The sequence below is a fragment of the Podarcis melisellensis genome (genome assembly GCF_964234715.1).
Source record: "Podarcis melisellensis genome assembly, chromosome: Z".
Taxonomy (NCBI): domain Eukaryota; kingdom Metazoa; phylum Chordata; class Lepidosauria; order Squamata; family Lacertidae; genus Podarcis; species Podarcis melisellensis.
This window is the reverse complement of record NC_138547.1, coordinates 48,916,585-49,175,054: the sequence shown is the minus strand read 5'-3', so window position 1 is coordinate 49,175,054 and position 258,470 is coordinate 48,916,585. Positions and strand designations below refer to the sequence as shown.

Sequence of the window (258,470 nt, the reverse complement as noted above, 5' to 3'; positions counted from 1 at the left end):
TCTAGTACTGACATTACAGGAGCCAGAATCTAATACTAAAAGAGTATTGGAATTGATTCAAGAATTTGGTCAGGTTGCAGACTTTAAGTTGAACAAGTTAAAAACTAAGGTGCTAGAGAAAAATCTAACACCGATTGAGAAAGAGAGGTTTCAGAAGGAGCCAGGTTTAACATTGGCTACGAAAGTAAAATACCTGGGGGTTAATATGACCGCTAGGAACTTAAATTTATTTAAAGACAACTATGAAAAATGTTGGTCAGAAGTGAAAAAGGATTTAGAAATATGGTCAAATTTGAAGCTTTCCTTGCTAGGCCGTATTGCTGCTATAAAAATGAATGTATTGCCAAGAATGTTGTTTTTGTTTCAATCATTGCAAATTTTGAACAAAATGGACTGTTTCAAGAAGTGGCAGAGAGATATTTCCAGATTTGTCTGGCAGGGCAAGAAGCCCAGAATAAAATTTAAAATACTAACCGATGCAAAGGAAAGAGGTGGATTTGCCCTGCCAGACCTTAAACTTTATTATGAATCAGCAGCATTTTGCTGGCTGAAAGAATGGCTACTTCTTGAGAACACAGACATTTTGGATTTAGAAGGTTTCAATAATGTATTTGGGTGGCATGCATATCTGTGGTATGACAAGGTCAAAGCACATAAAGCATTTAAAAACCATATTGTCAGGAAAGCATTGTTCAATGTCTGGATAAGATATAAAGATTTACTTGAAAACAAAACCCCAAGGTGGCTATCACCGATGGAAGCGAAGGCTCAGAAAAAGCTCAATATGGAGGCCAAATGGCCGAAATATTGGGAGATTTTCGAACAAGAAGGAGATAAATTGAAACTGCAGAGTTTTGAGAAACTAAAAGACAAAGTGCGAGATTGGCTTCATTATTATCAAATAAGGGAGGCCTACAATCTAGACAAGAAAATTGGCTTCCAGGTGGAAAAATCAAAATTGGAAACAGAACTGTTAGATCCCAAAACTAAGATACTATCAAGAATGTATAACTTGTTGGCTGACTGGGAACAGTTATGGACCACAGGTATGAAATTTACGGCATGCAATGCCTTAAGAGAGAATATTATGAAAATGATATACAGGTGGTACATGACTCCAGTCAAGCTTGCAAAAATTTACCATTTGCCCGATAACAAATGCTGGAAATGTAAAGAAAAGGAAGGTACATTCTTTCACCTTTGGTGGACGTGCCCAAAGATTAAGGCTTTCTGGGAGATGATCTATAATGAAATGAAAAAGGTATTTAAATATACCTTCCTGAAGAAACCAGAGGCCTTTCTCCTGGGCATGGTCGGCCAATTGGTGTTAAAGAAGGATAGAACTTTTTTTATGTATGCCACAACAGCAGCAAGAATACTCATTGCAAAGTATTGGAAGACACAAGATCTACCCACCCAGGAAGAATGGCAGATGAAGGTTATGGACTATATGGAACTGGCGGAAATGACTGGCAGAATCCGAGACCAGGGAGAAGAGTTGGTGGAAGAAGATTGGAAGAAATTTAAAGACTACTTAGATAAATACTGCAAAATTAAGGAATGTTAGAATGATGTCGGAATGAAGTTAAGTAGGTTTGGCAGCAATGTTATAAAGGAGTATGTAAAAATGGATTGTTATTAGGTGAGAATGTAAAGTTATAACACATTAAGGTAAAAGATTAAGATAAAAACAAGGAGGGAAAGGATTTGCTGAATTAACTAATTGAACTGGAATACAAAAAAGGGAGGTGTGAGGAGGTCAGGGAAACAAGCAAATGAAATATAGTATATGAAAAGATTGATTTGTTTTTAACTGCTTTTTATTTTTCTGTACAGTACTTTGTATTTCTTTGTAATTTTGTATTTTGTATTTTTTTCCTTTTTTCCCCTTTCCTATTTTGTAACTTTTTTTGTAACCTTTTTTGAAATTTTAATAAATATCTTTTTTTTAAAAAAGGAAGATGGATACTTGCCTGCATGTTCTGAAATGCTAACAAGAAGGTACTTGTAACCTCATGCTCCCCACTGCTTTCCCCACCAGAATGCTAACAGCAAACACTGCACAATGCAGACAGAAAATGAAAAGACTGATATTAGGCTAATATGGCATGCTAAAATTCCAGGCTCTTGTTTGAAAGGAAGTCTCCATGCAAAATGTAATAGCTTTGTAACCTAGATCAATGCTTCTCAAACTTTTTTCACTGGGCCAAACTTTCAGAATAAAAATTTGCTCACACCACACTAATTTTTTTACTGGTAAATAATACATTGGGAAACAAAAAGAAACAACTCCTAGCAGTACTTGCTTTTGAAAAGATATCTAACCATATTCTGCAAATAAAAAAATACTTTGATGAAATGTTTCTTTGATTGTCCTAGAATCTTCCTGCCACACTTGCCTTCCTCTCCGGCCACACCAGTGTGGTGCTTCACACCCTTTAAGAACCACTGGTCGAATTAATGCTGGAAGGGGTTATAACCATAGAGTAAGTTGTCCTGCCAGGCTTAGCTCACTTTGGGAGGGACTAAGTTATGAAGCCTTTGTTTCCCCAGTCTACCTGAGAAACTCAATGTATGAGAATGTCTGAGCTGGTTGCTCCAAGTTCAGACCACAGGCTCTCACAAGCCACTTTTGAGAATAATAATAATAATAATAATAATAATAATAATAATAATAATAATAATATATTTATACTCTGCCCATCTGGTTGGGTTGTTTTTCTCTTTGACATCTGATGGGAGGGCGTTCCACAGGGCAGGTGAGAAGGCCCTCTGCCTGGTTCCCTGCAACCTTGCTTCTCGCAGCAAGGGAACCGCCTGAAGGCCCTCGGCACCTTCAGGTATACTGTTTAGGGCTTTAAAGGTCAGCACCAACACTTTGTGCTCGGAAACGTACTGGGAGCCAGTGTAGGTCTTTCTTTTTTCTTCCTCTTCTTTTTTTAAATGATATTTATTAAGAGTTTCAAGATTACAAAAAAAGAAGAAAAAACAAAAAAAGGAAAAGAAAAAAGAAAAAAGAAAAAAGATACATAAAAACCAATACGATAACACAACAGCAACAAAAAAGAAAAATACAAATCCCATATTACATATCTTATCTTTCATTTGCTTGTTTCCTTGACCTCCTCGCACCTCTCTTTTTGTATTCTAGCTTAATTAATTTTTTCAGCAAATTCTTTCCCTCTTTTTCAATTATTATTGAATAATTTATCTTGACAGTCTAACCTATTAATTAACTCAACAAATCCTTTCCATCACTAATTCCCAAAATAAAAGTTTTTCGTTATAGGCTTCTTCCAATTTTCATCCAACGTCCCTTCTTCCTGGTCTCGAGTTATGTCAGTCCTTACTGTCCTTTCCATCTAGTCCATCAACCTGGTAATCTTATGTCTGAGGCTCTTAAATCTCTTCCATGCCCCTTCTGCAGATCTTCTTCTTCTTGTTTATACTTGCACTTTTCCTTGTCTTTTGTTGGTCTCTTTCTTGATTTCTTTCCTTTCTCTCTTTTTTTAAAAAGAATTTTATTGAGTTTTCCAATAATTATATAAAAACAAAATAAAACAATAATATAGCACAGACAAAAAAAAAGCAAAACAAAAAAGAACAAGTATAATTTCATTCCCTTTTTTTCTTATACCTTACTTTCCTGACTTCCCCATACCTCCCCTCTCTGTATTCCAATTTCTATTATGTTAGTTCAGCAAATCCTCCCCCTTAATTTCATTTAAACTTTTAATCCTTCTTTTCTTGTTACTTATCCAATTCAGCTGAAAACCACGCAATTTCTAAGCCAACGCCATTCTAACATTCATTAATTTTGCAATATTTCTTAAGATAGTCCTTAAATTTCTTCCAATCTTCTTCCGCTGTCTCTCTCCCCTGCCCGTCATTTCTGCCAGTCCCATATAGTCTATCACCTTCATCTGCCATTCTTCCAAGGTGGGTAGATCTTGTGTCTTCCAATACTTTGCGATGAGTATTCTTGCTGCTGTTGTAGCATACATAAAGAATGTTCTATCCTTCTTTGGCACTGTTTGGCCGACAATACCCAAGAGAAAGGCCTCTGGTTTCTTCAGAAAGGTATATTTAAATACCTTTTTCAATCCATTATATATCATTTCCCAGAACGCCTTAATCTTAGGGCACGTCCACCAAAGGTGAAAAAAGGTACCTTCATTTTCTTTACATTTCCAACATTTATTATCAGGCAAGTGGTAAATTTTTGCAAGCTTGACTGGGGTCATGTACCACCTGTAAATCATTTTCATAATGTTTTCTCTTAAGGCATTACATGCCATAAATTTCATACCGGTGGTCCACAACTTTTCCCAGTCAGCAAACATAATGTTATGACCAATGTCTTGTGCCCTCTTAATCATAGCTGATTTCACTGTTTCGTCCTGTGTATTCCATTTCAACAGCAAATAATACATTTTTGACAAATTTTTAGTATTGGATTCTAACAATTCTGTTTCCAATTTGGATTTTTCCACCTGGAAGCCAACTTTCCTGTCCATCTTGTAAACCTCCATTATTTGATAATAATGAAGCCAGTCTCGCACTTTATCTTTTAATTTCTCAAAACTCTGCAATTTCAATTTGTCCCCTTCTTGTTCCAAAATTTCCCAATATTTCGGCCATTTGGACTCCATATTAAGCTTTTTCACAGCTTTCGCCTCCATTGGCGACAACCACCTTGGGGTTTTACTTTCCAGCAGATCTTTATATCTAATCCAGACATTGTACAATGCTTTCCTGACAATATGATTTTTTAAAGCTTTGTTTTTTTTAATAATAATTTTTAATGATTTTCAAAACAGACAACAAACAAAACAAGAAAAAAACAAACACACTTCAAAAGACAAATACATACAAATAAAATTTGACTTCCCCATACCTCCCTTTCACTGCATCCTTATTTTACCATTTTTTAGCAACCCTTCAATCAATTCTAATTAACTCTCTTTAGATTTTTCTTAACATTATCATTTACAGCTGTAATTCTCTGTTTCTTACCCCTTAACATCTTATCAGTCCATAATTTTACAACAGTTTTTAAGATATACTTTAAATTTTCCCCAATCCTCCTCCACTGTCTCTTTCCTCTGGTCGCGGATTCTGCCGGTCATCTCTGCCAGTCCCATAAATTCAGTCACCTTCGTCTGCCATTCTTCCAGAGTAGGTAGTTCTTGCATCTTCCAATACTTTGCCAACAGAATTCTTGCTGCTGTAGTTGCATACATAAAGAATGTCCTATCCTTCTTTGGTACCAATTGGCCGACCATGCCCAAGAGAAAAGCCTCCGGTTTCTTGGCAAATGTCCACTTAAGGACTTTCTTAATTTCATTATAGATCATTTCCCAGTAGGCCTTAATCTTTGGGCAGGTCCACCAAAGGTGGTAGAAAGTTCCTTCAGATTCCTTACATTTCCAGCAATTATTATTGGGCAAATGATAGATCTTTGCAAGCTTGACTGGGGTCATGTACCACCTGTAGATCATTTTCATTATGTTCTCTTTCAAGGCACTACATGCCGTAAACTTAATACCGGTGGTCCATAACTGTTCCCAGTCAGCGAACATAATATCATGACTGATGTCCTGTGCCCATTTAATCATAGCTGATTTCACCGTTTCATCCTGTGTGTTCCATTTCAGCAGCAAATTATACATTCTGGACAGATTCTTAGTATTGGGTTCTAACAATTCTGTTTCTAACTTTGACCTCTCCTTCTGAAAACCTAGTTTCCTGTCTTGCTTAAATGTCTCATTTATCTGACGATAATGTAGCCGATTTTTAAAAGCTTTGTGTGCTTTAACCTTGTCATACCACAAATATGCATGCCACCCAAAAGTATTATTAAAACCTTCTAAGTCCAGAATGTCTGTGTTTTCAAGAAGTAGCCAATCCTTCAACCAGCAGAAAGCTGCCGATTCATAATATAGTTTAAAGTCTGGCAGGGCAAATCCCCCCCTTTCCTTTGCATCAGTTAAAATCTTAAATTTAATTCTGGGCTTCTTGCCCTGCCAGACGAATTTCGAAATGTCTTTCTGCCACTTCTTGAAACAGTCCATCTTGTCCACAATTTGCAATGTTTGAAACAAAAACAACATTCTAGGCAATACATTCATCTTTATAACCGCAATTCGACCAGTTAAGGAAAGCTTCAAATTTGACCAAATTTCTAAATCTTTCTTCACTTCTGTCCAAGTTTTCTCATAATTGTCTTTAAATAAATTCGCATTTTTAGCTGTCATATTAATCCCCAAATATTTCACATTCTTAACCACAGTTAATCCTGTCTCATTCTGAAACCTCTCTTTTTCAAAAGCTGTTAAATTTTTCTCCAATACCTTAGTTTTTAACTTATTCAATTTAAAACCTGCAACTTGACCAAACTCTTGAATTATTTCTAAGACCCTTTTTGTACTAGATTCAGGCTCTTGTAATGTAAGTACCAAGTCATCAGCAAATGCTCTCAATTTGTACTGTTTGGCTCCGACCTGTACCCCTTTAACCAGCTGATCCTTTCTAATCATGTTCAACAAGACCTCCAGGACTGATATAAAAAGTAATGGAGAGATTGGGCACCCCTGACATGTCCCTTTCTCTATCTTAAATTCTTCCGTAACCACATTGTTTACAATTAACTTTGCTTTTTGTTCAGAGTATATTGCACCTATACCATTTTCAAACTCTTGGCCTACCCCCATCCCCCAGAGATTCTTCCTCATAAAGCTCCAAGAAATATTGTCAAAGGCTTTCTCCGCGTCCACAAATATCAAAACTGCCTTAGTGTTTATATTCACTTCCAACTTTTCCAAGATGTCTACCATATTCCTTACGTTGTCTGACAAATGTCTTCTTGGGAGAAAGCCCGCTTGGTCTCTATGAATCTCCTCCATCAGAACTTTTTTCAATCTCTTAGCCAAAATGTCAGCAAAGATTTTGTAATCCACATTTAGTAAAGAAATAGGGCGGTAGTTCTTAAGTTGAGTTTTTTCAGTCTCTGTCTTCGGTATAAGTGTAATAAATGCTTCTTTCCACGATTCTGGTGCCCTTTTCCCTCCCAAAATTTCGTTGCAGACTTCCTTCAAAGGTTGTAATAACCACTCCTTCAAAGCTTTATAGTATCTGGAAGTCAGCCCATCTGGTCCCGGAGATTTACCCAATTGCATATTTTGAATGGCACCTTCTATTTCCTGTTCAGTTATTTTCTGGTTCAGTACTAATTTACTTTCATCAGAAATTTTTTGTAATCCATTTATTTCAAGGAATCGGTCTATGTCCGTTTCTTTCTGCGGCCCTTGTGAATACAGTTGTTTGAAATATCTCTGGAAGCATCTTCTGATTTCAGTTGGATTGTAAATATTCCTTCCTTCCACTTCTAGGTTTGTCACCGTATTTAATTTTTGTCTTTTCCTTATTTGCCAAGGCAAAAGTTTCCTTTCTCAATGAGGAGTAGGTCTCTGGGGGATTCCAGCCCATAATTGTCTCCATCTCCCCTCATCAGACCAGCCCATTTCCCACAGTCCCACTCCCCACAGTCATCAATATAATCCAAAAAATATTTAACAGCATATTTCAAAGTCCCTCCAAAGTTAAGAGCCTCCTCAGCTCCAGGCTCCCCCTGGCCCACTCCAAATTCAATCTTCCAAAACAGCGGCTTATGCTCCTGCAGGGCCTCGGATCTCTCCATTTGTATTGCTTGAGGTGCAACTGCAACCTCCTCCATTATCATCTGCCCTTGCACTTGCCCAGTCAAACCAGTTTCCTGAGTTGGTCCCTGTATGATTTCTGTGTCAGTATTCCCTGTTTGTCCACATTCACTGACTACAGCAGTCATCAAATCCAACTTCTCATTCATCAAATCCATCTTCTCATGCAACTGCTCCAGCAAAGCATTTCTCTTGCAAAAAGCAAGCACCAAAACTTCCTCCCAACACATTTTTATTCAAGGTCAAAAGACTGGTCCCACGATCTTAATCTCACAGCTGTAAAGTTGCCAAGTAAACTGTAGCAACAATTTGACAAGCTCCCTCTAGAGGAGACAATTTCTATTTGTATCCATCTTTTTAATGCATGTCCAACAAAAGAAAGTTACTTTCAATTTTCAAATATTTTGTTTCTTTAAAATGCAGAAGGCAACATTGGAATCAGTTTGTTTCTCTTTTTTTTTAGCTACCGTATTTTTTGCTCTGTAACACGCACCTGACCATAACACGCACATCGTTTTTAGAGGAGGAAAACAAGGGAAAAAACATTCTGAATGAAACAGTGGATGTATCATTTTTGTGCTTCATGCTGTGGCCACAGACATGTGATCTGATGGTGAATTTGGGGTGACCCAATGCAAATATCCTGAGAATTCCTGTGAATCCATGCTTTGTAACCACATTTTTGCACAATTGCAGCCCCAGGCAACAGTGGGTGCGTGATTTTTTTGGTGCAGGCTGTAGCCATGGACATGCTATGTGATCTGATGGTGAATTTGGGGTGACCCAATGCAAAGATCCTGAGGATCCATGTGGATCTATGCTTTGTAACCACATTTTAAGTGGGGAGCGAAGGAAAAACAAAGAAGGGACATGAGAGGGGTGTGCAGAGAAGCAGCTGGCTAAGAATGCAGGAGAGGAATTTAACGGGAGAGAGGAAAGAAAGGCAAAGGTTTCCCCCCACCCAAGCCAGCCATATCTCTCTCTCTCTCTCTCTCTCCCCCCCCCTTCCCCTCTGCTTTCCCCTCTGCTTGCCTGGAGGGGAGGGGCTTTCCCTGCTCTTTGTTCCGTTTGAGCAAACACAGCAACGAAATAGAGGAGGGTGGGCAGTAAGACCCTGAGGCAGAATGCAGGAAAGCAGCCGCTTCCTCTTTTCAGGTTTCCCTTCTCCGTGAAGCGCGATTTGATTTTTGTCTGATTTTTCGGCTCCAGGGACCACACATTCGCTCAATAACACGCACAGACATTTCCCCTTCCTTTTTAGGAGAAAAAATCTGCGTGTTATAGAGGGAAAAATACGGTATCTGTCAAAATGTTCCATTCACAGTCAATGGATGTCTCCAAGAATTTCTGTCTCTGACACCCCGTTCCCAGGTTTGAGACGGTGGAAACTTATTTTTCTTTACTCCCTCTCCTGCAGGCTTAAACAGTCAAATCCCCCCCTTTTCTCCTGCTTCCAAGGGGGTTTTAGTGGTTATAAATGAAGGAAATTTCGACCTTTACAAACAACTTTCCAGGCTATTAGCTTACAAGGTTTTTGCTTCAGTCTATTTACAAAAAGCGGAAGGCGGACTTCCTGTTTTGAACCTTCCCGCTTCAGTGCCAAATTAGGGTGTTTCTTGATCCAATTTTCCGTTTTTACTCACAGGTACTTGTTTAGAGTTCAATTGTCAACAGGAAAAAGTCAGCGCTCTCCGGCAATGGCTATGTGGCTTTCCTCCGTGAAAGTACCAATCAGTTCGCAGCACCGCGCTGCTCACCCCACTTCGCTCCAGAGCCCCAAAATGGGGTTCCCCGCGAGTGGGGAGGCGCTCCTGGTGCCCTGCCGAACCCCATATTCCCAGGCTTCATCCACCTGGGATTTCTAGCGGGTCCCCACCATTGCCGCGGCAGGAAGACCCAGTTTCCACAGAGCCCGTTCCTCCAGTCGGAGGAACTCTGCCATTTGCCGATGGCGCTAACCCGGAAGTCCCCAGTGTAGGTCTTTCAGGACCGGTGTTATGTGGTCTCAGCAGCCACTCCCAGTCACCAGTCTAGCTGCCACAATCTGGATTAGTTGTAGTTTCTGGGTCACCTTCAAAGGTAGTCCCACATAGAGCGCATTGCAGTAGTCCAAGTGAGAGATAACCAGAGCATGCACAACTCTGGCAAGACAGTCTGCAGGCAGGTAGAGTCTCAGCCTGCGTACCGGGTGGAGCTGATAAACAGCTGCTCTGGACACAGAATTGACCTGCGCCTCCATGGACAACTGTGAGTCCAAAATGACTCCCAGGCTGCACACCTGGTCCTTCAGGGGCACAGTTACCCCATTCAGGAACAGGGAGTCCTCCACACCAGCCCGCCCCCTGTCCCCCCAAAACAGTACTTCTGTCTTGTACTTCTTATAAATGATTTAGGAAATTTCACCACTGTGACTAAGTCAAATTTTACTTTTCCTTGCAACTTTTTCTGAATGCTGTATGGATAAAGCAAATGAACCTGACCTTTGGAGAATTGGTAAGTAAACCATTTTTAACCTACCTGATGTGTCGTCTTTTTCTATGCTTGGGGAACAGGGAAACTTTGGAAGGAAAGGTACATTGTAAGGCATACTGTAAAGGTCTAACAGCCTATAATTCCATGCTTTACCTTGCTGCACATCCTGTGATTTTAAATCTTTGCTAGAATTTTCTCACTGAAGGGTACTTCCCCAAAACCAGGATCTTATCATCCTATTTCATTACATGAAACCAACACTTAGACAGCCAAAATGGCACAATTTGTACACAAAGCGGGAATTGGAGGAAGTCCAAGTTTGGCCAAACAAATAAATTTCCTTACTCGGGGGCAGGTATGGGAGGGTGGGAGACAACAAAAACAGCTGTGACCATGGAATACTAACTGACTGTTGGAGGTGTGGATAGAAAGGAGTAGGAATGGTATTCTAGGCTGGCCTCAACTGCAACACTCCACATGGCAATGCTGTTGCATGTCACAGTTGTACCATCCCCATCTGAAAACCTGGAGAACCACAGTGATTTGCGGTGGAGAAGAGGAGCATGGGGGCAGGGCTTACCCCTCTCTCCACCCACCACTTCTCCTTTCAGAATCAGCTCCTCCCACAAATTCCCCTTAGAAGAAAGGAACTGTTGGGCCTTCGGCATGCCGCTTGCTGCACTTAATGTGTGGCTTGACCCTCCCACTGATATGCGGGAAGCTGCTGGCAGCAGTCAGAAAGATGTCAATGGGCAAAGCTGCCTTCCTCCCTGCTATTCCTCTGCACTCTGAAGTCCTTGGAGCACCAGGGCAGTTCTGAAAATATAGCAGGCTTTTTAACACCAAGCAGGATTACCCACAAATCTGTGGGAAAAGCCACCTCTATCAACACAGATGCTCCCCCACCCTTTGGACTGGAATGATTCCTTTTTGCAGCACACTGATAGGCGATTACAGGTTTTGGTGCCTTGCTGGGAAATGTAGACTCTGAAATAACAAGGAAGGAATTATGGAAGCATGACTTTCATTGCACCTTAAAAAAGAAAATATATTAACCAACCCAATAAGTTCTTGGAGGATATTTTGCCAGGCAAGCTGACAGCATGAATAGTTCTTGTAGGGAAGAAACAGAAACTGAATATTACTCAGAAGCAGATTCAAAAGCTCAGAGTCTCTTTGTGATAGTCAAGGCAGCCTCCTCACAGCCATACCCTCTTCTATGATTAGATTATCATATTTAATAATACAATAATAATAATTAAGGATGCATTGGAATGATTGACACAAATCTCCATGGGCTGCCTTTCAGCTGGATCTACTATTTTCTGTGCATTTCTCCATTATCTTTCTTTTGAGTGACTTCAGTTGTGTTTACATTAAAGTTCCACACTATGTAACTTGCATACCATTCTCTTGAGAATGAATCATACAACTATGGAGTTGGAAGGGTCCCTGAGGATCATCTAGTCCAACCAACCTCTGCAATGAAGGAATATGCAGCCGTCCCATATGGGGATTGAACCTGCAACCTTGGCATTATCAGAACCACACTCTAACCAACTGAGCTATCCAGGCTCACTGGGAGTTTCAGTGTTCCCTCTGGTGCCTCCTATGGATGCATGACCTGAATGCATGTCTCCAGGCACTGCAGTCATCTGTTTGGGATTCCCACACTGCAGAGTTGGTGTTGTCAGTCTTCATGTCACGTTTGCAGACATCTTGCAACATAGAGTTGGTCTGTTAACAGGCCTGGTGCCTGAAGCCAGCTCCCCAGCTCACGTCCTTGGGGATCCTGCCATCTTCCATCCTGGGGACATGACCAAACCAGCATAGAGGTTGCTGAGACAGGAGTGTGAATGTGGGCATAGCCAGGATTTATTGGGGAGAGAGGCTTTATGTTGGGGGGGCTGAACTGAGTTATCTGCGACACAGTTGGCCAGTTAATTTAATTAAGTTTTTATTTATTTACTTGATTTCATGCCTGCACAACTGATGGATTGATAGTTTAAATGGTTTAGATCCATTTCAGTCCGGTTTCCGTCCTGGTTTTGGGACCAAGGCGGCTCTGGTTGCCCTAACAGATGATCTCCGTAGACAACTGGATCAAGGCAGGTCAGGACTGCTGATCCTTTTAGATTTGTCAGCAGCCTTTGACATGGTCAATCATGATCTTCTGGACCACCGCCTCGCAGACGTGGGGATACAGGGCATAGCCCGTAACTGGTTGTGCTCTTTTATCTCTGGTTGGGGAAAGAGGGTGGCACTAGGGAGGGAAATGTCATTGCGCCACCCCTTGGTGTGTGGAGTGCCGCAGGGCACAATCTTCTCCCTGATGCTTTTTAACATCTTTATGTGCCCCCTTGCCCAGACTGTTCGGAGCTTTGGGCTGGGCTGTCACCAATATGCTGATGACACTCAGCTCTATCTGCTGATGGATGGCCACACCGACTCGGCCCCTTACACACTCACCAGATGCTTGGAAGCTGTGGCTGGATGGTTTCGTGGGAGCCGATTGAAACTAAATCCTTCAAAGACAGAGGTCCTATGGCTAGGTCGGGATGGCATGAGGATGAGGGACCAACTCCCTTCTCTTGCGGGGGCCCAATTAGTGCCATTGCCTTCCGTTAAGAGTTTGGGTGTAATCCTTGATTCCATTAAGAGTTTGGGTGTAATCCCTTTCCATGGAGGCGCAAGTTACAGCAACAGCCAAGGCGACATTTTTCCACCTTCGCCGCATCAAGCAGTTGGTCCCTTACCTTTCCCGCCCCGACCTGGCCACAGTGATCCATGCGACGGTCATCTCCAGGCTTGACTACTGTAATTCGCTCTATGCGGAGCTGCCCTTGAAGCTGTCCCATAAACTCCAGTGGGTGCAGAATGCTGCAGCGAGGCTCCTCACAGGGTCTCTGCCATGGGAGCATATTCACCCAGTGCTTTTCCAGCTGCACTGGCTCCCGGTGGAGTACAGGGTCAGATTTAAGGTGCTGGTTTTGACCTTTAAAGCCCTTCACGGCCTAGGACCCTCGTACCTACGGGACCGCCTCTCCTGGTCTGCCCCATGGAGAGCCTCAAGGTCCATAAATAGCAACACCCTAGAGGTCCCAGGTCCTAAGTAAGACAGATTGGCTTCAACCAGAGCCAGAGCCTTTTCAACTCTGGCTCCGGCTTGGTGGAACGCTCTGCCTCATGAGACCAGGGCCCTGCAGGATCTGATCTCTTTCCGCAGGGCCTGTAAGACAGAGTTGTTCCGCCTGGCCTTTGGCTTGGAGCCAATTTGATTCCCTCTTCTTTTTCATTTTTCCTTTCTCCTCCTGCGATGAGGCTACATTTTAATATTTTAATGTTTCAATATTTTAATGTTGTTTTTAAATTGTAATCATTCAACTTGTTTGTATTATTACTTGTTAGCTGCCCTGAGCCCGGTCTTGGCTGGGGAGGGAGGGGTATAAATAATAATAATAATAATAATAATAATAATAATAATAATAATAGTTGGAAGTCACTCTTTACCTTATTTCTACCTCTCTCTTTCTGTTTTGTTATCATTCTTATTTTTTCCTTTCTCAGTATTTTACTACTACCACCACCACCACTACTACTAATAATAATTTATACCCTGCCCATCTGGCTGGGTTTCTCCAGCCACTCTGGGCGGCTCCCAATCAAATATTAAAAACACAATACTGCATTAAACATTAAAAACTTCCCTAAACAGGGCTGCCTTCAGATGTCTTCTCTTTGACATCTGGTGGGAGGGCGTTCCATAGGGCGGGTGCCACTACTGAGAAGGCCCTCTGCCTGGTTCCCTGTAACTTGGCTTCTCAGAGCGAGGGAACCACCTGAAGGCCCTCAGCGCTGGACCTCAATGTCTGGGCAGAATGATGGCGGGTGGAGACGCTCCTTCAGGTATACTGGGCTGAGGCCATTTAGGGCTTTCAGGGTCAGCACCAACACTTTGAATTGTGCTTGGAAACGTACTGGGAGCCAATGTAGGTCTTTCAGGTGTTATATGGTCCCTCCAGCTGTTCCCAGTCACCAGTCTAGCTGCCGCATTCTGGATTAGTTGTAGTTTCTGGGTCACCTTCAAAGGTAGCCCCATGTAGAGTGCATTGCAATCGTCCAAATGGGAGATAACCAGAGCATGCACCACTCTGGCAAGACAGTCTGCGGGCAGATAGGGCTTCAGCCTGTGTGCCAGACAGAGCTGGTAGACAGTTGCCCTGGACATAGAATTGACCTGCGCCTCCATGGACAACTGTGTCCATAATATGTTATCTGTCTGAACTGCATGCAAATGAAGGTGATGTGCAGTCAGAAGGACCCTGTGTGAGAGATGGGGTGGGGAATCTCCAGGGTGAGAGGCTGAGAGAAAAGAAGGACGCTCCTAGATGTGAGGTGGGAGGACATACATTTTTCTGTACAGAACAAAAAAAAATTCCTTCCAGTAGCACCTTAAAGACCAACTAAGTTAGTTCTTGGTATGAGCTTTCGTGTGCATGCACACTTCTTCAGATACACTGAAACAGAAGTTACCAGACCCTTCTATATAGTGAGAAGGTGGGGAGGGGTATTACTCAGAAGGGTGGTGGGAATGGGTGATTGGCAGATAGCTGTGATGAGCCTGTTGACGACTGCAATAGGTCTTACAGGAAAAAGCAAGGGGTGAGAAGGTGAAAAATGGCTTTGTCATGTATAATGAGATAAGAATCCAAGGTCTTTGTTCAGACCAGGTCTCTCCATGGTTTTAAGTTTGGTAATAAGTTGCAATTCAGCAGCTTCTCTTTCCAGTAGCTTCTCTTTTCTGTACAGGACAAAAGTTAAGATATGTCTGTGAGAAATGATTCTCTTATCTATCTCTTCTATCTTTTATCTGTTATTTCATTCTTTTTAAAATTCTTTTTTGTGTTATTAGTTTGTCTTTTTTTTAATGTGAAAAATGTTAATAAAACTTTTTTTAAAAAATGGAATGTGGGCTTGGGAGAACACATCTTTGTTTAAAACTCTGTCCTGCCATATGATACCCAAAATTTTCCTGATGCAGTACATGTGGAAGGTGTTGAGGTGTCGCTCCTGATGGTTGTAAGTTGCCCACGACTCACCACCATGAAGCAGTGTGCTCAACCCACAAGCCTTGTAGGCCTTCATCTTGGTATTGGGTGTTAGCATCACATTCTCCCAGACCCTTTTGAAGAGGTCAGCCATTTCTGTGGCAGCCTTGCCAATAGGTTTGTCCAGCTCAGCATCCGTGGAGAGGCTGCTTGTTATGGTGGAGCCATGCAGAAAAAACCAAGCATGTGGTCACCAATGCTGATACATGGAGTGCTGCCGAAGATCTGGCCCAGGATGTTGGTCTTCATCAGGCTGATAGCAAGGCCAAACTCAGTGCAGGCTTGGACGAAACAGCTGATGAGCTTTCTGATGAGTTTCTGAGTGTGCTGTCAAGGCTGTGCCATCTGCACAAAAACATATCTTGCTGTTAGGGAACTGCCATCGGAGCTAGAGGCAGAGGGAAGGCTCCAGAGGGATGCCGGAGAGGGTCCCAGTAGGGAGAGAGGCAGCCCATCTGCTGGGGAAGGAAATCAGTGTAACACCAGTGGAGAAGGGGGGCAGATGGGGGAATAGGAGAGGAGGCTCTAGGACTCTTCACCGGAGACCAGCGGAGAGAGCACGGGTGCTCCGCTGCCCACACCCTCCCTGCGCAGAAGACTTCCGCGCAGGGAGAGTAGGAGGAGACTTGGCGTCAAAGAACTTCTTTGCTGGAAGAAGTTCAAGAAACGCCCACTGGCGGATTCTGCCAGCGACTGAGACAGCCACGAAGTGAAGGGCTCAACCAGACAGAAAGGGTTCAACCAGGTAACCTGGCCAGGAGTGGCGGCAACTTACGCATGAGCAACCCCTATTACCATTACACTTGCATAAGGACCTGTCACACTTTTGTCTCGGTGTGTGAGATATGCCAGATTGAACAGATGCCCGTTGCTCCTTGAATATACGGTACATTATCTTGAGTTGAGCTGAAGGCATAGGGGAGTAACAGGAGGAGGAATATGCAAAAGAGAATTGGGGTAAGTACCCTGTTTCACACCACTCTTTTTAGGGAAGACATCTGAGGATGAGGCTCATATTGGACAGTGCCACATATGTTCTCATGGAAGAACACAATCATAGTGTGGTGCATTTCATCTTGTTGAGCAGTGTGAAGAGTCCTTTTCTGCTAACAAAGTCAAAGGCCTATGTCAGGTCTATAAAGACAACATACAAGGGGCTCCTCTGATCTTGCCATTTCTCATGCAGCTGGTGCAGTGAGAAAATCACCTCCACTCCTGACCTTTGAGCTCTAAAGCTGCATTGTGACTCAGGGTAGACCCTGTCAGGAAATGATTGTAATATGTAGAGAACTACATGGACAAAGGGTTTCCCCACAGTGCTCAGCAGGGAGACCCACAGTAGTTCTTGTAGTAATGTCAGTCCCCTTTGTTCTAGACTATTGTGTCCAATTCTGGGCACCACAATTTAAGAAGGGGGTTGACAGGCTGGAACATGATCAAGGTTTTGGAAGCAAAGCCTTATGAGGAATGGTTGAAGGACCTGGGTATGGCTATCCCTGTCCAGGAATGACTGTAGTTGAAGAGCCAGGCACTCCTAGCCACAACGACACTAGTGACAATGAGATGTACAGGAATACCCCCAAGCTAGTTTCTCGAGCATAGGAAGTAGAGTCCCCTCGAACTCGCTGGGTTTTCTTTCGCGCTATAGACTTGGAAGATTCCGGTGCTACTGAGGATGGCTAGGCATAGGCGCCGACTCCATGGGGCCTGAGGGGGCCCGAGCCCCCTCAAAAATTCGTTTGGGGGGGCTCTGCCCCCCCAATAATTTAAGAAAATTATTACCGTAAATTTCGCTCTGTGCGTGTTATTGAGCGAATGTGTGGTCCCTGGAGCTGACTCGCCGGAGCGCAGGGGCTTTCCTGCATTCTGCCTCAGGGTCTTACTGCCCACCCGCTTCTGTTGCTGCGTTTGCTCAAACTCAACAAAGAGCAGGGAATCCCCTGCCCTCCTGGCAAGCAGAGGGTTAAGGAAAGGATCGAGTCCTTCCTTCTAATTCTTTCCTAGTCACACTGCGTGCAGGCTCCAGGTGGGAGAGAGAGAGAGAGAGAGGGCTGGCTTGGGGGGGGGGACTTTTGCCTTCCTTTCCTGCCCCCCACCCCGTTAAACTCCTCGCCTGCATTCTTAGCCAGCTGCTTCTCCGCACACCCCTCTTGTGCTTCTTGTCCCTTCTGTGTTTTTCCTTCCCTCCCAATTTAAAACGTGGTGACAAAGCACGGATCCACATGGATCCTCAGGATTTTTGCACTGGGTCACTCCAAATTCACCATCAGATAACATAGCATGTCCATGGCTACAGCCTGCACCAAAAAAATCACGCAACCACTGTTGCCTAGGGTCACAGTGGTGCAAAAACGTGGTTACAAAGCACGGATCCACATGGATCCTCAGGATTTTTGCATTGGGTCACCCCAAATTCACCATCAGATCACATAGCATGTTCATGGCTACATCTTGCACCAAAAAAATCACGCACCCACTGTTGCCTAGGGTCACAGTGGTGCAAAAACGTGGTTACAAAGCACGGATCCACATGGATCCTCAGGATTTTTGCATTGGGTCACCCCAAATTCACCATCAGATCACATAGCATGTCCATGGCTACATCTTGCACCAAAAAAATCACGCACCCACTGTTGCCTAGGGTCACAGTGGTGCAGAAACGTGGTTACAAAGCATGGATCCACATGGATCCTCAGGATTTTTGCATTGGGCTACTCCAAACTCACTGTCAGATATTAAAAATCTTTATAAAATAGAGAATTAAATACATACAGAATGTTAAATTTTCAGTTTCGAAATATTAGTACTAGTTTAATACTGTATTTCTATATTACAATAGTACTGTATTAGTTATTTTCAAATACTTAAATATTTTTAGGGTGTAAGACCCAATTAAAGCCCGTTATTTACATACAGTATTACAGTATTTACATACAGTATTAGGCATACTGTATTAACTTTATTAACTGTATTAAAGCATTAACTTTGAGATATTATTTTTATTTAATGAACCCTCAGCCTTATTCAAAGTAAGCTTAAATTAGCTATTTCACTTATTAATCAAAGTGCTATTACCGTGCGACAGCAATATTTTATGTTTTATTCCTTTAATGATAGTCTTTTCAGAGCTATATATTCACTGCTCTGTAATAGTCTATAAGCATAATTGTTACTGTAAATTAAATTAGCTTTTTACGAAAATACCGTGCGTGTTTATGTTTTGTTTCTTTTTTCAAAGCCAAAAAGTGTTTCAGGCTTGTCGAGTTTCCCGGAGTGTGGAGTTATAGAGAGTCGAGTTTTCGGGGTTCTAATGTTGATCATATGACTCTAAAATACTTTTTAAAAACTTTAAAACTCACTAATTTTCATCTAAAATTGGTCAGAAGCAGTGTACCAGCCCAGCGGGAGGGGCTGCTCCAGCCCATCAGAGCTCCAGCTGTTCCAAGTATTAGTCCCTCCTACCTCCTTTCCGCGCCCTCCCTCCCGCCCGGGCGCACCAATAAGAGACGGGAAAAGTTTGCGCGGAGCCAGTGAGGAGGGGGCGGCGTGCCGCTGGGACCAATCAGCGTGGACCTCGGCTTCTCGTGCTGGAGCGTCGGGGTCGGCTTGGCTGCTTCAGTCTGCCTGGCGCTTCTAGCTCGATCGCCCGCTGACTGACTGGCCGACTGGCTGTTGTCTCCTTTCCTCCTCTTCCTCCGGGCCTGGAATGCACGACCGAGGGCAGCGGTAGAGCGCGGCAGCCGCCCGGTGGCTAAAATGAAGGGCGGCGGGGCAGCTCCGCCAGTCGCGGCGCCCCCTCCTTGTCCACTGCGCCTCTGCGCGATCCTAGCCGCCGCTCTGCTCAGCGTCAGGGCGGAGCCCACCTGCCAGCGCGTCCGCGCGGCTTTCCAGGCGCTCCAGCCCGGCGCCAAGTGGCTTCCCGAGAGTCCCGGGGCAGGTGAGTTCCTGCTGGCGGGGGGCGGATGTGCGGGTGTACGCGGCGCAGGCGGCGGGTCCGGGGGGGTGGGATGGCAACTTTGCAGCGTTGAGCAGCTCCGGAAGCTTGCGCAACTTCAGAGCCCCCCAGTTGGCTTCTGGCTCTCGGCCCCAGGTGGTGGGGGCTTCTGGGGACGTCTGGTCGGCTCTGGACATCGGAAATCCTCAAGGAAGGTTGAACTGAAGTGCCCGTCTGTGGGGACGGACCCGGGGTCTGCCTGGGTGGGAAAGGCGACTTTTCTGGCCAGTAGGTGCTGGGGCTGAGCCCGGGCATAGCCTCGAGGAAGGCACCTGGGTGCCCCTCCACCAGCCCCCCCAAAGCTGCCTTTCCTTGGCCCAGCCAGGGCACCCCACGTTCCACCGCTGCTCGTCGTGTCCAGCGGGTGCCGGTTCTGCTCCCAGCGTCCCGTTCCCGGGCAGATTTCGCTGGAGTTGCGGGGGCAGGGAGTTTTAGGTAATCTTGCGCTTTTTCTTATTTGGGATTCGGAATTAAGTCCGCTCTCCTGGCTGGGTTTTCTCCAAGGTAAGAAAACAGAGCGGTCTACTACTGCCGTCTGCAGTTTTGCTCTTGCCCTTTACAAACGCATTTCTGCGCACTCCGAGGGGGGAACTTGTACATGGAGCAGGGGGAGCCCTGGATGCTTTGATGCCGAGAAGGGGGAGAAATGCTGTGCTGTACGGGCGTGGAGACCCCGTTTTGCATGCAGAGGCTCCAGTTCAATCGCGGGCGTCTCCGAGCGGGGAAGTGGGGGTGCGTCTCGTCTGGTCCTCGCCGTCGGGATAGCAGGGCTGCCCGAGAGGACGCCGAGGTCAGGTTTAGGACCAGACAGCTTTTTCTGGGGAGCCCAGTTGGTGTGGTGGCTGCGCACAGCGGCGCCTGGATGCGCAGCAGAAAGTTTTCCAAAGCGCAACATGATCGGGGAGATTCTCTAGCAACGGTGAGAAGGAAGAGTCTCTTTGAATCCCCAAGGGCCCGGCTGCCAGACTTGTCTCCTGGGCGCCCGCCCGCCTTCTCTCTCTCCTCTCTCTCTTTTTTGGGGTGGGGGTTCTTGCTCATTGTCCCTTCCTTGGCTCTTTGTGCGAATAAGCAAGGCAGGAGCAACGCATTAGCTTGGCTGCTTGAAAATGGGAGCCAGCCTGTCCCTTTTGAGTTGCTGTTAACGGTTGGGTAACCTTAAAAATGGTCGTATAAAAGAAACCTGAAGACGGATTTTTGTGACTATGGGACTGAGATGGTGGCGTGTGTGTCATGGGCGTAGCCAGGATTTATGTCGGGGTTGGGGGGACTCCCACCTGTCATTGTCCTCTGTCTGCCTCTGTCTGGCAGATTCAGAATGAAATGTCTCAACAGTTGTTTTAAATACTTAATTTTGACCACAGGTACTCAGAAAAAGCTGTCAAAATATTTCTACAATTTCTACTTTTAGTTAAGTGTTTTTATTTATTTACTTCATTTAGGGAGCAGCAGCTGCCCTACCTGCCCTCTGGCTATACCCATTGTGTGTGTGTGTCCACCCTTTCTGGCAAGATTGCAGCTTCTGAAGTATTTTTTCCTCAACAGGGAAGGGGCAGGTGTGTTGAGATGCTCCAGGGTAAACTTCAGCTAGCCATGGCTACTAGCTGCATTGTCAGTGTTCCCTTCCACTGTTGGAGTCAGTGTTGTTTCTGCATGTCAGTGGCTGGGGATTGGTATCAGGGAGGGGCTATTTCACTCAGGGCATCTAGCTTTGAGAACAGGATGCCGGCTGAGATGGTCCTCCCCCCTCCCTCATCGGAGGCGCTGCTTTGGCTGAAAGGCTTCTAGGTCGCTTCAGGTGTGAACTGCCCGCTCATGTCACAAGGGGGCGCTCAAGAGTCTCCTTCTCCCTCTCCACCTGCCTTGCCTTGCTTAGCCTGCAGCCTCGTTCTACACAGGGCCTGATCCTGCAGGGACTTTCCGTAGAGCAGCTGCTACGCATGTCCTGCATGTGTTTACTTGGGAGCATGTCCTCAGAGCTCAGGAGGATGTTCTGCCATGTCAAAGGTGCCCAGAATGGGAGCTGGCATGTGCTCCTGGGGCAGAGTGGGGCAGCTCCCAATATCTGGCTCCAGGGGGGCTCTGAAGTGTGGATGGGGGACCCCCAGCTGGAATCTCTCTGCAGAGCTGACTTATATGCTCTGAGTTTCCCTCTGGAGTTATACTTCTGCCTACCTTGCAGGGTTGTTGTGAAAATGTCTGGAGAAACCATGTGTGCTTGTCTTCATCAACCTTCAAATAGTATACATAAGAGTGCACTGTTATCAGCCATTCCACAGATAATAAAGCACACTAGAAACTTCACCACATTGGGCCTGGAACTTGCCCCGGAACAGAGAGCTCTAGAAGAAACCCAACTGTTGGGAGGCTTCTGGGCAAGCCCTGTAGTAGCCTGGAGGGGAGACCCTGGGGAGCCTGATGTCTGCACCAAGCGGGGCTCCAGGCTGCACTCTCTGCTAGCCAAAGAACACTTCATGGGAAGCCCAACTTGCTATTCTTGGTCAGCGGAGGAGTGAAGCATGCAGGATAGGGATATGCTGAGGCACTGACCCCCTCAGGGTCATTTGAGGACATCCTGTGGGAATCTGGTTGGTCTTTGATGCAAGCAGGATGCTGGAGGTGATGCGCCTTAGCTCTGAAAGAGAAGGGAACAAGCTATGTATCATAAAGACACCACAGTCACTCCTGCACTTCAGTCTGAAGGAAGCACAATCCCTGGTTGATTGCCTGGAACCACTGGCATCTTGCACCACACAGAGATTGGGGAGATGAGCAGCAGTGCAATCAGTTCAATACCAGCTTGGGCAGATGCTGGAGGAAAAAAAGGACACCAGAAATGAGCTCATGCCCCTTCCACACATTCAAAGTGTCTTTGCTTTCCTCAAGGAATACTGGGAACTGTAGTTTGTGAATGGTGCCAGGAACTGTAGCTCCGTGTGGGTAACCTAGAGTTCCCAGGATTTTTGCGGGGAGCCATGTGCAGTGGGGATGGGACCAGATTCTCTTTTTCTGTCACTTGAAATGGAACAAGCATTTGTTCAATTTGAATATCCTTAGATGCATCAAAAAGAGCTGAAAACCACACGATTGCCTTTGACTCCATAACATTTTTACATTTCAAATTCTGGCTTAAAAACGGATCTGTAATTAGTTCTAAAAAGAGCCTTAAAAAAGAAAAGGTGTTTTGTTAAGGATTGCAGAATGGGAATCTCGGTGACCTAGAGGGCAGAATGTCCAGGAAAGACTACCTTCCCCAGGGGGAGCCCAGGCCAGCTCTTCACATCACCCAGAACTCCAGTTCAGCACCCGTAAGAATAGGGGCTCAAGGAGTCAGAAGCTCAAAATGAATATGCCCTTAATCATGTGGAGCTCAGCATTAATATCTTCCATTTATCTGAATACCACTTTCCCACAAAATTGTGATCACAGCATATCAAGGGAATAACAATAACAGTTCAAAAATCAGTCTGTACAACATTTCAGGAAAGAATGCAAATAAGCTAACCTAATTTTAATGGCTTACAAGTAAACAGGAGAGAGAACCATGCCGAACCAGGAATAAAATGGTAATGTGCAGAACTGGAGGTGGGGATGGCGAGTCAGGGTTCCAAAAGGCAATCCTCAGTTGACTTCCATGAGCTGGATGGTGGCTACACTTGGCATTTGTGGCATCTCAGCTTTCACCTGGGTTTCCTCTCTGTCACTTCCCCAACGCTCACCTGGGGAGGTTAATGCTGCCATTCCTCCTTCAAGCCCCACATCTACCCACAGTTTCCTTTTTAAGAACCTAAGAACAGTCTGCTGCATCAGGCCAAATGCCCACCTAGTCTAGGTTGATGATCACCACTGCTGCTTGTGGGAGGGAGTGCCGCAGGTTAACTATATGCTTTGTTACACAAAGTCTGTTGTGCACAAACTCTACTCCTTGTGACACTCCTGTAATCTGTGTTGCCAGTATTTGTGTGGATTACTCCCCTCTTAAAGGTAAAGGGGCCCCTGACCGTTAGGTCCAGTCGTGGCCGACTCTGGGGTTGTGGCGCTCATCTCACTTTACTGGCCGAGGGAGCCAGCGTACAGCTTCTGGGTCATGTGGCCAGCGTGACTAAGCCGCTTCTGGCAAACCAGAGTAGCACATGGAAATGCCATTTACCTTCCCGCCGGAGCGGTACCTATTTATCTACTTGCACATGATGTGCTTTCAAACTGCTAGGTTGGCAGGAACTCCCCTCTTAAGGTGGCATAAATGGTTCTCCTCTTCCCCAATCCATCCTCACAACAATCTTGTGAGGTAGGTTAGTCTAAGAGATCATGACTGACTCCAAGGTCATCCAGGGAGCTTCATGGCTGAGTGGGGATTTGAACCCTGGTGTCCCAGGTCACAGTCCAACACTCTTGCAACCATTACACTGCACTGGCTCTCAATTCACAAGCCACCCACTCGCCCCCTTTTCCTTAGCACTGCTTTGTATCTGCACCAGGTTCTTTCAATTAGAAAATGCTCATTTTCTGCCAAGCCTTGCAAGCAAACTTGTTTGAAGTTCATAGCAGACGTACGTACATACAACTGGAGGAAGGAGGCGAAGAGGGGGCTTGGATCAGACCACCATATTTTTCTCAAATGAGAAATGAAAGAATACTGGGAGAGAAAGAGAGGGAGCAAAAAACTGGGAGCCAGAGCTCAATGACCATTCCAGAATGACTCTTCCCTGATTCCTGAGATTTATGTAGTCAGTTCTGGAAAGTAAACGATCACCTAAGTGTAATTACTCTGCAGAGATCTTCTAGAATGGGCCTATTCTGAGACAGATAAGAGGCAGCCATTGTGTTCATTATGGCAACATGTTATTATGGTCTTCAGCAAACGGAGGTCCCACCAGCATCCCCACAGCAAGAATGAAATGCAGAACACTCCTGTCTCTGGGCCAGTCTGGACCTTATTCACACAGCTGCCAGGCTCAGAGTGACCATGGGATTTCTCAAAGGGGCCACTAGGGGGCGCATCGGAAGATGGCTGACCATAACATCTCTCCGACCCACACGAGGTAATTTGGAGGCTAAGATGGGGGTAATTAGCCTCCTTAACCCCCCCCCGGATTGTGGGGGGGGGGACGGCCCTTGCCTGCTGTGCCCTATACCACCCCCGAATTTGTGGGGATGGGGGCACTAGGCACAAAGCCCTCCGGTGGGATTCCGGCACTCCTCGATGCTGTCTCTGATTCGCGCCACTAGCTGCAAGAATCTTCAAAAGAAACATTTTGGAGGAGATAAATTGCACATACTTCAAGGAAAGAGGGGGAGTAAAGACTGCTGACAGAAGAGATCTCTGATAAAACAAGACAAGAATAAAATATGAGAAGATATGTCAAGATACGGTACGGCAAATGACTGAGGGGGGAGGGGGGAAACCTTCCTTTCTTTCTCTATGGATTAAACAAGAATCCCCTCCCCTAATGAGTCAGAAATGTCGTTTTAAGGACTTAAGCTGTGGATTTAAGGCTGTGTGGAGATAAACTTTCGAACCAAAGCAATGTTTCAAGACGAAGCTGGAAAGTTAAGAGTTTTGGAATGACGCAGTTAAAAATGCCGTCGCCATTTTGGGAGGCACTGTCAGAGGTCTTGAGTCGGGGAGGAGAAAGAGAGAAACAAAGCTGTTTACATATCGTGGATTAACTCCTCAGTGGGACTTAAGAGAGACAACTGCCTAATTTATGATGGAAAGAGCGATGTTATCTACGAAGGAGATGATATATGGAAACCATCTGGACTTAGATTGGAAGAACGGGAAACTCACACGGGATTATTATATTTGTGTTTATCGGCTTAAGGAGACTAACAGAAGAGATCGTAAAGGAAAAAGAGAAATTATATGAACAAGATATGATGTGGAAACACCAAGATAAGACTGGATAGAACTATGAACTCTGTTTGGACTGATTGGGACTGATTTGGACATTAACGCAGTAATAAGAAGATGATTTGAATCCCCCTTTGGAGCTTGAAGTATGGGTCCCCCCAACAAAATTTAAAAATTTGGCTTTGTAATTCGGAATTTATGTGATGTGATTTAATTTGATGTTAATAAAAATTATTTAAAAAACAACAACAGAGTGACCATGGGATTTCTCAACCTGCGGCAGTTCTGTGATGACCGAATCTATGCATCTATTTTCCAGGGACGGTCCTGGAATTACAAAAGCCATTCGGGCTTCTGATTCAATACTGGGATGTACATGGGTGTAGCCGGGGGGCAGCTGCTCCCCCCTCAAATAAATAAAAATACATAGCAAACTGAGGTTCTCCCCCCACCACAAAAGGCCTGCCGCTCCTAAGAAAAATCCTTGCTATGCCCCTGCCCACCCTCCTGGCCACCGCCACTGAACTTAGGGAGGAGGAAGGGCTGGTGCTTGCCCTGCGTGGCGGCCATGGCAGTAGCAGTGGTGGCTGCACAGCAACATCCCATTGCCCCTCTATGGCCTCTGCATGGCTGCTGCTACCAGTCTCCTCCCTTGGGCAGCTTGGGGTGGCTCCTGCAGAGTAGCTGCTGCTGCAAAGCCTTGTATGATGTCCTGGCTCTGAGGTGCAGGCAGAGGGCAGGGCCACCCTGGCTGGGAAGAAAGGGGTGCAAGGAGTCTGATTTTTTTTAAAAAAATAAAAAAATTCTTTGTGCATCTGCACCTATTCTTGCCCCTTTCTAAAAAGTTATTTGTTTGTGTTTTTTCTCTTGTAAATCTACAAAGAATAACATAAAATTAAATTGGGATTAAGGGGTTTTCTCAGGACAGTGGAGGAGGGTACGGGTGCTCTGTTCCCTTGGTCTATGCTCTGCTGGGGTGCTGGTAACAAAAATGGGAGTGGAGTGGGGGAGTAAAGGAGGGTCAGTTGGTGTGTGTGTGAGAAACCTCCCTATTTTCATCTGAGAAGTGTTTGAGGGTACATTTGTGACTAGAGATGGGTGAATTTGTGGAAGCAAGAACATTTCCACAGAGGAGGGGGAGGTAAGCATGTATGTATGTATGTATTTATGTATGTATGTATGTATGTATGTATGTATGTAGCTCAACAGCTGGGTCCCAATTTCTCCACAGTGGCCTTAGCCCTGGTTAGAATCACCAGACATACAGTGAAGCCAAAGTTCAGCTTGCCCAGTTAAGCCCAAAAGGCACATAGAGGGAAGTGCCAGCCAGCCTGGCTTGCTGCTGTTTGGCAAGCATAGAGGCAGGGAAACAACCCTAACAATGACACACAAAAGCCATGGTTTGCAAGCCCACTTCAGCGCACAGTGTCACTTCCTAGTTCACAGGAAGCAACATTTATGTGTTCAGGTGTAACATGCTTACATTCACATTTGCAGAGAGCATAAGAGAGAGCGCACCATGCCTTCTGCACAGCATGCCCACTGTATCTTGGTATTACCACTAACTTATTGCTCCAAAAGGAGGCCACTTCAAAAGAGATCCTGGATTTGCAAACCCATCCTCATATGCCAACTAGATAATGGCTAGTGTGCAGTATATAGATAGATCAGCTTCATGACACACACACACACACACGCATACATGCAGAGAGAGAGAGAGAGAGAGAGAGAGAAAGAGAGAGACTCCAACAGGGGAGGAATTTCCACAAATAACTGCTTTTGGAGAAGGAGCATGCAAAGCCCCATCATTTAATGCAACATGGACAGCAAGTAAACAAGTGACTCTCATACAGACTGAGAAAAGCCAGGAGTGGAACAGAGGAAATTGCTTTAAATCAGGTCAGGCCATTTGGCCACCCAACCTGGGGTTGTTTCATTCAACTGCTAGTGACCGCTAAAGGCCTTGCACAAAAAATGTCTGCTTTTGGTGGCATTGCAGGGGGTTGGACTAGATGGCCCTTGGGGTCCCTTCCAGCTCTATGATTCTATCATTATGTGGAGAAGAACATTGTCAGGATTTTGTTAGTAATATAGAATTCTCTCTTGGACATTCAATAAGTACCAGAAAGATTAAACATGCCTTGAGTCTGGTCTTTGTGTTCATGATGTTGAAATGGGGGCCTGTTCATTCTCTTTGCTCCCTGCTGCCCTCCAGGGTGTAGCTATGGAGCCCAAAATCAAGGTGCAATGCTTTCCCCAGGGCAGGAGCTGCTTTAGCCCTGTTTGAGGTCTCAGTCTGCAGGGGATTAACCTACCCAAGCGTTTGCCCCACCTTTGGTACAAGCAAGCGATAACTGCAGTGCATTGTCTAGTTGTAGATAGATACGCCTTCGATTGTACACCTGTGTTGGGCTTTGTCTACCATTGCTTTATGCATACTGTGTTACACTTACACATTTGGGGGAGCACTGGGGCCCCTCTGTGTTTAAGAGAGGCATCTCCTGCTTCTCTACAGAAACCTGAAATTGAACAAGGTCAGTAGTTGCATAACAAACTAAGGACTTATCCTCACTTCCCTTTCCTCTGCACTTTCCAGGCATCGTGCACAATTTAAAGTGTCCTGTTGTTGTTGTTGTTCCAGAGCTTTAAAGCTCAATAAAGCAAATTGCAATCCTAGAAAATCTCAATTGATGTTTGCTCCAATTCAGCTTTAGAGAGCAGGTTTTTGCAGGGAAAGTTTGGGGCAAAAATTCTCTCCCTCCCTCCCTCCCTCCCCCTTCCCTCTATTTGAGTTGATTATTCTTGTTTAAGTCTCTAGAAGCACCAAACTAAAATAATAGAATCAAAGAATTGTAGAGTTGAGAGTAATCTAGTCCAACCCCCAGCAAGGCAGGACATCCCTGACAGAAGACCAGTCAACCTCTAAAACCTCTAAAACCTCTAAGGAAGTAGAGCCCACCACCTCTCATGGGAGACTGTCCCACTGCCAAACAGCCCTTACTGTCAGAAAATGGTTCTGAATGCAGTTGGAATCTCCTTTCTTGCAGCTGGAAGCCATGGGTTCAAGTTCTGCCTTCCAGAGCAGGAGAAAACAAATTGAAGGTGCTCAGTACTTCCCTGAGACCTTGGAGGCTGAATTGAACTGAAGGGGAGGAGAATTGCAGTTCATAGCTTGCTCCTAGCAGATGATGTTGGCTGCTTGGACTTTTCCCCTGGCTCACAGCATTTGTGCCTGCTTGCTGCTTCCCCAGCACATTTCTGCAAAAGTGGCAGATATGGATGCCCTCCTGGAAAAATAGGAAGGATTAACCTGTAACATTTCGGTACAGAGAAATGAGACTTTTGGAGAGGGGGTTAAGTGAAAAGCATCTGCAGAACCTGGAGTTGTCGTGGTGATTGGCTTCTCTTGGGCATGTATGCATTATAGATATATATGTGATTTCAAAGTGGGTGCTAATGATGCTTTTGGTCGCTTTCCTCCTTCCCCATTTAGTAGTGTGCGGCAGTTTTCAGGTCTTTTAGTTTGCCACGTAATTGAGTTTTCCACTCTTAATTATTTCAGGCCCGTAAGTTATTCTCTTGATAGCAGAGAAGCAAGGAGCAGGCTCCCCCCTTCCTTCCAAACTGCCTCAACCTGCTTGCAGCAATTGCTGTACACTGTGGCCATTTAGGTCCTGTTCCTCCTCTGCCAAGGGATTAATTTTAACAACTTCCTGAAGTGCTCTCTTCCCTTGTGTTCCTCTTCCCTTGATGGCTTCCTCTTCCCTTGATGTGTTATTTACAGTATTTACGGTATGTGCATAATTAAAATATATGGGAGCTATAGACCCCTACAGTTTGGAAATGCGCTCTTTTTATGGTTGGAAATGTTCAGAATCTGTCTTGGATGTTTACATGGCCCTCTTTGTGTTATTTGAGAATCTTATGATTTTATCAGCAAATGTTAACTTAATCCCACCCCCTCCCCATGAGGCAGAGAACTGTAGAAATTAAGATCTTTCACTGTTTTGTTCAGGGATAGAACATCTGCCTTGCATGTAGAAGCTCCCAGGTTCATTCTCTGGAAGAGCTGCTCTCTGAACCCCTGGTTTGCTGCCGTCAGTCAGTGCAGTTAAAACTGAGGTAGATGGACCCATGACTTGTGCTGGCTGGCTGTGATGGTAATGGTAATCCAAAACATCAGGTTGGCCAGGGATGTTCTTGAGTGTTCAAAGTACTCCACACACATTGTCTCAGAAACTGTTATGACAGTGCTGTAAGAGGCCCCCAGTTGTCTCCTGCTCCATGTTTTTATTCACTTGGATAACAAAGGCTTGTATCTTCAGGGCAAAGTGCATCATGTGTTTTTAGGTTCTTGTGATAAGCTAAGAGGAGGTGTTCCTGCAGAAGGTCATCTGGCAGGTTTCTAGGAGAAGCAGCATCTGGGTGCAGGGCTTCCCAAATCATGACTCTTGTGCTACACTAGCCCAGCTGTGGCATGTGTCAAGTCCCCAAAACTCCACGTGGCAGAACCACGTGCCGGGTACCTTTGGTGCTTCCATATTTATTGGTTTTGTTGCATTTATATCCTGTCTTTTTCTCCAATGAGCTTAAGGTAGAGTGCACAGTTCCCCACTTCCTCATTAATCCCCACAACAACCTTGTGAGGTAGGTTAGACCGAAGAGGCATGGACTGGCCCAAGACCACCCAGGGAGTTTCATGGCTGAGTGGGGATTTGAACCTGATCTCCTGGGTCCCTAGTCTGATGCTCTAAACATTATACCACACTGGGTCATATGGGTGAACATTGAGCCAGTCCCTGTTGGATGCAGCACCTACCCCATTTGTTTTGCCACATGTGTTGGGACTGAAGCCCACCACAGGTTCCAAACTAGTGACCAGAGGGATATCTGGGGAGAGTGGGCTCCTCGCCACCTGGAGAAACACCTGGAGGAAAGCTGCAGGCAGATGAAGTACAGAGTGATCCACCATGCTGGATTCCTCACTGGCCTGGCAAGGCAGCATGAGGACTGGCGGGGGGGGGGGCTTCAAATGTTGTCACGGGTCTCAAAATAGAAAAGAAAAAGGCCTTGAGGGCTGCAGTTGGACTGCCCTGTTCTAAATTATTCCATCTTTAGTTCTGGCTAGAAGTTATGGGCATGTGTGTCTGTGTGTGTGGTGATCCGGAGACTACCTGCCTGTGAAAGAGGTGCTCTGCCTGTTGAGTCACAGCCCTAACACTCTCTCCTCTCAACCACACAGGGGCCCTGCCTCGTGCTATGGTGGATTTGCTTAAGATCAAGAGACTTCCTTTGCTTGTGCTGGGGTACCCGTGGCATCATCTTTTTCCTGGCCATTGCAACCTCAACCCGGCACAGCTTGACTAAGACACACTACATTTGGGCCTGGAGGCGGGAGGGTGTCACACAGGATAAGGCATAACAGATGCCCTAAGCCAGATCCTCCTTGTGTTCTGGTTTTTATAACCTATTGAGCCTCGTTGGTATACAATTTATCTCTTTTTAATTAGGTTCTTAAAAACAGATAGCCCAGAGCTTGACCTGCATGTTGTCATTCCCCGCCAGCCATTACCTCCTCCTTGTTCTGCACCACTGTGGGCATGGAAAAACTTTCTGCAACAGACGCCCAATGTATTTATTGCATTGTGGATATATGAGCTTTCCAGTAAAATAAAATATGGCACAGGAAAATCTAATTGCCTAATAATTCTCTTGTGTATATATATATATATATATATGCAGGTTTTGGTGTCCTCGGGTGTCTTCCCGTGTAAAAGTTGGGGTGTCTAGGCGACGTTTCGACGAGGTCTCACTCGTCATCTTCAGGCTGGTGCTTTCGGCTTCTTGTTACTGGAACAGAGCAAGATCTCAGTGTTTGAGTTCCTATAAATACTGTTGAGGGGGTGTGGTGTATAGCCTCCAATGTTCTGGGCAGAGAGGAAGTTCCCAGGCTAGTGTGCCTTTTCTTCTTTTGTTCCTTAATTACTTGAGGGATATCTTGAGTGATTTCTTGAGTGATATCCTGAGTACCACTTAGGTGGGTCATTAGGTGTGGATTAGTTGCTAAAGTCTTTGTGTCTTGACCTCAAGACACAAAGGTCAAGACACAAAGACTTTAGCAACTAATCCACACCTAATGACCCACCTAAGTGGTACTCAGGATATCACTCAAGAAATCACTCAAGATATCCCTCAAGTAATTAAGGAACAAAAGAAGAAAAGGCACACTAGCCTGGGAACTTCCTCTCTGCCCAGAACATTGGAGGCTATACACCACACCCCCTCAACAGTATTTATAGGAACTCAAACACTGAGATCCTGCTCTGTTCCAGTAACAAGAAGCCGAAAGCACCAGCCTGAAGATGACGAGTGAGACCTCGTCGAAACGTCGCCTAGACACCCCAACTTTTACACGGGAAGACACCCGAGGACACCAAAACCTGCATTCCTGTACCCGTGAAAATCTACGAAAGCAAATATATATATATATATATATATATATATATATATATATATATATATATATATATAGTGTGATCCTCATGGTACACCTCTGCCTGCCACCAAACACATCCCTTCTAGGCTGCTGCTCTTTGGGGGGGAAACTGTTCTTGTTTGAGATTTGTAAAGAAATGGTTTGAAGCTGCCAAATTCCACACAATGCAATTCTCTCCCCCCCCCTTTGCCTTTCTTTCCCACTCCAATTTTCTGGGGGTGCTCTTGCCACAGACTCTTCTTGGATGCTTTTTTGAACTCTCGCTGAGATGCAAAGTTCAACTTCGTACCACACTTTTTTGGAACAGGTTGGGCTATGCAGTGGCTGAATCTAGACTTTGGAAGGTCCCTTGCTGGAGATGGGAGCCAGAAATTCTGGGCAAATGTGAATCAAGAGCCCAACAGGCAGGATGTGCTGCTCCATTGACCAGACAGAAGGGTTGTCTTAATGCTGTTTTGTCTGTCACAGGGCCTGCTCCTTTCTGTGGAGGAATTCCAGCCTGGGTATGGTGTCAGGTAGCTAGCCAGGATGAGCACCTTTTAACAGGACTTTTGCTCTAGGCAGCTGCTTGGCTCGTGAGTTGTGGTTGCATCTCTTGAGCTGTGGCAGGCAGTCACAAGCCATGGGGTTGTGCTCAGTGGTGCTTCTGCTCTGTCCAGCTTCGCTCATCTGTGTTATGCCTTTATTAATGTTACGGAAAAATCTTGGTGCGAGGCTGCTCAGTCACCAGCTCATTGGGCAGAGTCTGTGGGTCCCTGCAGAATAAAGGAAGGAGTCCAGCCACCAACCAGAGCAAATAGCTGTAGACCAAAGTTTATTGCGCAACAGGTTAAAAGAGGAATCAAGGACTTTCCCACCATATCCCAGAATACAGTTCGTACAGCATCATTGCTACATCACTGACATGTCACAAAAGGGGAAGGGTTAAACTTGGCAACCTCATCAGCTTCTTATAGCAAAATTCAAGCTTAAACTGAAGAAAGTACGAAAAACCACTGGGCCGGTAAGATACAATCTAAGTCAAATCCCTTATGAATACACAGTGGAAGTGAGGAACAGGTTTAAGGATTTAGATTTGGTGGACAGAGTACCTGAAGAACTATGGATGGAGGCTCGTAACATTATATAGGAGGCAGAAAAGAAAACTATCCCAATGAAAAGGAAATGCAAGAAAGCAAAGTGGCTGTCCAACGAGGCCTTACAAATAGCAGGGGAGAGAAGGCAAGCAAAATGCGAGGGAGATAGTGAAAGATACAGGAAATTGAATGCAGATTTCCAAAAAATAGCAAGGAGAGACAAGAAGGCCTTCTTAGACGAGTAATGCAAAGAAATAGAGGAAAACAATAGAATGGGAAAAACCAGAGATCTGTTCAAGAAAATTGGAGATATGAAAGGAACATTTCGTACAAAGATTACCATAATAAAAGACAAAAGTGGAAAGGATCTAACAAAGCAGAAGACATCAAGAAGAGGTGGCAAGAATACACAGAGGAACTATATCAGAAAGAAATGGATGTCTTGTATACCCCAGGTAGTGTGGTTGCTGACCTTGAGCCAGACATCCTGGAGAGTGAAGTCAAAATGGGCCTTAGAAAGCACTGCTAATAACAAGGCCAGTGGAAGTGATGATATTCCAGCTGAACTATTTAAAATTTTAAAAGATGATGCTGTTAAGGTGCTACACTCAATATGCCAGCAAATTTGGAAAACTCAGCAGTGGCCAGAGGATTGGAGAAGATCAGTCTACATCCCAATCCCAAAGAAGGACAATGCCAAAGAATGCTCCAACTACCACACAATTGCACTCATTTCACAAGCTAGCAAGGCTATGCTTAAAATTCTACAAGGCAGGCTTAAGCAGTATGTGGACTGAGAACTCCCAGAAGTGCAAGCTGGATTTTGAAGGGGCAGAGGAACCAGAGACCAAATTGCATACATGCGCTGGATTATGGAGAAAGCTAGAGAGTTCCAGAAAGACATCTACTTCTGCTTCATTGACTATGCAAAAGCCTTTGACTGTGTCAGCCACAGCAAACTATGGCAAGTTCTTAAAGAAATGGGAGGACCTGATCACCTCATCTGTCTCCTGAGAAATCTCTATGTGGGACAAGAAGCTACAGTTAGAACTGGATATGGAACAACTGATTGGTTCAAAATTGGGAAAGGAGTGCGGCAAGGCTGTATATTGTCTCCCTGCTTATTTAACTTATATGCAGAATTCATCATGCGAAAGGCTGGGCTGGATGAATCCCAAGCCGGAATTAAGATCGCTGGAAGAAATATCAATAACCTCAGATATGCAGATGACACAACCTTGATGGCAGAAAGTGAGGAGGAATTAAAGAACCTTTTAATGAGGGTGAGAGAGGAGAGCGCAAAATATGGTCTGAAGCTCAACATCAAAAAAACGAAGATCATGGCCACTGGGCCCATCACCTGCTGGCAAATAGAAGGGGAAGAAATGGAGGCAGTGAGAGATTTTACTTTCTTGGGCTCCATGATCACTGCAGATGGTGACAGCAGTCACGAAATTAAAAGACGCCTGCTCCTTGGGAGAAAGGCGATGGCAAACCTGGACAGCGTCTTAAAAAGCAGAGACTTCACCTTGCCAACAAAGGTCAGTATAGTTAAAGCCATGGGCTTCCCATTAGTGATGTATGGAAGTGATAGCTGGACCATAAAGAAGGCTGATTGCTCAAGAATTGATGCCTTTGAATTATGGTGCTGGAAATCAGCCCTGAGTGCTCACTGGAAGGACAGATCATGAAGCTGAGGCTCCAATACTTTGGCCACCTCATGAGAAGAGAAGACTCCCCGGAAAAGACCTTGATGTTGGGAAAGATGGAGGGCAGAAGGAGAAGGGGATGACAGAGGACGAGATGGTGGGATAGTGTTCTCGAAGCTACAAACATGAGTCTGACCAAACTGCGGGAGGCAGTGGAAGACAGGAGTGCCTGGCGTGCTCTGGTCCAGGGGACACGACTAAACAACAACAACCTTAGCAAACATGTCCAGACAAGTCCTTGGTACAAGATTAGCATAAGCAGACATGTCAGGGCAAGACCCAGGTATAAGATTAGCATAGGCAAACACCTCTGAAGTCCCACCACCCAAAGTACAATAAAACTTCCTTTGCATGTCTGGACCCCTTGGCAAGTCCAGTGATGGAGTTAGGCTTTCCTTGGCCAACAATCAGCTCAGCAATTGTCACCTCTGGGAACCTCCTGGGGCAGGAGGTGTGTATACATTTCCCCAGGCTTGGGGAGGTAGCAGGGAAAAGAGTCATTTTTCCAAGGGCAAAATAGTGTTGAAATAGAGGAAACTGGCAAAGGAGTTGATTTTATATGATTGTTAAAGCTAGGTAAGTTCCCTGAGCTGTCAAGTTGAAAGGATACACTTATGTATAATATTTGTAACATTTAACAAGTTTAAAGATGTGACCCCCCCCCGTAATTTCCATAACAATTAATAAGGGCAGGCTGGTTGGTGTTTGGTCTGTGGGCTGCAGTTGTGAAAACTGAGCAGCAGAAAGAGATCAAAATGGGCACACTTTCCCCCAAGTGTTGTATTACTAGAACCGAGGGTGGGTTTCCTTCTCAGAGGGGGTTGCCAATGGCATAGTTGCAAATAAGAGGCTGTTTTGGGAGACTGAGAAGAGCAATTGTGAGATACAGTGGCTTTGAGATGCCTTCATCTTCCCCTCCCCCACCAACCACCTGAAAACAGATTGGAAGATAAAGCAATCTTTAGGCTAAGGACCATTAAGCAAATAAATTATCTTAGCTGCCAGAGAGATATATTTTTCTCTCCAGAGAGCTCTCAGACTTGAATTAAAATGATTGGGAGGAGAGTGTTGCATGCTCCGGCAGACTTGATGCTCTGCGGGGCTTATTCATCTCTCCACCTGAGGCTAGTGCTTGGCAGCTATGCAGCAGAACAAGAGTTGCACCTGAACACCTCCCCAGGGGTGACCAGGTATGTCTAACTGCCCTCTTTGTCGGTGAGCAGATTTCTGCAGCAGCCTTGCATGGAAGTGAGCTTAGTGTGGCTCCCAAATGTGTTTACTGGTTGGCTTGCCCTCGTGGGTGGCCGTTCGACATTTGCAGCACATCAAGTGGTCTGGAAAACAGAGATGGGCGAGTGAGAGAATCTACCAGTTTTGCAAACTCTTCATTTGGGAGGCAATTTTTACTTGCATCAGGCAAGAAGCTGTTTAGAAAACAGGATATGTCAGTTTTCCTCTATCTGGGTAGCTGGAAGAGGAGTCCTGCTAGGCCAGCCCCAAGTCCCACCAAATCCTGCATCCCTCAACAGCACACCAGGTATCTTGGAGGGGATGCTGCAGCTTCCGAAAGCCTGCATTGTGGAGGGTGCTGGACAAGGGGATTCAGAGAATCCTTTCCAACTCTGTAGACATTGAGAAGGCCAGCACAAAAGAACAGGGCAGAAGGAGTGAGGGAGATGCCACACTTTGCAGTGAGATGCAGCCGTTTTGGTTTAGCCAAATGTCTCTGGATCCAGCCCAGCAGGCCTTTCTTCTTTCTTCAGGGTTCAATTCCCACTCAACCCAGAAGCTGCTTGGGTGACCTTGGGGACAAGTCTCTGCCTGTCTCAGCTTAGCCTACCTCACAGGGTTGTTGTGGGAGGGTTAAATGAGGAGGGAGAGAGACACATGCATGCCACCTTGAGCTCCTTGGAGGAAAAGGTGGGATACCAAGGCAATCAATCAATCAATCACAAATAGTTACTGATTCCCACAGTCCTGGCTCAGGAAGGAACAATGTCATTTTCACGTTCTGTTTCCCTGTAATGGCACAGTCCAGCTCACTCCCGTACTTCTTCACCTCCCTCCCTCTAGCTCTGAAACCTAATTTCCTGGCTTTGCAGCTGTTCTGGTCTGCTTCCCCTGCATTTAAGTTCCTTAAAACAATCTGGCTTTTTCAGTGCAATGGGGAATCATGCTAGAAGAGTCATATGGATGGTGAAGCGTTCCTGCGGGGCCAGCACCTGGCTGCTGACAGGGGCAAGCCAAATATATGAAGCCTGAGGGGCTGCGGACAGTCGGACACATACCTCCCAATTCCCTTGACTAAATGGAGCCCCCATAACCAGGCATAGTGTACCTCAATATCACTTGCCATCAAAGCCCATAAGTTTGCCTCTTTCTTGCTATGATTTGAGGGCATGTCTTCCATCCTCCTGTGTTACTATCTTTTAGCATGATGCACAGGGACCATGCTGTCAGAAAGACTTCCTGCCCTCACTGAGGCTTCCTGTGGTGATAGAACGGTGTCTGATTGCCTTCTGTAGCAGAGAAAGTGGGCTTGCCAGCCAACGGTGCCCTGTGCAACTGGAGCATCCCCTCCCACCCGGGGTGTTTAATATTTCCCTTTGTGTTTTTGTTTTTAATGTGCTTTTTATTGAGGAGAAGAACAGGCGGTGCTTGTCTGGCATTCCTTTGCAGTTAGCCAAGGAATCTAATGCCCTTATAAAAATGGATAAAACAAAAGAGGAAGATTTAATTTGTGCTCTAGAGATGACTTACTGGAGGGCAAGTGGCAAGGGTCTTGTGCTCCTTGTTCAAGGCAGGTCAAGAGCGCCAAAGGGGCTCTGTCCAGCCCAGCCTCCTGTTCTCACAGTGGCCACAAAGGCCCACAAGCAGGACCTGAGAGCAAGAGCAGGACTCTCCCCTCTTGCAGCTTCCGGCAACTGCTGCTCAATAAGCACTACTGCCACCAACCATGGAGGCAGAGCATGGTCATCAGCTTGATCCAAATATAATCCTTCCCTTTCTTTGCTAAAATGGATGGTTCCAGGGCCTGGTCTTGTGGGTACATGAGGTCATTCACTTTCCAAAGCTAAACAGGTCTCAATCTGGCCCAGATTTTCTCAGGAGATCACTGGGGAAGACACTTTGTAGGCAGACGGGAGTCCCATATTGGGAGAAAGGTGGGATATAAATAAATCACACCTGACCTTGCCTTTGCCAACATGGTACCCTCTAGCTCTTTTGGATGACAACTCCTGCCAGCCCCAACCAGCACAACCCATGCAGATGTGGTCCAAAATAGATGGAGGGGGAGGGGCTCCAGGTTTTTAGAAAAAAGAAAACCTCACAGTAGGGCTGCTATGAAGGGGTTCCTGTTCCACCCCCTTCCTCTCTGGGGTCCAGATGCAATGTGCAGCTTGATTGGTGGAAAGAGAGGAAACAGCACAAATATTCCAATCACAGACCAGAGCTCTCCAGTATTCCTTTACCAAAGCACCCAGAGTCTCTGAACATCCCGGTTCCTGCCTCTCTGTTTGAGGACCTGCTGCGTGCTAATGGGATGTTCCCTGATCTTCTGCCTGCAGGATCAGATTTGCAGGTATGCATCCCTAGAGGCCTGACATGCTGCTCCCGGAAAATGGAGGAGAAATACCAAGCTATGGCTCGTTCCAACATGGAGCAGCTCCTGCAGTCGGCCAGCATGGAGCTGAAGTTCCTCATCACCCAGAACGCGGCGACATTCCAAGGTAGGTGGCAGCGTTGCGTGGTGGGTCTTCCAGGTAAGTGGAGCTTCTGCTGGGAAGTCCTGAGGTGGGAAGGCCACTGGCTGGGGTTAGCCAGGCATGCCAGGCTGGGAATCTTCAGAGGGTCAGGGAGTAAGTCCCCCATCTTTCTTCCTGAGTTTATGAAACATGACTAAGCTGCAACTATGATTGCTGCAGGTGCCCAGTGAGTTGCTCAGAAGTTGAGCTTCAGGTTGGCACGGTTCATTCTGGGATCTCCCGGTGGAGATCCAATGTGTTGCTGTAGTACAAAAAACAAGCACTTCCCCTGCCTCACTCATGTTGCAATCAGCGGTCTGCTGGTCCGTACAGTATTCATAGTCCATTAATAGATCATCTCACTGCAGTAAGAATTTCTTAGGCAATACGTTGAGAAAACACTACTAAGCAGCGAACAACCATTTTTTAAAAAAGTATGTTTAGAACTTAGTAAAATGAATAATTCCTTTTCAGCCTGGCCTTTGGCTTGATCTTAACTAACTATGGCCTTTTAGAGTGGGTGGGATGTGGGGTTTTTTATTTTGTTTCCAAAAAATGTTACACACACACACACACACACACACACCGTATTTTTCGCTCTATAAGACGCACCAGACCACAAGACGCACCTAGTTTTTGGAGGAGGAAAGCAAGAATAAAAATATTCTGAATCTCAGAAGCCAGAACAGCAAGAGGTGTCGCTGTGCAGTGAAAGCGTCTGGGATAGCTGTGCAGCCTGCATTCGCTCCATAAGACGCACACACTTCCCCTTACTTTTTAAGAGGGAAAAAGTGAGTCTTATAGAGCAAAAAAAACAGTATATATATATAGAGAGAGAGAGAGAGAGAAAGAGAGAGAGATTTACATCAATAATATTTTATCTAAATCAAAATCAGCATGTGTGGCTGTTTGGGCTACTGCACTGGATGGATAATAATAATAATAATAATAATAATAATAATAATAATAAATAAAAATAAAAATAAAAATAAAAATAAATTTATTTGTATCCTGCCCTCCCCAGCCGAAGCCGGGCTCAGAGCGGCAGACAATCAATTAAAATACATCCTCAAATCAGATCAGGATCAGAATAAAATCCAATCAGATGGCAACCCGCAGATTAGGGTTTGGGACCTTAAATGCTCACCAGGCCCAACTGTTTGTGTTGAACTTACATGGGCCTGTGAGAAAAATTGGGAGGCCACTTTCATGCAAATTCTTATGAAAGGGGAAAGGGAGTTAGACTGAACCCCGACCAAAGGCCTGGCAGAACAGATCCGTCTTGCAGGCCCTGCGGAAAGATGTCAAGTCCTGCAGGGCCCTAGTCTTTTGTGACAGAGCGTTCCACCAGATTGGAGCCACAGCCGAAAAAGCCCTGGCTCTAGTTGAGGCCAGCTTAACCTCTCTGTGGCCTGGGACCTTCAGGATGTTTTTATTTACCAGGAGAGGCGGTCCCGTAGGTACGGGGGTCCTAGGCCGTATAGGGCTTTAAAGGTTAAAACCAGCACCTTAAACCTGATCCTGTACTCCACCGGGAGCCAGTGCAGCTGGTATAGCACCGGGTGAATGTGATCTCTAAGCGAAGACCCCGTAAGGAGTCTCGCCGCAGCATTCTGCACCCGCTGGAGTTTCTGGGTCAGTCTCAAGGGCAGCCCCACATAGAGCGAGTTACAATAATCCAGTCTGGAGGTGACCGTCACATGGATCACAGTGGCTAGGTCAGGGCGAGAGAGATAAGGGGCCAACTGCTTAGCTTGGTGGAGATGAACAAATGCCACCTTTGTTGTAGCTGCAATCTGCACCTCCATGGAAAGGGAGGTGTCGAGGATTACACCCAAACTCTTAAAGGACAGTGCTGGCACTAATTGCGCCCCTGCAAGAGATGGGAGTTGCCCCCCCCCCAATCCCACATCCTCCCTTCCCAGCCAAAGGACCTCTGTCTTCGAAGGATTTAACTTCAAGCAGCTCCCATGTAACCATCCAGCCACAGCTTCCAAACATCTGATCAGTGTGTCTGGGGCTGAGTCAGGATGGCCATCCATCAACAGATGGCAGCATACTGATGGCAGCCCAGCCCAAAACTCCAGACAAGCTGGGCGAGGGGGCGCATAAAAATGTTGAAAAGCATCGGGGAGAGGATTGCACCCTGAGGCACTCCACACACCAAGGAGTGGCGCAATGACAGTTCTCCCCCCCCCCAAGCGCCACCCTCTGTCCCCGACCAGAGAGAAACGAGAACAGCCATTGAAGAACTGTGCCCTGGATACCCACGTTGGCAAGGTGGTGGTCCAGGAGTTCGTGATCGACCATGTCGAAGGCTGCTGACAGCTCTAGAAGAATCAGCAGCCCTGACCCGCCTCAATCCAGCTGCCTGCGGAGATAATCTGTTAGGGCGACCAGAGCCGTCTCGGTCCCATGACCAGCACGGAAGCCGGACTGGAATAGATCCAGGGCCGATGTTTCATCCAGAAACCCACTAAGCTGTTCAGCAGCCGCTCTCTCAGTCACCTTACCCAGGAATGGAAGATTCAAAACCGGGTGGTAATTGGATAGATCTAAAGGATCTAATGATGTTTTCTTTAAGAGCGGGCGCACCACGGCCTCCTTCAGTTCCCCTGGGAATGTCCTGGTGCCAAGAGACAAATTGATGATATCACCCAGGGAGGCCCGCACCTCATCTGGACACGCTCTAATCAGCCAAGACGGGCACGGGTCAAGAGGATAGGTGGTGGGCTTTCCAGCTCGGAGAAGTCTGGATAGTTAATGATCATCAGCCCTGTGGACCAGGGGTAGGCAACCTAAGGTCCGTGGGCTGGATCTGGCTCAATCGCCTTCTCAATCCAGCCCATGGATGGTCCAGGAATCAGTGTGTTTTTGCATGAGTAGAATGTGTCCTTTTATTTAAAATGCATCTCTGGGTTATTTGTGGGGCATAGGAATTCGTTAATTATTTTTTTAAAAAATATAGTCCGGCCCCCCACAAGGTCTAGGGAATGATGGGCCCGCCCACAGCTGAAAAAGGTTGCTGACCCCTGGACTCTTACCTGCATAATCTCCTGTCACAGCTGTACAGATGTCTTTGAACTGTGCATCTACATCCACCCACAAACATTTCAATAAGAATTATTTATGTTTTAAACAGCAACAGATTGGTAGTTATAAACATCTATTTGAAAACTGAGGTGTGTGTCATGCAAGGCTGCTGCAGAAAGGTTGAAACGTAGACAAACCAAACCATGAACCCCCAGGCCATGACAAGAGTGGAGGACTTTCATGATAGGAGTCCTTCAGGTAAGCAGCCTTTGGAAGTTTTCCTGCCTGAAGTGTTAACAAGTTTTCAGTCGTGGAAACTTGGGCTAAAGCAGGTATTACAACATCATTCTCCCAGAGAAAAAGCCTGGGATTGTCAGAAGGGGGAAATAGCAAGTTGTGGCTCTTTCTCCATCTGCGTGTAGCAGGGTGAGATAGTGGTGACTCCCCTCTTCTGGGTCATTTATTTGGGGTCTTGGCAGTCTATCTATGTGGGGGTTTTATAACAGAATCTAAACAACATAAGGACAAATCTAGTAAGAAACCGCACAGCACTATGAAAAGTCTTTCCCTTAGAAACAGCTAGTTCTGTGAAGCCTTCCAGAATAAAAAAGTCTTTACCTGCTGACAGGAGGACAACAAAGAGGGAAGCCAGTCTTGATTCTCAGGGAAGAAAATTGCAAGCAGTCGTTGAGGAGGCCCTCCTCTCTCATGTCTCACAGTACTTTTTGTTACTGTGCTTAGAGAGTGATGAATAGTGTCACTGCCAGGTCCCCTGCACTGGTCAAGGGTTGCTAGTTTCTGATTCTCTGTCTATGCTAGACTTCAGTGGCAAATGCAAGTGGGGGAAGCATGCAGTTTCGCTAAGAAATATCCTGACCAGGACTGCTGGGAGGAAATAATCTGATAGCTCAGAGCTTCTTTTTTCAAACAAACAAACAAACAAACAAACAAACAAACAAACAAACAAACAAACAAATTGTTGAGTTGGAAGGGACCAGGAGGATCATCTAGTCCAACCCCCTGCAATGCAGGAATTTAACCTTTTATTTCCACACCCTTGATACCTGGGGCTGCTCGGAGTCGGATTGCAAGAGGTTCCAGGACCAAGATGAATAGGAAGGGAGACAGTGGGTATCCTTGTTTTGTGCCTCTTTGGATGCTATGGTATTGGAGTCCATATTGTTAATTTTGCTGAGGTTGGGAGTAAATTTCTTTGAGGGTTTTTAGGAAGTGGGGCCAAATCTCATGTTTCTTAATACTGCTACTAGATATTTCCATTCTAAGCAATCAAAAGCTTAAAAGAAGGTGTCTAGGAACATAATTGTCAGTGGGAGTTTGGTTGTTTTGCTGTGTTCTATCAGATTTAGTAGTTTCCTAAAAGGATCTGCTGTGTTGCAACCAGGGACAAAGTCTGCCTGATCTGGGGTGATTAGTTTGTATAGGAAGATTTTTAGGTGGTTAGCCAGGATTGATGTGAATATATTAATATATTACTATTGAAAATGGATGGAGGGGTATATGTATGTATGTATGTATGTATGTATGTATATGTGTGTATATATGTATATATATGATGTTTTTATTTGTTTGTTTATTCAGAAGGGGATAAAGAAAAGAAGAAAAGTGTAGTACTACTTTAAAAGGGGGGAGGGGGAATGAAAATGCCAGGACTTTAAAAAGTTTATTTTTTTAAAAACAACAACATGTTGAGGTATTGTAATAAAAATAAAATAAAAGGTAGAAATAAGATGTAATGATAGACATAGTGAGAAAGCAGGATTTTTAATATGAGAAAATAATAGTAAAAACTAAGTGAGTAATAGAAAATGCGTGAAAATGAATAAAAAATCAAAAGTAATGGTATTCATGGAAAAAGGAGGTTGTGTATATAATTAAAAATGTATTGGTGGTATTTTTGACTCACAGACACTTTTAATTTCACTGCGGGGCCCAAGGGCCTGGATGTCGGGCCCCTGCGTGAGGGCTAAGGCGGCAGTCCCAGTGGTTCAGGCCTTCTGCATGGATGCCATTACACTACTTCAAAGAAAAAACAAATGAAATAATAAATTAGAAAAAATAAAATAAAATAAAAATAAAAATTTCCAGCAGGGGAGGTCCCGTGTTGCTTCCCCCCCAGGTGGTCTCTGGTGCACGATTCCCACCTGGGCCCTGGCCTGCCCTTTCATGCTGGCCACCAGGGAGGTTGCCACGGGGTTGGGCCTGGGATAGGCTGTGTGATTCCTCCTGCCTTTCTCCCTTGGTGGTGGCAGCAGTGATGGTGGGGAAATGGTTCTCTGCTGTTCAGCTCCCCAGGCCTCAGAGATCCACTGGGCCGTCAGTTGGGGGCTCCCAGTCCCGGCAGGGTTGAGACCGCTGGGCGGGCTGGGGGCTAACCCAATCAAGAGCAAGCCACCTCCCACCCATCTGGTCTAGGAATCACCCACTAACAGTGCCTCCTCTTATCTGGATTGAGCTTCAGTCTGTTGGCTCCCATCCAGCCCATTCCCAAGGTAAGAGACTGCTCCAGCACTTCCACTGTCTCACCTGCAGAGGTAAAGGAGCTGTGTGTCATCAGCATATTGCTGACAATGTACCCTAAACCTCTGGATAACCCCACTCAGAAGCTTCATGTCAATGTTAAACAGCATAGGGCAGAGCTTTCCAAACTGTGTGTCATGACACATGAGTGTGTCGGCTGTGTAGGTGTGTTGTGTGAAAGCTTCCCATGCTCCTGCTGGGGCTGGAAAAGTTTAGTTTAACTTCCGGTTTGCTAGTAAAACCGAATTACTGTGCCAATAAATGATGCATGTCTAAAAAGGGTGACATGAAAAGTCTGAAACAAAATTTAAAAATTCCTTCCAGTAGCACCTTGTTTTTGTTTAGTTGTGCCTGACTCTTCGTGACCCCATGGACCAGAGCATGCTAGGCACTCCTAGCCTAACTCCATCACTGGACTTGCCAAGGGGTCCAGACATGCAAAGGAAGTTTTATTGTACTTTGGGTGGTGGGACTTCAGAGGTGTTTGACTATGCTAATCTTATACCTGGGTCTTGCCCTGACATGTCTGCTTATGCTAATCTTGTACCAAGGACTTGTCTGGACACGTTTGCCAAGGTTGTTGTTGTTTAGTCGTGTCCCCTGGACCAGAGCACGCCAGGCACTCCTGTCTTCCACTGCCTCCCGCAGTTTGGTCAGACTCATGTTTGTAGCTTCGAGAACACTGTCCAACCATCTCGTCCTCTGTCATCCCCTTCTCCTTCTGCCCTCCATCTTTCCCAACATCAAGGTCTTTTCCGGGGAGTCTTCTCTTCTCATGAGGTGGCCAAAGTCTTGGAGCCTCAGCTTCAGGATCTGTCCTTCCAGTGAGCACTCAGGGCTGATTTCCTTAAGAATGGATGCGTTTGATCTTCTTGCAGTCCATGGGACTCTCAAGAGTCTCCTCCAGCACCATAATTCAAAAGCATCAATTCTTGAGCAATCAGCCTTCTTTATGGTCCAACTATCACTTCCATACATCACTAATGGGAAAACCATAGCTTTAACTATACGGACCTTTGTTGGCAAGGTGATGTCTCTGCTTTTTAAGACGCTGTCCAGGTTTGCCATCGCCTTTCTCCCAAGGAGCAGGCGTCTTTTAATTTCGTAACTGCTGTCACCATCTGTAGTGATCATGGAGCCCAAGAAAGTAAAATCTCTCACTGCCTCCATTTCTTCCCCTTCTATTTGCCAGCAGGTGATGGGCCCAGTGGCCATGATCTTCGTTTTTTTGATGTTGAGCATCAGACCATATTTTGCGCTCTCCTCTCTCACCCTCATTAAAAGGTTCTTTAATTCCTTCTCACTTTCTGCCATCAAGGTTGTGTCATCTGCATATCTGAGGTTATTGATATTTCTTCCAGCGATCTTAATTCCGGCTTGGGATTCATCCAGCCCAGCCTTTCGCATGATGAATTTTGCATATAAGTTAAATAAGCAGGGAGACAATATACAGGCATGCCATACTCCTTTCCCAATTTTGAACCAATCAGCTGTTCCATATCCAGTTCTAACTGTAGCTTTTTGTCCCACATAGAGATTTCTCAGGAGACAGATGAGGTGATCAGGCCCTCCCATTTCTTTAAGAACTTGCCATAGTTTGCTTTGGTAGACACAGTCAAATACTTTTGCCTAGCCAATGAAGCAGAAGTAGATGTCTTTCTGGAACTCTCTAGCTTTCTCCATAATCCAGTGCATGTTTGCAATTTGGTCTCTGGTTCCTCTGCCCCTTCAAAATCCAGCTTGCACTTCTGGGAGTTCTCGGTCCACATACTGCTTAAGCCTGCCTTGTAGAATTTTAAGCATAACCTTGCTAGGTGTGAAATGAGCGCAATTGTGCTGTAGCTGGAGCATTCTTTGGTACTGCCCTTCTTTGGGATTGGGATGTAGACTGATCTTCTCCAATCCTTTGGCCACTGCTGAGTTTTCCAAACTTAGAATCATAGAATCATAGAGTTGGAAGAGACCACAAGGGCCATCGAGTCCAACCCCCTGCCAAGCAGGAAACACCATCAGAGCACTCCTGACACATGGTTGTCAAGCCTCTGCTTAAAGACCTCCAAAGAAGGAGACTCCACCACACTCCTTGGCAGCAAATTCCACTGTCAAACAGCTCTTACTGTCAGGAAGTTCTTCCTAATGTTTAGGTGGAATCTTCTTTCTTGTAGTTTGGATCCATTGCTCCGTGTCCGCTTCTCTGGAGCAGCAGAAAACAACCTTTCTCCCTCCTCTCTGTGACATCCTTTTATATATTTGAACATGGCTATCATATCACCCCTTAACCTCCTCTTCTCCAGGCTAAACATGCCCAGCTCCCTTAGCCGTTCCTCATAAGGCATCGTTTCCAGGCCTTTGACCATTTTGGTTGCCCTCCTCTGGACACGTTCCAGTTTGTCAGTGTCCTTCTTGAACTGTGGTGCCCAGAACTGGACACAGTACTCCAGGTGAGGTCTGACCAGAGCAGAATACAATGGCACTATTACTCCCCTTAATCTAGATGCTATACTCCTATTGATGCAGCCCAGAATTGCATTGGCTTTTTTAGCTGCCGCGTCACACTGTTGGATCATGTCAAGTTTGTGGTCAATCACCTGTTGGCATATTGAGTGTAGTACCTTAACAGCATCATTTTTTAAAATTTTAAATAGTTCAGCTGGAATACCATCTCTTCCACTGGCCTTGTTATTAGCAGTGCTTTCTAAGGCCCATTTGACTTCATTCTCCAGGATGTCTGGCTCAAGGTCATCAACTACACTACCTGGGGTGTACGAGACATCCATTTCTTTCTGGCATAATTCCTCTGTGTATTCTTGCCACCTCTTCTTGATGTTTTCTGCTTCTGTTCAGTCCTTACCACTTTTGTCCTTTATTATGGTAATCTTTGTACAAAAAGTTCCTTTCATATCTCCAATTTTCTTGAACAGATCTCTGGTTTTCCCCATTCTATTTCCCCCCTCTATTTCTTTGCATTGCTTGTTTGAAAAGGCCTTCTTGTCTCTCCTTGCTATTCTTTGGAAATCTGCATTCAATTTCCTGTATCTTTCACTATCTCCCTCACATTTTGCTTGCCTTCTCTCCCCCGCTATTTGTAAGGCCTCGTTGGACAGCCACTTTGCTTTCTTGCATTTCCTTTTCATTGGGGTGGTTTTTGTTGCCGCCTCTTGTATAATGTTACGAGCCGCCATCCATAGTTCTATAGGCACTCTGTCCACCAAATCTAAATCCTTAAACCTGTTCCTCACTCCCACTGTGTATTCATAAGGGATTTGATTTAGATTGTATCTTACTAGCCCAGTGGCTTTTCCTACTTTCTTCAGTTTCAGTTTCTTCAGCACCAGTAGTTGGTGCATAAACTTGGATTACTGTGTTGTTAAAAGTTCTGCCTTGGATTCGTATCGAGATCATTCTTTCATTTTTGAGATTGCATCCCAGTACAGCTTTCACCACTCTTTTGTTGACTATGAGGGCCACTCCATTTCTTTTACGGGATTCTTGCTCACAGTAGTAGATATGGTGGTCAGCTAAACTGAATTTACCCATTCCCGTCCATTTTAGTTCACTGATGCCCAGGATGTCAATATTTATTCTTGCCATCTCATTTTTGACCACATCCAGCTTACCAAGGTTCATGGTTCTTACATTCCAGGTTCCTATGCAATATTTTTCTTTACAGCATTGGACTTTCCTTTCGCTTCCAGGCATATCCACAACTGAGCGACCTTTCGGCTTTAGCCCAGCCGCTTCATCAGCTCTGAATCTACTTGTACTTGTCCTTTGCTCTTCCTCAGTAGCGTGTTGGACGCCTTCTGACCTGAGGGGCTCATCTTCCAGCATCATAATTTTTATATGCCTGTTGTCTTTATCCATGGAGTTTTCTTGGCAGGGATACTGGAGTGGCTTGCTGGTTCCTGCTCCAGGTGGATCACGTTTAGTCAAAACTCTCCACTATGATCTGTCCATCTTGGGTGTCCCTGCACGGCATAGCTCATAGCTTCTCTGAGTTATTCAAGCCCCTTCTGTATGACAAGGCACTGAAAGGGGGCTCCTTAGAGAGCACCTTAGAGACCAACTAAGTTTGTTATTGGTATGAGCTTTCATGTGCACACTTCTTCAGATATAAGAAGTTTGGATTTGATATCCCGCCTTTCACTCGCTTTAAGGAGTCTCAAAGTGGCTAACATTCTCCTTTCCCTTCCTCCCCCACAACAAACACTCTGTGAGGTGAGTGGGGCTGAGAGACTTCAAAGAAGTGTGACTGGCCCAAGGTTACCCAGCAGCTGCATGTGGAGGAAACGGAGACGCGAACCCAGTTCCCCAGATTACGAGACTACCGCTCTTAACCACTACACCACACTGGCTCTCTCTACACTGAAACATAAGTCACCAGACCCTTATATATAGTGAGAGGGTGGGGAGGGGTATTGCTCAGAAGGGTGGTGGGAATGGGTGATTGGTTGATAGGTGTGGTAAACCTGTTGACGACTGTTAATGACTGCAATTGGTCTTTCAGGAAAAAGCAAGGGGTGAGATGGCTAAAAATAGCTTTATCATGTATAATGAGATAAGAATCCAATGTCTCTATTCAGACCGGATCTCTCCATGGTTTTAAGTTTGGTAATAAGTTGCAATTCACAACTTCTCTTTCCAGTCTATTTCTGAAATTCTTTTGTAATAAGACAGCTACTTGAAAAGTTTGGAAATCTCTGGCATGGGGGATAAAATTGAACCATGAGGAACCCCACATTGAAGGCTCAACAATCACCCTCTGGAAACATCCATCCAAGTAGGACAGGAACCACCACAAAGCCGTGCCACCCACCCTTAATTCAGATAGCCAATCTAGAAGGATACCATGGTCAAAGGCATCCAAAGCCATTGAGAGGTCTAGGAGAATTAACAAGGACACATTCCCCTGTCTCTCTCCTGATAGAAGTAATCATACAGGGCAGCCAAAACAGTTTTTTGGCCTAAGCTGGACCTAAACCCTAACTGAAATGGATCTAGAAAATCAGTTTCCTCCAAGAGTGCCTGGATCTGTTGCACAACCACCTGCTTAAGAAAGGGAAACTGACAACAGGCTGGTAGTTACTTAAGAAAGCAGGGGTGCCAACTTGCTCACCACATTGAGGGGGCCCGGCGTCATGTAACCTTCCCACCCCTGCCCAGTGCATTAACACTTTCCTGGTGGCAATGGGGGCTGGGGAGTGTGGAGGCTGATCTTCACCTTCCATGCCTCCCGCCCCCAGCTGGTGGGCCAGCACTCACCTATTGACTGCAGGGAGTGAGGTGGGTGAAGCCCCTTCTGCACCCTATAGTTGGCGCCCATGTAAAAAAGGGGGTCTCATGCACAGGAGAGAGGTTGGTCCTGCTGCTTGCTGCCTTCTGGCAGCCATTCACAGCTATTTCCACCATTCCATCTTGACTGTTTAGGATGCCCTAGGTATTCTTGTTAATTATCTCTTGGTTCTCCTGAGAAAGGTTGTGTTCTCGCGTCCTTGTTGTGGGCATCCAGAGTCGCTTGGTCCTCTGTTGTTGGAAGGCTGGCTTTGGACACAATGGTCGCTCAGTCTTTTTCCAGTGGCTCTATTGGATGTTAGCGCTCTTAAAAATGCAAGAAGTTTGCTAAGATTGTGGTGGTGTGTATGTGTTTAAAGAGAAGGAGAGAGATTGTTACTACACTGCATCACACAGCTGGTCTCATCTCCTTGTTGGGTCTGGAATAATTTCTCTTTTTAGCCTGAGACAGTCTAATACGTTGGTGTGGGAATGGCACCTAGCCATTTATGAAGTACCCCCAACTCCTTCAGAGCTCATTTGAGTATTTTGTGTCGTGACATCTGAAGGGGCTCTCAAGGAACAGACCCAGCTCTGCTCTGCGATGGTTGTTGTTCTGTGTTAAATTAAATTTTCTGTCCACTGAAATCACATCAACCTCACTGCTGATAAAGATCATGGGGAATTGCCTGGCATTTACCAAAATCTCATCCAGGCATGTCTGTTACTGTGTTCACTTAGCAAAATTTATTAGATTATGAGGATTTGAGACCTTCAGGCCTTTGCATGTATTACAGGAGTAAAACAGACAAATAAGGGCTGGGGAAGAAATGGTGGCTTTACATGTGCTTCTCTGTCCGTTTGCCATAGAGGGGTTTTCACAATATTATGTTTTCAAGAGCCTGCATTGTTCTCCTTTTTATCACTTGTGGTCGTGGTAAGCTCAACTCAGTAGAGATTCACTAGGGTGGAGATACCACCAAGTTAAAATCTCATACCAAACACTAGTGTCAATTCTCTGGCATTTGCGAAACATGCATTTTTATTAATTTGTGAGAAATGAATATCCATGGTAACTTAAGGGAGTCTGGGGAACCTGGTGGGTTGTCACAGTGTAACACAGAAGTCTCGTTTCTAGGGGTGCTTCCAGATAATCTGCTTATTCAGCACCCTGGTTTGCCTATGAGGTGTAACACATCCTCCCATTAATCATTCAAAGTGCAAAAAGTCTGCTTGAGAAAGAAAGAAAGAAAGAAAGAAAGAAAGAGGAAAAATTGTTGGGCTAGAGCTCCTTAACCTACTTTAAATGCACAAATCTCGAATTGCATTATGTGCTTTCTCCCTGCCTGGCAGGCCTTTCCCCACCTCCCCTTTGATGGCAGGACCTCGACTGACTCCAGCTACAAAAGAAAGAACAAATCTAAGGGCAGAGAGACTCTGCCTGCTATCAGGGGGTGGTTGACTTCACCTCTGCTGACCCACCTCCAGCCCAAGGAGTTGCTGCCACAGGCATGATGTGCATTTTAATGAGCTGAATATCGTGAAAGATTATGAGTCATGGGCATTGGGAGAGTGTAGGTATGAACTTAACAGTGCTTAGTTTATCTTTTGGCTACTATTGTGCTAGTGTCACTAAAATTGTTTTACAGATTATAAATGCAGTATTGATTTGTTAATGATATAATATGACTTTTCCTTTTATAGTGGTACCTCGGGTTAAGAACTTAATTCGTTCTGGAGGTCCGTTCTTAACCTGAAACTGTTCTTAACCTGAAGCACCACGTTAGGTAATGGGGCCTCCTGCTGCTACTGCGCCACCGGAGCACGATTTCTGTTCTCATCCTGAAGCAAAGTTCTTTTTTTTTTTAATAAATATTTATTAGAGTTTTTAGAAAAAAGAATACAGTGATAATAAACATTATTGCTTTGTTTTAACAAAATTTCATGATATCCTTGAACTTCCTCACGTCTCCCGCTCCCACTTACATCATTAATAAGTTTTTGTCAAGCAAATTATCATCTTATTTCCAAATCTGTAACCACTTACTTAAATACAGTAAAATAATTCTCCTGCAAATTTGTTTCTCTTAATCTCTCTTATCATCAATTCCTGATCTATTTTAGTGATGGCCAATTATTTATAACCAAGCATCCTTCTTAACATTCCACTAAATCACAATATTTCTGTAAATAAGTCTTGAATTTCTTCCAATCTTCTTCAATCCTTTCTTCTCCCAGGTCTCGGATTCTGCCAGTCATCTCTGCCAGTTGCATATAGTCCATCAGTTGCATCTGCCATTCTTCCAGTGTGGGTAGATCTTGAGTTTTCCAGTTCTTAGCGAGTAGTATCCTTGCTGCTGTTGTTGCATACATGAAAAATGTTCTATCTTTCTTTAACACCTTCTGGTCGACAATGCCCAGAAGAAAGTTCTTAACCTGAGGTACAATTTCTGGGTTAGCGGAGTCTGTAACCTGAAGCGTCTGTAACCCGAGATACCACTGTATTGTGACGTTTATCTTATTTTTTAGTTGTTGCTTCATTAACTGTAATCACAGACTGATGTGGCAATGTGGAGAAGTGAACTTACAACTGGAAAAAATGAGAAACTGAAAGATTTGCCCATTCCTAGCTGTGGGCACTTCTGCTGGCATAAAAGTACTCTGAAATTTGGGTAGATCATGTGGTAATTGTCACCATGTCACCATATCACATGCTACACCGTGTTACAGTCATGTCTGTCCCCCCCCCCCCGCCCTCCCATGGTGCTCTGACCAAGCAGAAGATTTTTCTAGTGGTTTAAATGTGGCTGGGATAACACACAAGCTTGTTTTATTGGCCTTCATTTAGAGGTGCTGTTCCTCCTCATTTGCACTGTTGGGGCCCCACCAGCAAATGTGCTGTCATTCCTGATAGATTTTGGCACTCTCCAAAGTCAGTGGATTCTCTGCTACTGTAAGCTGTGCCTCCAGTTTTGGTTTTTTTAGCTCATTCTTTCCCATCTGTCAAGTGAAAATAGGCACACAGCAAACTTCTATCAGGTTATCTTAATCACTTTAGAGGCACCTACACCACAAATATATCAGATAGCCAATCCTAATCCTGGAGCCAGCTAAAAGCGGAGGCTGAATTATTTATTTTGTTACAATGAAAATGTCTGAATTTGATTGAGTTTTCTTGGAAGAACTTTATCGTACTTGAAGCTTGCAAGATAAAAGATTGGTGTTCCACCTCCTAGAATATTCTTTCTTTCATAAAAAAAGCAGAGTGTACCTGTCTCCTTTTAAGGTCCTTTCACTTTCAAACTCAAATCAGTTTTTGCCATGTTAACGTTGATATGAGACCAGTTGCTTTTAAAAAGGGAAAGGTCTCTAACAATGTTAAATAAATGACTTCACTAATTGTGCCTGCTCTCAAAGTGCACCCTGCAATGGAGTGTGCCTCTGGGGGTGAGCAGCACTGAAGTTACCTCCCCAGGGCACAAACCTGGGCAGTGCGTATGGAGGTCCTGGGCTGCCCAGGCAACAAGACCCCTCTCTTGGTCTCGCTGATGTGGCCGAAAGGAAAGCAGAGCAAGACGTTGGGCACCAGCTTGGCTGCAGGAGTTGCTGGAAGGGGGCGTACAAGGTGCCGTCCGACCCTCTTAGGGACTCCACTCCGGATTTGTGTAGGGTTCACTCCTTAGCCTTTCCTTCTCCCAAAGATGTCCCACAAGGCAGCGGAGGTTTAGCGTCAGAGTTTTCCTTCTCCTAGATGGGCTACTTCCCAGGCGGATGAGCCCCACCTGCCCCTCACTTCCCTGGGCAACATGTGCAGAAACAGCCTTCTTGACTGCTGGATCCACTAGTGGCCTCGTCTGCACCATCTGCCTGAGCCTTTTGTATGCAGGGGAAGTCCCTAAGGGCTTAGAGACCCATTGACAACCTCCACCTGGTTTAGCTGGGTTATATGGGGTGCTAGGGGAGGGGTGGTACCCATTGTGCTCCTTCTGGGATAGTTTGCCCAGCTTTGGTCTCCACCCTGCACTCAGCTATCACCTGTGGCTCCTAGGTGCTGTCAGCATGCAACAGTGGCCACACCTCTGGATGGTGTAAAACTCTATTGCAGTGGTCGGCAAACTAAGGCCCGGGGGCTGGATCAGGCCCAGTTGCCTTCAGGATCCGGCCCGCGGACTGTCCGTGGATCGGCGTGGGGATTCTGTTCGTTCGGGCTGCGCCATTCCCCCCCTGCACCATTCCACCCCTTCCACTGCAGTGGTGCCTCCTCCCTCCCTCCCTCCTCCTGGCTTCTCCTTGCCCTGCCTAGAGGAGGAAGGGGGCTGGGCTGAGCTGGCTGAGCACCATTTTAAGCAGCCCCTCTCTGGAGCCAGCCCTTTCGCGCCACTCATCTTCCCTCCGCCATTGCCGCCCTGGTGCTCCTGTGGGCCAGAGAGCGGAGCGGATGAGCTCGCTCTGTCCACCCACAAGGAGAAGCAGCAGCGGTGGTGGTGGTGGCAGCAGCCTTTGGGAAGGTAAGCACAGGGGTGGGGAGGAGGACTACTTGCCCCCTCGCCTCTTCTTCCAGCTCCTCCCCCCCAGTGCCGCTTCTCCAGCCCACCACAAGGTCTGAGGGACAGTGGACTGGCCCACGGCTAAAATTTTTTCCAACCCTTGGTCTATTGCCTGATAATAACTATCCCCTTCCAAAGGCAGGAGCAAATAAAAGGGTCTTTGAATTCCTTCTGAGCAGTGAGTGGGGAGTGGGGCTGCCAGATGTCCCCCCACCCCATGAAGAAGCTGCCACAGAGAAAACAGTGCATGAGAAGAACAAGGTGGATTATCTTTGGGTGGTATTTATTTTGGAGAATGAAACTGTTGGGTATTCTTTCTGAAGTAATTATGGGTTACAGTAGTATTTCTGATGCACTTCTCCTTTGAAACCAATGAGGTCTGACAATGGAGGGCAAGGCAGCTTTCCATGTCTGCTGAGAGGAAAATCCAGGGACAGGTTTTGCATTGCTCTTTTCTTGGCACCCTGTGCTGCCACTTAAAAAATATGTTTTGGAAGTCGGTGTTGCTCATGCAGAAAGAAAGCAAAGGACTGAGTTGCTAGTGCTCATTCTTTGTTCTGAAGCTTTGGGCTTTTTGTATGCCCTTGGCATCTTCCTTCTACATCAGCTGCCACTGATTGTGGTTTCTATGCATGGCAGAGCTTTGGCGTCTGCACTTCCATGCCACCCTTTCAGTTTGACTTTACACGTGTCATTGCAACCTTTATCTTTTGGTATCTTGGAGGGGTGGTGCTAAAGTGGACCACACCACCAGTCCATTTAAATAACTATTGCATATGAAATCCTCATAATTTCCCCACATTGCATAACCAAAATCCCATGTTCCAAAATCCAGAGCTGTGTTTTTAGTGCATCCCCCCTCCCCCCCCCCGTGGTGAATGAATGGGTGGAGTAAGATTGGGTATGTTAATGTCAGGATGCAAAGCCAGAATTCAAAGCAGCGATTCTGAATAACTGGAAAGCATGGTGTTGATGGTAAGGAAGAGTGGGCAGCAGAATACTAAGCAGGAGCAGAACTCTTGGAAGGGCTTCCTTAGCAGACTGTCAAGCCTCTCCTCAACAGACCAGAGAGTGCGAAGTGGCAGTTTTCCTGAAACAAATGCAGCTAGCTGTGACACAATGCACTGCATTCCAAGGGAAGTAGGATGTGAAAGTGTCTGTGTTCGCACATTCTCTTTGATCGTAGATTTCACAGCTTTTTAAAAAGTGGGCTGGCAAGCTGCTCCCTTTGGATCTCAGAAGCCAGTGGACCTTCCCTTCCCATGTTGCCCAAAGCCTGAAAGTTGGTTTATGAAACTTGTTTCCCCCCCCCCCCCCCAACTCAATAGTCAGAGTGGCTTATGTCAATAGAATAGACACACAGTAACACAAAATCCATAGAATGAATAGCAGCCATGACTACTCTTCTACATGCAGTGCTGGAGGTGAAATGCCTCTTGACACCTGTTGCTGCATATGGCAGGTGGGCAGAAGGATGTTGTGCTCAGGTCCCGCTTTGGGGCTTCTTGCAGGTTGGCCACTGTGAGAACAGGATACTGGACTAGGTGAACCAGCGTAGGAGTGGCCGTTCCCTGCTTTCCCCTCAGAAGCTGGTAGGAAGCTGTAGATCAGGAGAATGTCAAGTGCTTCTCTCTGGTGGATTGCATGCTTGAAGAGCAGATCTGAGGAGTGGTTCCTGGCTGTTTGGAGATCAGAAATAATACTTGCATAAAGTGTCAAGTTTGCATAGATTCTGTTCCTTTTGCAATTGGGGTGCTTTGGCTTTCGAATGAGCACATCAGTGACATACCCTCCAAGTGCCCTGATTTTCCAGGGACAGTCCTGGAATTACAAAAGCCACCCCAGCTTCTGATTTGATCCTGCAGTGTCCCTATTTTGCCTGCCACTGCTGCCACTGCTGAGCTCAGGAAGGAGGAGCCAGCACTTGTCCCAAGCAGCAGTAGCTGCAAGGGAGCAGCATCCTGCTGCCTCTTCCTTAGGCAGCTTTGAGTGGCTGCTGGAGAGCAGGAGGAGGAGGAGGAGGAGGAGAGGCTGCCCCATGTGACACGCCAGCTCTGAGGGGCAGGCAGAGGGCAGGGCTGCCCTGGGTGATAAGAAAGGGGGAGCAGAGTAGAGCGCAAGGAGACTTGTTTTTTTAAAAAATGATTTGTACCTCTGCATCTTCCTAAAAATAAATAAAGATTGGTGTGTTTTTCTTTTTGTAAATCTACCATAGAATAAAATGAATTAAAACCGGGATTTTTAATCCCAGCCATTTTCTCAGGATGGTGGGGGCATGTGTGCCGTGTCCCATTGGAGGAAATGCTTTGTGGGGGGTTGAGGAGGGTTAGTTGTGGGGCGTGAGAAATGTTGGAGGGGATGCAGTGAGAGCGGTGGCCTCTTGCACCAATCTCCATCCTCCATCGGGCCTTTTCTCTCTGAAGCATTCAAACGTGGTAACTCTTGTCTTCCATAATTACACTGAGGCAAGAGTTATCCTCACCAGTTCAAGTCTTGATATATTTCGTAAAGCTATAAAATAGCCAAATTATGTTTTCAGGATTTTCACTAGGCAGCCATAAATGTCAAGATACCTTCCAAAGCTGTATTTATGTTCCCCCGTGCCACTATTTTGGCTTCTCCCGCCCTCCTTCCCCTCTTCCTGCTCCCCACCCCACCCCCAAATCCTTAGTGCAAACTCTGTACTTGCCAAATGTGCTGGGTCTCTGAGTCTGAAGGATTAAGCCAGCAGATAAATTCTCCCCAACTGTGCTGGAGTATTTTAAATGCAGAGAAGTAGCAGTCTGTAAACATTGCAAAGCAGGGCAGGGCAGGGAAGGGAAGGGGGGCTGCTGGGAGGGGCAGCCCTGAAGTCAAGGACAGGCATCTGTTTTATGTAAAAGAAACATTTCGCTGGATAGTCATCTGCTTTGCTTTTAAAGCTACAGCAAGATGAAGCGATAAAAAGGCCAATGACACATTTCAAAGCGGAGATGTGAACTCTTGCTGAGCCAATTAAGCTGTCAATATGCCCTGATTTTGTATCTTCTCTGACAAACTGGGTCACCTCGGAGCCATTACTCATGTTGGCGACAGTTGCCAGGCGCTGCAAAATCAATCCAGCCATTTATAGTCTTATGATATGTTATGACGGTATATTAATCTGTGTTTAAAATAAAAGGAGAGAGGGAGCGCGCCCGCACGCAGGGGAAGCTGTCCTACATATAATGTGAGGCACATTCACTCTGCCCAGGCCTAACACTTCACCTTTGCAGCTTTTAAGCATTGCGTTGGTTCAGCTGATCCTCCAAACCTTGGCCTGGAGGGTTGGGAATGAACAGCAGCTTCCTTCCTGCCTTGGTTTGCTGTGACACCCGGATCAGGGAAGTAAACTTAACCCACGACCAATCACTGAATGCAAATAAATGAATGAAATAAAAGTTTTTAGATGAACATGGTGTATTTCTCTCTCATGCGTATGCAAGAATTAAAAAAACTGTCAAAATTAAATATATAACTGACAGACAATAAAACACACAATAACAGCTCAATGATCCTATATGGTTTTACAATATTTTAGTAGCAGCACAGTGCACCACCTCCCATAAATCTGTTCTGATCTCTAGCTATGCAGGCTAAATATTTTAATGTTTCAATATTTTAATGTTGTATTTTAATTTTGTTTTTAAGTTTTAATCATTCAACTTGCTTTTATTATTGCTTGTAAGCCACTCTGAGCCCGGCCTTGGCTGGGGAGGGCGGGGTATAAATAATTTTATTATTATTATTATTATTAATAAATATGTCTTAAAACTCCCAGCTATGCCATAGAAGCAGAATGCAAAGGCATCACAGCTCGAAATCCAAATGACGAAAAATGGCAAATCATATGGAACACAACCCTTGTAAGCAGATGTGGGTTGCCTTTGGAAAGTCTTTCTCACTGGCATCCTTGGGCATGGACTTGGATACCGTATATCCTCGAGTATAAGCTGACCTTTCAGCACATTTTTTATGCTGAAAAAGCCCCCCTTGGCTTATACCTGAGTGAGGTGGGCAGTGGCACCACCAGGTTTGCGGTGTGGTGAACCAGCTCATACTCGAGTCAAGAAGTTTCCCCAGTTTTTTGTGCTAAAATTAGGTGCCTCGGCTTATATACGGGTCAGCTTATACTCAAGTATATACGGTACTCAATTATTAAAAATATGCAGAAAATGCTTCTTAATAATGTAAAACATAAACCTCCACTCTTCCAATTATACTTTTAAGGGGAAAAAAATCAGTTATAATAACCTACACTGCATGTTTTCACAGGGAGTTGCATATCACCGTGCTGCTGAAGAATTTTAAATTATTTCTTTTTAAAGCTATGAACCTGCAGCAGTGGTATATGCTTCATGGTAAGCCCTGATTTTGATTGCAGCTGTTAATTTTTTCCTTGACATTTTTACTCATCATAGATTTCATTTAATGCTATAATGACTTAATACAGCAAATATAAAATATAAATTTAACCAGATTTCAGATTTGAGCAGAATCCATCTTTATTTACACATCTATTCTCAACTTTTTGTGACAGGAATATTCAAGTCTTCAAATAAGACTGTTTTCTAGGGACAGAAGAGACATCCAAAGTAAGAAGTCTGTGCTAAGCACCGTCATCTACAGCTTCAGGACAAGCACTGTTCTCCTCTTCCCCTGGAAATGTTGAGCAAGTGTGTTAATCATTTAATGTGTGACAGAAATAGAACTGTGAAACTAAACCATTTTAAAATGGAATCTCAAGCCATGTTAGGTTTCTTGGAACACAAGCAGAGGCCTTCACTATGGTGGCAATGACTTCCTTGGTGTTAGGTCAGCTTGGTTCACCCAAAGAGGCTTAAAGAGAGCTAGGGACCATGCTTCACTCTTCAGTCTACTCTTGATGAAGTCCAGACACTGGAAATGCAAGCTTGAACTAGGTTCCCAGTGATGATTTGTAGGTAAACTATGGATTGCTAAAACCAGTAAGAGAAGAAGTCCTAAACCTGTGAAAGGAATTCAGCATTGTATTATCATCGTTCCAGTAGTACAAGCATTTGTTTACCAGCTAGAACAATCTTCGCCCCCTCCATGTAGTATTCTGTTCCTCCAGAGGTGGGGGTGGGGGGAGATTGGAAAAAGGGGAAATCCTTACCAGAAGGAACACTTGTGCTAGATTTCGCTAATGCACCAGTCTAGTTGAACTGGCCCTTTGTTTTGAAGATAATATGAATTGGGCCATTATGTCTGAATTCCTAAATCATGGTAAACACAGGGCTAACAAGCAAGTTAGATGTGGGTTTGCAACATGCAGACCATGATAACCACCACACCCTTTTCTTGGCAAAGTAATGAACATGGATGGCATTTGCTTCTTTTGATGCATTCTCTCTGCCAGCAACAAAGCAGGCAGGTGTTTTTGGTGTGTGTTGGACGTCTTTGCCTGGTTTAAAAGGTGATGCACCATAGGTAGTGCTAACCCAAAATAATGCATTGGAATAGATATTTTGTGATTATCCTCCATAGTCGGTTCGTTGGTGGGAATCACAAGCAAGGATTGTCCTCTCTGCTCAGGTCCTTATTGTAGGCTTCCAGTTGGGGTGTCTTGTTGGCTGTGGTAGTTAAGTATCTCTGAAAAAAATTATGCATCACCTGGGAAGACAGGCGAACTAATGCCAGTGTACTGGAAGAAGCAAAAGTTCACGTGTTGAAGCAATGATTCTTCAACATCAACTTTGTTGGACTGGTCATGTTGTACGGATGCCTGATTGCTGTCTTCCAAAGCAGTTACTCTATTCTGAACTTTAAAATGGTAAGCATAATGCTGGTGGTCAACAAGAGAGGTTTAAAGACGCTCTCAAGGCAAATCTAAAAAATGTAGTATAAACATCGACATGTGCTTTGAAGACGCTTGAACTCAGGACGCAAGGGAGAAACGTGTTAGGAGGAAGGCATGCTTGGCAAATCCGCACTGGGATCAACTCCCACCCAGAAACCAACTTCCCCACTGTGGAAGGACGTGTGGATCCAGAATTGGCCTCCACAGCCACTTACGGACTCACTGTTAAGACCGTGTTCATGGAAGACAATCTTACTTAGCTACGAGGGGTTGCCAAAGAAGATACTTGGCTGTGGAGAGAACAGGACTGGATGGGCCACTGGCCTGATCCAGCAGGCTGCTTATATGTACCGTATTTTTCGCTCTATAAGACGCACCAGACCACAAGACGCACCTAGTTTTTGGAGGAGGAAAACAAGAATAAAAATATTCTGAATCTCAGAAGCCAGAACAGCAAGAGGGATCGCTGCACAATGAAAGCAGCAATCCCTCTTGCTGTTCTGGCTTCTGGGATAGCTGCTCAGTCTGTGTTCGCTCCATAAGACGCACACACATTTCCCCTTACTTTTTAGGAGGGAAAAAGTGGGTCTTATAGAGCAAAAAATACAGTATGTTCTTAGAATTGTGTATATTACAACAAGCATTTGGGGGGGATTGGAGGGCAAGGACTGGCTTTCTAATGCTTGGTGGCTTAAACACAAAGGGAGAACTGACTGCTCTGGCTAAACCTCTAGTGCATTGGGGGGAAAACAATTTCCACAGTTAGGCAAGAGGAACTCCTTTCTGTTTCCTCCTCTTTTGGGGGCCTGGAGTTAATGGCAAACCTTGACAGCCACTTTAGCTCAAGTGAAAGTGAGAGTGAAAGCACACATGCCCCAGGGGCACTGGAGTGTGTGTTTATCTTACATGGAGTCTCAAAGAGATGCTAGACTGATCAGGAGGCCTGCTGGGCAGGGCACATGCTTCCCTTATCTTGCACCTGCAGGTCTTGTAATTAGTGTTTGAAGGTCACACTGACCTGGCAACCGGCCAAATAGGTCACTGGCCTGGCAACTGGCCAAGGGTGTTTATCATTCTTGGGTATATTAAGACATTGCCTCTTTGCTTCGCTGCAAGGAAGCTCTGTCAGATTGGTACTGAATTCTGTGCTGTATTATTATTATTATTATTATTAATTAATTATAAAATTTTATTTACTGCCCTATACTCAGAGGTCTCAGGGCAGTCCACAGAACAAAATCAAAATATAAAACCACAAGATATATAATCAAAATAAAAACAACGCAATGTATGTATGCTGTGAGTTGTACTTGCTTTGCATTTGAAGCCTGCACCTTCTGTTAGGGATCTAGTGGAAGCCTGTATATAGTGAAATTGCCTTAATGCTTTGCACTGCCATGAACCTACACGCTTGGGGAGTTGCACACGTTGGGCACACAGCATGCGGCAACAGTTTCTAGCCTGGTCCAGGAATTCAAGTTGCCTTTCTGTCTAGGCTGCTCTCTAATCAGAGGTCTTTAGGGGATTCCTCACATACCAGAAGGACTCTGAGCTGCCCAGAAATGACTGGATGGTTTCCCTGGCTGACAAGAGTCTGGAATAACAAGGAACAAGGATTTTGTGTAGGGGAGAGCTATGCCAGGGGCCCCAGGAAGCTTAGGGGTGCCTGGGAAATGGACCCCTGGTCAGACAGAGCTGGAGGGGATGGTGCATTTCCCCTAGATGCATACTACACCCACTCCCCCACTATTTTTTTACTATGTCCAGAGGCTGCTGAATTGCTTCACTGCCTGGTCCCTTGAACTGGGCAAGGGTCTTGCTAGCGCCTGATTCTGTGTCTGTGCTGCACGTCTATTGCATTTGTCATAAACTGCCGCAAATGGTAGAAGTATGTGGTTTTGCCAAGAAATATCCTGACCAGGACTGCCGGGAAGAAAGAATCTGATCGGCAATCTGATGGTTAAATCTGAGAGTGGATACAAAGGTGGGTTTTGTTTTCTTCTCCCTCCCACATTTTGGAATGCAGAAATAAAGAAAATAATCAAACTATCAATTCTAGCATGCAGGGGGCCACCTTATCTAAATTATATAATTCGGTGTTTGAACGATTGGTATTAGTAATTGTATTATAAATTGGTATTATTATAATGAGGCTATTATTGGATTGTAATTGAAAACCAATAGAATTATTATCAGAGTTTGACTTTCAGGTAGTAGGAAGATAAATGTTGGAAGTCTGTGGCTGCAAAGCAGAGGTAGCCCCCGCGGGGGCAGTCAAGAGGCTGGAGCTCCCTCCTCACAGAGGAAGTGGGGTGTGTGTGCGACTTGAGAGTTTTTCTTCCTTTCCTGCTGGCAATGCAGACTCTTTGCCACACAAGGAGGAAGGTTGCCTAATGCCCAGACTCTCAACCCCGGCAGAGATTGAAAATCACAAAATATGCAGGGAAGTGAAGTGTGGAATTATAGCCTGCTAGACCTTTAAAATATGCCCTTCCAAGTTTCATCCAAAGTTCCCCACTTCCTCTAGCATAGAAAAAGACCACACATTTGGGTAGTTAAAGGGAGCCCTTTCCCCCTGTGCCCCAGAGTGTTACTCCTGTGTGATGAGTTTTTCTGACAGCACCACATGCCACATCCTGTCCACCCATCCATCCATGTCTGCTGGGTAAAGCGGGATGCACCCATCCAATGTAAGCTGACCTCAGCTCACACAGCTGCCAACAGATGTGCCCATAGGTACTGAAAGTAAGGTGTACATACTTATTTTATTTGAAGCATCTTTTACCCTGCCCCTTTGCCCCAAAGGCTCCCACAGTTGTTTGTGAAAATCAGTAATAGGTTGGTTCCTGCCTGCAGGCTTACCATCCAAGACATGTCACAAAATGAAAAGGGCTTGGAAGGGAGAAGGAAAAGCAAGTTCCAGCACTAGCTCTTGGCTGCAGAGCGGATGGGATGGAAAGGGGTTATCTAAATGAATAAGGAAAGAAATGTGATAATCCAGACACATTATGTGAATCGTTCTTCAATGGATCAACTGACATAAAACTGCAATCCAAAATATATACAGTAGTCAATCATGACTGGTTGATGGCCCATGCTAATCCTGCATCTCTAGCTTGGAAATTATGCCCGAGAGGCAAGCACACTAATTCAGTGTGCCAAAGACGATCTTGTACAACTCTCACTTGAAAGTGGCTTTTGTGTGTGTGTGTTTAGAAGCCTTTCCAAGTGCTTTAAGCAGTGAAGTGAGGCTCCATTTGGAAAGCAGGAATAGTTCTCCTGCAAAAGTTCTGCTTGCTCCCCCCCCCCCATACAGTCTTTCATTGTCGGAGGGCACCAAGATTGTGTTTTATAAAGAAGCAATTTAAAAACTGGGAGAGCTGTGAAACAGTTTCTGGGATTAGAGATCATACGCTACAAAGCACTGCTTTAAAGAAATGTTTGCTAAAGTATGGATTATGCTAAATATACATTTCTTCCTCTCCATGCCCCCTTCCTACCCTTACATCGCTATCCCTCAATTTATTGCAGCAATTCATTGACGATGTACAATAGCTTTTGCCCTTGTGGTAATGTGCAGAACTGGAGGTGGGGATGGCGAGTCAGGGTTCCAAAAGGCAATCCTCAGTTGACTTCCATGAGCTGGATGGTGGCTACACTTGGCATTTGTGGCATCTCAGCTTTCACCTGGGTTTCCTCTCTGTCACTTCCCCAACGCTCACCTGGGGAGGTTAATGCTGCCATTCCTCCTTCAAGCCCCACATCTACCCACAGTTTCCTTTTTAAGAACCTAAGAACAGTCTGCTGCATCAGGCCAAATGCCCACCTAGTCTAGGTTGATGATCACCACTGCTGCTTGTGGGAGGGAGTGCCGCAGGTTAACTATATGCTTTGTTACACAAAGTCTGTTGTGCACAAACTCTACTCCTTGTGACACTCCTGTAATCTGTGTGGCCAGTATCTGTGTGGATTACTCCCCTCTTAAAGGTAAAGGGGCCCCTGACCGTTAGGTCCAGTCGTGGCCGACTCTGGGGTTGTGGCGCTCATCTCACTTTACTGGCCGAGGGAGCCAGCGTACAGCTTCTGGGTCATGTGGCCAGCGTGACTAAGCCGCTTCTGGCAAACCAGAGTAGCACATGGAAATGCCATTTACCTTCCCGCTGGAGCGGTACCTATTTATCTACATGCACATGATGTGCTTTCAAACTGCTAGGTTGGCAGGAACTCCCCTCTTAAGGTGGCATAAATGGTTCTCCTCTTCCCCAATCCATCCTCACAACAATCTTGTGAGGTAGGTTAGTCTAAGAGATCATGACTGACTCCAAGGTCATCCAGGGAGCTTCATGGCTGAGTGGGGATTTGAACCCTGGTGTCCCAGGTCACAGTCCAACACTCTTGCAACCATTACACTGCACTGGCTCTCAATTCACAAGCCACCCACTCGCCCCCTTTTCCTTAGCACTGTAAGAGGAGGGAGAATCAAGACTTGTGTTCCATGGAAGGTCTCCTCTTGTGGTTTACCAGCAACACCTGCTGGTAAATTAAGTGCTGACTCTACTTCCAGGAGGAGTAGACTTTTCCTCCATGCTCCACTCCTCCACCGAAGGAGAATGGCTGGTCTGCTTGAGGACCTGCCTTTCTGCTCACTTTTGACTGCTTGTAGTTTATAGTAACAAGCCACCCTTCCCTTCCATCCAAAATCTGTTTCTTGTGAGCTAATTTTACCATACTCTTCAAGTAGGGTATACTGTTTTTTCCTCCAGAGTCTGCTGTTCCTGTTCTACAATATTCCAGAATAGGAGGTGTTGCGTTCTGTTAACTATGACTTGGAGTTGTTTTTTTTAAATAAATTTTTATTAAGGTTTTTCATTACAAGTGCATATTCAATGAACAACATTGATTATTTGACATCTTTTCATTACTACTTTGGACTCCCTCACATCTCCCGCTCCCACTTGCCTCATTATAGAATTGTTTCCAAGCAAATTATCATTTTGTTCATAATCTTAAATCCAGTCATTTAAATACAGTCTCTTCCTTTCTCCAAAAAGAAATATATACTTTCCTTATTTCCCTTGTCATTAAACTCAAACTTAATTTAATGGTAGACAATTATTTCTGTTCTGACATCCTTGTTAACATTCAACCAAATTACAGTACTTTTGTAGATAAATCTTGAATTTCTTCCAGTCTTCTTCAACCCTCTCCTCTCCCACGTCTCGGATTCTGCCAGTCATCTCAGCTAGTTGCATATAGTCCATCAGCTGCATCTGCCATTCTTCCAGTGTGGGTAGATCTTGGGTTTTCCAGTTCTTAGCGATGAGTATCCTTGCTGCCGTTGTTGCGTACATAAAAAATGTTCTGTCCTTCTTTAACACATTCTGGCCGACAATGCCCAGAAGGAAGGCCTCTGGTTTCTTGGTAAAGGTATACTTAAACACCTTTTTCAGCTCGTTATATATCATTTCCCAGAAGATCTTCACTCTAGGGCAAGTCCACCAGAGGTGAAAGAATGTTCCTTCATTTTCCTTACATTTCCAACATTTATTATCAGACGAATGGTATATTTTGGCCAATTTAACTGGGGTCATGTACCATCTGTATATCATTTTCATTACATTTTCCTTCAGAGCATTACATGCAGTGAAGTTCAGCCCAGTGGTCCACAACCTTTCCCAATCTTCAAACATAATATTATGCCCAATATCCTGTGCCCACTTTATCATAGCCGATTTAACCATTTCGTCTTGTGTGTTCCATTTCAGCAGCAAATTATACATTTTTGAAAGTACTTTAGTCTTAGATTCTAACAATTCTGTTTCCAACTTCGATTTCTCCACCTGGAATCCTAACTTTTTGTCAATTTTAAACACTTCTTTAATCTGAGCATAGTGTAACCAGTCTCGCACTTTATCTTTCATTTTCTCTAAACTCTGCAATTTCCAATTGTCTCCGTCTCTTTCTAATATTTCCCAATACTTTGGCCAGTTGGCCTCCATATTGGGTCTTTTTCGGGCCTTGGCCTCCAGGGGTGACAGCCACCTCGGAGTTTTATTTTCCAATAAGTCTTTGTATTTTATCCAGACATTAAATACTGCTTTCCTGACAATATGGTTCTTGAAGGCCTTGTTAATCTTAACCTTATCATACCATAAGTATGCATGCCATCCAAATGCATTGTTAAAACCTTCCAAGTCCAATACGTCCGTGTCTTCTAGAAGTAGCCAGTCTTTTAGCCAGCAGAAAGCTGCGGCTTCATAATATAACTTTAAGTCCGGCAGGGCAAAGCCCCCTCTTTCTTTCGCATCCGTTAATATATTAAACTTAATTCTGGGCTTTTTGCCCTGCCAAACAAATTTTGAGATGTCTTTCTGCCACTTCCGGAAGCACTCCGTTTTGTCTACAATTTGTAATGTTTGAAACAAAAACAAAATTTTTGGCAATACATTCATCTTAATGGCAGCTATTCGGCCTAACAATGAGAGTTTTAATTTTGACCAACTGTCCAAGTCTCTCTTAATTTCCAACCAACATTTTTCATAATTATCCTTGAATAAACTCAGATTTTTTGCTGTTATGTTTACCCCTAGGTATTTCACTTTCTTAACCACAGTTAATTCTGTCTCTCTCTGAAACCGTTCCGACTCTGTATCTGTCAAGTTTTCCCCCAATACCTTAGTTTTTTGTTTGTTTAGTTTAAATCCCGCCACCCGACCAAAAATCTTGAATCAGTTGTAATACTCTTTTCGTACTAGATTCTGGCTCCTGCAATGTCAGTACTAGGTCATCTGCAAAAGCTTTAAGTTTATATTGTTTCGCTCCGACCTGGATCCCTTCCACCAACCGGTCTCCTCTAATCATATTCAGGAGCACCTCCAGGACCGAAATGAATAACAACGGGGAAATCGGGCAGCCTTGTCGTGTTCCTTTTTTATGACTTGGAGTTTTGAGAAGTTTGTCCTTAGCTCAACCCAGTAGTTGAAGGAGGGGGGAGGGGGAGGAAAAAAGATGTGTGTGTGTGTGAAAATATTTATCTATTAAATTCCTGCCCCATTCTTCTCAAAGTAGCCCAGAGCAGAAAACATCAAAAGGATAAAATAATGCAACATAAAATAACAACTTAAAAAAACCACCCAACTTTGCTTTCCCCCTCTCACTGAGACTGGATTCCCAGGGTGGAGCGTCTTCCTGCCCTCCTGAAACCAGAGCTAAGAATTCCTTGCTTTAAATGGACCTATTTTGTTAAGAGTTTTGTGCAGTTGGAGGTGAACCCTCAAGGAGGTTCTTGCACCAAGGTGAGAGAGGAAACAAACCAAAATGGAGATTGGGGGTGGGGATGAGATTTCCACAACAGCAGGCGTGAAAGTAAGAGAAGTAGTAATATCCTCCCAGAGTTGCTTACTTCAAGGTTGCTCTGGCCAGTATCATTCAATAATCAAGTGCTTGGCTAAACAGGAATGTTTTTTAATTTCTTCTGAGCATCAGTGATGAGACAGAAGCACCTTGTTGGAGAGGACTGGATTTCACATATGGGGAGAGAGACACCACTGAGAAACGCTGCCATGCCTGAGAGTTCATCTCATGAGTGTGGCTGGGAGTTATCAAGAAAACCTTATGAGAATTGTTGGAGTCTCTGATATGGAAGAAGGGGCAGGTGGAAGAAGCTCCCTCCACAGCCACTTACATTTTTAATCTTCGCTGTGTGGTCTTCACAGCCCCTCCACAAAGACAATTCAGAGCTGGCAAGAAACCAGGAGGCCCCCTCCCTCCTTTTTAAAGTGGAGCATCTTAAAAGAACAAATAAATTCAATGGCATCTCCTGTCTCTCCCTCTCTCTTCTCCTCCACCCAACTGCCTTTTGAATTCAAAAAGATTGGCTGCCAAATGCACAGGATCAAAAGGGTTTCGTCAAGCTCCCTGTGCCACTTGAGATAGGAAAGGTGCCTAAAGATTTTTGCCCCTCCCCGTTTACTCACAATGTAGGTCAGGTCTTTTGCTGCAATTATGAAAGGGGGTGCCCCAAACAGCTTTCTCCCCCCCCCCGCCCCCCTGCTTTTCACCTTTTCCGATGTGGCATGACAGAACCTTGCAAGTGTGGTGTCTGTTGTGTTTCCAGCCCCCCCCATACTTCGTAGTGAGAACCTTGGATTTTGCAATGTGCTTCTCCTGCAGTAGAGTGGCTGGGATATGAAAGGCTTTCTAGGGAAGAATTGCTACCTGAGTAAACAGTTCTATTATCTGAAGGCTATGTTTATAATAGCTGTGTGTATTCAGAATCAAACACAGCACTTGACATTCAGGGATGTGTGTGGCGGGGGATGGGGAGGGGAGAGAAGTCTTTTAAATGTATCTGAAAGGACACAGTTAAAAAGTAGTAGCCAACCTGTTAGGTACTGAAGTTTTCCCCCTGGCCACCAGGAGTATTGTGTATATAGTTTTCACTCAGGTCCACGTCAGTTAATTTAGGCGGGAAACCCTGGGCTGTTGTTGTTACAATGTTGACAGCCGGCTGCCTATAAAAGCAGGCCGGCTGAGCTGTTCAGTTCAGTTCCAGCTTACTATAAAGAAATTCACGGCATGTAGTGCCTTGAAAGAAAACATTATGAAAATGATATATAGGTGGTACATGACCCCAGTCAAACTTGCAAAGATTTACCATTTGTCTGATAAAAGGTGTTGGAAGTGTAAGGAAGCTGAAGGAACGTTCTTTCACCTCTGGTGGACATGCCCGAAGGTGAAGGCATTCTGGGAAATGGTTTATAATGAGTTGAAAAAGGTATTTAAGTATACCTTTACTAAGAAACCAGAGGCCTTTCTCCTGGGCATTGTGGGCCAGAGAGTGACAAAGAAGGATAGAACTTTCTTTTTATATGCAACTACAGCAGCAAGAATTCTATTGGCTAAATATTGGAAGGTACAGGAGCTACCCACGCTGGAAGAGTGGCATACGCAGCTGATGGACTATATGGAACTGGCCGAAATGACTGGCAGAATCCGAGACCTGGGAGAAGAGGCAGTGGAAGAGGACTGGAAAAAATTTAAGGACTATTTACAAAAACATTATAAGTTATGTGAATGTTGAGAATTTGTTAAGTTTTTAGACAACAAGCTTCAGATTTCAAATTTTTGATATTGCTGAATTTAAGTTCTGATGATGAAATGACTAAAGTCTAGGGTAAAGTTTCTATATTGAGGACTGTTGGAATTGTGAACTAACAATATTTCCCCTAAACCTAATATACAATTGAGGAAAGTACAAAACACAGGAAACAAGGTATTAATTTGCTGTAACTTTATTTTATTGAAAAAGATGCAGGGGATGGAAGATGTGGGGAAGTCCAGTAGATCATGAAAAATTGTTTTGTAAAGTAAGATCTCTTTTTTGCTTATAACCTTTTTCCTTTTCTTTCTGTAAAACTGCCTTTGTTGAATAACTGACGATGTATCTGACCTTGGAAAAAAGCAAATAAAAACATTATTATAAAAAAAAAAAAAAAAGAATCACTTGGAGAAATCTCGGTGTCTTCTGCTTTGTCAACCCACTACTTAATACAACCAATAGGCACGCCGCCCATTACGATTATTTTCCTCTTTTTTGCGGCATACAATTATCTTTAACATACAAGAGTCAGCTTTTAGCATTAGTACTTTTAAGTAAAAGTGTGTGGCTTATGTCTTGATGGCAAGGGCTTCCTTGATCTAGGGACTGTAATTGTGCACTTGCTTCGTCTCGCTCCTTCTCCAAAGGGCATCTCTCCCAAGCGCCCTTTGCCACAACTCCTTTGACCCTCAAGCCCAGCAGAAACTAGGCCAAAGTGCCTAGAACTGGAATAAAGACGTCTTGCCATATTTTCTGAAAACTCATGGGCTGCAGATTCATGCAGCTGTAGGGAACCTGTGGACCTTGTAGTGATGTTGGCCTCTAAATCCCATCAGCCCCGGATAGCATGGGGTCAAGGGTCAGGAATGATGGGAGTTGAAGTCCGTCATCTCTGCAAGGGCACCGGTTCCGCATCCCCGACTGATACGTTTTTAAATTTCGTGGGGAAAAGATGCATTCTCTTTTTAATTATGCATTGTTATGAGAAAAAACTGCTCCTTTCCCCTTATGGGGTACCCAAGAGCCCATATAGAGTCCTTTTGTAGGTTCTCTATCAGTAGGAAAAAATAACAGAGACCAACCAGAGAATATTGAGAAGCAAAGCAGCTAGTAAGCCTGATCTTTATTAAACTGTTGCAACAGGGAGCTCCTCCCCCCCCCCCCGCAGGGAGGGACGCAGAACAAAGGTGTGCCTGCCATTATGTTGACTTTTTAAATTGCCCACCCTCAAACTTCAGGCCACCCCCAGAGACATCATACATACATCTCAGGAGCGGCGGACTACAACAGAAATCTGAGTGCATTGTTTTTTCCTCTTGTCTGCTAGGTTGCTTGATTGAATTACCTGAGCATCCTGGTTTATTATTGGTATGTGCATGCACATGGAAGCTCATACCAAGAACTAACTTAGTTGGTCTCTAAGGTGCTACTGGAAGGAATTTTTTATTTTGTTTCGACTATGGCAGACCAACACGGCTACCTACCTGTAACTGGGCATCCTGGCCACTCTTTTGTTATTCAATTCCTGAATCCAGGTCACAGCTCACACCCTATTCATATCTTAAATGTGCCATTAAGGCAAGATTTGTGAGCACAGAGACAATGGGGAGATTTCTCATTTCCTTTGACCTTGCTGAGAAATTATTTGAGGTCATTTTGGGAGAGAGAAAATGGTTTCAGGACTTTTCTGTGGGTTTCAGACATGTGGCTTACATATTTGTATGTGTTTGCTTGGTACATTTATGAACATATATTTTTTATATATAAGACCTTAAAATTCTTATAACAGCATGAAGGTGCCAGGTACACAGCGAACAATTATTATGGACTCTTTAAAAAAAAAGGGGGAGGGGAGAACATACTGTAATGTGCCATCTATAAAAACTTTAGATTGCATTTACACAAATAGCAGTTGCTTCTGTACCAGATCTAATGCAGCTATTGTAACCAGTGTTTCAAGTGATGTTTAATAATCAAGCAAGTGCAGTATAAAATGACAATATAAGCAGATGTTTATATAAAACGGGAGGGGATAAGGAATGCTTTCAGTAAATAAAAAATTCTTTAATTGTAGGGTTTAGGTTGTGTCACAGGCTGCACTATCTGATGGGATGAGGCTCCCACCTCATTCTGTCAGTTGAGGGGCAATTGTGATAACGATCTTTTTTACTGGTTACAGATAGGTAGCCGTGTTGGTCTGCCATAGTCTGCATGCACACGAAAGCTCATACCAAGAACTAACTTAGTTGGTCTTTAAGGTGCTACTGGAAGGAATTTTGTTTTGATCTTTTTTACTGTGTGAGGACTTCATTGCTGCCATTGTGAATATGGATAGACACCCCCCCAGCAGCTCCTGCTACAGTTATGAGAGGGTTTGGAGAAGAACTGTCAGTTGCTTCATAGAGCTGTTGACTTCCATTGGATACCACATAAATTCCACTTTATGTTCATAAGTATGGATTGGGTGGAAATTAAATTGGAAGTTGCTAGGCTAATGTGTTGGTTCCCATATGTACACAAGTTCCCTCCTTCCTTATTTTATGAAGGATTTGCACCTCTGAAAGCTTCCTCCACTGGATTTCATTAAAAAGTAATTTAGCACCTTTTGATGTGTTAAATAAATGCCATTCTGTCTGCTGATTATTACTATTTTTTGGTCTTTTGTTTCCCATCTCAGGCAACCCTTCTAAAATGGTGGCAGCTTCTGGTGCTTGGTCTCCCCTCTGTGTGACAGGTGCCCCCCCCAGAATGTCCAGTTTTCCTTTCACTAAGTGAGGCAGCCAAAGAGGTCATGCAGTATTAATGGGGTACAGATCTCCGATTCCCCCCCTGCTTATGCATTCTGACACTTCTGACATTTCCTGAAGTGTATGATGTTTCTGAGGAAAAACAACAACTTGGCTTTTGCTGAAAAATTAATTATCTTGCCACTTTCCATCCCCCTTCTCCCCTCCCTCCACTTACCAAATCACAATGGGCTTTTGTAAGAGGACAGATCCTTTTGAATGAAGAAAGAATGGGGGGGGGGGAGCAGCCCAGTTGATAAGAGGATGACAGGAGCATTAATGAGGTCTGCATCATGGTAAGAGGATCTAATTAGGCATTGATTATCTGCCTGGTGCTTCAGAGATGGTAAACTCCTCTCTGGAAAGTGTTGCATTTTTGCAATTATTCTACCCAGTGACTTTCCCCCCTTTCTCTCAGAGTTTCCTTTGCATCCTAAATTAATATTCCACGTAATCATACCGAGAGGTCTCTGGGTTCTTTTGTTCTTATGTGGGATTCCTGGGGGTGTCCTGTCCCATTGATTTCAGAGGGTGTAGCTGGGGTACAGAAATAGCAAAGGGTTCTATACTGCCTTGAAGGCAAAAAATGCTTATGGGGCAGAAGGTAAATGTTGGTTTTATACCCCTCTGAGATGATATTCCCCAATCAAAGCCTGAGGATTTGGCTCCTAGTCCCCTGAACAGGTGATGATCACATGACACCCCAGAAGTTGTTGAACTTTTTTTTAGACAGACCCCCAAGAGGTTTTTTATTTTTTTTAAAAAAATTACATATACACACATCAAATCAGATTATTAAAAAAGAAGGGGTGGAGCATATCAGCAATGAAAAAGAAAAAAGCCTCAAAAACAAGCATTTTCAAATACAATTCTTCATAGAGAGTGCAAGCTGTATTCGACCCCAAAGTTTTTGAACTACTGTCCAGGGGTTAGGCAGCCACGTGGTCGGGTGACCAGCAGCATCCCCAAACTGTGTCTTTGGCCCAACAGCAAATGCACACTCTGCACATCCCAAGGTCAAGGGGCTTCCTGGTCAATGAGATGCTGCAGTATTGAGAACCCAGACGGGCTGGTTGGGTGTGGTCAGGCCCACCCAGCTCACTCACCAAGTCTCCATAATGCAAGGGAAATCAGTGTGTTCATCCACAATCAAGTTGTGGGGGTCTTATTATGGACCAGAGGGCTCATTAGGGCTGCCACCTTTGGCAGGTGTTGCTACTAAAGGACAGGTCGGGGGGGGGGGGAGGTGGCGAGAGGCCAAAAAATTATGTTACCTAGTGCAGAAATGACTTCAAAGCAATCCATTACAAAGGCACACGGGGTTTTCAGTGCCCTCGTGTCTTAGTTGCCCCACTGTACTCCGGATGCTGTGCAGAGTCTGCTGACTGAATTCTTTTTCTCCTCATCATGCTCCTTGGCTTCCTGTGCACTGCAGACTCTTCTGCTTCCCACCAGAGCAGGCCTGTTTGCAAACCCACTCTCTTGTTTTCCGAGTCTGAACTACCTGCCTCCTCTGCAAGGGCAAAAAGAAATCTCTCCACCAGCACTGGATCAGGCCTGTGCACTGCAAACCTCTCTCGCTCTCTGGGACTCACCTTCTGCCTGTGCAAAAACTCTCTCTCTCTCAAAGTCCTCCCCCCCAATTTCAAGTTTGCCAGGACTTTCAGGTGTGAAGTGTCTGGGTGCAGAGGAAGGATTTTAAGTTCCTTCTGAAAGTTAACAAAGGAGGCAGACACACCTCACCAGTGAGAGTATTCCACAAATGGGGAACTGCCACTGAGAGAACCCTGGTGATGCCCACGGGTCAATGCCAACTGGGTATCACCTGGTGGTGGCACCAGCAGCAGGGCCTCCCCTGCCCAGTCACAGGGCCTAAGATGGGCTAAGAGCTTCTCGAAGTTACATGGGCTGTTGAAACGTTCCATTGTATGATGGAGTGGAATGGTTTTCTGTTTTTCCCTGCTGCCAGGATGCTGCTGCTGCTGCTGATTTTGTTTTGTATTTCCCCTTGGCTTTCTGTGTGTGCTTTAAATTTTCTCTTCAATCTTTGATGCTTTAAGAAGGGAAACTCACAATCCACTTTAAGCCGCTCACAGTTATTAGCCATGTTAAGCATCACTCTAATCCACAAGCGCCACATTTCTCTGACATCGGGAGTGGGGGGGAGAGTGTGACTGAATCAACTTCTAAAAATGCACGTCTAAGACATTATGGGCATTATAAATGGTTTCTGATTATTACTTAAGCCCACAGGTTAATGGATGGTTATGATAGGGGCTCTGTTGTAATGTAATCATAATATAATTGGAGTCAAGTGTTCAGCCTCCTACTTGGTTGCAGTGTTACAGCAGGCATAGGCAAACTTGGCCCTCCAGATGTTTTGGGACTACAACTCCCATCATCCCTAACTTACAGGACCAGTGGTCAGGGATGATGGGAGCTGTAGTCCCAAAACATCTGGAGGGCTGAGTTTGCCTATGCCTGTGTTACAGGCTCTCCTCTCCCCCACTCCTAAACACCTCAATTGGTTCAAGAAGCTGAAGCAGTCTAGCTAGCATCCCCTTTGCCTTCCATCAGGCTTTGAGAGCAAGCTGCGTAGTCAGGACCCTTAATAAATGAATTAATTCCAGACACTTTTAAAACATGGATGCACGTAATAGTATGGGTTCTCAGTATCGAAACACAGTCTTGGGAGTAGGGAAATACTGAAGGGAATCACAGAAGAGCAAAAGGAAATGATAATCAGGAGGGAAATGCAGGATGTTTCTCTCCCCCTTGGTGTTGAAACAAAAAAAATTTCTTCCAGTAGCACCTTAAAGACCAACTAAGTCAGTTCTTGGTATGAGCTTTCGTGTGCACGCACACTTCTTCAGATACACTGAAACAGAAGTTTCCAGACCTTTCTATATAGTGAGAAGGTGGGGAGGGGTATTACTCAGAAGGGTGGTGGGAATGGGTGATTGGCAGATAGCTGTGATGAGCCTGTTGACGAAGAGTTGTATCGCCAAGCGCAGGCCTGTTTTGTACGCCTCCTTTTCCTCTGGGGTTTAGAGGTGGATTTGGTTTCGCGCATCCACTGTGCCAAGAGTCAAAGTGTTTGTGTGACTTATTTATTATTTTTTATACACAGATTGAATTTGTATTTGTTTTTAAAAGTATGTGCATCCATAAACAGCATTGTTTTCGTAATTACATTTCTGACCACTTTAATATGAAGCAAGATTGCAAATCATAATGTAATCTGAGAATAAAAAAAAATTACAATACTACTGCCTTTTGCAGCTCACCATGGAATAACAGGAGCTGTTTTTTTACATTGGTACTACCATTTTTCAAGGGTGACTTGGTGGGCAGAATTGAGAAATCTAAAATGTTTAGTGGAAGGACAGCAATTTCAAGATTACTAGTGTAACTCTCCTGACTATGCCTCAAATATTTTGTATTTTGTAAATCCTCTACGTACATGGCATTAAGAGTAACAACCAGGGTTGTGCAGACACCATGTTTGGCTTTTTTGACAGCATCATGGGTTTGCTTCCTGTGTGCCACATTGCACCACTTCATCACCTGAGCCAAGAGCCTGGGTGTTCGTGTGGCTTAGAGCATCAGACTGGGACAAGATCTGAGGCTCTTTCTCCCAAAGAATGATCCAACATCAACTTTCCAAGCACACAGAATGGATGGCAGTAATTATATAACTCTTTTTTAGCGGGATATGGCTTCTTGTGAAAATGATATGCAAGAAACCATTTCTTAACTTCATTTGAGCTCTGTTTGAATGGCTTTGGATTTAATGCTAGATTATGAAGACCAGATGAATTAGACTCAAGAAATGAAGTTGCCCAATTTGGGGGAGGTAGGGAGAGTGGAAGTGTGTGGAGGGCAACCTTACTAGGCGAGGGAAACAGAATTTTGATGTGTGGCATTCCTTTGATCAAGGAAATGGGCCCAACCTTTTGTGGCTTTCCAGCTGCAGAGCAAAAGCTGTACCATGTTTACACAAGACCCAGTTCCAGTAAACTTGATTAAATATGTGGTGCCAGAGTTTTGGGATGGCTTGCTAATCTTATGGCTGCTGTGGGAGACAGATCTCTCAAAATGGGGTCACGAAAGCAAAGTTTGATAAGTGCTCTGCCACTGGGTCGGGGGGTGGGGGGCTTCCTCTTCGACATTCCTCAGTTCACTTCCCCTTCGGCAATTTCTTTTCTCTCCCGGTTGCCATTACAGTTAATGAGAGTGGCAGGCGCGCTTAGAATTTAGACTCTGAAATCTGTTTCACTGTAGGCAGCTCAGCAAGAAACCCCAGAAGCCAGTGAACTTCTAAGTTGCTTGTGATCCAGCTGTGCCTGCTTGATAGTGCATGGCAGCTAAATGGCACTTGTGGTGCATTTTTTTGAACTTCAGAAGTAAACCAAGCAAGACAAGTTGGAGGCAAAATGGAAGCTGGTGCTTTTTGTTTTTCTTTAGGGCTGTTGCCCCCCAAACTGAAGAAAGGCAAGTTGTGGCGAAGAAAGATCTTTGCAAGAGGGTGGGGGTTGTAAAAAAGAGAGAGAAAGAATTCAAAGAGGTTTACAAAAAGATAAAACAATAAGTCCACAATCTTGTGGCACAGTTTCCATTGCATCTTCTTCAAATAATGATTATTTTTTATTTTTAAAAAGGGGGGGTTGAGGGGTTCCATGTTTCAAAAACATTTTGTCACCCCCATACACATTGGATACAAGTAGATGTGGATTCTGTAACCATTCTTCTTCCCCTGGAGGAGAAGCCATGGGCTTTCCCTCCACCCCAGTTTCATCCACTCAGTCAGCCATCACACAATAGCCCACAGCAGCAGAAAACCTCTTGCCTGCCGGCAGATGCTGCATAGGTCAAGCAACTGTTGTTGTGCAAACACACCCACTTGCTGGCAGGGAGAGCAGGCCAGGCAAGGACCAGAATGATGCTCAGCTGGCCTCTGCCTGCCCCTCTGAAGGGCTGCTTAACATTGTAAAGGAATTACCAAGGAGCAATGTAGTTAATGGCACAAACTATTAACATAAAAATACAGTGAAACGATTAACAAAAAAAAATACAGTGCGATTTAAGCATTCTAAGTTCCACCTATTACATTAAAGAATGATTTTAAAAAACAAGGTGTTCCAAAAGTAGATGCTGAAAATTATGACCCTGAAGCAATTTAAAAAACAAACAAGCAAGAGAACATTTACAAAGAGATAGACTGCAGTTTAACTGAAGTGTTAAGGTGGTTGCTAATAGATTTGCATTATTAAAATCACATTCTGTCTTCACTTTATGATTTCAAAATATCAAATGTGTTACCCTTTAAATAGGACAATTTGATTTTTTACCAAGGAAAGACTGGAGGTTTAGTCCTAATATATCCTGTAAATTTGGAACCAGTTTAAATCAATACCCATGTGATTCAAGAAATTACAGGAATAGGTGGAATTTCTGTACTCTGCAGCCTAGTTTCATCACCTTTACTCCTTTTGGTGCAATGCACAGGAAATTCAATATGAATTCAAGTAGATACCTAAACAGCAGCTCCCCCCTCCTTGGGCAAGGCAGATGGAATAGCCTGCCTATAACGGTTCCCACAGTCTCCCCCCCAAGAGAATTTGGAGGCTTATATCATCTTGGGCACCCCTTCCCCTTCCTACTTCCAGAGCACACATGGTTCTTCCTTAACTTTTCCCTCTACCTGAGTAGACCTCAGGAGCATCGTTTGGAATTTGCTGGGCACCAGGTGCCTTTTACACCTGGCTACCGGCCACTTGCAACCAAGTGAAGATGACTGGGCACCAGAATGGCACCTGCCATCTCCACCATGCCCGGGGATCCTTGGATTTTCCCTGTTTTCACACACTAATACCCCATCCTGTAAAATTCTATCCATCTGCACAATCAGAATGAATTTCTGGAACTCAAAAGTCGTCTGGCCTCAAAATGGCAACTAGACATTTTGTTTTGGTGACTGTAACCCTGGTTTAAGGAGCCATTTGGTGCCCAGCTTATATAACTGAATTTCTAACACTGCTCAGGAGTGAAGACCTCATCTGTCAGGGAAGCATTTCTGAGCCAGCTCTATATTTCACAGGAAGGGGAAGTAGTTCCAGGTCTAACTCCTGGCATCTCTGGGTGAGGCTGAGAAAGACCACTGCCAATTCTAGTAGATAGCACTGATTTAGATAGGCCCAAAGGTCTGACCAAGGTATAAGCATCCACAGGCAATCCTGCCACTGCATTCTGCATCCCCAAGGATAGCTTCACATAAAGTGCATAGCAGTAAGCCAGGCCTGATATTATCAATGCACAGGCAACCGTGGTCTATCCTGATCCAGGAATGGCCGTTTCTGCTCTCTTCATTTCAGAAAAAAGTGCAGAAAAAAGGTAACTGATGTGATCAGGAGGCTGCTCCCCCATGAGAAGGCTGTTGTGGCTGTCTAGTTTGGAAAAAAGATTGTTGATGGTGGGGGCCTAGTAGAGGTTGATAAATCTGTGATTGTTGGGGTGAAGGTGGGATAAGAAGATTTTTCTTCCCGCCTATTAGAACCTGGAAGTTCAACAAAATTGATTAACAGTAAATTCAGGAGGTGTGGAGGAGGGGAAAGAAGCACACAGCACAAAACCTGTGGAATTTACTGGTGGAGGATGAAGTGATGGCCAATGGCTTTAAGAGGGAATTGACACCTTCCTGGAGGCTAAATTATCTTCTAGCAATTAGCTTGTGTGCTCCAAGGCAATATACCAGTACATCTAAGTAGCAGGTGCTGGGAGAAGAGTCAACAGCAGAAAAAGGCCCTTGCCTTCATGTCTTGCTTGTGAGCTTCCTGGAGATATCTGCTTGGCCATTGTGGGGTTCAAGATGCTCAACCAGGCCTAGTTATTTAAATATTTTCCACTCCTCTCTCCAGTCAAAGAAGACACCCAGGATGGCTTGCAGCTCAATAAAAGCAAGACAGTCCCCACGCTTGGGCTTTCAGTCCAGAAAGACACAGAGACAAAGATGGCAGAGGAAATGAGCAAATTTAGGCACTGTTTCTTAGTTGCCACTTCTAAGGAGCTGCTAGAATGGAAGCAGTTCAAGGAGAATCCTGCACATCTTCCTTTCTGCCCTCTGCTTTTGCCAGGGGACAGTTGGAGGGGAGGGAGGGAGACAGGGAGCGAGGGAACCAATGCTGATGGCACAGGTGGCCCTTTCATAAGCACATTTCTCCAGCTTGATGGGTGCAAGGACAGGCAAGTGAATCCCACTCCTTGCTCATAACCGTGCATTCAGTGTTGTTAACAAAAGTAGCTGCTCCAAGAGTTATTATGATCTGGTTCCCTAAGCTTCATTTGCTCTCATTTCCATTCCCTGCCCCATCACCTTTGGAAACTGATTTTAGAACTCAGGTATGGAAGCTTTTGCAGACTGAAACTATTAGGCTGCCATTTAACTGCAAAATGCAGTCAGATTTCCAAATGAAAGATGGTGTTGCATCCCAGGCAGCTAATGCTCTAGAAGCGTGTGTGTTTGAGAGAATTCCTTAGAGGACCAGCCTGATAACATATTTCTTGCCTGTTTGGATTTCCAGGTACATAAAACATTCAGTGGAATTAAAACATCCCTTCAAATCTTGAAAGCAGAGCTGAGATTCTTATCTGACTTGGGAGACTTGGTTACTGCTGGGGTTGCCTTTACTCCCAGAGCCCTGCTAAGCCTTTAATTGGTGCTTGGACTTGAGATAGTGAAGCACTTAGTGTTGAGAGGAAAGGTTTCCGACTTATATGCCTTAAGGGACTGTAGCGTTTGAGGGTTCATGGAACCTGGTACTGTTCCATTTCTCCTCTTCACTGCTGTTACAGATAGCATTCTTATAATGAAACAGGTATCCAAGAAGTGGAAATTATGTTGTGCTTGCAAAAATGGAACACAGCCCAGGAATTAGAGCCCGCAGTTCCAGTAAGCAACTGGAACTGTTGAGCATTAAATGTTTCTCTGTTTGCTTGCTCATTGTGGATTGCAATAGGCTCTTTTATCTGTATAGGCTTAGAACTTCAATAAATCTGGGCGATGGCCAATTAATGTTCCTAGTCAATAAGAGAGGAGCCCCCCTCTGCTTGCACAGGTCTGAGAGTACTGCATATTTCGAAATGATATACTGTAGAGTTGTTTCATGTTAGCAAAAGGCTGCCATTCCAAAACAGCCAATGTTTTTTTTTTTATTTATTTAAAGATGTATAAAGGCCTCTCTGTTTACTGTGCTGATTAATTTGTGTGTTTTAACCTGAGTTTTGTAGCTGGAAGCAATGTCAGGAACCAATCCAAACACAAGATGAAAGTAAATAGTATCGGACTTAACTATCTGGCTGGGTAGTTGAACCAGTGCTGGTGTCAACGCAATGTCAGTGGGTTGGACATTTGACTGATTTTTAAAAAAAGATTTGGTTGCATATAGTTGAGGAATTGCAAGGAAATTAAAACAAATATTTTTAGTCTTTCATCAACCACTTTGAGATCTACGGATGAAGGGCAGTATACAAGTTTAATAAATAAAAATAATAAGTATTTTCTGGACCTGCACCCAACACTTCACTGGATCTTTGCAGAACACACGCCTGCCTGCCAACTTTTCTGGAGAGAGTTAGAAAGGGATGCTTCCTCCTGCATGGTGGCATTCTGGGCCTGGAGGGATATTTGACTGGCCAGTTGACTAGGGTACCCACCCTTTGCTGTAGAAGAGGCAACCCAGGAAAAAAAGGGCTCTTGCTCTGCATGGAGATACCAGGAAGCTTAAAAGGGAAAAAAATAAAACAAAAAGGTTTTGTTTTGTGCAAGGCCCTTTGCTGGTTGCCAAATGCATGTCCTTGGACCACATTTTTCTGCCAGCTGTGTAGGAAAACTCACCTGCAGTCTAGGCAGTTTTCTGAATTGATCATTCTACATCCTAGGTTTTCTTTTTATGAAAAAACCTCTAGTACAAATCTAACATCAAAGCCTGGCATGTTTACTGGCTACATTTTACATTGCTCTGGTATACTTTTTTTAATGCTTTAAAAGTGATGCTTTGACAAATCTGCTCATACCTGAGGCCTCCAAATGAGTAAATTTTATCTCCAAAGTCATTGCTTCATTCTGAAGCAGGTTTTAAGTGGCTCCCTCAATTGTCGTCTTCCTCCTCCTCCTCCTCCTCTTCTTCTTCTTCTTCTTCTTCTTCTTCTTCTTCTTCTTCTTGCAATTGGAACATGATGGGAGGTCTGTTTACTGAATAATGTAAAACAAAAGAGCTTTGTTCCACTAAAAAAATCAATTAAATCACATATAAAACATAATGCACTGCAAATCTCTTGTTGAGTTTCCATATGGGCGGTTAGCTGGAATGACAGGTTTGACACTAACACTCCTTTTTTAAAAAGTGTTTCTTCTGTCTTTTGAAGAATTAAGTAACACTTTTTTTTATAAAAGTTTTTTATTGATTTTTCCAACACATAATAAAAGACAAACACATTACGAAACAAAAACATACACCACATTAAACATATACTGACTTCCCCGTACCTCCCTTTCGCTGCATCCTTATTCCAAAGTTCTTTAGCAACCCTTTAATCAGTTTATCTATTGGTTCCCTTTCATTAAATTTCTTTAAACTTAATATTTACAGCTGTATTTCTCTACTTCTTACCCCTTGACATCTCAACACTCCTCAATTTTACAATAATTTTTAAGATATAATTTAAACTTCTTCCAGTCCTCTTCCACTGTCTCTTTCCCCTGATCTCGGATTCTGCCGGTCATCTCTGCTAGTCCCATGAAGTCTATCACCTTCGTCTGCCATTCTTCCAGAGTAGGTAGTTCTTGCATCTTCCAATACTTTGCCAGAAGAATTCTTGCTGCTGTGGTAGCATACATAAAAAAGGTTCTGTCCTTCTTTAGCACCAATTGGCCAACCATGCCCAGGAGAAAAGCCTCTGGTTTCTTAGGAAAAGTCCATTTAAGGACCTTCTTAATTTCATTATAGATCATTTCCCAGAAGGCTTTAATCTTTGGGCAGGTCCACCAAAGGTGGTAAAAGGTACCTTCAGTCTCATTGCATTTCCAACATTTGTTATTGGGCAAATGGTATATTTTTGCTAGTTTGACTGGGGTCATGTACCACCTGTAAATCATTTTCATTATGTTCTCTAAGAATTAAGTAACACTTTATGGAGAAGTGCATGTTGTGTAGAGAGGCCTTCCTGAAAAATCTCTCTCATGTACAAAACAAAGAAGCTCCAAATATCCAGCATAATTCTTTATGGCAGGCCACAATTTGCTTCTCAGTTGCGCTGTGTCAACAAGGGTGGTGCTCGGGGGGGGGGGGGCTACCAAGTGTGACAGGTGTGGAGAGGAACTGGTGGGGAGGGCACCTCACTCACTTTGCTGGAACTTGTGGGTTGCCCAGTGATGGTGGCAGTAGATTTCAGGTAGGCAAAAGCAAAATACTCCTTTGCATAACAGGTTAACTGTAACCCCCCCACTTGCTAATCAGCAGCTAATAAGGATTAGGCAAACAGATGGCAAAATGGAACATTCAAGTTCAGCAGCCTTCCGTCTCAGAATATTAGCTACCTGGAGAGGGAGGGAGCATGTTGTCTTTTTTTAAGGTGCCTGGAAACATCAGCCTGGTGGCAGTTTGGACAAGTTCTGTTGGTCTGACGCAGCAGGACTCCTGTCATACTGTGGTTTCCTGTTACACATGTAATGTTGGTTTTGTTTGGTTAAAAGGAAAAACACATATGGTAAAATGAAAGGAGGCTTCCCTGGATGCCTAGATCCAGATTTGGGGCAAGTACTCATTGGTGGGGGAGCCCAACACAGATTTAAAATCACAAAACATTCAGCAAAGTAAAGCATGGAAATATAGGTTGTTAGACCCTTAAAATATCCCCTTCTATGTTTTTTCAAAAATTCTCCATGTCCTGCAGCATAGAAAGAGATCACATATTAGGTAGGTTTAAAATTGTTTTCTTACAAATCCTTTAAAGGTCGGATTCATGTGCTTTTCCAAACAACTTCAAGAAAAGACAGGCAGTATAATTTAGGTAAGTGTAAATTACTTGTATAGAAACACAAGGTGATTTCCTTAAGCCACACAGTCCAAGCTTGGAGGATCCAGTTTAGGTAAGGTAAAGGTTAAAGGAGCCCTGGAAGCAGGGCCCTCTTAAGCATATCTGGCGCTGTGGTGCAAAGATCCCTCCGGTGCCCCCCCTTTCCTGACACCACCAAGAAAACAGGAAACTTAAGCAAACCTCAGTCAGTAAAGCATGTGACTCTTACTCTTAGGTTTGTGGTTTCAAGCCCCATGTTGGGCAAAAGACTAGATGGGCTGGACTAGATGACCCTGGTGGTTCCCTTCCAACTCTGTGAATGGTTCTGTTGTTCTATCTGAAGGGCTGTTCACAGGGAAGATGGAGCAAACTGGTTTTGTGAGAGATGCTTGTGCTGTGATTCCTGCGCTGGAGGGGGTTGGTCTAGAGGACCCTCGGGGTCCCTTCCAACCGTCCAGTTCTGTGATCTTATGATTAAAATACTCCAAGAAATAAATAAACGGGTTTCTCTGTGGCAGTCACTGGAAAGGGCTCCACAGAAAGTTTGGCATGTGCCCTGTAGCCCAAGCCCCATTCACCAGGCGAGACCCGGTGAGCCGAAGGACCTGAAGGACCAGAGTGGCAAGGGCTGCCCAGGAGAGCTTGGCTGGGGATCTATCTATATCCATCTATAGGGCTGATCCATTTTATCTTAGGTAGGATTTAAAGATTTATAAACTGCCACTGATCAAATCAAATCCAGCTCCTTCTCATTTTAACCCACCACCCCTCCTGGGAAGAAGAAAAAGAAGAAAGGGGAGGCAGGTAGAGAAGGTCCTATGCAGATCTTCAGACACATTTTCTCTCCAGCAAAGACTTGATAGGTGGGGTGCCTTCTGTTACCTGTCCTTACAAAACTTGACCCCTCCCCCAAAGAAGTGCGTTCCCAATAACAAAGAATAACAAAGAATATTAAATAATACAAATGCATATCTTAGGTTTGCATCATGACGATCCAAGGTGCGGGAGGGAAGGGAGAGGGAGAGAGGAGCTGATCTACATATAAATGCTAGCTAGCAGAGAGATCTCGGAGGAGAGAAAGAAGCAGAAAGGGGAGGCCATCCCTAAATGCATTTCTGCAAACTGAGGTTTGAACGGGACATTTAAAGCAGAAGAACGCTCTTCTGCAGAGGTGAATTTGACCATGCCGTGGGTGAAAATGACCTGGAGGAGGGAGGCAAAGTGTGCCTCCCAACCCGCGATTTTGTTTGGTGGCTGACGCTCCGTCCTCTTCTTTTAGCCGAGCCTGGTGCGGGGCTGGGAGGCAGAAGCGCTCATGTTTGCTGCCTCTTGGACACACACACACACACAACACCAAAGAAAGAGAAGGACAAGAGGGGAAACAAACTGATGGGTTATTTTCCCTTTTGAAAAGCAAAACCAGGAGGTGCCTGCCCCAGTGGTGGGGGAAGGGGGAGCCGCTTTGTGGTTTGACAGTGAGCCAGGGAGGGAGGGAGAGGAGCAGCTTTGCCAGTGCTGTTGCTCACGAGCAGCTGGCTTGCCAGAGAGTCAGCCGGGGAGGGAGGGGGACAGAGGAGCTGCTTTGCTGGGAGGGAAGGAGCCCCACCGGGGCTGCCGATTGGCACAGCTGTGCCATCCGCCTGCCCGTCGGGGCTGCCAATTGGCATGCCCACTGGCCTGCCGGGGGGGGGTGCTGGTGCTTTCAGATGCTTTACCACTCCCCCCTTCCTCCCCCACTGTCGCCAGCCATATAGGTGGCAGGGTGCAGCTGGCGAGACTCGCCTGGGCGCCCCTGAGAGGCCTGTAGCCTGGCGCAATGCACCAGTAAGCCCAAAGAGAAAGACGGCTCTGCCTGGACTGTTAAGTCCAGTCAAAGGCGACTATGGGTTTGCGGCGCTCACCTCGCTTCAGGCCAAGGGATCCGCCGTTTGTCCACAGACAGCTTTCCAGGTCATGTGGTAGGATGAAACTGCTTCTGGCACAACAGAACACTGTGACAGAAACCAGAGCGCACGGAAACACCATTTACCTTCCCGCCGCAGCGGTACCTATTTATCCACTTGCACTGGCATGCTTTCGAACTTCCAGGTTGGCAGGAGCTGTAACAGAACAACCATTGCTCTTCGCATCACAGGGATTCAAACAGTTGACCTTCTGATCGGCAAGCCCAAGAGGCTCAGTGAGTTAGACCACAGCTCCACCCACGTTCCAGCTTAGACCTCCTTACTGGCAGCGGCGGAGCATATGCCTTTGCTGCCCAGGGCGGGCATGCTCCTGAGGGGCACGAGGTGCGGAGGGTGCCCTCCCACGTGCCACAGTTCAGGGTAGGAGAGGGGCAGGGAAGCTGCTGCTCACTCTTCTCCTGCTCTGTGCACTGGCTCAGAGATGACCCAGCAATGGAGCTGCTGCAGTTGGGTGTGCCTTGCCACGGCTGAGGAGGGCTGCTCTCTGCTGCTGGGTCAGAAGAGCTGCTGTCGCTGGGTGCGAGGTGTGCTGCCCACTCACCTGCCATTTTGTCACCCCCTCAGTCATGACACCTGGGGTGGGCTGCAGCCCCTGCACCCCCTTCCTACGCCTCTCCTTACTGGTAGGGTTCACATGGTGGAAAGGGAGAGAACAAAGAGTTTGGTAACCCAAACTCTTTGGGTGAGGTGAGGGGATGTGACCTAGCTAAGCCTAGCTGGACAACTTATTCTATGGACTTAACTCCTTCGTGCAATATGCATGTTGGTTATATGATACTGGATATCCCTTACATAACACAAAATGTAAGTCAAACTGGGATGCCTAATGGGAGATTTTGTCTTAGGTGCAGGAGTGACCGCTCCACTAATTCTGACTCTTCATAGGTGTTGCCATGTTGTATTTAAGAGTTCTCTTGTCCATAGTGCCCTGTCTCCATTAGCATTAAGCAACCTACTCCCTTTCTTTCTCTCAAGCTACAATGGTTCAGTGGTTAGTATGGCAGACTAGGACCAAGCAGATCCAGTTTTGAATACCCACTTGGCCCTGAAGCACTTTGAGTGATTTTGTTCCAGTCTCTCTCCATCTCTCTCTCTGGCTATGCACACACCTTACACTTAAAACACATCCCCTCCCTGCAAAGAATCCTAGGAGCTGACAAACTCCCTTCAGCCTAATCTTTCTTGCATGGTTTGTTGTGAAGATGAAAGGGGTGTAGGGAGAGAGATGATGGACAGAGGGAAATCATTGATTTCTTTGGAAGAAAGACTGGATATAAAAGTGTAAATACATTTCTCAGCATCTCCCCCCCTTGCAATATGTGGATAATGCTGACCTACCTTATAGGCTCATCCTCAAAGATTGCTGAAAACAATGTAATTTGAATGCGCAGTGTGAAGGCTTAGTGAAGCAATATTTAACAAGTAACTGTGGTTAAGCTTTAAAATATACCTTGGGTTATTTCCTGCAATTATATTCCAGTGTAGTGCATAAATTGTAAAGGATTAACGGAGCAATGAAAGATGAGCCCTGCAAGGGAGGACCACCTCCCTCCTCACCTTTGGTAATTAAATATTTGCTAAGAAGCCACACATTATAAGCGTCATTGCTGCCACTGTCAGCCAGTACACATGGCTGCGTTTCCCATAAATGCAAAGGTCTAAGAGAAGAGTCTATTAAACATGATCCCTCCATTAAAGCAGCAAGTTGATGCCAGATTGCTCTTGAGGAGTGGAGGGAGGACTTGGCTTTCAAAATTTGCATGCAGAGGTAGCAGTTTCCTCCTAATTTAATTAGTAGATACCTTGCCACAAAATCCCATAATTAATTGTTGTGTAACTGATAGGTAACAAAGTGTATTTCCACTTCTGTAACAGTTCATACCTTCCTATATGCATAAAATGTAAGGTGTCATCATGCTTACATAGCTTCTGATAGGCAGCCAAGCAGCTGCAGCACGTGGATCTGGCCGGACCCTTGGGAGTTGTTTCCCCTCCACTAAAATGTGCATGGGGTATAAGGGGTGGTTGGTCAGGTGTGTGTGTGTGTGTGTGTGGGGAGCAGAGGGCTAGGCAGTGGGGCAGCCTCTGGTCATAAACATAACAGCATTCCCATAACACAGGCAGCATCTCACCAACCAATTCAATAAGCATAGTAGCCATTTCAGCAAAGCTCAAAGCAGCAATGGGAGGCGGAGGATTAAGTACAAAAATAAAAATCCATTTAAAATGAATCAATTCCTACAGAGCAGCAGCAGTAAAATGAAATGAAAGCACAAATCCTTAAAAGAAAACCCAGCCCCACCAGCCCCCATTATATTAGCCCAAACTGATGCAGTTGTGTCCAAACAGAAAATGTTCTCAGCATCTTACCTTCAACCGTCCAAACATTTATAAAATTTATAAATGTCATTTCACCAAACCAACACAACCTTTTAAACATTCTGCAAGTAAAATCAAGCAGCAGTGGTGCAACACAAACACTCCTAACTTTCAGAGCAGAACAACCAAATCTTCTCAATGCTTAGGAGGACAGATGTGTGTTAAATAGGACCCATGAATGGGCAGGTTGGCTGGGAACTCCTCCTGGGACCCAACTCTTCTGGCCCAAGGAGAGCAGCACTTCTCATGGCAGGGATGGGAACGGATAATGGCCACATGGTAAGCCAAAGTCTTGAGGGTGCCTGTGGCGTTCGTACAGAGCCCCTGGTCGTTTCACGGATTATTGACCTGTACACCACTGCTTTATTCTTCCGCTGCCACCAACCAGGTTTCTTCTGGTGAAATACTGAGTCTCAGTCAGATTGTAAACAACGAAGATTAAAGTTTATTGAAGAACAAACAAGTTTTAAATATATTCAGAACGGTTTCTCAGATGCACTCCCTTAACTAGATGTGACACTATCTCACACTGTCACACTCTTCTCTCTCAGTTCTAGCCCTGTCTCTCACTCTAGTTGTCACAACTGCTATGTTCATCTTACTGGCTCTGTCTCCTCTATCTCCCAATGGTGAAACCCCTGGGCTGAGCCTCAAAACCAGGTAGGCTCCACCTCTGAGCTTTCTCATTGGTCAATCTATATTAACTATTTCCACCCCCCCTGTACAAACAAAATCACAAGGAATGGGCAAATGCCACAGTGCCCAAGGGGGGGAGAGAAAAAGAAGACAAAGCCAGCTGGAAGACTGGGCTATTGGGCACTTCCACTTCCTGCAAACCTCCAGTTTGTTTTTGCTTTGATGAAATTTGCATGACAAGGAACAATTATTTTAGACAACTTCTGTTGCTCCCCCAGTGCCCCCTGGACATTCAGTGTAGCATTTTCCTCCACTAGAGAGGAATAGTAAAACCAATGAGCCAGGCAGCAGCAAACCTCCCACTGGTGGCTGAGTGTGGTGCAGAAAAATCACATGATGAAACTGCTAATTGCTGGAGCTCAAGAATTCGCTTTTAAAGCTGGAATTGTAGCTAAGGCATTTTAAGATTCTGTCCCTATGGCTGCCATTCTTGACCGGGTTCTGCTTATTTACTTATTTACTGTTTCAAAGGTCTGATTATGAGCCTGAACACCTGCTCAGGCAGCTCCTGGGTAAAGTTTGTGCCACTTATGCCCTCTCCCAGACCATTTCATTGATCACCGCTCCACACTGCAAAACAGTAAAAAATCAGCAAAACAGACCCCACAGCACTGGAGAGAGCGCTCAGGAATTATCATGCCAGTGGCCCTGGGAGCTTCACCATTCCGTAGTGGAATTAGGGCCCCAAGCCATTTTTTTCCAGGAGGTGTTAATTATTTTCTTCTGATAACCAGATTACTTGTGCCGATTACTCCAAGAGACCAGCTTCAATTGTTTAAGACAAAATACTTTTACTTCCGAGGGACGCAGGTGGTGCTGTGGGTTAAACCAAAGAGCCCTGGGCTTGCTGATCAGAAGGTCAGCGGTTCGAATCCCCGCGAAGGGGTGAGCTCCCGTTGCTCGGTCCCTGCTCCTGCCAACCTAGCAGTTCGAAAGCAAGTGCAAGTAGATAAATAGGTACCGCTCCAGCGGGAAGGTAAACGGCACTTCCGTGCGCTGCGCTGGTTCGCCAGAAGCGGCTTAGTCATGCTGGCCACATGACCTGGAAGCTGTACGCCAGCTCCCTTGGCCAGTAAAGCGAGATGAGCGCCGCAACCCCAGAGTCGGTCACGACTGGACCTAATGGTCAGGGGTCCCTTTACCTTTATTGTTACTTCCAGCCTGTGACAAGATGTGAGGATTTCATTAAATAGCCCCAAATAGTTTGCATGTGATCACTATACTGCCAGTTTCTTCCTCCTCTGCTGCTGATCCCATCACTGCTACTGTCAAGACTTCTGTTCTTGCTTATTTTCTACAGCAACCCCAGGCTCAATACTTGTAATCATTATCTGTTACCTTTTACAGTGGTACCTTGGGTTACATGCGTTTCAGGTTACATACGCTTCAGGTTACAGACTCTGCTAACCCAGAAATAGTGCTTCAGGTTAAGAACTTTGCTTCAGGATAAGAACAGAAATCGGGCTCTGGCGGTGCAGCGGCAGCAGGAGGCCCCATTAGCTAAAGTGGTGCTTCAGGTTAAGAACAGTTTCAGGTTAAGAACAGATCTCCAGAACAAATTAAGTACTTAACCCGAGGTACCACTGTATATCATAATGAACTTGACATTGCTCCAGGTGGCATTTGGCTTTTTCACCTGGCTACCTGCTGTATATCAAAGACATGGGTAGGCAAACTAAGGCCTGGGAGACGGATGCGGCCCAATTGCCTTCTAAATCCAGCCCGTGAACTGTCTGTGAATCAGCGTGTTTTTACATGAGTAGACTGTGTCCTTTTATTTAAAACGCATCTCTGGATTATTTGAGGGGCATAGAAATTCATTCATTTTTTTTCTTCCAAAATATAGTCCAGTTCCCCCACAAGGTCTAAGGGACAGTGGACCGGCCCCTGCTGAAAAAGTTTGCTGACCCCTGATCAAAGACATCACTAGTGCTTCTCTGCTTCTATCTTTCTAAATAAGCAAGCGAAGGTTGGGTCTCTCCCCTTGCCCCAACACTCTCTTTCTCTTTCCAAGCAACCTGGTCCATAAAGACCTCCCACTCCCCCCCCAAAAAATATTTTTTATTGAACTTTATAACACACAACATAAATAATCATGACTGTTAAGTCAGCAAAGTGTCAACTGTGGTGGTTCTGTTCGATATGCTTATTTAAGAAAGGAGAGGAGGATGGTAAATGAGCTTTGTGAGCAGGGTGGGGGGAATGGGGAGGGCAGAATGGAATATCATAAATCTTTAAGCTATATCTGTGTTACAATTGGGGCCAGTCCAAGATGACATGTGTGCTGTTGGTGGGCAGATGTCCTTGTGCTTGTTGACAAAGTCCATGAAAGGTTGCAACCAACAAGTTCCCCCTTTTTCTAAAAGTGCCCTGAGCCAGTCTGGCAAGTTGAGTTGCCGTTTCAAAATTTATAAATCTGAGATGCTAGGCACTTGAAGTCTAGTGTTGACTGAGTTCACAGGTGTTGATATGACATTTGGGAGCATGGAGGCTGTCATTGTTTGTGGAGTTTATTAATGAAAGAGGCAGGAGTTGCATGATAACACCATGCTCTTCTTCCACGGCTCTAGGGTCATCCTCTTTATGTTCACATGTATTCTCTATCTCCTCATCTGGGTTTATTTCCTCTGGTTCTCTGGTTAGCTGATTGGACCCCTGAAATGATCTTGCTCCTCTCTGATTCATGATGGCTTGTTTTGTCAGCTGAAAATTCTGGTCTCCATTTCTGAAGTGATTTTGCAAGGAGATCTTTGGCTCCAGCCAACTGATAATTGTCCCACTAGGTAAAAGCCCCTTTTTTTGGGATGCATGCTGGAGCTGGAGAATTTGGAAGCAATCATTTAAGCAATTCATTGTTGCCATGGAGTATCAACTGGTCTTGGTCTAAGGAAGAAGGATGGCCAGAGGAAGCAGATTACCAAGTCTCTCTGTTATCCCTCAGCTTGCAGCGTCATTTAAGAAATCTGGCTATAGAATGTGAATTCTCCTCCCAGTTGGCAGCTTGTGATGCCCAACATTAAAAAAGGAAGCTGTGTTTTGGATGTGTCTTCTCTGCATACCAGGGAGCTACTTCCTTGAGAAGCCAGAGAGAAGTTGCAAGATTACAGATGATTGTTCTTTCCAATTTGTCTTTTACGCTCCTTTTAACGTATGTGTTACATATTTTTTTGTTGTTGTTGTACATCTCTTTGAATTACTTTCTGTATATATATAAAGGCAAGTGATAAGTTTAACAAATCATCACCACCTTTCTGCTGTTGTGGGGAGAGTACCTGGTCTAGATGGATCTTTCGTCTCCTCCAGCAAAGTACCGGTAGTTTTTGCTGCCTTAAACCTCTTCTCCAGGGAGCCTGAAGGAAAGCCAAGCCTGTCTAAAATGTATAGAATCATAGAATCATAGAGTTGGAAGAGACCACAAGGGCCATCGAGTCCACCCCCCTGCCAAGCAGGAAACACCATCAGAGCACTCCTGACACATGGTTGTCAAGCCTCTGCTTAAAGACCTCCAAAGAAGGAGACTCCACCACCTTTTTTTTCTTCCTGGTGTTCTTGCAAGCCTTTATAGGCTGCAGAGTTCCATTTGGAAGGCAAAGCACAGGACTTAAAAATAATAAATAAAGGTTGGGGAAAGAAATTCATTATTCCAACAGAGTGCACATTCCATTACAACTGTCCTGAACTGCTACAAATAATGGATTTGTTCTCAGAGGCTTTTATGCTTCTGGCTTCCAGTATTATTATAAAGTCCAGACTTTAGAAGTATTGTAAAGGACATTCCCTCTCCCTCCCCTCTCTCCACATTACAGAGGCATGTTCTCATTTTTTTTCTGACTATGGATGCCCTCTTGGGTTTTTTTCATTTAAAGCAGGAAAAAGGAGAAGGCGGGTTCCCCCAATGCCAAACTCAAGTGGCAGAGTGCCAACAAGACTGGTGCATTTTTGTTTACAACATGCCAAAGGATAGCTAAAGAGAAGCAAGAGGGTGGTATTGCCAGGCTTACGTGGATACTGAGGTTGTGGAAGTATGGAACATAAGATTAAGGAACCCAAAGGTGATAATCCCCTGCAATGAGAACTGAGCACATTCAGTGGCCTCCAAGAGCCACCAGAATGTTGGAAAATAAAATTGGGCAATGGAGCAGGTAGTGAATTGGTCTGCTTGAGCCCCTTACAGCAGGGGATATGGACCTTTGGACCTTCCAGATGTTGCTGAATTGGAACTGCTATCATCTCTGGCCATTGGCCATGCTGGCTGGGGCCGATGGGAGTTGTAGTTCAGCACCCTGCCTTATAGCTGATGGTGTCCTAGGTGGGGGTAGGGAATGTTTTGGATATTACGGGGATGGGGGGACATATTTAAATGTTACAAATATTATGCAAAAAACGTATCCTTTTGACTTGACAGCTCAGGGAAGTTACCTAGCTTTAAAAATAATATAAAATCAACTCCTTTGCCAGTTTCCTTCATTCCACCGCCCATTTGCTTCATTGACCAAGGACTTGGAAGCCACTTGGTCCCCACCATAATCCCTCAAGTGGGAGGTCATGTATTCACAGGAAGGTACTCATAGGTGTCAATCGCTGGGCAAAGGCACTCCTCTGGCCTTGCCCAGGTGGCAGACTATGCAAACCAAAGTTCTATTGTCCCTTTGTAGTAGGTGCTTAGAATGTACTTCCCAATACATATCCTGTATCTGCCTGTTGCCCCAACACATTCCTCCTGTGTTAATCACGTATAACCCTCCCCTTTTCTGATGTAGCAATGATGTAGTGATGATGCTCAACGAACTGAATGCTGGGATAAGATAGAAACCTAGAATCATAGAATCATAGAGTTGGAAGAGACCACAAGAGCCATCGAGTCCAACCCCCTGCCAAGCAGGAAACACCATCAGAGCACTCCTGACATATGGTTGTCAAGGATGGGGTGACAAGGACCTTTAAAAGTCCTTGACACCCCATCCTCGGGATTCAAAATTCCTCTTTGAACCTGTTGCACAATAAACTTTAGTCTACAGCTATTTGCTCCGGTTGGTGGCTGGACTCCTTTCTTTATTCCGCAGGGACCCACGGACACTGCCCGACCAGCTGGGGGACTGAGCAGCCTCACACCTAGATTTTTCCGTAACAGGAAGGACTCCTTTTTTAAGGAGTGAGCATGTTGTTGCTTGTTCCAGATTTCCTAGCCTAATTTCCAATGACTCAACTGAGCCAGTATATTTAATACGGACTGAGCAAAGACTTCCTGGAACAGATGGCCAAGCATGCAAAAGGAAGGGAGATAGTAGTAATGGGGGACTTCAATTACCCGGATATTTGTTGGATGTCAAACTCAGCCAAGAGCATACGGTCAAACAGATTCCTCACTGGCCTTGCAGACAACTTCATTGTCCAGAAAGTGGGAGAAGCAACAAGAGGAACAGCCATTTTAGATCTGGTCCTAACCAATGTTGATGACCTGGTTAGTGGGGTAGAAGAGGAAGAATCATTAGGCGCGAGTGATCGTGCTCTTCTGAAGTTTACTATTGAAGGAAAGCCTTCAATAGAAACAGAATCATCACAATCATTAGTCAATTCCACAGAGCGCCGATATCGAGAGTGGGATAAATGATGCTTCTTGGGTAAAATGATGGACAAACGGCTTAAGCAACAAGGTGTGCCATGGCTAATGTTTGCTGGAATATAATTGAATGTGTAACCTGGGCACGACCAGAACCAGCCTTTAGGCAGCTCTGTATATTTATATATATATGCAATGTTTACATAATTAGAGCAGTTAAAATTATTATCCTTGCCCATTTTCACACAGTTGGTTTTTGTGCAATTGACCATACGGGCACAAGTGGCATTAAAGGAGGCCACGTATGGGGTCAACAAATCAATTGCCAGAGATGGGCATCAGCGCAGTTGGTTACTCCAGTGATGGTAACCGGAATAACCAAGGGTGCGAAGAGATCATTTTGGGGTAGGGATGAATAAAACCAGGTATCATTTTGCATATCAAAAGGGTCATGGCAAACAGGGATAAGGCAAGAACCAAGGATTTCACCTATTGATACCTGTTGAGTTAGGCAAAAGGAAGAAACATTGAGGGTTTTTGCAAACGATTCCCACACATTTATTGGTGTGGAATCACCGCTATTAGGAGCGGAAGCAGAAAGGGGCAAAAACAAAACACTGAAAATGAGCAGTATCATGGAATTTATATTAAGGCAGGAAATGAGACACAGAAGCAAATCTCCATTTCCCACTTTTTTTTTTTAACGAAGATGGGGGTATTATCCGCCAGGGGCTCTGCATTGTTTAGCAAAATGACCTGGGCGCTTACAGTTAAAGTAGTTGCCTGTTGGTTTATTGCCAGTTTGGATGGCACCGGCAAGCAAAGAAATCGCATGGCTCTGGCTTCCTACATCTGCACAGGTTTGAATCATATCGGCCAGGTCATATTTGGGGCAATGTACAACTGACTGCAATGCCTTCTTGCAGTCGGTGTTAGCATTTTCAAAAGCCAATTTTTTCATCAATTCATTTTGAGCTGTAGGGTCATCAATCTGCCTGGTGATTGATTGATTCTTTCAATCTATCTATAAATTGATGGTAAGGCTCTGAATGTTGTTGCTTAATATTAACAAAGAAGCTCAGTGGTTGCTCTGAGACAGGGACTTTCCGAAAGGCCGTTGCACGCAGGTCGCGGTGCGACAAAAATGCAAAGGTGTCAATTGCGCCTGTGCTGGTATAGTATCATACAGACCAGCACCAAAGAGTTGAGCGGCTGCATGCTGTGGATCAGCCAGAGCTGCTGCGCTATGCTTAAATTCGCTTTCAAAAACTACATACTGAGCAGGAGATAAAAGCATTTGCATCAAATCCTTCCAATCTTGAGTTAGCATTGTGTAACCATTTGTGATCCCCTCCAGCATCCCCAGCACATAGGAAGATTTGAGGCCAGAATCAGTAATGGCTTTCCTTAATTCTCTTAGAATAGAATAAGGAAGCCCCTCGCACATTACGCGGCGCGTACAGCTCCAGTGGAAGAGCACGCAGGGGCTGGGGTAGGCAAAGGAGGGATGGGGGGTGGATGTGGGCTGAGGCGTAGGGAGGGGTTGGCAAGGTTGCGATGGGGGTGAAATCTTAGGGTAAGGTGGAGGATTGTCTGCAACGGCTGAAGGAGCAGGTGCCGTCAGGGATGCCTGAGATGCCTGAGGTCCTAATCTAGCGACGGCATCTGCACACTTCTGCCAAGTGAGCAGACAATGAATCGGTGCCCTCGGTTCTGCAACTTCAGGCAATACTAATGAGACGGAAACATGGAATGTGCCTAAAGAAGCCAGAGTGGCTATCTAAAGAACTTTTAACTGAGTTAAGATTTTAAAAGGATGTGTAAAAAAAATGGAAAAGGGGGGAAACCACCAAAGAGGAATTCAAACAAATAGCCAGCACGTGTAGACACAAAGTCAGAAAAGGTAAAGCACAGAATGAACTCAGGTTTGCTAGAGAGGTTAAAAGCAACAAAAAAGGCTTTTATGGGTATGTTCGTAGCAAAAGGAAGAACAAAGAAACAGTGGGGTCACTCAGAGGAGAAGATGGTGAAATGCAAACAGGGGACACAGAAAGGGCTGAACTCCTCAATGCCTTCTTTGCCTCAGTCTTCTCCGATAAAGAAAACAATGCCCGACCTGAAGAATTTGGAGCAAATGATTCAGCAGAGGAAACACAGCCCAGAATAACTAAGGAGATAGTACAAGAATACTTGGCTAGTCTAGATGTATTCAAGTCTCCAGGGCCAGATGAACTGCATCCAAGAGTATTAAAAGAACTGGCAGATGTGATCTCAGAACCACTGGCAGTCATCTTTGAGAATTCCTGGAGAACAGGCAAAGTCCCGGCAGACTGGAGGAGGGCAAATGTTGTCCCTATTTTCATAAAGGGGAAAAGAGAGGACCCAAATAATAACCGCCCAGTCAGTCTGACATCAATACCAGGGAAGATTCTAGAGCAGATCATTAAGCAAACAGTCTGTGAGCACCTAGAAAGGAATGCTGTGATCACCAATAGTCAGCATGGATTTCTGAAAAATAAGTCATGTCAGACGAACCTGATCTCGTTTTTTGACAGAATTACAAGCCTGGTAGATGAAGGGAACGCAGTGGATGTAGCCTACCTTGATTTCAGCAAGGCATTTGACAAGGTGTCCCATGATATTCTTGTAAAGAAGCTGGTAAAATGCGGTCTTGACTATGCTACCACTCAGTGGATTTGTAACTGGCTGACTGACCGAACCCAAAGGGTGCTCATCAATGGGGTGCCACAGGGTTCTGTCTTGGGCCCGGTCTTATTCAACATCTTTATCAACGACTTGGATGATGGACTCAAGGGCATCCTGATCAAATTTACAGATGACACCAAACTGGGAGGGATGGCTAACACCCCAGAGGACAGGATCACACTTCAAAACGACCTTGACAGATTAGAGAACTGGGCCAAAACAAACAAGATGAATTTTAACAGGGAGAAATGTAAAGTATTGCACTTGGGCAAAAAAATGAGAGGCACAAATACAAGATGGGTGACACCTGGCTTGAGAGCAGTACATGTGAAAAGGATCTAGGAGTCTTGGTTGACCACAAACTTGACATGAGTCAACAGTGTGACGTGGCAGCTAAAAAAGCCAATGCAATTCTGGGCCGCATCAATAGGAGTATAGCATCTAGATCAAGGGAAGTAATAGTGCCACTGTATTCTGCTCTGGTCAGACCTCACCTGGAGTACTGTGTCCAGTTCTGGGCACCACAGTTCAAGAAGGACACTGACAAACTGGAACGTGTCCAGAGGAGGGCAACCAAAATGGTCAAAGGCCTGGAAACGATGCCTTATGAGGAACGGCTAAGGGAGCTGGGCATGTTTAGCCTGGAGAAGAGGAGGCTAAGGGGTGATATGATAGCCATGTTCAAATATATAAAAGGATGTCACATAGAGGAGGGAGAAAGGTTGTTTTCTGCTGCTCCAGAGAAGCGGACACGGAGCAATGGATCCAAACTACAAGAAAGAAGATTCCACCTAAACATTAGGAAGAACTTCCTGACAGTAAGAGCTGTTTGACAGTGGAATTTGCTGCCAAGGAGTGTGGTGGAGTCTCCTTCTTTGGAGGTCTTTAAGCAGAGGCTTGACAACCATATGTCAGGAGTGCTCTGATGGTGTTTCCTGCTTGGCAGGGGTTTGGACTCGATGGCCCTTGTGGTCTCTTCCAACTCTATGATTCTATGATTCTTAAGATGAGGAAATCTTATTTACATGTGTAGGGGGAGGGGAAGCACATTGTTGCTTAGGGGAGGGGAAATGATAAACACAGCCAGAGAATATAGACACAAATTCATTTCCTCATAAATGAAATGGCATATAGGGCATTTCACAACAGCTGGCCATCTGCAGGGACCTGTCTTTAGTATCTCTTCTTTCTGCCATCAAAAGGGCAATTTATTTCCTGGAAAACTTCTCATAGTCTGCTGTCCTTAACACGTAAAAGGGCAGAGGTGAGTTTTTGAAGTCCATAGCTTCTCTTGGTCTAAGTTGCATTATTTGCCCAAAAGTTTGGAATGGCAGTATTTTGATAAATTTGGAAGCACAAAGCCAAGAACATACCGTAAATGTTTCCTTTTGCCTGCCTGAAAGAAAAGGTTTCCCCAAAGTGTCAGAGAACGTAGTGGTTTTTCCCAGTCTGGTGCCTTCCAGAGCTTTGAGATTATCACTTCCCTTCAGCCAACATCAGAATATTAAAAAGAAATTCAAAGGTGCTCTAGAATGAGAAGGTCAGCTGAGCCAAGACCATGAACTGTGTATCTGTCCCAGAATTGGCTTCTCAACTCGACTAAGAACCAAAGCATGAGAGCAGCGGAGTGCCGTCAGTTTCAGCCTTTAGCTGCTAAAATGTGGGTCTTGACAACACCACAGTAACACCTGTCTGATGGGATTCTCTTGTCTTTGTGGTGGATGTCCTTGTATCTTCATGAATTGAAAGTGTGCATTTTCCTAGTTGCTAAAATATATGTATGAGAGAGGAGTCTGTCTTTCTCTGTTTTCTTCCTTCTGAAAATTAATTACACCCCACTGTTTTCACTGATGCTCTGCATATCAGAAAATATCTGGGAACCCTCTAAGTGCCAGTTATACTTCCTTAAGCAATATTTCTAAATGTCAAGATAATGTAGTTAGGAAGCCATGAGCATTGCTGCAACCCAGGATGAGCAGCGGTTGCATCTGCCTGGGATGGCATGGAGCAGGTTCCATGCGGGTTTGGGAATCAGCCCTTTCCCTGTTTTACAAAACACACACACACACACTTTTTCTTAAAAAGAAAAATTACTTTCTCCCCTTGTGCCCACCCCCAACATGCTGCTGTTCTTTCCCACAAGGAGCTAGTATTTGAGAAAAGCAAATTAAAACACAAGAGGTGAAAATGTATTACTTACACCAACTGATACAGGCTTGAAAAATTCATTTCCAGCAGCATTTTTGCATATTTGACCATTGCAAAACAATGGTTGGAAAGATACAGTATGTGCATTTGTTGCGTGTTTCTTCTTAGCCTCTGACCATGTTGACTTTCATACAGGTGCTTGATCAGCCTTTAGCAAACCATACTGGTACCCACTGATGGTCCGTTCATGCTGGGAGTGAGAGGGATTAGGACAGTGGTTCTCAACCTTCCTAATGCCGCGACACTTTAATACAGTTCCTCATGTTGTGGTGACCCCCAAATATAAAACTATTTTCGCTGCTATTTCATAACTGCAATTTTGCTACTGTTATGAATCGTAATGTAAATATCTGATATGCAGGATGTATTTTATTGTTACAAATTGAACATAATTAAAGCATAGTGATTAATCACAAAACAATATGTAATTATATATTGTGAAATATTTATTTCTAATTACAAATAAATGAAATTTTGTCTTGAAGCATGGTGTAGCATGGGTAACAGTCTTAATATTACAACAGTAAACTACATTACTACATTTTGCCACAGTATGCGTAAAAAGCCAACATCAGTGCAAAGGTTGAGATTGCTTCTTTCTCACCAGATCAGAAATTCTCAGGGCAATCTTTGCAAGAGCACAACGAATATCATCTTCCACAAGAAGTCTACTTCTGTACTTAGACTTGATAACCAACAAGCAACTCTGTTTCACAAAGATATGTTGTTGGAAATGGAAGAAGAAGGTGCAACACAGTCTCAGACAGAACAGGATATTACTGCAAACACTTGATCCAGAATTTTGTAACTGGCATTGTAGAGAAATCAGTTCTCGCTGCATCGCTGTTAATAGGTTCAGTGAACTCCTCTTGTGCTGTCTCAGGAGCATCTTCAACTTTGACTGTGAATGGGCGTCTGGCAAGTGCAAATGGGGTGTCAGGTAGATTTGGAAAGTATGACGAAATTTCGTCTGCAAGCATGTGCAAGTGTTCTTTCACAGAAATTATCATTGTAATCCTTTTGTCTGGTTCAATGTCATGTTCCTCAAAGAAAGCAGATAAGGTAGGCAACAGGTAAATTTTATTTTCATCCAATTTTTTTTTTGCCAAAGCTGAAGTTTCATTTGGAATGATTGGATCTTTTCAGACAAATCGAGGCATGTTGCATTTGGTCCTTGCAGTGATAAATTTAACTCAATCAAGATGGCAAAGATGTCAGCCAAGTAAGCTATTTTCTGCAGTTCACTTTTATTGCTGAAAAGTGCTTCGAACTGCGGTCTTGCTTTCTGATTAAAAAACGTTGTGAGTTCATGACGAAGCTCAAAAACACGTTTTAAAACTTTTCCTCTCAACAACCATCTCACTTCAGTGTGAAATAGCAGAGCATTGTTCGGCGCATCCAACTCGTTGCACAGTTGTGAAAACAGTTGACTGTTTAAAGTGCTTGCCTTTACAAAATTGACAGAACTTATGATGCTTTTTTTACTTCTTGTAACTCTTGTGGCAGTGTCTTCATTGCTAATATTTGCCGATGAATCATACAGTAAGTTCTGATGACTTTTGGTGACTCAGTACCAAACGTTGAAATCCAGATCGACATCCTAGCATAGCTGGAGCACCATCTGTGCAAACACCACAAACCTTTTCCCAAGAGAACTTATGCTCTTTCAGAAATGAACCAACTGTGTCAAATACATCACGTGCAGTAGTTGTCATTTCAAGAGGTTTGCAAAAAAGAAACTCATCTTTAAAGTCACCATCATTAAGTTACCTCATGTTAACCAGTAACTGTGAACAGTTTGCAACGACTGGATACTAAATATTGGAAGTGGAGCAGATTTAATTTCCTGGATTACCTGATCAAGAATATCAGTAGACAGGCTTCCTGTTTCCGGTGTTGAGAAATGGCTGACTCCCACACGATCGGACCCCAGCCATGCCGGTAATTCAGGGTTGATATGGGGATAATTAGCCCAGGCAGACTCCCAGGGTGGGGGAGGACTGTCTCATAGACCCACAGACCGTCTGAGATTGTCATCTTGCATCAAGGTCTTCTAAAGCCTTAGCCTCAAAGCTTGCTCCTTAGTCCTCTCTTGTGTCAAGATGTGTCCTATTTCCCTCTCCCTTGATTGCTGGCTTGGATCCTAACCCCTGCCTCATTTTGGGCACAGGCCTGCTTCTGGATTTCTTGTACTGATTTCCAGCTCCTCTCACCCCACCCCCAAAATAATGCCTGATCCTAGAGCCTGATAGGTATAGAAGGGCATTTTTGTTTGTTTTTAGATATGCACAAAAATATAATTGCATTGCTTCTATTTTTAAAAAAAGAAAAAGTTAAATCTATTGATTTATCATAAAATGTAAGTGCTTCTTTAAAGGGTGAGACTGGTTGATCTTTTTCCTTGTAGGAAAGTATGAAATTTCTGTGTGCATTTCCCTCTCCTTTCGGGCTGGTTTTGTAAAAGCAAGTAAAAATTATGGTGTGTTTTCCAGAGTGGAAGTAACATCTTTGTCACTTAGCTTTTTGGAGCTCAGCCACGGATGAATAAAATGTTCCGCTAGTGCATTATATTTCTTCAGTATAATTGCACTAAAAGGGCACAGTGACATAGTGTACAGAGCATAATGAGCTATAAACAAAAAGAAAGAGGAGTGGGGACAAACAAAGGACTGCTATGGAGAGCTATCAAGGAAGCTGTTGGAGGTGGTGGCTCAGAGACCACAGACAGGAGTCAAGTGGCCCAAGAAACAACTCTGTCAGAGTGACAGGTTCTCAAAATGTGAGACCCAGGTCAGAGTCAGCAGTTTTAAGACTAGATGGGACACTCCTGGCTTGGGAATTGTAGTATTGCACATAGGCTGTCTGTGGTGGTGATGCCATTGTATGCTGGAGATGAGGATCTGCTTCTACTTGATACTGGGAGCCAACTTTGGACCATTCAGTCCAGATAGTGGAGTCTCCACTTAAGATGCTTAAGGGATTGTCTGAAGTGAGATTGAAGTTACATTGAAAAAATATAATAAAACAGCAGCTAAGTGGTTCACATTTGAAGGGTCCCCAGGAAAAGCCACCTCAGCTTTAATGTCCCTTTGATGTGCAACTTCCACCACATTTCCATACACCTTCTTTGGACCTCCTTTACCCTCCACAGGTATGTCTACTAAGGGTGATTATTGGGCTACTGGAGAACCCAAGGCCGGGGTTGTTGGCTGCCCCATGATCTTCAATGGAAACACATAATGTTTATTTTCGTCTGGTGAACCACTCTGAGATCTTTTGATGAAGGGCAGTATATAAATCAAACAAACAAACAAACAAACAAACAAACAAACATTGACCAACCATTGAGAAGATTTGTGCCACCTCAGTGCCACATCCATTTTTATGCATGTGAAAATATCCATGTCTTCTTTTATGCATGCAGATACATGAGATCCACAGAAAAAGGGCAGTATACATATTTAATCTTCTTTTTCTTTGGCGATCCCTCGTAGCCAAGTAAGATTGTCTTCCATAAACACGGTTTTAATAGTGAGTCCGTAAGTGACCGTGGAGCATAGCTGTCAATTTACAGATTTGAAAATAAGGCACCAGCGGCCTCAAAAATAAGGGATGAGCAGCCAAAATAAGGGATGTTAGTCAACCAGCAGCCAAACCAAGACTCAAGCGGTGGTTGTGACCAGCATGAAGTGGGACTGCCCAGCTCCCCTCATTCCCCGCAAGCCTTCCTTTCGCCGTGCCCTCTGCCTCTCGCTTCTTCCGCGCTCGCTCATCTCTCCCCACCACACTTCCTAGGGAGGGAGAGAGGAAGGGGACCGTCTCTCCAGCTCCGCCGCGAGCCGAGGGCAGCTGCAGCCCCACCGGGAGAGGCGAGGCGAGAGGGCAGGGAGGACATCGGGCTGCTGCTGCTAACCCCGCTCCCTCCCTGGCGGGGTGGAGACTGCTGCTCCTCCTGCCTCAGTTTTCTTTCGCCCACCCCGCAACCACGATGCGTGGCCTGTGGGGTTTTTCTTTGAAAGTGAAAGCACCCTAGGCGCGCAGAGGCAGCTGGAAAGGCTTGCGCGGCTGCGTTAGACAGGAGGGAGGAGAAGGGGGAGCAGGGGTGGAGATTGCAAACCCCCCTGCGCACTCAGGGCGGGCTTGGTTTGTTCCTGTCGCTGACAGGAGAGAGGAGGAGGGGGGATTCTCGCTGAGCCGCTGTCGTTCCCTGAAGCGAAGGGACTGAGGGATCCTGGAAACTGGCGGGGTGATGTATTTGGGCCGGGGTGGTGGTGGCGCTTTTGCTGCTGCCGCCACCTCTGTTGCTGCTGGAGAAAGGAGGCAATGAAGAGGAAGAGGAGAAAGACATGGGGGCTCGGGCCACAGGGGGCTGTTGCCCGGTGGGCCCGGGCTTGGATGGGAGACGGATGCTGCGGAGCAGTGCGCGGCTGCGGGGTGTAGTTGTTGCTGCCACCGGCGGCGGCATGGAGAAGGGTCAGAGAGGCTGAGCTGGACTCAGGGAGGGAGGGAGAGGAGCTGCTTCCTTTGAAACCCAGGAAATTTACGGGGCATCATCAATCCGGGACAGCAGTGGGAAACGGCACTGGGATAAGGGAGTTTCCCACCAAATAAGGGATGGTTGACAGCTATGCTGTGGAGGCCAATTCTGGATCCACACATCCTTCCACAGTGGGGACGTTTGGTTTCTGGGCGGGAGTTGATCAGAGTGTGGATTTGCCAAGCATGCCTTCCTCTTAGCACGTTTCTCCCTTGTGTCCTGAGTTTGAGTGTCTTCAAAGGCCATTACACCTTTGGTAAAGGCTGTTCTCCAACTGGAGCACTCGCAGGCCAGTGTTTCCCAGTTGTCAGTGTTTATACTACATTTTTTTTTTTAGATTTGCCTTGAGACAGTCTTCAAACCTCTTTTGTTGACCACCAGCATTAAGCTTTTCATTTTTAAGTTCAGAATCGAGTAGTTGCTTTGGAAGATGATCATCAGGCATCCGCACAACAGGACCAGTCCAACAAAGATGATGTTGAAGAACCATTGCTTCAACACTGGTGAGCTTTGCTTCTTTCAGTACACTGATATTAGTTCACCTGTCTTCCCAAGTGATGTGTAATTTTTTTCGGAGACACTGTTGATGGAATCTTTCGAGGAGTTGGAGATGGTGTTTATAAGTTGTCCATGTTTCACAAGCATATAGTAAGGTTGGTAGTACAACTGGTGTTTACCTCTATGGATGTTGGTGATCTGACACTAAGTAAAAGTGAAACAAAAGAAGTGCCATGGTCAGATCACTTCCTGGTGCAACTGGACTTCTCTGTGACCCATCCCCTCTGCAGGGAGGTGGGACCAATTCGGATGGTCCGCCCCCGCCACTTAATGGATCCAAATGTTTCCAGAGAGTGGTAGGGGATGCTTTATCCCATGTTGATGGCCTTTCAGCCGATTCCCTGGTGGCCCGCTGGAATGTGGAGTTAACCAGGGCTATTGACTGTTTGGCTCCGAAGTGCCCTCTCCGATTGCATGGAGCCCGAAGAGCCCCGTGGTTTTCCACGGATCTGAGGGCAATGAAACAATCATTGAGACGGCTAGAGCACTGGTGGCGGATAACTCATTCCGAATCTGACCGGACACAGGTTAGAGCTCAACGTCGAGCCTACCAAGTGGCGATAGCGACGGCGAAGAAGAATTTCTTCACCGCCTCTATTGCATCTGCAGAAAACAGCAGCAGGAGACTTTTTCAGGTGGTTCACAATTTAGCGGAACCACCTGTAACATCGGGGCCCAGTACGGGCCACATATTCTCCTGCAATGATTTTGCAAAGTTTTTTGCAGATAAAATTGCTCAGATTCGGGAAGAAGTAGACTCCACCGTGGGAGCAGGGCCAGGGCGGGAGAGTGCTAGAGTTCTGTCTAGTCAAGTTGAGTGGGATCAATTCCAATCTGTTACCTCCGAGGATGTGGACAGGCTGCTTGGACGAGTGAAACCAACCACCTGTCTCCTGGATCCTTGCCCATCCTGGCTTATAAAAGCTAGCCGGGAAGGACTGGGCGATCGGCTTCGTGGGGTGGTGAATGCTTCCCTCCGTGAGGGAGCCTTCCCAGACCCACTGAAAGAGGCGGTTATTAAACCGCTTCTTTAGATGCGGCCACAATGGCCAACTATCGCCCAGTCTCAAATCTTCCATTCTTGGGCAAGGTGAGAGAGCGAGCGGTTGCTGAACAACTCCAGGCACGCCTGGAAGAAGCGGACCATTTGGATCCCTTCCAGTCGGGATTCAGGCCTCATCATGGGACTGAAACTGCCTTGGTCGCACTGGTTGATGATCTCCGGCGGGCTAGGGACAAAGGTGAGAGCTGTTTCCTAGTTCTGCTGGATCTCTCAGCGGCGTTTGATACCATCGACCATAACATCCTTCTGGACCGTCTTGAGGGGCTGGGAGCTGGGGGCACTGTCCTACAGTGGTTCCGCTCCTTCCTCCTGGGCTGTGTTCAGAAAGTGGTGGTGGGGGATGAGTGTTCAGACCCCTGGGCTCTCACTTGTGGGGTGCCTCAGGGTTCTGTCCTCTCCCCCATGCTTTTCAACATCTACATGCAGCCACTGGGAGAGATCATCAGGAGGTTTGGGCTGGGTGTTCATCAGTATGCAGATGATACCCAGCTCTACCTCTCTTTTAAATCAGAACCAGTGAGGGCAGTGAAGGTCCTGTGTGAGTGTCTGGAGGCGGTTGGAGGATGGATGGCGGCTAACAGATTGAGGTTGAATCCTGACAAGACAGAAGTACTGTTTCTGGGGGACAGGAGGCGGGCAGGTGTGGAGGATTCCCTGGTCCTGAATGGGGTAACTGTGCCCCTGAAGGACCAGGTGCGCAGCCTGGGAGTCATTTTGGACTCACAGCTGTCCATGGAGGCACAGGTTAAATCTCCCGCTTGGACTACTGCAATGCACTCTACGTGGGGCTACCTTTGAAGGTGACTCGGAAACTACAACTAATCCAGAATGCGGCAGCTAGACTGGTGACTGGGAGCGGCCGCCGAGACCATATAACACCGGTCTTGAAAGACCTACATTGGCTCCCAGTATGTTTCCGAGCACAATTCAAAGTGTTGGTGCTGACCTTTAAAGCCCTAAACGGCCTCGGTCCAGTATACCTGAAGGAGCGTCTCCACCCCCATCATTCTGCCCGGACGCTGAGGTCCAGCGCCGAGGGCCTTCTGGTGGTTCCCTCATTGCGAGAAGCAAAGCTACAGGGAACCAGGCAGAGGGCCTTCTCGGTAGTGGCGCCCACCCTGTGGAACGCCCTTCCAGCAGATGTCAAAGCAATAAACAACTACCTGACATTCAGAAGACATCTTAAGGCAGCCCTGTTCAGGGAAGTTTTTAGCGTGTGATTTTACTGTATTTTTGGTTTTTATGGAAGCCGCCCAGAGTGGCTGGGGAGGCCCGGCCGGATGGGCGGGATATAAATAATAAATTATTATTATTATATTACAATAGCTTTGTAAACAAACATTAGGAAGAACTTCCTGACAGTAAGAGCTGTTTGACAGTGGAATTTGCTGCCAAGGAGTGTGGTGGAGTCTCCTTCTTTGGAGGTCTTTAAGCAGAGGCTTGACAACCATATGTCAGGAGTGCTCTGATGGTGTTTCCTGCTTGGCAGGGGGTTGGACTCGATGGCCCCTGTGGTCTCTTCCAACTCTATGATTCTATGATTCTATGATTTTGGTTTCCCTATGAATGTCCCGGTCCTCAAACACTCTGCACTTCAGTCGGGAGAAAGCTGCACTCGCAGAGCTCAGACTATTCTGGATTTCGGCATCAATGTTGGCCCTTGTGGAAAGATAACTGTGCAGCTGGGAGAAGTGATTGACATTTTCTAATGTTACACCATTGAGTTGGATTTGTGGCACTGCAGAAGGGTTATTTTGCACTTGGTGGTGCAGCATTTTGGTTCTTTGGATGTTGAGTGATGGGCCAAGCTTTTTGTAAGCTTCTGCAAAGATATTTAGGATGGTTTGGAGGTCATCCTCTGAGCGTGCGCACACTACGTTGTCATCGGCATACTGAAGCTCTATGACGGAAGTTACGGTAACCTTACTCTTTGCTCTCTTTTTTTAAAAGTAATATTTATTAAAGGTTTAAGGGTTACAGAAAGGAAAAAAGGAAAGAAACAAAGTTCAACAAAACAAAACAATACATTACAATAAAGAAAGAAAAAGAAAAAAACAAACAGAAAACACTACTTAAACAATTAAAAACACAACGAATATTCCCATAACTTCTCTTTCATTTACTTGTTTCATTGACCTCCTCACACCTCCCTTTTTTGTATTCTAGTTCAGTTAGCTATTTCAGCAAATCCTTTCCATCTTTCTCAGTTTTTGTCCTATAATTTGTCTTGACTCAATCTAACCTTACTTTTCCCCCTTTAGCCAGTTAACAATCTATTTTTACTTAATCCTTTATAACATTTCTGCTAAAGCCATGTAACTTCATTCCAACATCTTTCTAACATTCATTAATTTTACAATATTTCTGTAGATAATCTTTAAATTTCTTCCAATATTCTTCCACCGACTCTTCTCCCTGGTCTCAGATTCTGCCAGTCATTTCCGCCAGTTCCATGTAGTCCATCAACTTCATCTGCCATTCTTCCCGGGTGGGTAGATCTTGTGTCTTCCAATACTTTGCAGTGAGCATTCTTGCTGCTGTTGTTGCATACATAAAGAAAGTTCTGTCCTTCTTTGGCACCAATTGGCCGACCATGCCCAGGAGAAAGGCCTCTGGTTTCTTCAGAAAGGTATATTTAAATACCTTTTTCATTTCATTATAGATCATCTCCCAGAAAATCTTAATCCTTGGGCACGTCCACCAAAGGTGAAAGAATGTACCTTTAGTCTCATTACATTTCCAACATTTATTATTGGGCAAATGGTAATTTTTTGCAAGCTTGACTGGTGTCATGTACCACCTGTAGATCATTTTCATTATATTCTCTCTTAAGGCATTACATGCCGTAAACTTCATACCTGTGGTCCATAACTGTTCCCAGTCAGCCAACATAATGTTATGTCCAACATCTTGTGCCCATTTAATCATAACTGATTTCACCGTTTCATCCTGAGTGTTCCATTTCAACAGCAAGTTATACATTCTTGACAAGTTCTTAATTTTGGGATCTAACAATTCTGTTTCCAATTTTGATTATTCTACCTGGAAGCCAATTTTTTTGTCCAAATTATATGCCTCCATTATTTGGTAATAATGGAGCCAGTCTCGCACTCTATTTTTTAATTTTTCAAAACTCTGTTGTTTTAATCTGTCTCCCTCTTGTTCCAAAATTTCCCAATATTTCGGCCATTTGGCCTCCATATTGAGCTTTTTCTGAGCCTTCACTTCCATTGGTGACAACCACCTTGGGGTTTTATTTTCTAGCAAGTCCTTATATCTTATCCAAACATTAAACAGTACTTTTCTGACAATATGGTTTTTAAACGCTTTATGTGCTTTGACCTTATCATACCACAGATATGCATGCCAACCAAATACATTGTTGAAACCTTCTAAGTCCAACACATCAGTATTTTCAAGAAGCAGCCATTCTCTCAGCCAGCAAAAAGCGGCTGATTGCTTTCAGCCTGCCTTGAAGAGCTTTCCATCTGTTCGGTACATGATTTCTACTCCGGTGGGGAGTTTCCCTTCGACAAAGTGTAGGATCATGGCAATGAAAATAATGAATAGAGTTGGGGCGATAACACAACTCTGTTTAATACCTGATCCCACTGTGAATGGTTCACTTTGAGAGCCATTGCTATCTGTGATTGTTGCTGTCATATTATCATGGAGGATGATGCTTTCAAATTTATCTGGGCAGCCACTTTTCAGAAGGACAGCCACAGAGCATTACGATTTACAGTGTCAAAAGCCTTAGTCAGGTCAAGAAATACACTGGTTGGTTTTGCTCTCTGCATTATTCTTGAAGCTGTCGAGTGGTGAAAATCATGTCCGCTGTCCCCCTAGAAGGCCAAAAACTGTTTTGGGATTCAGAAAGTGTCACCTCAGATATTGTTACGAGACGGTTTGCTAAGATCCTTGCAAGAATTTTGCCAGCTGCAGCTAATAGAGAGATGCCCCAATAGTTTCCACAATCAGTTCTGTCACCTTTTTTAAAAGAGATTGATAATTTTGGAATCCTTAAAGTCTGCTAGGATTTCTTCTCTTTTCCAGATTTTTTGGATGAGCTTGTGAAGTTGTTGTGTAAGTTAAATTCTGCCCACTTTGAAGATTTTGGCGGGTATCCCATCAAGTCCACTGGCTTTGTTGTTTTTCATTTGGTTAATAGCTGTACACAACTCTCCCAAGTTTGGAGATACTGCAAGCTCATCTCTAACTTGTTTTTGCAGAATTTGTGAAAGGACCTCAGCAGCAACGGGGGAGTTGCGGTTAAGGAGATGTTGGTAATGTTCTTTCCAGCGCAGTGCAATAGCTTCTTCATCTTTTGGAAGTGTGGTACCGTCTGCTGAGCATAGGGGGCATATGCCATGATTTATTGGCCCATAGATGGTCTTTGTGGCTTTAAATAAACTCTGTGAATCATGAGTGTCAGCTAAGTGCTTGATCTCTTGAGCTTTTTTTATCCACCAGTTGTTTTTTAGTTCTCTGGTTTATCTTTGAACCTCAGCCTTAGCATAGCATAGCATTAGTTGGCATAGTGTCACAGTTTCTATCTCTTTCCTAGATCTGAAAGGCCTTCTTTTTCTTGTCAATCATGCATTCAAACAAACCAGTGGAACATATTAGTCAGTGATCTGTCCAGCAGTCGTCGGCGCTCGTCATAGCTCTGGTAAAGAGCACATCATGGCGATCTTTAGCATGGAGAATAACATAGTCTAAGAGGTGCCAGTGGTTTGACTGAGCATGCCTCCATGAAGTTTTAAATTTATTTTTCTGACAAAAGAGTGTGTTGGTAATAACAAGGTTGAGAGCTGCACATATTGTCAAAAGTAAGATTCTGTTCTGGTTGCTGTTGCCAACTCCTTCTTTCCCAATAGTGCCAGGCCACAGATCGAAATCTCGCCCAACTCTTGCATTAAAATCACCCAGGAGGATAATTTTATCTTCCTTAGGCATCTCTGATAGGATTGTATCCAGCTGAGAGTAAACATTTTCTTTAATGTCTTCATCGGCATCCAGTGTTGGTGCATAAGTGCTTATAATAGTAGCCTGCTGGTTTTTGGTGAGCTTTATTCGAAGGGTTGAGAGTCGCTCATTAATGCCAGTAGGGACTTCTGACAGGAGCTTCACAATATCGTTTTTGATAGCGAAGCCTACCCCATGTATTTGATGTTCTTGTTCAGATAGACCTTTCCAGAAGAATGTGTAGCCTCCTTTTTCTTCCTTCAGTTGTCCCTCACTTGCTCTTCGAGTCTCTTGAAGCGCTGCAATATCGATGTTAAAACTTTGCAGCTCTCTTGCAGTGATGGAAGTTCTGTGTTCAGGACGCCTGTTATCTGTGTTATCCGACGAAGTCCATATATTCCATGTTCCAAAGTTCAATTGTCTTTTACAACCGCTAGGTGGTGACCCCACTGGGCGTGGTAATCCAGTCAGGGAAAAAGGGAGGCAGACTATGTTTAGGGCACCGTTTCCAGCCCCTCCCCCTTTTTGGGGTGAGAAGACTGGATCCTTAAAAGGGCTGCTCAGTCATGGATACAGCTGCCGAGCTGCTCAACTGCCTCGTTCCTTGAGTCAGAACGACTGAATCTGAATCCACCGCCCATGTGCCTGTTCATGACTGAGGCCTTCTTGGATCATTCTTTGTTTAGCTCCTTCCTTTGACCTTACAACCTTGGGTGATCCTGCTGGGAATGCGATATTCCTGATGGCTTTGCTCACAAGGGTCATGGGAACATGTAAGCCCACTCACCATGACAAGGTGATGATCCAGCAAGTGGGACATATTTAATAAGTAAATAATGATGATGATTTTAAGGACTTCTTCACCCATAAGCTCTGCCAACCACCTCATCAATCCCTGTCTCTAGATCTGATTTCCAAGTATGCTTTATTAAGTTTGTTTAACCCAGTTGTATCTTAAATTAGTCTCAATGGTACTTGAGGTTATGTTCTTTCCCCCCATTTTGTTCTTTGCTAAATACCTTTATTAGCACTTATTTTGCACTGTAGCATTTATAGTAGTAACATTCCCCAATACTGCATACTGTTCTTATTTGTAAGTTTGAGGAGGTGTGATCCTTTTAAAGACCTGAGTCCTTGGCTAAGTGAATCAAGCCACTGGCTTTTCACTAGACATCTCATTTGCCTACATTTGCTATTCTCACTTACAGCTTTTGTCACTTTATACAAAAAGGTATTAAAGTGACTTAAGATAGACTAAAAGGTAAAGGTAAAGGGACCCCTGACCATTAGGTCCTGTCGTGACCGACTCTGGGATTGCGGTGCTCATCTCGCTTTACTGGCCAAGGGAGCCGGTGTACAGCTTCCGGGTCATGTGGCCAGCATGACTAAGCCGCTTCTGGCGAACCAGAGCAACGCATGAAAATGCCATTTACCTTTCCACTTGAGCAGTACCTATTTATCTACTTGCACTTTGAGGTGCTTTCGAACTGCTAGGTTGTCAGGAGCAGGGACCGAGCAACGATAGCTCACCCCGTCACGGGGATTTGAACCGCCGATCTTCTGATCGGCAAGTCCTAGGCTTTGTGGTTTAACCCACAACGCCACCCGCGTCTCATTAAGATAGACTACAAACAGATAAAATATATCTAATACCAGGAAATGTAAAAGCTACAGATAGAACAAAATTCCTAAAATGCTCATTAAACAACACCTCCCCACCTTGCTAAATAAAAAGCTCTACAGTAGAGGCTCACTTGACTGCTAAAGGTCTGTGGGCACCTAAAACTAACCACTGTGTCAGGTATGTATTCCTGATGAGAGCATTCCATAAATGTGGAACCACCACTGAGAAGACCCATTTTAAACAATTCTGCAGAAACATGACACAATGTTGGGTTGACCTTGAACTGCATATCATCTACACAAATTGAATGTAAAGGATGCTGGCAAGATGTGGAAAAGGCACCAGGTTATTTGGGTTTAAAAGCAGACAGCCTCACAGTGGCCATCCTAATGGCTGAATGAAGCCTCCCTGCTTTGCAGGGCATTTGCATCTGAATTCAGCAGGTGGGGGGAGGGGGAGGACTGGCTAAAGGCATATGCTCAGCCACTCCTGAAAACAGGATGCTGGAGAGATATTTTTGCCTCTGCTCCAACACGCTCCTCTATCAGCTATCGCTTAACACCACTTTGCAAGCTAAATTGCAAACTGGGAAACTTGAGCCTCCTCTATCTTCAAGGCCACTTTTTTAAAAACTCCCCATTTGTATCACTTCCAAAAACCCAGGGGATGTATGCAGCAGCCTTGTCTGCCCGCTGTAATTTTAAGCCCCTTTGATTACATTCCCCTTGGCTTTAATGTTACATATCCCACCGTATGTCCACCGTAATTGAAAGGGATATGGGGCAAATTTGATCTGTCTAGATTTGACTTATGCTGTCCTTATCTCAGCCTTCATGTCATTAAGAAAAAAACTGGCATCGATCTCGGCCTATCTCAACTAGATTGGGTTGCAATTTTTCTTCCTAGTGAGTGGAATATAAATCAATAAAAGGCATCTGCTTCTAGAATTGAGTCTGATATGGTCCTGTCATTTATATATTGTAAATCCAATGATGGCTGATCAAATCAGTGGTCCTACTGTTCCAAAAGGACATGATTGAATTGTCAATAAAAAAAGATTTTGCATTAAGTGCGGGAGAGCTGACACTATGCTACAAAATGAAACAGTGAGTGAGATTACTGAAGTTACTTGTGTGCCATTTCTTTTATTCAGGCACCAAAGGAAGAAAGTACCAGAAAATACTTGGCCTACTTTGCTTTACAAATTGCTGTTGGGTTAATTTGATTTTTAGTGGTTATACACCCTTGCTGAAAAGAACCTGTAAACACTTATGGCTTTTTCGAAGGGAGTTTTGAAGTAGTTGCTTTCCTGTTCACCCCTTGGCGAGTGGAGAGTTGCCCCTAGGTGACCAAGGTTGGAAGTTTTACAAAATCTGCTTAGATTTTCTCTAGTTGATTTATTTGATTTTTTTCCCTTCAAAAATAATAATGTTTAACATGCCTTTCAGGCAGAAAGGCTCCCCTAGCATCTTCTGTATGCAAATGATACAGAAGAAAGAGAGAGGAGAAAATGGGGGGGAGGGGAGGGGGGAGAAAGAGCTGAAATAGATCAAACTCAATTACCAAAGTCACAAAATTATTACATAGACTGCTTTTCACATCTGCACTGACCCAAAGCAATTTCCAACACAATAGAGTAAGGCAACCTTTAAAACATAATGGATCCAATACAACCAGAATATTGCAGTACGCAATGAGTCCTGTGATTCAGAGGAGGCTTAACTAAGTCCGCTATATACCTGCATGACCTGCAGGTGAGAAACACTGATGCTCTCTTCTTGTTTCTTCTTGACATGCAAACTTTCCCTTTCTTGTAGTTAAGCTTAAGATATTTCCAGTCTAGCTACTTTTCTTTTATTGCTGCACCTAATCAGAGATGCTGTCATGACTAAATTCGAACCCGAAATTGTTTTTCTGTCATTTGCAAATGCTGTCCCCCCCCCCTTTCTGCCCACTTGGCATTGCCTTAATGGTGCTTAGGCCAGCAGAAACTGTTTTGTGGCAAAAAGCAGTTGCAGATAATAATTCACGTGGGAATAGTGGGAATTAGCTTATCTACTTGATTCCTATTTTTTATATGTATACACTTACAGATTCTGATTGCAAATGCTGAAATGTGTTTGTTTCAGCAAACAGGGAGCAATGCCTCAAGCCACACAGTGTTTCATAACCACCAGCCCCTTCTCTGTTTATCCAGATCTGCATTCCAGTCTCTAATTCAATAAAATGGCTCTTTGGAAAAGTTTGTGTGGTGTCTGTATGTGTCGACTTTAGTAAAGGAAATGTAGAAAAGTGGTGGGACTGAGCTGTTAGAAGCTTCCCCAGGTGAGCCAGGAGCTCAGAGACAGAGCTGGGCAATTTCCCATATCATATTCCTGCATTGCAGGGGGTTGAACTAGATGACCCTTGGGGTCCCTTCCAACCCAACAATTCTGTGATCCTATGGCAAGGTTCATGATTTATTGTGAACATGTTAGACGGCTCCCACTTTGGGTCTCCTCTGCCACAAGTGACAAGTCCTCACCCCGGCTTAGTGTTATCTCTGAAACTGAGGTTGTGGTTTGTTTCTCTTCAAATGTAAACTAAGAACAAATCTTGGCTTCATACTGCATAACGATATAACACAGTACAAAGCAACAAACCAGGGTTCATATCCTATGCTAGTTCTACTCAGAGTAGACCAGGTCTATTTAATATCAAGTCTGCTTTGAGTAGAACTCCATACAATCCATACAATCCCACGAACTCTAATTCACTTGGAACACCGAGCGGAAGACCATGGTTTGTCGATCCTCTTTGCACTAGGAGAGGAGTAAAGCATGATCCAAGAGCACATTCATGATTAACTGTTCACCGTGGTTTACCATGCTGTGTGACTGTTGCCACAGAAACATGCCAGAGCTCAGGAAGACCTTGTTGCTGTGGTGCAGCTTAACTCTCAAGTGAAGCCCTGTCCAGGAGGATACAGAGGCTGGCTTGGGCAGGGGGTGCCAAGCTGTAGTCTGAATGTACTTCATTGCCTAGGCAAATGTTCCAACCTCCAGCTTTGTAGTTTGCTGTGAGCATCAGAGCAGGAGCACACATGGAGATGCCATGCAGAGAAGGGCCTTGGATGGTCTCATGTGGGTCCAAGCAGGTTTATATGGGGAAAGAAGGTCCTTTAGGTGTGGATATATTTTAGTGGACAAAGAGGAGTACAGCATGATGAACTTGCACAGTTTTATGCTGTTCACTTTTGCAACAAATTGTTCCTTAACCATTGACAGGTGTGTTTTTCCCTTGCAAATTACACAACATTCCACAAAAGAGGCTGTATTCTACTGCCACGTAGATATTTTCCAGTGTTGTTTATTTCAAAAAATTTTCATACTGCTTAAAACTTACAACACTCTCTTAGTGTTTTATTATTAGTATAGTGAAATGTATTATTTTTCTCCCCACTTACGTTCAAATTTTCATTGTTTAGGAAACTCTCCTCACCTCAAAATAAAAAGCAATGATGAGACAGTGTCAATATGTCAGAACCACATGGCAATACAGTGGTGCCTCAGTTTACGTACTTAATTGGTTCCGGAAGTCCGTTCTTAACCTGAAGCGGACTTTCCCATTGAAAGTAATGGAAAGTGGATTGATCCGTTCCAGACGATAAAAAACACCCCCTAAAACAGCAATGTAACACAAATTTTACTGTCTAATGAGACCATTGATCAATAAAATGGAGGTAATAATCAATGACACAACCTTGATGGCAGAAAGTGAGGAGGAATTAAAGAACCTTTTAATGAGGGTGAAAGAGGAGAGCGCAAAATATGGTCTGAAGCTCAACATCAAAAAAACGAAGATCATGGCCACTGGGCCCATCACCTGCTGGCAAATAGAAGGGGAAGAAATGGAGGCAGTGAGAGATTTTACTTTCTTGGGCTCCATGATCACTGCAGATGGTGACAGCAGTCACAAAATTAAAAGATGCCTGCTCCTTGGGAGAAAGGCGATGGCAAACCTGGTAAAGGTAAAGGTAAAGGTACGCCTGCCCGTAAGGGCCAGTCTTGACAGACTCTGGGGTTGTGCGCCCATCTCACTTAAGAGGCCAGGGGCCAGCGCTGTCCGGAGACACTTCCGGGTCACGTGGCCAGCGTGACATCGCTGCTCTGGCGAGCCAGAGCCGCACATGGAAACGCCGTTTACCTTCCCGCTGGTAAGCGGTCCCTATTTATCTACTTGCACCCGGAGGTGCTTTCGAACTTCTAGGTTGGCAGGCGCTGGGACCGAGCAGCGGGAGCGCACCCCGCCGCAGGGATTCGAACCGCCGACCTTTCGATCGGCAAGTCCTAGGCGCTGAGGCTTTAACCCACAGCGCCACCTGCGTCCCACAGCGCCACAGGCTTTAACCCACAGCGCCACCTGCTCCTTGGGAGAAAGGCGATGGCAAACCTGGACAGCGTCTTAAAAAGCAGAGACATCACCTTGCCAACAAAGGTCCGTATCGTTAAAGCCATGGTTTTCCCAGTAGTGATGTATGGAAGTGAGAGCTGGACCATAAAGAAGGCTGATCGCCGAAGAATTGATGCTTTTGAATTATGGTGCTGGAGGAGACTCTTGAGAGTCCCATGGACTGCAAGAAGATCAAACGTATCCATTCTGAAGGAAATCAGCCCTGAGTGCTCATTGGAAGGACAGATCGTGAAGCTGAGGCTCCTGTACTTCGGCCCCCTCATGAGAAGAGAAGACTCCCTGGAAAAGACCCTGATGTTGGGAAAGATGGAGGGCACAAGGAGAAGGGGACGACAGAGGACGAGATGGTGGGACAGTGTTCTCGAAGCTACAAACATGAGTCTGACCAAACTGCGGGAGACAGTGGAAGACAGAGGTGCCTGGCGTGCTCTGGTCCAGGGGGTCACGAAGAGTCGGACACGATTAAACGACTAAACAACAACAATAATAATCAATGTACTGTACTATAAAATAAATAAGACAATATTTTAGATGAAAAAAATTAACATTTATTTCTTTTCTTACGTGCACTGATGATAGTCAGTTTGGATGGGGGGCTTTTATCCATTTCTGCAGCCACACAATCAACCAGTAGCTGAACTGGGTTCCACGCAGTCACAAAAACAAGTCACAAAAATGAAGTCACAAGCCACAGTCACAAAAGCGAAGTCACAAGTCAGTCCCATAAAATGAAGAACAAGTCACAGTCAAAAAAACGAAAAAGCTACACAAACCAAAACGCAAAAAGGAACCAAACGATGAAAAGTGACCCCTAGAACAGCAATTTGACATGAATTTTACTATCTAACTGTTATGTACTGAAGTTCTCACCCTGGGCCAGCAGGGGGATATTGTAGATAGTTTTCACTCAGGTCCACATATGCAAATAAGGGATTGAAAGTGACGTTCAGTGATTGGATAGTTACAGAAAGTGGTTACTGTTGCTTTGTAGTTGAGCTCTATATAAGCAGGCTGGCTGAACTCTTCAGTTCAGTTCTGTTCTGGCCTGTGAATAAACAAGAGCTGTCTGAAGAATTGCTGTGTCGTCTGATATGTTCACCCACAGCTTAACACTAATGATGCTATTGATCCATAAAATGAAATAAATAAAACAGTACAAAATGAAAATGTGATTTTTTTTCTTACCTGTGCTGATGATAGTCATTGGTTGGATGGGGCCTCAGGGTCCTCTTCCATCATCACAGTCGGCCTGGCTCCCAGAGAGCTCCGCAGGCCCCACAGATGTCCGGGTTTGGCTCCAGGCAGCAGCGAGGCCTCCGAGAGCTCGGACAACTGACTTTCGGGTTACAATTGTTCGTAACCTGAAAAAAAAGTAAGTTGAAGCGTTCGTAACCCAAGGTACCACTGTACTAAAGGCTTTACCTGAGCTTCAGGAGAAAAATATTTTTTAAAGAAAAAAGGAGGGAAAAGAAGTCCTGAAGCCTCTCTGGCCTGTTGTGGGTGGAAGGCAGGAGTTGGCTGCCTTGTGATTTCAAAAACACATCTGTGTTCCTTCATTGAGTATAAATACTTCAATACAAGATAAAGCACCTCTCTAAAATGCTGCATACAAACACACACCAATATTAAGAAGAGATAAAAAGGAGAAATGAAGAAGAGGAAGGAGTGAAATAAGGCAGTGGAAACTTAATGCACTATTTTACAAAAACGCCAAAGGGGTTGTCCTCTTTACCCATACTTCTGTTGACAGTTTCTTTGAACCTAAGCTGTTTTTTCTCTGATGGCTCCATTCATCGACTTCTGATATTGGCCTACCTTTCCAGTTTCATATAATAACAGTTTGTTCTATTTCTTCCCCTCCTTTCCACCTGAAGGAACCCAGGACAGTGTAGCATAAAATACAAATGCAAAGAAAATAATTATTTTGTCTATTACATAAACTCTTATTTTCTGACATCTTTCTGCTGAAAGAACCCTTGGTAAAAAAGGGTGGACATATGAGATGATAAAACTGAGTTGATATGATTGCATGCTTAATCACAAAAATGGACAGTTTTACTCCCTATAAAGGGGGAGGGGGGACGTTCTTACAGATTCTGCAGATATCATAAAGCAAGGGAAATGTGTAAAATACAAAGCATTATGCATAGTACTAATGCATTCCTTTAAAATAAATAAAAAGAAATTAAAAATATTGTCCTTCATGAGAGCTGGATAACTTTCTTTGTTTCTTTTCTGGCTTCAAGCATACATTGCAGGCGACAGCTTAGTCAGCTGCATAACTAACAAAAAATACACCGTATCTCACATTGTCCAACCACATTGTTGGTTTGTATACTAACCAACTCATATATGACTGATGCAAATCATTGGACAATTTATTCCTGTTCCACTTCAGTTTGTTTGCATTTAGCTTTCACTTGCCAGAAGCCTCTTTTCTTTATGTAGGAAAGTGAGTGTTCCTCTGGATTCCCAACAGTTTTGGTTAGTGCACATTAATAGGAATTAAGTGCGAGAGGCATGTAACTTTTTAGTGGATTGTAGCTGAACCAGTTAATTCCCCCCCTAAGGGGATATTAGCAAAATCAGGTGGCAATTGAGATTGTTCCTCAAAATTCCCTAGTTCTTGTGCCTTCCCTTCTCTAAGAGATATGGTAAATAAACATTGCAGTCTAGTAGGCGAACTGTAGTTTGGCGATCGCTGAACTATGGTTTGATGCTGGCATTCCTCACCTCCCCCTTTGCTGGTTAGTGACACCTGTGGTTTCTTGTAGCATCTGAATTGACACAAGCCTTATTATTGCCAACTATTGTTTTGCTCTCAAACTGGAGTGTCAAACCGGGATCTCTAACTTCGGGCGTTTATTTTACTTAAAAGTGGATCATTTGTCAGAATAAGCTATTTTTATGAGCTAATTAAGCTTAAGCTGAAAGTGAAACCACTCATTGGAGTCTAGATTTTGGTCCAAAGTAAACAAGCTTTTTCCTGGAGAGTTCTGGATGGCTGTGCCTTAACTTATCTACTCCCCTGTATGTTTTAGATATCTCTTCTATATCTCTGGGGAAAGGGCTCATCAAAAGAGGCAGGTTCCATGCCTTCAACTTGGCTGGCCTGTTCCCAGTGCCTCCATTGGACTTTTTCACTTTCTCTGGTCGGCTCTTGTCTCCCCACCTGGGCTGCTTTCTTTCCATCAGGGAGATGAATTAAGAATGGTTGCATGGCAGCTGCTTCTTCCACAAGCTAGAGCTTCTCAGCAGCCATTGCTTAGTTTGGTTTCCCTCTTTTTGAGAGATGGCTTTTAGTGGTTGTGTAGTATCAGGAAGAAATTGGGAGTGCAGAAGACAGAGGGAAGGCAGAGGGACAAGTTTGCAATCAATTTCATAAAGCTTTGCAAGAGTTTAACTCCTAGGATTTTACATAGTCCAGAATTGTATGTTGAGTTCAAATTTCCAAACAGGTAGAACAATGCTGCTGCCCCCCTTCACCCCATTTTAATCTTTTTGCTGCCACAGCAGCAGAATTCATGAGTCTAAACATTTCAATAATGGAGATGTAGATTTAAGAGTCTTCAATAATATATTCTTTGTTGGTTTCTGCATGCAAACATTATGAAATATGTATTCACAGTGCGGGGATGATTACTCTACTTTTGATAGCATGTTTTCATCTTCCAACCCCTTTCCTTATTCCAAAGCACCTTGATATAATTTATTTATAAATCAGACATTCTCTTGATCTTTTAAACCTGGCCTCTGCAGACTTTCATGAGCTGTGTCTCCATCACTAGAGAATCTGCAATCCTGGTAAGTCCTCCCCCTTGAAGAAATTCAGTGTGGGTTTTTAATTGCCTGAAAACTCTTTCTAAACTATATTGTATGTTCAAAAGATATTTTCGGATTATCTCAATGCATTTTTAGCTCACCATCTTATTTTATTTAATTTTGTAGTGTAATATTATTAATAAAAATGAAGAAAGATTCCCAGGGATGTCATGGCAGAAACTGCTACTGGAACAGTTTATCCTTATATTCCCTGTGGATATAGTTTGTGCTTGCAGAGTAAAACAATCTCTGCTACACTGTCATTTGCTGTGGTAAGCTTAACCACTTGACAGAATTTTCATGCGCATCCACAACACCCAATAACTATGGCATAGAGGTCCATCCATTGGAAATTAAATGATTGTCTAGTCTTGCATAATCTTTTTACCTAGCCTACCTTTTTACCTCTTCCAGTATGCGGTCACAGCAGCCAGAATTGTGATAGCCCAGAGATGGAAGCAGGAAGATATGCCAACTGTTGCGGAGTGGAGAGCAAAATTGATAGAATATGCTGAATTGGACAAACTAACAGGGAAAATAAGATATTTAAAAGATCAAAAGTTTATTGAAGATTGGGGAAATTTCGTGGGTTATCTGGAGTGTAAATGTAATGTAAATACAACGCTAGTGGGTTTCAAAGAGGCACTGTAAAAATCAATAGGTATTGTCTAATAGAAATAAGATATAAATGGAGGAATGAATGGCAATATGAAAGGATGAAATGCGCTTAAAAGATCTAAACTCGAAGGAATGTCAACGGCGCGGAAGGAAGTCCAAGATGTATGAGAAGTGTTGAAATTCGGATTTCAATGTATTACAATGAATTCAATAAAATTTTTAAAATGCAAAAAAAAACAAAACAAAAAAAAATCTTTTTACCTAGCAGACATGTTTGAGCAGTCCCTAAGATCAAAGTTAGCTACTCTCTTGGCATCCATCTGTCTTGAGACACAATGGGGTGTGCCTTCGGGGGTGAAGTCAAACTGCTGCATTAGCAGCACCAAAGTGAGCTCTTCGGGGTGCAAGCTTGGGCTGTGTGTCTGGACGTCCTGGGCTGCCCAGACAACAACTCCCCCCCTCAGCCTCACTGATGTGGTCCAAAGGGAATCAGAGCAAGACGTTGGGCACCAGCTTGGCTGCAGGAGTTGCCGGAAGGAGGTGTGCAAGGCGCCTTCCAACCCTCTTAGGGACTCCACTTTGGATTTGTGTAGGGTTTACTCCTGAGCCTTTTCTTCTCCCGAAGATGTCCCACAAGTCAGCGAAGGTTTAGGGTCAGAGTTTTCCTTCTCCTAGATGGGCTACTTCCCAGGTGGATGAGCCCCATCTGCCCCTCACTCCCCCCTCCAGCATGTGCAGAAACTGCCATCTTTACTGTTGGACCCACTCAAGGTCTTGTCCACTCCAACTGCTTGAGCCTGTTTTTGCAGGGAGTGTGTGTGTGTGTGTGTGTGTGTAATAATATATATTCCACAAAATATTATAAAGAGGTGTCTTTATAATATTATAACAAAAGAATGACAAAAGAATAACAACCATGTCCCTTGGGGGTTCTTCTGCTTTAGGTTTCGGCCACGCTATAGATTCTTTCAATTGATTCAAACTCCAGAACGATATCACGAAGCATTTAATGCTGTAAAAGCGTCCCATAAATTTGATTCTTGAGAAGTGCTCCAGTGCTCCACAGATACAGACGTTAAATCAGCGGTCTCTATCCTGTGCATTCCTCAACAGTAATTTGATGTCTGCCTGCATTATTTTGATTAATTTGATTGCAGACCAGTTTTTCAGGCTGCGCTCCATAGCTTTGTTTGCTGCTATCATGACATCTGAAACTGTTTGGATACATTCGGATGTGAGGTTTTTGCACAATCTTGGGGCAACTCCTTCCAGAGTGGCTAACACTGTTGCATCAAGTGACTTTTCTTCTCATTCTGAATTATTTTTGCCAATCCTTTGAGGCTGTGCTGCCATAGTGGGACTGCCATATTCCTGTTCCAGTGGTTTTCCGCTGGTCTGAGAAAGAGTAAAAAAACAGTCCTCCAGTGTGTTGTTATTTTGCAGTTTTCGGCTTCTACAGTGCATAGCCCAGGGTGGTGGTGTGGCACTAACACAGTTTGAAGCAAATGATTTAATTAAAGCAGACTGTGCTTCTAATTGCCTTCAGGGTGAAGGGGAGTCATGGTTTAAGATGCCCTTTTCACTCTGTGATGTCACCACTCCCCTTTAATAGTTTCCAGTTTTGACTTCTTTTTCTCCTTGTGTGGTTCTGCAGATGCGCCTTCAGAAGGCCTTGGAGATGTATCTATACATTGCCTGAAACTGGTTTAAAGTTAAAGTTGCTCTATCTCCCCTTTACTATTTATTTCAGTCCTGGAGGTGCTCTTGAATATGATTAGAGGAGACCGGTTGGTGGAAGGAATTCAGGTCGGAGCTAAACAGTATAAACTTAAAGCATTTGCAGATGACCTGCAAATGATATATAATGAGTTGAAAAAGGTATTTAAGTATACCTTCCCTAAGAAACCAGAGGCCTTTCTTTTGGGCATCGTCGGCCAGAGGGTGTTAAAGAAGGACTGAACATTTTTTATGTATGCAACAACAGCAGCAAGGATACTTGTCGCCAAGCACTGGAAAACCCAAGATTTGCCCACGCTGGAAGAATGGCAGATGCAACTGATAGACTACATGGAGTTAGCAGAAATGACTGGCAGAATCCGAGACCTGGGAGAAGAGGCTGTGGAGGAGGACTGGAAGAAATTTAAGGACTATTTACAAAAATATTGTAAATTGTATGAATGTTAAGAGAGATGTAAGATTATTAACAATAGGGCACCAACAAGCTAGTTAAAAGGAAGATGAAGATAAATGTAAATATGAGAAAAGATAAATTTTGGATAAATATTATGTTAAAATTAAGTTTTTAAGGTTTGGGTTAAATTATCCAAAATTAGGGATACAATATTGGAAAATTATAAGATAAGAATTGAAATAAGGTGATAAATTGCTGGGTAAAGTTTGAAAATTTGGAACGCAGGAACGAGAGATGTGAGAAAGTCCAAAGAAGTGAAGAAAGTATGATTATTGTTAAAGTATATGTTATTTTGTTTGTTTTTTCTTTATTGTATTAAGAAAATCTTGAATAAATATTTATATATAAAAAAAATAAAGTTAAAGTTACAAGAGCGATTTTAGAATTTCCAATTAGGCAATGTATTCCCGCAAATTCCTGCCCCGTTCGCCACCAGCATTACACATGTCAATCAAGCCACCTGATGGATGCCTGGTGCTGCCTCGCCTTGCAGCCCAGCCACCAGCCTTGGGGGTGGGGTTTGCTTGTTAGTTTTGCCCAGTTCTCCAAATCGATTCTGTCTTCTGTGGCTTCAGCTATCCCCCTCAGTTTGGTGTCGCCTACAGATTTGGTGAGTGTGTATTCAAGTCATGTATAAAGATGTTGGACAACAACAGGTCCAGGACAGAACCCTGCGGCACCCCATTTGCCATTTCCCTCGAGGACGACAAATAACCACTCTTTGGGTTTTGGTCAGTCAACCAGCTACAAATCCACCTAACTGTGGCATTTCCTAGCCTCTCTGCAAGAGTATCATGGGGAACTTTGCCAAAAGTATTAAAGCAAGAAACTCTTGTTTTTTAGCCTGTAATTTATAGGCAGTTATTCCTTTCAGCTTCCTAAGTTACTTAATGCAAGGCTCTGGCTGCTGTTGCAAGCTCTGCTGCAAAGGCTCCCGTAACTCGCTCTCTCTTCAGCCATAATTTGAGCAAGGGGCCATGGGCAGGAGAGGGAGGAGACATAAAACCTTATGCTTTTGAAACTTTAATAGATATATAGGTATATATATATTTAATATTTCATGTGAATCATTTTCATGCCTGCTGCATCCATTTCCCCCTCCCCCTCATTCCCAGGGTGGCAGAATAGAAAGCTGTTACTCCAAACATGGTTAGTGACCTGTGAACCGCAAGGGCTGTTTGTGACTTTGCCGTCACTTTATTAAGGGCGCCCTCGAGAGCTGAGGAGCCCTGGAGCCGTGCGGCTATTTAGCACTAGAAAGAATATAAGCCTCCCCTCTTTCAACGTGTTCCTTTTATGTCCTGGTGGATAGAAAGAGTTTGTCATTTTGTGTATCCTGAGCAGGGAAGTTCTGCATGACTCTGGGTGCAGAATTATATAACTGGGCCAAAATCTATGAGAAATGTGCATATGCTTTTTCCATCCAGAGGTTTGTGGGGGGTTCCATAGGGAGGATGCAGAAGGCTTTACTTGCTTCAGTTTGACTCAATTTAATGTGCTTACTGCCTGCTGAATGTCACAAGAGACCTCAAAGCAGTTTACATATAAAAATAGAATAAATCATAAAATTACAAATCACAGAATGCAGTTAAGGTATCAAAAAAACTTCCAGCAACATCAATATCAACAGGTACAAAAACTGTTCTATAAAAGCAAATGGGCTCAAGGCTGGAAAACAGTCTTAACGATGGACACCATAAGCTGGAAAGAAGCAAGGAAATTCCCATAGAGGAATGAACTCCCAATAAGCATCCAGAAGGACGGTGTTCTAGAATTGGGGGGCTACTGCCATGCCAGAGCCATTGGGTTCTTCTTCTCCTTCATCTCTGTACATAGGCTGCCTGAATTAATAGACCCTTAATGTCCTCTCCATCTTATGCGCCAACTCTTCAGCCTCAGGTGAGAGCCCCAGGGTGAGACCCTTTGGGTTAGGCACCAGCTTTACACGGGAACTGGGAAGGTGGGGGGAGGAGAAGAAACAGTTCTTCTGAATCAACCCACTTGGCACACACATGACCCTTGCTTGGCAGGAGCTGCTGGTCCAATATGGCTCAACAGAAAGGGAAGAGGCCATGGCAGCAGTTGGATGTTGTGATCTGGCTCCATTAATGTAACTAGGGCAGCATTCATGTGACTCTTTCTCCAATTTGTGTGAAAATGCCAGGTAGACCCCAAAGGCGATATTGCCTAATATTGATCTGCTAAAATGATGTTAAATGCTCTTTTTTAAAATGCAAAATGCTAAATTTCCATAAAGGGACAGCTTTCTAAAATATTACTCTTTCATTAAATGTGTAATAAATGCATAAGCATATGTCTGTGGTTCCATGTTTAAAATTAAAATGATGCTTTAACCTAGGATAGAGTATAGCATTTCAATTTAGTAAAAACAAAATGCAGAATTTAAAAACTCTATGTTAACTAGAGAGGATTCAGCATATTTAACAGCAACATTATTAAAATGGCTCCAAGTTACAAGAAAGGAGATTTTGACTAAACATTTGTGTAATGGTTATATGGGGTTGCTCGTGCGTAAGTTGTCGCCACTCCTGGCTACGTTGCCTGGTTAAACCTTTCCTGGCTGGACAGCCCTTCACTTCGTGGCTGTTCAGTCGCTAGCAGAATTCGTCAGTGGGCGTTTCTTGAACTTCTTCCAGCAAAGAAGTTCTTTGACGCCAAGTCTACGCCTACTTTCCCTGCGTGGAAGTCTTCTGCGCAGGGTGGGTGTGGGTAGCGGAGGACCTGTGCTCTCCCCGCTGGTCTACGGCGAAGAGTCCTGGAGCCCCCTCACCGATTCCCTCATCCGCCCCCCTTTATCCATGGTGTTATGCTGATTTCCTTCCCCAGCCGACCAGTCCCCTCTCTCCCTGCTTGGCCCTTCTCCAGCATCGCTAGGGAGCCCTGCCTCCACTTCTGGCTCCGATGTCAGTTCCCTGACAATTTGGAAAAACTTTCTGACAGTAAGAGCTGTTCAACAGTGGAACGGTCTCCCTCCGAAGGTGATGGACTCTTCTATCTTGGAGGTTTTTAAGCAGAGGTCATGGATGCATTAGCTGAATTTCCTGCATTGCAGGGGGTGGACTAGATGACCCCTGGGATCCTTTCCAACTCTACAGTTCTCTGATTCTATTATTCTAAAAATGACCACAATACCCTATTGGCCAGCAAAAAAAGAAAGGAAAAAGCAAAGCCACATAGCTGTTAAACTATATGTGTTGGAGCACATTGGCATATATTAAATGTACACTGGAAAGGAAAGGTCTCCTGTCCTCCAAACATGCTTCAGTAATGCTCTGATTTATCTTCTGTCTAGGGAGAGTTGCTAGTTGGTTGGGTAGGCAGGGGGTGTGAAATTATTTCCAGTTGGGGAGAGTTACACATTTCTTCAAGGTTGCTTTTGATTTGCTGTCAACATGGATTCTATAGTTGAAGACCCTCCTCTTAGAAGAAGACCCACCTCTCCTGTTTCTGCTTTCTGGAAAAGGGTTCACTGATCCCTCCTCCTTTCTTTCTTTTTTTCCAGAAGCCTTTGAAACTGTAGTGCGGCATGCGAGAAACTACACCAACTCCATGTTCAGAAACTATTATCGCAATATAGCTGCCAGAGCTTTTAAATTTGTGGGGGAGTTTTTTACGGACATATCCTTGTACATCCTGGGCTCAGACATCAACGTCAATGACATGATAAACGAATTCTTTGACAGCTTGTTCCCATTGGTCTACCCGCGCCTGGTGAACCCGGGCTCACCGGATCCTTCGCTGGAAATGACCGAGTGTCTCCGACTTGCCCGGCGAGACCTGAAGGTGTTTGGGAACTTTCCCAAAATCATGATGACGCAGGTGTCCAAGTCTCTCCAGGTGACACGAGTCTTCCTCCAGGCACTCAACCTTGGCATTGAGGTGGTGAACACCACCGACCACTTGAAGTTCAGCAAGGACTGTGGGAGGGCCCTGCTGAAGATGTGGTACTGTGCCCATTGCCAAGACTTTATGATGGTGAAGCCATGTGCTGGGTTCTGTGGCTCTGTGCTGCAGGGGTGCCTGGCCAGCCTGGTGGAGATAGATAGCTATTGGCAGGAGTACCTCCGTTCTCTGGAAGGGCTGACAAGAGGCATGAGGGGCATCTACAACATGGAGCATGTGCTTCTCAGTCTCTTCTCCTTGATACAAGATGCCATCACATACATGCAGAAGAATGCTGGGAAGCTGTCAGCGACGGTGAGTTCTCCTTCCAGTTTTTACAGACCATTTGCTCTGCAGTCGGAAGCAGTTCTGCTCCTGAATACCAGTGGCTAGGAGCCGCAGGAGGGGAGCTCAGGGAGAGCAGGATGCTGGGCCAGGTATTCCACTGGCCTGATCCAGCGGACTCTTCTTATGTTTCTATTGTTTATTTATTTGAGAGAGCAGTGGAAGAGGGGTGAGGGGAAAGAAAGATATCGTACAGAAGCAACTACATGTGAACATGTGCAATAGAGCTCAGCAACAGCTTAGGAAAATCCTAGATCCCAAATCAGGCTGATCCAGGGTTTGCTTGGAATGGGTTGAGGCATTTCCTGGGTTGGATGCACCTAGAAAGATCTGGCACTGTCAAAGTGGGTGGCTGTTTCAAGCCCTAATTAAACATGCAGTTGTGGGAGGGGGGATAAGGAGATGCAGGCAGATACTCTTGCCTGTCCTTTCCCCCCTTCCTCGCTGCCGCCTGCATAGTACCCCCAAAGTCATGGAACTTCCTCCCTGCAGAGGTGTGTCCGGCACCATGAATGCTGCAGATGTGCCTCTTTACCCTATTTTCAGGGCCCACCTTGTTTCAAGTTGCTTTGGACTGTTTCTGATACTGTGTTTTAATTATTGTAACCTGCCCTAGTACCTTGGGGCGAAGGAAGGGGAAATGATAAACAAACAAACAAACAAACAAAAATATTAAATTAGGATTTAAAACATGAAGTACTTTGGTGTATTATAGAACTGTAATGATGTTGGCCACATTTACCCATAAAAACCAACTGCCTTCTGGGTGGTTTTTGTTATTACTATTATGTATTAAATAGTGAGGAGCAAAGGGTGGTTTACAGTATAAAAACACAAAATGTATAACATAGTAAACACAACAATACAACCCTCCCACAGTTTATAAGGCCTGGGAGAAGAGGAATGCTTTTGCCTGACAACTAAAGATATGTAATGAAGGCACCAGGTGAGCCTCCCTAGGGAGAGCATTGCACAAACAAGGAGCCACTGCAGAAAAGGCCCGTTCTCATGTTGCCACTCTCCGGACCTCTCATGGAGAGGCCACATGAAGAAGGGCCTCAGAAGATGATCTCAGGGTCCAGGAAGGTCAATATGGGGAGAGGCAGTCCTTGAGGAATTGTAGTCCTGAGCTGTTTAAGGCTCAGAACTTTGAACTGGGTCCAGAAACTATTTGGCAGTCAGTGCAGATGGGCCAGGATTCGCATTATATGCTCAGACTATCTTGCCCCAGGGAGCAACCTGAATGCAAAATTTTGCAGCATCTGAAGTTTCCAAACTATCTTCAGAGGCAGTCTCTTGTTGCAGTAATCTAATCTAGAGGTTACCAGAGCATAGACAATTGTAGCTCTGCTACAGAGGGCCTCAGTCTTACCTGAATTGAGCTTCAGTTTGTTGGTTCTCATCCAGTCCATTACCAAGGCAAGACAACAGTCCAACTGATTGAGTGCCACACCTGAAGAAAAGCAGAGCTGTGTGTCAACAGCATATTGCTGACAACGTACTCCAAAATTCCAGATGACCCCACTCAGCAGTTTCATTTGGAAATTGAACAGCTTGGGAGATAAACTGAACCCTGAGGAACCCTGAAAGCACTTCCCAAGTGACTCCCTCTGCAGTGTCCATCCAAGTAGGACTGGAACCATTGCAAAGCAGTGCCACCCACCCGCAACTCAGAGAGATGTTCTGGAAGGATACTGTGGTTTATGGTATTGAAAGCCTCTGAGAGGTCAAGGAGAATTAACAAGGACACATTTCCCCTGTCTCTCTCTCAACAGAGGTTATCATACAAGTTGACCAAAGCAGTTTCTATGCAAAAACCAGGCCTAAACCCCAACTGAAATGGATCTAGAAAATCACTTTCCTGTAAGAGTGCCTGGATATGGCCAAGGATTCTTGTGAGAATTTCACAAAAAAAATTTCTGGATAAGACTGCAGCATATGTGCAAAGAAGCAAAGTGCTACATCTAGATATATTTGTCCATAATTCCATATGTCTAAACCAACTGATTGTGGGGGATATTCCCTAACAGAACTAATTGTAAATGACGTTAACGTCAGATTGCAAAAAAGGTATTGCAAAAATACCTGCATTCTGATTCCTCCCCAGTATATCTTCAGAAAATGCCCCCCCCCCCACAAACCTCACGCTCTGGAGGAAGGAACAGACACAAGTGTACATGAGAAGAATGGAAGGGTCCCTCCTCACTCCTTCACTCAAGTTTTTTCAGGCGAACAGATGTCAGATTTGCTTGCAGACCAGCCGTGCCAGTGATGTTTAAGGTGCACCTCTGGCAAATGCTGCTGATGACCAGTGTAAAATGAGAGAGGCTTCCTTTTCCTCTCCTTGAAATTCACTTTGCATTGACCAGCCTGGGGATATGGGGTCTTGATGATGGCTAACTCTCATACAACAGCATGGGGCTGGATCCAGTGTTCTCTGTTCATTGGCATAAGGACTTTTGCACTAGAGGATGGGTGAGTTTGAATGTTGCACAACAGAGGAATCCAGTGCAACAGTTGTGCTAGTGGACACTCGTTGCCCAGGCAATTGAGGTGCAGTCTGTTATGCAACAGTGTTATGAGCGATCTGCTTGTTCGTTCGTTTCTGCAGCAATTTTCTGCTGGCACAAAACATTTCACCGTTGGAATGAATGTGCCGTTGATTTGCAACTTGTGTGATTGCAGCTTTACACAGCTTTTTGGTGGCCAGTCAGCTGAAATCACACAAATTAAATGCACACAAGGTGTGTTAAATGCACGTAAGCTCTCAGACTTGCTTACTGGGGTCTGAGAGGTTCACAGAGCCTGGCAAGCAAGGCACAGAACAAAGCTCACTTGGCATGTCAGCTTCAGAAAAGGTGGAGATGGTTATGTGAGGTTGTTCTGGCTATACCCACAACTTTGTGTGCAATCCCTGGAATGTAACCCTGTGCATGATGGATGTCAACTGTCCCACTAAATGACTTTAACTTACTGCTCCATTGGCTACAATCTATAGATTTATTTTCTTTTTAAAAAATTCCATCAATATAATAACAATAAAATGGAAAGAAACATTGGCAGCTCATGTCAACAATTAAAATAATACACCAATCCTGAATTATATATCTTAATGCAGTTTGTCCATATGTACAAATAGGCATCTAAATGAGATTGATGGTCGTCAGATCCATATTTAAAAATTTGTGCATCCTTACAACAATATTTGACTTAGCCTGAGTGCTTTAGAATGACCTCCCTTCCAGTTGAGCAATGTGTTGTCAGAATTAATTATCTGTGCTGATTGTTCTTCTTCCCCATTGCATTCCCAGGAAGTCCCATGAGTATTTGCAAGCAAGAAATACTCAGTTTGCAGTCTGCAGATGCAAAAAGGGCATGGAGAGCTTTATTTGGGGCTGGGAGAAAGAGGAACAGAACTCGCAGTTTCAAAAGAATGAAGTCATAAAGTGTGATGAAGGATTTCTGCCTTACAGAAGCTCTCTAATTGCAGGGAACTAGCTGACAAGGGGAGGGGAGGGGTGCTGGGGGGAGGAAGGGCAGGTGATTTTAAAAAATGGCTTTTTCTGTTCTGGGGTTAATAACTCGTGAACAATTTACTGGTACATTAAAGGTAAACAAAGATTCAAATGGATAACTGGAGGAGAACCTTGATTAAAGCACTTGTGAATAAAGCTGTTCAGCATTTCATTTGCTACTCACAGCACCAATTTAACTGAAGTATCTGGGAGAGAAAAGGCTGCAGGTGACTTCAACATCCATGATGAGGGTGCCTCAGTTCTCTCGCTCAGGAGTTCATGGCCTCTGCGGCAATAATGGGCCTGTCTCAGTTGGTCATTGGTCCAACATTGGTCTGGAAATAGAGGGTGGCCATCACCTCATTATCATGGTCAGAACACTTCATGGTGAGGTTTGGAATTGCAGCGATGATTCTCCCCTGCAAAGGCAAGGGACCAGTTATGATGGTCCACTCCCAGAGACTGATGGAAACTGATGGATCCCTGACTGTTCTGTGGGATTGAGCAGTAGCATAGCTAAGGGGCGGGCGGGGAGGGCGCTTACCTTGGGGATGGGTTTACTGCCCAAGAGCCTGGTGGACTGCTCCCAAAATCAGCATGGCCCGGGGCTTGGCTCCCAGGGCGCTGGGCTGCTGCGTCTGCCTCCAGCCACCAGAGGGCAGCTAGGAAAGATGCAACTACCCTGTGCTGGTCCCACGGGGCCTGCAGTGTGCCTGAGCCACACATCTCTCCTGGGAGTTACGCCGTGGCTCGGGCGCACTCTGCCTGAGAAGGCAGCATGGGACTGGCCTCCGCCCACAGCCTTCCCCTCAGCTGCCCTCCAGCAGGACTCAGGAGAGTTCCTGTGAGTGACTGGAGGGCGCCAGAGCCGCTGTGCTGCATCACTCGCAGGGGCCCTTCAGCTGTAGGGTGACCCACAGGAACACAGGGGCTCGGGCCCCAGCCCTGTGCTGCTTTTGCAGGCAGCGCTGGGCCAGCCAAGCACACTGCATCTCACTCAGTGTCCCTATGGGAGGGACACAGTTCTGGCAGCATGCCCTGACCTGGCTCACCCTGCCCTATGGGTGGCTCTCCCACACATGCCCTGGGCAAGCACCTTCCCTTGGTGCCTGAGCGGTTTGCCATGCTGCTGCTGTGGAGGCCCTAGTTTCCCCATGGAATGGTGAGTCTCATGGGGCCATTGACATGATCGCTTCTGAGTGCCCCCTCCAGTGCTGTGGGTCTGTTTTGTTCCTCCATGTGCTGAGGAGCTGTGGTTCTCAGACCACAGACCGGTTGGAGCGTAAGTGAGGAAATGAGATTCAGGCTCATAATCAGGTCTATCATGGTAGTGAAGGCAGCAAAGAGATTCCATGTTTCTGCCTCCATTGCATCTTTGAGGAACCGTCCAGCGGAGTTCTGTGCAGTCCAGAGGTTGGTTACTCTTGTAAGAACTCTGCTTAAGGTTCATTTCCCTGCCATTCTCATTCTTGCATCATTTCTCACCTCTCCTAGTGCAAGAACACTATGGGATGTGGAGGAGAGGCCCCCTGCTGTGCCTTTGTTCAGGAGCTGCTCTGTGGGTGTAATGGGATGCTAAATGGTTTCTGCAGCTTCCGCTGCATGATTAGGCTTGCAAGCCAACAGCTGACATTCAAGGTTACAAATGCAGGCTTTTAAAGTAATTTACATTTCCCACCATTTTTACCCTCTCTTATGAGTCTTCTCCATCACACACACACACACACACACACACACACACCCTGCCCACCCTCAAGTTCCTCCCTGGTAGTTGTTTTTTATCCTTTAAAGACAATTTCACTTGGCAGAGCTGGTTGAGGAAAGCAGCCTCTATAGTAGGAAAAGAGCAGAGATTTTAAAAATGCCTTCAGCATCAACCATGGCTTGAGAACTTGACAGGATTTGGTTTGCTGGCAGATGTTTTGGACTGCAGTTCCCATCAGCAGCCTGCCATGCTGCTTACAGATGATGAGAGTTGTAGTCCAAAACACCTGGACTTAGGAAAAGCTGGTTTCCTGTCTAACCAGATTCCCTCTGAAGTTGGTAACATCTTGTAGCTGCTCATCCATTCCATTTTTTGTGGTCCCCCCCCCCCCGCACCTGTCATTCCTCCATTGACTTAGATTGTAACCTCCCCAGAGCAGGGGCCTGTCTACTTGCTCATTTAAATGGTTATGATGTCCATCATATACATTCAAGGTGTTGAATAAAGCACAGGTTGTCAGGTGTGGGGCAGGTGAGTGTGGCAAAATGGTGTGGTGGGTCAAATTAGGCACTCTTGTGGGCCTGTGTTCACCCAGAGGGTCAGAGGTTCCCCATGGCTGCCTTAGAGCAATGTGGTTGACTGAGGTTTTCAACCTGAGACCTTCAATCTAGCAGTACAGATTTATATTACAATGAAAGGATACTAAATAGGTTCAAGGTGTTGTTGATGGTGCATGAAGCCTATGTAGCTTGTACCAGGCTACTCAAATCAACCCCTGTACTCTGCAGGTGAGGGCTTCCTGCAGATACTATATTATCAGGAGGTTCATACTGTAGAATATTGGTAGGAATCGGGCCTCTGATGCTGTGGCTCCTGCCTCTTTGGAGTTCCCTCCCCCTGAGTATTAGACAGGTCCTGTCTCCATTCTGTTTTCAGGGTCTGCTGAAGACCTTCCTTCTTCAACAAGTCTTTTAAGCTGAGATCTTCCCTGGGCTGCATCTGCACTGGAATTGCACTTAAGATATCTTCATCACAGGTTATGGCAATTGCAGAAGAAAGAGAATGCCAGCATCTACAGCATAGAATGGTCTTCAGCAGACAAACCAGCAAATTACTGCTGAGACTGTCTCACCGCAACTGTAACAGATGGGGCTATATTGAAGATATGAGGGGTGAGCCAGAGGCTGGCGTGTGGCTGCCTCATTACAGAGTTCCCTTCAAGTGGCCAAAGTGAGTGAAAGGAAATTCTCTCACACCCTCTTACTGTGCCTTCCATCTTGTTTTATCCCTAATGCTTTCAATCAATTTTTAAATTGACATTCATGGAGGCAAGGAGGATAACTAACTTTTTATGCCTGGTTATGTTTCTGTTAGAGCTATTTCACACTCCGATGTCAAAAAGGAGAAGAGAAAACATCAGGCTGTGGCAGAGGGAGAGAAGGGAAGCAGGGCTGTTCCATTGGCTCTGTTGAGACAGCAGTTGCACCTTTCAACTCCCCCCGTGGTGGATATCACCAATTGAGGTGCTGACAACGAAAAAAGTAAATATGGAAGGGAAAAGAGTAACATATGAGGACATTACCAGGAAAACAGATCAGGGGATAAAGCTCAAAGCATATGAACAAATTGGAAAGATGCTAACAGGGTGGCTACAATATCACCAGATTAGTGACTTATTAAATGAAGACAAAAAGAGAAATGGGTTTAAAGACAAAAAATCAAAATTCCAAATTGAGTTTGTTATGTAGTGAAGTTTCACCCTGGGCCAGCAGGGGGATACTGTAGATAGTTTTCACTCAGGTCTGTAGATAGTTTTCACTCAGGTCCACTATTTTAGGCGGGAAACTCTGGGTTGTTGTTGCTACAATGTTGATAGCCGGCTGCCTATAAAAGCAGGCCGGCTGAGCTGACAGCTGCTCTGGAGAAATCGCTGTGTTGTCTGCTATGTTCGCCCACAACTTAACAGAGTTAATAGAGTGTAAAGGTAAAACCTTATCTAGAATATATAGTTTGTTGCTTGAACGGTATACAAAAGACGAAGAAGTAAAGGAATCAATGATAAAATGGGTGATCATATTGGGCATAACATCGAATTGGAAGCGTGGAAAAGACTATGGAAGGAGGGTTTGAGATTTACAGGATGTATGGCTTTAAAGAAAAACGTTTTAAAAATGATGTATAGATGGCAGTTGACACCAGTAAAGTTAGCTAAAATGTATAGAAAAAGAAAAAGAAAATGTTGGAAATGTAAAAAAGTAGATGGGGATTTAGGTATACTTTCCCCAAAAGACCGGAAGCGTGTCTGTTAGGCTTAATAGGAACGGAAATCAAAATGGGAGACCAAAATCTGTTTATGTATGCTACGGCCGCTGCAAGAACCCTCCTGGCCCAAAGATGGAAAACACAAGACATACCAACCATCCAGGAGTGGCAGGTGAAGTTGATAGAATATGCAGAACTTGCCAAATTGTCAGGGAGGATCCGGGACCAGGAAGATCAAAGATACCAAAATAATAGGAGTAAATTTATTGAATATTTAAAGGAGAATTGTAAAGAGGTCAAGACACTAGCAGGATTGACATAATACCTTCAGTGTATAACAGTGTTATTGTGAGAATGATGTGCGCGATAGAAAGGGGTTAAATATACCAATTGTAGGGAGGGAGGGGAATCGCGACTCGGCAGAGTCAAAGGGAATGTTTGGTATTATTATGGTTTGCGTGTCAAAACCCCTCCCACCAGAAAGAAAGACACAGGACACGATGTTTAAGTTTAATGGGCATGAAATGGCCACAACTTTATTGATTAGAGAATTGAAGGTATTGGCCCTAGGCATTGGCTCCTATCCACTACCCGGCATGCTGTCCGGGAAGGGTTAACACAAACCGTGGGAGGCCCCTGTTGAAGTACGCCAACTAGGATCCCACGGGTGTCACCGCTTGGGGCGTGCCGGGGGCCCTTACCTAGCTAGGTTTCGGACAAGACAACGCCCCTCGGAGTCCTGTACCGGACTACCCAATTTCCTGGGGGAAGGTGATGGCATTCCTTACCCCCCATCCATTTGCATAACAATAGAACCCCAGCCAATGCCTAACCACCAATACAGGGAAAGTTGTGACGTTTGCTATGAGGTAGGCGAAAAAACCAACTGGCCGAAGATCGCCAACTTGGAAAAATTCCTACCAGGCCCCTTGCGGCGACCAACCGAAGTCCATAGCAAGGTCATGACGACCTACGGCTGCCTAAGCGTCTAAGGGTGGGTGGGATGGGAAAACCTCTCAGCTGTTCGGGAGTGAAGAGGGCGGACCCTGGGCGTGCCCGGCCTAAAATACCTTAAGCCACGCCTCCCCCCGGCCCGCCGATAGGCGGCCAGGGTTGCGAGCACGCCCAGGAATTCCCCCCAACTCTCGCGGGGGCTAAGGTCAGCCCCCGCGCTTGGGGTGGAGGGGCTAGACCGCAACCCCCTCTCCTCCTCATAGTCAGAAATGGCTTTGCTGTAAAAGAATATGTAAGGAAAACAATAAAAATTTTCTTGGGAAAAAGAAAGAAAGAAAAATGTTGCCAGTCCTTTGCAAACTCTAGATCTGTCTGCCAATTGCGTAAAAATCTCCTTCTTCAGGCTGCAACTTGTGCATTGTTTAGTGGGTCATTCCTAAGGCATCCTTGATGTGAGCTGCATTGATTCTGCTCCCAAGGGAACAACAAGGTTAAAACCTGGCTAATTACTTTGTTAGCAGGTCTGCCGAGAATGAAGCCAAAAGTAACCTTCCTTAGCACAAGGTCTCTTGTCTCTCTTTGCAGTGTTGTGTGTGTGTGTGTGTGTGTGTGTGTGTGTGTGTGTTTCTCTCTGTGTGTAGTCAAGACATAGTATTATATACTTTCTGGTCAAAAGATTCTAGAGAATGGGTATCATTCATTTATATATTCTTTTCTTTTCCCACATCCCCATGAATGAAATGGCTCCAAAGTTCCCTGCAAATAAATCGAAGTGAAATAAAAATGAGTTATAGCAATAAAAGCAGGATTTGCAGTAATCCACGGCAGCAGAATCACATGCAGGCTGCTGACCGGATTTCAGAATGTGTATTGATTGAAGCCAAATGAATTAACTTCCCGCTTCTTAAGGGCTCCATTATTCATCTCTTAATTTCTTTTCTACTACCCATTAATAAACTTGCTGGGCCCAAAGCCCTGCAACGGGAGTGTGCTGTCGGGAATGCTTCGCCCTGCCCTAGTCCAAGGAGTCCCTTGGTAACTTGAGCTCCATCTGCATTATGCATTTGAAGCTGTATCATGCCACTTTAGAACAACTACAGTTTTCTCAAAGAGTCCTGGGAAGTGTAGTTCATTAAGGGCACTGAGAGTTCTCTGGAGGCCCCATTCCCATCACTGAGCTACAATTCCCAGAGCAGTTTAACAACCCAGCCTCTCTTTCCAGGAAACTCTGTAAATTGATGCTCGGGGTGGGGTAGGGTGCAGGAATAGGGGCCTCCTGACAATTCTCAGCACCCACAACAAACCACAGTGCCCTGAATTCATTGGGGGAAGCCACAACTGTTTAAAGTGGTATGATACTGATATAAATGTATTTTGTGCAGATGGGGCCTTGTTATGACTGCTTTTGACTCTGTTAACATAGGAAGAATATTTGGGCAGATGCTTGTACTTGGAACTCTATGGCTGAATGATGCCACCAAGTGAGGTGGTTTACCTGCCTGCCCTGTTGGTTGCACCTGCCCTTGCCAGCCTTGTCTCCTCCATGTCTTCTTCAGCTACAGCTCCCAACAGCCCTGCTGAGTTGTAGTCCAACAACTTCTGGAAGCTGCCAGGTTGGTGACGGCTGGGTGGTTGACCGTTGCCTTCCAGAATCTTTCCTGATCCTTCTAACTGGATCCAGGGTCTTCTGCCTGCAGAACTGTGGGAACGTTTATATAATTTAGCAGAGTTTAAACGATCCCCTGTTTGAGTTTATGCAGCGACAAGCAGGTTGCTAACTCGTTTGAGTCCTATCAATAATTATACCTTCCTGGTTGATAATCCCTTTCTATCCCTCTTAAAGAAACTACTTTACTATCAGATTCATTCAGGTTTACAGAGTTGTTCCTGAAGGCAGGCTTAGGTTACATAACAGATAAACTATATACTAGACAGCAGTGAGTCATGAGAGGACTGCATCCGAGTAGTTACCGGTTACCACTCCTTGCAGCAGCCGACCAGCTGACAAAACTGCCTGCACACAGAGGCAGTCAGTCCTCTCAGAATGTTGGACTTGACTGACAGCTTTATATTCCACAAGAACATGGGGTATACCAGCTGAATCATGGGTCCTCCCCATAACAAGATGGCAGTTGCTTGGTTTGCAGCTTACTTAAAGGGGTCCCATGTGCCATGATGTTCAGCCGTCATTTATGCTGGCTGGTCTTTCTATCCTAAATCAATCTTCACCCCTAGTTCCCTGTCCCTCCCAACATCAGTTGTGGAAATGAGGCTTTTAGGCACTCACCTAGAGAGGAGTGCATCAGTGCTTGTGACATTAATTCGTGGAAGGATTCACTTTTACTGGGCTGTTTTGCCATCCTGTTTATTTACTCCTTGGCTGCATATTCCAGATATATTGACCCATGTTTGCCAGTAGATAAGTTTTAATCTTACTTTTGGTGGTAGTAATTAATCTTCTCTCTGCGCCCCCCATCTCCTGCTTGAATAGGAACGCACTTCTCGTGAACAACTTTGTCTGCTTCAAGAAGTGTTGCCTTTCTGCTAATTTTATTGGCGTGAGAATTGGAAAGAGATCCTTGCTGCACAAGATGGCCACCATCTTGGATGGCTTTAAAGGAGAATTGCACAAATTCATGGAGGAAGAGAAAGCTACCAGTGGCTACCAACCAGAGGCAGTGTTCTGCCTCCACTGCCAAGTGACGGCACTCCTCTGAATACCAGCTGAAGGGAGAGAGTGCTGGAAGTGTTGGGATGCAATTCATCTTGCACTTCATGGGAAAGTAGATAGGAGAGAGGAGCCTCCAGATTTCCCAGACTATCATTTCTTTCCTAACCTGTGCTGACCTTCACTCGGGTGCTAGATTGACTCTAGGGTTGCTGACCTCATTTCCTGCTTCTTGCTTTTTCATCCTGGCAGAGGAGACAAATATTATGCCTCTCCTGTTGAGGGGCAAGGCCAGGGGTAGGCAACCTAAGGCCCAGGGGCTGGATGTGGCCCAATCGCCTTCTCAGTCTGGCCTGCGGATGGTCCAGGAATCAGAGTGTTTTGACATGAGTAGAATGTGGCCTTTTATTTAAAATGCATCTCTGGGTCATTTGTGGGGCATAGGAATTCGTTCATTCCCCCCCCCCCCAAAAAAATAGTCTGGTCCACGACATGGTCTGAGGGATGGTGGACCGGCCCATGGCTGAAAAAGGTTGCAAGAGCAAGCATGGCTCAAGGCACCTCCACCTTAGTTAAGGAGAGCTAGTGATCTTTCCTATTAAGTACCGTATGTACTTCCTGCGATAAACATAGCTTTTTTATTTTATTTTCCTGAAGTCAGAGTTTCAGTGTGATTATATCCAGGGTAGCTCCTCCAACAGAGATTCGGTATTAAGTTCAACATCTCCTGAACATTTTTACTCCAGGTGCTAACAGAGTGCTGCTGCAGTCCTTCTTGACAGTTTTCCCCAGGCATCTGGTTGGTCACTGAGCACAGCATGCTGGACTGGATGGGCCCCCTTTGGCCTAATTCAGCAGCTTTGCTCTTTGTTCTTTTGAAAGTGTTTGTGGTGTGACGCCCTCCCAAATCCACTTAGGTTGTGGCTGTGTGGATCTTGCACATCCCTGCATGGTAGCACTTTCAGAAGCAGGGTACCTCTGGGTGCCGGAGGCTGGGAATCACATGCGCAAAGAGTGCTGCAGTTGAGCTCAGGTCTTGCTTGCAGGTTTCCCATGGGTACCTGCTTGGCTACTGTGGTACCTCGGGTTACAGATGCTTCAGGTTACAGACTCTGCTAACCTGGAAGTAGTACCTCGGGTTAAGAACTTTGCTTCAGGATGAGAACAGAAACCATGCAGTGGCAGCGGGAGGCCCCATTAGCTAAAGTGGTTAAGAACAGTTTCAGGTTAAGAATGGACCTCCAGAACGAATTAAGTTCGGAACCCAGGTACCACTGTATTATGAGAAGAGGATGCTGGACTCAGTGGGACATTGGCCTGATCCTGCCTCTTCCTATGTTCTTTCCCAACCTCTGGCTGCTTGTCCCCCAGGGGAGCAATGGTAAGAAGATTTTTGATAGACAAAGTTTTTTTATTTTATTTTCAACCATGTCTAATCTAATCCAATTAAATATTATTACAGAGATCATTTAACCTGAAATGTGGATTAGGAATAATAATAATAATAATGTCTTTATTGTCATTGCCCCCTCTCAGGGACAACGAAATTACTTGGCTGCTCCATCCACCCAGATAGGGCACTCCACTCAAAATCAGAACAACTATAAAAACACTAATTAAAACAATATAATATAATACAGCAAGGAAGATTAGATGACTTTCAAAGTCCAGGTTTCCCATTCAGGGCCGAGATCGCTCTGGAGAAGAAGCTGTTCTTGAGACGGCTCGTTCTTGTCATCATCGTCCTGTATCTCCGTCCCGACGGCAGGAGCTCAAAGAGACAGTGACCAGGATGCGATGGATCTTTTACTATGTCCAGTGCCTTCCTATGGCACCTTGTGGCATAAATCTGCTCTAAGGTGGAGAGTGGGCAGCCAACAATGCTCTCTGCTGCCTTAACAACTCTGCACAACGCCATCCTGTCCTGGGTAGTACAGCTTCCGTACCACACACATAAGCCATAAGTAAGCACGCTCTCAATGGCACAGTGATAGAAGGCAAGCAGCAGTTTCTGTGGAAGATGGTTTTTCCTTAGGATTCTTAAAAAGTACAGTCTCTGCTGAAGTACAAAGTACAAAGTACAAAAATGTGCTGAAGTACAAAGGATGCTCATCAGATTTTCTTTCTTCATGGAGGAATTAAGTTATTTTCAAATTCAAATCCTGCATCATTGAATTGTTCTTTTTATAAAGATGTGGATCAGATTTTTGTTTTGTTATGTTGCTAAACAAAAGATTCTTTGCTTGCTGTATATCTTGTTCTTTCTGAACGTGGCAGTGAGTGCATTTCAGCTTCTGAATGGATAGATTAGATCAGGCGCCCTTTGCTGGAGAATATCCTTTGTAAATATGCATGACATCGACCCAGGTGCCATTTTCTCATGAACATTCCAGCTAGTTCTCCTCTCCGAATTATCGTCCTTTGTCAGAACTGGCAGAGTTCTGGATCAGTGAATGTCTTGGCTCAAGCTTCACCAGACGCTTTGTGCCACACCTCCCAGCAGCCCCAGCGTCTTGGAAATGTAAGAAATTGCTGTGGACCCCACAGAATACTCATTTCACATAAGGAAAAATGGGGTGATTAGAACCACCTTGCCTAGCCAAAATACCCCCCCCCCAAAAAACCCCCACTGCTGCCCCAATTCAGGCAACACCTCCCTCCAAAACAGGCAAAACACTCCTCCAGTCCACAGTAACAAACCACCAAAGATTAAGCAAAATGCATATTCAACCCCAACCACTTACTCTACTTTTCCTTTCCTGTGAATATAGTCTTAGCCTCATGGGAAAGAATTCAAAAGACTGGCATTTTTTTATTTTAAAGAAAAATCAGGAGGGGCAGGGACCTTTGGATAACAACATATACGGGACCCAAGGACCACAGAGAGGGAAAGAACAATAATTATTGGGGGTTTTCATAGGTGCGTTTAGGTTTTTCTGTAGGCAGAAGATTCATCTCTTTACCTCTTTAGTTCTGAGCATTGCCAGTTCTTCTGTGAAATGGGTATTTTGTGGCTCCCAGAACAGTTTTTCTTGGGTATCGGGCTATGGCTGTTGGTTCCCAATGATCCCCTGAAATAATGCATCCATCCTGACTGTTTCTTTCCCCACTCCCAAGAAACGGGAGGTTCTTCTTACCAGTAAGTTTAAAAACCATGCAGGCACCTTCTTGATGTTCTGAGCACCTGAAGTTGGCTCCTGCAGTACATTTTAAATGCAGCCAAGACTGGAGGTCAATGTTTGTCCTGATCTTCTGACCGTTTGTCTTGTCTAATGTACTTACTTGTTCATAGCTAGGTGTGGCTAGCAAAAGAGTTCCTGGAATGCTTCCAGGAAGGGATTTTTATTGGATTGTAAATATAAACTAGTTGAGCGTCTTACAAGGTTGCTTCATGTGTTCCCAAATTGTGATTACCTTCTACCAGCTGATAATTAAACGGACAGTTTTCGTTGGTATGCCATGCTGGAACACTGTTATATAAATATGTACAATTGCTACTAAGTTGCTAATAGGGAGGAAAGGAAGGAGAGAGGTCTAATTAAGGGGATAGGATATCATCATCAGTTTCCTCCCTCTCCTCTCCTCTCTGCTTTTCAGAAGCAGTAATTTGAAAAAGGCCCTATTAAAGTCATTGATGGACAAGTTAATGCTCCGTTTCCTAGAATATTGCTCTTCACTCTGAGGATGATAGTGCACAGGCTAATTGCAGAAAACCCACAGTCAAAAACGCCTCTGCTTTCCAGAGTTTGATAGCTCTGGACTCCCTCCCCCCGCCCTTTTGTAAATCTTTTGCTTTCTCAGAGGGAAGCTGTTAAAATTATTGTGCTTCTTTTGTGCATTGTAGTGATTCACAACAGTTCCTCCCTGTCCCAAAGTTTGGAAGAAGATGTCTGTGGTTTGTCACTGCTGGTGCTTAAATGATATCCCCCCCGAAGTCTGTTTTAATTTATTTATTTCCAGCGCAGGCAATGTTGTGCCTTCCACATGGTGTACCAGCATTGTGATCACTTTGGGTGGCCTTTTCTGAACTTTCCGTGAATTCTACAATAGCCATTCTTTGCTTTTGAGATGTGAAGTGTGCTGTGATCTTTGTAACTCAGACAAAGACAAAGAGCGGTGGCTCTCTCACCCTCTTGGTTTTGTTGAACTCCTGAAGGCATGGAAAATGGTTAGGGATGATTTGTTTTTGATTTTACTTGCCACATTTATATCTTGCATTTCCTCCAGGGAGCTCAAGGTGGCATATGTTGTTCTCTTCCTCCTCATTTCATTCTTCACAACATCCCTGTTAGGCTGAGAGACACTGAGTGGACCAAGGTCACCCAGGGAGCTTGATGGCTGAGCATATATTCGAACCCTAGTCTACCAGGCCAGTACTCTGATTACTACATTGCACTGTAGTCCAACAACTGGACAACACAAGCCATAAACACTGGATGCATTCAGGTAAATCAAGGGTAGCTTAATTTAGCAATGAGCAGAAGGCAGCTCTCTGTGCAATTTAGAATCGTTCAGCTGGAGTTACACTCCTCTGGATGCACTCTGGTTGGTCAGTGTCCCTCTTAAAATGTGACACCCAGAATTCAGTGTTCCAGATGTGTTCCAGATGTGGTCTGACCAGCACAGCATAGAGTAGAAGCACAGCTCCTTGCAATCTTGACACTGTGCTTCTGTTAATACAGCCTAAGATGTAAGGGGCAATGCCAAGTTAAATTGCAGACCCAGGCATCCCAAGTGTGACTCATGGGATGCAATCAGCCTTCTTCCACCTGGTGTCCTCTAGGTCTTTTGAAGAACAATGCACACCAGCCCCAGGCAGCATGGCCAATGGTCAGAGATGATGTTGAGTGCGCTGGGGGCATGGGGGTGAAGGAGGCTGCCTCTTCCTACCCTGTAAGCCCCCATTTTGTGACTGGTGAGCGAGGTCCTTGCACAAAAGGTAGACTCTGCATGCTGGAAATCTGCTCATGTCTGGTTTAGGAACAGCTGTATGCGTTGCTTTTAGCCAAAGGCCTTTCCCAAATGTACGGTGCAATAAATAAATAAATAAATAAATAAATAAATAAATAAATAAATAAATAAATAAATACAAAGTGGTACAAAATATAAAATACAAGTTCTTAAAAATTAGGCTCTTGCCATTTGCTCTCACCAATTTCAGACAGGAAACAAAATGATATTTATTAGCTGAAGACATCCCTTGCACAGTTAACAGCTCCTTTTGCTAAATCAGTTTTTTCATTGAGGAATATCAGAAGCTGCCTCATAGTAGAACCCAAGCTCCTTTTCCATCTAGACTGACTTGCCCTGATTCTTCGGAGTTTCAGGTGTGACTTTTTCTCACGCATTCCTGGAGATTGATCCTGGGACCATCTGCATGCAAAGCAGATGATCTGTCTTGGAGCTACATCCCCTTATCATAGTTGTAATCCAGTAAAAGTCACAGCTCTCTTTGATGTGTGTCAGAATTGCATCTGGCTCCATTTCTGCTATGTATAGTTGTTGGCACATTTGACATCACTGGCTGACTTGAGTGTTCGTAATCCTGCCGCTTGTGCACAGACACCCACCCACCCCAGCCTTCTTCTCTCACCACCTCAATGCTGACACCTTTCTGTGATTTTTACTTTCTGCTGAAGACAGCTTCCTAATTTGTTGTTTCTGTTCTGCACTTAACCTTTCTAATTCTCTTGCTGCAGAGCCTCATGTCATGTTGCTGGGATGCAAATGCTTAGAGTCTGCTAATAAGCAATTGAATATGATTTGCATTAGGAGGGTGGGCACAGCACAGCAGGTCTGCTGAACCTCAGCCACCCCCACCCCCATTCAAGCGTTGCTAATTACTTGCTAGAATGTAAATTGCTCACAGGGAAAGCAAAGAGAATCCTGTTGCCTTTATACAGGCAGATTTGCAAGGCCTGAAGAATGAATGGACTCCTGTCTCCACAAGCAGCTCATATCTGAGATTGCCTCTGTGTGTGTGTGTGTGCGCGTGTGTGTGTGTGTGTGCGCACGCGCGCACACACACACATGTGTCTGCATGCACCATTGGTTTGAGGAAGGGTCCAGTAGGGTCCAATGTTACAGAGGTCTGGCTGGGCAGAAACATTGCAGAGTTTGAGCCAGGGGGAAAATGTAGGCTGTAGCTCAGTGGAAGAGCGGTTCCTTTTTAAGTGAAAGGTCCCAGGTGCCACGATTCCTATGGAACTGACTTGGAGGGGAGGGTCAGATCATGACAAGGGGTGAGAGGAGCCCAAAGAGATGGAGGCTGGCAGCCCAGGGATCCAAGTTGGCTGGGGAGGACATGGTGGGTGGCAAGTCAGATCCCAGGGAGAGACCTAGTGGGCGGTCACTGAGCCAGCCCATGCAAGCCTCTCCAGAAGACCCCGTTCTGCTGCCTGTGCCATTAGATCCTTCCTCCCTGCCCACTTCAGCTGAGACACCTCTGTCTAAAGAGGAGGTGTCAGGAGTAAAGTCTGGCTCCCTGGAAGGAAGTGCTGGCTTTCCTCCCATCACCTGGGGCACGGACAGTCTGGTGCAAACAGTGGTGCAGCCCCAGCCCACCAGAAGGAGTTCCCTTTTGCTTGCCCAGCCCAAAGAGGCACCTTGAGTGCAATGTATTATACCTGCTGCGCCTTTGACTCCTGGATTCCCCAAGTACCATACTGATTTGAGCATGCTTGGTGGGGGTGCAGGAGAGGGCTGCTCCCAGACTTTGGAGCTGCCTTCCTGGAGAAGCCAGGCTGGCTCCTGTCCTTCAGTCAGTTTTGACTGTGGTCTCTCTGGAGGCAGAGTCCGGGGTACCTTCCCCTGCTGCCATCACACTCTTCAACTGTGATTTGACTCTGCCTCTAGGAAGAGTTACAGTAACCCTTTCCTGGCTGGCGCACTCTCTGCTGACCAGAAGAACTTTATGGTAAGTCCAACTTGCTAATCAAGATCAGAAGCTGCAAACTCTGACAGTTCCATTGCCCCTCAGCTTGCAGGTCCTCTGCTGGGGTTCAAATTGGGCAGTGGCGTAGCATGGGTTGTCAGCACCCGGGGCAAGGCAAGTAATTTGCGCCCCCTAACCCGTGGATTTTAGTAGGGGCAGAGAGCTGCGAGTGCGAGCGCCCCCCCAGATGTTGCGCCTGGTGCGGGCGGCCCCCCTGCACCCCCCACGCTACGCCACTGAAAAGGGGAAAGAGTGTCACTGCTGCCTTCAGTTCTTGCGGGCTTGTCCACAATGAGAGCAGGATCCTGGGCTAGGTGGCATTTTGGCCTGATCCAGTGGGCTCCCCCCCCCTATATTTTAAAGTACAGTGGTACCTCCGGTTAAGTACTTACCGTATTTTTTGCTCTATAAGACTCACTTTTTCCCTCCTAAGAAGTAAGGGGAAATGTGTGTGCGTCTTATGGAGCGAATGCAAGCTGCGCAGCCAGAACAGAAGCCAGAACAGCAGGAGGGATTGCTGCTTTCACTGTGCAGAGATCCCTCTTGCTGTTCTGGCTTCTGAGATTCAGAATACTTTTTTTCTTGTTTTCCTCCTAGGTGCATCTTATGGCCTCGTGTGTCTTATAGAGCGAAAAATACGGTAATTTGTTCCGGAGGTCTGTTCTTAACCTGAAACTGTTCTTAACCTGAAGCACCACTTTAGCTAATGGGGCCTCCTGCTGCCGCCGTGCCGCCAGAGCCCGATTTCTGTTCTCATCCTGAAGCAAAGTTCTTAACCTGAGGTACTATTTCTGGGTTAGTGGAGTCTGTAACCTGAAGCATCTGTAACCTGAAGCGTATGTGACCCGAGGTACCACCGTCCTGGAATTGAACCACTTAATAAATATTCTGCTGCCACCCCCTGCCCGCTCTGTGTGTCTCATTCTGTATTACTGCCACCCCACTTAACCCGATGTTGACATCTGTCGTGGTTGTGGCCATGATGCATATGTCAGTAGCATGTTTTTCAGGAGAGAGTGTTAACTGGTGTGACAAAGACTGTGTTATTCTAAGCATTTATGTTTTGATGCTTTTACACATTTTGACAATGAATTATTGAAAACTCTTGCATTATTGAACTGTCTGCTGGGCACAGAGTGTGTTTCCTTCTCCTGTGGCATGTGAGGTCATGTCAGAAGGACTTAAATTTTAAAAGTTGCTTTTACATAACTTTGTCCGATTCACTGCCTTTGAAGTAGCAGCCGATTATTACAGAATCTTTTGGTTGTTTTATTTGTTTAATTTCTAATATGTATAAACTGTTCTTCCAAAGACAAGTAACAAGGCAATATGCAACATGAAAATGCAATACTGCAACAAAAACATTTTGGGGAAAAGAAACACTACAGTTCGTCAATCAAACGATCTGGTTTTCAGTGGCAGAGCCTACACTTTGGAACTCCCTGCCTATTGATATCAGACTAGTGCCTTCACTGTATGCTTTTCAGCACCTGCTAAAACTTTTTTGTTTAGGCAAGCTTGTTCAGACATGTAGAATGTTTATGTGTGTTTCAATCTGGTTTTTAGCTTACGGATGATTTTAATTATTCTTTGAATATTTTAAATAGCTGTTTTTACTGATAATTCATTGCTTCATTCTTTTGTAAACTGTTTTATGGTTTCTTTGGCTCTACTAATCAAGTGGTATATAAATTTTATGAAACAAACAAATAAATAGCTGGATTAAAAACATCAATGTTCAAAAGGCCTGTCTGAACAGAACATTTTTCAAGAGATGCCTTATCTTTCCCGCCCCGACCTGGCCACAGTGATCCATGCGCCGGTCACCTCCAGGCTTGACTACTGTAATTTGCTCTACGTGGGGCTGCCCCTGAAGCTGTCCCATAAACTCCAGCAGGTACAGAATGCTGCAGCGAGGCTCCTCACGGGGTCTCTGCCATGGGAGCATATTCACCCAGTGCTTTTCAAGCTGCACTGGCTCCCGGTGGAGTACAGGGTCAGATTTAAGGTGCTGCTTTTGACCTTTAAAGCCCTTCACGGCCTAGGACCCTCGTACCTACGGGACCGCCTCTCCTGGTCTGCCCCACGGAGAGCCTCAAGGTCCATAAATAACAACACCCTAGAGGTCCCAGGCCCTAAGTAAGACAGATTGGCTTCAACCAGAGCCAGGGCCTTTTCAACTCTGGCTCCAGCTTGGTGGAACGCTCTGCCTCATGAGACCAGGGCCCTGCAGGATCTGATTTCTTTCCGCAGGGCCTGTAAGACAGAACTATTCCACCTGGCTTTCAATTTGAACCTGGCCTGATCTTTTGTTCTACTTCTTTCCCTCCCCCTCCCCTTTTTGTGAAGATTCCCCGCTCTGGGATCCCACAGCTGGTTCTCCCCTGGTCTCCTCGCTGGCCCAAGTGGGACTAATTTAGCCAGCTAGCCCTGGTGATTATCTAATGTTTATTGGATGGATTTCCCCCTTCAAATCAAATTTATTTTTGATTTTATTGTTATTTACACTTTATACTGTATTTTATGCTTTTTTTGTAGCATCAATTAAGTGTTTTAAATTTGTTGTTAGCCACCCTGAGCCTGGTTTCCTGAATTTTATTATATTATTATTTTAAAAAAGCAGTCTGACTTTTGCTGGACTCCTGTTGGCAATGAGTTCCACAGGGCAGAACCTGACAAAGGTCAGTCGGACCTCAGGGGTGTCAGGAACCCCCAGTGGTGCCAAATTATGAGATCTCAGTGTTTGAGGCGCAGCATAGAAAATCGGGGTTGCAACTGATGCAGCCCAATCAGGACAGTCACTCTTAAAAAGGATATTGCAGAGCTCGAAATGGCTGAGAAATAATTGAGGGGAAACAGAGAAAAGGCAAGCAAGGGGGTACATGATGGGGTGCATAATATTATGCATGATTCTGAGGAAGTGGATGAAGGAAAGCTTTTCTCATGCATAATGCTAGAACTTGTGGACATACAATGAAGCTGACTGTTGGAAGATTCAGGAAAGAGAAAGAAAAAGGGCTCCTTCATGCAGCTTATAGATAAACAATGGAACTTGCTCCCACAGTTACAAGAAAGGAGATTCCAACTAAGGATACGGAAAACCTTTCTGATGTTCGAAAGTGGAACCATCTTCCTCGGGAGGTTGTGGGCTCTCCTTTCATGGAGGTTTTTAAGCAGAGGTTGGACTCCCATCTCTCATGGATGCTTTAGCTGAGCAATTCCTGCACTGCCGGGGGCTGCGCTAGATGACTCTACAGTTCTACGATCCTATGGCTTACAGAAGCTAACTAGACTGGCAGCTGGCTCTTACTCCAGTACCAGCCGCAGGACAGTGTCCTCCAGCACACCGGAAGGCAGCAAGCTCTGTCCTCCCTTGGGGGAGGATGCCCAGTTGGAACAGGCAGGAGGCTGCTGCCCCTGCCTCCAGCATCCGCCCCATGTCAGAGCCAGCTCTGGCATTCTGCTGTCAGACTTCCGCTCTGATTTGGGCCACTAGTCCACGCAAAGTCTTCCTTTTACTAGTGTTTTTAAAACAGCGATAGCATGAATGTTCTTACTTGTCCCCAACCCAAGGTAGGAAGAAGAGGGGGGAGAGCATGATTCCTCCTGCTCCCGCTCTTTATGACAAAATGTGTATAATGATTACAGGCGTGCAACAATAAGAGGGCGATTTGAGGTGGGGGCAGCGAGAAGTTTATTCACTTTGTTCTTAATCAGTATTCGCTCGGGAGATGTGCCTTTGCAGAAAGCGATGCAATCCATTGAGAATCCTGGCAGATTTAAATCTGCAATAAAAGCCCTGGGGAAATTAAGAAGACAAAACATTAACCACAGACTAAACATTAACATATATTAGCATTTTTATTACACCTGTAGAAATGTTAAATGGAGCTGGCTACTACTATTAAAAAACTTTATGCTCTAAACCCCATCATTCCAATGTATGTTTTAAACATTTCCCTTAAAAAAAGAGAGGGGAATTTAATTAAACTGACTTCTATAGCAGTAAGCGCTTAATGGAGTTGAGGGTCACCTTATGGTAACTTTAAATGGAAGAAATGCACTTATTTGCACTGCAGAGCATTCTGCTAACAGGTTGCTGCAGGAAGGGGCGGGGGGGGAGCTGCTTATTGCAGAGCTGCAAAGGGCGGAGAAGTTGGGGACGGCAAAGATGAAGCAGTTGAGGGAAAGGCTAAACTTTATGATAAATATTTTTAAAGATGCAAACACAATAGTAGGGATTAACATTAATTAAAACTAAGCGGGAATAAACTTACAATTAGGGACAGGTGAATCTTCTGGTTTCAGTTTCCCTGTTTTTCATTTTTCCATTCTTAAATCAAGTTCTTCACCATTCTGCAGCAATTTGCAATGCTTTAAAAAGAAAAAAAAGAAAATACCACACAAGGGCCAGAGACATAGCTAGGCAGCGGCGGGGAGTAGCTGTTTTTTTGCCCCGGATGAACCCAGGCAGGACACTGAAATAGTCCTTGAGATATTTCTCAGTTGATAAAAGGTAAAGGGACCCCTGACCATTAGGTGCAGTCGTGACTGACTTTGGGGTTGTGGCGCTCATCTCGCTTTATTGGCCGAGGGAGCCGGCGTACAGCTTCCGGGTCATGTGGCCAGCAGGACTAAGCCGCTTCTTGCAAACCAGAGCAGCGCACGGAAACGCCATTTACCTTCCCGACGGAGCGGATACAAACAAGCTAATGGGAGAGTCAGTGGTCAGGCTGCTCTTCTTTGTTTGAAGGTCTTGCAAGATGATAGTCTCATTTTAACTGTAATTTGTATCTTATGTTCTTATTTTAAAAGATAGTGTGTTCTACATGCTCATTCTTGTATGCTTCGTTTTTGCAAGTCTGTGACCACATAATAAATGATTGATTGTCTTGAAATATTTTCAGAGTTGTAATGTGAATTTCTCCCCATAAACACACTTTTGGCGTATTTTTAACTAATGCACATTTTGTTCCCCCTAATATAGTGTATTTTTGTATGTTGTTTTCACTAATATGATTCAATTGGTGGGGGAAATTGACCTTCTTTGCCAGAGCACAGTAGGGCTTACTTAGCAATTTCCTTGCCTGTGACTTAGCAGCAGGGTGGTGGTGGTGGTGGTGAGATGGCATGCTGAGGAGAAGAATTACAGAGAGAGTTGGATAAAAGAAAGAAGGAGGGGAAGAAATGATTGCAGGGAAACTGAAAAAGCAAAAGCTGCTGTGGAGTGGAAGCTGTTTCATAGAGGATGGCTTCAGGTGCCAAGGAGCTTGTTGCTAGCCAGCTGAGATCTAACTAGTAATTAAAATACAAATGTCTTGACAGCAGAACAGCTGCCTGTGTAAACGGTGCTGCAGATAATGCAGTGATGGCAGAGGAGTGTCCATGTGTGTGTTGCTGATTTAGTTACTGAACTGCAGTGAGGCTGCTAATGGGGAGGGATGGTTTTCTTTTAATCACAGAGCATGCAGCTGGCTAAGGGCAGAGGAAAGGCATATAGGTAATTTACTACATGGGGGGGCTGCTCAGGTACAGTTCTCCAGCAAACCAAGCTCAGACCATGCTTTAAGGTCTTGGCAAGTCATGTTCACATGCAGCAGCAAAAGATGCTTTGCTTCTACTTGCTGTTACAAACTTCTGATTACCGCACGTGGAGAGTTTGGGGAAGGTAGCACTTGAGCCTAATGCTTGAAAAAAAATTGTATGTGTAACACTAAACTATGGCCCAGTGTTAGATTTGCAAAGAGAAGGGCCTGGTTTGGATGTATGCTTCTCAATTTATTAAGTCAAGGTTATGTGAGCCTTTCACCCTTGCTGCCTGTTCTCTCATTGGCTTGCTGCAGTTCAACACTTTCTGGGTGCAGTTGGCCATGGTTTCTCATTGCATCCAAACCAGGAAACTAGGTTTGCTAGGCTCTTACACCATTGTTTGAAGTTTGCTTAAGCACCAGTTTCATCTGGAGGACATCTGAAAGCAGAGTGAGATGCTGACCCATCATTGCTTCCTGTGGTGGCCAACCAGATTCCTCCAGGGAGTCCACAAGCAAGACACTGAGCTCTCCTCCAGGTAGGATTTCTGTTTAGGTGGAATCTTCTAAACATTAGGAAGAACTTCCTGATAGTAAGAGCTGTTTGACAGTGGAATTTGCTGCCAAGGAGTGTGGTGGAGTCTCCTTCTTTGGAGGTCTTTAAGCAGAGGCTTGACAACCATATGTCAGGAGTGCTCTGATGGTGTTTCCTGCTTGGCAGGGGGTTGAACTCGATGGCCCTTGTGGTCTCTTCCAACTCTATGATTCTATGATTCTATCTAATTGAATTCATTCCTTAACCCAACAAAGGGCTCCGGCTTCAAAGTATATCTTCAAATCTGGCAGGGAGATAATGCTGAGGTTCTTGATTTGGAGCAGTTTGACAATGTATTTAGTTGGCATGCTTATCTATGGTACGACAAGATAAAGGCCCATAATGGTTTTTAAAATCATGTAATCAGAAAATCTTTATATAATGTTTGGATAAAATACATAGATCTCTTAGAAAGGAAAACACCCAGGTGGCTTTCGCCAATGGAGGCAAAGGCCCAGAAAAAGTTAAATATGGAGACCATAATGGAAATATGGTTGAGATATTCTGACCTATTGCTGGAAGATAATCAAGGATTTAAATTAAGTCCATTTGATCAAATTAAAGATAAAATGAATTGGTTACAATACTGTCAGATCAATGAATTGTTTAAGCTAGACAAGAAAAATGGTTTTGCAATGGAAAAAACAAATTGGAAATGGAGTTGTTAGATACTAATGTTAAAACCTATCTAAAATTTATAATTTACTAATGCAGTGGCACACAAAGGATGAACAAGTTAAATCTGTGATGATAGATTGGGCAAGAGATGTTGGACACAATATAATGTTTGAAGATTGGGAAAGGTTATGGAACAAAGGGGTTAAGTTTACTGGATGTACGGTGTTAAAGGAAAATGTTATGAAAATGATGTATAGATGGTACTTAACCCCTGTAAAATTAGCAAAGATCTACCACAAGAGTGATAATCTATGTTGAAAATGTAAAGAAAAAGAAGGTACATTTTACCATATGTGGTGGACGTGCCCCAAGGTGAAAGACTTCTGGGAAAATATTTATAATGAATTGAAAAAAATGTTGAAATATACATTTATTACAAAACCAGAAGCCTTTCTACTTGGAATAACAGGTTTGGAATTGCCCAAGAAAGATGTTAGAATTTTGCTGGCCAAAAACTGGAAATTACAAGAAGTACCAACCGTGGAAGAATGGCAGATGAAGATGATGGTCTTTTCGGAGCTAGCTGACCTGACCGGAAGAGTCCGCAACCAGAAGGAGGAGGAGTATCAAGAGGATTGGAAGAAGTTTAAAGATTACTTAGTTAAATATGCTAAGATAATTTACTTTAAATAGACTTACTTGTGAGTAACAGGTGGGCCTAGGATTTAAATATGTAATATTGTAGAGCATTATGGATAAAAGTCAAAATGAAAAGAAAGAAAGGTGTTAATTGACCTAGTAACTTTATGTGAAAATAGTTTTGGAAAACTGCTACAAACTCAACCAGGGGGATTCGAGGAAGTCATTTAACAATGATAACAAAAGTGGAATTATTTCAGTTAGGATAAATGTTTGTTTATTTGTTTGTTTGTTTGTTGATTGGGTTATGTTTTTCTTGTTTGTTGATATGTTTGTTATAAAATTGGAAAACTAATAATTTTTTAACTTTTTTTTTAAAGACACTGAGTTCTTGTCACTCCCAGGTGTATTCTGCCCCTGAACATGTGCAGGCTCCATTCAGCTGTCATGCTCATTAGCCATGGATAGATCTCTCTCCTCCTCAGTGGAACTCTAACGTGTCCAGCCCTGCTTTGAAGCCATCTATGCTAGATACTGTCGCCACAGCTTGTGGCAGTGCATTTAATAAATTACGCATGGTGCCTAGAGTATGTCAGCTCTGAATCTCCTGCCCACTGATTTTGCTGAGTTCCATTATTTAACACACACAAAGAGAAATCTTCTCCCATTCTCCCCTACATCACGCATAATTTTATAAACCACAGTCGATGGCCTAACCTTAATTGTTGCCCTTTTTTCCTTTGTAAACTAATAAGAAACAAAATAAGCTTCTCTTTGGAAAAAATGGGGGCTCCAGCCTCTGAAGGAAGGCCACAAATGAGGTTTTAGCAAGTGTTTCAGTGTGCTGCTTGTTTGTATGTCTGTTTTCCTTGAGCTCAGCAACCTAGAAAAAGGTTCAGATATATAGAGACTGTTGATTGATAGCATTGACATCTCCCTTTAACATCAGTTCACCACAGTGCTTATCAGGAACAGCTGAGCACAGCTGGCTGGCTGGGCCAAGAACATAAAAATTCAATAACGCCAGTTACTATCTGTAAAAAACAACAACCCTGCTCTTGTGGATGAATCAGAGTTTTGGCGCAGCCAGTGGAATGCTGTGATTTAAGACCCCAGAGCCTAACAGGTGGGTGCATACAACCCGCTGTGGACAGCATTAATATAGAAGAGGTTGTGCACCTCTCAAGAAAAGCTCTGTCAGTTGGGATTGTTATAGCAAATAGAGCCCTCCCTTCCCAGTGCCCCTGCTCTTTCTGACTGACTTGGGCTGTCAAATACTACCATGTCTTAAACTCATGTGCTGCATTATTCCACCCATAATGGTTGAAATCCAAGGACACATTTAATGTTGCAAAATATTGGACCTACGTGTCCATGTGTGGCCATGCCTGGGAGAGGGTGTCTGTGAAGCCAGGGGACGCAGGGGCACCACAGAGGAGGAGGAAACTGACACTGATGGTGAGGATCACCTGGAAGAGGCTTGCTGGGGAGGGGGAAGTGACAGGCAGGGCGAAGAGTGCTTGATGTTGAGCTGTCAGGATGGGGCAGACATGGGGAACCGGGAAGAGGGTAGCAGCAGGGACTGAGGAGGGAGCATGGGACTGGTGGGAGAATTACCAGAGGGATCTGTTCAAGCAAGCAGGGAGCCCCGACATATTCACCCGCCCTACTGCTGCTGTCACCGTGAGCCTGTAAGTAGTCAAAGAGGGAAAAACAACATTGTTTGCCAAGGAGAAGGAGTGGGCAGCTGCATGCATGTGGTCAACAGCTTGGAGAGAATACCCGCCAGACACAAGTGTGGAATGCCTGAGGAAATGCTGGCCTGCTCTGCCTGAGCAGGCTGAAAGCACAGAGCAGGTGATCCCTGCTCCTGTAGCTGACTCAGATTGGAACCCACCCTAACAGTAGTGCCCTATTTAAAGGAAGAAGAGGCAAGCCCAAATGTCAACACAACTCTCCAGGGTAGACATGAAGAGGAGTATTGTGAAGACCAAGGGGGGTGATGTAGGATGTTGGAGCACAGAGGAGGATGAAGTGACTCATGCTGGATGAAGGTGCTGCAGAGACGGGAAGAGCAAGATGTGATGAGGGACCATTGCACACTAAGAGGAAGCAAGGGCAAAGAGGAGCGAAGTACCATCCAGAGGTGCCAGATCCAGGATAGGTGCCATGGGGAGGGGGTTAGACTTGACACTGGACCACCTCCCATCTCAACCTTACACCAAACACCACACTAGGAAACCTTAAAATAGGACAGGTACTTAATATATCATGTGATGGAAATGTGAGGCGGGATTGGGAACTTTTTTACCGCCTGTGGATGTGTCCAGCAGCAAAGAACTATTGGACAAATATTGAATGTGGAGGCTGAATGCAGCTCTCTGGACTTGTGCAACATTTTTATTGAGTCTTGTAGGTGTGTGTGCAAATAGCAAATCCTGAGAAGTATTAAAGGTATGTGGTAAGATGCAAAGATCCTTTACACTAAATCCTGGAGAGTAGGAGGGATGCCAGCAGCAGAATAAGGAGAAAATAAAAGGCATAATGGTGCTATTAAGTTAATTGCCTTAGAATTAAGAAAACAGGCAAAGTGGCAATAAAGTTGCTGAGAGCTGGCTATCTTTTCATGCTCGGAATAATAAAGTGCTCACATCAACAAAGATTAGTCATGTATTTTTTATTTTTTAAAAGAAATTGTGGTTCTATGTATTCTGAAATGATGAGATTTTTGAACAAAATCATAATTTTTAAATATATAAACGTATGAGAATGTTTTAAGCTAAAAACATCCTTAATTAGTTTGTTCTGCAGCTTTGGTCACATGAGACAAATTCACATTCTGCTCCTTTGGTCATGTTAAAAGGAAACCATGAAAAAATGGCCTGCAGTTTCAAAGGGTGTTGGCTTAAGATGATCTGGCATGCGCAAAGAGGGGTGGGACTCAGTGGAGGACCACCTGCTCTGCATGCAGAAGGTTCCTGGTTCAATCCCCAATGGCAGCTGCAGACTCTTGCCCGAAACCCTGGAGAGCCTATGTAGACAATAACAAGCTAGGTGGACCAATAGACCATATAAGGCAGCGTCCAGTGTTGCTGTCAGGGACAGGCTGGAGGATGAGGAGAAGGCTAAGAACAGGAAGGCTCAGAGCCTGGGAGATGGTGGTGGGATGCGGAAGACAGGTCAGAGGATGAAGCGGGGGCAGAATGGTTGGATGCTGAACAAGCAACAGGCTTGAGTAAGAGGGAGGAAGATGAGGCAGAAAGCACTCTAGGACAGGCAGCTGAGGTGCAGGAGGGGACAGAGGCTGCAGCAGCTTCACAAGGAGCCTGTGGGTCCTAATGTATCCAGCCTGAAGTGTTAGAATTCTAGCCCGTCTTGAGGTATGTGCCTATCTGTTCAGGCACCGGCTGAATTCTTTAGACCTCCCTCCGGCGGCTCCCGGCAGGATAAAACATACGCGAGGTCCGTTCCGGCGGTTTTCCTCAGGCTGTGAGGAAAACACACCAACTGCTTCTCCTCCTCCCTGCTCCCTGCATATCCCCAGGGAGGGGAATCAGACACAGACAGTAAACGTATCTACATGTCTTTATTTGTGTCTTTTAGCAGTCATACAGTAAAGATGTCTGCTCTCTTCAACAAACAGAGAGAAACTCCAAACACTCCACCCATGTACATCCTGTACAGATCATGTGACAAACCCACTGAGCTAACATCCGGTGCTCAGTACAGAATGGACTGCCCCTTTGTTCCCATGGCAACAGTCACAAACTTCCCGTTTGGCTTTCCAGCCACAAGCAGCAGACTTGGCTGCTATAGCCTTTGCTTGCTGCCGCATTGCTGCTTTAGAATAACACCCTCCTCCCTTGTCTCCATGGGCAGGGAGGACCTTGCATCTAGGAGAACAAAGAGCACAGGGGACCTCTCCCTGATGGAGTTCAAGGAGGAAACATCTGGCCCAGGAGATGTAGAGGGAAGTGGGAGGCACAGATCGTCAGTTCTGGCAACTGCTTGACTGAGAGACAGTATTGCCTATGGCTTTCTCTGTATTCTGTTTCCTTGAACAAATAATCCACTTTATTGCTTGTCTCTGAGTCTCTATGCAGCTGAACCAACCCTGACAATTGCTAGCATTTCAGCAACTATATCAGGGAGGGGGAGAAGTTCATGGTTCTTTGGTTTTGTTATTTTTTTCAGATTGGCAAGTTATGCAGCCTTTCTCAGAAGAGGCATTCCCGGTCAGCTTGGTATCCTGAGGACCTTTTTGTTGAGCAGAAGACGACACGGGTTGCTCCTGTGGAACACGAAGAAACTCTGTCCACTAGAAGGAGGTGAGAAAGCCAATGCCAGCCATCTTCGTAAGATTCCCATTTATTTTCAATATGTATGTATTATATTTTTATCCCCCCTCCTTCCTGTAAGGAGCTCTGGCATAGTTCTTTCAGCAGGAAAAAACATGTTTCATCATGAGTACAACCAGGTAAACAAGAAAGCACTGGTCCAGTCACAAATCTTATTTTCTGTGCCTTTAAGGTCCAGCCCACACTGTAACAATCCCATGCAAAATCCTTAGATTTACTAACTTTTAACATATCCTGTCCACGTCCAAGCTTGGGTAGCAGGTGGAGGCAGAGTGTTCCCTCTTGCATTCATGTGTGAAAGAAAGAGAAGCCAGGCTCCAGCAAAACCATCTTATTCTGAGGAGCCTCTTACAAGTCTTCCTGTCACATAAGGCATTCTGAGCACTGAATAGTAACTTGGTCTCACCAAGTGGGCAGCAGACCGTAGGAAGCCGACCAGCTCCCTGTGCTGCAGATCTGAACTGATATTAATGTCCAATGACAAAAGTGTCAACACTGGATCCAACTTAATAGACTGCTCCATAACATTAGAAATGGCTTTGAAGATGTGAGATGTTCCCTCCCTCTTTATCCTTGCAGCATCTCTTGTGGGAAATCTTTGGATGAGCTCCTTCTCCTGAGTTCTGTTCCAGGGAAGCCACGGTGCAAACCCAGCCTGTTACAAGTTTTGTGCAACGTTCCTGTTGGTGTTGCGGACAAGTCACCCTGAAGTGATCTTAGATCTCGTCAGTTGCATAGTGGCAGATTACAAGGATCCACAAGGACCAAAAGCAAACCATTTCTTCTGCCTGTTTGAAAGGGGCTCTTAAGCAGAGAGCCACATTCCCCTCTGGGTCACTTTCAGTTTATAGTCTCCCAGTGACAGATGAAGATGAAGGCACAAGCATTATACTCAGATTAGAAAAGCAATAGCATTATACTCAGGAAAACTAATGAAAACTTGAATGCCACTCATTAACTGAATTTTGTTTACTGTGTAATACTGTGTTTGTGCATTATCCTCAATGAATGGGTTGCCTTACTCCTCATCAGTACAGAGGGGGAAAATAAACATAAAAATAATAGATCCATATTTCATTTTCTCTCTGTGGCTTTTTTTATTGCAAAGTCTGTGTGCAGTCTGCCAGAATCTGATTATAGGGGGGGACCTGGGTGGCTTATTTAAAGAGGGGGAAACAAACTGAGAGAGAGAGAGATGAGAACTCCCACTGGTAGCATTGCAAAGGTTTGTGTTTGTTAAGGCCGCCCCCAGCTGGGTGCTTCACAGCTTACAACTAATCTGCCTAAGAGTTTCCTTCAGCCTGAAGGGTATATACTGCCTCAAGCTGTCTCTTTAAACAAATAGCTGAAAATACCAGGAATCAAGCAGCAGCCATAGTTTATGCATGTCACCAGAAAGTCCATGAGTGAAGAGAGTCCTCCTCCTTTTCTTTTGCTTTTGGGAACTCTACAAAGCAGTTACAGATAGGTAGCCGTGTTGGTCTGCCATAGTCAAAACAAAAAAAGTTCCTTCCAGTAGCACCTTAAAGACCAACTTTTTTTGTTTCTACAAAGCAGGTAATTGTGGCAGGTGCATTTTTTAAACTCTACAATTCAGCCACGCTGGGTGAAGCTGCACTCTGTGGAAATCCTCCCGCCATCTTCCAAAATTGGGCAAGTTCAATGGGCAACTTGATTTCTGATCATTAAATAGCTGGGGGGCAGGAGCCCCTTCTGATGCAGTACAAAGCACCTAGAGATCTTTCAGTAGATCGTGACACTGGTGTGGTGGCCAGGGTGGAAGATCCATCACTTTTGTGCAGCAGAGTCCCTGAACTCCAGCATCCTGGAGCCACCTAGTCAGCAGGAAAGGGGAGCTTTTCAGCCCCGAGAAGAAGACAGTTCACCCTTTGTGCAGATTGCAACCCATCAAGGGGAAAGGAGGTGAGTCGGCCATGAAGGATGGGCTTTGAGGGTCACTCTGGAGAAGGCGCATGGAAAGAACACTTAGAAGCAGTTTCTTCCATATACTTCACAGCTAAAGATTTCAGGACACTGAAAAGAGAAGGGGCTTCAGTTTCCAGAGAAAGGTGTTCAAGTTCAGTTACGAACCCTGGAAGTTCAAGGAAAACCCAATTGAAGTTACTGCAAAAGAAGACATTGGAGCAAGCAAAATCATTTGCGTCTGCGTGCAGGCACACACACACACACACACACACACGAAGCAGTTGGTCCAGCTCAAAGGCAACACATAGAGATCTGTATTGGATCATCTCAATGCATCCCTAATCAGTATTATTGAATAGTTACAAAATTATAGGATCATCTTGGAAGGTTATATATCTTCTGCCCACCCCTGGGGCAGATGGCGCGTTCCCTGGCAGCATCTGCACTGAGATAGATCCGGGTGTTGGGGAAGGGAAGGAGCCTCATCCCAGAACCGGGAGGGCAGCCTCTGTCCAAAAGCAGATCGTTCTGGTCTGGATGCACAAATAGCACCATCTGGGATAAGGTAGCAGCTTTATGAGCAGGCTGTGTGCACCACCACAAATGTGTTGGTCTTTGGGGCGCTGTGGGGCACTGGGGGGTTCTGTTGCAACAGGGAAGCTTAGCTACTTTTTCTGTAGTTGATTTCATCATGCAAAAGGCTGGGCTGGATGAATCCCAAGCCGGAATTAAGATTGCCGGAAGAAATATCAACAACCTCCGATATGCAGATGACACAACTTTGATGGCAGAAAGTGAGGAGGAATTAAAGAACCTTTTAATGAGGGTGAAAGAGGAGAGCGCAAAATATGGTCTGAAGTTCAACATCAGAAAAACGAAGATCATGGCCACTGGTCCCATCCCCTCCTGGCAAAAAGAAGGGGAAGAAATGGAGGCAGTGAGAGATTTTACTTTCTTGGGCTCCATGATCACTGCAGATGGTGACAGCAGTCACGAAATTAAAAGACGCCTGCTCCTTGGGAGAAAGGCGATGGCAAACCTAGACAGCATCTTAAAAAGCAGAGACATCACCTTGCCAACAAAGGTCTGTATAGTAAAAGCTATGGTTTTCCCAGTAGTGATGTATGGAAGTGAGAGCTGGACCATTAAGAAGGCTGATCGCCGAAGAATTGATGCCTTTGAATTATGGTGCTGGAGGAGACTCTTGAGAGTCCCATGGACTGCAAGAAGATCAAACGCATCCATTCTTAAGGAAATCAGCACTGAGTGCTCACTGGAAGATCCTGAAGCTGAGGCTCCAATACTTTGGCCACCTCATGAGAAGAGAAGACTCCCTGGGAAAGACCCTGATGTTGGGAAAGATGGAGGGCAGAAGGAGAAGGGGACGACAGAGGACGAGATGGTGGGGCAGTGTTCTCAAAGAGACCAGCCTGAGTTTGACCAAATTGCGGGAGGCAGTGGAAGACAGGAGTGCCTGGCATGCTCTGGTCCATGGGTCACGAAGAGTTGGACACGACTAAACAACAACAACATGTGCTTAATGCTGCTTTTCTGCGTATTCTGCCTATTGCAGAAGCCAAAACTATTGCAATCCTCCAGCAGCACCTAGCGGCAGAGGAAAACATTACAATGTCATGTTTAAATATTGGTGAAAGTTGTTGCAGGAGGAATCCCCAAAGCATCTCTGTAGGATTTCAGCTCAGTAAGCCACACAGAGACTGGACACCACTTAAATCACCATGCTAACCCAAGGAACCAACCACTGGAGGACAAGCATATTAACTCATTCTATGTTTGTGTCTGCTAAATGCTTTCTGTTGTGATTCAAGACTGGTTTGCGAACTAGTTTAAAACAATAGCATTACTTGTTTAAGCCTATAGTTTCATTTTTGGCATCTCTACTTTGTTTCAGGGAACTTATCACAAAACTGAGAGCCCACAGTAGTTTCTACAGCAGTTTACCAGAATACATCTGCAGCCACAGCTCCACTGCACAGAATAATACCCATTGCTGGAATGGCCATGAAGTTGTAGAAAGGTAAAATGAATTCATTTCTTTTCTTTCCTTCCCCTTTAGTGATGCTGAGTTGTTGTTGTTGTTATGCTTGGCCCCAGCTTGAAATTCTTCGTACAGTGGTACCTCAGGTTAAGAACTTAATTCTTTCTGGAGGTCTGTTCTTAACCTGAAACTGTTCTTAACCTGAGGTACCACTTTAGTACCCGAGGTACTATTTCTGGGTTAGCGGAGTCTGTAACCTGAAGCGTCTGTAACCTGAGGTACCACTGTATTATGCTGTCCATCTGCCGCAGTTCTTCCGTGTGTCTTTGGACTCCAAATCCCATCCTGAGAAGAGCTTGGGTGCTGGATTAGGCCGAAGGCCCACTTTGTCCAGCATCCTGTTCTCCAAATGGCCAAGCAGGTGGGAAGCCTGCAAGCAGGACCCGAGAGCAGCAGAACTCTCCCCTCCTGCTTTTCCAGCAACTGGTGCTCAGAAGCATGGCTGCCTCTGACAGTGGAGGCACAAGATACGTAGCCATTGTGGCTCGTAGCCATTGATAAGTCTTCATCCTCCATGAATTTGTCTTTTAAAGCCATCCAAGTTTGCGGGGGGGGGGTCATATTTAATGTTGTGCTGTATGAAGAATTATTTATGTCTGTTCTGAACCCTCCAACGCTCAGGTTCATTGGATGACTCAGAATTGTGACCATGCTGCTGTTTTTGACCTCTAACTCCCATCAGCCCCCAGGCAGCATGATCAGTCCTCAGGAATGAAGGGGCACCAGGCTCAGCAAGAAAAGGGAGTGCTGTATTGCTGGGCCTTCCCCTTTCAACTGCTAGTCCAGCATAATGGAAAGATGTTTTCTGCAGCAGATACAACACTTCCAAAAGCTTAGAACCCGGAAACAATATAAACTTAAAGCTTTTGCAGATGACCTAGTTTTGACATTGCAGGAGCCAGAATCTAGTACGAAAAGAGTATTACAACTGATACATGATTTTGGACAGGTCGCAGGATTTAAGCTAAATAAACAAAAAACGAAGGTGTTAGGGAAAAATATGACAGATACAGAGTCAGAACGGTTTCAGAGAGAAACAGAATTATCATTGGTGAAAAAGGTAAAATACCTAGGGGTTAATATAACAGCTAAGAATCTGAGTCTATTTAAGGATAATTATGAAAAATGTTGGTCTGAAATTAAGAGAGACTTGGAAAGTTGGGCAAAATTGAAGCTTTCTTTGTTAGGCCGAATTGCTGCCATTAAGATGAATGTGCTGCCAAAGATGTTGTTCTTGTTTCAAACATTGCAAATTGTGGACAAAACGGAGTGTTTTCGGAGGTGGCAGAGAGATATTTCCAAATTTGTCTGGCAGGGCAAAAAGCCCCGAATCAAGTTTAAGATATTAACAGATGCAAAGGAAAGAGGGGGCTTTGCCCTGCCAGACTTAAGGCTGTACTATGAAGCTGCAGCTTTCTGCTGGCTAAAAGATTGGCTACTTCTCGAAGACACTGACGTGTTAGATCTGGAAGGTTATAACAATGCTTTTGGTTGGCATGCATATTTGTGGTATGACAAAGCTAAGATAAACAAGGCCTTTAAGAACCATATTGTCAGAAAAGCAGTGTTTAATGTCTGGACAAAATACAAAGACTTATTGGAAAATAAAACTCCAAGGTGGCTCTCACCCTTGGAAGCTAAGGCTTGGAAAAGACCCAATATGGAAGCCTATTGGCCAAAATATTGGGAACTGTTAGAAAAAGATGGGGATAATTGGAAACTGCAGAGTATGGAGAAAATGAAGGATAAAGTGCGAGACTGGTTACATTACGCTCAGATTAAGGAAATCTTTAAAAGTGACAAAAAGCTAGGATTCCAGGTGGAGAAATCGAAGTTGGAAACAGAACTGTTAGAACCTAAGACTAAGGTACTTTCAAGAATGTATAATTTGCTGCTGAAATGGAATACGCAAGACGAAATGGTTAAGTCGGCTATGATAAAATGGGCACAGGACATTGGGCATAACATTATGTTTGAGGACTGGGAAAGGTTGTGGACCACTGGGTTGAATTTCACTGCATGTAATGCTTTGAAAGAAAATGTAATGAAAATGATATACAGATGGTACATGACCCCAGTTAAACTTGCCAAAATATACCATTCGTCTGATAATAAATGTTGGAAATGTAAAGAAAATGAAGGAACATTCTTCCACCTCTGGTGGACTTGCCCTAAAGTGAAGGCCTTCTGGGAAATGATATATAATGAGTTGAAAAAGGTGTTTAAATATACCTTTACCAAGAAACCAGAGGCCTTTCTTCTGGGCATAGTCAACCAGAAGGTGTTAAAGAAAGATAGAACATTTTTCATGTATGCAACAACAGCAGCAAGGATACTACTCGCTAAGAACTGGAAAACTCAAGATCTACCCACACTGGAAGAATGGCAGATGCAACTGATGGACTATATGCAACTGGCGGAGATGACTGGCAGAGTCCGAGACCTGGGAGAAGAGAGGATTGAAGAAGATTGGAAGAAATTCAAGATTTACCTGCAGAAATATTGTGACTTAGTGGAATGTTAAGAAGGATGCTTGGTTATAAATAACTGGCCATCATTAAAATAGATTAAGAATTGATGACAAGAGAGATTAAGAGAAATAATTAGCAGGAGAATTATTTTATGGTATTTTAGCAAGTGGTTATAGATTTGGAAATAAGATGATAATTTGCTTGACAAAAATTTATTAAAGATGTAAATGGGAGCGGGAGACGTGAGGAAGTTCAAGGATATTATGAAATTTTGTTAAAACAAAGTAATAATATGTATTGTTATTGTATTCTTTTTCTAAAAACTCTAATAAATGTTTATAAAAAAAACACACAAAAAACCAAAAGCTTAGAACCCGCCCCCCCAAACCACTTAATCCATACTTAATCCACGGTGCAAGGTGCTGCTTGATGCACAGTGAGAAGCAAGCGACCAGCCAGTAACCCAAGCCCTGAAATGTCTTCAAGTGAAACAGATTGAAAGCAAAACGTAAGTGTTTCTCATTACCATTACTATTAAATCTTAAGTGGACTTTTTCTCAGCAAGGTGGATGGTTGCAATCACAACTACAAGCCGTGGGGAGAGAGCAGACTCTGCTCAGAAACAGGCTCCCCACTGCCCCCCCCCCAATTTTCCCCTGAAAAGCAGCAACTCTCAGAATTGCTCCAAACTCCATCAGTAATGGAGGAACTTCCTGACTGAAGGGGGCAGTTTAATGTTCTGTTCAATTTGTAGTTACTGTTTCAAGTTTCTACGCTTTTCAAACTCCTTTTTTTCTATCTTTCCACCTATTGCATGACACATTTTTCTGGCTAAATGAGTATTTCAAGCACAAGAGCTCCATCTAGTGGCTCAATTAAGGTACTGACATTGAATGTAAAAGAGCTTGGAAGCCTGGTTAAGTGTTCTGAAAATAATAATAACCGGAAACCATGTTTCTTCAGGAAACTGAGCAAAAGAAAAATTATGGGTATAGAATCTCAAGGGAAGACGGCTAGAATCACAAGTAGGTGGAACTGGCACATCAAAAACAAGAGGGGTAGCAGTTATTATTACCCAGAAAAGTCCCTTTGTAATGCAGTATACCATCACAGATCTTAATGGCAGATTCGCCTTTGTAAAATGGATGTTTTGTAAAGGGGACGCTTCACAGAGAACTATACACTCGGGGAGCTTTGTATGCACAAATCAATCAACATTCTTAAAATTCACACTGAACAATCTCAAGGATTTTGCAAAAGCCTCCATAATATTGGGGGGGGGGGGCATCTGCCTCAATAACTCTATGGACAAGAGCCACAGTGCAAACTCAAATAATAGCCCAGGCACTAAAGCAGTGTGAATAATAGAGGCTCATGATCTGGTGGGATTATGGTGACACCTGCACGAGGGACTTCAGCTTTTTCTCACACTGCTTTATTTATTCCCATTATGATTATATATTGATTTCTTCAGGACTCATGCAAAAAGTCAGAGCGGCAGGAAAATGGAATAGCAGCTGTCTCAGACCACGCACCAGTCAGTACAGACATTGCATGGACAAAAGCTTTCTGCATTACTCACCAATGAAACTTTCACCCAAGTGCTGGCTGCATCAAACCTGAAAGGAACAATAGAACAATATTAAGAAAGCAATAACACTTCAGGCAGGGAGCCTTGAACCCTCTGGGATGCTGTGAAGGTGGTACTGAGAAGCCATTGCATTGTGGAAACCAGCAAGATCTGGAAAACCAGGATATCCCTAACATGGCAACAGGAACAACAGATCAGACATCTTGAAAGAGAATATAAATGAACAAGCAGGGGGGTAAAGCATACCACCTTCTTCAGTCTAAAAAACATGAATGGCAATTGCTGGGGAAAAGCAACATTAATGCGGCAAAGACTAAATGTAAGGCAAATACTATGAATTTGGAGATAAGGGGCCTCAAGTTACCAGCCTTTGAACTCAATTGCCTCAACATGGACAGAAGCAGGTGAAATACACTATAGGACATTAATAAGGACTTCAGCACTTTCTCTTCTGACTTATACTTCCCAAGTAATTCTGACATGCAAATAATGGATAACTTTATAACATCATCTTTGATAGGCATGCTTACACCAAATCAAGGGTAATTTCTCAATAGTGCAATACAAGAATCGGAGGTATTCTCCATTAGCAAAACACTAAAAATGGGAAATCCCCAGCTCTTGGTGGATTCAGTGCCACCAGAGGTGTAGGAAGGGGTGTGTGGTGGGGACATGCCACCCCGGGTGTAATCACTGAGGGGGGTGACATTTGGTGTGCCACCTGCCTGTGACTCCCAAGTCTACCCCGAGCCATCGGGGGAAGGGGGGAGCTGTGCCGCTTTGCCAATGGCCTTCCCCCTTCAGCTCGGGGGAGGCTTGGGAGTCACGGGCGGGTGGCGTGCCATTGCCCCGCACTCCTGGGCTGCTGAAGAAGGCAGGCAGGCAGGCAGGCAGGCAGGGAGAGGATGGGAAGGAGGCAGGCAAGCAAACAAGCAGAGGAGGGAGGGAAGGAGAGAAGAGAAGAGAAGCAAAAGCTCCCTCAACTCAGGACCCAAACCCTGGAACACACAGGAGGAGAGGTGGGGTGTAAGAACAAAGTTGCAGGGGGAGTTTTAAGTACTTATGCTCACAATGTTAAGTAAATAAACCAGAAAATAACACTTGCAACTGTAAGTATCTTATTTTTCCTTCTTTTAATGGTGTGTGTGTGAGAGAGAGAATAAATTTTCTGCACCGGGTACCACCAGACCTTTCTATGCCTCTGGGTGCCACATTCTACAAAAAGTATTAAAAATGAACTTGCTCCATGGCTCACTAAACCTTTTAGCAATATGCTTGAAGGTGGAGCTATTCTTGCATCCTGGGGACTCTCCAAGATAGCGGTTGTATGCAAACCGGATAAAGACTCAGCTCTTTTAGGATCTTACTTCTCAAATGCAAAAATGCAAAAATATTGTCAGCAGTAATGGTAAAGAGGTAGAATGTGCTGACATCTCCCCATCAAACAGGACTTATTCCAAAGCAACACATATCCTGCTCTAGACACCAAGCCTTGAAAGCCATTTGTAAAATTTCCTCAAACAAAATTCAGGCAGCCTTCATTTCCTTGGATCCATTCAAGGCCTTAGGCAGAGTTGGGCGCAGCTTTATGAAATCTTTGTGAAACAAAATTAAATTTGGAGGGGAGAAATGCTCCACTTTGTAGACCACACATATACAAATCAGCACAAACCCTAAATGAACAGACTCAGATCACTGGCAATCCAACTACAATGAGGCATTTGACATGTTTACCTGCTGAATTCCCCCCCCCCCATTGTTTGCTCTAGCGATTGAAATCCTGGCAAACAAGATCAGAAACCACAACGTTCAAGGCGTACCATCAGGAAAAGACTCACATACTATCAATCTGTTTTCAGTTGAGGTAATAATAATGACAACAAGTCCTAGCTGAGCGATACCAGCACTCCAATCCATCTTAAAGCAGTTTCACACAGCAGCAGGAATCAAATAAAATAATTTCAAATCCACGATAATGACTTTCAGTATCCCTGTAGAAGCAAGAAACCTAATGCAAACCTTCTCTGCCTTCTAGCCATATTATTCAGCGTTCAGATGCCTGGGGGTGACACTAACTAAAGATTTAAAGCAACTGTACAAAAAGAAATGGCACCAGCCTTGCTTCCAAACTGCAATCTGACCTATTTGCAGGTGGAAACAAACAGGCCTTTCACGACTCAGTTGTATTACTGCCCTCAGAATGGCCACCTTACCTTGCTTTCCATTTCTATCCCAAGTTCTGCCAATAGACAAACCCACCAAGACTCTAAAGAAGGAGCAACACACCATAGAGTGCGACACCAACAAAAGTTAAGCACAACAGATTTGCCAAAAATACCCTCTATAGACCATTTTCAACTAAAATGAATAATAACAATGCTCCACCAGCAGTTTGGACATGCCCTGGGTAAGAATGGAGTCATCACCAAAACCACTGACGATATGAGGCCTTTCTTTCTTGCCTATGTCCTGGAATGCAGTCAATAAAATTAAAAATCTGTTCTTAAGACTCCCTTTCTCAATCTGGAAATGATAAGCTCCTCTTGCACCCTTTCCTCCTCTGGCTCTTCCTTTCCTCAACTTTAAACAAGAGGATAAGCACCTGCAGACTGGGAAGCGAAAGGGGTATTCAGATTTCACAATCTTCTTCCTAGAGGCAGACCCATCAGAAAAGAGGCACTAGCAGTCAGATTATAAGGCATCTCCTACCCATGGCTGCAGGATTTACAAACTCATTCATCTCCATTACCAAATGGAGCAAACAGCACGCAGACCTAGTGGTGGGAGGAAAAAATCCTTAAATAAGAGACACGGGGGAATGATTAATGGACTTCAATGTCTGTACACTAATGCGCAAAGCATGGGAAATAAACAAGATGAGCTTGAGCTCTTGGTACAGCAAACTAAATATGACATAATAGGCATCACTGAACCCTGGTGGGATAAGTCCCACGATTGGAATGTAATAATGGAGGGATACAATCTATTTCAGAGAAACAGACCAGACAAGAAAGGAGGAGGAGTGGCGTTATATGTCAGGGATGTGTATACCTGTGAAGAGATCCAAGATTTAGAACCTCAAAGCCAAAGTGAGAGCATTTGGATCAAAATTAAGGGAGAGAATAATAACAGTGACCTCATTGTGGGAGTTTACTATAGATCCCCAAGCCAAACGGAGGACATAGATGATGCCTTCCTGCAACAGATGGCCAAGCATGCAAAAGGAAGGGAGATAGTAGTAATGGGGGACTTCAATTACCCGGATATTTGTTGGATGTCAAACTCAGCCAAGAGCATAAGGTCAAACAGATTCCTCACTGGCCTTGCAGACAACTTCATTGTCCAGAAAGTGGGAGAAGCAACAAGAGGAACAGCCATTTTAGATCTGGTCCTAACCAATGTTGATGACCTGGTTAGTGGGGTAGAAGTGGAAGGATCATTAGGCGCGAGTGATCATGCTCTTCTGAAGTTTACTATACAGCGGAAAGGAGCAGCCAAGCATACTAGGACTCAATTTCTTGACTTTAAGAAAGCCGACTTCATAAAACTTAGGGAAGTGCTGGGTGAGATCCCATGGACAGTAATACTAAAAGGAAAGGGAGTTCATGATGGCTGGGAGTTTGTTAAGAGGGAGATAGTAAAAGCACAACTTCAGGCAATACCAATGAGACGGAAACATGGAATGTGCCTAAAGAAGCCAGGGTGGCTATCTAAAGAGCTTTTAACTGAGCTAAGATTAAAAAAGGATGTGTACAAAAAATGGAAAAGGGGGGAAACCACCAAAGAGGAATTCAAACAAATAGCCAGCACGTGTAGACACAAAGTCAGAAAAGCTAAAGCACAGAATGAACTCAGGCTTGCTAGAGAGGTTAAAAGCAACAAAAAAGGCTGTCAGGGGTTCAGGAGTGGAGGCACAGGGGAAGGAGGAAGCGGAGAGCGAAGGGGAACAATCCGAGGGCAGTGTAGGTGAGGAAGACAGTGGGGCAAGAGATTCCATGAGTCTGTCCAGTGAGTCGGAAGATTCACAGAAGGGGGCACCCATAGCCAGAGCAAGGGGGTTCCCGGGAGGGAGGCACCAGGAGCAAGGAACCAGCGGTGACTCCCAAAGCAGCAGCTGGAGATCGGGACCAGTTTCCCCACCAGAGCGTAGCGGGGGGGACGAGTCCCAGGTGTCAGGACCGGTTTCCACTCCAGGGGAAAGAGAAGATGAGGCAGGGCTGACCACGCCCCTGTCGCTGAGTGAAGAAACAGAGGGGAAGTCAGATCCAGCGAGCCCCCCCGAAGGGGGAAGCAGTGACAGAAGCAGTGTAACGGTCAGGAGGAAGGTTACAGGCTGGGCGCGCGCGCCAAGTTCAAATGTACAGGTGCGCGGGACAGCTGGGAGCGCAGACTGGGAGCCAGGTCCTAAAGCACGCCGGAGGCAGGGGGAAGAATCCGGGGACTCGTCAGCATCAGAAGAGTCCAGAAAGGGCAACACCCCAGCGGGCAGAAGGACCCAGAGGAGAAAAGAGCAGAGGAGGAGGTGGAGCAAGGCTAGGGTCTTGAACTGGTGTCTGGGGGAAGGAGATTCAGACGGAGCTTCAGCTGAGACGTAGAGCTGCGCGCCGCGGCTTTGGAATCGAAACTGAACCTTAATAAAGACTTTTGTATATAACAAGAACTGGCGTTGGTCCTCTGTGAGCTGGGACCTTGGGCAGCTCTGACAAAGGCTTTTATGGGTATGTTCGTAGCAAAAGGAAGAACAAAGAAACCGTGGGGTCACTCAGAGGAGAAGATGGTGAAATGCAAACAGGGGACACAGAAAGGGCTGAACTCCTCAATGCCTTCTTTGCCTCAGTCTTCTCTGATAAAGAAAACAAGGCCCAACCTGAAGAATTTGGAGCAAATGATTCAGCAGAGGAAACACAGCCCAGAATAACTAAGGAGATAGTACAAGAATACTTGGCTAGTCTAGATGTATTCAAGTCTCCAGGGCCAGATGAACTGCATCCAAGAGTATTAAAAGAACTGGCAGATGTGATCTCAGAACCACTGGCAGTCATCTTTGAGAACTCCTGGAGAACAGGCAAAGTCCCGGCAGACTGGAGGAGGGCAAATGTTGTCCCTATTTTCAAAAAGGGGAAAAGAGAGGACCCAAATAATTACCGCCCAGTCAGTCTGACATCAATACCAGGGAAGATTCTGGAGCAGATCATTAAGCAAACAGTCTGTGAGCACCTAGAAAGGAATGCTGTGATCATCAATAGTCAGCATGGATTTCTGAAAAATAAGTCATGTCAGACGAACCTGATCTCGTTTTTTGACAGAATTACAGGCCTGATAGATGAAGGGAACGCAGTGGATGTAGCCTACCTTGATTTCAGCAAGGCATTTGACAAGGTGCCCCATGATATTCTTGTAAAGAAGCTGGTAAAATGTGGTCTTGACTATGCTACCACTCAGTGGATTTGTAACTGGCTGACTGACCGAACCCAAAGGGTGCTCATCAATGGTTCCTCTTCATCCTGGTGAAGAGTGACTAGTGGGGTGCCACAGGGTTCTGTCTTGGGCCCGGTCTTATTCAACATCTTTATCAACGACTTGGATGATGGACTCAAGGGCATCCTGATCAAATTTGCAGATGACACCAAACTGGGAGGGGTGTCTAACACCCCAGAGGACAGGATCAGAGGACAGGCACAAATACAAGATGGGTGACACCTGGCTTGAGAGGAGTACATGTGAAAAGGATCTAGGAGTCTTGGTTGACCACAAACTTGACATGAGCCAACAGTGTGATGCGGCAGCTAAAAAAGCCAATGCAATTCTGGGCTGCATCAATAGAAGTATAGCATCTAGATCAAGGGAAGTAATAGTGCCACTGTATCCTGCTCTGGTCAGACCTCACCTGGAGTACTATGTCCAGTTCTGGGCACCACAGTTCAAGAAGGACACTGACAAACTGGAACGTGTCCAGAGGAGGGCAACCAAAATGGCCAAAGGCCTGGAAACGATGCCTTATGAGGAACGGCTAAGGGAGCTGGGCATGTTTAGCCTGGAGAAGAGGAGGTTAAGGGGTGATATGATAGCCATGTTCAAATATATAAAAGGATGTCACGTAGAGGAGGGAGAAAGGTTGTTTTCTGCTGCTCCAGAGAAGCGGACACGGAGCAATGGATCCAAACTACAAGAAAGAAGATTCCACCTAAACATTAGGAAGAACTTCCTGTCAGTAAGAGCTGTTCGACAGTGGAATTTGCTGCCAAGGAGTGTGGTGGAGTCTCCTTCTTTGGAGGTCTTTAAGCAGAGGCTTGACAACCATATGTCAGGAGTGCTCTGATGGTGTTTCCTGCTTGGCAGGGGGTTGGACTCGATGGCCCTTGGGGTCTCTTCCAACTCTATGATTCTATGATTCTATGATCTGCATGCAAACTCTACAACCAAGCACAACTTCTGCGATCTCAAGCCACATATGAAACCACTGCGCCTGATCCACCCTGGCCTACAAAGGGATGGCTTCCCAAATTTATAAACTCCTATTTGTCCTAAAGAAGGGGTTGTCCACAACTCCTTGATCGCAGTGGGAAACCAACCTCACCACTCAAATAGGGGAGTAGATGTGGGACAGGCTTTGGACAAAAACCCACTGTTGAAATCCATTTTGACAAACACTCAAGAAGCAATTTTATGAATCCTGTTTCACTTGCACTGGACACCTCCTTGCCTGCATAGCATCAATCTGACTCCCTCTTATGTTGGTAAGGCTGCTCAGAAACTGGCACTACTATCCACATGTGGTGGAGTGGTTAAGCACTCACCCACTTCTGGAACAAGTTACTTGATTGCTGGGATAGCTCAATTGGTAGAACATGAGTCTTGGTCTCAGGGTGGTGAGTTTGAGCCCCACGTTGGGAAAAAGATTCCGCATTGCAGGGGTGGGCTAGATCGCTCTTGTGGCCCCTTCTATGATTCTATTACTTGGTGCCTTATGTTCTATTTCTGGTTAAGATATCTTGCCATGTCCCACCACAGCACTATTGGCAATAATAAATATTGTCTACATTTCCATTCACACTAAAACATTGCTAGCTTTCCTTTTGGCAACAGCTAGATTGGAGTCACTGGAAGGATGTTGTGCATTTTCCACACCACAAATAGATTGATGAACTATGGCACAAAGCTTTATAGGAGAAACTGTCCCAGCATGCCCGGGTTATGCAAGGCACAACAAAAAAAATCTATCCTTTGCGAGTTGGCAACCTTTTAATGACTTTATAAATAAATAGTAAGATCTGGATCCTCCTACAACTCATGCGTAGTTTTCAAGGGGACTTATTCTCAGTAAGTCTTATTCTTTCCCCCTCCTCTTCCACTCTCCTTTCCCCTTACCCTTTCCCATGATCTTATACCTCATTTCTGGCTAGGAAGAATAACAGATGCTTTAAAATAACCTTTTATTGAATGATGCGTCTAAAAAGTTTTCATTTGTTCTGTGTACTTTGTCTTTATGCAAAAGTTTCAATAAAAATATGTTTGGGGGAGGGGAGTCCAACACCTTCCAAAGGAGTCCATTCCATTGTTGAACAGCTCTCACAATCATAAAGTTCTTCCTGATGTTTAGTCAGAATCTCCTTTCTTTGTCATTTGAATCAATTGGTTTGGGTCCTACCCTCTGGAACAAGACAAAACTTGCTCCATCTTCCATGGACAGCCCTTCAGGTATTTGAAGAGGGCTATGATATCAACTCCCAGTCTTCTCTTCTCCAGGCTAAACATCTCCAACTCCTTCAACTGTTCCTCATAAGGTTTTGTTTCCAGACCCTTGATCACCTTGGTCGCCATCCCCCTCTGCATATGTTCCAGCTTCTCAGTCTCCTCCTTAAACTGTAGTGGCCAGAACTTGATATAGGGCCCAAGCTTTGTAAGTATTGACAGTCACTTAAATTGGCTCAGTATCCAGTTGGCATCCAGTGCCATTCTCTCAGGACCGGTATAATATGACCTTAAGGAGCTGAAGTGGCCAACAGACTAGCAGCTACATATTGCACTAACTTTAGCTTCCAGACCATCATCAAAGATAGCCTCACATAGAGCACATAGCAGTTACCATACTTGATAGATGGCCATCCAACCTCTCCTTATAAACCTCCAAGTCCATCACCTCTCAAGGGAATCTGTTCTACAGCTCTTACTGTCAGAAAGTTATTTCAGACATTTAGCCTGAATCTCCTTTCTTGTAACTTGAATCCATTGGTACAAGTCCCACCCTCCGAAGCAAGTGAAAACAAGCTTTCTCCATCTTCCATGTGATGGCCATTGAGATATTGGAAGATGGCTCTCATATCTCCTCTCAGTCTCTTCTTATCCAGGCTAAACATACCCAACTCCCTCAACCATTCCTAATAAGGCTTGGTTTCCACAACCTTAATCATCTTAGTTGCCCTTTTCTGCACCCATCTTGTCAACATCTTTCTTAAATTGCTGTGCCCAGAGGACTGCAGGTGTGGTCAGACCAAGGCAGGGCTATTGCTTCCCTTGATCAGGACAGTATACTTCTATTAATGCAGCCTAGCATTAGCTTTGTGTTTTTTGCTTGCTAATGATGTATTGCATGGATTGATAATGTTGGGTCTGTGAACTAATACTATGCCCCCCCCCGTCCATCCAACTGGGTTGCCCCAGCCACTCCAACAGAAAATACAAAAACACAACAGAACCTCACACATATGGCACTCATAGAGTGCTATCTTCTCTGCACTTCAATCTTGCTGAAATTAGGCTCAAAATGACCAATAATGTTAATATTATTGATGTAGATAATTTGTTAATCACTTGTTATCACAGATTTCCAAGCAACTTGCAACAGAATAAAATAGCAGCAGTGATGGCAATCAATATCATTGCATCCCATGGCAAATCCTGATCAATGCCCAAATATTCAGTGGATCCCAGTGAGGTTTAATTTTTACTGATCAGCAACTCAGTGGAACAAGAGTAAAACTTGCACAATAAAACCCCCACAGAGCAATGTGCAGGCTACGTGGCTGCTTATCTGCAACTCAGATTGGAACGTCAAGGTCTCCTGGAACCTTATCGGAAGCAGAAAGTATGTGCGCAAATGTAAGATGTTGGAGCAACCCAATGACCCACCTTATCCAAGAACATTCCTCTTCTTACAGAGCCCACCCAGATGCTTCAAAGGAAATCTGGCAAGCGGGAACTGAGCACAAGAGCACTCTGCCTTACTGCAGTTTCCAGGAACTGATATCTGAAAACATTCCTGCCTCCAGCTGTGGAGGCGGCTCTTAGCCATCATGGCTGCTAGCCATCCATAGCCCTCTCCTCCTCCATGAATTTGTCTAATTCTCTTTTAAAGCCATCCAAGTTAGTGGTCATCATTGTATCCTGGGGGAGCGAGTTCATGGCTTAACTATGTGCCACGTGAAGAAGGACTTTCTTTGATCTTCCAGCAACTTCACTGGATGTCCACAAGTTCATTATGAGAGGGAAGAAAACTTTTCTTTATCTAACTGGCTTCTCCACACCATGCATTATTTTACAGTAGACAATTCCCTTGTTGCTTCTTACATGTTCTGGGAAATTAAATTGTCATTGAGGCAATTGAAGAGTTTGGTGGACCTTACATTCTTGGCAGAGTTTGAGTTGCAACTGATATCAGGATAGTTGCAGCCATGACTGCTATATCTTTATTGTTTGGTAATCTGCCCTGGGAAGGCATCATCCAAGTACACAGTCTGAACTGGAGGTCTATATCAGAAACCCATAGGTCCCTGTTCCTTCCCTCTCCTACAATTTTTACCCATATGCTCTCAATCTGCTTTCTGTGCTCCAGGTCATGGACCTCATCACAAGTGTACTAATCCTTTACATATAATGCTCCTCCTACTCCCCCCCTTCCTGTTTGATCTTTTTCTTTTGAATAGGCTATACCCCTCAGTTTCAAGATTCCTGTCATAAGTCTCACCTCACCAGGTTTCAGTAATTTCCTTGTCATTTGTACTATTTGCAATATTGTCTCCCTTCTCCCCAGGATTTGGTTTAAAGCTCCATTGCCTTGGTTTCACATCAGTGGTAGCCAGAGCTGATGAATGAACGGCTGTGCATACTATGTTTGTATGAAATGTTCCAAGGGAAACTAGCTTTTCTCTTCAAATCACCGCAGGGTGTAGAGGCTCTTGGCTGTGAAATTGCAGAATTGTTGGAGAAACTCATATGGAGGGGTGAAAAGTAACAAGACTGTGTTTACAAAAGATGTTGCCTGTTGATGGCAAAATGCTGGCAATATATACTTCTCCCAAGTGGCACATTCCCAATTTATAAATGTATATACAAAGGCTTGTTGAATTCTTTGCTAATTGAAGGATTTTACACACATGTCAGGGTTTCCTCAGTTCTCAAATCTAAAATCCTAATATGTGTTCAGATTGACAGAATTTCATAAGCTTCTTGGTGGTGGTGTATTCTTAAAATTCTCTCCTGAATAAGATGACACAGTTCCCTTTTCAAAACAACTTTTTTTCCAAGCGCATTGTGAGAATATGCTGCTGTTACCAAACAGTGAAGAAGAGAATTGGATCCTGCACAAACATAATTCATCTTAAACTTTCCCTTTTCTCAGTTTATTCCCTCATTACTTAAAAGACTTCAACCACTTCCCTAAACTCCTTCTGCTTTGCTCCTGGAGATGAATTAGTTTCCAATTTTGCTTTTATTGCCAACATATTGTGTAAAGGTTTTATATACAAATCGTAAGCAAACAAGGCAGAAGCGGAGGTGGGCCTCCTGGAGCTTGGCAGACTCTTTGTTTCCTTTCCATTTCCCCTCCCATCTTCAGGGACTCGAAGCCAAATTCATCTGCATATGGTAGTCCACCAGAGGCTTAGGCAAGCCATATTTGGGCCACCAGACTAGAATCATGAAAAGGGGAGGGCATACTATCCATAGGCCACACCCACACCTTACATTGTAAGTGCTGTTATACCACTTGGACAGTCATGAGCTCTCTCAAAGCATTGTGGGAACTGTAGTTTTCTAAGGTGCGGAGAGTTATTAGGAGACTCTCCATTCCCCTGACATGGCTGCAGTTCTCATAGTGGCTTAACAGTCATTCCCTCTTCCCAGGGAACTCTGGGGACTGTAGTTCTGTGTGGAGAAAAGGGGCCTCCTAACACCTCTCAGCTTCCATAACAAACTACTGTTCCCAGGATGCTTTGGGAGAAAGCCATGTGAGCTAAATTGTGCTTTAAAAGCATAGTGTGGATCCTGCCCCCTCCACCATGGAGACTGGGGTGCATGGAGTGCACATGTTCACACCCTGCATTCACCTGGCTGGGAGAGGGGTGGAATTGCAGGTTATGTGGAAGGGATTTCCCTGTGGGGGGTAATGAATGTTGTGCTCAAATTGGAGGTGGTAGAAGGAGGGTTAGTGGCACACAGGTAGAAATGGCTCTGTTGCTATTAGAATTTGTATGGTATCTTATTACACGCTGCTCTGGCTGTGCGATTTATAAATCTGTAAAATGAAATAAATAAGAAAGCACCTGGGACCCAAATCGGCCTATTTTCTCTCTTGCGTGTCAAGGTCCCCAAGCCACCCCCCAAATAAATCACAATTCACACAACTTTATTAAAATACATAAATGTGAGTGGTTGCTTAGGCATTGGTTACGGCTATCTGTCCCCGCCCAGGGGCAGAACTGACTTCCGGATTCCAGCGAAAGCCAGTAAGGGAAAACAATATTGGGGAGGAAAATGGAGCTGGGCACCATATCCTCACCTCTTCCCGCATGCTTCCAGGGGCTTGCGTGGCCCAAACCCCACACCAGGGATTCAGATGAAAGCATGCCAAGCCCCTGGGTTCCTTTAATGGAATACCTTTGCGCATTGGAGGGGACAGGTGCTCCACCCACCCTCCAGACCACTTTAAACCAATGCCTTAACATATTTTGAATCCAGAGAGAGCTGCCATCAACTCATCCAAGCCCTCTCGCATGCAGGAACACAAACTTATGCTGGGGGAAGATGGCAAATCGTTTTCGCCCAGCTGCACCACCAGCGCTGCGGGAGGACCTTCACAGGTCACACTCGACTGCACCAAAGGGAGGAACTGCTCCCAAAGCATTCCCCATCTGGACATCCAGTATACGCTCACAAGGGCAGGAAGGCCGAGGTGGCACCCCAGTCCAGACTCATCAGCGCGCTTGCCAGCCCAGTGCACAATGCTGTGGCAGACAATCCAAATGTACACAGCTGCTCCTATGAAAAAGGAAATAACAGACAGGCATCAGCACAGGCATCATTGGTGACGCTTCCTCACGTAACCCTTGTAAGTGTCAGACTTCCAACATCCGGTATTCTGAATCTTGTCCACTGATAGGCCCCAGAATGAATGAGGCGCACATTCAGTGGCAGACAAGCAGCCAAGTTTGGTATCCATAACCAGGCAAGGGCTCGCCTCACCATTGGCCAGAAGCCTGATGGTGGCACCCCCACCCACTTGGTCAGAGCTCCTGACTCTAACAACAAGCTCCAAAACAGATAAGGAAATGTTCTGCAGCAATAAGCCTCTAGACTCTCCACCCCGTGCTGGCTCCAACACAACTTCCCCAACACACAGCACACAAAATTGCAATTGAATACACAGCAGAAAGGAGTCTCACCTCGATCTTTGACCAGCAGACAAGTCTTAACTTGCTGCAGATAATGCATAGAAGGTCAAAGTGACCTGCTCCCTGCCCGCTGTGCCAGGAGGTTGGAGCCTACTCCAACTTTCCAAGACCCTGTGCATGGCATACTTTGCGCAAAGGTCTCTGGAAAAATAAGCTTAACCAAAGAAGGAAATTGCAGCGGACTGAATCTGATTATTTTAATAGCACGTCCGATGTGCAACAAGTGAGCCAAGTACTGCAGCACCTGCTCTGAGGATGAGGTAAGTTCCTTTGAATGGCCAAGGACTGCCAGCTAAAGGTAAGAAATCAGTCCAGGCCTTCTCATAAGACCTAAAAGCGGAAGGGGAAACGGAAGCTGCTACTCCCCGTAATAATTAATTGTTGCCAAGTGCCACAGGAGCTCCAGAAAAGTCTGGCTATAGGTGGGCGTCCAGAGCTTAGAATCTGAAGCTCTCCATCTGAAAAAACGGGATAGAGTGTCAGCGAAAACATTATATGATCCTGTAATAAAGCGAGCAGGAAACACAATATTAAACCTTAAGCAGTGCAGTTGGAAAGCACATAAAAGGGGCGGAGACTCTGCCGGAGCATGAGGACCGTTTTGCCAAGACACTCACCACTACCGGGTTATCAGATCAAGAAAGACCCGACAGTCCCTCAGTCCAGATGTGCGCCGGCACTTCAATGGGGAAAACTCAATAAAAGTTAGGTCACATGTGATTGCCTTGCCACGCCAGGCTCAAGGCCAGAGTACACGATGATGAAGGAACCCCGAGCCATGAGACAACCTGGCCAAGCAGGAACGGAAGGAGGCCTGGAGGAACCACCCTGCATGCAAAATTTAACTGACCTAGCGGGTATTGCCCCCTTGATATTGAGGGACGATTTCCAATCATCGTGGGAAAGGGAGGTCATTAATGAGGTTCAATCCTGCGGATTGTCTCACCTTTACTTTGAGTCTATGACGTACAATCAAGCTAGAGCTGTGATCTCCCGGAGACTGAGTGACATTGCCAGACAAGAGGACATAGCCCAGGTAAAACCAGGGATGTTCCTAGGGGACCAGATTTATCGGACCATACCAGCCCCCTACCTTGCAGAAATCCACTATGTGGAATACCGCAGACTTCTTACAGCGGCTAGATTAAATGTCCTTGACTCTGCGATATTGTGGGGAAGGTACAGGGGAGTACCATACGCCCAGAGAACCTGTCATTGTGCCATGGGTGTGGTTGAGTCCATCGAACACATTCTCTTGATTTGCCCTTCTTATGCAGAGCTTAGACAAAATTTTATAGATCCACTCCTATGTCAATTTAGCTTCCTACCCAGAGAAAACCAGGTTTTACACGTGCTGAATAATGTCACTAGAGCTATACCTTCCTTGGTGGCCAAATTTCTTTTTTTAGCTTTTAAGCGTCGCAAGACTATAATTGACTGTATTGATATGGGGCTATCTGTTTAGCCCATTTTAGTGTTGGCTAAGCTCCAAAATCTTCCTGGATGTTTAACTGTGTATTGACAAATGTACTTTTTTCTGACTGACGGTCAAATAAAAGGTTGATGATGAACTGACCTAGCAATGATAGGATCTGACAAAGCAACACTTCTTCAGAGGAAGCATTACAAGAATAACTTCCTTCAAGGCAAACAGCTTCTCCACAGGCAAGCAGATGTTTGAGCAATGGTATCCAGCTGGCCCCTAAATACCATAAAAGGGCGGTAGGACCCACTGACCTATCCACTGCCAACGGAACACTCAGCTCCTCAGTGAGGGAATAAGAGGCGTCCAGTAAGACTATGCAGTGGCTGGTGTCACATGAACCAGCCAGTAAAATAATCAAGATAATGGTACCCCCAGTTAAACGAGTCTTGACTCGCAATGTTCAATCCAGAAAGGTTCTAAAGGACTCAAATGCTGCACAAGCTATGGTGCAACCGATCGGCATCACCTTATCTATATATTAAGCTCCATCCAAATTAAAGCCCAACCACTTAAAATCTCAAGGGTGAACCGGCAACAGCCTAACAGCCAATTAAATATTGCAAGTTGCCAACAAGGCACCTCTTCCAAATTGTTGGTAAGCTCAACCGCCTGATCCAGAGACACGTATTTCACGGAACAATTCCAGAGGGATAGCATCATTCCCTGAGGTGCCTTTGGGATGCAATAAATATGGATCAGATGGAATTACATGGGGCTTTCTTAGGGATGATCCCCAAATGGGATAAATCCAAATCGGGAATAGAAGGAGAATCAAAGGGGATCCAACTATACGTCCCAATGCAAACTCTTTCCTAACCTTCTTTCTGGCTACGTCAGCTCTCTAACCGACTTGATTTGCTGTATTCCTTTTTTTAAAAAAATTATTTTTATTAACTGGCCAATCACATCAAATTAAATCACATCACATAAATTCCGAATTACAAAGCCAAATTTTTAAATTTTGTTGGGGGGACCCATACTTCAAGATCCAAAGGGGGATTCAAATCATCTTCTTGTTACTGCGTTAATGTCCAAATCAGTCCCAATCAGTCCAAAGAGAGTTCATAGTTCTATCCAGTCTTATCTTGGTGTTTCCACATCATATCTTGTTCATATAATTTCTCTTTTTCCTTTACGATCTCTTCTGTTAGTCTCCTTAAGCCGATAAACACAAATATAATAATCCCGTGTGAGTTTCCCGTTCTTCCAATCTAAGTCCAGATGGTTTCCATATATCATCTCCTTCGTAGATAACATCGCTCTTTCCATCATAAATTAGGCAGTTGTCTCTCTTAAGTCCCACTGAGGAGTTAATCCACGATATGTAAACAGCTTTGTTTCTCTCTTTCTCCTCCCCGACTCAAGACCTCTGACAGTGCCTCCCAAAATGGCGATGGCATTTTTAACTGCGTCATTCCAAAACTCTTAACTTTCCAGCTTCGTCTTGAAACATTGCTTTGGTTCGAAAGTTTATCTCCACACAGCCTTAAATCCACAGCTTAAGTCCTTAAAACGACATTTCTGACTCGTGAGGGGAGGGGATTCTTGTTTAATCCATAGAGAAAGAAAGGAAGGTTTCCCCCCTCCCCCCTCAGTCATTTGCCGTACTGTATCTTGACATATCTTCTCATATTTTATTCTTGTCTTGTTTTATCAGAGATCTCTTCCGTCAGCAGTCTTTACTCCCCCTCTTTCCTTGAAGTATGTGCAATTTATCTCCTCCAAATTGTTTCTTTTGAAGATTCTTGCAGCTAGTGGCGCGAATCAGAGACAGCATCGAGGAGCGCCGGAATCCCACCGGAGGGCTTTGTGCCTAGTGCCCCCATCCCCACAAATTCAGGGGTGGTATAGGGCACAGCAGGCAAGGGCCGTCCCCCCCATAATCCTGGAGGGGTTAAGGAGGCTAATTACCCCCATCATAGCCTCCAAATTACCTCGTGTGGGTCGGAGAGATGTTATGGTCAGCCATCTTCTGATACGCCCCCTAGTGGCCCCCTTGATTTGCTGTATTCCAAGCCACTGGCTGTAAAGCCAGAGGAATCCTAAACCTTGGGAAAACCCTTCCCACAAGCACAAAGCCGCTGACCTATCTGGATAACTTTTTAGCCAGGCTTTCAAGGGAGGTAATTTCATGGGAATATGGGTGAGAGGTATTGAGCTATTGCTTGCCAGCCCCCAGCCACCACTTGGGCAGGGGGCGTCTTATGCTGCCGCCATGAGCCCCCCCTTCCACCAGGAAAGGGCTGTCCGCCTTCACAGCAAGCAACAGCCAAATGGCACCCAAAGCATCTAACGCCAAGATGTGTGAATTTACGGGGCCAACGCTGGCAAGAATCCCTAAAGCAGTGTTTCCCAACCTTTTTTGGGCAAAGGCACACTAGTTTCATGAAAAAAATCTCGAGGCACACCACCATGCCAGATGGGGAAAGGTCACTTTTTACTTATGTAAAAAAAAATAAAAAAATAGTAACTTCCAACGAATTCTGTAGGTCTTGTTTCTGAATCATTAAAGCTGCATTTGGGAAGGATTCGTAAGGGCGCACAGCAACTCAGTCCCACCAACTCCACAGCAGGGTTCTCAGGTTCAGTGAAGGGCTCCCTCAGGGGGGCACATATATACACCTGGGCTCCCGAAAAGCTACCGCAAGAGCCCTTCAGGAGTTCACATAGCGCAGGCCTGAAGGCTGCAGCTTCCCACTTAGCATCCCGCCAGAGGAGGAAACCTCAAGTGGTCGACCTGTTTTTTTTTCCTCCCGCCTCCCTTTTGGAGTGCAGAGTTTTGAAGGCCGGCACCAACTCCGTTTTCCCGGATACTTCCCGCTCGAACCGAGGGCTGGGTGAAGCAAGGGCGGCGCTGCGCGTTTTACCTCCACGGCGCAGGGGCTCTGGCTCGCCTTCAGCCACCGCACGACAGCGCTGGCTGCCACTTCGTCCTGCAGCAACAGCTCCAAAACAGCCGCCATGCCCACCTCTCTCCTCCTCTAGCACTACCGCGCGTGCGAGCCTCCGGGGCGGGCGCACAAGGAGCGTGGGCGCCACCCCTCGACGCCGTCCCAAAAGCCGCCAAAAAGCCCTAAAAAAAGAGGAGCAGCAAAAAACACACACCACACACGGGGGGCGTGTTCTAATTCGCTTCTAACTCCGGGTTAGAGCGCAGCACGTGGAGGATGGGTGGGGAAAGAGAGAGGAGGCGCACTGATAGAACGCCAGGCACGGGGGCTGCCAGGGAGAGCCAGCGCGCGCCCCGCCCCGGACGCTCGCGGCCACCGCCGTCCCTCCCTCCCAGGGAAGGCGGGATTAGAGCAAGCGCCCGGGCAGCAAGAAGCGCGCGCGCGTGCCGGCCCTGCCCTGGATCCCTCAGAACTGCCAGTCTCTGGGAAAGTGGGCGTGGCTTCAGAACTCTCAGGCAGCAGCGCCCGCCGCCCGGCAAGGCTTCCCATTGGGAGGCGCGAATGCTTTAGTGGACGGGGATTGGTGCAAATATAGGCAGGGCGGGCTGAGAGGAGGAGCCGCCGCCGAGGAGCAGCGGCACCAGCAGCGTTTCCTCTCCCCCCTCCCCTCCCGTGTCAACAAGCGGGGCGCCTGCGCCGGGGGTTTGCGCGTCAGGCAGGCAGCCAGGCAGGCAGACGGCGAGAGCCCCGCGCTGGGCGGCCTCTCCTCGCTGCCGCCGCCCCGCCTCTCGCCGCCCGACTCGCCCGCCTCCCTCCCACGGCACACCAGGCAACGCCTGGCGGCACACTAGTGTGCCGCGGAACACCGGTTGGGAAACACTGCCCTAAAGACGTCCCAACAAATCTGCTGCTGAGCTGGCTTCCTACATACCAGCTTCAGGTTCTATTGCTCAGGGAATTTCCATTTGAAATGTGGAGCTGCGCAAGTGGTCCACACGTCCCTGCAATCCCAGCGAGCTGTGGGGATGAGGGCAGCCCAGCGTTTAACATTCTCACCATAGCGAATCACCACTTATAGAATCATAGAGTTGGAAGGGACCCCGAGGATCATCTAGTCCACTCCCCTACAATGCAGGAGTATGAGGCTATCCCATACAGGGATCAATCCTGCAACCTTGGCATTACCGGCACCACGCGTTGACCAGCTGAGCTATCCAGGATGATCCGTAAGGACCCGGGACAACCTCACCCTGACCCCTGTAGAGGTCCAAGGTGATATCTGAATCATCAGAGCTCAGGAATGATGTACCTGACAAGGAGGTGGAATCATGTTCCCTGCTCCTCTTTGCCCTCCTCCTGGATCGCTGCCTCTGAAGATGCTTCCTTCTGGAAAAAGGCACCTGGGGCATCAGCAAGTCATCCTTTGCAGGAGAAGCAAGCTCTGGAAACATCTGCGAAGGCCCTGCCATAGTCTGCAAAAAACTAAACAATGTAAGGAACCGATGAAACCAATGCTTCGTGCACCACTAGGGGATGCTACCTTCCTCCCTAAAGACCTAGCCCAGTTCTGGAAAAATTGTGAATCAGGAAAAGGGGGCCAGAAGGAGGAAAATTCTCTCCCTCCTTACTAGATGGGAGGCCCCTGAGCTTTGATCACAGTCAATGAAGAAGGCCCTGGGTGGAAGGTGGAAGCAGGCCGGAATGTTGCAGGAGGCCATCGAATTCTAGGGCAAAGCGGACCAAAGCGGACCAAAGCCCTAGGATCACCTGCTAGGCCAGACATAAATGTTTCCAGTGAAATAACAGACTCGAGGCAGCCCACCGCCTGTCCAGGTACCCCTGCTTGCCCTTTTAGAGGGAAGCACCCCTCACGAAACCCAAAGTTCTTTTTTGGGGGGGGGGAAATATCACAAATAGGCTGAACTACCCAGCAATAGAAAAGTCCCGGGGGGCGGTTCCAAGATGGCAATGGCTTAGCAAGCAGGCTTCAGAGCTCCGCAGATAACAGGACTGTAATTAGCGTTGATTGCTACCTAGGGAAGTAATTTTTCCTTTTTCTTACTTCTCTACCTTTAAACTTACCAACCTACTGAGATTCTATCAGCACCTTCTTGTCTATGCTATGAGAAACATCTTGGGTAAGTTCTGTGAAGCAACCTGGGCAGGCCACCAGCTGCTAGCTATTAACCGCCAGCTCCCTTCTATATTTTGTTCCTGGAACTCCTGGCAGTCACCACACAGAGAAGCTCTTAAATTGAACAAACCGAGCACTTTCTATTTTCTCTCTTCTGCGGTCAAGGAAACCTCTCCTTGTTTGCTTTCCACCATTATACTATGCCTGCTAGTAAACGCTACTGGGACCCAGAGGATGCAGCTCTCTCATCAGTTCCCAAACAATCTAAAATAGAGGACTTTTTAAACAAATCTGCTTTTATAGTTCCAACAAAAAACCAGTTTTCTCCTCTTGAATATGATTGTGAGTGCAGGGAGAGTATTCAAGGTTAGAGTGTGGAACTGGATCCAGCAATGGGGCAAGTTGATTCTGTGCTGCTCAGAGAGGAAGGAATAACAAGTAGGGAGAGCACCCAATTAACTCTAATTGCAAGAACGGTTGAGCATATCTTCCAACAAATTAAAGGTATTGCCTCTCAAATAACCCAATTATCCAAAGAGGTCCACAGTTTATCAGTTAATGACAAGCAGGCATCAACAGAACACCATAGTACCAAAGGGAATTGGTGACAACAAGAGCAGACCCCTAAGCTCAACATAGAACGTGCAGAGGCTCTTAAAACAAACTCTTCTTATTAAATCTTCCAACCAAAAAAGATCTGCATGGCAATTTGTGGAAGGCCAGATCAAACTCCGAGCTGGAAAGATGCTCAGCATTCCAAACAACATTTATCAGACTTACTTGGCATTGGACTTCTCTGGCATCGGACTTAGTTGGGATTGAACCCTTGAATACCACAAACCAAATCCAAAAAATTATGTTAACTCCCCCCCCCCCACTAGACTGCCCTCACTGATTCACAAGCTGAACTTCAGATTGTCAAGCAGAGGAGTTTTTCCAACCCGGGTATTTCGCAATTCTATTGTTGCATCCTTATGTAAGATGAGGACTGGTGCTTCAGAGGGGCCCACAAAACCAACGCCTGGATCCCCAATGGAAGTAATGACATCACAAAAAAACTTGACAGGTGGGGAGGAAACAGACATGCCTGAGTTGAATTCGCAGGGTCATGCCCAACATCAAAATAACCAGGTGAGCCAAAAGGAACAGCCGATTCCTCTAGACAATCATCTTCCGGAATCTGAGCACTCTGTAAATCCTTTGGAAGAGGATTTTCTCAGCTCCTTTAGGAATCTCCCTCAGGAAGAGCAACAAACAGTTATCAAGAGGCTTGATCTTATGTGCCAGACATTGAAAGAGATTAAAGAATCGGAGGCAGAGACTGACAACAGACCCAATGGCCACAACATAATGATAACTTTAGAACCACCAGGTAAAGGTAAAGGTAAAGGTACCCCTGCTCATACGGGCCAGTCTTGACAGACTCTGGGGTTGTGCGCCCATCTCACTTAAGAGGCCAGGGGCCAGCGCTGTCCGGAGACACTTCCGGGTCACGTGGCCAGCGTGACATCGCTGCTCTGGCGAGCCAGAGCCGCACACGGAAACGCCGTTTACCTTCCCGCTGGTAAGCGGTCCCTATTTATCTACTTGCACCCGGAGGTGCTTTCGAACTGCTAGGTTGGCAGGCGAGAACCACCAGAGTACTGGACAAAAATGAGATACTTAGATGAGGAGGAGTCAGGAAATACACCCAAGGAATCCCTGCTGGTGAGCAATTTGCAAAGAAAAGGCCCAGTGAACACAAATGTGAGTACTTTATGTACGACAACTGATATAATCAAACATCTGGATTATTCCACTAGCATTAGCTAGTTGCCTCAAAAACTGGTAAACTCCGAGAGTACATTGGCCAGCAATTGACAGTAAATCACTGTAAAACAATTAAACTTCTTTCATGGAGTGTAACAGGGTGGCCAAACAAGATCCAAGACAGTGATTTCTGTTCCTATCTACAAACACATGCTATCATCTTTCTTCAAGAAACTTGGGCAAAAGAAGGCACTATGGTTGAATTACAGTGGTACCTCTGATTACGTACTTAATTCGTTCTGGAGGTCCGTTCTTAAACTTCAACTGTTCTTAACCTGAAGCACCACTTTAGCTAATGGGGCCTCCCACTGCGCTGCTGCACGATTCCTGTTCTCATGCTGAAGCAAAGTTCTTAACCTGAGGTACTATTTCTTGGTTAGCGGAGTCTGTAACCTGAAGCATATGTAAACTGAAGTGTATGTAACCCGAGGTACCACTGTACAGGATTTTACAAGTTACACTCAACCAGCTCTTAAAACTGTAAAGTATGGAAGGCCTAATGGGGGGCTGGCGGTGCTGGTGTCAACCTCTCTTAATGTATCAATTCAAACAGTGTCCCTCGTTGACCACCCCTAATTTTTTAGTGTTGTCCCTTTCTGATAGTCTCCTGAGAAATACTTATTGCATCTGTGTGTACATACCTCCAGTAAAGTCTTGTGGGGGAACTGAGATCATATTGGGAAAAACTTGACCAACTACTTGAAAGTATAGACTCTCTGTCACTCAACCCTTGGCTTGTCTTGGGAGGCGACTTCAATGCCCGAATCGGCCTTGTTTCCCCACAAAATACAATATTATCTGGACTAAACTTGGAGGACAAACATGAAATCTGTCAGAGGGCAGCAATGGATACCATCTCTAACCGTTCTGGGAAATATCTTTGTGAACTTAAAATTAAGCATAACCTTTTGTTATGCAATGGCCACAGTCAAGGGGATCAAGTGGGTTATTTTACTTTTATCTCCCCCAGAGGATTTACTAGCACCATACATTATATCCTAACTTCTAATAATGTGCCGATTAACTGAGATACCTCCAGGATAATTCCCAGAGCTGAAAGTGACCACTTTCCACTTGAGTTATCTCTGACATCATTCGTTTCTCCTGCCTTTCCTAAATTATTGAATGAAACAGAATATCTGATACTTGGAAATGGAAGGTTAAAATGGAATGCACAGGTCCAAGAAAAAATTCTTTATTAAAGGGGACAATGTTGTTAGAAACAGGAAACATAATCGGACTTTATGAGAAAATAATTAACCGAATGTGCCCACTGATGACCACAACTAGTGTGATAAAAAACAAAAGGTTTAAAAGACAGACTTGGTTTGATAAGGAATGTCAGAATAGCAAAAAATGCCTATCTAGAGAACTTAGAAAACTGAAGTTAAAACAGGATATGCACAATTTTGCTCTACAAGCTGAGGTAGCCCAATTACGATACAATTATAAATTATTACGTAAAAGCAAGAAACAAATATATTATGAGCAAGAGTGGAAAGCACTGGGAGATGCAGCACTTCAAAAGGACTCACAGAAATTTTGGCATCTGGTTGCCCAAGGCACAAATGGGCTGGGCTACTCGTTAGAAACATCTGTCCAAGGAAAGGATTGGGTGACATATTTTACAAGAATATATGGCCCCTGTCCTGACCCACCCCCATAAGTTTACTACACTCAGTTATCAGAACTGCCAGAATGGCCAGACGTCACACCCAATCAGATTAAGAGGCTAATCGTAAGCCAACTAGCCAATAAAGCTCCAGGAGAAGACATGGTCCCAATGGAGATCTATAAGATAAGACCGGATTTCTGGTCACCCATTTTTGCAAAACTGTTTTCATTTTTTTTAAAAAAATATTTTATTAAATTTTCAAGCATAAAACACACCTTAAACACACAAATACATCAACATTATGCATAAAAGAAAAAATATAAAAGAAAAAAAAGAAAAGAAAGAAAAAAACCAAACCTTTCATAACTTTTTTTTTCTTTATAACTTATTGGACTTCCTCACATCTCCCTTACCCTGCATTCTCTGCAATAAAAATTATCAGCAAATTATTACCTTGTATCATACCTTATTTTGTACTTCTCACATGTTAAGTTTCTTAACCTATAATAATTATTATCCATTAATTATAACTTGGGTTTACCATGAATTTACTGGAACCATACTTTTCTAAATCGCGCAATTTCCTAAGATTCATACAACTTAAACTGTTTTTGTAAATAGTCTTTAAACTTTTTCCAGTCCTATAATGAGTTGAAAAAGGTATTTAAGTATACCTTTACCAAGAAACCAGAGGCCTTCCTCCTGGGCATTGTCGACCAGAAGGTGCTAAAGAAAGATAGAACATTTTTCATGTATGCGACAACAGCAGCAAGGATACTACTGGCTAAGAACTGGAAAACTCAAGATCTACCCACACTGGAAGAATGGCAGATGCAACTGATGGACTATATGCAACTGGCGGAGATGACTGGCAGAATCCGAGACCTGGGAGAAGAAAGGATGGAAGAAGATTGGAAGAAATTTAAGACTTACTTACAAAAATATTGTGATTTAATGGAATGTTAAGAAGGATGCTTGGTTATAAATAATTGGCCATCACTAAAATAGATCAGGAATTGAAGATAAGAGAGATCAAAAGAAACAAATTTGCAGGAGAACTATCTTATTGTAATCAAATAAGCGGTCACAAAATTTGGAAATAAGATGATAATTTGCTTGACAAAAATTTATTAATGATGTAAATGGGAGCGGGAGGCGTGAGGAAGTTCAAGGATGATATGAAATTTTGTTAAAACAAAGCAATACTGTTGATTATTATTGGATTTTTTATTCTGTAAAAACCTTAATAAATATTTATAAAAATAAATAAATAAACTTTTTCCAGTCCTCTTCCATTGTTTCTTCTCCCAAATCTCGGATTCTGCCAGTCATTTCCGCCAGTTCCATGTAGTCCATCACCTTCATCTGCCATTCTTCCAGAGTGGGTAGATCTTGTGTCTTCCAATACTTTGCAATAAGTATCCTTGCTGCTGTAGTCGCATACATAAAGAAGGTTCTATCTTTTTTCAGCACTTTCTGGCCGACGATGCCCAAGAGGAAGGCCTCCGGTTTCTTCGTGAAGGTATATTTAAATACCTTTTTTAACTCATTATAGATCATTTCCCAAAAGGCCTTCACTCTTGGACAGGTCCACCAGAGATGGAAAAATGTTCCTTCAGCCTCCTTACATTTCCAACATTTATTATCAGACAGGTGATATATTTTTGCTAGCTTGACTGGGGTCATGTACCACCTATATATCATTTTCATAATATTCTCCTTCAAGGCACTACATGCCGTGAATTTTATTCCGGTGGTCCATAACCTTTCCCAGTCCTCAAACATGATGTTATGCCCAATACAATATCCTGAGCCCATTTTATCATGGCTGATTTAACTATCTCATCCTGAGTATTCCATTTAAGCAGCAAGTTATACATTCTTGAAAGTACTTTAGTCTTTGGTTCTAACAGTTCTGTTTCTAATTTCGATTTTTCCACCTGGAATCCTATCTTTTTATCCGAATTAAAAACCTCTTTAATTTGAGCGTAATGTAACCAATCTCGCACCTTACTCTTTAATTTCTCCAAGCTCTGCAACCTCCAATTTTCTCCGATTTTTTCTATTATTTCCCAATATTTCGGCCAACTGGCCTCCATATTGGGTCTTTTCCGGGCCTTGGCCTCCATTGGTGATAACCATCTCGGAGTTTTATTTTCCAATAAGTCTTTGTATTTTGTCCAGACAATAAATATTGCTTTTCTGACAATATGGTTTTTAAACCCTTTATGAACCTTTACCTTGTCGTACCACAGATATGCATGCCACCCAAAAGCATTATTGAACCCTTCCAGATCTAGGACATCAGTGTTCTCAAGAAGTAACCAATCTTTCATCCAGCAGAAAGCCGCAGCTTCATAATATAACCTTAAGTCCGGCAGGGCAAACCCCCCTCTTTCTTTTGCATCAGTTAATATTTTAAATTTTATTCGGGGCTTTTTGCCCTGCCAGACAAATTTAGAAATATCTTTCTGCCACTTTCCAAAACATTCCACTCTGTCCACCATCTGAAGGGTTTGAAACAAAAACAACATCTTTGGCAATACATTCATCTTTATAGCAGCAATTCGACCTAACAAGGAAAGTTTCAATCTTGACCAAATTTCTAGATCCCTTTTGATCTCTGACCAACATTTTTCGTAATTGTCCTTATATAAGTTCAAGTTTTTAGCAGTCAAGTTAACCCCTAAGTGTTTCACTTTTTTAACCACATTTAACTCTGTCTCTTTCTGAAACCTTTCTGATTCCAAAGGTGTCAGATTTTTCCCCAAAACCTTCGTTTTTTGCTTGTTCAATTTAAATCCCGCCACCCGACCAAACTCATAAATCAATTCTAAGACTCTTTTTGTACTAGATTCTGGCTCCTGTAATGTTAAAACCAGATCATCTGCAAACGCTTTTAATTTATATTGTTTTGCTCCGACCTGTATTCCTTGCACCAACCGGTCCTCCCTAATCATGTTCAAAAGTACCTCCAAGACTGAAATAAATAGCAGAGGGGATATAGGGCAACCTTGTCGTGTTCCCTTTTCAATTTTGAACTCTTCTGTCACCACATTGTTAACTATCAGTTTAGCTTTTTGCTCAGAATAGATTGCCTCTATTCCATTTTCAAACCCCCATCCCACTCCCATCCCTTCAAGATTTTTCTTCATAAACTTCCAAGAGATATTGTCAAAGGCCTTCTCAGCGTCAATAAAAATCAACACTGCTCTTGTATTTATGTTTGTTTGTAAAAGTTCCAAAATATCAATAATATTTCTAGTGTTAGCAAACAAATGTCTGCCTGGGAGAAAACCTGCCTGGTCCTTATGAATTACTTCAATTAATACTTTTTTAAATCTACTTGCCAAAATATCAGCAAAAATTTTATAATCCACATTTAGGAGAGAGATGGGATGGTAGTTCTTAAGTTGTGTCTTTTCAGTTTCTGATTTTAGTATCAATGTGATGAAAGCTTCTTTCCACGATTCCGGTGCCTTCTTACCCTCCATAATCTGGTTGCAAACCTCCATTAGTGGTTGTATCAAAAAGTCTTTCAATGTCTTATAGTACTTGGAGGTAAGCCCATCAGGCCCTGGAGATTTACCTAATTGCATGCTCTGAATAGCACCCTCAATTTCTTGTTGTGTTACCTTATAGTTCAGGATTGTTCTCTTTTCCTGGGATAATTTTGGTAATCCATTGGTTTTAAAAAATTGATCTATCTCAGTCTCTTTCTGCGCCCCTTGCGTATAAAGTTGTTTAAAGTATCTTTGGAAACACTTTCTGATTTCCTCAGGTTTCTGAATATTTCTCCCTTCAATCTCTAAGTTTGTGACCGTATTCAGTTTTTGTCTCTTTTTCAACTGCCATGCTAGCAGTTTCCCGCACTTATTTGCTGATTCAAATGATCTTTGTTTCATTAATTTGATTTTCCACTCAACTTCTTGGTTTATCAATTTCGCATATTGTGCTTGGTGGAATTTAATTTCTCTCAGAACCTCCTGTGATTTGGGTTTTGATCTCAATTTTTTCTCACCATCTTTTATCTTCTCTAAGATCTTATCCTTCTTTTCATTCCAAAGTCTTTTCTTTATCGTATTCTGTTGTATCAGGAACCCTCTCATAACTGCTTTACTTGCGTCCCAAATTACTCTTTTTTCCACTGTGGTGTTCAAGTTTATTTCAAAATAGTCTTTTAAAGTCTTTTGGGCCTTTTTCACAATCTCCTGATCTCTTAACAGGGTGTCATTCATCTTCCATCTGAAGGAACCAATTGGAATTAATCTCATTTCCACTTTCATAGCGTTATGGTCGGAGCAGGTTTTTGGGCAGATTTCCACTTTTCTAGTTTTGGGTGCCAGACTCCTAGTTATCCATATTTGGTCGATCCTTGTCCATGACAGATGGGCTTCAGAAAAGAATGTTCCTTCTTTCCCTAGGGGGTTCTTTGTCCTCCAGATGTCAACCAAGTCCATATTGTCAGTTAATTCAAAAAAGGTTTTACATTAACAGCTCAGGTCGCATACCAGCAGGGTGGAAGCTGAGTATAATTGCCCCAATATATAAAAAGGGTGATAAGAAAAACCCTACCAATTATAGACCCATTAGTTTGTTAGATGTAGCCTCTAAACTATATGCCAGGCTCCTTCTTGGGAGACTGGAAGAATGGGCAGATACAAATAAGGGGATATCTGAAGTCCAGGCAGGTTTCCAAAGTGGAAATCTACATTGGACCAGTGCTTTGTGATGAACTTTCTGCTATGTAAATACATCCATAATTCGAATCAAAAATTATATGTCGCCTTTATCGATCTAAAGTCAGGTTTTGATATGGTCACAAGACATGCATTGTAGCAAAAATTGGAAAAGACAAATATAGACCTCCATCTATTATTTCTCAACAAAACATTATATACTGACACATTGATACAAGTAAAGGTGGATCTGGCTGGCCATCTCACCACCAGAATTAAAACCATTACAGTGGTGCCGCAGGTTACAGACGCTTCAGGTTACAGACGCTTCAGGTTACAGACTCCGCAAACCCAGAAATGGTACCTCGGGTTAAGAACTTTGCTTCAGGATGAGAACAGAAGTCGTGCAGCAGCGGTGCAGCAGCAGCAGCAGGAGGCCCCATTAGCTTAAGTGGTGCTTCTGGTTAAGAACAGTTTCAGGTTAAGAACGGACCTCCAGAATGAATTAAGTTCTTAACCCGAGGTACCACTGTACTGGAGTCAACAGGGATGCATTTTGGTGCCTTTCCTGTTTAATTTTTATATTAATGACATGGTTAAAGAACTGGAGGGCCTACAGTTTGCCCCTGTCACAATTTTTGGCCAAAAACTCTCAGTCTTAATGTATGCTGATGACCTAGTACTTGTATCTAGAACCCAGGTGGGCCTGAGACGGCTGCTTGCAAAATTAAGTTCATATTGCACAAGGAATGCTTTATCTATAAACTACAATAAGATGCAGGTCATTGTATTTGGGAAGCGTTCTAAAAAGCATGTTTGGCACCTGGATGAACACATCATAAACCAAGTAAATAAATATGTTTAAATATATGGGATTGGTTTATTCAGAATGGCATCCTGGAATATACAGCTCTCCAATATTAAATTGCAAGCCTTTAAATCAGCAAAAGCCATTTTGAAATTCGCTGCTTGTAAAGGTGGAAATCTGGTTAACCCAGCTCTATCTGTGTATAAAGCAAAAACAATGGCCCAGATTTTATATGGTGCAGAGGTTTGGGGTACCTCAAAGGTCTCCGGTCTGGAACCCCCACAGAATTATTTTTTAAGAGTTCTTTTAGGTTTACCCAAAGACGTGGAATCTGCCATGGTCAGGTTGGAAACCCGGATGTTGAGCATAGAGAACCAAACAGATAAAAGAATCCTCTGCTACTGGTTCAGAGTTCAACAGATGGACAACACTAGGCTACCAAAAAAATGCCCGATTGAGCTCTCGAATGGATTACCCCTTAAAAACTGGGTACATCACACTGCCCAACTGATGGGCAAATATGACCTCTCAGTGACCGAGATCAAAGAACTTCCCTTATATTCCCAGAAAAATATCTTTAAATGAACCATGAGGGCAGTGGCAACTAAAAACGATCTAAACTCTATGTACACATCTACATGCGCCCCATTGTATTTTAAACTTAGAGAGGCCCATGAACATACGTTTTGAACTGACTTTTGTGCAACTTCAGAAAGCTTTTACAGAGTTACGATTAAATACAATAAACTCTGCTTTTAGAGATGGGAGACACAGAGGCAGACCAACAAATGAACGTGTTTGCATTAGGGGATGTCCTGTATATCCAAAATGTATAATTTATTATTAGATTGGGAATTAAAGGATGAAGAAGTAAAAGACGTTATGATTAAATGGGCATGTGATATAGGATATGTAATTCGGCTGGACCAATGGGAGAAATTATGAAAATATGACATTAAATTCACGGCATGTTATACAATAAGAGAAAATTTTATGAAAATGGTGTACCAATGGTACTTAACTCCGGTAAAATTGGCTAAAATTTACAAATTAAAATCAAATACCTGTTGGAGATGTAAAAAAGAAATAGGAACAATGTTTCACATGTGGTGGGAATGCCGACCTATTAAACAATTCTGGAATGAAATCTATGAAGAACTCAAAAAGATGTTTAAAATATCTTTTAGTAAAAAACCGGAGGCATTCCTTTTAGGTTTAATTACAAATGATTGAAAATCAAAGGAAAGTATTCCTTTATGCAACAATAGCTGCCAGGATGCTTATAGCTAAAAACTGGAAAGGCAGAAAAATTCCATCAGTGAAAGATTGGCAAATTAAATTTTGTGAATACATAAATCTGGCAAGACTTACAGCTTACATAAGGGGACAATCGGACCAGAAATTATTAAAAGAATGGGGTTGTGCTAAAGAGTATATGAAAAAACATTGTTCTGGAGTTAGTATATTGGTATGTAATGAATGATGCTTTACAGTGTTAAAGAATAAGAAAAATGGTGTAAAAAAGCACAAAGATGGAAGTAATCTAATTAGACATAACAATATAGTAAGAGTAATTTTTTTGAGGTCTTAGAACAAAGGAAGGAAGTCAATTTGTGTTTATGTACGTAATGATATGGTTTTGTTCTGTATATGTGTGCTTTTTTGTTTTTGTTTTGTTTTGGCAGCCCTGTTCAGGAAAGTTTTTAACGTGTGATATTTTACTGTATTTTTGGTTTTTATGGAAGCCGCCCAGAGTGGCTGGGGAGTCCCAGCCAGATGGGCGGGGTATAAATAATAAATTATTATTATTATTATTATTATTATTATTATTATTATTATTATTATTATTAGTTTAGTTTAGTTTTGTTTCCTTTGGTTTTTTTTTTCCTTTTCCTTTTCTGTTTTTTTTTTCTATATGTTCCCGGGATTTTTGTCTGTATAGTATTATTCTGGATTCAATGTTTGTAATTTTTGTTATGATTCTGCATTGAAAATAAAAAAAATCAACAAAAAAAGGGATGTCCTGAAGTAGAGGACCTTATACATTATATCTTGCGCTGCCCCTTGCCTAATGAAGGAAGAGAAGGATCTATAGCACTATAATGACAAGGTCCCCCGGATATGATTTTATATCTCTAAGCAGACACAGATAAGTATGTAACCTGGAGTGTAGCACTCTTTGCAACTGCCGCTAGGAAAACTAGAGCAAATTATATAGCCACCAACTGTAAAGGAGATGAATTTATTTGACCCTCAAGCTATATTCTATCTTTATCATCAAACTCTGAATATAATCGCACATTGTATTAATTAACATTATTTTTTAATATATTAGTGGCCATATGATAATTTTAGCTTATAAATTTTATTGTTTAATGTCTTAACTTGTATATTAAGGTACTTTTATAGCTTTGTTTAGAGTAGGTAATGTCTTGATAATATAAATGTTTTAAGTTTTTTGAATAAATCCAGTATATTTTCTTTTAATTGTTGAATGATTCTGTGTACATTGCGACAGTCTTTGGCTATGTGAAATAAAACTGACTGACTGACTGACTGAATAGTCCCTGTAAGGAATATGAGGTAAAATAGATGTCTAAATGGCAACCATCACGATCAGGGCAAAACATACTTAAAGAAAAGAAACTTGTTCAGAAACAGCATAGTTAAAGAGCCTACACAGAGTGCTCATAGTCATTGGAGGCACAGAGAGACACTGGCTCCACTCTGTCTGCCTCAGATTTACAGGAGCAACAATTCACACACACTGAGCTACTAGGGAGGGTGAGTCCCGTGTCACAGAGACTCCACAATTCACCGCAAACAGTAGCAGGCCCTAGGCTGGAATGATTTGTGCAGGTCTCACTGCTTCTGCTCTTAAGAATCTCTGACTAAGGATGAGGCCCAGCCTTCGGGAATACTATAAACGAAGGTGATTCCAGCTAAGCTGGGAACAGCCCTGACTAGCCCCACAATTAACCAACAGGCGAAATGGGGGAAACCTTTTTGCGAAAGAAAGGGGGCTCTCTCCCTATTGGGAAAGGCAAGCCCAGGAGGATTACGCACAGGCAGTGCTCACAGATACAAGGAGAACCTTCCCACGGGGCAGGGCAAGGGGTGGGAAATCAAACAGGAAAAAAGGGGAATTAAATGAATTAAGGGGCTAGAGAGGATTAAAAAGAAGGGAGAAATAAAGAAATGTAGCCAGACAATGAGAAGATCGCTCCACTGTCCTCCAGACGGTCCGATCGCTCCAGGTGATCTGGTGCATGCAGCGAAAGCGAACACTCAATGCCGTGTGCTCAGTATATAAAACCCTTGGTCCATCCCACAAATTGGCAACATCAAAATTTCCTCAGCAGCTCAAACAGCTATGGCCAACTATACGATCCCACCAAGCAACAGAGGGGTGGCCTGTCAGACCCCACCCCTCTATGAAGGAGAACACGCTTTGTCAGCTTTGCCAACTGTTTATGACCAGATAAGAAGCCCACCTGGTGCCAGCTATTTGTGAATGTGGGCGCTGCCCCCAGTCTTACGCGATAAATGTAAGATCTGAAATACTATATATACATTTATGTGATGAAATAGCTTTAAAGTGATCCTTTGCAAACACTTACATAAGGACATAAGAGAAGCCTGCTGCATCATGCCAAGGGCCCCCCAGCCCACCACCCTGCTCTCATGGTGGACTCCCACAAGAGCACCCTCCTCGCCTCAGGCAACTGATGTTCAGCAGCATTTCTGCCTCTGGCCATGGAGGCCAAGCATAGCCATCCAGGCTAGTAGCCATCAATAGGGTTCTCCATGAATGTGTCTCGTCCTCTTTTCAAGCCATCCCAGATGGTGGCCATCACTGCCTTCTGAGGGAGCCCATGTTCCAGTTTAACTATGAGCTGTGTGAAGAAGACCTTCTTTTTAACTGCCTTGAATCTTCCAACATGCAGTCCTCTTCATTGGAGAGAGAGAAACATTTATATCTCCATTTCTCCATGCCATGCATAATGTTATGAAGCTCTTATTATGTCACCTCTTCCTTGCTTTTTCTCTAAACTGTGACATCCCAGGTGCTGCAACTTTTCCTTGCTCCATCCTCTTGGTCATTCTGCTTTGCTTGTTATTCTGCTCACTTTCCCCCACCCACTTTAGCTGTTATTGTTTTTAATTTAATGAGGATCTTTGCTAAAATAGATGTTTTTTCTGAGCTGATCTTGTCTTGCCTGCCTTTGCTGCTTCAAAAGCAACAGGAACAGAGCACTTACAGATTACTCAAAGCATAAGACACCTGCACCAGGTGTCATGCACTGTGGCTCTTGTTCCACAAGATGGAACCAAGGGAATTGTTATCAAGACTTGGAAACGGCAGAGGGAACTTCAGTAACTCAGAAAATGAAGGTTCTCCCAACACCCCAACTTCACTGCTCAATTTCTGCCTCTTCAAGAAATTTTTGGAACATCTGCCTTAGACTCTTGGAGGGGGGGGGGAATACCACACTTTGTGCCTCCTTCTGGGACCCTCAGATAGCATCTTCTTATTTCTTGCACACCATTTGTGTTACTCGTGCTTGTCCTGCCCTTGCAGGTACACCCGCCAGGCAGTGAGGAACGGAGGAAAGACCCAGCTCAGCAACCATGAAGTCAAGGTGAAAGGACCTGAACCCGTTGTTAGCCAGATCATTGATAAGCTGAAACACATTAATCAGGTAAGCTCACGTACTCTCTCTTAGATGCTTCTGGCTGAATCATTGATGAACACTGAGTATTGTTCAGAATGACCCAGTTTTCCAACTTAGTAAATCTGCATTCAAAAACCCATGGAGAGACATTGTTCCCTCTTTAGAAATTACCCCATACTGGAAGCCAGAGCTGTGCATGGCTGAGGCCAGGGTTGGCTGTGGCTGTACCTGAATCTAGACCTGAAGAGTGTATTTTTCCAGGTCAGTTGCTGAGGCTAAAAGCTGTTCCTTGAGGAACTGTTCAGTACTTAAGATATTTTGAGTCAGGGGAGACCCTGTTTATCTACAGTGGTACCTCGGGTCAAATACTTAATTTGTTCTGGAGGTCCCTTCTTAACCTGAAACTGTTCTTAACCTGAAGCACCACTTTAGCTAATGGGGCCTCCTGTTGCTGCCACATGATTTCTGTTCCCATCCTGAAGCAAAGTTCTTAACCTGAAGCACTATTTCTGGGTTAGCGGAGTCTGTAACCTGAAGCATATGTAACCTGAGGTACCACTGTATATCAATGTATGGAATAAGAGAGCTGGTTGTGTTGTTCCTATTAGGAATGTGTAATGCAACAGCGCCATCTGTTGCTGTGGAGGAAGGTAGCAATGTAAGCCGTAGGATTTTAAAGTCACGTTCCTTTTAAGGTGTCTTCCCAATAGATTTCTTTCTTATTTCTTCCACATGATGTTAACATTTTTGTAGAAAGGCCAGCACTGCCTTGAGGACTCCTTCCTCAAGTCATATATGCTGATAATTTCATAGTGGGAAGGTAAAAACAGGGATGGTGGGTGCAAAACAGAGGTTGGAAGAGAGAAGACAGAAAATTTTGGCATTCGGATCAGCCCTGGAACAAAGCGCTCTTTCGGTGTAACAGTTATGCTTAAGGTCTTCCAAACAGTTATGCTTAAGGTCTCTGCCAAAGAAATGTCCATACTAGACAATTATTAGACAATTAAGTTCCAGAGGCTACTTCCCTGCAAAAGGCAAAGCATTTGTTTCAAATGTGGACCCCATTCCCTAATTATCAGCCTTGAAAAAAGCAATTAAAACATCAGAGGGTAATCAAAGAGTGAGTGTGTATTTATTCAGTTCCTGAGCTTGAAGCTGGAGATGGTAAAGGGGGAGCAGAGAGGGAGGGAGGAAGTTATAGTCAAATGATTATTGCTGTGATCAAATGCACAGTTTCCGTAATTTGTAATTCATAAGTCAACTTAAGGCTGTGACTCTGGAAAAGAAATTGCATAGGGCAGGCCGGATCATTAGCAGGTTGAAAGGCTTTTAGAAGGGAAATGGTTTCTCTTCCAGAGGTTACGGTGCAGCCGATGGTTGGAAATATTTCAGGCCTACCATATCTTGACAGATCTTTGGGATGCACATGAACCAATTTATAACTTAGCTTGCAGAATCAGCCTTTCACTTAAGGAAGTGCGGGGGCGGGGGCGGGGTGGAGAGATGGCTTGCTCTTCGGCCAGAAAGCCTAACAGTCTCCAATGTTCTTGAGGGATAAAGGAAACAAACAGAATGGGAACCCAAAACCTGCCAAGATGTTTGTGCAAGTGCTGGGAAGCTGATAAGCTGCAAGTGTATCCTGGTCCAGTAGCACCTTCAAGACTAATTAATTTTATTAATGGAACATAAGCTGTCATGAGCTTATTGCCTACTTCTTCAGAAAACCGGAGGCAAAAGTTTGTTAACAGCATGGCTTGTGGGGGGGGCAGTTAAAGGATTCCTTCTTTGATTTTAAAGTACAGTGGTACCTCAGGTTACATACGCTTCAGGTTACAGACTCCACTAACCCAGAAATAGTACCTCAGGTTAAGAACTTTGCTTCAGGATGAGAACAGAAATCGTGCTCCGGTGGCGCAGCAGCAGCAGGAGGCCCCATTAGCTAAAGTGGTGCTTCAGGTTAAGAACAGTTTCAGGTTAAGAACAGACCTCCGGAACGAATTACATAATTAACATGAGGTACCATTGTATTGCACACTCTGATACACAGCCTTTCTCAACCTGGGGCATGAGCTGTGCTGACTGGGGCTGATGGGAATTGTAGTCTAAAGCATCTGGAAGGCACCAGGTGGGCTGTGTAGTAGAGCTTGTCGGCAATAAGTGCTAGAAGAAAGGTGCGTTTCTCAGAACCTAGAAAGGGGATCTACAGCAAATCCACCCAGATATATGTCAGTGAATTCCAGTCTAGTTTCTTCCTATCCTGTGCTTGTTGTTGTTGTTTAGTCGTTTAGTCGTGTCCGACTCTTCGTGACCCCATGGACCAGAGAACGCCAGGCGCCTCTGTCCTCTACTGCCTCCCGCAGTTTGGTCAAACTCATGCTGGTAGCCTCGAAAACACTATCCAACCATCTCGTTCTCTGTCGCCCCCTTCTCCTTGTGCCCTCCATCTTTCCCAACATCAGGGTCTTCTCCAGGGAGTCTTCTCTTCTCATGAGGTGGCCAAAGTACTGGAGCCTCAGCTTCACAATCTGTCCTTCCAGTGAGCACTCAGGGTTGATTTCCTTCAGTATGGAGAGGTTTGATCTTCTTGCAGTCCATGGGACTCTCAAGAGTCTCCTCCAGCACCATAATTCAAAAGCATCAATTCTTCGGCGATCAGCCTTCTTTATGGTCCAGCTCTCACTTCCATACATCACTACTGGGAAAACCATAGCTTTAACTATACGAACCTTTGTTGGCAAGGTGATGTCTCTACTTCTCAAGATGCTGTCTAGGCCTGTCATTGCCCTTCTCCCAAGAAGCAGGCGTCTTTTAATTTCGTGGCTGCTGTCACCATCTGCAGTGATCCTGTGCTAAGATTACTATAAAATGACATGAGGCAAATTTGTGGAGAGCTGGTCTGTCAGCAGCCATTAATGGTTAAAGACAAAACTCCATGCTGAGATGCAGATAACCTGTTGCTGAAGGTGGAAGAGCCGTTGCCTTTAAGCCCACCTGGTGGGCATCTCACTAGGGCATCTGACTGCCAGTTGTGGGGAAAATTGGATGCTGTAATGGTCCAGGTTCCAAGACCAATGACTATTTCTGTAGCAGGATCCCAAAAGTGTCCCTGCCATCAACAACCTAGAGCTACCCAGTCAGTAAGAAGGGGAAGAAGAGTTTGGATTTGATATCCGGCTTTATCACTACCCGAAGGAGTCTCAAAGCGGCTAACAATCTCCTTTCCCTTCCTCCCCCACAACAAACACTCTGTGAGGTGAGAGGGGCTGAGAGACTTCAAAGAAGTGTGACTGGCCCAAGGTCACCCAGCAGCTGCATGTGGAGGAGCGGGAGACGCGAACCCGGTTCCCCAGATTACGAGTCTACGACTCTTAACCACTACACCACACTGGCTCACACTGGGGAGTATTTAGAAAGAGACTCCTCACCCTTTGCTCTAATTGGAACCCATCTGAGTGGAAGGAGGTGAGTCAGCCACAGAGGATGGGCTCCTAGGGTCACTCTGGAGAAAACGTCATGCAGGAAGAGCTCTGCGGTGTTGTTCTGTATGCTCAAAACCTAAGCATTTGGGAACACTAAAAGCAGAACGTGCTTCAGTCTCAAGAAAATGGTGGGCAAGTTACATACAGTGGAGCTTTGATGTCAACACAGTGGGAGTCACTCCAAAAAAGGTACTGGAGAACTCAAACTCATTGGCCCAGGCAATCCCTGGGGTGGGATTTCTCTGAGTCAGAGGAAGGCAGTGCTTCTCCTGTGCCTATGTGTAATCCCCCTACTGACTCGGGAGTTATTGCTCTCACCCCTGAAAATGGGGAAACCTGGTTCCAGGGTCATGGCAGGAACCTTTGCGGGGCAACCATATAGGAGATGTTGATATGCATCCATTTTACTCAGGGTGCCGGATCCTGCTTGAATTCAGGAACTCATTTTCATGATGGCATTATGCCTCATCTGACAAGGGGGAGGGAGAAGTTTTCTGAAAGTGCACCAATAATTATTTGGGCCTGTTGTTTCTGGATGGAATTATTATATTTTGTGTGGCAAATGTGAAATCTGAAATCCAAGGGCTGCTAGGATCCACCCAGCTGTTGCCATTATTTGCTACTAAAGCAAGAAGACTGAATGATGAATGTACTGCAGGAATCTTTGGCCTCTGTATTTTCTTGGGGGGGGGTGTGGAATAAAAAATGCTGCAGAGTGTAATCTGTCAGTCCGCATGACTCACACCCTGTATTTAAAGACTAACAACATTTTTTTGTGACTCAGGAAAATTTTTAAGGCTTTCTCGGGAGCAGTTCACCATAACGCAGGGCTCCTCCCAGACTTCCACTCCATATGGAAGGAGCAACTGGGACAGTTAAATCAGAATAAGTGTGACAGACTCTGACTGCTACATATCATTAAAAGTCTGAACATACAGTGCCTTTTTTAATTGCTAAAAAATCTTCCCATTCCCCTTGACATTTTCAGTAAGAATGTACACTTCATATCCTCTCCTCCCAAAATGCCTATAAAACACCTGGATTCTATCTCCTCTCTTGGGAGGGTTCTGTTGAAACAGCACATACCAGGATTGTGGGAAATTTGGGAGAGATAAAAGAACGTACTTCTTCATATAGCATGAAATCAGACGATGGAATTCCCTCCTACCGAAGGCAGTGATAGCCACTAACTTTGATGGCTTTAGAAGAGCATTGGACCAAATCATGTAGGAGGAGAGAGCTATCTGAGGCTACTAGCCAGAATGACTTACGCTCTGTCCAATAAGGCTTCTGAATGCCAGTTTCTGGAAACCACAGGAAGGGAGAGTTGCTGCTCTTGTGCTCGGATCCCATGGGCATCTGGTTGGCCACTGTAAGAAAAGGATGTCAGACTAGATGTGACATACACAATATAAGAATGTAAGAAGTGCCCATTTCTGTGAGGGGAGAAGGGCATGGCAATGCACCTGGGACACAGCCAAAAGCAGGTTTCTGGCTCCGTATGGAACACAGAGATAGTCAGGGTGGGCAATGCATGCCGAAAAGTCAGAAGCCAGGTCAATGGCTGCTTGGTCAGATTTGTAGATGGTGGAACTACAGTGTCTCCATGTGCATCGTTGCCTGTGGAAATTGGGCAGAACGGTTAGGGATGTATCAAGACTTTCCTCGTTGATTTTGTTGCAGCAAACAAACACAGCTAGTTCTTTGGAAATGTTCTAATCAGTATTTTTCCTTCCTTCACTGCATTTATATTCTGCCCTTTCCCCCTGAAAGAGCCCACGGTACCGAACACAGACACAATTTAAATACAAAAACATAGCAAAAAACCATTACCTGTATAAAGCAGTTAGTTTTAAACATTGCATTTCAAAACATTTGAAAGCAGTTACAGTCAAAAACTTTCTAAAGGCAATTGCAGTTTGAAACATTTCCCCATCCTATGATCTTAGGGTTGCCAGGAGCAGTATTCTTCAGCCACCAAATTCCTGGGTAAAGAGGAATGTTTTCACATTCCTCCTGAAAGTTAAAGATAGTGGCAGGCACGTCTCATTTGGGAGGGCATTCCATAACCAAGGAACCATCACTGAAAAGTCTCTCTCACAGGTCAGCCACCCAGGCAGCCCCCAATGGTTGCACCCCCACCAACAAGGCCTACTAATCATGAGATTTGAAGTGGCTGATATTCGGGAAGGAACTATTTGAAGTACTTGGGTGCCAAGCTATTTAGGGCTTTGTATGCTAGTAGTAGCACCTTGATTTTTGACAAGTTGGGTCTGGAAACCAAGGCTTATGAGGAACGGTTGAGGGCATTAGGTAAGCTTACCCTGAATCCTGAGAAGAGATAAAAGAGCGTCTTCAAATATCTCAAGGGCTGACACATGGAAGATGGAGCCAGCTTGTTTTCTGCTGCTCTGGAGGGTTGGACTCAAGCCACTGTATTCAAGTGAAAATAGAGGAGATTCTGACTCAACACCGGGAAGAATTTCCTGATGGTAAGAGCTGTTTGACAGTGGAATGGTCTCCCTCGGGAGCTGGTAGAATCTCTTTCCCTTGATGTTTTAAAGCAGAAGTTGGATGGCCACCTGTCAGAGATACTTTAGCTGAGATTCCTGCATTGCAGGGGGTTGGACTAGATGACTCTTGGGGTCCCTTCCAAGCCTACAATCCTGACTCCCTGGCTGCATAACATTGTAATGCTGCAACGGAATGAAACTAGTTCAGTGTGAACAGTGAGGGAGGGCAGATTAGCAATCACTCAAGTCAGATGGAACCACAGAGATATTGTTTGCAGAAGACCCAATTAAATCAGGGGTAGCTAATGCCTGGACTGAGAGACTGACCTGGCTCTCTATAAACATTTCCCCCCAGACCTCAATGCCCAAACAATTTGGGACTGACAAAAAGCAGCGTGGGGGTGCTGCTGGAGTGACTGGAGGGATTACACTGGGGGATACAGATTCATCTGCTCCCTTGCCAGGGGATGGGTGATCCACCTCCTCAGTGGATCTGCACAGATCAGCTTAGGGAGGAGGTGTTTTGTCCTTGCATGGGGGGGGGGCATGCAAGAATGTGAGTTGGCCGCACCCACCATCAGGGTTGGCTAAGGCTGAATGTGGCCCTCAGGCTGAAATAGATTAGGCATCTCTGCCCTAAATAAATGCTCAGCACATCCAATTATTAACAGTAGTAGCAATATTCCTTCGATAGGAAGCTGTGGAGCTCCCTTGTAAACAAAGGCAACTGCTGTTGGTTGGCTCAGCAGCAGAAGGGCAAAATCTAAAGGGCGGGTAAGCCTGCAGATTACCCTCCTGGTGTAGCTCTTTAAAACCTTAGCTTCTGCCTTTCCTCGGCGTCAACATAGTCAGCTGATTGCAAGCATCCCTCGTGCATATTTGCAAGTATAATATATATAATAAATATAATAATAATAATAATTTATTATTTATACCCCGCCCATCTGGCTGAGTTTCCCCATCCACTCTGGGCGGCTCCCAATCAGTGTTAAAAACAGTACAGCATTACATATTAAAAACTTCCCTGAACAGGGCTGCCTTAAGATGTTTTCTGAATGTCAGGTAATTCTTTATCTCTTTGACATCTGATGGGAGGGCGTTCCACAGGGCGGGCGCCACTACCGAGAAGGCCCTGTTTATCGTCACTCCGCTTTCAGCCAAATTCAGTCTTTTAAAGGTCTTAAAATTTGTAAGGTCCAAATTACTCACGGGTTGTTGCTTTCCGAATTCAGAAGTTTCAAGAAGAAAGGTCAGTGCTCACCGGCAACAGCAACGCGCCTTCGCTCCGTTGATTGCGAAACGACCCACAGCGCCGCTACCCCCTCTGCGATCCGGAGCCCCTTACGGGGTCCCTTCAGCGTTTTGGGGGCTGCTTCTGGCGCCCGCCGGGTCTCAAGACCACAGGCTTCTGCCACCTGTGGTTTTCCTAAATGGGTCTCCGCTTCGCCGCAGCGGACGACCCGTTTCAGCGGAGCTTCCCTCTCCCTGTTAGGAGCGGGCAGCCATTACCGTTCGCGCCGCCTCCGGAAGTCACATCCTCGGAGGTAACAGATTGGAATTGATCCCATATAACAGGACCAGACAGAACTCTAGCACTCTCCCGCCCTGGCCCTGCTCCCACGGTGGAGTCTACCTCCTTCTGAATCTGAGCGATTTTATCTGCAAAAAACTTTGCAAAAGCATTGCAGGAGATCTTGGGGTCCCTACCAGGCCCCGGTGGTACAGGTGGTTCCGATAAACTGCGAACCACCTGAAAAAGTCTCCTGCTGCTGTTTTCTGCAGATGCAATGGAGGCAGCGAAGAAGGCCCTCTTCGCCGTCGCCATTGCCACTTGGTAGGCTCGACGTTGAGCTCTAACCCGTGTCCGGTCTGATTCAGAATGAGTTTTCCGCCACCGGCGCTCTAGCCGTCTCAACGATTGTTTCATCACCCTCAGCTCCGGGGAAAACCACGGGGCTGTCCGGGCTCCATGCAATCGGAGAGGGCGCTTCGGAGCCAGACAGTCAATAGCCCTGGTTAACTCCGCATTCCAGCGTGCCACCAGGGAATCAGCTGAAAGGCCATCAACTTGGGATAAAGCATCCCCTACCACTCTCTGGAAGCCAATTGGATCCATTAAGTGGCAGGGGCGGACCATCCGAATCGGTCCCACCTCCCTGCGGAGGGGAAGGGTTGCGGAGAAGTCTACTTGCACCAGGAAGTGATCTGACCATGGCACTTCTTTTGTTTCGCTTTTAGTTAATGTCAGATCACCAACATCCGTAGAGGTAAACACCAAGTCTAAGGCATGTCCGTGGCTATGAGTTGGGCCATACTTATTCAGGGACAGCCCCATGGAGGCCATGCTTTCCACGAAGTCCCGAGCGGCCCCTTGTAAGGTCGTGTCGGCATGGATGTTAAAATCCCCCAGGACAACCAAGCTAGGTGTCTCCAGGAGCATATCCGCCACGACCTGAAGCAGCTCGGGAAGGGAATCCTTGGTGCAGCGGGGAGGTTGGTACACCAGTAGGAATCCTGTACTGCCCCTATTGCCCAACTTCCAGAACATGCACTCAGAAAACTGGGTCTTCCCAATAGGACGCCTGGTGCAGACTAATGACTTCCTAAAAATCACTGCAACCCCCCCTCCCCGCCCACATGACCTGGGTTGCTGTGCGTAAGAGAAACCTGGTGGGCAAGCAGCGGCAAGGACAGGCCCATCTGCTTCATCCAACCAGGTCTCTGTCACACATGCCAGGTCAAATCCTCCATCCACAATCAGGTCGTGGATGGCAGTGGTTTTATTCATCATTGACCTGGCATTGCACAGCAACACTTTCAGGTCATGTGGGTTTCCCTTGCTGATTACTGTATCCTTCCGGTCAGGACCAGACCTGGAGGCAGGGATAGTCCTCAAACAACGACTAAACCTGCCTCCTCGGTAATGACATGGTCTGGTCTTAGCATAACTCCTCCTCCTGCCCGTAATCACTGAGATCGGGTGTCCCAATACATCTCCCCCTGTGGAACCTGCCCCACCCAATCTATTGGCTGAGGCCCACTCCCAGGCAGCCATGACCCTTCCCCTTAAAAGGCAAAATACAAACTGTAAGGGCTGTAAATCAAAAGGCCTCCACTTGGCACGCGTGGTGCCAAATTTGGAATGGGATTGACAGTTGTGGCTTCAGGTACAGTTTCCTCTGGCCTGCAAAGGTGTGGGGGGGGGGCTTTGAGGCCTGGGCAAAAATAATGAAAGGGGCTGGCAGATAATTAATGAAGGGGAAAGTACCCAGGCAACTGGTGGTAGAAGCTTTGAGAAAGGAAGCAAGGGCTGGGAGCCGTCCTTTGGGAGTTTGCAAGGAAAGCAGCCTGGCACAAAATCCATTGAATTCAGCAAGTGCCCTTTCTTTTTAGTTTTGGTGGTTTCACAAAAATCAAGCTCATGTCTAAAGTAGGAGTGAACAGGCATTGGTGATAATAGCATTTAGTGACTTTTCACATCACTTGATACTTTCTTCCTTCAGAATATCTCTAAATTCTGTGGAAGGTCAGTCCAAAGTTAATTATTCAGTTTGGGCTTGGTAGCTCCTCCTCCTCCTCTTCTTCTTCTTCTTCTTCTTCTTCTTCTTCTTCTTCTTCTTCTTCTTCTTCTTCTTCTTCTTCTTCCTCTCCTCCTCCTCCTGGTCCCTCTCTACAAAAAATAACTTCCCACACACGCACCCCATACATGCCTTTGTGTTTATTTTATCTTTTTTGCTTCATGAGCTTTAGCCAGCTATCAAGGAGAGTTTGACAGTGCTCAACATGCTGTTGTGTTGGCATGGAGGCTCTCCCCATCCAATGCATTGGTGGTGCTGATCTCTAATGGCACTAGCAAGATAAGCAACAGTTGGAGATAGTTTGTGCCCTCTTATTTGGAAGATTCCTTGTTGTTCTCTTTCTGGAATTGTGACACCACCTGCCGTTGGGGTAGCAGCCAGCCAGAGGAACCCTTGCAGAAACCCACTTCCCTTGGTCTCCTTGGGGTCTAGTTGATGAATGCAAAGCTTCTTTCTACTTCTAAATGTTGAGATAGGCCTTTAGAAGAGAAAGATCTTGATCAGAGCACAGAAACAAACCACAAATAACATTTGTGGAGCAATACGGAGAGAGAGCGGGGTAGGGTTAAGCCGCAATTCATTAACAGCTGGAATAATTAATCTTCAGGAAACTGTAGCATGCTTGTGCTTTTCTCACATGTGCCCTAAGTCGAAATAACTTTTTGTTTGTTCAGGAAAGTAAGGCTTAATCATCTGGATGAAAAAGCAAAGGAGATATGGTAATCTTTTTGAAGGAGATATGATAATCTTTTTGGCAAATGGGCCAGTAAAAAGAAGTTTTAATTGACTAGGAGACCTACCATGGAGCAGGGGCTGCATTCAAAGAGCCCTGCTGCTTCCTCCTCCCCTGCTAAAATATCAAGAGAGTTTGAGAACTGCCTGTGAGTCATATTGTTTATCAAACCCAAAGCGATCAGCTATGTGACCTAAGCAAATATTTCAGGACTCACAAGCCACAAGAGTGTGTGTGGTTCAGGAAATTGAAGGCTTATAAGAAGAGGCTGGTATGTGGCCCTGACCCTTCAGAGTCAACAGCCCTTGATTGGCTAGAACCTCACAATTCTGGGAGGCATTACAGATGGGTGGTTTCCAAACTGTGTTACGAGGGACCTCTGGAGATGCTTGGAAGCTCCCCAAGGATGCGTGGCGGATGTGCTTTGCTGAAAGAGACCCTTCCCCTCGCTGGCAGTCTTCTCCTTCAAAACACAGATGCCAAGAACACAGCCGGCAAGGTGATGGAGAGAAGCCAATAAAATTCTATAAGGGAGATGCCAGTGTGGTAGGGAAGCACACTGTATCACCAGAGTGGGGGCTAGATGTGGCCTTCCAGACCTCTCTGGCTGTCCTTTGGGACCTTTGCCACGCCACAGTCCCTCACTCTGCTGTTGTGTGTGTTTGAACATTTGGTCTCTGGGCAGCTGGAATGCACTCTCTTGGTCAAAGCTGAAAGTCTCATCTTTTGGACTGTTCACATTTAAACTTTGGCCCCGCCCATCACTGCCATGTGCCCCCCCCAAAGACTGACCATGAGGGAATTGCACCCCAGGCCATTGAGAGCTAGGGGGTCTTGGGCTGCCATGTCTAACGCTAGTCACTTAAGGTTGCCAAATTCAGTGGTTTAAAGCTGGATCTTGAAGATCAGCAAGGAGAAATGTTTGCTCTCTTGACCAGGATAAAGCTCCCAGCATTTTTGTCTGCATCTTGTCTGCAACCCTAAAAATGGTTTTCTTGTGTGTGTGTTTCTTTGTGGCTGATTAGCTGCTCTCCCTGTGCAAAGGTCAGAGGGGGCAGGGTTTCTGTTGAGGCAGGTGATTAGCTGTGGGGGGAGCTTCTCAGAGCTTGCAGGGCAGTTTGATCCATCTTTTAGATTTAGGGGAGCTAGTCTCAAACGTTTGTTGGGGGAGACCTAGGTTTTTTTGGGGGGGAGTTATTTGTCCTGTCTTCACGCTTTTTATGATGGAGGACCGCTGTAGCCACCCCCAACGACACGTTCTCAAGATGGAGGGTGAGGGAACAGCTGCAGTCGCCTGCGGTTCCTGCACAATGTTTGCCATCTTGCCAAAGGTTGCAGGCAGCTTTACCTGCAGCAATTGCATGTTGATTGCCCTCTTAAAAGACAAAGTCCAGCAACTGGAGGAATGTGTAGCTACGCTCCAAAGAATTAGAGAGCTGGAGCTCTTCTTGGAAGCAACAGAGCACACCATCTCCACCAAGGAGGACACAGGGGACTCCCCTGAGAAGGAGGCTAGTTCACCAACACAGGAGCCAGATATATGGAGAAACGTGACTCAAAGAAGTAGGAGGCCCAGGGTCTGCTCTGATTGTTTAGAAATACACAATCGCTTTGAGGTCCTCTCCCCTAGCATGGAAGACGAAGAGCAGACTCCATTTGAGGATCTCTCCCCCATTACAGTCGATCAGGTATATGAAGATGAGCAGCAAAGTGAGTCCTCAGGGAATGTGCAGGTGACCTTGGAACGGACAGCTCACGGAAGAACCCCGACCAAACCTAAGAGGAGGCGTGTAGTGGTGATAGGGGATTCCCTACTGAGGGGAACAGAAGCAGTGATCTGTGGGCCTGACAAGATGTCTTGGGAAGTGTGCTGTCTCCCCGGGGCTAAGATCCAAGATGTAACTGAACGACTGCAAGGAATCATAAAACCCACTGACAAATACCCCTTCCTCTTGGTTCATGTGGGAACCAATGACACTTTCAATTTCCTGCCCAGAGCCTCGTAATCTCTTTTGATCTTCTGGAGGCTATTGCTTGCTTGCCCTAAAGAGCTCATTAGCCAGACTGTGAGGTTTTGAGTCCCTGACACGAGTGTTGCCATGCACTCTGGAGAGGTGGCAGCTTTAGCTATAAAAGGAGGAACGAGACCCCACTGATTTTGGTGTGGAGATTATTCGGAAGGAATGTGTTTCACAAACATAGAAGATAACAAAACGTACAAAACAAAAACAACAAAACAATACAAACTAACACATGTTTGTGAAAATTAATAAAAATGTGTTTCCCCACACATTCCTGCTCGGGTCTTAAGATCTTCATTGGAGGCCTTCTTCAGATTCCCCCACCTGATGATGGCTTCTTGGGAAGGCCTTTTTGGTGGTGGCACCCAGTTTGGGGAAAGCTTCACCCATAGAGACTTGCTTAGTGGATGTCCAATGATCAGCAGAGATTAGGAAGTCATTAGTTTGCACCCGGCGTCCTATTGGGAAGACCCAGTTTTCTGAGTGCATGTTCTGGAAGTTGGGCAATAGGGGCAGTCCAGGATTCCTTTTGGTGTACCAATCTCCTCGCTGCACCAAGGATTCCCTGCCTGAGCTGCTTCAGGTTGTGGCAGATGTTCTCCTGGAGACACCTAGTTTGGTTGTCCTAGGGGATTTTAACATCCATGCCGACATGACCTTAAAAGGGGTCACTCGGGACTTCGTGGAAAGCATAGCCTCCATGGGGCTGTCCCTGAATAAGTCTGGCTCAACCCAGAGCCGTGGACATGCCTTGGATCTGGTGTTCACCTCTATGGAAGTTATTTATAAAATTTCTATACAACCATTCACCTGAGGATCACAGGGTGGTTTACAATAAGAAACACACACAAAAAATAAACTATAGTAGCAATAAACCTGACTTGTCTTCCTCAGAAGTGCAGTTTAAAGCAAGCTGGGCTCCTGCTGCTCGGTCCCAGCTCCTACCAACCTTGCAGTTCGAAAGCACACCCAAAAGTGCAAGTAGGTAAATAGGTGGGAAGATAAACGGTGTTTCTGTGCGCTGCTCTGTTTACCAGAAGTGGCTTAGTCATGCTGGCCACATGACCCAGAAAAACTCTGCGGACAAACGAGATGAGCGCCACAACCCCAGAGTCTTCTGTGACTGGACTTAACTGTCAGGGATCCTTTACCTTTTTTATGGTTTCCCCGGAAGCTCCCTGTCACCCCAGGGGATGACAAATTTGCATTTAATCAACACCTCAGCACCTCCCTTGGATTTCTTTCAAAGGGGATAATGGCCTATTTATCAGAGGGGCTACTAAACCTGAGAAAGCAGCCCACCTAGGAGAAGGAAAACCCTGTTCCTAAAACTTGGTTTTAACTATTTATTAATACTTTTATGGCTTTACTCACCCTCCACCCTTGGATACCAGTTTCTGGAAGCCACAGGCAGAGAAGGAGTTGCTGTTGGGCCCAGGTGCTGCTTGGGGCCTCTCACGGCAGCACCTGGTTGGCCAAAATGAGAACAGGTTGCTGGGCCAGGTGGGCCAGGGGCCTGATCCACCAGGCACATCTTTATTTTCTGGCATATCAGACCAAAGACCATCAAGTGCAGAGTCTGGTGCTGAGTGGCCGGACAGATGCATATGGAAAGCTCTGAAGCAGGACATAAATGTATCATGCCTTCCTTCCATAGGCAGCATTCAGTAACTGGAATTCTGAGATATTGCTGCCTCTGGAAATGGAGCGGCTTCTGTGTTTCACCTCACCAGTTTCACCTGTGCATGTACAGGTGGGATAACAGAAAGGTGAGAAAGCGATGGTCCAGGGTTCTTGCTCTCTCCCTCACTACACCACAGCCTCCCTCTTCTCTGTTCTCTCCTTCAGCTCTGCATGGTCCAATTTTCCTTGCCATTTAAACTATTGTTTTAGCTGCAGACCCATTATCAACCCTTTCCAATCTCCACGCTTGATGATTGTCCAAGGGCTTATAGAAAAATATGCCAAGAATTTCAGCACAGCCCTTGGAACATTTTTTTATTAAATTCTTTTCAGTCATGCAGACTAAATTAAAGGAGAAATATGCACTCCAGGAAGAGTATAAATATTAATTCAGACTCATTTTTTTGCCTTGGCAGACTCCTAAGGGAACCCTTTGCTTGAAATAAACCTTCTGCACTTATCTTAACGATTGAGGTCACAGTTTGCTGTTTTGTTTATGCTTAATTGGGAGGGGTGTTGAGAAGCTTTAAAAAATACCCTTAAAAGGGCAAGATAACTTTCATTATTCATTGACAGCTTCAGTTTGGAATAGTGGTAAGACTCTTGCTGTGTTTGCTGGTAATAAGGAGGGAGGCAGTCTGGGAAGTGCCTGCCCCCTGTTCTTGGGCTCCATGGTGAAAGAAAGGGGGGAGGGTAAAAATGGAAGAATATAAAAGATTTTGACACAGGAGGTGTAGGGGTGGGTGAATGGTAGCTTGAGGAGCTATACACGCCCCCCCCATCCTTTGCTGACTCCATTGATACTGCCTGTCTGTCCCACACTCCTGTTATATATATATTGGGGTTGGCAAATGCAGGCACCCTGGTGTGTGTGATTAAATGAGAGCTAGTATGGGGTAGTGTTTAGAGTGTTGGACTCTTACTGGGGAGACTAGGGTTCAAATCCCCCACTGGGCCATGAAGCTCACTGGGAGACCTTGGGACAGTCACTGCATCTCAGCCTAGCCTACCTCACAGGGTTGGTTGTGGTGATTAAATGAAGAAGGGGAGAACCATCTTGCATGCCACCTTGAGCTCCTTGGAGAAAAAGGTGGGGTGTAAATGCAGTGAAAAATAAATTTGGCTCAGAAACTGCAACTTGCTGATCTGTAAGTAGACCTTTGTTTTGACATAACAAGGGCTAGATAAAGCAATCAGTGGTTTATGATCAGGATATGTTAAGAATTCCCCTCTACCTGTATATGGAATTACCCCATGCCTTAAGGTGGTCATTGGGGACCCTGCACTACATCTCTATTTACACAGCCTTTTTGGTGGTGGCGCTAAGGCTGCCCAGTGGCCTCCATGCAGAAACCAGTCATGCCCTTTCCCTTGCCTCATTTTGACAGGTGCCAAAGACTTGCTGATTCAAGCAGGCTTTATGCTATTTCTTACTGCTTCTGGGGGAAGGGTTGTCACTCATTGGTGGAGCACATGCTCTTTCATGAAGAAGGTCCCGTGTTCAGTCCCTGGTGACCTCTCCTTGTAGTGCTGGGAATGTCCTCTGGCTGAAACCCTGAAGAGCCACTGTTGCCAGTTAGTGTAGACAGTACTGAACGAGGTTAGCCAATATTTTGACTCTGCATAAGGCAGCTTCTGATCTTCTTAGTTTTTGTGCTGCTTTCTCATGGACCGGCTGGGTGGAAGGCCCCAGCTGGGGAACCCCCAAAAGGAAGACGGCTCAGAGCCAAAAGAGTGGTGGTGGGATGACAATGAGCAGTCAGGGGGAGAAGAGGGAGAAGCCTGGAAGAGGTCACAGGGTATAGTGAGCAGGGAGAGTCTGTGGCAGAGAGCAGTCAGAATCAGAGACAGAAGCCAAAGCAGGAGAGGAGTTAGGCTGATGAAGAAGCATCGGTGTCTCCCCTTCCTGCTGTGAGAAGCTCCCCTGCCCTCCAGTCTACAAGGACCAGAAGAGGTATGAAGCGGCAGGAACAAAAACAGGCAAACTAACATAGTCTCAGATTACTTGAGAAGAACCCAGAGGAGGAGGAGACTGAGGCAGCTGTGGGAACCTTCAGTCTCTACAACTGGGGCAAGATCTACTGAGAAGAGTTGCTGTGCTCATTAGGTCAGACACACCTGAGCTGACCATGTTTCAGCAAATAAAGAATTAATTGCTCTTACTTTATGTGATTTACTGCTGGCTATGGCCTGCATTGCATGTGTCCCCCCCTTTGTTTTATTATAATTGAATCAATTAGCACAGTTTTTGCTGCTTTGGGAACTAATATTTTGGAGCATTGTGGGATCTTATTACTATTGTGTATTAAATGTGTATACTGCCCTTCATCTGAAGATCCCAGGGTGGTTCAGAACAGGAAAAAGCAAAATGAGAAAAATACAAAATGAGAAAAAGCAAAATGAGAAAAATACAAAATAACCCCCTCCCACAAAAACATTTTAAAAGTCATAGAATGTCAATCAGTCCCAAACTTGATTGAAGAGAAACATTTACTGAAAGGTGTTTAATGAAGGCACCAGAGGAGCCTCCCTTGGGAGAGCATTCCACAAATGAGGGGCCACCACAGGAAAAGCCCATTCTCCTGTTGCCACCCACCAGCCATCTTGTGGAGAGGCAGGTCCTGGCTTTTAATTGTAAGTTTTGAAACTGTTTTAAACTGTATTGTAAACTGCCCTAAGACCATAAGGTCTCCAGCACATGCCCAGGATTGATTTGTTGTCCTCCTTGCGGGTGTTGTGTTGGGCTTCTTTTTTCTGCCATCCTGGTTTGGCGGGGGGGGGGGGAGAGAAAGTTCTGGTTAAACTCTTGCAGCTGGATAAATTATCATTAAGTTAAAACCTGCTTATTGTTACATGTTGCTCTCAGTGATTATCGGGTTGCATATTTTCCTGCCTCTTGCCACAAGATGAGAATCAGCCGTAATGTCAGGGTAGCAACTCAGCAAGAGCAGTTATTTAAAGGCAGAGAAACCACCAAATGCAAATTTTTTTTGGCGAGAGGGAGGGAAACAGTTGTAATTGTTACTTAATAGGAAATTGTCATGGCTTGTGGGTCTGACTCTTTCAGAAGCTGAAAGACTGAAACATTCAAGCCACTGTGCAGAAATAGAACACTTTATTAGAAAAGCACGTTGAATAACAGCCTTAAGCTATGTGCAAACAATAGGATCCCCCCTGTTAAGTTGTGGGCAAACATATCAGACGACACAGCGATTCTTCCAAAGCAGCTCTTTATTTGTAAGCTGGAACAGAATTGGCTGAGGAGCTCAGTCAGCCTGCTTATATAGAGCTCCAGAACAATGTAACTGTTGCCATTTTCTAAAACTATCCAATCACTGAACGTCACTTTCGATCCTTCATTTGCATAACTATCTACAGTATTCCCCTGCTGGCCCAGGGTGAGAACTTCAGTACATAACACCCCTCCCCACCGAGATAAGACGTTAATTACAATCATAATGGTATATACAGCACTACACGTAATGGTTCAATTAGGCACAAAACCATATCAGTTACATTTCACATACTTAGACCAACAGTGATACATGTCCAACAACATAGTCCTTTAAATAAGTTGGGCACTTGGAAACTCTGCCAGACCGCTGGGGACTGGTAGCCAAGTCTGGGGGGGCCATCCAATTCTTGCCGAGGCTGTGGTGCGACCCTAGGTGGCGTTGAAACCCAAGTTCCCTGTGGGTGGAGCCTCCGTAAGTGGAGTGGTCTAAGCCTGTGGTAAGTCTGGCAGACCCTCTGAAGTGGCTTGGTTCGGCTCCACGCTGGCAGTTTGCGAGAGAGGTGGAGCCTCACCATCTGTAAGTGTCTCTTCCGGAGCCACGAGCGCAGTTGGGAGCACCACGGTAGTGTCCAAGTCCCAAACACTGCGCCTAAGCTGGTCTATGTGCTGGCGCCACAAGCGTCTGTTTTCGAGTGCCGCCTGGTACGAGCGAGGTCCAGTGACTCCCACTACTGTGGCTGGCTCCCAAGGAATATCCCCCACATAGTTCCGGGCAAAGACCTGGTTTCCTGGAACAAATGACCGTGGCGCGTTGGCACAGCCTGGGGGTTCAGCCATGGCAAAGTCCGGGTGCAGCTGGTCGAGCGGGGACCTGAGGCGGCGGCCCATAAGCGGTTCAGGAAGACTCCACCCTGTGGCCGCATGAGGGGTGATGTGTTGCACGAACAAGTATTCGGCGATCCGCTCGTGCCAATCTCCCCGGTCCAGGCGCGCCAGTGCCTCTTTTGCCGAGCGCACCATCCTCTCCGCTTGCCCGTTGCTGGATGGATGAAATGGTGCCGTTAGGGCATGGTGGATGCCCAGTCTGAAAAGGTACCGCTCAAAAGTGCCTGACGTGAACTGCGGTCCGTTGTCGGAGACAAGGGCATCAGGACACCCATGCGTTACAAAGATGCCTCGCAGCACCCGGATGACGGCCTCGGTAGTGGTGGAGAGCATCAGGGCCACCTCCAGCCATTTGGAATAGGCATCCACCACTACCATAAAGGTCCGGCCGTGAAAGGAGCCAGCCAGATCAATGTGTACCCTCGACCCGGGTGTCTTTGGCATCTCCCAGGTGTGTCCCTTAGCTGCTGGTGGCGCAGGCCTAGATTCTTGGCACGCTTGACAGGCGGACACCCAGGCAGTGATGGCATCGTCCATGTTAGGCCACCAGACGTAACACCGAACCAACGCCTTCATTTTGACGATTCCTGGGTGGCCAACGTGTAGAGCCTCCAGGACACGTTGACGGAGTCTTTGGGGAATCACGACGCGGTCTCCCCACAGCAGACAGCCGCAATGAGTCAAGAGTTTGTGTTGTCTGGTTGTGAAGGGCTGGAACTCCAATGCAAAAGGCCCTTGTGGCCACCTCCTCCACACCCAGTTGAGCATATGGCTGATGGTGTGATCCTGGGCAGATGCGGAGGCCACAGTGGCAGCCAATACAGGCGCTGCTGGAAGATCCTCAATCAGGAGGAGCGATGAAGCAGGAGCCGGGTTTTCCACAAACACTGGAAGAGGGCAACGGGTGAGGGCGTCGGCATGGCCCATCGATTTCCCCGGGCGATGGACAAGCCGCGAGTGGTAGGCAGCCAGGAAAACAGTCCATCGCAGCATGTGCGGCGAGAGGACCGGTGGAGTTGGACGATCACCAGCGAGGAGGCCCAGGAGTGGCTTGTGGTCGGTGATGAGGTCAAAAGTCCTGCCGTAGAGGTATTCATGGAACCTCTTCTCTCCAGCCACAAGTGCCAGTGCCTCCTTGTCGAAGTGGCTGTAATTCCGTTCAGTCAGAGATAGCGTCCTGGAAAAGTAGGCGAGCGGTGCTTCTCTTCCGTCTGGAAAACGGTGACTAAGGACAGCGCCGATGCCAAAAGGTGAGGCGTCGGAGGCAAGGACCAGCGGCCTGGCTTCACTGTACTGTACCAGCACACTGTCCGATGAAAGGAGAGCCTTGACCACGTTGAAGGCGGCCGTCTCCCGATGACCCCAGGACCAAGGCGTCTTTGTGCTGAGGAGTCGGTGAAGAGGCTCAGCCACCATGGCTTTGTGGGGCAGGAACATGTTATAAAAGTTCAGCAGCCCCAGGAACGCCTGCAACTCCGTCTTGTTCTTTGGGATGGGGGCCTGCTGCATAGTGCGGATCTTGGATGTGGTCGGGTGAAGGCCGGAGGCGTCGATAAGATAGCCCAGGAACTCCACCTGTGGAACGGGATCTGGCACTTCTCCATCTTTAACTGGAGTCCGGCCTCCTGGAACCTGGTCAGCACGAAACGGAGGCGCTCGAACAGCTGCTGGTGTGAGTCTGCGGACACCAAGACGTCATCAAAATATGGTACCACGCCCGGAAGCCCTTGCAGGAGACACTCCATAAGAGTTTGGAAGATGCCAGGAGCCACTCTCACCCCAAACTGCAAACAGCGGCAACGGAATGCCCCTCGGTGGGTGACGATCGTCTGGGCTTCAGCAGTGGCATCATCGACGGGCAGTTGTTGATAGGCTTGGCCAAGGTCCAGCTTAGCGAAGACCTTACCCTCACCCAGGGAATGCAGCAGGTGTTGGACAACGGGAACTGGATAAGCGTGCTGCTGAAGTGCCTTGTTGATTGTGCCCTTTTAGTCGGCACAGATTCTCACCGACACGTCCGGGTTGACACGCCCGCAGATGATTCGACCCATCAGGGCATCGTCTAAGTCTTGGAACTCGCAGTGCATTGCTGCCTGTCGCAGGGCAGTGGTGTAGTTGTTGATTGACTCCCCCTCTGCCTGGTTCCAATGGTAAAACGCATGGTGGGCAGCAATCTTGGATGGCTTTGGCGCATAGTGGTTGCAGAGCTTCTCTTGGATCGTGTCCCATGCTGTTGCTTGGACTGCTTCAGGCGCAACCAATGCTCGGGCCGTCTCAAACACCTCAGGCCCACAGAGGCTGAGGAATAGGCCCCGCTCCTGTGATACTTGTGTCAGCTCGTTGGCTTGGAGGTAGCAGTCGAACCGAGCGAGGTAGGAGTTCCGTGATTCAGAGGCTGGCGCAAACGGCGGTAGAGGCACAAGTGAAGCCATGATTCCGATGCCGGCGTGAAGGGGGATGGATGGAACGCAGTGCTCTAGCCAGAACAGTCAGCTCTAAATTGGTTCTGTTCAGTGATTTCGCTCAGTGATTTCGCTCAGTGATTTCGCTCAGTGATTCAGCTCAGTGATTCAGCTCAGTTCAGAGGATGGCCGCATCTGAATCATAGAATCATCGAGTCCAACCCCCTGCCAAGCAGGAAACACCATCAGAGCACTCCTGACACATGGTTGTCAAGCCTCTGCTTAAAGACCTCCAAAGAAGGAGACACCACCACACTCCTTGGCAGCAAATTCCACTGTCAAACAGCTCTTACTGTCAGGAAGTTCTTCCTAATGTTTAGGTGGAATCTTCTTTCTTGTAGTTTGGATCCATTGCTCCGTGTCCGCTTCTCTGGAGCAGCAGAAAACAACCTTTCTCCCTCCTCTATGTGACATCCTTTTATATATTTGAACATGGCTATCATATCACCCCTTAACCTCCTCTTCTCCAGGCTAAACATGCCCAGCTCCCTTAGCCGTTCCTCATAAGGCATTGTTTCCAGGCCTTTGACCATTTTGGTTGCCCTCCTCTGGACACGTTCCAGTTTGTCAGTGTCCTTCTTGAACTGTGGTGCCCAGAACTGGACACAGTACTCCAGGTGAGGTCTGACCAGAGCAGAATACAGTGGCACTATTACTTCCCTTGATCTAGATGCTATACTCCTATTGATGCAGCCCAGAATTGGATTGGCTTTTTTAGCTGCCGCGTCACACTGTTGGCTCATGTCAAGTTTGTGGTCAACCAAGACTCCTAGATCCTTTTCACATGTACTGCTCTCAAGCCAGGTGTCCCCCATCTTGTATTTGTGCCTCTCATTTTTTTGCCCAAGTTCAATACTTTACATTTCTCCCTGTTAAAATTCATCTTGTTTGTTTTGGCCCAGTTCTCTAATCTGTCAAGGTCATTTTGAAGTGTGATCCTGTCCTCTGGGGTGTTAGCCACCCCTCCCTCTGCAAATTTGATCAGGATGCCCTTGAGTCCATCATCCAAGTCGTTGATAAAGATGTTGAATAAAACCAGGCCCAAGACAGAACCCTGTGGCACCCCACTAGTCACTCTTCTGGCTGTGCTCTGATTTCCATCGATCCCATCCTCGTTGCCAGTGTTAGGTTATGGGCGAACATATCAGACGACACAGCAATTCTTCCAAAGCAGCTCTTTATTTCTAAGCTGGAACAGAACTAACTGAGGAGCTTAGTCAGCCTGCTTATATAGAGCTCCAGAACAATGTAACTGTTGCCATTTTCTAAAACTATCCCATCACTGAACGTCACTTTCGATCTTTCATTTGCATGCAAACTATCCAATCACTGAACGTCACTTTCGATCCTTCATTTGCATAAGGGTGAGAACTTCAGTACAACCCCCCCCCCCCCAGATTTGAAGGCAGTGTAATGGAGCCATCATTGCCTTGAGTCTACTTTATATTGTTGCTGCTGTGTTATCCTTGTATGGTCTCAGCAGTTTATGATTTTTTTTCCTGTTGCTGCAGAAGCCTCAAAGCCTGATTGGCTGGAGATGGTGGCAGGACAGTCACAAATATAGCAGCTACACTCTATGTACAGGTGTGCAGCTGTTGTTTTGCTAACATGCAAAGCATCCCTTGCCCGTTGCAGGGAGTGCTTGGGTAATTAGGTAATACTGAAGGATAGAGGTGGAATTGGGGCCCTCAAATTTCAGCTGTACCCTGTGCAACATGGGCGTAGCCAAGGCGGGGCAGAGGGGCAGTTGCCCCCCCCCGATCAAGCAAAACAATAGTAATAATAATAATAATAATAATAATAATAATAATAATAATAATAATAATAATAATTGTTTATTTATACCCTGCCCATCTGGCTGGGCTTCCCCAGCCACTCTGGGCGGCTTCCAACCAAATATTAAAATACAGTAATGCATCAAACATTAAAAGCTTCCCTAAACAGGGCTGCCTTCAGATGCCTTAATTAACTGACCAATCATGTCGGTCCTACCCCACCCAGAAGTGCTGCCCCCTGCAACAAAAAAACCTGGCTACTCCCATCCTGTGCAACACTAAAATTCACTTCCCCCGCCTCCTGTGCTCCATTATACAGCCTTATTCTGGTCCCCCCCCCTGCAGTGGGACACCCAGCGCAGCTGCACCTTACTCTAAAACTGTTGCAGATACTGATATTGTGTAGTCTGAAGCAACTGGAAGCATAATAACTGACTCCTTTTGGAATAAATCATTGTCCAGACCCATAAAAGTATTATTCAAACTTTTACTGGCAGAACTCTTTAAAATAATACAAGCCAGTTACAAGCCAGTCACATACCCTCCAACATTTCTCTGATGAAAATAGGGGTGTCAATAATAATAATAATAATAATAATAATAATAATAATAATAATACCCCACCACTCTGGGCAGAGTCCAACATATATAAAAACATAATAAAACATAAAATATTTAAAAACTTCCTGATATAGGAATGCCTTCAGATGTCTTCTAAAGGTCGTATAGTTACTTATCTGCTTGGCTCGGGGGGTCGCATAACTGAGGCACAGCCTCCAACATTTCTCTGATTAAAATAGGGATGTCCTAAGGAAAAGGGGCGCAGGTGGCACTGTGGGTTAAACCATAGAGCCTAGGACTTGCTGATCAGAAGGTCGGTGGTTTGAATCCCAGTGACGGGGTGAGATCCTGTTGCTCGGTCCCTGTGTGGTGTAGTGGTTAAGAGCGGTAGTCTTGTAATCTGGTGAACCGGGTTCGCTTCCCCGCTCCTCCACATGCAGCTGCTGGGTGACCTTGGGCCAGTCACACTTCTCTGAAGTCTCTCAGCCCCACTCACCTCACAGAGTCTTTGTTGTGGGGGAGGAAGGGAAAGGAGAATGTTAGTCGCTTTGAGACTCCTTAAGGGAAGTGAAAGGCGTGATATCAAATCCAAACTACTCCTCCTCCTCCTCCTTTTCTTCTTCTTCTTCTTCTCCTTCTTCTTCCTGTCAACCTAGCAGTTCAAAAGCACGTCAAAGTGCAAATAGATAAATAGGTATCCTACCTTCTGGCAGGAAGGTAAATGGCATTTCAGTGCACTGCTCTGCTTTGCCAGAAGCGGCTCAGTCATGCTGGCCACATGATCTGGAAGCTGTACGCCGGCTCCCTTGGCCAGTAAAGCGAGATGAGCGCTGCAACCCCAGAGTCGGCCGAGAAAAAAGGAAAAGTAGAAAATTCGGGTTCACATCTGAAACCAAGATGGCTTCTGTAAATCCTGAACTGTCCCTGGAAAATAGGGACACTTGGGGAGGTCGTGGGGCTGTTTCATTTCCTGATGCTTTGACATCAGATCTCTGACATGGGTGGTTCAGGATCCGCATAGGGCTGCTGTTTCCTGTGATTACGTAGCCATCAATTCCTTGTCAATCAGTGAGTGTATATGAAGAACCCCGTGTTTGCAAAGGCTTCCTAGGAGCCCAACGAAACTCTATGGATCCTGGAAAAGTTTCTGTGACTTTCTTGCCAGTCTGGGAACAAAGGGTGAGGCAGGAAACCTTGAATTATCTGGTGGTTTCAATGGGGAGAGGGTTTAAATATTTATTGTGTAGTGTGAATGAACCCATTACTTGCTGTGATTTTTTAAAAAGCAACTTTAAAAAAGATGTTCTCTTATAAATATTTAAGAAAGGAACTTATAGCAGTAGAGAGAATCCAAAATGAACCAAATGACTCTTAATGAAAGTTTGCTCCTCTAAGACAAACAAGAGGGAAAGTTTTTAGATTACTGCGGACATATGAAGTCAGATGCCACAAGTATAACTCCACAGCCGTGCAAACTGCAGACTCAACAAAATTTTTCAAAACCTGGCTCGACATATTCCAAGTATTTCAAAAACACTCAAAGAAGCAGCCTTTTGCTATGGCATGAAGCTGACTAAATCCTTGCATAGTCCACAATAACTCCCCATTTTAGATTATATTCTTAAAATATTGACTCTGGTATTTGAGCCACTCTTTATAGAAGAAAAAGAAGAGTAGTAAATTCCAGAGCCATGAGCATCACAGTGGAAGTAACAGATACTTCTCAGCCTGCATGAATCTTCATTTGAACAATTCAAGAATGTCACTGGTTATTTTTTATATATATAAATATTTTTTATTAGATTTTCCATTAAAAAAAACATTTTTACAAAATTATACATCCATTTTTAACTTAAACCCTTTTTTCCAGAACTTCCCTCAGCTTGTCTGTTAATTTTCCGTTTATTTTTTATCCTCTTCTCATATTTCCCAATATTATATTGCACTCAAATACTCTTAATCACATCATATTTTTTAAACAATGTTTCTAACAGTAATTTCACAGAGCTTCTTGAAAGCCAACGAACGTTATTTGCTCATCACATAAATTTTTGATATACTCTGTAAATTTCTTCCAGTCCTCGGAGAATCTCTGGTCACGTTGGTTCCTAATTCTCCCCATCAATCTGACCATTTCTGCGTATTCCATCAGTTTCATCCTCCATTCTTCTTTCATGGGCATCTCTTCCTGTTTCCATTTCTGTGCCAGCAAAATTCTGGCTGCTGTTACTGCATACAAAACTAATTTCACATCTTTTTTACTAATTTCATTATCCAGTATTCCCAACAAGGTTTTTTAACAAAAGTATATTTCAACATTTTCTTTAACTCGTTATAGATCATCTCCCAGAAGCTTTTTACCTTCTTACATTCCCACCACATATGGTAAAATGTTCCTTCTGTCTCCTTACACTTCCAACATTTATTACACACTTTATACATTTTACCCAGTTTTACTGGTGTTATATACCATCTACCGTATATAACATCTTCATAACATTTTCCTTAATCATTGTACAAGCTGTAAACTTTAACCCATCCTTCCATAATTTAGTACCTTTCTCAAATTCAATATTATATCCGAAATCTCTAGCCCAACTAATCATTACAGATTTAACCTCTTCGTCCACAGTATTCCATTCCAACAATATTTTATACATTTTAGATAAAATTTTCACTTCATTGTTTAAGATTTCTTGTTGAAATATAGATTCTTTTTCAGAATATCCCCTCTCTAAAAACTCTTTTTTAAACATTTCATTTAACTGAAAATAATGCAGCCCAGAATGTCACTGGTTAGGAGGCACTGGTTCAGTTATTTTGAAAACTGCTGCAATCTTTGGCAGTTGGCACCCCTCATTAAGGACTCGAGAGTCGCAGTTCAGAGCCAGGGAAAGCACCCACCCCTTGCCCAGTTGTTTCAGTGCTGGGGAAGGCCTTAGCTTAGTGGCAGAGGTCATGCTTCGCTTGCAGAAGATCCCAAATTCAACCTCTGGCATCTTCCTTGAAGTAAAATCTCGGTAGACTGAGACATCGCAGTAGTCCAGGGCTAGATGAACATAGAGTCTGACGGGATAGAAGGCAGGCTGCTCCACAGAGGGAGTGGGCAGGAATCTAGTTCAGTTCACATTTAAAGGCAAACCTACTTAATTTGTGCTTTTTTATTATTATTAAAGTTTTCTTGGTTTACAAAGGTATGCGCAATGTCTCTTTTTTCAAGTTACGTTTTCCATTTCCATTTTCCATGTCATTTGTTGAGACATTAGGAAGAAAGGGGGGGAGAGGTGGAGGGGGGAAAGGCGAGGGGGGTGGAGTCAGGAAGTGATGTTTCTATTTTGCTTAATGTATGTGTGGAGTTTTGTGTCAGTGTTGTTTGTGCAGGTTCTCTTTGCTATTCGCTTGTGTTCCTTTGGTGGTGAGAGAAATTGGGGTTGGCCTAAGGTGCGGTTGCTTGTTTGGGGTTGGCTGTGATGAACTTTGTTTTCATGTGTGAGTGGGGGGGGGGTTGGATCAGGTTAGCCACATTGATTTGTATATCGTTGGTGGATTCTTGCCATTGTCTTGTTGGGCTGTGTACGTGATAAAGGGGAGCCATACCGGGGTGAAGGTGTCTTCTTCTGTTTGTCCCCGTGTCAGTTTCAGTTTATTGGTTAATTTTTCTAGTAGGGCTGTTTCCCATACTATTTGGTACCATTGGCCCATGCTTACTCCTGACAGGTCTCTCCAGTGTATGGCTATGATGTTTCTGGTTGCTGAAAGTAGGTGGGCGATGAGTTCATTGTGATGTGAGTGGGCATTATTGTCTTGGAAGATGTTTAGTAGGGCCAGTTCTGGGGTGATTTCTAATACTTGCTTAGTTATTTTACATATTTCTTGTATGGCTGTTGTCCAAAATAATTTGTGCTTTTTGAAACAATGTGCACATTGCAATGTAGTCACCCTTTGAAATCCATTCACACTTTTCTGAGATTTCCCACAACAAAAATGCAGATGCTAGGATAAAGTGTGCATAAATATTAATGTGTTTGTGAAAATAGCGTACTTGACACTCCAACTTGCAAGGGAAGCATTTAAGAAATGGCACCCCCTCCAGCCCCCTAAATTGGTTCAGCCTGCTCTAACAACTAAGCTGCACATTTGGTGAAATTTCCTTGAGCTTTTGGTTATTAATCTAGAGATCTAATCAAGGCCAAATTCTGGTGAATGCAATAATGCCCACTTGATCCTTCAGTTAAGGTTTGGTGTTGCTCAGCAGCAGCAAAGGGGAACAGGGGGTGAAGTTTGACCAGTAAAACCACAGACTCAAGATTGTACCTGAAACAAACCACCCAGCTTAATAGTCTCCAAACTTTTATTAATGATGAGGATGATACTACATTTAATTTGTTGATTGCCTTCTAAACCACCATCTCAAAGCAATTTATACATAAAAAGAGGGGGGAAAGACAATCATCAAATACTTTTAAGACAAGACTAAAACCCTGACAAGTGGGCCCTTGTGTCAAAGACCCATTCATCCAGCAAGGGAAGTCTGTTGAACAAAAATGTCTCCAGCTGTTTTTGAAAAGTACATGTAGTAGGTACTTGTCATATCTAGACAAGGATGCTATTCCAGAGAACCGGAGAAGCCACAATAAAAGCCCTGCTCCGAGTAACAGCAGATCTTTGGAACTTGTAGGAGAAACTCTCCCAGAGACCACAGGGAATTCCTGGAGGTGTAAGGGATACATGGTGTTACGAGGGATACAGGACTTACAGAGAATACAACAATATAAAAGTTACATAAGAATCAAAGGCAACAGATGTGATGAATCTCCTGGCATTTGAAGCCCCTCTGATCCTTTCCCCCGTAAATATATTCTCTTCCAGCTCCTAAAAGGAATGTCCATCTCTCGCCGGAAAAATCTGGAGAAACCAGAAGATGAGGATGAAGCAGGAAGTGGGGGCTGTGATGATGAGGACGACTGTGGTGGTGCAACTTCCGGAAATGGGGAATTAAGAGTGAAGAGTCAGTTGAGATTCTTGGCAGGTAACTGGTGAGGTGGGTGGGCAAGGCTGAACTAGCCTTTCCTGGCAGGGGGCTTGTCTGCAACCAGGGCAGCCAATATATGGCTGTGCATCAGCTGTCCCCCACTTCCAGAACTAAAAACAGGAGTGGGCAAATTCATGGAGGAGTGGTGGGCACCCATCAGTGATGACTCACAATGCTTGACAGAGGAGGCTCTGCTGGTGGTGCCACTGCTGAGTTGCCACTGACCCTTGATCAGGACTTTTCAGTGGTGGTCCCCCTCCTGTGGAACATCCTCCCTGGTGAAGGAGTCTGTCTGAACAGTGGCTATTCCTGGGAAGCTTGAAATTATTAGCAGTGAGGGCATGTTGTTTTTACCTGTTTTCAGCACTGTGTGCTCCAGTGTCTTGCACACAAACTGATTGTGCTTCTCAAAAACTGAACACACATACATGTGAAGAAGGACTTAGATTAGAGTAGGAATTTGCAGTTTTGAGGCTAACTTCTGTTTTCCTCCCCCCCCCCATGCACAGACTTAATGGGGAAGGGTTGTTGCTGAATGGAAGAACATCTGCTTTGCACACAGAAGGTCCCAGGTTCAGGCCTGTGAATTCGCCCTGTCTGAAACCCTTGAGAGCCTCTTCCAGTCCATATAGACAATGCTATGCTAGATGGACCCAATCATCTGGGATGCATGGCAACATCATCTTGCAAACCCTCACTTATGTTCACATAGGCCTCAGAACTGGTGTTGCTGGCATAACAGTTTCTCTCCCCAACAGCACCACCACTCTGGTTTCCCCATCTATCATGGGAAAGAAACTGTTTTGGGAGGAGAGTGGTGTGCTGCCCTCCTCCCCACAGCAGATGCTGTATCCTGGAAACAGGCTCACTGATGCTGCACTTTATGGAACCACCCTTAGGAGATCCTTCCGAATTGGATGGGGGTCCAGAAATTGAAATGATTAGCTTGGGAAAAACCACCCAAGTGATAGCTCAGTGACCACAGTGTTTTGCAAGGATTATTCCCAAAAGTGGTGAATCTCATTATATGGCCTATGTGGATTCCAGGGCATCTTTTAGCCATAGACATCAAACTAGCACCAGTAGATGGGTGAGAACCACAGTTCCCTGGGGTGTCGCTAGGAGGCTGTGTCCTGCGACTCTACACTTCTGGGTGCCCTTAACCACTGTGCCTTGGGTATACAAGAATGCAAGAAGATCCTGCTACATCACGCCAGCAGCCTGTCTGCCCATCACCATGTGGATAGGGATTTATCCCAACATACAAGTGTTTGCACAGCGATTTCTCCCAATATAAGAATTACATCGCCACCATTATCATTATCGGTACTAGATCAGCCAGTCTTATTACCTCAAGGTTTCCAAGCGACTTATAATGCAGGTAAAACCACAAATAAATATATTTATACCATAAAGCAGAACAAAAGGCAACCACCTATGTAACAAACACAGGAAGCTTTGTCTCCATGCTAACAGTAGTTTGTCAAAAGCTTGGTAGGGGGGCGATATAAGTCTTTACCTGGTGTTAGAAAGATGAATGAAGGTGCCAGGTGGACCTCACTGGGGAGCACATTCCAAAGTGTTTGCTGCTTTCATGAATACTTTCATCTGTGTGCATAAGTTACCCTAGCATTTCTCTGCACGTTCCTTGGCTGGAGAACTGCATCACAAAATTTGGAGAAGTGCAGTTTTCGAAGGATGGGTGTGTTTCGCTTTGCAAACTGTTGCATAGTGAGTGTTATGTTGAGTTCTTCTTTATCTGTGACCTGAATGGAATCTCTCCCCCATTCCTCCCTCCCTCCTATGTGGACCACAGTGCAAATGTCACTCGCTCAGTCACTGCAAAGCAATCCTTTCCCAATCATTGCTGCTTGCTTCCCTCGCCCAAGACCAGACAGATGAACCTGGATAGGCTCAGCCCTCCAGCTTTCAAGTTTAAAGAGGAAAACGTGGTCTCTTAAAATGAGGCCAGATGCTTGTATAAATTCCCTCCCCTTGATCAGGGACAATTACCTGCTATTTAATAGAGTGGAAGCTGAGGTATTTAGCCGCTGCTTGTCAGGCACCATATATATATGGATAAATAAAACACTGAGATAGTAAAATACTGGGTAAGAGAGAGCAAAAGTGACCTTTGAGCTATCCTATCCAGCACTGGTGAATATTGGGCCAGGAGAGGCCTTCTGTGGTTCATATACAGAGGGAGGCATCTCCCTCAACTTATCTAGTGCTCAAGCCATCTTGACGGCCAAAATGGCAGGTCTGCAATTGGATCTGTTGGCGGCCTCATCTTTAATGAAATGCAGCCAGTTTTGGATCTGAGAAGCTATGCAGGGGGAGGGGGTGTTTGACCCTTGTTCTTGCACTGCTTCCCCAACCAAAACCCCCATCCATGGGCACTTCGCCCCTCTCCTGATTCTCCCGCAGGGGATGGTTGGGTAGGTAGAGATGGAGACCAGGGAAATGAGGTAAATGGAGAGAGGGTCAAGCATGTCTCTTGTAGCACCCCCACATGCCTGCAGTTCATTAGTCAAGAAAACAATTCCCCTTCATCATGTGTGTTTTGACCCTGACTGGGAGGGGAGTGGGGTGGGCAGAACCAGAGGATATGATCTGCTGTGGAAATGGGGCACAGGCTTCAGGTGCACAACTCTGTGCTATCACGCTCGCTCAGACTGCAAGGAACAGACCTGATTCCACCCTCGCCCATTGAAGGACTACAAGGGGAAAGTAGTGGCTTAACAGGGGTGAGCTGGAAAGCATCTAGATCAGATGTTGGCTCCACCCTGGTTACATTAGGTGGTCTTGGGCAAACAGGCATTCCCCGGCCTTGCCACCTGTAAACATTTGTCAGGGATGCTTGAGCTGAGATTCCTGCATGGTAGGGGGCGGACTAGATGGCTCTCAGGGTACCTTCCAGCTCTACAACTGTATGATTCTATTCTGTGAAAATGGGAATAACAAAACGGACTCTAGCCTAGTAGGGGTGTTTGTAAGGACTTCTGTTTGCAAGGAGTTAATGTATTGGGAGCACTTGATTTATTCTTATGGGGATTTGAGCCATGATGGCTTTTCTCTGCCTCAGGGCCAGCCCACCCATGAAGTGGGGTGAAGCAGCTGCCTCAGGCTGCAGAAGTCCCCTAGGCATCACACTCACAGCCTCCCTCACACAACCCACCCTGAAACCTCCACCACTGGCAGGGGTGCAACTTGAATAAAATATTGGGGTGGAGGGCAAGTAAGCCCACATTTTTTATTTTATTAGCCCCCTCAAATATTTCATTGGGGTGCTGAAGTGACCTCAGCCCCTAGGAGTTGGCTCCTATGACTTCTGGCAGAGAAGCAGTGGCGATGCAGGCAGCAGAGGTGATGTGGGGGAGGTGCCACGTGGCACTGGTGGCAGTGGCAGTGGCAGCAGCTTGAGGAAGGTGGCAGAGCCACTTCCCATTTTGCCTCAAGCAGCAAAATGGGACACAACTCCCCTGCTCTGCCTCCACGATCAGGGGCCGCAAGGCTTCTGAACGCCAGTTGCTGGGAGCCGCAGGATGGAAGAGTATGGCTCTTGTGCTCAGGGGTCCTGCTTGCAGGTTTCCCATTGGAGCATCTGGGTGGCCACTGTGAGAGCAGGATGTCGGACCAGATGGATCATTGGTCTAATCCTGCAGGCTCTCCTTATATTTTAAGGTTCAATTACAGTAATATATACATAAAATAAGAAACATGTTATTACTCATTTTAACACTGTACTTGTTTCCCTGTATCCATTTCTGCATATCACAATGTAGGAATATGCAGCTGCCCATATGGGGTTCAAACCTGCAACCTTTGCATTCTCAGCACCACACTCTAACCAACAGAGTTATATTTGTGTATACAAATAGCATGGATTTTTAAATTATTTTTTTTGCAAGGTCCTCCAAGCCTTTGGCAGTTTGTAAACTATGAGCTCCCCCCTCCCCGCCCTCCCCCCAGCCAGCAATACTAAACCCACATGTTTTTATACCAAAGCAAAAGTCACAAATCCTGCAAGGTTTTCCATTTGGGGGCGATTGAGGTTCTGGCAGCCGTCAGCATCCATGTCAAGCATTCCTGAGAGATGAAACCTTTCAACTGATTTTAAGTTAATTTTAATTGCTCTACTCTGAGTAAAATGAGACATATATATTTGGGACCCACCCTATTTTTGTGATGGCAGTATTTTTAAACCATTTTTAGTGTTGTATTTTAAATTGTGCTGGGGCCTTCAGGTGAAGGGCAGGGAATAAACTGAAATACTACTACTACTACTACTACTACTAATAATAATAATAATTGTCATAAAAAGGAGAAGAAGAGGAAGCATTGTTGGATACAACCCAATATTAGTTTGCTCCAGGCTTTACTGTTGTGACCCTGGCAGACATCAGATATATTTGCTATAAACTGCTAGACAGCCACTGGATTTGCAAGGATCCTGTTTTGTGGCAACAGGATTTAACTTACCCCTGCTTTCCCCCTTCTCAAGGTTGCCTGCCACAGTCTTCTTCCCACAGCTGTTATTCCACTTCATAAAAAGAACTCTAGAAGTAACTCATAACCAGGGGAAGGTACTTAAAGGTAAAGGGACCCCTGACCATTAGGTCCAGTCGTGGCCAACTCTGGGGTTGTGGCGCTCATCTTGCTTTACTGGCCGAGGGAGCCGGTGTACAGCTTCTGGGTCATGTGGCCAGCATGACTAAGCTGCTTCTGGCGAACCAGAGCAGCGCACGGAAACACCGTTTACCTTCCCACCAGAGCGGTACCTATTTATCTACTTGCACTTTGACGTGCTTTCAAACTGCTAGGTGGGCAGGAGCAGGGACCGAGCAACGGGAGCTCACCCTGTTGCGGGGATTCGAACCACCGACCTTCTGATTGGCAAGCCCACAGCGCCACCCGCGTCCCTGGGAAGGTACATAGCTGCTTCAATTGCGTATTGTTTTTATGTTGGAAAACAGCAGTGTGAAGGCTCCTGAATGTAGACAACTCTTAAGGTAGAATATGTGTACAGATTCATGTGCTCTGCTATGCATGTGGCAGGTCAGTTCATGCTCCTCAGGTTAGTTCTTGCACCTCTGCCCAGTTCTTGCTCCTCAGCTGACTCTGTTTGGGTAGCTTCTTTGCCTGGGAACCTGGCAGAAGTTCTTAACTCGCCATAGGTGAATAGGTCTGTTCTTCTCTGAATTTCCCACCCTAGAAACAGAGCCTCTTGTGGTATCAGAGGGTGGCTGCAGCCAGTTGTAGCTATCTTGTGAGCCAGCAAACTTTTCTTCCAAATTCCAAACTTAGGGTTATAGTGAAGTCTTACCTTATTTATTTTGGGCTCTTAATGACTTACTATTTGAATGAACCAATGTTGGAAAGAGCCTGCTGTTTTCCAAGGCATTAATTCCACCCTAGCATGGGAGAAAGGCAAGGGGGAGACACGTCCAAGCTCCAAGAGGATTATCTTTCCATGAGAGCCAGCATATTGCCAGCATATAAAACACTGCAGCAGAACTGTTATCTTGAAAGTGTGTGAGCACATTTGCTGAAATTTCTCTTCTTTTGTTTTGTTTTCAAAGAAGTCTTGATTGGAAATCAAGAATTCCTTGTCAAAATGCAGATTTATTAGAGGAAGAGGGAGGAGTCTTCTCATTCCATTTTAATTGCAACTGGAATTGCTAATTGGTCTATTGCTGTTGCTTGTTGTTGCTCACCATACTTTTTAATTTTAAAGTAATGGATACGAAGTCAGAGCAATGGTTTTCTGGTGCGTGCAGCAGAATTTGCTTATCAGTTCCCTCTCATCTTTTGGAGATGGGTTTGCAGTTCTGTCTGGATTTGATCTGTGTGTAATATGGCAGGAAAACAATGGTTAGTCTGAATACCCACTCTTGAAGAACCCAGTTTGTCTTCCAAGGCAGCAGCAGCAGTGCTGCCAAAGCACCTCCTCCCAGGCCTTTGCAAAGGACTCTGTGGCAGAAACTAGAACAGATTTCTGACTTACAGGATCTGCTTTGTGTGCCTCTAGAACCTAGAGCCCAGTGCAGAACCAGAGCCAGACACAAAGCGGCAGCTGAGAGGGCGCCCCAATATCCAAGCAGCAATAGACACCAGGGTTACAGCGCTTACCCGGGATTTGGTTTCCTTGGAATGAAGGCCGGTGGGGACTGTGGTGATACATGTTTTTATCCACACATATATACAACCTGAGCATAGAATGGAGGGGCTCACTACCCCAACAGATCTTGCCTCCCCATTAGGTTCCCAGAGAGACCCCTGAGCCCCAGCTTTGAGATTCAGCACAGAGCAAGGCAAGCTTCTATGTACCCAGCTTGCAGCATTAGACAAAACTCCCCCACACCCCCAGCCCATCTTAGTCTGTTGTTCTCCATCCTAGGATGACAGGTGAGTTAGGGAAAGGTCCACCCATTTGTTTATATGACAACAGAGCAACCTATTTAAGATGCTGATTATAGATACTTAGCTGAGCAGCTGTGGCCATTACCTTTACAAAATAGCTGGTTTGACTGACTTCCTTTTATAGATCCTAACCTCATAGATAAAGGATCACAGGCCTAGAAGGGGACCACAAAGACATCCAGACTGACTCCCTAAAAATCCTATAACAATACAAAAGAAAGAGTTTCAAAGCAACTTGAAAAAATAAAATACAATAAAAGCAATTTAAAATGTAAAACAACAAACAATGCTATATTTAATGTTCATCCAGTAATGTATTAAAAAGCACAAATCCTACACACTCGCCTGGAAAGATGAATTTTGGCAGGATTGGGTCCACTGCTCAAATCTGGCCAAAAGTGGGTTGGATCTGGCCTACTGGACAAAAGTGGTCCCCCCCGTTCTGTGGTCTATGGATAGTGGTCCGTCCATTTCTTCTGACTGGCAGAAACTTTCTAGGATCTCAAGCAGAAAAGTGTCCTTTCTGTCACCTGCAGCCTTAATCCTTAATCCTGGAAGGCTGACAAAGCTATGAGATGGAGCACAAGAGAATATTTTCTGTGTTATTAGATGGGAAACCCAGAGATCAGTGCTAGAAGAAAAGTGTTTTGGATCCTGGTGGAGGAGCCCTGGGCTGGAATTTGACACTTTGATTGTGATCTGGTTGAGAAAGTCTGAGTACCAACTCAGGAGGAACAGCAAGCAACAGCAGAAGAGGGCTATTTCCTTCGTCCCTATTTGCAACTTCCTTAAAGGCCTCTGATTGGCCTCTGTGAGGTAGGATGCTGCACCCAGTGTGCATTTGTTATATGTTTAACTTTTATGCACTCCTTAATCAAGCCCCAGGGAACATCTACCCGTACTTGCTTTTTTTGTTTGATAAGGTTTCTCTTGACCAAGAGAATTGAATTTCTTTTCAGTGAGAAATGCAAAGCTTGTAACCCATGGAAGTAGTTCAGTTTGCAGCAGCTGCTGCACAAATGAGTTAATTTAGTTAAATCAGATGCAAAACGTTCTTGCGGTAGCCATTTCAAGATTTAGGTAATTTTGGCTCTTTCTTTGTTTCCGGAATGACATCTGTTTCTGGATTAGCTGTATCTGGAGAAGCAGAGGGTGTGGGTGTGTGTGTGTGTGTGTGTGTGTGTGAGAGAGAGAGAGAGAGAGAGAGAGAGAGAGAGAGAGAGAGAGAGAGAGAGAGAGAGAGACAGAAAAGTGAATCTGGTCGTCTGGCCAGATTTGTTCATTTCACATAGGCCAACCTGGCCTGGCACCTAGAGATTTTGGTGCATGTTTAATAGTAGTGCATGACAATGACTCTTGATATAAATCAGACAAGATCTATGGTTGCCACTTGGGCGTTTGCAAAAAGCAAAAAGGACGTGGGCATTGCATAAAATTTTGCATATGCCCATAGAGAGCATATATGGATAGATGCAAATTTACAAATAATTGCTGTAAGTTAAATAGAGAGTTAATGCATCACACTGAAGAGCAGACGACTGGGACCAGCTGGCATGAGTGTGTACTTACTGTGCTGTCCAGCTGCTAGCTGGGATGGGGCAAAGTTCTTCCTCTTGGACAGGCAGGCCTCCAGACAGAGCACTCTCTGTAAAGTAGGACATTTAGAGCCATAGTTGTTAAGTTGCGGGTGAACATATCAGACGACACAGCGATTCTTCAAACAGCTCTTGTTTATTCAGAGGCCAGAACAGAACTGAACTGAAGGGTTCAGTCAGCCTGCTTATATAGAGCTCCAGTACATATAATTGTAACAACTTTCTAAAACTATCCAGTCACTGAACGTCACTTTCGATCCCTTATTTGCATAACGATCTACAGTATCCCCCTGCTGGCCCAGGGTGAGAACTTCAGTACATAACACCCCTCCCCACCGAGATAAGGCGTTAGTTACAATCGTAATGGTTTCCTTATATACAGCACTACACCATTGTTCAATTAGGCACAAAAGCATATCGGTTACATTTCACATACTTCCATTAGGCCAACATTCTTACATGTCCAACAACATGGTCCTTTAAATAAGTTGAGCGCTTGGAAACTCTGCCAGACTGCCGGGGAGCGGTACCCAGGTCCAGGGGGCTGCCCGATTCTTGCTGAGGCTGTGGCGTGACCCTAGGTGGCGTTGAAACCAAGTCCCCTGGATCCGCTGCTGTGGGTGGAACATCCGCAAGTGGAGTTGGCGGAATGTCAGGCACAGCAGTGGTCTGAGTCTGTCGGAAGTCCGGTAGACCCTCTGAAGCAGCTTGGTTAGGCTCCACGCCTGCAGTTTGTGAGAGAGGTGTAGGTGGAGCCTCGCCATCTGTAAGTGTCTGTTCTGGAGCCATGAGCGCAGTTGGGGGCACCATGGTAGTGTCCAAGTCCCCAACCCTGGGTATTTTTAGATTTTTCTTAATTGTTTCAAAATAGTTAAAATGCCTTTTTTTCTTTTTTGGGAAAAAGAAATATTGTTTTAACTTTTGTTGTTTGCCATCCTGGGCCCTTTTGGGAGGAATCATGGGGTAGAAGTCTAATAAATGAACAAACTACCTGGACAATTTAAAGGTGAGGTTGTTCATCTTCCCCTCACATGCACCCACTCAGTCACTTCAGTCTGTGGAACTGGTGCTGTCGCAGGGCAGCATAGTGCTTGCCCTCCATTTGTAAGAAGTCAGCCTCTGGAACTCCCTGCCCATTGACATCAGGCGGGTGACTTCACAGTACTATTTTCTGCGCCTGTTAAAAGCTTTTTTGCTTTCACAAGCCCACACAGATATGTGATATATGATTTAATTTGGTTTTCAGCTAATATTTGATTTTAATAATTTTTAAAGGTTTTAAATTGTTGTTTTTACAGTTTTACTTTATTCTTATATTACTTTTGTAAATTTGAGGGTTTGTTATAGTTTAGTGGTTGGGAAGTATATAAATCTTGAAAAGAAGCAAGGAACCAATTTCCTGGCAAGATAACTGAAAATGGGATGGAGAATGATGGCTTTATATTTTTTTGAATTTATAACCTGCACTTTCATAAGGCAGAGTACAACATGTAAGGATCAAATCAACACAACATCACAAAATACAATCAATAAAGCATTGGTGGTAGTATGACCAAAACAGAGGCTGACCTTGTGGGGAAGAGGCAGAGGTCAGTGGTAGAGCACCTGCTTGGAATGCAGAAGGTCTCAGGTTCAATCCCTGACATCTCCAGGAAGAGTTGGGAGGGACTCCCTGCCTGAAGCCCTGGAGAGCTTCTGCCAGTCATTGTAGACAATAAAAATGTAGTGTAAGCACTGATAACTGGGAAACACTGGCCTGCAAGCACTCCAGTTGGAGAACAGCCTTGACCAAAGGTGTCAGGGGCTTTGAAGACGCTTGAACTCAGGACAAAAGGGAGAAACGTGTTAAGAGGAAGGCGTGCTTGGCAAACCCTCACCGTGATACTGCCTGAAACTAATGTCCCCACTGTGGAAGGACATGTGGATCCAGAATTGGCCTCCACAGTCACTTATGGACTCACGGTTAAAACCGTTTTCATGGAAGACAATCTTACTTGGCTACGAGGGGTCGCCAAAGAAGAATACTGAGCTGGAGGGACCATTAGTCTGCTTCAGTATAAGGAGACTTCTTTTGCTCCTTGCCTTGAAGCAGTTTGGTGCAGCCTTTGACAACCTGGCAACCACTCATCCCACCCTGTGAGCACAGTCAGTGGCCAGGGGGGTGGGAGTTGCAGTGTAAAACATCTGAAAGGGTAGCAGGATGGCAAAGCCTGCATTCAGCAGTGAGTCTGGCACCTTGTTTCAGCCTCTTCTTACTTTGGCTTAAGTGCACCCTCCTCCTCCTCCTTACTTTGGGCATGGGAGGGGTGCAACTGCCACTATTTTGGGTCTCCGAAAGGTGCTTCCTGTTCTGGGAACTCACTCTTTCAAACAGCTGTTATCAAGGAGGGAGTTAGAATGGGGAGAGCTTTTTCCTGTTTCTATTTACCATACCGCTCAAGCTGCATGGTGGGACTTCTGCTTATTACCGGGATATCAGTAATATCTCTTCCCTCTGCCCCCACTCCCAATGTTGTGTTTCTCTCTCAGCTCCATCAATTCACTGCAGCTGTTTACTTTTTGCTCTCCACCTCCCCCCCCCAAGAAAACTCCTCTGTGTTAGGCAAAGCTCATAACATAGCTACGTACCCTGGGAGTTATTGCGTGCTCCCTAAATCACACTGGAGGGCAACTATTGTACAAAAGACAGTAAATTGATTTTCAACAACAAAAAAATACTACCTGTCTCACGTCGCCTTTTCAGGCACAAATTGCAGCTAGTGCTAAACACACACACAAACATACCAGTCATATTTTTTCTGCACAAAGTTAATTTCAAGTAGCTGGAGCTGATGGTTATTATATATGAAACAGGATTTTGCTTTGAATATTGTACGAGATTTTGTAAAACTCCTGGCAAAGCCAATCTTTGGAAGGGTGTTGGGGGGGCAGGACATGGGAGACTAGGGTTTGAATCCCCACTCAACTGTGAAGCTCAGTGGGCAAACTTGGGGGCCAGTCATTGCCTCTCTCAGGCTAACCCCCCTCGCAGGGTTATTGTGGGGATTAAATGAGGAGAGGGAGAAAACCATGTAGGCCACCTGGAGCACCTTGGGGGAGGGGGGAAACATAGGATATTGTTATGTACTGAGTTGAATAGGATCCAAACTGCAGCAGTCTGATTGGTCCCAGAACAATAGGCTCCAAAAGGCAGCAGTCTGATTGGTCCTAGAACAATAGGATTCAGAATGCAGCAGTCTGATTGGTCCCAGAACAATGCAGCAGTATGATTGGTTAGCAGGAACCACCCAATCATGCTCCAGATAGAAGTGAATCCACAACCTGATTGGCTTACAGTAGAATTCCGGAATTAGCCAATCATGTGCATCCCATTGTGTAAATAATGTATATAAAGCCGATACTTTGAGGGGACTTTGATTCATTCCTCCTCACCACTATGAGCTGAATAAAGAGCATGAAATCACTTTGCGACTCTGAGTATATTTCAGATATAAAGTCAATACATGAACAAGAAGAATTCCATATTGTTTGTTTGTTCCATTTCTATCCCACCTGTTTCTTCAAGGAGCTCAAGGTGGTGTGCATAATATTGTCTTCTCCCATCTTTCCTCACAACAGCCCTGTGAGGTAGGTTAGACTGAAAGACATTGACTGTGCTCAAGATCACACCCAGTGAAGATTTGAACCCTGGTTTCCCAGGTCCTACTCTGATTCTCTAACCACAAACCACACTGTGGCACTCAGGAAGCAAAACCACCCACTTCCCTTGATCTGTGTACTCTGATGGAGAGGTGGAGCTCCCCCCTCAGTTGATTTCAGTGTAGGGTTGTGCTATATAGGAAGCTGCCCTAGACTGGGCCAGAACATCAGTCCATCTACTTAAGTATTTTCCAGATTTTCAGACAGGGTTGTCTCCCAGCCCCATCTGCAGATGCTGACAGGAATTGAGCCTGGGACCTTCTGCATTGCACTTTGGAGACCATGCCGTCTGCTGCTGCTCCAAGCTAGAATGGAGTGGTGGCAATAGTATTTGAGTAGGACCTGGGTGACCTTTGACCAACCACAGTCTCCCAGCCTAAGCTGCCTCATAGGGGTTGTTGTGGGAATAAAATATGGAGGGGGGCAAGAGCTCTGTGCATTCCCTGAAGAAAGGTAGGATATTTTTGTAAACAAGAATAAAAGGCACACCTTTTTGTTTTCTGGAGCAGGGATTTTTAGGAGTTTGGAGAGGTCTGGGTTTGCCTGGCACCTGTGCCTTAGCGATTGGTTCCATCAGCCTCGGAGAGGAGATGGTGTCATCCAGAAAAGCAGATGGAAAGAAGTGTCTGAGCAGCCAGAGGTCCAGAAGCACACGTCCTTGCCAGATGCTGGAAATAGCCAGTAGCGGACGCCACATTGTGTGCGCGCATGCACTCTCCTGATGATGTGACTTTTGAATAGGGAGCTAATTCTGGTGACTGGCATTCCCACTCTTGCCCTGCTCTCTCTCCTCCCAACCCCACTTGAAATCCAGATTTATTATTCCACAAACATCCAGGCTGGGAAACAAAGGGAGCCTCTAAGGCAGCATGCTTTGATGCACAAGGTTTCAATGCTTGTGTGTTGCCCACGGCACACACAGATGGCCTCCATGCCACGTTTAGCATGCCATGGTTGGAAAAGAAAAATCAGGCACAGGGAAGGTCAGATCAAAACTTCCCCAAGTACCAAGATCTTCTTGCCACTGGAATATGCAATTGTCTGGGGAACTTGAAAGGGAAAGGACTGTCACTCAGCATCAGAGCATCAGCTTTGTTTGCAGAAACTCCAGGTGCAATTCCAGGTATAGCTGGCAATGGTTCTCCCCGCCCCCAGTGTCTGAAACCCTGAAGGGGCTCTTTTAAAGCCATCTTACATGGTGCCCATCACTGCTTCCTATGGAGCGAGTCCCATTGTTCCACTGTGCGGAGATGTGCTTTCCTTCCATATGCCTCACTGAATCTCCCAGCGTTCATCTTCATGGTACATCCACTTTCTCTATCAGCCTTCTCTGTCTGCTTCTCTATGCTATGCATACTTTTATAAACTTACATCACGACATCTTGCTCTCCTTTAAGCTAAAAAGTCCCAAGTGCTACAACTTCCCTGCACGGGGTGTGTGTGTGTCTCCCCATCCTCTTTATCAGTTTGGCTGCCCTTTTCTGAACCTTTTCCAAACCTGAAATATCCTGTGCACAATAGCTCACTTTGCTTCTGTGAAATTGCCATGCAGGGCTGCACAGAGGAATATCCCCCCAGCAGTGGTAGGCCCCATTGTGTTTATGCAGATTTCAGGTACAGGCTAGTCACTTGTGAGATCAGGCTTCTCCCCCACTCTTTTAATGTGTGACCTTGCCCATAGGTCAAGGTAAAGGTACCCCTTCCCGTTCGGGCCAGTCTTGCCAGACTCTAGGGTTGTGCGCTCATCTCACTCTAGAGGCCTGGGGCCAGCGCTGTCCGCAGACACTTCCGGGACACTTCATCTGGCGAGCCAGCGCAGCACACGGAATGCCGTTTACCTTCCTGCTGGTAAGCGGTCCCTATTTATCTACTTGCACCCAGAGGTGCTTTCGAACTGCTAGGTTGGCAGGCGCTGGGACCGAATGACGGGAGCGTACCCCACCGCGGGGATTCAAACCACCAACCTTGCGATCGGCAAATCCTAGGCGCTGAGGTTTTACCCACAGCGCCACCCGCGTCCCAACCTTGCCCATAGGAGGGTGCAAATGTATTGGGCTCCTTCATAAAACGGAACACACTTTTTGAAACTGTTGCATGAGTGCTTTGCTCCACCTCTTTTTTTATCGTGGCATTCTCTCTCCCCCCCTTTCCCCCTCTCCAGTTGATGTTGCACAATGCCTGGCACCTCATGCATTAACATACATAAATGAGCATTTTTACAAGTGTCAGTCTTTTAATGCTGCTGGAGGCGGAGGGGGAATTTTAAAAGGGAGGGGGAGAGGAATGTAAACAGAATGAAATTCTGAAGCAAGATCATTGATATGACAGGACTAAAGCGCAGGGGCTCTCTCTCTGAAAAGCCCCTCCTTTCATCCCTCTAATAAGTCCATTACTTGTCCTAGAGAATATTTGAAGGCCCTTTTCATGGGGAGCTGAGGAGCTGAGCATGCCTTGCACTTCAGGGCTTTGTCTCCAGGCTCGGGAGAAACCAAAGTTATTTCTTCTTTAAAATAACAGGAGCAAAGGAACAGCTAAGCTCCTTTCATTCCAAGTCCCTTACATTATTTTACTGGACAAAGTTTGTGTTGGCTACAAAACAGGCCCATTCACAGGACCTAAGAGAAGGAATTTAGGTAAGAATGAAGCCAAGATTGTGCCATATATAAAGGCTCCTTTTGCGAAGGCCATTAAGAAATTGCAAATCATGAGCCTGGCTGAATGGTGACATTAAAATTAGCCTTGCTAATTTTCAGTAATTCAAGCCCATTGGGCTGAGCTTCCAAGTCTTCCCCAGGAGATGTTCCCATAATTGCAGTCTCAATATCTGCTTCAGTTAAGGTGAGTCTGCTTTAAAAAAGGGAGAGAGAGTTAAGTTGGGAAGAGGGATGCATCCTGACCAAATTTTTAAAGTCAGCTGTATAACCAAGCAGGTAATCTCTTGATTCAGGGATAATATAGGCTGTGAGACAGCCATGGGTAATACTTTTTGCTACTTCAAAAATGCATGTCTGTGGGTCTCTCTTGCACGTTCCAAATATCTCAGAAGTCCATTCTGCGCTAACTTGCAGCAGGACTTTTAGTGTGGCTACCCCGTTTCCTCTTGAGACGCAGCTTCTCTGGAAACAACTGAAGATGCTTTTGTTCCAACAGGCCTTTCCCAGCTGGATGAATGTGTCTTTGCCACAAGGATCCACTTGTTGGACTTTTAGTCTTGCTTTAAACATATCTGTTGGTTTTGTGGTTTTAATTGTGTTTATTATCTTATGTGAAAATTGCCTTCAGACTGGTTTAGAAGGTGATGTAGTAGTAGTAGTAGTAGTAGTAACAGTAACCATCTATTATTCTATAATAATGACTAATTAAACATGTTTATGCACAGGTGCAAATGTGTACATGTTTCATGAAATAGTTGCTCAAACCACTTAGCAGTGGTATAATTTTCTGAGCCACATTAGGCCATGATCCAGCGTAGCCCCTGCTCAAGGACTCTTGAGGAGCCTGTGTTTCTGAAGCCGCCATAAATCCCTTTGCGCTGAGGGCTTGGAGAGGAACATGAGTGAGCAGCATCTGCCCTTGACATTGGGAGGCAGCAATGAAGCCTCGGAATTGCCTGCGTTGGGAGTACATGCTGGGAGACTAGATTTCATCTATTGCTTGATCAGTGGAGAGCCACCTTGGTTGCAGCCGTTGCTTTTCTAGAATTGCCAGGCTGACTAAGCAGTCTGAGATTAAAGACATGCCCCTCCCAGTTCATTTGCTTATTTAATTTTTACAATTTATGCACTACTTGATTGTCTCCAAGTAGCTCAGTACAAAAGACAAACATACAGTTTCAGAATGATTTTAACTATCAACTCCTGTTCCAAGGTAACACTGGGAATTGTAGCTCTGGAAGGGGAATAGGGGGTCTCCTAACAATTCTCAGCACCCTTAACAAACTCCATCTCCCATAATTCTTTAGGGGAACCCACATATGTTTAAAGTGGCATCATAGTGCTTTAAATATATGGTATGAATGCACCTCCATTTCTATCATGGGCTGCCTGACTATCCTACAGCGCAGTTGAGAGAAACCAACACACATACTCAGATTGAAAGTTTTGTCCAAACAGGCATTTGGGTTACCAGCTTCTTAATACTTGTATGTTGGCGTGCTGCTACTGGGACTCATGCTAGGCCTGCCTGCAACCCATTAGAGGGTCCAAGATGACCCACTAAAGACCAATACTGTAGACCACCCCTAGCACCCATCATCTCAGGCCATTGGCCTTGCTGGCCACAGAGGCTGATGGAAGGTTTGTCCAACACCTGAAAGGTGCCAGACTGGTGTGTACAATGCTGAGCTAGATGAACAAACATTCAGATTTAGCATATAGCAACTTCTAGTTGTTGAGGTTGCACACATCTGTGCACACACACTAAGCCTTCGCACTGCAGCAACCTACCCTAGGATACCCTCTGGGCTTAGTTGTTAACATAAAAAGACCAGGATCAGGCCAATGGCCCATCTAGTCCAGCATCATGTCCTCCCAGTTTCCTCACTGATGCCTGTGGGAAACCCAGAAGAAGCTCCTGAGCACAAGAGTCGTTTCCCCTCCTGTGCCTTCCAGCAGCTGATATTCAGAAGCATCGCTGTCTCCAGCTATGGAGACAGAGCACAGCCATGGATAGCTTTCTCCTCCATTAAATAGCCCATGCCTGGTCCCAGCCATCCCATTTATGGCTGCTTCAGTCTGTGGTCCAAACATTTCCAAAACGGATGGGTCTACAGAGCCCCTGCAGGCTCTCTTGCAAAATGTTGAATAATGAACTGAAGATGTATGATCAGGCCTCCACTGCAAGAAGGGCTGCTGCTACAAATTAATCTGAGAAGTGGCAATGTGGAGAAAGAAACCCTCTCTGTCTGTCTGCTTCTCTCTCTCTCCCACCCACAGCATTCTGTGTTGTGGCTGTTTCTTCCAGAGTGTGCTGAGTGGCAAAGGAAGAAGTCAGCAAAGCGCAGAGCACAGCCAGTTCCCAAAGAAGGGACTCAAAGCATCTGTTGTGAAAAGTGAGGGTTGCTTTCCAAAGATCTCCCCCACCCTCTCTTATGCCACAGTGTTCCAGCACCATGGTGAGGCTGAAACTGGGGTTCTTCCATGAGGCCTGATGTAATTGGAGAAAAACATCTTGTCCTCAGGAGAGCAGGAGAACGGTGTTTCAGTCTCAGGAGCCTGACACAGTCAGAATGGTTTGACATAAATAGCTCAGTTTCACAAAATCTTTGACAAACTGCAGGCTTTCATTTTAAAATAATAAGAATAAGAAGCAAATAAATGAAGAGGTCACCTGCTTCTGGGTGCTCTTGCAACTGGTGGTGCTCTTGCAACTGATATTTTATTTTTAAGAACAAGTTTGCCTATGAATTAACTGTTGAGCTGGTGGAGGTGGCCAGATGTGGAGGGATGAACTTCTTGGTCTGCACCTCAAACAGAGGAAGCTACAGTATGCTGAGTCAGAACTGAGTTGGTCTTCCTAGCTCAGGAGCAGTGAATTTCCGTGGTCTTGAGCAGAGAGAGGGTTTTTTAAAAAATCTGCTCCCTGGTCCTTTTAATTGGAGACATCAGCGATTTAACTTGGGACTGTTCAAGTATGAAGCAGGGAGTTGTGGCCCCTGCCTAAATGGTGATCTACTTAAGCCAAGGGTGGGGGGCCCAGGGATCTCTGGATGTTATTGGACCCCCAACTCTCACCAGCCTCAGGCAGCATGACCAGGGACAGGGCTGATGGGAGCTGGAGTCCAGAAATGCCCAGAGAGGCGCAGGCACCCACCCCTGACCTAAGAAGCAGCATTCTTCTTCTTCTTTTAGATTTTATTAAATCTTTTTCATAATATAATAAAAGAAACTGAAACAGAGAGTGGGAGAATATGTTCTCTCTAGAAGAATAGAATCATTTATTATGTATTGAATTTATGTACCACCATAGACCTGGAGGTCTCAGGGCAGTTCACAGAGCAAGAATCATAGAATCTCAGCATTCAAAGGGACCCCAGGGGTCCTCTAGTCCAGCCCCCTGCAATACAGGAATTTCAACTAAAGCATCCCTGACAGATGGCCATCCAACCTCTGCTTAAAAACCTCCAAGGAAGGAGAGGACACCACCTTCCGAGGGAGACTGTTCCACTGAATGATACCAAACTGATCTGCTTTCAGTTTGGCAATATTTCCTCAGTCTTCTGACCTAAATAGATTAATTCATTTTCCTTTTTAAACAAAAAGTCCAAAAGAGGTTCTCTAATTAATGTTACTATCAACTTTGTCTCCAATAACTTCAACGATTCCTCCATATTAAACAATAATTAGCCTTTCCATCTTTGTCCACACAAAGAGTCTCTCTGCTGTGATCATACATTAAAATAATATTCCATAGTTCTTTACTCATTAAATATTCATTAGTTCGTACCTAGTTCTGTTTCTTCTGTTCCCATTACTTGCTGTATTTGCCGTGGTTTGTCATCTTGATTTTGAAAAAATTACTGCTTCTCTTTATGCATCTTCCATTCTTTTCCCAATAAAAGCATCAGAGATTTGATAGTCTTTCCCCTCTAGATTCATGCAAGATATGGAAGGATACCTCTGCTTAGAAGAGGCATTCCTTCCTGAGTGAGGCAGATGCCGCCTCTTAGCTCAGGGATTAAGAAGCACATGGAGCCCCCTGGACGCTGCTGGACTCCAGCTCCCTCCAGCCCCAGAGAGCAGGGCCCAGTGGGGAGGAATGTGGGGTAGTTGGATTCCAGCAACATCTTGACAGCCACATCCTCCCCGCTATAATGGTGAATTGGCTCACCTTGATTTTAGTTGGCAGCAGCTGCTGCTGCAGTTAGAAGCACCGTGAAAATTATTGTGTATTTATTAAACCTATTAGTTGTTTTAATTAAAAAACTGATGTAACTCAAAGCAACTTAGCAACAAGGGCTGGAAGCAAGCTGAGGTCTTTTGAGTCTCTGCCCCTGTTGCAATGCACCTTGTATGAAAAAACAGCCACTGCCTGAATTCTGGGTTTGTTCTTCCTCCCCTTGCTGGAAGTCTGAAGGTTCTTGGAAGGACCTGCCCTCTGGCATAAGGGCTGCCGGCACTAACTGTGTGCTCTGTAGAGTGCGCTGAATTTTTCAGCTTTCAAATTACAAAAATGAGAGGTGGTAAAAAGTTGCAACATGAGTTGGGAATTCAAAACATATTTGGGTTAAATTAATATAATTTAGTTTTGACTGGTAAGTAAGATCTGTGCAAAATTACGTAGAAATCGTTAAAAATAATTGTCAAGTACTTGCAGTTATATTATATATTACTACCAATAGCAGTAGTATTTGGCATTCCCTGACGTTTTCAGAAGGAAGGTTAAAATTCTTTAGTTTCCAAAAGCAGACTTTGTTTTTCTTCATCAGACTTCGACTTACCAAGCTAAATGTTTCCCAGTCACAAAAATAATAGCAGTTTTGAATGCCTCACACCCAGAAATATACTTTTCAGACCACTCACTGAAGAAATATACTAAAATTAAGTTTCGCTCCCTAAACGATGTGTCCTTGTAGCTTCGTGGCAGAGCAGCTGCTTGGCATGCAGAAGGTCCCAGGCTCAACCCCCAGTGGCATCTCTAGAGGGGGCTGGGAATGTTTCCCTCGCCTGACACCCAGAGAGCCACTGCCAGTCAGTGCAGACAGTTCTGATCTATATGAAATAGTGGTTTGACTCAGCATAACTAAGATTTGCACGTTCTTCTTTAATTCAGTTCTTCCTCTGAAACCACCAGGGCTACATTATTACTGTAACTTTAGGGGATAGGCCACAGCTGAGAGGTATATAGCACATCATTTTTGTGCAGAAGATCCCAGGATCAGTCCCCAGCAGCAGCAGGTAGGGCTGAGTGTGTTAGAGACAAAGACATAGAATCATAAGTGTTGGAAGAGACCCAAATGGTCATCTAGTCCAACCCCCTGCAATGCAGGAATCATAGCTAAATCTCGTGCTTGAATTGATGCACATTCAACCTTTACAAAAAATCCTTGGCCATGGCAAGAACTTGTTTGTACAGCAAGGGGTGTTTCTACACAATGACAGCCTTGCAATACTTTTACAGGGGGTTTCATTTCCCTGTGCACTGCGTTCCAGATACAGCTGAGCCCAGTTGGGAAATGACTTTGTCCCTTGGTGCATGCCTGGTCCAGATTAGAACAAAGGCACTTAAAGTAAGAACATGCTGAGGGCAATACTTCTCCCCTCCACAAGATCCAAGCTGGCCAAAAGAGGATGCCAGGCAGGAGGAGAAGCCCTGCCTCTGGTGAACAGGGGCAGCCTTGTCTTGCAAAATGTGCTGAGGCATTTGAGCAGGATGACACAGATGTCAGGGCAAGGATGAAAGGAAAGGGCACATGCACATACAGGTAGGAAAAGACCTGGATGTTTAGAGGAATAAGCACCCAGAGGTTGTGGAAGGTAAGCACACAGGGGTCCCAACAGGCATGGGTAACAGTGAGTCGTACATAGAAAGAGAACCTCTCATTCCATGACAACACAAAACTGCATGTTAACTTGTTCAACCTCTCTCATGTCTGAATTCATGGAGAGCCCCTGCCTGTCAGTGCAGACAATATGGAGCTAGATGGGTCCAATGGCCAGACTTTGTATAAGGCAGAAGGGCAGCAGCTCTTGTGATTACCAGCAACTGGCATTCAGAGGCATGTTGTCTCCACCATCCTGTCCATGTTTTGTCCATGACACTGAATGGTCGCTTGTGCATTGGAATCCATGACAGCTCCAGAAATGATTGGGCAAATGCAAGGGAGAAGTCTGCATACCTTCCTGGGTTGCCACTGTTCTAGCTGTCTTTGCTCCTGTGCCTTTAATGCCCAAGGGTGCTGATGAGCACACTCTCTCTGTCTCTGTCTCTCTCTGGGTGAGAAGCAGCTTCTTTTCATTTTCTCATAATCAACTGCATTTAAAAGTGAACACCCCTTTTAAATTGGAGTGGGGAGAGGTAGAAACCACAAATTCTCTGGGTGCCATGACACTTGCCCACGATGCGACTCGACATGCAGGATAATTGCAAACTGGCACCCAGCAGCTTTGTTTCCACCCTGCTATTTGGCTCAGAGGGTGGCTGCCTCGGCTGTAGGTGGACACGCTGCGGTACAAGGCAGTGAATGATTTAGGCAAGCGAAACCAGCTTCCTCCAGTAACAAAGGCCAACTTGTTTGCAAAGCATGGAGACCCTGCCATGCAGCAAGATTCTAAGAAGATGAAGAAAGGAACTGGGTTCTTCCAGGGCCGGATTATGCCCTTTAGAAGCCCTAAGAACTGAACAGATTGTGGTGGGTTCTACATGCAATTTAAAATAAGAGCACTGAACTGGAAAATAAAATTTTACTTTTGCAAAGGCACAGAATTTACATGTATGCTGAAATGTAAATGCATGGTTAAACTATGGAACTCCCTCTCACAGGAGGCAGTGATTGCCACGAACCTAAATGACTATTTTAAAGGATTAGACAGATTCACTGGAGGAAAGAACTATCAACAGCTGTGAGCCATAATGGCTCTGCTCTGCCTCCATTTTCAGTGGCATGATTGTTTCTGAATATCAGTTGTTGGAAACTGCAGGAGAAGTGAGTGGTTTGGGGCTTAATTCTTCCTTGTGGTTTTCCCATGGCTGGCCCCTGAGAGAACAGGAGGCTGAACTCGAGTTGGACCCCTGGCCTGATCCAGCAGCTGGCTCTTCCTGTGCTGTAATGGCAAGATCTGACTTCCTCGCATTATTTTGATCGGCTTTAGTAGGAGAGCCCCTGGCTTAGGCAGGGATAAGTGATAAAAAGAGAAGAGGGAAATGGGGAGTATAAGGGCGTCCGGCTAAGTTTTTATTTTCCCTGTGGTGACTAATTCTTTAGAAGCATCAAATGCCAAGTTCTGTTTCGCTGGTGGCCTCAGCCTTCCTGTTGGGCTCTCCCGAACTGGATGCTCTCCAGCAGCCAGGTATGAAGGGGGTGTGGTTACTGGGCAGAGTCCATGGAAATGAGAGGAAATCAGAGTTCCATCTCATGCCTGCATCATCATCATCATCATCATTAATTAAATTATATACCACCCTTCACAGGGCTGTTTACAAAACACAAAATGCAAACAACAACAACAACAACAATAATAGAAAGACATTTAAAAGGACATAGGTTGTTTAACAGCTTCCCCTAGAAGATGGTCTTCAGGAAGTGAAAGTATTCACCAGGGCCTCTTCTGGTTGGAAGCATCTGCCCTTCAGGCCCTTATTTTTTACTGTGAAGCAACCTGTGCAAAGACCTTTGCGTTTTCTTCTGAGCCTTCCTGGGAGTGCAGTGGGTTTGCTTTGTTCTGCATTTGCTGCTTTATCTGTTTCCTTTTTTCTGTTGCTTTACACTTGTGGGAGGCATAGCTCAGTGGCAGAAGATCCGCTTAAGAGGGTGGGGTCTCACGGGATGGATGGGCAAAGACCCTTCTCTGCCACAAACCTGGGGAGCTGCTGCTGCTGGTCAGAGCAGATCACAAATGGGCAGGATGGGCAAATTTGTTGCTTAGTCGTTTCGTCGTGTCTGACTCTTCATGACCAGAGCACGCCAGGCACTCCTGTCTTCCACTGCCTCCCGCAGTAATATGTGACAGCTTCCTGTGTCCTTTTTATGATATTGATTTGTTGCTGAATTGGCTCTTTTTTCAATCAGTAGTTTTGTAATTTTGCACCTTTTTATTTTCGTTGTGTTAGTGTTGCAAGTGGATTTTATTTTATTTTAAAAGGAACTTGGCAGCAAGATGGGCTACAATTGTTGGAAATAAATGGAGGAGGAGAGGAGTTGGTGCACTAGGGGCCACTATAGAGATCTCCCTTCCCATCCCTCCCCCACCAATGCAGGAGTGTTGGAACTTATAGCATCACATTCATTGTGCTCTCAGATTGATACTCAGTGGAGCTTGGTGAAGGATGTGCTTCTGGGGAGCTGGAGAGGGAGAGGAAAGGGGCTGGAATGTGTGAGGCCAGGACATAACAACAACAGAGAGAGGTAGGGCTTGCACATCTGAGACCCCAGAGATAAGTCGCACCTACAATACTCTGTGTGCTGCTCAATGAGGCACCATAGGGTTGTACCCAATGCTAGGTCTTAGGTTCATTTATTTTAATGGGTCTACCCTTGAGTAGGACTTGGTTGGATACAGCCCGTAAGAGTTGGATGGGTTGTCAGAGGTCATCTAGTGCAGCCCTCTTCTGCACGTGTGTTGGTGAAACCAACAATTCATTGTGGGGATTTGCAGTTGGCTCCAAAGTCTGCCAAAGTGTTCCATCTTCTGTTGCCTTTGCATTCATACTCTGCGCTCACATTCACTGCCTTGAGAGAGAAAGTTTGTTAACTGGAATGAGTACAGTAAAATGTTAAATTTCTTGACTTTGCTGGGGATTCCCTGCCTCCTCCTTTATATACCAGTGACAGTGACAAAATCACCCTGAAGGTACCCCTGCTGCTGATCCAGGTGCGTCAGAGTCCACAGACAAAATCCCAGATCCTCCCTAACTATTGGTTTGATTATTTTTTTTATAAATGGTGCTCAATGTGGTGGCCCATCTTGTTTTTACAGTGGTGCTTCGCAAGACGAAATTAATTCGTTCCGCAAGTCTTTTCGTCTTGCGAGTTTTTCGTCTTGCGAAGCACGGTTTCCCATAGGAAATTGGAACCAAAAATGATCTTTAAGGATGATCAAGGAAGATATTTGGCAGTGGAAATTCAAATCCAAGGAGTAAAGATTTTGATTGTAGGAGTTTATGCACCTAATGAGGGGAAGGCCGAGTTCTTCAAGAAGTTACATGAGACTTTAATGGACTTTATGGACTTTAAAATCATAATGATGGGTGATATGAATGGAGTTGTCTCCACAAACATGGACAAAGCGCAAAGACAAGTAATATCTAATGATGGGAGACTACCAAAGACTTTCTTTGAACTGACTGATACCATGGACTTGATTGATATTTGGAGAACAAGGAACCCTCTGGAAAGAGAGGGAACCTTCTTCTCTGAAGCAAAAATGACCTGGACCAGAATCGATCAAATCTGGATTTCTAGCAATCTGGCACCAAGAGTGAAAAAAACAGAAATCTGCCCAAAAACCTGCTCCGACCATAATGCAGTAAAGATGGAAATGAAATTAACAACAGCTGGAACCTTTAGATGGAGAATGAATGACACCCTATTTAGAGAGCAAGAAATCTACCAAAAGGCCCAAAAAACAGTGAAGGATTATTTTGAGATAAATATGAGAACGGAGGTGGAAAAAAGAATAGTATGGGACGCAAGTAAGGCCGTGATGCGCGGTTTCCTAATTCAGCAGAATTCTATAAAGAGGAAAAAACAAAATGAGAGGAAGGAAAAGATATTGAAACAAATAAAAGAAGGAGAGAAGAAATTGAGATCTAAACCAAAGTCTCATGAGATTTTAAGAGAAATAAAATTTTATCAGACGCAATATATGGAACTGATGAACCAAGAAATAGAATGGAAGATAAAGCAAATGAGGCAAAAGACATTTGAATCGGCAGATAAATGTGGGAAATTGCTGTCATGGCAATTGAAAAAGAGACAAAAGTTGAATACTGTGACATCCTTGGAAATAGATGGGAAACTTATTACTAAACCAAATGAGATAAGTAATTGTTTTCAAAGTTTCTTCAAGAAATTGTACGCACAAGGGCCTATAAATGAACAAGAGACAGAGGAATTTCTTAAAAAATATGGACTACCAAAGATTTCAGAAAAAAACAAAAGGATTTTAAATGAGAAAATTACAGAACAAGAAATAGAGGGTGCCATTCAGAATATGCAATTGGGGAAATCACCAGGACCAGACGGCTTAACTGCGAAATATTACAAAGCACTCAAGGAATGGTTAATACAACCATTGAAGGAAGTATGCAACCAAATAATAGAGGGGAAAAAGGCTCCCTAATCGTGGAAAGAAGCATTCATCTCACTTGTACCAAAAACAGAGGAAGGGAAAACTCAAGTGAAGAACTACCACCCGATATCATTATTAAATGTGGATTACAAAATATTTGCAGACATTTTAGCAAAGAGATTTAAGAAAGTATTGGTAGAGGAGATTCATAAAAATCAAACAGGCTTTCTCCCAGGGAGACACATGTCAGACAATGTGAGGAACATTATAGATATTTTGGAGTTGCTGGAGGTGGACATTAACAGAAAGGCAGTTTTGATCTTTGTGGACGCGGAGAAAGCCTTTGACAACATTTCTTGGAATTTTATGAAGAAGAATCTCCAGGGGATGGGGGTAGGCCAAGGGTTTGAAAATGGTATAGGTGCAGTATATTCAGGGGCGCCGACTTATAAAAAATATTGGGGGGGCCCATACCGGGGTCCTGCCCCGGGAAGTTTTCTAAATTTTAGATGAAAATTAGTGAGTTTTAAAGTTTTTAAAAAGTATTTTAGAGTCATATGATCAACATTAGAACCCCGAAAACTCGACTCTCTATAACTCCACACTCCGGGAAACTCGACAAGCCTGAAACACTTTTTGGCTTTGAAAAAAGAAACAAAACATAAACACGCACGGTATTTTCGTAAAAAGCTAATTTAATTTACAGTAACAATTATGCTTATAGACTATTACAGAGCAGTGAATTTATAGCTCTGAAAAGACTGAAATGATATTTAAATAAATCCTAAACTATCATTAAAAGAATAAAACATAAAATATTGCTGTCGCACAGTAATAGCGCTTTGATTAATAAGTGAAATAGCTAATTTAAGCTTACTTTGAATAAGGCTGAGGGTTCATTAAATAAAAATAATATCTCAAAGTTAATGCTTTAATACAGTTAATAAAGTTAATACAGTATGCCTAATACTGTATGTAAATACTGTAATACTGTATGTAAATAACGGGCTTTAATTGGGTCTTACACCCTAAAAATATTTAAGTATTTGAAAATAACTAATACAGTACTATAGTAATATAGAAATACAGTACTAAACTAGTACTAATATTTTGAAACTGAAAATTTAACATTCTGTATGTATTTAATTCTCTATTTTATAAAGATTTTTAATATCTGACAGTGAGTTTGGAGTTAAATGCAAAAATCCTGAGGATCCATGTGGATCCATGCTTTGTAACCACGTTTTTGCACCACTGTGACCCTAGGCAACAGTGGGTGCGTGATTTTTTTGGTGCAAGATGTAGCCATGGACATGCTATGTTATCTGATGGTGAATTTGGAGTGACCCAATGCAAAAAACCTGAGGATCCATGTGGATCCGTGCTTTGTAACCACGTTTTTGCACCACTGTGACCCTAGGCAACAGTGGGTGCGTGATTTTTTTGGTGCAAGATGTAGTCATGGACATGCTATGTGATTTGATGGTGAATTTGGGGTGACCCAATGCAAAAATCCTGAGGATCCATGTGGATCCGTGCTTTGTAACCACGTGTTTGCACCATTGTGACCCTAGGCAACAGTGGGTGCGTGATTTTTTTGGTACAAGATGTAGCCATGGACATGCTATGTGATCTGATGGTGAATTTGGGGTGACCCAATGCAAAAATCCTGAGGATCCATGTGGATCCGTGCTTTGTAACCACGTTTTTGCACCATTGTGGCCCCAGGCCACAGTGGGTGCGTGATTTTTTGGGTGCAGGCTGTAGCCATGGACATGCTATGTTATCTGATGGTGAATTTGGGGTGACCCAGTGCAAAGATCCTGTGGATCCATGCTTTGTAACCATGTTTTTGCACCATTGCAGCCCCAGGCAACAGTGGGTGCGTGGTTTTTTTGGTACAGACTGTAGCCATGGACATGTAATGTGATCTGATGGTGAATTTGGGGTAACCCAATGCAAAAATCCTGAGGATCCATGTGGATCCGTGCTTTGTCACCACGTTTTAAATGGGGAGGGAAGGAAAAACACAGAAGGGACAAGAAGCACAAGAGGGGTGTGCGGAGAAGCAGCTGGCTAAGAATGCAGGCGAGGAGTTTAACGGGGTGGGGGGGAGGAAAGGAAGGCAAAAGTCCCCCCCCCAAGCCAGCCCTCTCTCTCTCTCCCACCTGGAGCCTGCAGGCAGTGTGACTAGGAAAGAATTAGAAGGAAAGACTCGATCCTTTCCTTAACCCTCTGCTTGCCAGGAGGGCAGGGGATTCCCTGCTCTTTGTTGAGTTTGAGCAAACGCAGCAACAGAAGCGGGTGGGCAGTAAGACCCTGAGGCAGAATGCTTCTGCCTTCCCTCGCCCCACCGACCAACCGCCCGATCTTATTTTTCCCTGATTTTTGCCGCTGCGCTCCGGCTCCAGGGACCACACATTCGCTCAATAATTTTCTTAAATTATTGGGGGGGCGGAGCCCCCCCAAACGAATTTTTGAGGGGGCTCGGGCCCCCTCAGGCCCCATGGAGTCGGCGCCTATGAGTATATTCTGAACAAAGAGCTAAACTAATTGTGAACAGTGTGGTAATGGACGAAATACCAATAGAAAAAGGCACACGACAGGGATGCCCTATATCCCCTCTACTTTTCATATCTGTCCTGGAGGTTTTGTTAAATATGATTAGAAAGGACCAGCTGGTTAAAGGAATACAGGTCGGAGCTAAACAATATAAATTAAGGGCATTTGCAGATGACTTAGTGCTAACCTTGCAACAGCCAGAAACTAGCACCAAAAGAGTTTTAGAACTAATTGAGATATTTGGTCAGGTAGCAGGATTTAAATTAAACAAACAAAAAACAAAGGTGTTGGAAAAAAAATTTAACAAAGGAAGAAAAAGATAGGTTTCAGAGTGAAACTGGGTTGGAAATAGCAAAAAAGGTCAAGTACCTGGGGGTAAATTTAACATCCAAAAATGTGAATCTATTTAAAGATAATTATGAAAAATGTTGGTTAGAAGTAAAGAAGGATCTAGATATATGGTCTAGGCTGAAACTTTCCTTGTTAGGCCGAATTGCTGTTATCAAGATGAATGTATTGCCGAGAATGCTGTTTTTGTTTCAGACGTTGCAGATCCTAGACAAAATGGACTGTTTCAAGAAGTGGCAGAAAGATATATCTAAATTTGTCTGGCAGGGCAAAAAGCCCAGAATAAAATTTAAGATTTTAACCGATGCGAAAGATAGAGGGGGCTTCGCCCTGCCAGACTTAAGACTTTATTATGAATCAGCAGCATTTTGCTGGTTGAAGCAATGGCTACTTCTGGAGGATACAGACATTTTGGATCTAGAAGGATATGACAATAGGCATGCATATTTGTGGTATGGCAATGTAAAGGTGTACAAAAGCTTTAAAAACCATATTGTCAGGAAAGCACTGTATAATGTTTGGATTAGATACAAAGATCTATTGGAAAGCAAAACCCCCAGGTGGTTGTCACCAATGGAAGCTAAGGCAGTGAAAAAACTCAACATGGAATCTAACTGGCCTAAATATTGTGAAATTTTAGAACAAGATGGTGAAAAGTTGAAGCTTCAAAGTTTTGAGAAGCTAAAGCATAAAGTTCGAGATTGGTTACATTATCGTCAGATAAATGAGACATTTAAGCAAGACAGGAAACTTGGTTTTCAGAAGGAGAGGTCAAAGTTAGAAACAGAATTGCTAGAACCCAATACTAAGAATCTATCTAGAATGTATAATTTGCTGCTGAAATGGAATACACAGGATGAAACGGTGAAATCAGCTATGATTAAATGGGCACAGGATATTGGTCATGATATTATGTTTGTGGATTGGGAACAGTTATGGACCACCGGTATTAAATTTACGGCATGTAGTGCCTTGAAAGAGAACATAATGAAAATGATCTATAGGTGGTACATGACCCCAGTCAAGCTTGCAAAGGTCTACCATTTGCCGATTAACAAATGTTGGAAGTGTAATGAGACTGAAGGCACCTTTTATCATCTTTGGTGGACCTGCCCAAAGATTAAGGCCAACTGGGAAATGATCTATAATGAAATTAAGAAAATCCTTAAGTGGACATTTGTAAAGAAACCGGAGGCTTTTCTCTTGGGCATGGTCGGCCAATTGGTACCAAAGAAAGATAGGACATTCTTTATGTATGCAACTACAGCAGCAAGAATCCTGTTGGCAAAGTATTGGAAGATGCAAGAACTACCTACTCTGGAAGAATGGCAGACGAAGGTGACTGAATATATGGGACTGGCAGAGATGACCGGCAGAATCCGCGACCAGAGGAAAGAGACAGTGGAGGAGGATTGGAAAAAATTTAAAATATATCTTAAAAATTATTGTAAAATCGTGGACTGATAAGATGTTAAGGGGAAAGAAACAAAGAATTACAGCTGTAAATGTTAATCTTAAGTAAATCTAAAAGAGACTTGATTAAAAAATTGACTGAAGGGTTGCTAAAAAAGAAAATGGTAAAATAAGGATGCGGTGAAAGGGAGGTATGGGGAAGTCAAATTCTGTTGTATGTTTTTGATATAGGTGTTTTGTTCTGTATTGTCTATTGTATGTTAAGAAAACTAATAAAAATTATTATTATAAAAATAAATCAATTAATGCGTTCCTATGGAAACCGCCTTCAGACCAGGTTCGGGGACAGTCTGTCCCCCGACCTATTCTGAAGGCTGGCGGGGGGCGAAAGTCTTTGCTCCCCCCCCGCCTTCCCGGGACAGCGGAGACTTTTCCGCTGTCCCGGGGAGATCTTAAAATGCTGGCGGGCGGCAGCGTAGGGTTCGCTGCCGTCCCCCAGCATTTTAAAAGCCCCCGGGACAGCAGAGACTTCTCCGCTGTCCCGGGGCAATTTAAAAATGCTGGTGGGCGGCAGCGAAGCCTTCGCTGCCGCCCGCCAGCATTTTAAAAACCCCGGGACAGCGGAGGACTTCTCCGCTGTCCGGGGCGATCTTAAAATGCTGGCGGGCGGCAGCGCTGCCGCCCGCCAGCATTTTAAAATCGCCCCGGGACAGCGCTGTCCGCTGTCCCGGGGCGATTTAAAAGCCCCCGGGAAGGCAGGCAGGGGGGACAAAGACTTTTGCCGCCCGCTCACCTTCAGAAGAGGTCCTGGACCTCTTCTGAAGGCTGGCGGGGGGCAAAAGTTTTTGCTCCCCCCCCGCCTGCCTTCAAAAGTGGTCCGGGGGCTTTTAAATCGCCCCGGGACAGTCCGGGGCGATTTAAAAACCCCCGGGAAGGCAGGCAGGGGGGACAAAGACTTTTGCCCCACACCGGCCTTCAGAAGAGGTCCTGGACCTCTTCTGAAGGCGGGCGGGCGGCAAAAGTCTTTGCTCCCCCCGCCTGCCTTCAAAAGCCATCCGGGATAGCGGGAAGCGCTTCCCTGCTATCCCGGACTGCTTTTAAAATGCTGGCGGTGGGGAGCAAAGCCTTTTGGCCCCCGCCGGCCTTCCTGGACCTCTTCTGAAGGCAGGAGGGGGGGAAGGCTTTGCTCCCCACCGCTAGCATTTAAAAGAGGTCCCCGGAGATTTCCCTATGGGCTTTCTTCTTGCGAAGCAAGCCCATAGGGAAATTCGTCTTGCGAAGCGCCTCCAAAACGGAGGGTTTTTCGTCTTGCGAGGCGTTCGTCTTGCGGGGCACCACTGTATTTAGCTTTCAAAATGGGTTGTTACATTCTTTTTCCCAAAGGAGAGGCAGCAAAGGAATACTGAAAATTAAATATTTAGCTTGTCGGAAGTGAAAAGGGACTTAATGTTCTGTATTCAGCTTCACAAATACCCTTCTGAGGCAGGGAGTAGGTTCTGAGGCATATTCCCATTTTCCAGTCTGAGGACACTCGGTGTCACCATTATTGGTTAAACCAAGCAAGGCTCAAAATCTGTTATCTTTTCAGCAACATGCAGGTCACCCTTGATTTTCTTGCATCTTTGATAGCTGTGCCTTGATAGCACCACACTTCTTGCTCATCTGCGGGCCAATATCCCCACCTTTCTCAGCCCCCTGATTCAATTCATTCTTGATGGGTGTTAGGTGTCAAAGAACAAATAATTCTTTCCCCTTGCTGCTCACGGCACAGTCTTCATGGCGGCAATGCAATTACGGGAGAGGATAAGACGTTGCTCAGCTTCATGCTCTGTTCAGCCTGGAGGCCATCCACCAGACTGTGCTTGGCATCTCCTCCAGAAGGCCCGGAGGCATGGCAACATGAAGGCATTCTCTGGCGTTGGCACCTAGCGGTCTCTCCTGTGGCCGCCTGGCTGGGTGCCAGCCTCACGTTGCCTTTGATGTTCTCCTTTTGTTTACAAGGCATGAGTCAAAAAGGCTGGCCTTTTATGGGACTGAAAATGGGGTGAGGATGGTGAGTATGGTGAACAGAGGGGAGAGCAGAAGGTAGTCAGTCACAGATATATAAAACCCACTAGGTTTATTTTTACATTTGTGTGTGTGTGTGTGTGCTCTCTGCTGCAATGCACGGGCTGGCTATGGCAGCTCAAAAGCAAATCTCCTTCCCTTCCTGGCTTTTGGCATGACTTTGGCTGCCCTTGCAGAGCTTTCCAGAAATGTTGGCGTCCAGCAAAAGGCGGCTGGTTGGTGATGACTCGGTACCTGGAAAGCTTGTGCCAAGGGAGATGAGAGGCATAATTCAAATTGTGTTTCCCCAGTGGAATGTCCCCCACCCCTTAACCCTTCCCCCATTTTTTATTTTTTATTTTTGTTGACATGGAAAGCACATATTTGAAGGCTTACAGCTGCTGGTCGCTGTCATTCCTGTTGCATGTTGAAGCAAGTCCAGAAGATCCTTGCGTTTGATGTGCTACCAGTTTGAAAAATCAAACATCCAAGCCCAGCCAGCCGCTCAGCACTAGAAGGGAGCTTTTACACACACACACACACACACACACACACACACACACACACACTGCACTCAGAGAGAGTGGGTGTGTGCTGGTGCTTTCAAGAGAAGAGCTGGTGGCGGGAGGAGGTGCTTCTTCTCCTGCTCCAAAATGCCAGTGGAGCTAACGAATATCCTTGCAAAAGGTCTGTCTAACTAGAAGCACAACGTACAGGGCTGGAGCGTAAGAGGAGGGAGGCTGGGGGAACTGAATTAGCACAGGTTGTCAAAATTGCCACCTGGGTGTATCCTGCCTGGTTCAGCTCTGGAGCTGATTTTGGGAGGCTGCCTGGAAGAGCTTGTGTGGCGGGGGGGGGGGGAGAGAATCTTGGCAGGACCAAGAGATTTAATTGAGAACTGGCTCCATGGCAGGAATGTTTGCATCATACAGAAGCCATTAGCGTGATTGGGCTCCCTTGTCCTCTGTGAATGTGCCATGTGGTGTGTGGTCTGTGCTCCCCAACGGAATCCCGCTTTGTGGTTGCTTTTGCTGGAGTGAATAGAGAAGAATTCTGAACACTACGTAAGGTGTCTGGATTCTTCTCTCTCTCCACCCACCACCCTTAGCCCACTTCTCCCACACCTCAGGCTGCTCCTTTAAAGGAAAGGAATGCTGTGGGGAAAACCTGGGAATTTTGAAATGCAGTTCTTCTGCCAAAATGAATCTAGTAGGGCAAAGTGTGCATAAAAATACATATGATAAGTGAAAAATGGCATAGGAAAGTCAGCATTACATTAGGGAATGTTGGTTTGCAAAACAAAATGTGTGCATTTGGCAAAATTGTGCAGTGAAATGTGTGTATTAGGAGAGATTTTCACTACAATCCTGATGAATTTTCATGAAGACTTGAAAAGTTGTGCAAATGTGGAGAACTGAAGATTGTAAAAATGGGAAATGGACACCCCTCCAAAAAGGTAGAGCAAGATTATCCCAGAACTGGAGCACCAAGAGAGCCTTGTTCTCTAAGCAATACAGAAAGCTTAAAAGCTCCCCACCTTATTAGCATTTAACTTGTGGAATTTCAACTAGCCAGGCTTCAGCAGCATATGGTTGAAATCGTGGGTTAGATGCACACAAGATGTGGGTATATTGTACTGATAGACCTGGAGTACTCAAATGACTCAAAAGTCATTTGAGCCACTAGCAGTAGGTTCCAGTGCATATTCAATATTCTTTCCTTTCTTTATTCTAGAGCTGGCGTATGATCTGGACACAGACAACATCCCTTCAAACAAGCAGCTCTGGGATCAGAAAAGCAAAGAGGTGTCAGTGATTCACAACCTTGGAACAGGCATCGTGATGCCGGGTCTGGATCTTTTGGGCTCTCTCCTAACAGTCCCACTTCTTCTGCTTGCCAAATAGTTGTGGAACTATCTCCTCACTGAATTTGCGACATTTCGTTTTGTGAAGTTTGCTCACAAACTCTCTTTCTCCTCCCAAGGCATGTGGAAAGAGCAGCTTCAAATAAGTTTCATTTTTAAAAAATTCAAATAAGACTTGAAGGAGGGACTCGTTGTAGATGTAGTGAACAAAAGAAAGTTCTTGTGTTTTGGAGAAGTCTTGCCTAATTATAAGAGGGTAAATATACTCAACATTTGCATCCCTTAAGAGATTTTCATAGCTTTTTAGAACAACAGCCTTGTTTCATCTTGAGCTAATTGGCATGGTCACTTAAAAATGGTATTAAGCATCATCCACTGGCTTTTAAATATATACATATTCAGTAATTGGACTGATTTTAGTGGACACTCACCTGAGAAACCTACAATATCCCACAGCAGCAATGACATGTTTTTACTCTGAGGGCTGGACCCCTGGACTGAATTTTCAACATCTGTAGCAAGATTGGCAGGAGGCATTCAGACTGAGCTTTCGTTGATTTGAAACTCTGAATTGTGGTTAATTATGAGCTACATATACAAATGTTGGAGAAATGTTTATGTGTGTTACATGGCTGCCTAGACAGCTCCCTGAATTGCAAACAAGCAGACCACTTCCTGGAAAAGATGGGTGCTGGGAGTTGGGAAGAAAATGGGCAGAACTAATTCAAAGCCTTCCCTTGTAGAGATGACCTGATTGGTGATGGGAAGACAGGCCACTCTGGAGAGGCCCCACGTTGTAGAAAGAGGCACCAAGCCCTTTGCAGAGAATACAGAACAGCAAGCATGTCATTTTTAATAAATTTCTAAAAAACAAACCACCGACAACCAAACGTGTTTTGTTTATCTGTTGGTCTTGTGCTCAGAGTCTGCATTTTGAGTATTTGGAGATCAGCCTAGTTGGGCAGCTTTGGGTTTATAATTTGCTGTTGAGGCAGCCAGGCAGTATTTTTAGGAGAAATAGATTCCAGTACCAGATGAGGCAAGTTGATCTATAGTGGTGGGTGTGTATGTGTGTG

At 44.9% G+C, this 258,470-nt stretch overlaps 1 protein-coding gene and 2 long non-coding RNA genes across 6 annotated transcripts; 1 reads left to right on the top strand and 2 right to left on the bottom strand.

Annotated features, from left to right (window-relative positions):
* Positions 1-18,929: 18,929 nt before the first annotated feature.
* GPC3 (glypican 3) lies at positions 18,930-258,269 on the top strand. 3 transcript variants are annotated; one of them, XM_081896963.1, is made up of 8 exons: positions 18,930-19,235; positions 37,994-38,155; positions 125,227-125,921; positions 155,564-155,697; positions 159,566-159,691; positions 196,447-196,567; positions 224,335-224,494; positions 257,265-258,269. In XM_081896963.1, the coding sequence occupies exons 1-8, from the start codon at positions 19,055-19,057 to the stop codon at positions 257,432-257,434; spliced, it is 1,749 nt and encodes a 582-aa protein (XP_081753089.1). In that variant the 5' UTR covers positions 18,930-19,054; the 3' UTR covers positions 257,435-258,269. The 3 variants fall into 3 exon arrangements, with proteins under 3 accessions (XP_081753089.1, XP_081753088.1, XP_081753090.1); XM_081896962.1 differs by having other exon boundaries at positions 37,994-38,188; XM_081896964.1 differs by lacking the exon at positions 37,994-38,155.
* LOC309361818 lies at positions 75,471-99,612 on the bottom strand. Of its 2 annotated transcripts, XR_014164653.1 has the most exons (4): positions 98,475-99,612; positions 81,879-81,996; positions 80,357-80,534; positions 75,471-75,800 (listed from the first exon to the last, which is right to left on the bottom strand). It is a non-coding gene; the product is annotated as an uncharacterized lncRNA (long non-coding RNA). The 2 variants fall into 2 exon arrangements; XR_014164654.1 differs by lacking the exon at positions 75,471-75,800 and having other exon boundaries at positions 80,219-80,534.
* LOC309361819 lies at positions 116,202-130,084 on the bottom strand. The gene is made up of 3 exons (XR_014164655.1): positions 130,028-130,084; positions 127,324-127,420; positions 116,202-116,433 (listed from the first exon to the last, which is right to left on the bottom strand). It is a non-coding gene; the product is annotated as an uncharacterized lncRNA (long non-coding RNA).
* Positions 258,270-258,470: the final 201 nt, after the last annotated feature.

Coding starts and splice junctions, on each gene's coding strand:
- GPC3 (XM_081896962.1), top strand. CDS start 19,055: ATGAAGGGCGGCGGGGCAGCTCCGCCAGTCGCGGCGCCCCCTCCTTGT. Junction 38,189..125,226: donor TTGCGTGGTGGGTCTTCCAG/GTAAGTGGAGCT, acceptor CTTTTTTTCCAG/AAGCCTTTGAAACTGTAGTG. Junction 159,692..196,446: donor GGCCATGAAGTTGTAGAAAG/GTAAAATGAATT, acceptor CTGCCCTTGCAG/GTACACCCGCCAGGCAGTGA.